We start from the raw sequence: 288,358 nt of genomic DNA on the forward strand, positions 1-288,358 counted from the left end.
TTGTGGCTCAAGGATTTTGAGGGGATGGAGTTAACTTTTTAGTACTCAAGCCAACACATCACAGGTCCGTGCTTACTCCACCTAAGCATGTTTCATCTTAATTAAAAAGTGCTGATGCAAAAAAAAAAAAAAAATATATATATATATATATTTTTTTATATTTTTATTATTTTTTTATTTATATTTTTTTTTATATTTTTTATTTTTATATATATATATATTTTTTTTTTCAAAATTATAACCCCTGACACTGTCGTGAGTATTCCAAGAGGCCTACCAAGCTCTCTCCATTTTTGGGTAGGTATGAGGGGATTCTGGAAGCAGGAGCCTAGTGTCTCTTTCCCCACTCCTATATCTCATGGCCTCATTCTTTCCCTGGAATTGTGGAGCAGTAGACCTGCTAGTTCAGCATTTCCCAAAGGATTTTGTGTTCAAGCACCTTAGGAATGTATCATTTATCTTATCCCCATTTGCAGGAAGCAGCGGGGGTGGGGCGGGGGGAGATTCACAATATCATTAATACATTAAATCTAAGAAATAAGGTTGAATATATTAAATAAGTCTAAATATGTTAAATAAAGAATCCTATTTAACTTACCGAGCCCAGACTTTTCTAAACTTATCCATAGAATCCAATTTTTCTGGCTCATAGTTTAGGAAATACCCATCTGTTCCAATTCCCTTGTTTTACACATAAGAACCGGAGGCCCCCAGAGTGTAGCTTCTCTGATTTTTCAACTCCATGGGTGACAAGCAGCTTCAGCTCCGCTGTGATGGGACACATCCTGGGGGCGGGGCTGCCCTGCATCCCCGCTCCAATGGGTGGGGCCAGGGCCAGATGCTGAGAGGCTTGGGTAGTCCACACAGCCTGGCTACACAGTCGGCCTTCGGAGGGTCACTTTCTGTGGTTAACAATTCAGTGTTTGAAATGTGAGCTTCGGAACCTCCTGTTGTATCTGTATAAACAGACAGAACTGTCCCAGACCAAGTTGACGAAACAAGAGATCTGTTTGTTTTCATTACGTGTGTCTCTGCAGAGCTGAACAGCGCCTTGGAGGTCTTAAGATTCACCTGTTTTAATTCACAGCCATCCTCTGTTCCAGCGGATCTCAATGACTTTGATGATTTCGGTTTTCTGGGTTTTATCAATGATTTTTTTTTTTAAACAATGTGATTCATATATATATATTTTTAACACTTGGCAATTCTCTATACTTTTACCTTCTAGTTTACATTATCTAATCACTGTTTAGTAACACTTTGGCTTTTTGATCAATAAAGTCAAATTGAAAGGTTCTTATCTATGAAAAATCAAAGAGTTTTACATTCAAAATAACTTAGGCTTGTCTTTCAGCTCCAAACAGGAGAAGAGGACTCGAGTTTCCTCAGAAATATGTCACAAAGCCTGCATATTTATAAATAAATTAGAGCCCTGGAGTGCGTGCGTGTGTGTGTGTGTGTCTTCAGAAATAAATCCTCAGACTTCCTGCTCCCTTTTCAGCTCAGCGGAGGAAACTGTAGCAAAAAGCTGCTATTGCTGGAAAGAAAATCAGCCATTTTATACCCTGTTCAGTGTTCAGCCTTTTATCGGGGTCTAAACACATTTATAAAGAAACTGGTCGAGCTTTTGGGCCTCTCCAGGTGCTGCCCTGGCAGGAATGGACCCGCTGCAGAGAATCTAACCAGGGGCATCTGGCGCAGCCACACCCCCAATCACTAATTTCACTCCCAGGGTCAAGGAGGGCAGCCATTTGTTCACCAGCGCTGTCCTCCCTGTCCTCTACACCCTGGCAGCTCAGGACTAGGAGCCTGCAGGTCTGCTTGAGGCATCAAGTACCCTGCTCCCCTTCCAGCAATACCAGCGAGAGTGTCTCCCAGTTTCCTGGCCTGCCATCCACCTGGTTCCTTCTCACTCCGTACCAGCAAGGAGGGGAGCAAACCAAACGAATATTCCCACAGTTGTATGCAGAAACGTAATATTTCAAAGTTAAAGAGGACCTGAAACATCACTTCTGTGCACTGAGTTTCACCGGGAAAATTGTGCCATTCCAGGAAGGCATGCCATCTTCCTGTCTCTCCTTAGACTCTCGGAGCAGGTGTGTTTTGTAGCTGTTGGCAATGCTTCCTTTCCCTCTGCACAGCCGCAGGAGTGATTTAAGCCTCCACGCGTGTGTGCACACACATGCTGTTTAGAGGGATGGGAGTAGGAGGCAGCAGGAAATAGAAGGCAGAATAAAGGGTGGCAATGAATTGAGTTTGAAGTCGGCTGAGCAATACTCTGGGTCCCATGGAGGATTCCAGAAGTCCCATATTATGGGCTTGGGAGGCCACTGGCCAAGGCTGAGCCCCAACAGGGTTCAGCTAGAGCAACAGCTGGGGCAACCCCTCTCCCCAGTGTGCTGGGTGGGGGTTCCTTCCTGCTCCCCCCCACACCTTACCCCTTTAATTAAACAAAATTAAAGTAGGACACATGGGTCCTCAAGAAAATTGTTAAACAACTAGAACAGATGTTATCGCCTGAAAAGAAGTATTTAGTTGTGGTAGAGTATATTTGTGTGTATGTGTGGCCAGAGCTAATTCTCAGCAGATTTTGTGTTCTGCATCTCCAGAACATAATTATTCTCTCTGTGTGGAATTATCACTCATTCCTGGGGAGAGTCAGTTGTTCCCCTGTATTACTTTGCTGGGGCGGCCATAACACAGCATCGCAGACTGGGTGCTATAAACAACTGTATTTTCTTACAGTTCTGGAAGCTAGACACTCAAGGTAACGAACAGTAGCCACCCTCCGCTACACACACACACACACACACACACACACACACGCCTTGGCCACATTTCACTTTCTGTGGTTTCAGTTACCCAAGGTCAAACCGCAGAAGCAGATGATCCCCTGCTGTGAGGTGAGTAGTAGCCTAAAGCTACAGCCCTCGCCTATGTCATTCACCTCGGACCATCTCACCGAGTCCCAAGGGCGTTCGGTCATCTCACACCCTCACAAGAAGAAGAGAGGTGAGTACAGTATAATAAGATATTTTGAGAGGGACCACATTCATTTTTTTATTACAGCATACTCTTATAATCATTCTATTTTATTATTAGTTATTGTTAATCTTTTCCTGTGCCTAATTTCTGAATTAAACTTTCTCATAGGTATGTATGACTAGGAAAAAACAGTATATATAGGGTTCTTTACTATTCATTGTTCCAGGCATCCGCTGGGGGTCTTGGAACGTATTGTCGACACGTAAGGGAGGACTACTGTATTGGCAGTGTGATTTCTTCTGAGGCCTCTCTTGTTGGTTTACAAATGGCCGTTTCCTTTTTTTCATGTGGTCTTTCCAGTCTTTCCTCTCTGTGCGTCTGTGTCCTAATTTCCTTTTTTTTTTTTTAATTAGGTAGGATTCACACCCAGCATGGAGCCCAACGCAGGGCTTGAGCTCACAACCCTGAGATCAAGACCTGAGTTGAGATCAAAAGCAGATGCTTAACCAACTACCTAAAGGTCCCCTAATTTCCTCTTTTTATAAGGACACAAGTGATATTGGAATTAGGGCCCACCTTCATGACTTCATTTTAAATTAATTTACTCTCTTAAAGCTCTAGCTCCAAATACAGTGACATTCTAAGGCTAGGACTTCAAGGCGTGAATTTTGGGAAGACACAATTCAGCCCCTAACATCCCCTGATATATGTAGGAAGAAAGAACACTAATGAATTGGACTACACTCCTGACATCTTAATCAAAACAATGAGACAGGTAATTGGTATTCCCATCCTATAAATGGTGATGTTACTCATGACCAAAATGTACTGATGTTAGATCACTGTATTTTGAAGTATTTCTGTTGAGCAAGAAGATGTTGCTGTGGGCGAAGGATGGGGGTTCACCTGAAGGGTTTGAACATTCTCACTGTCAGTCATCTGGGAATGTGCTTTTTGTAGAACAGGAATAGAACCCAGGGAAGAAACCATAGACTAGGAGAATCTCAGGAGAAATGGGTCTGACGTCCAAGACATAGACACAGACTTACAAGGACGAAACCATGTAGCATTTTTGCTGGTTACACCACTGGTAAAAAGAGTTCTACAACAGTAGAATTAATATTCACCACCCACATTTGTCCAGTTGCTGGCTTGGGATGAGCAGGGGTGAAGGGTCCTGGACCCTTGATTTTCATCCACTTTATAAAGCAACAGTTTTATTTTTTTTCTTTTCTTTTTTTTTTTGTCTGTGATAAAATCATATAACATAAAATTTACTATTATAACCATTTTTAAGTGTGTGATTCAGTAGTATTAAGTATATTCATATTGTTGTACAACCAATCATCGGGTTCTTTTTATCTTGTAAAACTGAAATTCTGTGCCCATAAACAACTCCCCATTCCTCTGTCCCATCCGCCCCTAGTAACCACCATTCTGCTTTCTGTTTATAGGAATATGAGTACTCTAGATACCTCATGTAAGTGGAATCATACGGTATTCATCTTTTTGCAACTGTCTTATTTGTCTTAGCGTAATAACCTCAAGGTCGTTCTGGCATATGTCAGAAATTCCTTCCTTTAAGGCTAAAGAATATTCTCTTGTATATAAACACCACATGGCATTTATATTTCTCCCCCTCTTGGCTCCTGTGCATAATGCTGCTATGAACATGGGTTGAGAGGCTGTTGGCCATAATTTTAGTTTTATATGACATAATAGAGTTGCTGGACCAATATGGTAACTATTTTTAATTGTTTAAGGATCTTTATTCTTAAACCAAGTAATATATTCACTTGGTTCAAAAATCAAAATGATATCAAACACTTTGCACTGGGAAATCTCAATAATCCAAGCTTTTTCATCATCAAGCCACCAACTGTAGCTAACCACATTTTGTGCATCCTTCAAGTGTTTTTTTATGCAAATATGTGTATTTGTCCTCATTTTCTGAGGCCGCAGGTAGCTATGGCAAGCGGAATTTTGGCCCCTAGGGTCTTCGCCCCCTGTATCTGTAAGTATGTTTTATTACATAGCAAAATGGACATGGCAGAGGCAATTAAGGTCATGAGGCCTAAAATAAGGAGATTATCTTGGAATACAGAAGTAAGGGCCAACCTCATCCCTTGAGCAGCTAAAGAGACAGGAGAGGTGAAGCAAAAGTGGAAGTCAGAGAAGCAAAGCCCAGGAAGTACTCAATGTAGCTGACTTTGAAGACAGAGAAAGTGGGCCATGAGCCAAGGAGTGCAGGCAGCTCTAGAAACCAAGAACTTTTGGGGGTTGGGTTGGGTTTTATCTCAGAGTATTTACATTCTGGGGATGATCTGAGGCACACAGAGACAATCAGTAAGGAAACAAGAACAGATGGCCTGTTACGGAAAAAAGTAAAGCAGGGTATGAAAATGCCAGGAGCAGGGAGGACAGGTGTAATTTTATATAAGGTGACATTTGAGCAGACAACCGAAAGAAGGATATTTGGACATTTGGAGGGAGAGACAGTTCATTTCAAAGTTATGCTCCACTTCTTTTTGTTTGTTTAAATTCAATTAGCCAACATATAGTACATCACTAGTTTCAGATGTGATGTTCAATAATTTATCAGTTACATATAACACCCAGTGCTCCTCACATCACATGCCCTCCTTAATGCCCATCATCCAATTTATTTCTCAATGATTCCTCAAATGTTGATTAAGCGTGCACTATGTACCCAGCCCGAACAACGCAAAAAGGAATGTGATGTAAAGTATGCTCTTGGATTTCCTCTGCCTTTGAGTTTATAGACTAGAAGGGGAAGATTGACAAGTAGAAAATTCTCTGAGAAGTTTTGTGTGTTTGGGCAGAGGTCCATGGGAGAGAGTGAATACAGAGACAATCTGATCTCTCCTCTGCCAAAGCTTCAGAGAAAGTGTCACTGGAACTAATCTACAAGGAAAGCAATTGTTTACCAGGAGCTGGGAAAGGGCATTCTGGGCTCCAGGGAGTAGCTGCTGGAGGGCCAGGGCAGCTCTATGTAGGTCATTCAGCAAGGCTGGGGTGGAGTTCCAGAGGGGATTGTCAGAGGGAGGGGGTTTGCCCAGGAAGTTATGGCCACATGTGGAAGTCCTTACCTGCCATTCTAAGGTTCTTACCACGGTCTGTCTTTGAGGAGGAGCTTCCAGCAGAGTTTAAGTGGGGGTAGTAGTAAAGTAGAAATTACTGAGGCAATGAGAATGAAGACAGGATCGCAAGGAGTCCAAAAATAAAACCTAAGCAGAAACCTACCTTGTATTCTCTCTAGATCAGGAATATGGATGGAACCAAACTTGGAGAGATAAATATTTAATAGCAATATTGAGGAACTGCTAGTTAGGAAGAAATATTGAAGTTAGGTTTGACAGTTTCTCTTTTTTTACACAAATCTGATCAAAGACACATTCGAATTGACAATTACCAAACAGTCCCTGTCATCACCCTTACCGTGGCACCTACTGTTACCAGACTGGAATTCTTCCCCTTATGTTCTCCTTTGCTCAATGGATAGATTCTTCAGCTTTGGATTCTTCCGCTAGAGATGAAAGCTCAAGTCTATGGTACCCACAGAGAGTCATTTTTTTAAGTGCTTTTTCGTATTGTAAATGTATCTTTTCAGGAGGCGTTTGCTTTGTGTCTGCAAAGGTGTTAAATAGCAATGCATTTCACACTTGATAATTGGTTTTTACTTGGCCTGACCTTCAATTTGCTACATAGCAGAGTACTTCTACACTTTCAACTGAAAGATATTAGAGACACATTTCTATTGGGGCTGGTGGTTAAGCTAATAATCCTTTCCATTAGCCAACATAAGAAAGCTTCGTGGCAGAGATCACTCTTTGCAACTTTAACTCTTAAATTCGGTTGTGCTTTCTTGTATATTGTGTCAATCTTAGAATGAGATCCGTTAAAAAGCCATAGCTGGGTGAAGCAAGTGGAGAAAGGTATCACGTGTGATAGATGTGGGTATTATTGACTCTTCCCATCCCACCTCCCAAAAGAAGAGAAGGGTCGAAAACCCGGGAAACCCATTGGCCACACCCTCTTCCAAGGCCCTGCGCGAATTTTGCATTTGAACTTTCAGATCCTTGAAAAAGGCCTCCTCGTGGTTCATATGCAGACACTAGACAATGCAGACTATTGAACCTCTGTAAATCAGGCCACACCAGCTTGGTAATAAGATTAGACCCCAAAGAGGGCGCCTGGGTGGCTCAGTGGGTTAAGCCGCTGCCTTCGGCTCGGGTCATGATCTCAGGGTCCTGGGATCGAGTTCCGCATCGGGCTCTCTGCTCCGCAGGGAGCCTGCTTTTCTCTCTCTCTCTCTCTCTCTCTCTCTCTGCCTGTCTCTCTGTCTACTTGTGATCTCTCTCTAATAAATAAAATCTTAAAAAAAAAAAAAAAAAAGATTAGACCCAAAAGAGAGTTTTCCTGATTGCATGGCGGCTTGTTCTGCAGTCATTTCAGTCCTCCTGGAATTCCTTCCAAATATTTCCAGAAGGTTCCAGGAGTATCTCATATGTTTCCCAAGCTGAATTCTCTAAGCAATGACAGTTGTCACCTTCCTCCTGCCTGTCCCACTTCATAACAGCGAAGGGGCTTGTCACTGTTGACAGGAAAAGTCGCAACCACAGCTCCTCTGTGGGTGCCCACCCCACCCCAGTCAAAGCAATCGGGGCCAGCGCCGAGCAGGGAGACTCCTGTCTTGAGGGCACCATCTCCCTAACCTGTCACCATCTCCTGCAACTGGTGCTTTTTCTCACACAACCCTTCTCCCTGCTCACCCTAGGTCTCAGCCTTGGTGCCGCAGGAACTGGCCTGGAGGACAGATGAGAGAGATGTCAAGCTGTCCTTGATCTGGCTTGGTTCTTTCTTCCCCTACTGTGTGATCTTTCTCAAGAAGACCCATGGTCCCTCCGGTAAAATACACTCCACCAGGCTTATGGAGACATTCCCAAGGATGGAATGGAGGGAGAAAGGAAAGCCACCGGAGGAGGGCATGCTACCCACAGCACTCATGGGCAAGGCAGTGCACAGGCTGGAAACGTGGGGTCTAGATGCCATCCTCCAAGCTCTCATCTTGTCGTAATAGCTCTGCAGCCTTCGGCAAGTGAAGTGATCTTTGTGTACCTCAGTTTCCTCATCTGTAAACCCAGAGTAGAAATAACACTCACCATATGCCGTTGCTGTAAGGACTAAAGCAATGGAGGTATATACAACGGTTGGGAAGTGATGCTTTATGGAAAAGTTACAAGAATTTGGAACACCTGATTGAAGCATGGAATTAATTTCTGCACTTAAATGGTAGTTTTATTTGCTTAATTTTTTTTTCTGGAGTAATAGCAATAGAAATATATTGAAACGTTTTAAATATTCAAAAAGAGACAGAGTGAAACAAGACATCCATTTTGCCCTCGTCTCCGGCCAGATGGCTCCAGACGCGATGCTGCTGGTTGCTGGTGTACCCTTCTGGGGTGTGCCGTGTGACGACAGGCATCTGGGCGTTTAGGCGGTGCAGATTTAACTTGTTAGCAGACTCCAGGTTTAGAAAGGTGACTGCCAGGACAGTGATCAGCAATGTTACAACTTGCTCTGAGGGAACTGGCCATCTGGAGGCACGGCAGATTTACAACAAAGCACCAGGGAGCCCAGAGAAAGTGAAGTGAGGACAAGCAGAAGGAATTCTGTCATGTGCACCTGGAAAACAAAAACAAAAACAGAAGTATTTCTGACTGGAGCAAAATAGACAATGTCGCAGAGGCTCAAAGTGTGATTTGGATCCTCTTATAGGTGCATCTGTGCTACAAAGTTCATGCAGAACCTCATCCAAAAAAGTGTAAATTTTGCAAAGAAACTTGGGGTAGCAGGGATGATTTTGCTCTATAATGTTGGATATGTGCCAATCATTTTGCTTTCTTTTTCTAAACTAAATTGGCCCTTGAGCCTAGAGGATGGTGCCTGAGATCTGTCATTGTCACAAGACCCCTCTTCACACAATGTTTGACAAAACTCAAAAAAGACTTTCTGGTCTCCAGGCTACCGTGATCCCGTGAGGTAGCTCTCTGTCCCAGCCCATTGGTGCATTTACATGGGGCAGCCCTGCTCCCTCCAGGCCCTGGCTGTGAGGATCTTGTTCACATACACAGACGGGTTGAGGACTCAGTATTCAGGACCCATGCCTCCCTACCTGGGGTTCTCCATGCACACGGAACCAGAATCCCCCATCCCCTAACCTGCACACCATGAAAACTTCTGCCCCTTCCAGTGAAGGGCTACCTCTCCAGTCCTGGCTCCTTTCAGTCTGTTCTTCCCACGGTAGCCCAAATGACCTTTGTTGTTTTCACTCATTGTGCTTTTGTTCTTTACTAAGATTTACATCAGTATAACCAAGCTTTCAGAAAAACATTCATGTCGGTTAATGCAATGCAATTTATTTTAATTTACCCTGTGCTAATTTGAACCAAAAGTTGTCCATAACTTAAGTTTACAACGAATAAACAAGTTATTTTTTTTAAAGAATCGATTATAATAGATTAAAATCTGTTTTTTTTTAGGCTGCGAAAGCAGGTAATAAGAACCATGAGAAATTTCCCATTGGTTTACATTTTTTGAAAAATGAGACAAGAAAACAAGTGCAAAAATTGGTGCAACAAAGCAATTTTATCATGTGGCAGGGCCAGCTTATAATTCTTCAATCATTACTGTGTGATTTGGGAGGGTGGGAAGCCTGTAAGCGCCCATGTATTAATTTCCTAAGGCTGTCACAACAAATTACCACAGACTCGGTGGCTTAAAACAGCAGAAATGTTTTCGCTCACAGTTCTGGAGTCCAGAAGTTTGAAATCAAAGTTTTGGTAGGCCTCCCCTCCTAAAAGAAGCTCTTTCCTTAGCTCCTTCAGCTTCTGGTACCTTTTGGTGTTCCCTGGCTTGTGGCAACATAATCTCTGCCTCTGTCTTTTTTTTTTTTTTAAGATTTTATTTATTCACATTTGACAGAGAGAGAGAGATCACAAGCACACAGAGAGGCAGGCAGAGAGAGGGGGGGAAGCAGGCTCCCCGCTGAGCAGAGAGCCCGATGTGGGGCTCGATCCCAGGACCCTGGGATCATGACCTGAGCCGAAGGCAGAGGCTTAACCCACTGAGCCACCCAGGTGTCCTGCCTCTGTCTTTAGTACCCTTCGGTCTGTGTCTCTGTGTTCGACTCTCCCTTCCTTTCTGTTAAAAGATCCCAATCCCTGGATTTAAGGCCCACCTTAAACCCAGGATGATTTTCTCTGAAGATCCTTGTTAATTACATCTACAAAGATCCTATTTCCAATAAGGTCACATTCCAAAATGTTGGGAAGACATGAATGCTGGGAGGGCACTCCTCCACCCTCTACAGCCCACGAAACAACTTCATTAGCTTGTGTGTTTAGTTGTGATTAAGCCAAGATCCAAGCAATTTCCTGAATCTGAGTTAACAACTTGAATTCACTCCTCTGCTGAGATTAAGAAGAGAACTCCACTTATTGGCTGTCAGCATTTCTGATTTTTATTTTTATTTATTTATTTAAAAGATTTTATTTTAAATAAAATCTGAGCAGAGAGCCCAATATGGGACTCGATTCCAGGACCCTGAGATCATGACCTGAGCCGAAGGCAGCAGCTTAACCCACTGAGCCACCCAGGCACCCTGATTTTTATTTTTTAAAGGGCATTTTTTGCCATACTTTCTCAACTCCAGACAGGTAAATTAACTAAAGCACTGATGAGAATACCTTCTGCATTCAAATATGTGCCCAATACCACGTGGTGAAGTTGACCTCGGTTTCGGTTCATAAGCGCAGAGCGATCTAAAACAAATTGGTTGTATCACACACCTAGTCCACCCATCGGTGATATGCTCAATGCTCATAGACAAAGGCCTAACGCTCAACGTGAACTTCCGTAATCTGAGCCCCGCTCTGGCCAAACCCCTAACAAGTCCTCCCACGGTTCCATTCCCACCCCCTCCTTTCCTGAATGATTATCTAAATAATGTAGATGAGCCCAACGAAGTCTGTTTGCTGTTGTGTCTCCTGCACACAGCAGAGTATGGCATGTAATTGATACTCAGTGCACGTATTTGTTGAATGAGTTAACAAATGAAACTGACCTTGCCCATCCGTACTGTCTCATCCCCCTTTGTTGGTGGGTACCGATACATATGCCCCCAGCAGACCTGCATTCAATGCAGAGCAAAAAATCCTCTGGTAATCAGCAGCCTCCGTTCCCTCTGAGAAATGACAAGCGTGAACAAAAGCTGAAGCTGGAGAAATGAGGACAAACACTACTTTCGCACAGTCAACAGAGATTTTCACAGCATGCTGTCGCTTTTTCCCTCTTTGGAACATTAGCAATCTTCCACCGCCTGAGCGGGAGGGATGCCACAGAGAGAATCGACCGGGACCTGGGCAGGGGACCCTGTTGAATAGCAGGCTATGATATCGGTTGACGACTTGTGAGCCTATCATCAGGGTCCCCCTGCCAGGTCGTATTTGAAGTGGGCACATCTTCCCCTAGAGCAGATGCCCCCACTTCTGCGTGAGAAGCTGACAGCCTGGTGCCTCGAGGCTGCCTGCCAACCCCCAGCCAAGGCTTTGTTGGCCGAAGAGCCAGGGAGTCCTGGACTCTTAAAGGCAAGCGACCCGCTGCTTAAATTTATGTTGGCCTTCAACTGCCACAAAGGCAATCTGCTGAAAAGTTTATTTCAAGTTGAAAGGAAAAGGCACCGTATTAAATGAATCCAGCTGTTTGTTTTAGTTCTCACTTTTAATTAGTTGGGTCAAGCACATGGATTTTCGAGGGGGAAAAGAATACAGCAGATGGAGATGGCCTCCATTCATTTCCCTCCATTGATTCTGGGAGGAGGGGGGGATTCAGTCGCATAACCAAAATGTCATTTCTGGGTAGGAGTCCCCATCTTTGGGGATTTTAATCAGGAAATAATGAAGCCCTCCAGCTGACAGAGGAGGAACTAGGCAATGATTTTCCTTCTTCTCATAAGCAAGTGGTCCACTAGAAGCGTGTGGAGAAACCCCTGAGGGTTTCAGCTCCTCTGTTTTTAGGAACATCCTTCTAAATTGCTATCATAGCATTTCCCTAAACTTATTTATGTCATGGTGCACATTAACAAGCATAGATGGGGTCATGTTTTCAGGCTAACTGAGGTAAAAAGAAAGTTCCTGATTATCACAGTAATTTTACTAAGAATTAACTAAATTCTGCAGAAAATGAAGCAAATATAGATTTTGCTATATGCTAGGGAGCTACCCACTTGCCCACTTAACCCCGGTGGGTCCCCCAGCAGAGATGATAGCCAGTGAACTACATGTAGACCAAGAGCCTGCAAGGGTCACCCTGTACATCACGATTCTTGACTAGAAGGGATTTTTTCCCCCACCCACCCAACCCAAGCCAGGGGACATTTGGCCATGTCTGGAGATACTTTGTTGCCAGTAAGTATCTAGTGAGTATGGCCAGCGATGTTATTAAACATCCCACCACGTATAGACAAGCTCCTTACAAGGAAAGATCATCTGGCACAAATGGCCATCATAAAAGGTTGAGAAACTCTGCCCTCCCTCAACATGTAGCAAGAGGAGAGAGATGTCCAAAAGAAGGAGAGTGTTCTGTTTCTGTGAATGACCATGTCTGACAGAGACCACCCTGTGTTAAGAGGACGTCTGCAAAGAAATACACACGATGCTTACATGGTGTGTCAAGATTAATGCTGCTGGTAATGGTCTGAATCTTTGTGCCAGTGACTCTGAAAGTCCCCGAAGACCATGCCCTCCAGGACCTGGGTGCATCAGCCCTCAGAGCGAACCACAGAGCCACAGGAGCATGCGGTAGTGGCAGGATGACTGGGTTTCATTTGAAACAACAGCCCTTCGTCGTCCACAAGCAAATAAACACGAAAGCTGGTTGTAAAAACACGTATTCGGCTATTCCAGTTTCACAGAGATGTAATTGACCTATTGTGATAGTTGAAGGTATAGAATGTAATGATTTGATGTGTGTATAAACTGCAGAATGACCACCACAGTACCTAAGTATAGCCACCATCCGTCACCACACATAGCTACACACTTTCTTCCCCTGTAATGAGAACTTTCAAAATCTACTCTCTTAACAACTTCCTAATATAAACACAGTATTGTTAACTCTAGACTCTTTGTTGAATGTTGTATCTCCAGGACTTACTTATCTTATAACTGGAAGTTGGTACCTTTTGACCACTTCCAACCATTTCACCCACCCACCACCTGCCTGCCCACCCCCTTCCCTGCCTTTGGCAACCACCAATCTGTTCTCTGTTTCTATGAGTTTTTTTTTTTTTTTTAATTTCACGTTTAAATGAGGTCGCAATATTAAATGAGATGCAGTATTTCTCTTAAAAACATGAAGCTTTATTCTGCCTTATAACCTAGTATTTGCTCCATGCTAATTAATACTTCTGAAGGACATTACGAAATGCCTTGCTTTCAGAATGAAGAGATAATGGCCTCAAAGTACATTTGTGAAAGAAAACCTTAGTTGCTAAATTCACTATAAAAACAGAAATGTATTTTCACAGGGAAAAGTAAAAGCATTCAGTCAGACTTAGTATTTTCAAATCAAAATCTCCAACTCGGACTCCCTATATCTTCTGGGTACCTTCTGTTCATCTGGAGCTCTCAGTTTTGGGGACACTAGCAAATTCCCAGCCAGGGCTCACCCTGCCAGGGCCACTCAGGGTTGTTAAATTAGGTCCATTGTTCTGCTTAATGAGGCCGCCATGCAGCAAGATTTTGATAAAGCTACTCAGGACAGACCCGGGTGAGATGAGGGACCGAGTAGGACCTGCCTTCCCATATGAATACAAATGGAGCCAGAAGACCTTCTGTTGGGTCCACCCACATTCCTTCCCCTTGAATTCATTCCTGAGAAGGTGAAAGGAAGAAGGTGCCCTTTTCCTCCCCTTTCATTCACTGTTTTTACCCCTCGGGCCAGAAGCTTCTGGCTGCATTTTTACTTCCCTGTCCTGTGGGTAGGTTCTTTTACGAGGCTCAGGCTCGTGGCCCAGGAAATAGGCAGTAACCCTTCCTTCTTCCCTGCTCCAACCTCGAGGCTAAGCTGAATGGTGTCTGGAGAGCAGGGGAGGGACCCCATAGGAGAACCTAAGGAAAGAGACAGTCTTCAGCATTATACCATTGTATTAGATAATGATTATCACTCCTTTACAACTGAGACAATGAGGGCCAAAAGGGCACAGTAACAGAGGTAGTGGGTGGTGGAGGCAAGATTCAAACTCCATTCTCTGTCAGCAAACATGCTCTCCTCACGTAAGAGCTATGGAAAAACACGGTGGGAGAAGCAGAGTCCACCTCTCATTAATTCTGTGATCTCTTTATGCCTCGGTTTTCTTATCTATACAATGTTGGTGATTACAGTAGTGCCTGTTTCCCGGGAATGTTATAAAGATCAACTGAGTAATATATGGCAGTATAAATCAGAAGACAAATGTCAGGAGGAATTATTGTTGTGATAAACGCTGCACCCACCACACTGGTGAGGAGAGTTCACTCTCGCATTCGGGTAATGCTGGGGTTCTCTTCCTCCATTGTTTTCAGAAATTAGGCTGCCTAATGAACAGCTCTATTAGCTATATGAGTGATTAATCTCTGAAGTCATTACCTAAAGAGATATTGCTATTTCCATTCTACCTTTTAGACTCCAGACTAAATGTTTGTTCAAAAGCATAATCTGATTCCTAAGAGCTGCAGGTTGGACTGCTCTAGTCACTGCAATTACTCCTAAAAGCCTATGTCATAAAAACATATTTTTCTCTGTGAGTATAGTGTGAGTGTTCTTAAGAGGAGATTTACTTTCCAATTAGGCTTGATTTAGTCTATTATGAACAGAATTGTATATTATCCTAGCATGTGTCATCACCTATCTTCTCTGGGAAAACTACACTAGTAATCCCATTATTATTCCTTGCTCTCCCTCTGTATTTGTCATATACATTACACAGTTAATACTCAGATCATTGACACCACCTTCCACAGTGGACATGTGATGGGCAATCCCTCCCCTTCTGCCAACACGTCAACTATTAACAGGATACCTCTTCACTAAGGAGAGTGATAGTCCGGTGGTTAGGATGGGACTGAATCTCTAACAAACCAGATCCCCTTATAACAGTGATGGGCTTAGGGACAGACACATGACAAAGCCTGGGGAATAAGTGTCTTCCCAAGGACTTTTCTGCTAGAGCTTTCGAGGGAAACATCTTCAGGGCGTTCCTCAACAGTATGTGTGAACCTTGATTTCTGGCAGCCATCTTGCCAATGATCTGAGGAACACCTGCCTAAGGAATGAATGAAAGCAGAGACAAAGTGAAATAGAAAGAGTGAACAAGGGATGCCTGGGTGGCTCAGTTGGTTAAGTGGCTGCCTTCGGCTCAGGTCATTATCCCAGGGTCCTGGGATTGAGGTCCACATTGGACTCCCTGCTCAGCAGGGAGCCTGCTTCTCCTTCTCACTCTGCCTCTGCTCCCCTTGCTTGTGCTCTCTCTCTCCCTGGCAAATGAATACATAAAAGAGATAGAAAGAAAGAAAGAAAGAAAGAAAGAAAGAAAGAAAGAAAGAAAGAAAGAAAGAAAGAAAGAAAGAAAGAAAGAAAGAGTGGGAGAGGAGAGGAGAAAAGAAAGAAAGGGTGAACAAGAGCCTTAACAATATCTGAACTCGAAACTTGGCCAATCTTAAAGACTACTACATCCAGGTTATGTTTCAATAAATTACTCCTCTACCTCTAATTTATTTATTTTGTTATGGTTTGAGTTGAGTTTCTGTCATTTGCGATTAAAAGCATCCTAATTTGCAGCCCAACTGAACATTTGATTTTTATCTCTGTGAAAGTGAAACACATCAGAAGTCTAGTGTGTGATGCCATAGAAACACAGTAGGCCCCTCCATCCATGATTTCATTTTCCACTTTCAGATACCCATGGTCAATGGAAGACTTATTGTCATAAGGTCAGCAGTATCCTAATACTACTTAACAATGCCTAGATCATCACTTCTCTTCTTGTAGGCATTTTATCATCTTACAACTTCACAAGAAGAGGAAGGGTGAGAACAGTACGATAAGATATTTTGAGAGAGAACCTACATTGACTTAACTTCCATTATAGTGTATTGTTATAATTGTTCTATTTATTATGAGCTACTGTTAAACTCTTCCTGTGCTTAATTTATAAATTAAACTTTAGCATAGGTATATATGTATCAGAAAAAAACACAACAGTGTTTGGTACTATCTGCAGTGTCAGGCATCCTCTGGGAGTCTTGGAATGTATCCCCCATGGATAAGGGAAGACAACTGCCCATCTACTCAACAGGATATCGTCAATGAGATAGTCTCAGTGGTTGAAGGCCCATAGCCCCAATGCCTGTTTAAGAAGTCAAAGCCCAGGGGATGGTTATTAACTACCTCCCACCCCCAATCCCTTCTTTCTTTAACTCTCTCATAGAGGCTGCTGACCTTGGTTTCCTCTTGGATTTCAAGTATTATCCTGCATTTTTCCAGTGCAGTGGAACCAGGATTCCTGGATCTTTGTGTGGCATTAGAAAACCCACTGTCTCTTAGCTTCTTTATCTTCATCTATCAAACCAAAATGATGGTCTAATCTTGGAAAATCACTGTTACTCTTATGAAATCACTATGATTCTTATGTCTTAGTTGTTCGCTGCATTTGTCTCGTCCTCCCACATAAATCATAAGCTGTTTCTGTACAGAAATAAGTCTTTAAACTTCTTTTGTGTCCTTAGCATGTTTGCTTTATATCACTCAGAATATTTTGGTTGGCCAGATGGAAATGTTTTTGAAATAAAGTTACTTTTTTTTTTTTTTATTAACAAAGCAATTAAAAATAGACTGGTGAGAAAGTAAAGTGGTTTTCCATCTCTCTCAGAGAAAAGGAGGTTGAGGAACTCAGAAACTTCTAGTTATTAGAATAAAATCTCTCAGACTGGTACTAATAGTTGGACCAGAGATTCCTTCAAAAATATAAAAGCATAAGCCATAGGATAATAATTTCTTAGCACAAGATTACTTAATATAAATCTTTTTTTTTTAACATTAGTTTTTCCTCACTATTGAATTAAGTAGCAATTCTTTTAATTTTGGAAATCTGTTTAAAAAGAAAAGAGTTTCTGTTTAAAAAGCCACGGTGTGGCTTAGTCGGTTAAGCTTAAGCATCTGCCTTTGGCTCAGGTCATGATCTCAGGGTCCTAAGATTGAACCCACAGTCCGGGCTCTCTACTCAGTGGTAATTTGCTTCTCCCTTTCCCTCTCCCTCTGCCCCACCTCCTGCAAATTGTGTTCTCTCACACATGCACATGCGCGTTCTCTTTCAAATAAATAAATCAAATCTTAAAAAAAAAAAGAAAGAAAGAAATATTCATAATAATTTCATGCATCAAAAACTGAGTATTACAATTTGATCTATTATTTTCAGTCATTTTGGGGCAGGACTACTATTTTTTTTCATCCCCAAATAGGGAGCAAATGGTATGCCCTACAATTTTTTTCACTTAGTATTATGAACACTTTTTCAAATCATTTTTGATGGTTACAAAATACTGCACCCTGGAGGCAGACCACAGTTTATTTGCTTCTCCCCACCTTCGAGAGAATTCAAAGTCGTTTCTGATTTTTTTTTCTTATTATAAATAATACTTGAGGGAACATTCTAGTATAGAAATCTTCCTGGGCACCCTCTCTTATTTTCTTTAGTTGGCATTCATTCATTCATTCATTCTTTAATAATTATGATCATGATGTAGGATAATGAATTAATTAATTGACTCATGGACAACAGTGAGATATTTAATGACCAAAGTTCTTGAGGAGGGTTTCGATGCTGCTTCTTGTGGGGACCCTCATCAAAAGCCAAGGGTAGAAGAGGAGTATGCAATTTCGAGAAGGCAATTTTGAGAGAGGCCTCGGTGTTAAAGTGTATGCTGCAGAATCTGCTGGAAATACCCTCAAGGTTCAATCTCGGGATGGCCCTGAGGCTCAGAAGTGAGCTGTCCGCCCAGCATTCGCCTTGACAAGAGTTTTACCATCTGACGTTATCATCATGTGACATGAAAAATGATTTCACCTCTACACCTTGCGGCACAATTTACCAAGCGCTTTCATACACCCCATGTGATACTTACAACACACACCATGTCAGGAACAGTGCCTCTGGTTCCTGTGTCAGGTAAATGAAGACCAGCATTCCCTCTCAGAAGAATACATCTATGTCAAACCCCATTCTCTGTTTTTGAAAATCTCTGTGATGGGACATTGTATTACACGTATTTTAACCTTTGTGGTGTTGTGGTGAAATCCTCCATGGCGGAAACACTTCTCAGCACCTGACCTCAGATCCCTCCTGAGCTGACCCCAGTCTCCCTCTCCACCCTCTTCTCCCACCTCACCTTCCTCTCCTCTCCCAACCCATCACGCCCTGCACACTTCCCCAGCGGGCCCTTCCACATCCTTTGCAGCCTCTCCCTCCATTGCCTGATAAACTCCTCTCATTCTCACAGACTATTTCAAATGGTACCTTTTCAAGAGACTCTTGAACTCTTGAAGCTACGGGTGTTTCACTGAGAGTCCAGGGCCTTCGATTCCAGCACTTACTGCCTCATCTTTGTATTGTGTCTGATTGCCTGTGCTTTTCTCCAGCTAAATGAAACCCCCTTCAGGGAAAATCATTTCTTATTTGTCTCTGTGGTCCCAGTACTAGGCATATTGCTTGGCACAAGGTTGAGACTTGGTTGGGTGAGTGAGTTTGGGGATGGGGCTGCAGAGGCTCAGTGGGCACTAACAGGGTGGAGGGATCTTGTGGGAGCTCCCAGACCACCGCAAGGATAAAAACATATGGAGAAAGGCAGTGATGTACAAATACAAGTATCTGAGTTTTGTTGGTACGTTCCTGCCCTCCATCAACAGTTATAATTTGAAGCAAGACTGAATTTTTATAAAGGGAATTCTTACAGGAATAAAGAAACAAGCTAAAAGTATTGAAGAATAATTTCACGTTGCATGTAGTAGAAGGAGTCCTGGGCAGGAAGCCATGATGCTTGGTTTTTGTCTTGATTTGGCCACTGTCTAGCAATTAATGAATTAATTGGCAAACACAGTACCTTTCTAGGCTTGGCTTCATCATCCAAGAACAAAGAGAATAGATTAGGTGACTCTGACATGCTCCCACGTCTATTAATTAACGATGAAAACGCTCTGATGTGTGCCACATAAAAATTGATCCATTTATATGATTTTATGATTTGGTTTTCTTATAAGTTTTTGTCAATGGGTCAATTTGCACTAAAATTACTTAACGCAGATTTGTTAAAGGTTTTTTCTGTATCTAAGAGGAAAACATAAAGTATTGTTCTCAGAGTCTCCTGAAAGGAGGGAAAAGCCTTTCCCTCTGCCCAGGCCAGGTGCCCGGATGTGTGTGAAAGGGATCAGATATGACTCGAGTTCAGAGGTACTCCTCCTCAGAGGAGAGGACTGCACAGCAACCCCTCAGGCAATGGTCACCTTTCCCCCTGGATTTTAGCCAGACTTGCCCACCTAGTATATTATAACAGAGTCAGACTGCCACCATGTTAGCCTGGGAGCTGCCCAGGATACTGATCTATCAACAACCTTAAATCATCTCCAAATCCATTTAAATATGCCTTCACTTCAGGCTCCCCAATTCCCTCCTTGAATACCCGGAGAGATGAAAATTGGCTCCATCAGAACTGAAGTGGACAATGCATTTATGTGAGGAAAAAGAAAATCACACACCGAGGAATCTTGCTCTGTATCTGCCACGCCCTGTGGGCCCCACGGTCACACCAGGCCAGCCCACCGACCCTTCAAGTGAGGTCAACAGAGCTAGATGGCTAAGCTTCTAAAAGATAATAGTAGACGATGCTATGCTATTCATGGAAGTGAATCTCTAATATTAATATTCCAATTTGGGGCAATTTACTATGCCCCCAGGGAGTTTATGGGTTTGGAAGAATTGCTTAGAAACCCTGACTGAGTTTCCAGCCTGTAGATTTTAGACTCGAGACTGCAATCCCAAGTCTTTGAATTTCCAAACTGCTGGCTTGCTTTACAGATTGCAGACGTGCCAGCTCCCACAATAGCACAAGCCAGTTCCCGAAAATAAATCTCCCTCCGATCTCCTTCTCTCTACTTCTCATATATATGTAAAAAAATGTATTTTATATATAATTTATAAATACAATGTGCATATATATAATGTGTGTATACATATGTGAAGTGCCGTGAGAGAGACACACACATACACAACTATTGGTTCTGTTTCTCTGGAGAACCCTAAATACACTGTAAGTCTACCCAATTCAATTTGAACTAATACTCCAGGAGTCCTGCCTGTCAGGACATTAAGGAAGACCCCTGTACCAATGGAAGAGTGTGGGGTAGAAAGTGGGGAAGGCAAGATTTGAGAGCAGCAAATTCTGCTGGAGGATCAGAGACCAAGGAGAATTTTCTTAAGAAGAGGGAGCTCCTAGGAACCTCCCCCACACAACAAGGTAATTCATACATCTATGTCCAACAAACAGCTATGGTTCTTGCTGAGTTCTTTTTAAAGGCTAGGCTCTTTACATACAATAAATCATCCAACAGGAGAGCAACCCTAATGGGGTTATAGGATGGCACGAATGAGGAAAATGAGCCTCAAGGAACCCAAGTAAATTGCCATCTAATTGTGGACCAAGGATCTAGACCTACACTGCCTAACTCCAGAACTTAGCTTCTTAAGCGTGATGCTAAAACTATCTCCCTAGAAAGAAAGAAAAAAAAAAATCTGCTGAAAAAGCAACCGAAGGGAAAATAACACATTTTAAGTGCAAGGAAATTAGAAAACATAATGGATCTTCTGTAGTTCGGGGCCAAACTCCGCTAATCTAGTCCAGAAGTTTTTGCATTCCAGGTCTTTAGTGCTCACGGCTTCTCATTGGTTGAGAGAGGTCAGGGGTATGGAAGAGGACAGACAATAACATCTGAGCACTTGCTGTGTGCTAAGGGCTTTACATGTATTTTCTCATTAAATCTAGACAATAGGGGTGCCTGGGTGGCTCAGTGGGTTGAGCCTCTGCCTTCGGCTCAGGTCATGATCCCAGGGTCCTGGGATGGAGCCCCGCATCAGGCTCTCTGCTCAGCGGGGAGCCTGCTTCCTCCTCTCTCTCTCTGCCTGCCTCTCTGCCTACTTGTGATCTCTCTCTGTCAAATAAATAAATAAATCTTTAAAAAATAAAAAAATAATAAAAATAAATCTAGACAATGTTCCCTGGGGCTGGGGGAGGCATGTTATTATTCCATTTTTTCAATGAGAAATCTGAAATTTGAGGAGATTTGCTCCAGAATGAATATGTTGCTGGAGCAGATCCCGGGTTCAAACGCAAGTCCCTCTGACCTTTGTTTACACGTTTTCTAAACACTACATTGCCGCCCTCCTACAAAGTGTACAAAAGGGCACAGTCCACCATTTCCTAACTGTGGTACATTCAGAAGTCTGACTGTGACTTGGTGGGGATTTCTTTGGCCTGTCTGAAGTTTACTCAGCTTCTGGAATTGATGGATTTATGTCTTTGGCCAAATTTGGGGACCTTTCCACCATTATTTCTCTTCGTACTTTTCTGACCCCGCCCCCCTTTCTCCTCTTCTTCCAGACTTCCAGGGTAACAAATGTTAAGTCTTCTGTTCGAGTCCCACAGGTCCCTGCGGGATATTTTTGGTTTTTTTTTTTTTTTTTTCAAGCTTTTTCTCCTCTGTTGTTCAGATTAGGTAATTTCTATTGTTCTGTCTTCCAGTTTGTAAGATTCTTTCCACTGCCCCCTCCATTCTGCTGATGAACTCATCCGCTGAGTTTTTTGTTTTGTTGATTATATTTCACAGTTCTATCATTGCCAGCTGGTTCTTCTTTATACCTTCTCATGTTCTGCTGAGCTTTTTATATCTTTGCTGAGACTTTATTTTTTTTTTTTTCAGTTGTTTCAAGTGTGTTCATAATTTCTCACTGAAGCATTTTTATGAGGCTACATTTTAATTTTTGCCAATAATTCTAAAATTTATGACATCTTGATGTTGGCACTTGTTACGGGGTGAATTGTGTCCCCCTCAAATTCATGTATTGAAGTCCCAACCTCCAAAACCTCAGAACGTAACCGTATTTGGAAATAGAACCTTTCAGGAGGTAATTGAGGTTAAATAGGGTCATATGAGTGGGCCCTGAATTATGTGACTATTTAGACATGGAGCCTTCAAACCAGTAGTGATTAAGTCAAAACAAGACCAATAGGATGGGTCCTAGTCCGGTATATGGTGTCCTTATAAGAACCGGGAGAGCTAGCAGGGATGGACAGGCATAGAGGAAAGACTGTATGGGGACACAATGAGAAGGTATCCACCTACAGGCCAAGAAGAGAGGCCTCAGGGAAACCCAAATCTGCCAAGTACCAGTCTTCAGAGCTTTGAAAAATGAATTTTGGTTGTGTGAGCCACCCACTCTCTGACATTTTGTCCTGACAGCAGTACCAAACTAATACAGCATCTGTTGTCTTTTTTCATTAAGTTTGAGATCTTCCTAGTGCTTGGTATAATGTGTGAATATTAATTTAAAGTATTAATATGCATTTATCTCCCCTGTTACGAGACTCCAGATCCTACATAAACTTTCTGCTTTACCTGGCCTTCATAGGACACCACTCCAGCATGGGAAAGGGAGGTACCCTCCTGTTCCTGCCAGATGGGAGGAAAGGTCCAAGTTTTCTGTTTGGCCTCCACTGACACCTGAGGAGTCTCTTCACTTCTGGCCAGTGCTAAGAGATCCAGCTGCTCCCTAGGTCTCCACTAGTACTTCCCCTAGCTGGCAGGGTCAGAGTGCCTTGTTATTGCTCCTCGGGTGGCTTTACTGTATGGGGAAAGGGGTGGTCCTGTCATCGCTGGGCGGTAGAAAAGGCCCATCTCTTCATAGGCCTCCTCTGCCATCATTCTAGCAGGGAGAGCATGGGACGCCTCTTCACTGCTGGTTTGGGGTGGAAGACTGGGCTCTCCACGTGGTCTTCACAGATACCGGGGGACGAGTGGTTCTTGCTACCACCCAGTTTTGCTGCCCTAATCAGCATTTTCTGACACCATCTTGGCTTGGTGGGGGGTGGGATGTTACAGCCTAATAAGACTGGGAATCTAGACTCCCCACTCCATCTGAGGTCTTGAGAAATCTGCTTTCTTCTCTCTGCCTCTCAGGTCTGCTTATGATTGTTTTATAGGTAATGTCCAGAACTTTTAGTTGCACTTAGCAGGAGGAATGGGGGGAAATATGTGTATTCCATCCTCTTGGAAGTAAAAGATTTGACCCATTTTGAGCATTCAAAAAGCCAATTTGTCAAACCACTTTATAAATAACCTAAAGTTGAAGAGTAGTTACTACAAGTTTTCAAAATGTTTTCAACCCCATTGTGGGCCTTTTCACATAATCTAGTCTCGGCCTAAGCCATCTGTTTGGATTTCTCTCTCCCTTTTCCCTTTTCAGTTAGAGTAAATGCAATAAACTATCATTCTCACCCCAAAATCTCTGTGGTCTGTTGTGTGTCTGCCATGTGCCCAGCTCTGTCTGGCTAAAATCATCCTTTACCTGAGCAGAGGGAAGGCTGCTGAAATATCAGTATCCTGTTGTTTATTAAGTGACCCTGACTTGATTCGAAACTGAGTCACAGATAATGATTACTTCAGACTTATTTCATATTATCGCCTACACCGTGTCCAGTTTAGAAGAAGCTACTATGTGCTTTAAAGATCAAAGTCCTCTTTAGAAAAGTAGCAACAGAATGAGATAAAGGGCTTCAGATTTGTGCTCAGTGCCTTCTTTGTTTAAGTTCTATAACTGAACTAATGGATTAAACTTTGAAATCTTCAGTAATACATCTTGCTACTGAAAATAATGGCTACTAGTAACTTATAGTTTAGTTGTAACATATTTAATATATTTTGTTCTATTTTAAGTAGAGAATCCAGGATAACAGTCACTAAATCTACAGTCTAATTCTTCTATAGTGTTATAGATTGTATAATTCTGCATCATTTCTTGTGTACCACAAGGGTTATCTTATTTTAAAAATGGCAAATTCAGAAAGATGTGTTTGGTGACACTAAAAAATATATATTCAGGTCCTCACATTTGGGCACTTTCATAAGAAAAACACTTTGGAATTCTTACAGGAGAAAAATCAAATGAGAGTTAAAAAAAAAAAAACAGGTGGTCAAATCTCTTTTAAAACAGTTAAGGTAAAAACATAAAGCATTTCAATTAAATTTCCCATAAAGACAGGTCAATGTTGAAAGTGAAGGAAATGTAATAGGAAGTGAAATATATTCACAGAAATTCTGGATGTTATATGTTTAAAAATCCCATTCCAGTAAGTGCAAACAGGTATTCGTGGACAGTCTGTCTACTCTGTGCCAGCCCAGTATCACTCGTGGGTAGTGACTAGTAACAGAACAGCAAGTTCCTGCTCTGATCATGGGGAAGCCTGAAGACATACATATAAACAAATAAGCAGATACACCTCAGGGGGTGCTAAGGACCATGGAGAAAATAAAAGAGTGATGTTTTGGGGCAAAACTAGGAGAGAAGCACCTTCAGCGAGGGGGTTCAGGGAAGGCCTCTTAGAGGAGGCGGCTCCTAAGCTGGGCCCTCGAGAGCATGATAACACTTCCAGGCGAGGGGGGCCGGGGTGCCAAGTGCAGGGCCCCTGGAGAGAATAAGCATGACCTGTTAGGCAGCCCAAAAGATACCAATGCCCTAGAGCCCAGGGAGCACAGTGGTCCAGAGAGGTGTGCAGCTGAGATGACTAGGACCCTTCAAATCACAGCAAGGACTTGTATGTTATACTCCACATCATAAGAATATACTCGGGAGAACTTGGAGAGAAACAGTTAAGAAGATCCCCAGCACTCTAATATTCCCTGTTCAGACTGGGCTGTTTGCAAGCATTTAAATGCACATTCAAGGGGTGCCTGGGTGGCTCAGAGGGTTAAAGCCTCTGCCTTCGGCTCAGGTCATGATCCCACGGTTCTGGGATCGAGCCCCACATCAGGCTCTCTCCTTGGTGGGGAGCCTGCTTCCTCCTCTCTCTCTCTCTGCCTGCCTCTCTGCCTACTTGTGACCTCTCTCTGTCGAATAAATAAATAAAATCTTAAAAAAAAATAAATAAATGCACATTCAAGCAGGAAGTTGGGTGTATGAATCCGGAGCTCAGGAGAGATGTCTGGACTGGAGACACTGATTAGTGACCTGCATGGACAGTTGCCACTTTTCATAGTGTAGGTTCTGCCAGAAACAGACACTAAGGCAGGAACTTGGCTACAAATAGATTATTTAGGAAGGTCAGGAAACAGTAGCAGGGAAAATGGGAAGGGGTTCAGGCAAGGGAAGGTAACCACGTAAAGAGGCAGTAGCAGCCAGTTACCCAAGTAAGAGGTGACCAGGAAAGTCTGGGTAAAAGTACAAAACACAGCATTGAGGATCCTCCCATCAACGCTAATTTGCAAAAGTCATTGGTCAAGGATGTCCTCCTGGCTTGCCCCGTGCATAAGTGGACCAGATTCCATGGTTTAAGACCCAGAGTTGCAGGTACTGGTACATGGAAGTTGACCAAGCTTCCCTGGAAGATCTGAGAGATGTGGGAGGGCCACTGACCATGTCTGCAACATCCTTTTAAGACCATAAAAGCTGGAGCATCTGCACATGAATCCCAGTGGTCACATGTAACTGAATCTCTCTTAGCTTCCTCACTTGTCAAATTGGGATTGTATTATCCAGGGTTGTCCAGAAAAACAGAACCAATAAGATAGATAGATACATAGATACACAGATGAGAGACAGAGAGAGAGATTATGAGGCCTGTGCTCCCATTATGGAAAACAAAAAGTCAGCTACAAGCTGGGACCCCAGGAGAAGCTAGGGGTGTAATACAGTCCAAGTCCAAAGGCCAGAGAACCAGAGTGCTAATAGGTGCAAAGCCTAGTGCAAGGGCGGGAGAAGACTGATGTCCCAGCTCAAGCAAGTAGGCAGGAATTTAAAATGGGGTGAATTATCTTTTCTCCTCCTTTTGTTCTATTCAAGACCTCAACAAATTGGATGATGCCCGGCTACATGGGGGAGGGCCATCTGCTTTACTGAGTCCACCAATCCAAATGCTAATCTTACCCAGAAACACGTTAACAGACATGCCCAGAAACAATGTTCGATCAGGGCATCTCATGGCCAGTCAGCTGACACAAAATTCAGCAGGGATAAAGCTACCTGCTTCACTCCTCAAAACATTAAAAATAGAAACAGCATTATGAACCAGTAATTCCACTGTTAGTTTATTTACTCAAAGAAAATGAAAACACTAATTCAAAAAGATATAGGCACCCCCTGTCTACTGCAGCATTATTTACAACGGTCAAGATAAGGAAGCAAAGTGTCCATTGACAAATGAATTTGATAAAGAAGGTTGTGGTAGATGGATAATGGGGTATCACTCCGCCATAAAAAAGAATGGTATCTTGCCATTTGCAATGGCATTGTGAACCTAGAGGGTGTTACGCTAAGTGAAATAAACCAGACAGAGAAAGTCAAATGCCATATGATCTCACTTATGTGTGGAATCTAAAAAGCAAAACAAATGAGGAAACGAACAGAAACAGACTCATAAATACAGAGGAAGAACTGGAGGTTGCCAGGAGGGAAGGGGGTGGAGGATGGGTGAAACATATGAAGGGGGTTAAGAGGTACATACTTCCGATTATAAAATAAATCATGGGGATGAACATCATGGAGAACTTCGTCAATAATATTGTAATGACTTTGTATAGGGACAGGTGGTAACTATGTTTATCATGGCATAAAACTGTAGAATGTATAAAACTGTAGAATCACTATATTGTACACCTGAAACTAATATAATGTTGTGTGCCAACTGTACTTCCATAAAAATAAAAATAAAGAAAATGAAAGAAAAAAACCCACCTACCTCATAGGGGCTGTGGTAGATTAAATTATTGAATATAGGCAGAGTGCTCAAAGAGTACGTAACATATAGTGGTAGAAAGGTATCTTCTTTCACAACTATCACCATGATCACCATTATCATTATTATTACTATTAAATTATTTATTATCTGGAGCTAGATTACGATGACCTAGATCATTCATTTGAGATTATAAATAAAGATGAAGGCTCGGGGCTGAGAGAGAAAAAGCTGGCAAAGAAGAATGAGAAGAAGGGAATGAGTGGTCGGGGGAAACCAGACAAATCTGATGACATGACCCACAAAGAGACAGCTTGTCGGGAAGGGATGAAATTCCCACGTGCTGAATGACGCTCAAAGTTGAAGCCAGAGGAAGATGGGGAGCACCATCTTTGGAGCACCAGAGCCCCACCTGGTTGCCAGTGTAGATCTTCCTTTAAAACACCTGTGTTGGTAGACAAGCTTTTTGGGTAAACACCTCCTGGTTTGGACTGTCAGGTGTCCCTACTTCTTTCTTCTGGTAGCAGCACCCTACTCTTCTTGTGACATTCACATGCCCAACTTAGCATGTGGGTGGGCCCAGTGAACCTGTCTGTTATGGTACTTTACCCTCTTCCACCACAGACAAGGGCTAGCTCAACAGACTCCTTCCCAGAATGGTCTGTTTCAGAGTTTGGGGGGAATACTGTATTTTTGTTGTGAATAGGGTAGGATATTAGTCTGGGGTTTTACACAGACAACTCTCTTGGCTGGTAAATGGAGACACCCACGGAGGGAGGCAATGACAGAGCCCTGATGACACAGTTGGAGTGTAATATTCTATATACATATTATACAGTATATACATGTAACACTACCTCAAGACTGGGTCTAGGGACTCAGAGACTCATTAAGAAGGAAACGAAAATACAAGTAAAAGACGCAGTGCAGTGCCTGGCACTCAGTAAGCCCTCTAGACGAGGTAGTTGCTATTGTTATGAGCACAGGATTAGAAAGCCAGAGAATGACTTATAGGAAGAGTGATATGAGGTCAGTCATCACTTGAGCTATTGAACTAGAACTTTATCAAAGCCTCTCAGGGAGAACAGGATTGATGCCAAGTCTTGAGGCAAGGCTGAGCCGAGTCTGGAAGGCGACTGCAATTCCCTTATCTTTCTCTTCCACTTTCCAGCTAGAAAGCAAAACTCCTTGTTATGAACTGAACCATGCTCCCTCCTCTGAAAATTCTTATGTTGAAGTCTTAACGTGTTGAAGTCAGAACGTGACTGTATTTGGGCCTTCAAAGTGGTCATGAAGGTAAAATGAGGTCATACAGGTAAGCCCTAATCCAACAGAATCGAAAGAAGAAGAAATTAGGACACGGACAGATGAATATAGAGAGTAAACCGCGTGAAGACACAGAAGACATCCATCTACAAGCCACGGGAAAAGACCCTTAGAAGAAACCAACCCTCTGGACACCTTGACCTTGGGCTACTGGCCTCCAGAACCATGAGGAAATAAGTTTCTGTTGCTTAAACCACCCATCTGGGTGTTTGTTATGGCAGCCCTAGCAAACGAATACACATCTAAGTCAGGAACATCAAAGTTCAGGGCATTGTCAGACTGACCCAGTTGTACCCGGCCTGTGAGCTTATGAGGCAAAGGGTCAGAGCTCAGAAACCCCTGGAGTTATTACCCACGTTGGTAAGGAAATAACCTTCTAGAAACTATGGAATGATAGATAGGACTTTGGCAATGCTCACTGATGATCATAATCAGCAAGCAATACTAACATTTCTGATACAGAGAGCACAATTCTCTTTTCACGTTACTAAGCAAGAATTCACTTTAGCCAATACCTACTGAAGATTTTAACACGCTAGATGTTGTTACCTTGCTATAGTAAACTGATCTACTGCTCACCGACAACCTTATCAATATTAAAATATTAAAGTATGCATTGTTAATGTGACTATAAACAGCATCTTTAAAAAAAAAAAAGATTTTATTTATTATTTGACAGAGAGAGAAAAACAGAGGGAGCACAACCAGGGGGAGTGGGAGAGGGAGAAGCAGGCTTCCCATGGAGCAGGGAGCCCGATGCGGGGCTCAATCCCAAGACCCTGGGATCATGACCTGAGCCAAAGGCAGACACTTAAAGACTGAGCCACCCAGGTGCCCCTAAACTACATTCTACTTATATCCTCAACATAAAACCCCTTGCACAGATAAATAGATGAGGCACAGAGAGGCAAGATAATTTCCCCCAGGTCCCACAGTCAGTAACTGGTAGACTTAAAACTATGAGTCTAGCTCCAACATCTGCCTTCTTACCCATTATTCCACACTGCCCCACCAAACAATGCTTCAATCACAAGATATTTAGAAAATACTTTAAAAAACATTTTTACAAGTACAAAGTACTAGGAGTATCTGTGTGTGTGTGTGCTTGTGTGACCTTGGTAAACTAGAAAGGAAACCTCCTACCTTCTGCCACTTGAATTCTTTACCAACCAGAAGATCCTGTCAGAAGCTCTAACAAATATCAATGTGACTTTTTTTTTTTTTTTTTTTTGCCAAAAAGACATTAAGGAGACTATTCCTTTTAAGAGTGACCAGTGGTCAGGAAAGAGATATCATTCTGGGCGGAGTTTCGGTGATCCTCCCATGTAACCCCATTCTTTTGCTGTCCTTTTTTCAATATTAAAATCCTCATCATTAATGTGAATATGATAAGCATTCTAATTATGTGTTTACATAAAGACTCCATTTTTCCTTTTTTTTTGTTTTCCTCATCTGCACTTTTCAGTATTTGGCAATCTCACGGCTGAGGGTCAAGGTTTGAAAGCTGCTCTGGGCCCCCCACCAGCTTTATTTACAACCATGCAGAGTTCCCGCATAACTACAGATGGGTCCTTAGGCCTTAGTCTATCACATATTCCTTTCTGCAATGCATGAGGAGTGACCCAGATTTTTTAAATGCCTACAATCGCCTCTGAAATAGCAGCTGCTCCAAAGGAAGCATTTATTACGGAGAATACAAACAAACTATTTTAGCTGGGAGCTACTCAGAGATTTTATAATTTGCCGTTAAATGGGATTCTTTGCATTGGCAACAAGAAGGCATTCCACCAACAGCGGACCATTTCAATCGATCAGAGCCACTGTCACGTGGCTAAGAAGGCAGAAATAATCTAACCGCCCAATCTAGCTAAGCAAATCAGCCAGAACGCTTTATGAATTCAGCTCCAGAGTGCTAAGCAGGCCGTGATAGAAGATAAGGCACTTGTACCAACTGAAAACACGGTTAATTTTTCCAAGTCCTCAGTCAAACCATTTAGAGCAAAAGCCCTATTTCTCAACTCCTTTTAAAGTGTGATATAAAAAACACCCACCTTTTTGGAAATTTCATTCGTCTTCTTTCTAGAACACTGACTTACAACAGTATAAGGTACCTCCAACAGAGATTGAATTGATAGACCATATGTTTTTCATCTTTATCTACACAACGGTATTGGGAATGATACCTCAAATTCATTATGGTTTCAAATTAAAGTCCACAAATTTCCCATGCATCCTGGGCAAAACGGTCTACTTCATAGTACGTATTTATTAAATATTTGCACCGTGATTGCTGGAGATCACAAGAGATGAGGGAGTTGTCCTTGACTTATACGAACAGTTTTTTTTTCCTTAAAGATTTTATTTATTTGACACAGAGAGAGAGAGAGAGATCACAAGTAGGCAGAGAGGCAGGCAGAGAGAAAGGGGGAAGCAGGCCCTCCCCTAAGCAGAAGGCCTCAATCCCAGATCATGACCTGAGCCGAAGGCAGAGGCTTAACCCACTGAGCCACCCAGGTACCCCACAAACAGATTTTTTAAAGTGAAAAAAGTATCCCCTTTCTGGAACTCAAGCCCACTCTTTGTATACAGACAATATTAAAATCGACTGAATCAGAACCATCTTTCACATAAGCACCTTCAAACTGTATTTAGTATTTTACATAACTTCCAATACTCCTAACAGTTTCATTAGGGAGGACAGTCTGTCACAGTATCTGGCAGTGGCAGATATAAGCAGGCAAAGGTTGCCTTTGAGATGTCTTCCACCTGACGCTGCCTTAGGACTCCACTTCGTGAACACATTGCCCACCTATCACCCACCGCTCCTTCCTGGCTCTCTCGTCCCCTTGGCAACCCGCCTCCCTCCTATCCTCTGGCTTCTTTAGGCTTAGCCTGACTCACGTTCTAGCCCTCAGCTAGGCTATGCAGGCAACCCCTCCACCCCAAACTGACTTCTGTCGCTGCAAGGATTCCCTGCCCTTTCCCCTCAGTCCTGCGGTCTCTGTTGTCCTCTCCCAGGTCCCCGTCCTCATGCCATGGACTCACCATTGAAGAGACAGAGTCCGGGAGACCAACACACAAGCACTTTGGATCAGAGAAATGGAGATGATCAGAAATTGCTGATGTACATTCTGTCTTTCGGGTGTCCGGGGCTGGTTGTTGAAATATTCATATTCCTTGGTCCACAACACATTATCATCCACCATCTATACAATGTTCCTTTTTTGTGTTATAAAAAAATTAATTATATGAATTATTTATTTACTCTCTTGTTCTCATGGCCAGTTCCATTTCCTCAGCTCCCCTGTAGAAAACGGTTGTAACATGCTGCGTGTATTTTTTTGATTAAGTGTGTTGCTATAAATGCTCATTGGTGTGTGTGTGTGTGTGTGTGTGTTACAGATCTCATTCTATTTATCTTCTGACCTCAGCTTATTTTTAAGATTCATTAAGCTGTTATGTCAACCCAATCTGTTACTTTTAACTACTGCATAATGCTCCCTGTGCCCATTCTCCACATTGTGTCTATTTGGTGACTCAGCTTGTCTAGAACTTTCCAACACAAGTAATACTGCAAGGAACATCCATGTCTCATATGGAGGTTGGTAATCGTTCCTTTACGCTTACACTCAGGAGTGGAATTCTGAGCCATCCTCATGAGTCTCTCTGGGTGCCATACGCCTATCTCCTTGGTCTCCCTACTGTGTGTGCACTCCCATGTACACAGACACAGGCCTCCTCAACTGCCCACTGCCAGATTCTGCATCTCCTTGCCTGTGGGCTTTCTCAGCAGTCCTCAACCAAGTGAAATGCCTCTGGTGGCCAAACTGTGAGGCTCTCGTTCTACACGAGCTCCTGGACTCCCCAAGTCAAGCTCCACGAACCGGCAGTGGTAACTTGCTTGAAATCAAGCCTTTTATGGACTGCCTTTCCTTCTCTACCCTATTTTTCTTCTCTCCTCCCAGGGTTTCCTGGACTCATCTCTCAAATAAATCACCTCCCTTCAAATCCTCATCTTGGGGTCTGTTTCTGGAAGAACCCCAGGTAAGACATAGGGGGTGTGTTTATTTACCTTGACTAAGTAGTAGCTGGTTGTTCACCAGAATGACTGCACAGATCTCACTCCCAACAGCAGTGGTGAGGGTGGTACCCATGTTCCACATCCTCCCCAACACTGGCATTAGCCAGGTCTCTCATTTGTGCTTGTCTAATTTGTTTAAAGTGATAGCTCCCTGTTATTTTGATTTCCAGTTCTCTGGTTACAAATCTTTGTGAGCTTTTCTTTATCTGGTGTAGTTCCAACTGCACCTTGCCTTCTGCAACAAAGATTCGTGGTACAGCTAACCCTAGATCATCTGTGCATATTCTGAGGCCTTATTTCAAGAGCTCTCTCTATATATTAACTCATTAAATTATGAACAACCCTAGGTACTACTCTTGTCACCCACATTTTGAAGATAAACCCAAACACAGAGATGTTAGCTAACTTTCCCAAGGTCACAGAGCTAGTAGGTCATCAAGCCCGAGTTTAAAGCCAGACTCAGGATGAGAATCTCTGCTCTAAATTCCCTTACTCTGCTGTCATTCCTGATTCAACATTTCAAGAACATTTCCCTTTTCCATTCTATAGAGTTTCCTCTGAACTCAATTCCCCTTCTAAGCAATTCCATAATGCAGGGACTGAGTCCAAGAAATGGGTGGGGAGGGATTCATTATCTGAGGAAGAGTAAGCCAAGCCTCTTCAATTGCACAATACAAAGAACACTTGGTTAGCACAATCATTATCAAATGAAATATTCTACTAATTAAACACTCTGGTCAACTGAGGATGATATGGCTACCATATTAAAATGTAAAACGCTGTACCCTAAAATGATACCTCTATATTAATTTTCTTTGCTGTTGTAAAAATTACCACAAACATAGTGGCTTAAGCAATGAAAATGTATTATCTCACCTTTCTTAGCCAGGTCACAGGAGCTCAACGGCTCTCTCTGCTCTGTGTCTCAGGAAGCCAGCCCATCTCATTTGAAGCTCTCATCTGAAGCTCTCATCTGAAGCACTCATCTGAAGCTCTCACCTGAAGCTCCCATATCTAGGAGAATCTGCTTCCAAACTCACTCAGGTAGTTGGCACCTCTCTGCTCCTCATGGGTGCAGATCTGCGTTTCTAGTTTCCTCACTAGTTGTCAATGGGGAGCCCCTGTCAGCCACCTAAGGCCGGCTGTCCTACTCACCATGCAGCGACTTCCATCTTGGGACCCTCAGTGGTGCATCAAGTCCCGTTCATGCTTCTTGTCCCTGATTTCTCCTTCTGTGTCTATTTGTCTCCAGTCAGAGAGAGTTTTTTGCTTTTAAGGACTAATAGGATTACATTGGACCCACCTCAAAAATCCAGGATAGTATCTGGAAAGTGCTATGTAAGTGCTGAATGAATGAATGAATGAATGAAGTTCTGACTGTACTTGAAAGATTGGAGATCATTGGTTTGGTGGGGGAGGCTAAGGGAGGAATGAGAAAATCCCTCACGGCAGCTTTGTTTAGTTGTCATTTGCAATAGACAAAGGTAGCTGTTATTTTGGGTAATCTGGTTATATGAAAGGTCACTGAGAAGGTAAAAATGTCAATATGGTTGCTTGCATAACTAATTTATTTTAAGTCCAGTTAGTCAATAAATCTCTGCTCTAGCATAGGTTTGACAGTAGATAATCTCGTGTTGCATCAGGCACTGTGATGTGGTTAGAGAGCCCCTACGCCCTTGCCTTGGTATCCCTAGAAACACAGATTCCCCGGCACAAGACCATCACCCTGTAAGTTGAGAAGAAAATACAGGCTTTTTCCTACACTCAATGGCATCTCTTAATCTCCATAGTCCCATTACTGTCTCCAGTCCCTTCTGCTGTACCCAGGATAGAAGTAATGACCAGAGCCCATTTGTAATAAACACTTGGGTATTCTCCAATTTCAAAATGCTTTCATCAACTAAAGAAGCAGCAGGAAATGGTGGATTTGAATCTTAACACTGTTATTTACTGACTATTTGATTTTGGAAAACTTCCACATCCTAGATGGAAAATGGGGTTAGTAATAACTGCCTTCAACAGCCGTCAGCATAGTGCCAGTGTAATCGAAGTACCTAGTAGTGCCTGGCACATGACAGACACTGAACAAATGGCTACTATTATCACCTATTATTTCTAAGAATGACAGAAAAATACAGGACACGAAGTGAATTTTCATTTCAGATATATAACAAATAATTTTTTCAGTATTAGTATGTTCCAAATATTGCATGGGGCACACTTATATTAACACTACATTTTTTAAAAGATTTATTTATTTTAGTGGGGGGGGGTGGGGGAGAGTTGGGGGGAGAGGGAGAGAATCAAGCAGACTCCCCACTGAGTGTGGAGCCTGACACAGGGCTCAGTCTCACAACCCTGAGGTCAGGACCTGAACCAAAACCAAGAGTCAGATGCTTAACCAATTGCACCACCTTTTGGCATTATTTTTATTTGCTAAATCTGGCAACCCTTTTTCATGTGATCCTAGGGCAAGCATCAAAGTAGACATTGTTTCCATTTAATGGATAAGGAAACTGAGGCTCAGAAAAAATAAGTGATGTGAAATGATCACAAACTAAGATGGGGTAGATTAAAAGGAAAGATGGATATTAATTCTATTATTACTTATTACTCATAGAGTACGTGCTGACTTCCAAGCAATATTTAGGAAGGGTCTACTGTTAGTACCCAGCAATGACCTCCCTCAATGTAGATGTGAAGTGAGGGGATGGGGGGATACCTTAGGCACAGCATCAGGATCCTCAGGGTCAAGAACTAGGATTTTGGGTGGCTCACTCCATTAAACATCAGACTCTTGGTTTCAGCTCAGATCAGATTAAGCCCTGTTGGGGCTCTGAACTCAGGGGGGAAGTCCGCTTAAAGATTCTCTCCCTTTGCCCCTCCCCCATTCTCTCCCTTTCTCTCTCTCTTTCTCAATTAAATAAATAAATCTTAGAAAAAAAAAAAAAAAAGAAAACAGAACTAGGATTTCTTGTGTCTTCTCCACCAATGCTCCACTACCTCATTTTAGTTGTACCTCGATCCTCTGGGCTTACCAGCATCCTCATGGAAGAGTGAAGAGAGAAGATGAAGTTCAAACGAAGCACCGTCGGTAACAAATCAACACAGCTCTGTGATTTCACTAAGCCAGGTCACAGTTCCCATAACCGTCAAGAGTTGGTCTTCCCAAGAATGAGGTTCCTGGCTGGTGGGTTGTGGAACTCCTCGGGCCTTGAAGAAGAGAATCTGGTCGACCGACTTCATAGAGTGAAAGCAGCAAAGCGCTTCTCTTTGCAAAGGGAAGGCACACTTGGAGACGGAGGAGAGGCTGACCCGAGGATGCCCGGCAGCCCAGAGTTTCTCATTGTGTTCTTTTATCGGGGTTTATTGGGTACCCTTCCTCCCATCTTATTCTTATCACCCCACCCTTGTGTCAGCCTTGGTTTCCTCCCCTCGAGCTCTTTGCGCAAGTCTGTGGTAGTCATCTTGCCATGCGCGCCTAGGAACAATCCACCGAGGGCCCAAACTGCAATGCAAATGATGTTATAATATTCTTGGGGTTTCTAGCAGACACAGTCTTTCTTCAGTGCATGTGCTCCAAAGCTGGGCCAGTCCCTGTAGCCCGTAGCCTCTGCTTTTTGTCTCTGCTAAAAGGCAAAAAGGGTTGGCCGGAGGGAGATGGGACGGTCTCTGGACGGGGGATGGGTGGTCACTGGCAATTGTCCCAGTGTTACCCTCCTTTTTCCCCTCCTACTCATGTCTAACTGCCTACTCTAACAAAATTGGAAGGTGGGAGAAGAGCTTTAAAATCAGCTTTAAATCACCTTGTTTTAAGGACCTGCCAATTTAAAAATATTTGTCTTAAACCTAGAGGCCGAGGAGAATACATCTCCTTCATTCCCATTGTAGGGAGGCCCCAGGAGAAGCACAATCTCCAAAAAGTATCCTGCCTCGGGTCCATTTATCGTCTCTTCAGAAAAGCTAGGATTTCAGGCCTCTACAAGCGCACTCAAGAAATTTTTTTCTCAATTTTAAGTATATATGCAGGAGAAAATTAACACACAAGTACTTATATATGATGTTAACTTGAGTGGCCAAAATAGGAATTTACCCATAGAGAAAATGGACTCCTGTGGAGCTTCAGATTATCACAAAGCCCGGAAGCCTAACCCTTCTTTTTCTACATGAATTTTTGCTGACATTCATATTATTCCCATAGCCTCTTTTTACTATACAGTGATACACTTTTCTGCCTACTGTAGCTTTTATTTTCATTGGTTTACTTGGTTTGGTGGAGTCGACTTGGGACATTATTTTTCATGTGCATGAAGAAACTTCCTTTTCTTCTTTTCCGTATTTATAGCAGTCTGATTTAGCATCTCCAAGAAGGGAAGCAATATAGGGCATGGGAAATGCTTACAGCAGTCTGAAGAGTGACAGGCCAGCTGCACCCAAATACTCTGCTTCTTGCCAACACCTGTATCTCAGCTCATTTCTACACACATACACTGCAAATAGCTGCCATGAAATTTTAATTGTTCGCTCGCTAATAGATACGCAAATTGCTTAGCTCAGGAAGCAGAATTTCCTGCAGGCAGCATTTCTCAAATGATGGGCCATGGACCACCCCTATCAGAGTCCCCCGAGATTCTTATGTAAGAGGCTCATCTCTGTTTCCCACTGCAGACTCCCATTACTACTGAATGGGAATCTGCAATTTCCAAGAGTGGGTCTTTGCGATCTGGCCTTAGAGAATGTATAATGTGATTCGAATTGAATTTTATGACTTGTTTCCTCAGTGGATCAGTCAGTATGGTCTGGCTAGTAATTGTCTGTGATTTCATCTCTTCTCTATATTCTCCAGCCCGTACACATAGGTCAGGAATGGACGAGGGGACTTCATAGTGACCAGATTTGAGAGGAACGCTGGGCAGTAGTACCAAGGGCCCGGTGTGGGTGAGGCCAGCAGTCTGTTGTAGAACAAACGTGTATGATGCTGTGATTCCTCTAGGAGTTCAGTACCCACAGGACTTTCTCAACTGTGACAGTCTCTGTTTTATCTACACCTGACGAGGGAGATACCAATGCATAATTCCACATCAAAAATGGAGAATTATGTAAAGCTTATTTTAAAAAAGTAATTCAGGCATGAAGATATATGCTAATATATTAAAACTACAGTTTAAATATCCTGTGGTTTTTCTATTAACTTTGAATCCCTTCTCATTTGGAATCAGGAAAATCATTAGTCAGATACGGTTCAAGGAATTACCTTTTTCGTGATCTGACCTGGATTGTCTTTCTTTGTCGGGTACCTGCGTTGTGCCCTGTGCGTCTTCTATTTCATGCTGGCCTCATTGGAGTGGTCATTTCCTCATGAGACGACACTTGATACCAGCATCCTGACATCTTCAGGCTTCCCATAGTTGCTCCAAGTCTGGGTCTTATACTCTGAAATGGCATCGGTTGGATTTCTGTGCTCCATCTCACTCCCTAATTACACAGAATTAAAGTAGTTCCCTCTGAGTCGCGATCACTCTGAGAAAAGTCTGTCCCCAGAGAAAAATGTGCAGCTTGCAGTCTGCCCCTTGGCTCTGAGCCTCCTACAGGCTGCCTGTCACTGTCACAGGAGGGCTGCGTGTCTCCTCAATCTGGCAGCTGTGAAGACCTCCTAAATTAAACCCCTCTCCCTGGATAAATTCCTTACACACACACACACACACACACACACACACCCACCCATAACCACCTTGCATTTTTATCACATTTTCTGCCACCGATCACTCTCAAAGCCACCTGAGTTACACTGTCAGGGCCCTCCGACCCTGTGTGCAGGTAGAGAATAAAGGGAATTCTCCCTCCCTGAAGGGATGCAGCCTTTCCTCAGTGTATCCAGACCAGGTTCCTAGAAATGGGGAGGCAGAAGCTTTCAGGACGCTTGCGTGTCTGGTGGTTGTTCTGCCTTCCCAGAGCAGCCTACAGGTGAGGCACAGATCCATATATTATCTGCAGAGAAGATCTTGCTCCTTGCTGGGTGAGTGGTAAAGAACTCCTGATCCAGGGACATTAGTAATAGGAACTAAGAAAGAGGCAATAATATTGAAGAAGGCACCACCCCAGCCCTCCGCCATTAAAGAACAAGTGTAGGTAGTCACCATCAGGTTCACATAGAGATAATTGTGTGGGTAGAAAAAAATGAGATTTTTTTTTTTATCAAAAACTAAGCCATTGTTGTAATCAGGTGATCAAAACACAGTAAGTAGAAACATAGACTTTTACTGGGTACATGGTAGGTATTGATGGATTCTCTAAGGCAGGAAATTGAATTTTAAACTGTTCTTGGATTTAGTTCAAATTCAATTCTCAAAAAGATGAGGTTTTATAATTTTTTTAATCACTGCAGAAAATTAGGCTTTCTCAAAAATGGTCTATTCCTTAAGGAAAACATTCTATAATGAAAAGCAATAAAGATCTATAATTGCATGAAATGAGCATTTTCTAGTTAATTTGGGCAGAGGACTGAATCAAGTTGGAAAAATCTATGCCACAAATCTTTGATCCTCTAACTACAGGAGCAGCAGAGCCATTTACATTTGTTTTGTGCATTTTTTTGTTTTGCTAGAATTCTTTTGACAAAACGATGTAGGCCTGAATTATCAAAATAGAAACTTAATTTATTGGAATAACCTTCCACACAGGAAAAATAAAAAGTATTATCACTATGATTTATTGCTTTTTTTAAGAATTTATTTATTTATTTGAGAGAAAGAGAACACAGAGAGAACAGGAATAGCAGACTTCCCACTGAGCAGAAAGCCCGACTTGGGGCTCGATCCCAGGACCCCAACATCATGACCTCAGCCAAAGGAAATGCTTAACTGCCTGAGATAAGCAGGTTCCCCATACGATTAAAAAAAAAAAAAAAAAAAGAGGGGAAATGTCAGTGTAGAGATCCCAGGCTCCCTCTAAGCAGAAAACAGACTTACATAAATGAAAGGATGGATCCAAGAAATTTGTTTATTCATTCAACAGATAGTTATTTGCACTGGAGCTAAGCTAGCCTACACATGTAATGGTCATTCCTTTTGTTTAGTTTTTTGGATCAAACAGCAATACATGCTTCCGAAACATTTCCAAAGATCAAGATGTTTATAAGGGAAAATTGTTTCTCTTCCTGTCTCCCCAAATGGGCATTAACAACCCTTTGTTAATCCCACTAACAATTTCAAGTGAGTCCCTCTGTAGTTGCTTTATTTAACTAATCGTATGTACATATATTTACCATTTTCTTTATGTTATGCATATTATGAACTATAGAATCTATAAATACATATTACTCTGTAACTTTTTAACTTTATTCTATATAGATATATGTTTAAGACATATGTAGAGATATACCTCAATATTTTACTTGGATGCCTAGCATTCTGTAGACTAAAATTCCATAATTTAAAAAATTCAGTCACTACCTTCTTGACAAGCCTTTAATTTTTTTTCTGGCTTTTGTAAATAAGAAAACTGTCATAATAAACATTCTTTAATGTATGTATTAAATGTGAAATGCAAATTTTTTTCCTGCTGAATATATTCTCAAAGGTGTACATTGCTGTGTTAAAGACATACGAATTTTCAATTCTAATAAAAATACCACATTACTTTTGTGTAAGTTCTGGCAGTTTACAATCACACCAGCAATGCAAGTGAGTTCCTCATACCCTAGCCAACACTTGATATTGTCATGATTTTTTAAAGATAATATTTATTTATTTATTTATTTGAAAGCAAGAGTGAGCAAGGGGAGGGAAGAGAGGGGGATGGAGAGAGAGACTCTCAAGCAGGCCCTGCACTGAGCCAGACACAGGGCTAGAACCCACGACCCTGAGGCCACAACACGAGCTGAAATCAAGAGTTGGATGCTCAACTGACTGAGTGACCCAGGTACCCCAATATTGTCATTATTTTTAATATTGGAAGCCAATGGTTAATAACAGTAGCTCATACCTTACGACCCAGCAACTTTACTACCAGGTATTTACCCTAAAGATACAAACGTGGTGCTCCTAAGGGGCACATGCACCTTAATGTTTATAGCAGCAATGTCTACAATAGCCAAACTATGGAAAGAACCTAGATGTCCATCAACAGATGAATGGATAAAGAAGATGTGGTATATATATACAATGGAATACTACGCAGCCATCAAAAGAAATGAAATCTTGCCATTTGCGATGATGTGGATGGAACTAGAGGGTATGATGCTTAGTGAAATAAGTCAGTCGGAGAAAGACAACTATCATAGGATCTCCCTGATATGAGGAAGTGGACATGGAACCGGGGGGGGGGGTAGAAAAAGAATAAATGAAACAGGAGGGAGACAAGCCAAAAGAGACTCTTAATGTCACAAAACAAACTGAGGGTTGCTGGGGGGAGGGGTGGGGAAGAGAGTGGTGGGGTTATGGACATTGGGGAAGGTATGTGCTCTGGTGAGTACTGTGAAGTGTGTAAACCAGGCGATTCACAGATCTGTACCCCTGGGGCTAATAATACATTATAGGTTTATAAAAAAAAATTAAAAATTGGAAAAAAAAGAATATAAAAAGCATTAAAAAAATGGTAGCTCAATCTTGTTTCAATTTGTATTTCCAGGTCACAAAGTTTATGTTTATTGGACATTTTCTCTTTCTTTTCTGTGGACTGCCTTTTGATATCCTTAGGCCATATTTTTATTGGGCTGCTTTTAATTTGCCTGCACATTTGCCAGAAGTTCTTTGAAATATAATCCTTTGTTATGTGTATTGCAATCATTTCTTTCCTCCAGTCTGATTGTCTTCTGACTTTTTAATGTGTTTTTTTGTCATACTGAAGATTTTGATATCTGTATAAAGTTCCTTCAAATTTTATTACTTATTCTTTTTTTCCTAAGAAGTTTACTCCATTGAAATCTATACCCGAAAAATACACAGGTATTCTCTGCATTCCGTAACCTTACAACTGTAGGTTCCTATGACTGTGCGAGTGGCCAAGGGCGCCGCCGGGCCAGGGGCCGAGGTGCGGTGCAGCCCCGCCGCGCGCCCGGGCTCTTCGGATCAGGCTTCAGAAGGCTGAACCTTCCCTTCCTCCCAGCCCTGCCTCCTTCTGCAGAGTGGAGCTCAACAGAACTTTGTTGTTTTGCCTTTTACTCTGCGGGGAGAGAAGCAGACGATGAGGAGAAAATAATGAATGTCAAAGGAAAAGTGATTCTGTCAATGCTGGTTGTCTCCACTGTGATTGTTGTGTTTTGGGAATATATCCACAGCCCAGAAGGCTCTTTCTTGTGGATATATCATTCAAAAGGAGAAAACCAAGATTCAGAGAGGGAAAAGGTCCCATCACGGTGGTACTACCAAAACCCAGAAGTTGGTAACAGCACAAGTCAGAAGCACTGGTGGTTTCCGAGTTGGTTTAACAATGGGACCCACATTTACCAAGAAGTGGAGGACACAGATGAAGATGAACGAGAGGAAAACAACGGAGAGCTTCAGCTATCAAACTGGTTTAACCCATAGAAACGTCCAGAGGTGGTGACGGTGACCAGATGGAAGGCACCGGTCGTGTGGGAAGGCACTTACAACAGCACCATCCTAGAAAATTATTATGCCAAGCAGAAAATTACCGTGGGTTTGACAGTTTTTGCTGTTGGAAGATACATTGAGCATTACTTGGAGGAGTTCTTAGTATCTGCCAATAGGTGCTTCATGGTTGGCCACAAAGTCATAGTTTACATCATGGTGGACAACGTCTCCAGGATGCCCTTGATGGAGCTGGGTCCTCTGCGTTCCTTCAAAGTGTTTGAGATCAAGCCTGAGAAGAGGTGGCAGGACATCAGCATGATGCGTATGAAAACCATTGGGGAGCACATTGTGGCCCACATCCAACATGAAGTGGACTTCCTCTTCTGCATGGACGTGGACCAGTCTTCCAAGGTAGCTTTGGAGTGGAGACGCTGGGCCACTCAGTGGCTCAGCTGCAGGCCTGGTGGTACAAGGCAGACCCCGACAAGTTTACCTACGAGAGGCGGAAGGAGTCTGCAGCCTACATTCCATTCGGCCAAGGGGATTTTTATTACCACACAGCCATTTTGGGAGGCACACCCATTCAGGTCCTAAACATCACCCAGGAGTGCTTAAAGGGAATCCTCCAGGACCAAAAAAAATGACATAGAAGCCAAGTGGCATGATGAAAGCCACCTAAATAAGTATTTCCTTCTCAACAAATCCACTAAAATCTTATCCCCAGAATACTGCTGGGATTATCACATAGGCCTGCCTTCGGATATTAAGACTGTCAAGATATCTTGGCAGACAAAAGAGTATAATTTGGTTAGAAATAATATCTGACTTTAAACTGTGCTGGTAAGCTTCTGAATTCGAGAGAGTATAATTCTCGCAACTTTCTCAGAAGAGTAACACTTAACTTTTAAACAATACTAACAAAACACCAACACTGCAAATACTTACTCTTCTTCCTTGTGACTTTGAACTTCGCAGTATGGGAGAATGAACCTATGATAGTCAGGTGTAAATTCCCAGTGATTTCTTATTTATGCTGGGTTTGGGGGAAATAACCAAAAAAAAAAAAATTTTTTTTTTTTTTTTTTTTTTTTACACAGGCAAAGAAAAAGCCAGAAACCCTCTGTACATGCCAGATAACATACTGGAAAAAAAGGTTCTAAGGAAGTGTTTAGCCACAAGGTACAATTTAGTCACAAGTGTTTAGTCACAAGATACAATTGTGAGGGGTCAGCTCCTTGACTTCGGTGTCTTGCTGAGTTGCTCAGCAGCAGAACTCTGAGGAAGGACACAGTCAGTCCCTGTTGGCAATCCTCAGATGGTTTCAGGAGCAGACTGCTTCAGGCCATTGGCTGTCCATGTACTTTTCCCATCAGGAAAATGTCATTTGGCTTCTGTACAGAAGATTGGTGGAGAATTCCCAGTGGATAGCATGTTGGTGAAGGTTTGGAGTCCCAGAATATGTGAATGAGCCAATGGGGGCTCAGCATGGAGTGGAACCAGACTCATAGTGAGTTTGCCGTGAAGTGACAGAGGGTGGGAAAAGAGGCTGGTCACTGTGGGCCACCTCTGAGGGGCACAGGGCATGGGGCTGGTGCTTAAACACCGCACGGATCCAGGCACTGTGTGCGAGGCTGTGTGGGAGGCCCTTCAGGCCATCTCCAGCCTCCTCAGACCCACAGCAACCAGGGCGGTGGTCTTGCATGGAGATGCTTCTCTTTGGACCCAAGTCACATTCAGTCCTGCTGGACTCTGCTGCTTATGTCCTCAGTACCGTGGCTAGAGCTTTGAAGTAGATGGTGACCGAGTAGGCAAAGGCCCACAGTGGACTAAAGAGGCTGGCAAAGAATTCAACTTCCCAAACCTGGGCTGCATGACAGCCAGTCGTCAACATGCCCGGCCTTCGCCTGCTCAAAGCCTCAGGGCCCCCCAGCCCATCATGCCCCCGAGTGGAGGGCTGACATCCATGAGTAGACCGGATTGGAAAAACCCTTCCATCAAGCAACCTCTTGTTTTCCCCTGCCCCATCTGCACTAAAGCAGTATAACAACCAGAATAACAACAGTGAATAAAATCTGCTTCATATCAGAAGCAGAGGGGATGACAGTGGGAGACCCCATCCTCAGGACTGAACAGCTTAACATGCAGTCCCCTTCTCTAAGAGAAGCTCTGAAATCCTACGTATTATTTAAAGTTAAGTGATTCAATGTCAAGGAAGTTGGGAGGCAACATCTACATAGGCAGGAATATTTATAGTTGGCATGTGTTCCAGTTTGGGTCATTGTTTCCATTTTTAAGTAATGGATTTGAAGAACCACTGCCCTGGCTCCGTGGTGGGCACAGTGGGCTTATGTGATCCAAATAAAACCCACATTTTTTTTTTCCAACCATTTCACTGTGCCTCCTACTCTTCAGTCCTTGCCAAAAAATCTCACAACCCAGCAAAAACCAAACCAAATCAACAAAGTCCTGAAGAAGCGGACTTCGTGAAAGAAAATGAAGGCCACACGTCAGGGTGCTGCCTCTCTAGGATTCAAGTTTTCGGGATCCCTTCTAGAGTAGGGACAGTTGAGCATTTACATCCTACACTAAAGAAATGCCCTATCTTAAAAGATTAGGGGAAAGGAATCTTGATTTCCTTTTGTTTGTTTAAATGTAAACATTAAAAATAATAATAAAAAAAAGAAAATATATGGGAATATTATTAGCAAGGGCACTTTTGTTTGACAAAAGGCCTGGAGAGAAGAAAGTACATAATGCCAGGAGGGCAAGTACGTGACACAGGCTGCTTTGGCTCCTCAGCACCTGCTACACACACCCACTGCCTCACGCTACAACACTCTAGCACTTCCATGCACCATGGGTGTGGCCTGAAACCTTTCTCAATAAAGCACCGTTAGCAGATGGTGCTTCTCAAAGATGGCTACAGCTGTGTCTTTCCTTCCTATGACCTTTCCAGCATCTTATTTCCTCCCAACTAAGAGGTGGAGTCTAATCCCTCTCCTTCTTGTGAGTCTGGGTGGGCTTGTGGTTCACTAGTAATCTGCAGAATGTACCAGAAGCCACTCTGGTGGTCATCCAAGTTTAAGTCATAAGAGATGACACAGTTTCTGTCTTCTCAGCGGAAATGCTCGGTCTTAAAGGTGGGATACATGTCCTTGAAGCCTTCAGTCACGCGATTACCCTGAGACCACTGTGCTATGAGGAAGCCTTATAGAGAGACTATCTATGGATAAATCAGTTGATAAATTGATAGACTTAGATAGATATAAAAAAAGAGAGAGAGATTCCATTCCAGTCCTCAGCTGCTTAGGACCCCTCTGCCCTCATCACTGTCTGATTTTCCTTCATAGGAGACATTCACATGAGCCCTTCCTGAATTCCTGACCTACAGAAGCCAAGTCATAATAAACGTCTATTTTCATCTGAAGCCCCTGAGTTCTGGGATGGCTTGACAGACAGCAATATATAATTATAATGTCTCCACAGTAGACGGAGACGACCAATGGAATGGAGATGCCCTTGAACAGAAACCTACTCACCACCCCTAACCCAACTGTACGTGATATTTTTGGCATTTATAAGTAAGATATTATCAAATAGAGTGCTTTTATAAGTTCTTCAAATCACTCAGTGATGTTTGTTTGTTTCTTTATTTTCACTTTAGATACAAGCTGGCTCTGCTACATTTCCAGAAAATTACCTCACCAAGGTTTCCCTACCTACCTTCAAGCCCCACACTTCAGTTCCCCAGAAAAAGCATAAGAATATTGTGGGGAAGGAATCTACAGCTGAGTACCGGGAACACCTTAGAACAGCCTACATCCTGTCTTTCAGTCCACAGCAGCCCCTCCCTTGACATGGCCGGGCAAAACACCTTTCACCAAGTGCCACGGATTCGTCCATGCCAAGTGAGCGCCTCCAGAATCTTTGGATTTGTACATTTCTTCCTACATCTTTTTATAATCTTAGAGACCTTCAACACTGTGATCACATACATGCTTCATCGTATTTTTTCTTGGCACCCACTGGCCTCTCTTCTCGCCTTCCACCACATGCACCCCATCTCCAAGGTAACCCATGCTAACGGCTCACACGTAACCATGTATCCTTCCATATTTCCATCTGTGCTCAGATAACGCGACACAGCCAGAGGCACGTGTGGATTACCATATAAAAAGCTAATGCTTTTAAACTTGTTAGTCACACAGGCTGTAACTGCCACTGCTTTCCATGCCTGCTTCTCTGCTTCCCCATTTACCCTTTGATGCGACCCTCCCTTTTTTCTCCCCCTCTCCCGGAGTTTACTTCAGATCATTTAGAGCCATGACTGTGCTACTTAGGTTTTCATCTCTCCATCCTTCCTTCCATCCTTCCATCATGCACTTCCTAGCATTGTTTACTGTTATTCTTTAGATTTCTTCTCAAGAAATTCAGGCGAACAGGTGAAATGCTGGACACTTGAGCAGAAACGTGAAAGGATTGGTTGGCAAAGGCTCGTGTCCTCCTTGATTTGGACAAGAGACAACGCCTCACTGGATGGGCTCATCGCTGACCTCACCCTGCAGGAATCACTTTGTTGCTGCTTTTATGTCTGCTACACATTCCAGGAGGCAAGTTAGAATAACACTATTAGCTTTTCCAGCTATCATTGTCCTATTGTCACCATAGCGACAGATATTATGTGAAATCAGCTGCTTTATTGTGAAAACAATGTAGGTTGGAAACTAGCCTTGGGGAAATTGCAAAGAACATGAGATTTAATTCTGATATACTCCCCTGTGGGTTCTTTTCTATATTAGCTTTTCTGTTAAATAAACTTTATTGCACAGCGATAACATAAAATACAATAGAAAGTCCAAGGGTCATCTTTTAAATTTCTACAATGGTTATTTGATTCAACAGTATGAGCCCAGATCTTCGTGGCAAGTGGGAAAGCAAAATCCACTATGTACAAATCCAAAGAACTTCAAAGCAGCCAAAGAAACTGTAATGGTTAATGTGTTGTGCACTGAACATTGGTTGAGGTAATTTTACTCTTCTGAACATTAAATTCTCTTTCTGGGCCAAAATTAGAAATAAAAAATAAAAATAGAAAAAAAATAAAATTAGAAATAAAAAAATATAAAAATAAAAATAAAAATATATACTATCCCATTAACTAATTAGAATCATAATTTGTCATAAATGAGATCATTCAGCGGCTGACAAATAAAACTAAAGAATGGCACAATCAAATGTTTAATCCCAGAGAAGTTATATACACACCCAGAATTGAATAACACAATGGCATGAAAAGAAAAGAGTGAGAAAGCTGTGTTACCGTTGGCGGTTTGTGCCAACAATGAATTCAGGAGGCCTGGTACCTACCTACCTTTCTGTAAGTAGTCGGGGCGTGTCATTCACTGAATAAGCTAGTAAGGTCAGGGGGCTTTAAACTAGATCGGATTTCAAATACATGAAAAATGCCTGGGCTTTTGCATAAAATTACCTAGGAAAAATTCAGGCATAAGACAAAGAAATGTACACCATCTGGAAATACAGAGTTATTAAAAAAAAACAATAGCGAGATGATAGTAGACACAGTGTAGCTTCATTTCTAATCATGCTGTTACAATCACACGTTAGAACTTAGGTATACTGGGAAGACAAATTTTATGAATTTCTTTAAAATCTTTTTTTAAAGTTATTTATTTATTTATATATTTATTTAGCGACCTCTACACCCAACATGGGGCTCGAACCCATGACTCTGAGATCAAGAATCATGTGCTCTTCCGACTGAGCCATCCAGGTGCTCCTTTATGAACTTATTTAAACAGTTATGGATATCAGGTTGAGTACTCACACCATCTATCTGTCTATTTCTTGATGCTAAGTATCATCATATATGGTAATTCATATAGACAAAATTTTAAATAAATCAAAAAATTTTGAAAACCAAACAAGAAAATCTAATGAATCTTAAGGAAAGGTATGACTGTCTTTCTCTTTGAATTATTCTAACTCTGGCTAAGGAGACTTCCTGGGAGTATAAACGATTGGTACCAAAAACCTGAATTCAAACTTTGAATCTGCTCCCTATTAGCTGAGTGATTGAGATAAACTGCTTAATTTCTAAACATCAGTTTCCTTATTTGTAACACCTACTTCATGAGGCATTGTCAAGATTAAATGAAAGAATTCGTGCAAAGAGGTTATTTCAGCTTAAAGCTTTTATGGCTATTGTTGGCATTCAGCTGTGCAATCCACCTAACAATTTCAACAACATTTTTCAAATATTAGGAGTTTGTAACTAATAATATACATTTCAAAGCTGAGTTTATTAGTGCTTGTTTGGAACTGGGAGAAAAAGATATGTTCATTGGTCTTCATATTTAAATACGATGTAAGCAAACAAGTCCTGAAACCTATTTCATCTGGTGTTTCTGACCAAGATTAGAAATCATCACAGAACGTACTTAAACTTGAGAAGAGTTTTAAAAGAAAGTCTGCAATGATCTGGAGACATCCGAATAAAAATAAGAAATAATGAGAAGAAAGGATATTGGAAATAAACCCATGTGTTTGAAATACTTATTTCCACAATAAATACTAGCCTCCCATTTGCAGTATCATATTAAAGTAATATAAATGTCAATTTCTTTGGAAACTAGCTTGCCTAGGATTTAGATCAACAAGCTAATATTATGGATAAATCTCTCCTCCAGTAGTCTGAGGCATAAGAGAAGAAGAATTGGGAAATAGTGAAGAATTATACAATTATATGACTTTTGTTTAATTTGCGAAGTTGACAGGCAGCTATTTGCCTCCAAAATTGGTTTCTGAGAAATGAAAAGAACACAGGGAACATGCAGAAAAATCAAATTAGGTTTCGTGATGATGCTTCTCGAAAGGCAGGGTACTTCCATTTGGAAAACCACTCCTTCTCTGGGCCTTGTCACTTCAGAGCATACTTTACAGATTACACGATTTGGACACGGTGGGTCTCAGACTTTTTTTAATATTACAGTTTTCTAAGGATGTCCCAAAGTGTCCCCTGGATCCAGCCCTCCTCTCACAGGAAAACATCTTTGGCCCTTTCTTCTGAGTCTCACATCAGATCTGGGAAGGTTGAAGAGAAGACTTTGGGGAAGGGCCCAGAGATGAAGGTCTGTCTCAGTTGGTGTTACTGGAAGAGATGCAAGGCTGCCGCCCAGCGCGCAGAACAGGGACAGTCCCCACCCCCCCACCCCCAACACTGAGCAGGGCTCTTCTGTGACTTCCCAGCACTCCTGACCACACCCCTCAGCCATAGTCCTCTTCTCCAGCACCCAGTTGGAGAAGCACCACTTAACTTCCTTTTGCGACCCTCACACTCATTTTCTCTGTTACCCGAAAGGCGGGAAGATGTAAATCAACCACGAAATTAAGTTAACTGTCCGACTGTCTGACAGTAAGTTTAAATCCGATGTCTGACCCAGGAGAAAACATTCTCGGATCCTTGTTTTGAAACAAGTCATCTCAATTTTTACCTCCTCTCTCACAGAGGCAAATCCCACCCTTACCTCATCCTAGGAGAAATAACTCCATTTCCAATTCCCACAGGGTACAAACACATTATACTTAATCCCATTCAGAAAAAGCCCTCAGGCATCCGGATTGGCCCAGTGTCTCCCCTAAAGCCTACCTTCTTACGGCTCTCCTACAATTCTTCTTCAGCCCAGTACTACAATAGCAACACCCAGGAGACCCCAAACTGTGGCAGCTCTAGGATTTCTGTGGCACCCCAGGGTCTGTCATACCTGAGCTGGATCCCATGGCTGGTCTTTGCGGGGTGGAGACGTAAGCAGTGCCATATCGGGCAGATTCTGGTGAATACCGAACTTCAGAGAACACAGATTTCCTCAAGGAAATCAAACAGAGAAGCTTGGAAAAATCATTATACTACCCTCTCCCTTTCTTTAGTTAAAATATTTTTCATAGGACTATAGGTAAGCAGAGTAATTGCAATTAGCGTGTAGGGGAAAGTATGAATTCTAGAGATCAATGCATATTTATTTATTGACCTAGTCTGTTCAATGCATTAAAAGTCCTCTTATGTGTCCTAAAACTATATGTTAGAGCTGGCAGAAAAACCCAATCCTTCAAACTCTACCTTGCTCTGGACTCAATTTTAGTTTGTCTTTTAATCTTGAAAAGGTCTCAATTAGAAATAAATCTTTAACTTCTCAGGCCTGAGGTCCAGCCCTTTCGTCAAAGAGGATATGCCTGAACTAATTTCCAAGAAAGCCTTTCTAGCAACGCCCATAACCTGTGCCAAATGGTCTGGCTCATTAGGGAAGATTTCTGGTAAACATCCCCCGACATCTGGATAGTTGATCACTGAGGCTAACAACTTTGGCAGCCCTTTTGTTGTTGTTCACCTTAATGGTTATGAAAACCCAGATCGTGTTTAAGGACCAGAAGGAGCTAAGTGCTTTTAGAGGAAATTCAGTAAACACGCAAAAGAAGAATAACACACAGTTCCCAGCATAGCATGCCAAGAAAGTGTTTTATTTTTTCTTCCCAAACCCTGGTCTGATACCAGGTTAGCAATTTGGTATGATGGGAACATCGCCTCCTGCGGTCTCTGGTTCTTCAGCGATGGACTGCTTGTCTTCTCCTCTCTCTGCATGGTTGTCGCCTGCCTGGGGAATCTCAGAGACCGGGAGGGCGGGGGGCAAAGTCTCCCTAATTTTACTTTCAGATCCTTAGGTTGTTTCATGTTCAAGATTAAGTCTATCAGTGAGTTTAAATTAATTAATGTACATATATTTCCCGCCCAACTCCAGATCACTCTAGAACTAAAAGGGCAACTGTGAGGTGTTCAAGACAAATCATCAATGCTTTCCCTCTATTAGAAATTCTTCAGTAGCCAGAAGACAACACATTCAGCTTGTTTCTGGAAGCACTGGGTTCTCTTCCTTGCATCTGCCTCTCTTCCTCCTTTTAGTTCTTTGAGCCCGATATAGATTTCTGGTAACCCACTCTTTGTTTGGGCTTAGTGACATCGCTCACTAAATAGTAAAACAAATATTCATAAAGCACTAAATGTTTGTAAAGTGAACAGTAGTGATAGCAATGTTTGGGGACTTGCTCTCACTGTTGACTTTAAGGAAACTACAAGCTTAAAGAATTTACATTTCTGATGCCTTAAAAATAAAATTAAGTTCTAGATAGATGAGATAGTGGGAATTGCCATGTTCTATGTACTTCAAAGCATGTATTTACTAAAATCTTTTAAAATTCACTTAACTTTTTTCTCCTTTTAATGTTAGAAAATAAGTTTTAACTTCCACTATAAAATAGATTATGCTGATGTGAATGAAACAATATGGCTTAAAATTAAGTACTCTTAGGGTGCCGGAGTAGCTCAGTTGATTAAGCATCTGACTCTTGACGTAAGTTCAGGTCATGGTCTCAAGGTCATGAGATCTGGCCCCCTGTGGGTTCCATGCTCCGTGTGAAGTCTGCTTGAGTTTCTCTCTCTTTGCCCCTCCATCCCTACTCTCTCTCTCTCAAAATAAATAAAATCTTTTTAAAAATAAGGTATTCTTCAGTTTATTTGTGCAAATCCATACATAGTTAGGTGTTCATAATATTGTATTTTCCACACTGAAATTACTGTTGTTTTTCTTGATGACACAGAAATTTGTGGGTGTTTTTTACCCATTGTTTTGTAGAATATCTAGAAATGTTTTGTGATGGGGGATGGAGGGAAGGGAGGGAAGAAGGAAAAGAAGGAAGGGAAAAAAATTGAAGGAGGAAAAGAAGTTGATTCTGTCTACGAATAATCCACTGCTCTATCTGTAGGCAGCCATCCAGACACAAATGTTAGATTAGTTAGAAAATGGGCACCTGGGTGGCTCAGTCAGTTAAGCAACTGCTTCCGCTCAGGTCATGATCTCAGGGTCCTGGGATCGAATCCCACAGGAAGCCTGCTTCTCCTTCCCGCTCGCTTGTGATCTCTATTGCTATCTCTGTCTCTTTCAAATAAATAAATAAAATGTTTTTTAAAAAAAAGAAGATTAGTTGGAAAATAACTTTATTGTCAAACCTACTCATTGATTCTCAAATAATAGAATTTGCCCTTAATACACAGTGCAGTAAATTGTCCCCAATTCTAAATTCTCTTTCCTCAAAATTTTAGTTACACATTTTCATCAATCCCTCCTTTTTAATTTATGTGTATGAGTCACTCCTTTTGAGAATCTCTCAGGGAAAAGAGATGTGAAATATGGAAGTGGGTATTCTCATCTTCTGTTGAATATAAACTGGTATGAAATTTTTCATTTGTGTGGTTATAATGGAACAACTGTAATTGTCCAACCACTAAATATTTCATAAAGCATTGTTTTTTCTTCAAAGGAAAAGTATTGGAAATAACCTCAGTACCCTACAATGGGGGAATCAGTTGAGTAAATTGAATTCCACACAATAGAAGAGTGTATAATCATTAAGAAGTTATGATGCGACACACTTAGTGTTGAGAGTATGATTTTCAAAAGGTTAAAAAAGTAATTGTGTCATGGGTTTTATTTAAATCATTAGTTAATGAGGGAAAAGTAAGATGATAAAGCTGGCCCAAAGAGCATTTGAGAAGATAGACATGTATAGGCGATATAATAAACAAATGTTCAGATAGAATTGCAATGTTAGAAACATAACAAGTTCAGGTCCAAGAGGGCCATGAACAATAATCTTTGGGATTACCACGCCCCCATCCACTGGCCCACCAACCCAGGAGAAATTCTTCCTGCCTCAACAAAATCTACAAATTAACCTCTGCCTCTGCCAAGTTGCAAAATAGTCCGTCAAGGAAATAGAAAATCAAGACAAGTTGCAAGCCCAGCCGTGCCCTGGAAAGACAGCCACTTATCTCTTTTCCCTATTACTAAGTTTCAGGTAATGTTTCAGACACTACCTTGTCGGTCTGACATGAGAATTTCACATATTAAGACAGGCAAAGCACAGAGAAAAGTGGCATCATCACCATCATCATCATCGCCATCATCGCCATCATCTCCATCATCATCATCGCCATCATCTCCATCATCTCCATCATCTCCATCATCATCATCGCCATCATCTCCATCATCTCCATCATCATCATCGCCATCATCATCATCGCCATCATCGCCATCATCTCCATCATCATCATCGCCATCATCTCCATCATCATCATCGCCATCGCAGCTGGACTTTCAGGTTTTATTCATTAATTAAAAACTTTTACTTATAAAAGGAAAGGAGACAAAGTAGATGACAGAGTAGGAGTTTTCATATTACATATGAAACCATATGTGATAATTTGGAAGTTGAGGGAAAAAAATCATTACAGGGCTGAGTCTTTTTTAAAAGAGGGCACTGGAACATTCTTACTCTTATTCACTCTATTTGTCTCTAGAACATCGTGGGCCTGGGAGGCGGGAATCAACATCTTCTAGTGACAAAACTTAAAAGGTCTTAAACATTGGGACCAAGAATGAAACTAACTAGACAGTGGGAGGCAGAGAGGAGGAGAGCTTTTTAGAATACATATTAGCAGCAGCAAAGCAGAATGAATTTGAAAGCAGCTCAATAGGGGATGATGAATAAGTTCTGCAGAGTTAGAAATGGTAAATGGGAATTAATTTTGTAATGCCCGTAATTAACTTTTTCAGGATTTATGAAATGTCACTTTTGCTGGCTTTATTTAACAAGTTGCCCCATTTATGTTGTTTTAATAGGTTGACAGCCTAATACAATAGCTTTCCGGACTTCACTTGCAACCTCAATTCCCACCCAACTCTCTTTTCCCTTCAAGTCTTAGGTTCCTGAATCATGAATTCTTCCTTCACAAAGATTCCAAGAGCCCTCACTTTGGCAAGTCCCTTTTGTACCTCAGGGTCTGTGCAAGAGAGCATAGCCTTACTATCTCTATTTATTTTTTATTTATTTATTTATTTATTTATTTTAATTTTAGAGAGACAGAGAGAGAGTGAGTGGAGGGGGGAGAGAAGCAGAAGGAGAGGGACTGGCAGACTCCATGCTGAGTGCAGAGCCTGACTCAGGGCTCGGTCCCATGACTCTGAGATCACGACATGAGCCAAACCCATGAGTCAGATGCCACCCAGGCTCAACTGAGCCACCCAGGTGCCCTCAATCTCTATTTCTTAATTCCTAGTCAAAACAATAGTTGTAAGAAATAATCCTCAGGGAGGGCTGGCCAAAAGTTAGGAAACCTATTTACTCCAATTGTTATTATTTTAGCAAAATAGACTCCAAAGGACGTGATCAGAGTTTTGGACCTCCTCCTTAGGAAAAAGAAAAATTTTCATTCATTCATATAGACAACGTTTCTTGTGTAAGTCCAGGAGGATGACTGAAACACTGAAATCCCTCTCTGGGTCATTGAGCTTGTATTAAAAGCTGCTGTTTTAAGTTTGCACTTTAAACTTTTCTTATAGAGAATCTCAAACACACAAGAGTAGACCAGAATAGGTAGAAAACTATCATAAACCCACACGTGCACATCACCCAATCCCAGCAGCCATTAGTCCCAGGACAATTCTGTGCTGCTTTCATTCTAAGCTGTCTCTGAATCAAGCCAGACCATAAGATAACCCTACATCTGACATATATTATTAGCCCCTAGACTGCTTTCACCTAATTACATGTAGGCACGATTATAACTTTGAAATGCCTTGATGAATACTCAAAAAGACCCCCTAGAAAATTTTGGTTTTGCACTTCTTATAAATTCATGTTAAGGAAGTTGTATACTCCTTACACACTCGTTCCTGTTTTAGGGCTCATTCCTAGGACAGTCTATGCTTCTCCTAAACTATTTCTCTGAGATTATTTTTATGAATATTTTTAATCCTATAACTGATCATTTTCTATTAAAGTTTTCACTGTGTAATTTAAATATTGGTTGCCATTGTGAGTGCCTATTCTTTTTTCATTATATCTAAATTCATTTCTGGCTTAAAGGTTGACTTTTGGTGTCATTATCGGGTATCCTGCCATTTCATTGAACTTTACAATTAATTCCTAGAATTTTTCCATCAAGTTGTCTATGTATGATGATATATGATAAATACAGGATAATGTCATCCAAAAATAACCATGTTAAGACTTCCTTTCTAATGTATCTTTCTATTAATCAAATTTTACATCTGACAGCACTGGCCAGAAATTCTAGATGGTTATTAAATGCTAATATAGATAAAGGACCATCTAATGTATTTCTGACTTTCAGGGGAATATTTTTGAGTTTCAGCAATAAATAACTCTAGGCCATTGATTTCAAATTAATATGGTTTATCATGTTAAGGAATGCTCCTTCCATTTTTACATCACAAAGAAGTTTGTTTTATTTTATTTAAACAAAAAATGAGAGGATTCTCTCAAATACTTATATAACCTACTTCGAGTTGAACATATTCCATTCTTATTCATTCAGATTGTTTCAGTACATTTCCTGATATTAGATTTAACTGCAAATTGTATTCCTAAAATAAACTCCATTACACAGGGGATATGTTATTATCTTACATACTACTAAATTCTATTAGATCCTTGGTTAATAAATTTTCACATATAAATCATTAAGTAAGATTGGCTATGGCATCTCATCCGTATCTATTTGATATTGGGATTCTATGGATTCTGTTTATTTCATAAAATGAAGTTAGCAGTATTTAATATTTTTCTCTATTCCAAATTCATTTCTAGAACCTGGGAATAAATTAATCCTGGAAAGCAGGAAGCAGTACACTTATAAATCAGTCCAAGTTTAGAGTCTTTGGAGGAATATGGACAGCTTTCTGAATTTATTCCATATTCTTGTTTTGTGCAATATTTTTAAAAAAAAGTTAGTAAGTGGTTTTACTTTTTAACTTATTTTTATTTTTGTTAAAATACAAAGACTCAAAATATACTCTTAAAATTGGTGACTTTTACAATATGTAAATTATGCTTTGATTTAAAAAGTGAGTTGGGGATGGGGAAAGATAGAATGACAAGTCTGAACTCTTTTGGATTTCCTAATGCTTAAAAAGCATTTTTAAGCCTTTACATTTAAATGTAGTCTGATGGTGTTTATAGATATTTCATTTTTCTTCTGTGACTATAAGAAAAAACAATTGGATGGGCACCTGGGTGGCTCAGTGGATTAAGCCTCTGCCTTCGACTCAGGTCATGATCTCAGGGTCCTGGGATCGAACCCCATATCGGGCTCTCTTCTCAGTGGGGAGCCTGCTTCTCCTGCTCTCTCTTCCTGTCTCTCTGCTTATCTGTGATCTCTCTCTCTGTCAAATAAATAAAAATAAAATCCTTAAAAAAAAAAAAAAACTGGAAAGACTATTGTTTAAAATAGTTATAATAAATTTTGTTGAAACAAGCCAATATGGTCTCATACTATGAAAAGGAAAGCAACATAAAGACTGGGATATCCAGGTGGCCAAACTTTCACTGGCATTTGTTAATTACTGTAGCACAGAAGAAACCTACATTTGGTGTTCAGTCCTAGTACTAATCCTTTTGAGCCTGTGCTAAAGTATATTCCATTAAAACCTATGGTATCTGGTATATATTCAATGATTGTGAATTGTATTCATGTACTCACATAATTTTGATATCTTATTGAGGAACCTGTTGTCAAAATATTCAGAGGTTTAACAAAAGAAATGGAAAAACTACTTGTTTCTTTTGTAAACACGGTACGAATGACTCAGAGAGGGGGGACATCTGAATCTGTTCTTTCCATTGTTATCAGTCTTGAAAAAGAGAATTGATAACCAGATTGGACAAACAGCAGAATTCTAAGTAAATGAAATTATTACTAAGTAAATTATTATAACTGTGTGCCTGGTGCAGGATTTCATATCCAGTCCCTGATAAATCTAATAAAATCCAGGTCTCACCCATGATTAAAGGAGTCATTGGGGAGAGCTAAGAAAGCATTTGGAAGGCCTCTGAAGCCTTCCAAGGACTGGTCAAACATGATCTTCAGCATCACCCAGACACTGAGGAACTTCTGCTGCCAATCCACTCTGGGTAACTGAATCACTATAGAAAGCATACACTCTATAAGAGAAGCAGATGTTGTCAACATTTTGGAAGGTTTCTGATGACAAAGAAAATTATGCCTCCCTAACATTTTGTAACTAATAGTAATGGTAGGCGGAGTTACTCAGTTCTCTGAAAAGTCTTTGAATACCTTAGCACAGACTGGGCTAGATCTAAGAATAAGATGAAATGAGATCAAATTTATTAGCCCAAGCATACGGACAAGAAGGATCCAACAGACACTTGAATCCAAAGGGAGCAGGAAGGAGCATCCCTGGGAAAAGGAAAATCAGGGGTCATTGGGAGCATCCAGTAGGAATGGGGAAGTCGGCAGAAAGATGATCTTTGAAACTCAATACATCTTCTTCAACTCATCATAGGATATAGACCTGTATTATCTGGACTGAAGACCTCTCTTACAAGTTACCTGAGTTTTGATAGTCCCATTTGCTTGAGACTAGACAATCAATAATTACATCTTACTGTAGAACCTACTACCAAATCTTTGCCCACAGTGTATTAGTCTTCAGACTAGTGGAGACTGGTAACTAATAAAATATTTTGTGTTCTATAGAAGAAAAACTATGTCAACCAAGATTCCAGCTTCCTGGAGTATCACATGGGTATTACCCAACATTCTTTGCAGTGTGGACTCAGAGGCTCTCTGGCATAGTCTCACAGTTTTTGGTTGGTTTGGTGGGTCCTGCAGACCATGCAGTTCATCACTGGCATCTCGGGAGCCCATTCCTTCTGGGGTATTCTAGGAAAAGCTCAGAATCCCATCCCCTTCTCATAATCTGGTCAGGAGAGTGTTCCCCTTCACCAAAAACAAATTCTACATGTGCTTCATGTCCTGTACCTCAACAAGTATCTCAACGAGCGACGGTCCCACCCCTTCTCCTTCCTGTGTCTTCAACCTCTGCCTCTCCCTTCTGTCTTCTCTCACTAAAAACAAACAAAAAATCAAATAGTTCCCCATCCCACCACATCTATTTCTCTCTCTCTTTATTTCCATAACCAAATTTCTCAAAATGATGCTTGTTCTTACTACATCTGTGGCCTCATCTCCTGGACAATCTTCTGTCTTCCCTGCCATAGCTGCCACCCCACCATTTTTCCAGATGGCCTCACTTAAGCTCTACGATGTTGCTAAAACCAAACCCTATTTAATGATAACTGTTCATGCATAATTGTTTTGTTCATCCCATACCCCCAGCGCCTGGCACACCAGAGATGTTCAGTATGTATTTGTTGAATAAATATTTTAAGTTATAACATTTGTGGCAAGAGGCATTATTATAGCATTATTTCTTTGAGGAATAATTTTTTTGTTCACAACTCTTCAATCTCTGCAACCCACCTTTGTAGCTGCATGGGAAATTTAAGAAAAGGTGTTTTTTTGAGCAATTGAAAAGAGAATGGTGGTTATGCATGGCAAGGTAAGAGCACAAATTCTCAAGATTGAAAATGCCAATTGGCTATCAATACAACCCACATGCCACACAACATCATTGGTTAGCTCTAGAGAATACTAAGGTCTGGAAATGTTCACTAGATTACATAAGGTCTGGTAGATATTGGATGGCAGAGCTGAGGCTAGACCCCAGCTGTCCAGCTAGGGCTGTTTGCGACATGCACAGACCTGACGATGACATCCTGGGGACAGACCTCTAAAGCAGGGGAATGGCACAAACATTGCAGTTACTGAGCATTTTCTTTGACTGCTTGGATTTCAAACTTCATCAAACTTCAATTCTGTATGGAAATGGAATTCCAAATATGGATTAATCCAGGTGTTATCCACAAAACAAGAGCCAGGCAATTTGGTTCTCTGGTGCCCTTTGTTGGAAAGGATCTCAAGATTTTGCTATTAAACTGAGCAGCACTGGGTTATCTCCAGAACCACAGCCAAGAGCTTCCATTCTGCTTTCGCTTCACTCTGTTCTCTCCATGTGACCTTGGGCATATTATCACAGTTGTCATTCTCCCGTTCTTTCTTCCACTGGGTTGTTCACTTCATAGCCCTCTCTTGAGCACTTTGTATTTGCAGGGCATGGTGTTGGCTGCAATGATGTGTGAGATGCTGTCTAGAGGGAAAAGGAATTTGTACACTTTAGGATGTCAATGAGCATGTAATCCAAAGAGCCAAAGGAAAAGAGTGAAGAAGAAAGGAGAGGCAATCCTAAGAAAGAAGGCAAAACTACACACTGAAATTTATTCATCCTAAATTATTCATCGTGTTGGTGAATAATTTAAATGAATAAAATAAAACTGCACCTGAATGTGGTCAATGAAATCTTAACTATGGCATGACAGAAAGAGCGTGAGAAAACTGGCTCCCACGGTGGTCGCACACTTACCTTGCATCCTTTAGGCCAGTCCCTTAACCACTTCCATAAAACATGGTTAATAATAAACTATATTACATAATTGCTATAATGTATGTAAAGTGGTCTTTACTTTCTCATAAGCACATTCATGTACTATTCCATACCATATCCTGCTTCCCTGTAGGATGTTGTTAGAACTAACTTTCAAAGATTCTGCTAACTACGAGTCAGGGACTGCTCATAGAGGAAAATCTAGGTTGAGTTTCAGGAGACTACAGGTTCCTTTCGTTTATTATCTACGAGTCTATGCGCCTCTGTCCTCCCATCTGAAAAATAAAAGTAATAATGCTTATGCTAACAGACTCATAGGATTGACATGAAAATCAAGAAAAGTAATGTTTGGAATGCTTTAAAAGGGAATAAAACTGTTAAGTATTACAAAACAAAAAGAAATTCATCTGTCCTTGAAAGGAGAAGTGTTTTACTTCTGGGTCTACTAATTTTCCCTTGGAATGCCCACCCCATGCAACAGTGCCATCAACATTTTGATGGCCGTCTTTTCTTGAATCTCTTTATGCCTATAAAGCCCCTCACATGCTCCCTCCACACACACATATATAGTGTATCATGTGAGTAGACTTTCACAACATATGGTTTGTTGGTTTATTTTTAACAATATTTGCTTTTTAAAAAACAGTCACCTGCCTTCTACTTTGACCCCTCGCCAAAGCATTTTTCAACAGTCAACTCAAGCTGTATCTCCCTTTTTGAGCCCCTCCTAAACACTGCTTCCACAAGGTGGAATTTCTCTTTAGTCCCTAGACCCCAGAAATGCCTCAGTCACAGGCACCCAATGCTTATGACACTTCCTTACCCCCAAGTTGTTGTTACCTTCATGAAGGTGGGGACCAAATTTAATCCCACTTCATATAACTGGCATTTAGTACAGTACCAGGTAATGCTATAAGCACTGAATAGATAAAAAAGGAATGAGTGAAGGAACATATGGATGAATGAATGAATGAATGAACCGCTACCTAAAATGTACACACAAAAAAATTTTAAATGGCCTCTTTCTAAATTAGGAGGCAAATCATAAAATTGTTTTCATTATGTATATCCCAATTATATGTGCAGACCTCATTAAAGCATATGTAATTTTAAATTCCTTATGTAGTCAAACCCAAAATATAATGCTTGCAAAAGTTCAATGGTACATTAATTGAGAATAATTTCTTATGATTCAAGATCTTTTTTTTTTTTTTTTTTGGTATGATTTCATTTATAGGAGGTATCTCATGTAGCTAAACTCATAGAAATGAAGAGTTGAATGGTGTTTCCCAGGGTCTGGAGGGAAAGAAAAATGGCGAGTTGCTGCACAAAGGGTATAAAGCTTTAGTTTTGCAAAATGAGTTAATTCTAGATATCAATATTGTATTGCTGTACAATATCATACCTATAGTTAACAACACTGTATTGTACACTTAAAAATGTATTAAGGGGGTGGTCTGGGTGGCTCAGTTGGTTAAGTGTCTGCCTTTGGCTCAGATCATGATCCCGGAATCCCAGAACTGAGTCTGGAGTTGGGTCCCCTCCTCAGAAGGGAGCCTGCTTCTCCTTCTCCCTCTGCTTGTGCTTTCTACCTATCTCTCTGTCAAATAAATAAATAAATAAACTCTTTTTAAAAATATGTTAAGAGCATAGATCTCATGTTAAGGGTTCTTTCTACAAGAATAATAATAATAATAATAATAATAATAAAGAGGAGCTGTCACCACATAATATATAATTAGATTTTTACATTCACTCAAAGCTTTACATCACTTCTTTTGATGTTCAGTAATCTGCTAAACTACAGTAGTCAAATTTTCATTTTCAATCTCATCTTCCTTTGTTTAGCTCCTTGTTATACTTGATCTATAAGGAAGCTCAAAATTTTTTAAAAATTAAAAATAAATCTAAATCCCACAGGTGAATCAGGAGAAATTATAGAGCTTATAGGATTGAGTCAAACTATAAAAGCCTATCTCAAATGTCACCTACTCTGCAAAGTATTCCCTAAATCCCAAGGCAAGATGACTCTCTCGTTCCTCTCCGTTCTTATAGCTCTGTGGCTGTGGGTTACGTTACTGTTTATTACATTTCTAACTCAACAAAGGGAGGAACTGTGTCATAACCAGCCTTGTGTCCAAGTGTAGCATACCTGGCATGCAGTAGGTGATCCATAAATATATCTGATCACTGAGTGAAGGTAAATACTTTTAGAGGTGCTTGGAAACGATGTTATTTTGTATATAAAGTAGCATCCTTCAGTTGATTAAGTAGAAACTGAAACTGTCAAATACATTAAGATAAGGCAGTGGCTGATTGCTGATTAGACGTCTGCTCTAATAGTCCTTGCATTTGTTTACTTACTAAGCACGAGGTTTTCTGTTTTGTTTTGTTTTGCTTTAGAAAAAATTCACAAGTGATTTTTGAAGTCACTGACATTATCCTTTCAAATATTTCCCCATGGGTTTTTGCAAACCCCACCCCCACCAACCATCTTGAGGAAACTACTAAAGTGTTTCTCATTTTAATTCCTACAGTACTTGACAGGTTAAAGCATTTTGTAATTCTGATTTTCCATTCCATGAAGCTGTCTAAATATTCATAGTTAACTTTTTGATCAAAGTCTTGTCAGAGAATATAGTGAATCAAAATTATGAGAGATTTCAAGTGCTAAGTTTGAGAACAGTTGTCCTAGTGAGATTATAATATGTTTTGGTGATAGCACTGCTACATCATTCCTCTCCAAGAGGAAATATGCCGGCTCAGATTAGCTGGGGGTTTTGTAATGAAGAATAAATGTGCAGCACTTCTAAAATTTTAATTTATACAAAATCACCTATGAATCATGTTAAAATATAGATTCTGATTAAATCTATCCTGGTGGGCGGTGTAAGGTTCTGCATTTCTAAAATGCATCCTGGGCTTGTCCATTTTCTTGGTCCATGGACTGTCCTTTGAGAGGTAAGGCAATAAAGAATAAGAAAAGGTAATTGCTGTCAACTTCATTTCCAATGACAATCTCTCAATTCTTAAATCACAATGAAGTTAACCACTGCCAACTGAGACCCCAGTTATTAAACTTGTTTTATGAAAAGGAGGATACTTATTATCAATTCATTCACCCTTTTTATTTCTTGAATGGTTTCTATGGAGAACTAATTTAAAATGAGAAAATCTTACAAAATTTAATTTTGAGATAGTATCACCTTTGCTGCCAGAGAAAACATTCCATCCACTCCAGCATATTTCCAAGATATCAAATTTAATGGAAGAATAAGTAAAAAAATATATCATGTTCTACATGCAGCACGAACTCCAGAGACGGATCAATACTGGCATTCCAGCTCATGAAACACACAGATGAACTAGGTCAAAGGGAAAACTCCCCCTGCCTAAAGTGAAAGCAAACACTAGTTATAAAGATTGTATTGAATCTGTAGATCTATGTGGGGAGAACTGACATCTGAACAATGAGTCCTTTGATTCATTAACATGGTGTATCTCTCCACTTATTAATTTTTTTAAATTTCTCTCAGTTTTGTAGTTTGCACTATACTGATCTTATACATATTTTATTAAAATTATTGCTAGGTATTTCATGTTTGGTGATGCTATAATAAATGATACTTTACAATTTTAGTATCTAATTGTCATTGCTAATATATTAAAGATGCAATTACAATTTTCTATTGGTCTTATATCCTATGACTCCACTAAGCTCATTTATTAGTTCTTCCAGATTTTTAATACACACTCTCTTGATTGGTCTGCTAAGAGGCTTGTTTATTTCATTGTTTTTCTTTCATAAAATAAGGATTTGTTGTTTTTTAAAAAATATTCCCAATTATTTCTCTATTTTCTATCTCACTGATTTCTGTTCTTGTTTTATTGTTTCCTTCTACTTACTTTGTATTTAATTTTTTCCCTTTTTTTCTGGCTTCTTAAGATAGAAGCTTAGATCAATGTTTTAACATTTAAACATTTTAACATTTAAAACTCTAAATTTTCCTCTAATTACTACTTGAGCTCCATCCACAGTTTTTAATATGCTTTGTTTTTATTTTCACTGTTGAAATAATTTATAACTGCCCTTGTAATTTCTTCTTTGATCCATGGATTATTTGCACATTTGTTGCTTAGTTTCCAAATGTTCAAACATTTTCCAGAAGTCTTTCTCTTATTTCTATCTTAATTCCTCTCTGGAATGAATGTTTATTTGAGTGGAATATTCTATAAAGGTCAGTTGGGTCAAGTTGGTTGACAGTATTACTTTAGTCCTCTTCATTTTTGATTCATGTATTTTGGATCTCTGTTATTGGATTTATATATATTTGTTATTGTTTTGTCTTCTGGATGAATTAATTTTCCTCTTTGTTGTTATGAAATGACACAATTTATCCTTGACAGTCTTCCTCCTGAAGTCAACTTTACTGATATTAACATATCCACACCAGCTTTCTTACACTTAGTATTTGCATGGTATATATTTTCTCATCTGTTTACTTTTAATGTACATCTTTATAATTTAAGTATACTTCTTGTATATAGCATACAATTGAGTCTTGCTTTTTATCCAATTTAAGAATACTCACCTTTTAACTGGAAAAATTAAATTTTATGTATTAGTATCATATTCCTTCCAACTGAAAAATTTTCTTCAACATTCCTTGTAATGAAAGTGTACAGGCAACTAATTTTCTCAGGTTTTGTCTTGGAGAAATTTTCTTCTTACTTTAATTTTTGGGGAATTTTTTGCTAACTATATAATTCTGGGTTAATATAGTTTTCTTTTGGCACTTTAAAGGTGGGCTTATACAGTTCATGCCCTAAAGTCTGCTCTCATTCTTACAGCTAGTTTTTAGAAAGATATGATCTTCCAATATGGAATTGGGTAGATGAAAGTGTGTATATGTGGGTATTTATCCTTAGATTTATTGAGCTTTTTTATTTATAGTTGTTATCAAATTTGGAATTCTTTTAGGCGTTATGTCTTCTATTTTTTTTTTTAATCCCTCATGCAACTCTAATACCTTCTTGGATCTCAATTATAAGTATGCCAAACTCTTTGATACCATCTCATAGGTCACTGAGTCTCTGGTTTGTTTGTTTGTTTTCCAATGTTTTTTGTCTATTTCATTTTGGTTAATTTTATTGCCATGTCTTCAATCTCACTAATTTTTTCTTCTGCAGTATGTGATCTGCTCTTAATCTTATCCAGTGAAAGTTTCATTTCAGATATTTTATTTTGGATCTCTGGAAGTTCTGTTTTTAAACTTTTCCTTCTCTTCTCATTATGGTGTTTTCTGTTTTCCTTTATGTACTTTATATACTTATCATTCCTATTCTAACAATATTATCTACTAATTTCATCATTTGGAGGTCTATTTCTCTTGACAATTTTTCTCATTGTCATGGGTCACATTTCCTGCTTTTTTGGATATGGAGTAGTGCGTTTATTTTGTTGTTGCTGTTTTTGTTTTGATTTGTTTTATTGGATGCTGGACTTTGTCCTTATGAAGTGTTGAGTATCTGTGGAGTTTGCTGTCTTCCATTAAAGATCAGTGGTTTTTGTCCTAAAGTTAGTAGGGTAGTTTGATCCCTTGGAACAAACAAAAACAAGCTTTGTTTTAAGCTTTGCTAGAATGGTACTAGTTTAAACTTCATTCAAAAGACAGTTTAGCTCTACTACTAAGGCGTCATCACTCTGAGATCTCCATTAGATGTCTCAGATGATAACTGAGGAATTTTCACTTTGCCTAGGTAGTTGAAACATCTCCCTATCCTGTGTGAACTCTGGGAATTGTTTTGCTTGTAACAAAACAAGCTAAACTTGACTTTCTTTGCCTTGTAGTTTCATGATATACATGCATGGCCTAACATTTAGCAAAGATCCAAGAGGTCCCCCATACAGATTCCTGCAAGTCTTCTTATGTGTAGCTCCCCTTTCCCAGAACTCTGATCCACAACTTCCAGGCATCACAGCTTCCCTGAATACTGATCTCCACCTTTAACTCTGTAAGGCCACCTGTGTTTTGGGAGGGCTCCCTTCCCAATCTGGAATTTGCCTTTGGGTAAAAGCTGAGACATGTAGAACTTGTTTCTTTTCTCTCAAAGACCACATGATTTTGCTTGTTTTCTAAAATCTAAAAACAGTTGTGTTATATATTTTGTCTAGTTTTCAAGTTGTTTGTAGGGGGACATTATCTCCAGTCATTGATATTTCATCATGGTAAAGAGTGGAAGTTTGAAGTCATTTTTCATGAATGACATTGTAAGACTAGGCAGTGTGTTTAAAAGTCCAGATGATATAGTGTGCCCAATATTGAAGTGAGGGGAATATTTTCCATTTCTGTGAGGAATAATTATGGCTTTATCCAGTAAGGACTGAAGGGAAGGCAGTATCACACTGTCATCTCAGTGTTTCTACCTTTGGGATGGAGCAAAGAACACCACTCTGGTCTGGACAGTGTTCTTCTGAAGAGGCAACAGAGGCATACGTGGCAGAGCATAGGGAGTTCATGATAAAGCTTCAGAAGCTAATATTTGGGCAGCTCCATGGCAGAAGAATAGCAGTAAACAGCACCTAAGGCAGAAAATACTTGATGAGTCTTCTCGGATATTCTTACAATAGAGGGAGAAATGACCTGGAAAATGACTGACTAATTTTTTACAGAATATTTTAGATCTCTAAAAACTTTCATTTCCAAAGTTGGTACGTTGTCTTTTAGGTCCAGAAACAATGGAAAAAATATAATTCTCAATACATAAGTATGTAGTCAAAAATATTTATTGAGATTTTATGTGTACAAAGGAAAAGTCCCTGTCATGGAAGTCCTCCAAGACACCTGAAGGGAACACAGCTGCATTAAGCCAATAATTATGAGTATGTTCAATGTGTAATGAGCGCACAAAGCAGCAGCATTTACTGCTGTTTGGATGACAGCCAAACATATACAGTTCAAAACAGAGTTTTCATTATAACATTCCTTAATTCAAAAGAGGGTAACCCAGCCAGAAGAAATGGAGTCAATTCAATTTTCCCAATAAAGTATGTATAAACAATGGTCTACTCATTTTTACTCTCTGCTACAGTGCTTTATCTTTCTCCAGTGTGAAAGACAAACCAGTGAAGGGTCTCCCGGTCTGATCAGCACCACAGGGGTGATAAAAATAGAAATATTTAGATCCTGTGCTTTGTTATTGAACTACTCTGTTTCTTGATCACAAACTTTTCCTAATTTTAAACTCTGTTTCCTGACCACAAAATTTTCTTAATTTAAACAGCTTTTTAAATAAATAGAGAAGCTCAAAGGAAACAATAAAGTCAACAATTGAGATGGAAAACAAATCCACTTGTAATTAAAACACATTTTAAAAGAAAATCCTCGGAAGTACAGAACCAAGCTCATTGGAAAAGATCAATTTCAAATCGCCGATATTTACCGTATGAAGAAATAAGGCAAGTTTTCATATAGCCGTTCTCTAGGCTCTACTCCACCTTAGACATCCCACAGCCCCTCTGCTTCCTTATGGCAATGTATCATTACAAATTCCACAGCAAACCAGTTTGCAATGTAGACTGCTCCCTGAAAGCCACCATTCCCCCCATCCCCCACAACACAAAGGAGTGTGAATGTGTGTGTGTGTGTGTGTGTGTGTGTGTGAGGAGAGCTGGAAGTGGAGGCTGCTGTTTTTAACTACTCAGCAGGTAGTAAATTCAGTATCTGTTAAATATGTTCATTGCAATGGGAATTCCAAAGCACATTATTATTTCCCTCCCTAAATAACAGTTCCCATCATATGATAAAGCAGCACTCAGCAGCAGAAAGAACGTACTGCTTATAATGGAAGTGGGAGCACATTGATGGAAGCTGAAAACACCCCTCAGGCCATAAAATTCAAGCTTTGGCCCTTCTCACCTCTTACAGCTCCAACTCAATTCTGCGTTGCCTATAATTGTGCTCGGCAGCCTGTGCTGAATAAACCTATGACAGCTTGGAAGGTCAGCAGTTTTCCAGGGAACAAGGAAATCTGCTGCAAAGGATTATCTTGCCGGCAACAGAATAAGATCGAGTGTCCAACTAACTAAAAAAATTTAATTAAAAGCTGAGTATTTGGGTGTCGACCTGCAGAGACTAAGGGAAGTCTGGAGGGAGGTGAGTTTTCTGCCATTATGCCTCTAGAGGACATATATTTGAGCATGCCCAAAATAGGAAAGGCAAATCAGAATACATAGACTTTAAATAGATGAAGCTCTTGTTACAGATGAAGGAAAACAGTCTGCACTGAGTGACTTCTCCATTTTTTTTAAGATGTCAAGATACCATCCATGTAAGCCCTACAGTAACTTGATTCTCTCTTGTAGTCCTTTATCTAGTCTTCAGCAAAGATAAACATTCTTTTAAAATTTTTTTTAAAAAATTGCATATGTATTATGTTAAGTGAAAGAACTCAGCTCAGATGGATACATACTGTATCATTCCATTTATGTCACATTTTGGAAAAGGCAAAAATGTAGGAACAGGGAACAGATAAGTGGTGCCTGGGGCTCGGGGTGGAGGGAGGGTCTGAATACAAAAGGGCAGCTTAAAGGTCTTCTTCAAGATACGAACATTTTTCTGGATCTTGCCCATGGTGGTGGTTACAAGAATCCATGCATGCATAAAAACTCATAAAACTGTTACACCAAAAAAAAAAAAAGAAAAAAAAAAAAGAAAAAAGAAAGAAAGAAAAGAAAAGAACTTTGCTGCACAGAAATGTTTGAGTTGGTTTAGAAATTACGTGAGTGCTTATTCTGTACCACGCAACAATGAGTCTCTCCTTGTTATAATGATGCTGGGTTTTCAGAATCTCATCTGCAGTCTTAATCAGTGCCATTATAGCCTTCTTACTTGAGCATCATTAAAACATTATTACAGCATTCTGATCTCCAACATCATTACAACATGGTTACTTCGTGTCACCTAAGCGTTCTAAGCTGCCTGCCTAAGTGATACAACTCAAAATGGAGTAATTGATTGTGGGTGTGAAGCACCCACTTCTCCCATTTCCCTCACTTTCGCTTTGTGTCTCTAGCTCTGGGCATTGTTATTTTTTTTTTTTTTAAGATTTTATTCATTTTTTTGACAGAGAGGGACACAGCAAGAGAGGGAACACAGCAGAGGGAGTGGGAGAGGGAGAAGAAGGCTTCCCGATGAGCAGGGAGCCCGACCGGGGCTCGATCCCAGGACTCTGAGACCATGACCCAAGCCCACGGCAGATGTCCAGTGACTCAGCCATCCAGGTGCCCCTCTGGGCATTATTCTTAAATACACAAGTAGCAAAATACATAACTAACAAGATAAATCAAGAACAGGATGTTCTTGTTACACCATCAAGGCGTGCCTCTCCACAAATTCTCTTAATGTTTCCTTCCCTCCCTTCCTTCTTTTCTTTCTTTCTTTTTTTTTTTTTTAAGATTTTATATATTTATTTGACAGAGAGATCACAAGTAGGCAGAGAGGCAGGCAGAGATGGGGAGTGGGGTGGGGGTGGGGTAGTAGGTTCTCCGCTGAGCGAAGAGCTCAATGCCGGGCTCTATCCCGGGACCCTGAGATCATGACTTGAGCCAAAGGCAGAGGCTTAACACACCGAGCCATCTAGGCGCCCATCTTCCTTCTTTAAAAGAATAACCAGAAACTGTAAGAAAATTTTACTAGTTGCACATTTTGGAAAAGTGGCTTGCTCTGTAACTGGGGATCAGTGATGCCAGGACAGAGGAGCCTGGAGGTTCGTAATGCTAAGTGAAATGGGAAAGACAAATACTGTGTTATCACTTACACGCGGAATCTGTTGTTTTTAAAGGCCAATGTCATTAACATGAAGAAAGAGTGGTAGTTGAGGGGGTTGGTGGTGGGGAATGGGAAGATGTGAGTCAAAGGTACAGACTTGGAGCTGTAAGAGGAACACGTTCTGAGGATCTAATGTGCAGTGTGGTGACTGTAGTTCAGACTACAGCACTGTACACCTGAGATTTGTTCAGAACAGATCTTACCACCGTCTCACTCACACACACACAGTTACGTGAGGGGTGGGTATGCTAATTATCTTGACTTTGGTAATCACTCCGCAACGCATATGCATATCAAATCACCACATCGTGCACTTTTAAATATAAACAATTACATTCGTTCATTATTCCTCAAAAAAGTTGGAAAAAAATAAAATAAGCTTTTCAAGTTAAAAAAAAAAAATGATGCTATGAACATAAAGTTCAAAGAAGACTGTCGTGTATGGCTCCTGTCCTTGTTGTCTGATTTCCTCAACCCCTCTGTCATGTACAAGTTGCTAAAGAGCCCTCGTCTGGTCCTTGAAGTTTGAAGACAGGTCATTGCCCTATTGCCTTCAAACCCAGCATCAGAATCAGATGACTGTGGCTTCAGATGTCCACACTTTTTCTAGAGCCTCCACCGGAAAACCCTTCCTGGGTGAGCATTTTCTGTGTTGCTGTGTTTCTGGGAACAGGAGCATCCATGCCGTCTCTTCCATTTATAAGCCGAGTCCTTCAAATCCTATACTAGTAGCAAATCCCTGAGGTAGACCTTGGGAGAAGAAACTCCCCTCTCGTGGTGTAACATAGGGTCTGTCACTAAGGATCTCAGGACATGTATCATTACTGGCTTAATAGCTGTGTGTCTACCCTTGAGAAAGCTGTGCTCCTACCTCTCCTCCTTTGCCCTCCATGCCCTGCTCTCTTGTCCTTGTCCAGCAGGTGACTCCAATTATTTCCTACATTAAAGACTGAATTTTTCTTGAAGATTTTGCTGTTCTGAATTCTATCTTCCAGTTTCCTACTCCCTGACATGAGTTAAGTTCCTTGGTCTAAGAGTTGCTTACATTTCCCAGTGTACCCTGATGGAAAGTAAATCCCAATGTTCTTCCAGACCCTCAGTCATAATCTCCAAAAGAAGCATCTTCAATAATTTCTTGGGTATCCTTCCAGAGCTTTCCCAAAGAGGAGCATATTATTGGTATTTTCTTGTGCTTTGCATTTTGCATAATGTACATACTTATCTTTATATTTCAAAATATCTATATCCATTTTATTCTTTTTAACAGGGGCATACTTGGTATCTACTACAACTTATTAATCAAACCTATATTGATTGAATTTCAGTTACCTTTTTTCTTTTTTTTTCCCCTGTGGTTGCCATCATAAGCTACGGTATAATGAACATCCTTGCACTTGTATTTTTACAGAAACATGCGAATATAATTTTAGAAAAATTTTTGCAGTGGAACCAATGTCTGGGTTAACATTTTCAGTTTATCTGTCTCCATCAATTTCACCAAACCGTCCTCCCAAAATGACATACCTGTTCCTATTCCTACCAAAACGATTCAAGAGTTTCTGATTCACACAACTTCACCAACCTCGTATATTATCAAACTTTTAAACCTTTACTTAACTCTCTATGCTCTGATAGGTTTAAAAAAGGTACCACATTATTGTTTTGTTTTAATTATTGGTGAGGTCCATATCCTTGTATATGATACGTGGTTTTGCCAGTTTGTAACTTCTTCTGTGAACTATAGTTTTTTCCCATTCTGGGCTAGAGGAGGATCTCTCATGGCACCCCAAGTCCTCAGAAAATTCATCATGAATTGGAGGCAGGTGCTCTCTTGTGCTTCTTCTGGCCTAAACAAGCCCCAACACCATTTCTACTCTTACAGATGACCTCCAGGACAGCCACAGAAGAGGCATTTCTGTCCTAAGCTGGTCACCTCTCTGGCATCCCCATCAGAAAAGATGCAGAGAAGTGCCCTACTCTCAGATCCCCCAAACTCAATGTAGGAAGGGGCCCAGCCTCACCCAATCAACTGTCTGGAGCAACACGGGGAAGGAACGGAGGACACAAGCCCAGCTGCTCCCTCCACAACAGACAGGCCTCCTCCCCCCCACCATTCCCAGGGTGGACGCTGTCCTGGGGCACAGGCAGAGGTGATGGGAGTCTGATGCAGCCATCTTGCTGTGACCAGTTCGTTGAGCAAACAGGACTTGTGACATTAGCCAAATACAGCTTTGTTTTTGTTTCCCCCACCCCTTTAAGCTTTATTTGGTGCAGGTAATCTTCTCCTTCACCAGGACACAATTCTGGCAGGCCTTTGGATTTTGTGTTTCTTCTTTTGTGTAATATGTATTCCACCAGCAACTTGAAGTAGCACACGCTATATTGGTCTCTCTTCATCCGTGCAGTCCTGTGAGTGCCCGGCGGGGGTTGGTGGGGGGGGCAATTTACCTGCTCCTCCTCAAGCTCCTTGGGACCAAGAGCTTGCAGTGGGAAGGCGATGGTCCTCCTGCCCTGCACCGTCCTGCCTCACCACCCTTTCCCTCCCAAGGTGGTAGCTCAGGCCCAGAGGGGACATGAGGGGAAGCAACACTACTTCCTTGGCCTGGTGACTTTGTGCTCTCAGGACCTGACACTTGGTTCTCACAGGCATCCATGAGGGAGAAAAGGTGATGTAAGTTTCCTTTTTCTTTGTGGGCTCCTGGGGGTTCCTGCTAGGCCCTCCCTTGATCCAGCAGATACGGGTCTGCTCTGAGTGGGCCCATTCTCTTTCCTCAGCCTCCCACCTCTGCTGGCCAGCACCTTCTCCATGCATGTTATTTGACTCAGGAAGCCACCTCTGGGTTTCAGTGGAGCCCCCAGAAATCGCTTTTTCCCATTTCTAAGGCTGAAATCTTTCCAGCATCCTCCCAGAGAAAATTAATACTTTTCATATATTAAAGCTTTTCTCTACTTCTAACGTATCTCTAATTTATTGTATTAAAATGCCCCTACATCTGTTTATTATAAACTTTTTCTCTTAAGCACACAATGTAAAATGTTTATGTTTTTATGAAATGAATAAAAAATAGCTCTATTATTTTATTACCCATCATGTGATATCATTTTAGAATTTTAAGTCTGCCTCCAAATTATATAAACCATTAAAATTCTTTCAACAATGACACCACTGCCATCACAGTTGATTCTTTCTGCCATTTTCCATGTACAGCAACTAGGTCTTTTGATCCATGTCGCATAAAATGTGCAGGTGGTTTTATTTTTCTGTTTCTATCCAGATATCTGATAAAGTGTGGACAGAGTCCCTGTGAGCATGTCCTCTTTAAATTCCTTGTTGAAAGAATGGGCATGAAAAGGAAACCTGACTCTTTTCTGCTACTAAGAGAGCAATCACAGATGTTGCCCCCATTTGGAGAGGATTTTGGGAAATGTATGGGGCATATTCCGTTGTCACAATAACTAAAGCCTGCTAATATTTACTGCCCGGGAGCCAGGAATGGCACCTTCCTACCATGCCCAGAACCATCCCACAGAGAAGTGTCCAATTCAAAATGCCATTTGTGCTTTGTATTGAAACACTGATTCCATGGAGTATCCCTGGTTTTAAGTAGCAGATTTAGTTGCAAGCAAGAAAACCAACTTTATCTAGCTTAAGTGGAAATGGAACTTGATAGCAAAAGATATTCAGTAGCTCACAGCATCCTCAGAAGGTCCAGAGAATCAGGCTGGGAAACACCAGGAAAAAGGTTCCATTACACTGCCAGCTGCTCAGGGGCAACCCTGTGGCCACTACCCTCTGCCACTGTGTATCCCCACAGTCTTCAGAGGGCATCTTTGCCCCTACTGTTTCTAAGAGCTGGATGTCCCCCCACCATCCTTTCCAGAATGGGTTGATTCCGTGCAGAGTCAAACTCTGGCTTGGTGGAGCCCAGGGTCATCGGCCCAGGTCACCTCAGGTCTGAACCCCAGTGACAAAGAAGGCCGAGAAGGTGAGTTCCTGGCCTCTACCTCAGCCCCTCTTCCCTGGGAAAACAGGGCTCATAAGGTGTAGGAAGTGCCCCCTAAATAGGAAGGTGTTCAAAAGAGGCTGGGGGGTGGGGTGGGGGAAAGAGGCTGGGAAATCACCGTGACACACTTCCATGAAATTGTTCAAAGCCCTTATCACATGCCCTGCCATAAGGTATTTCTCAAGCATGAACCTGACAAAAATAGCTTCCAAATTTGCCTTCCAGAGTCTTAAAAAGATATACTTAGTTTCTCTCCACTGTTCCATATTCATTCTATTTTCTCTGCCTCAATTACCATATCAGATACTCTCCGGAGTGGTGCATACATATCGCTTCTGTTTCCTTTCTCGGCACTGTAATTCCTGTCCAGCTCCGAGACTTACTCTTTGTCCTCTCACCGCCTACAGCTTTATAGATCCCACACAAGCATTTACCAAAAAAAGACAAAAGAAAAAAAGAAAAGATTTTTTAAAATTATGGATAAGTTACCATCTACGGGGTTTAAAGAGTAAGCAGAGAAAGGGGCAGTGCGCTTGGGTTCAAAGCCACTGTCATGGTAGCTTTTGCCCCCGTGGTTGTCGGCGGGAGGTGTGGGAAGTCGTCGGAAGAGCCGGGCCAGGTCACTGCGAGATTACTTAAGATCCAGATCCGCGGAGGCCATCGAGTTGCTTGACCGCAAGCAGGTGGGTCAGAAGATACCGCAGAACAGAACTGGGCGGTGGTGTCAGAGAGTGGCTTTTCAGAAATAATTTGAACCACAAAAGGGAAAGCAACTGAAGTTACTGGAAGGCGTGAATTGTATTATTCCTAACTTTATGCTATAACAGAACTTAATGGCCTTCCAATAAGTGACTAATGGTAGAATATAAAGAGGAATAACTACTACAGTGTACGTTTTAAAATCATCCCAAACTGCTTAAATTTATCAGTTGTGCTTAACAGGTGCATCTAGATAAGTAGTTTTGAGGGGATTACACGAGTGATGATAATAACACCTTCCTTCAGCTCTCACCTTGCCTTTTTACTCCCAGAACAGGGAACCAGGGGGAAAGTACTGTATCAGATTTTTAAATTTGCTGACTCAAAGTGAATTTCTTTAATATTCATTTTTAGTGTGGATGAAATAATCCAAGCCTTTGTCTTGTTAGCATGTGTGCACCTATCAAACGCATGCAGGGACTTGGAAACTTTTTTTTTTTTTTTTAAGTGAACTGGGTCAATTTTATTTTTTATATGGATTCTCTTTACCTGAGAAAAATTGGAATTCAGAAACGCATCTGAACTTTGTTCAAAGAAAAAAATATTATAAAAGGGTTTTTGAGCCTGATGAAGACAATAGCTGACAACAGAGTATCCATTCAAGTTCTGTTTGGATGTACTACAAGTTTGTTGTCTTTAACTATATAATGAAATAAATCTTAATTTGTCACATAATGTGGTAGCTGGTTTATGTATCTGTTACTGAGTGCAGGAGTACAAACATATCTTATTGGTCATAGGTCTGAAATGGTATCTAGAATATGAAGTTAAAACTGCTTTGTTTACCTCTTTAGGAGGACATCTGGCTGCTGGAATAACGGGGGGAGACGCATTTGGGATTCTGAGTGAACAGTTTGTATCTTAAGTATGCTCTCTCTATAAATCTAGTATATCTCAATGGCTCTAGTCAGTCTAGACTGAAAAGTAGATTAATAAAATATGATTCTATAAATAGGACCAAGTTCAAAGCTGGTAGAATCTTGTCCTACTGTTGAAAATATTACTTTTTAACATCCCTTAAAATATTCACATAGATTCTACTATTTTTCCAGTGACTGAAACGTGCTGGAATTTTGTCATAAATGTGGGTATGTACCATAGCAGTTTCCCCACCTCAAGATGAGAACTACCACAAATGGAACAGAATGTAAAGCACCTAACTCTTGATTTCAGCTGAAGTCCTGGTCTCAGGGTTGTGAGTTCAAGCCCTGCACTGGGCTCCATGTTGGGTGTGGAGTCTACATCAATCAATCAAAGATCACTTTTCAGTGGTGGAAGGTCTAGAAGCCACAGTGCATCTCCTCGACCAAATCAAGACCTACTACTACCATTTTAGGACAACATACTCTCGTGATGCGACCCAACAAATGGTTATTCTAGGACTCTGATTAGTGGGGAAGAGGTTGTTTTGAATATTTCAGATCCCAAACTTAGATTTTTATGAATTCTTATTTGGTTTTTAAGAATGGATCTAGCAAGAAAACATGTTTTATTGTGTATTTCTCATTATTTTTATAAACGTGCTTAAATGAAGATTTCATTGTTAAGGATTAGAATCTTTAATCCCTAACTTAAGTACCTGAGTTTCCCTCTGCCCACGCCCACCCCACCCCTGCCAGTTCCTTCCTAAGTTCCATCCTATTGGCTGACAGTCTCTCATAAAACTCATGGAACTTCAGGGCTGCGAGGGAGCTGGCTTGGTCAAAAGAAAGCTACACCCTTTGTTACCGATCTTTAACTCATGAAATGTACTACACTTGGTAGAGAGAGAGAGGAAGTGCTGCATTGTGGAAAGACCGTGGCTTTGAAGTAGAAGACCCAAGTTTAAGTTTACCCCTGCCTTTTAATAGCTTTATAAAGAGCCTATGGCCTCTTTATAAAGAGCTTTATGGCCATGTCACCATTTATGGCCCCAGTTAACACAGTTTCATAATCTGTCAGACGCTCCTAGCAACTTCCCAGCAGGGTCACCAAAGGGAAGAAATGTCACAATGGGCCCGAATCATCCAGCACACAGGCATGGAACCAATGGAAGCGATGATTCTTAACTCAAGACCTGTGACCACAGATGGCAAAAAAGGACACTGTCTTTCAAATTGTTTGGAAAGATTGGAACAGCTCCTTTAGAATAAAGATCTTTATGGATAGAGACTGAGAAGAGCTATTTATCTTGAAATCCGTTTAACCCTGGACTAGGGGACAGTGAAGATAGCCCTGGGACATTGAGATGGGGTCCCGGGTCGCTCACAGTGGCCTTGAAATTAGACACTCAGTCTCCTCGAGTTCGTATCTTTATTTGAAAAACAAAGCAAGCCCCAAAATATCTTTGCTTCCCATCTTACGGGTTTATTTAAGGAAGCTGTCTTCCAGCAGGAGAGCCCTCTACCACCAAGGGATTTCATGGAAAGCAGCTGCTGTCTTACGTGGGGAAGGATCCACTCCTTTCATCTTTGCTCCTGCTGTCACTTCACTGACACGTAATTAGCAGTTTGTGGGATGCTATTTAGATTCTCTATGCATTCAACATTCTGTTGTTAATTCTCTGTGAAGCTGACTGACTTGAGGTGATTTAAAAAATCTGCAGTTGAAGGTGTTCCGGCAACTGCTATCTGAGCATGAAGGAGAAGGTCATAAATAAAGATGAAGAAACACTACAACCACCTAAGCGCCTGTTTATGACTTCCTTCTACCAGCACAAAGCCAACAACTTCCAAGAAGGAGGAAAAAAGCGAGGAGAGGCAACAAGGGAAAACCATACATTTATTAAGAGGCATGAAAATGCATAAACTCATTTATAAATAAATGTCGAATTTACCCAGTGAAAAAATAGCTAAAATCCATGAGTGAACTGGATTTTACATTTGAAATGATTACATATTTGATCTCCAATTTCCCCTCCATTGTGATGTCTTAGTAGCAGCAATTTTGCAATGGCTATAGAAAAAGCTGTTACCAAGATTTTCATATGGGGGGAAATTTTTCAAGAATTGTCTTTAAAAATGAACCAGTGCAAACAAATTCAGATTATAAGGGATACAGTAAGTCCTAGGGCTTATCTTCAGAAGAGTAGAAAATAAAAATCCAAAACATTTATTCATTAAGAAATGAAAAAGCAAACTACATTTTGATCATTGAAAAATAATACATATGGATATTATAAAACATTCTTAACCAGTTATAATAATTACACTTAGAAATGTTCATTCAAGTACTAGTGTATTCAATAAACATTCTAATTCCCATTAAAAGTAACACTAGGTATAGACTTGTGTGGACAATTACTACTTCTGATTTAATAACGACAAAAATCACATCAACAGAAGGCAAGTGACCCTTAAAATACAGTGTTTTTTTTGTATGTAAATGATTTTTCACAGTCTGTATGTGTTATCTGTGAGAACCCAAGGAACATCTCACGACAGCTAATTAAGTCCTTTCTATAAAATAACTCGATATTACAGAAACAAACATGCTAAAACACAAGTTTAGCTTTAAAAATAACCAAGTTTAATCCGTTTTCTTTGGCAAGGAATTGTTAATTCCTTACCAAATGTTGGTTTCCTTTTGTGTAGACACTATCAGGACACTTCTTTGGTATTTACCAAAGAGCTATGAAATAATCTCACGACATTTCATGGACTAGGGTACCATGATAGCAATGCAGAGCTTATGTCAAATTTGCAATGAAATCAACCTGGTTTCCTTGATTACTGTTGTTAACAGATATTCCTTCAAAAAGCTCCCTCCTAATCCTGGCCTGAGTCTCAGGCTTTAACAAAAGTTCCTTTATCTGTTTCACTTTGGCCTTCAGACTCATCCTTTCTCGGTGCAAAGCTTCATTAATTAAGTCCCGGAGTCCAATAGGTTTCTTGCCTAGGGAAAAAAAAAATTATATAATACATTTTACAAACAAATGCCAGTGAAAAATATGAAATATGGCACACTGACTTATCAAAAGAAGGTTAAAAGAAACCTTTAAGATGTTGCCCACGTTTCATAGAAAAGGCTGCATTTTGCCAAAAATATATTATTTGCGTGAAACCAATTTACCGTAAATAAAAATCACTGCATAGCTATAGCAGACGGATGAGACATGAGACATTATGGACCAACAGCATGGACAACGAATTCAACAGGGATTATTTTACACTTAGCACTTGTTAGCTGTGTGTGTGTTTTGGCCTCAGATAAAGTGGTCAAGTGCCCTGTTAAGCAATATAAATGGCAGTATTCCAGCGACAGCCAGGCCCCTTCCATGGCCTCTAATTTGAGTCCACGAGGCATAACCCCAAGTCCCCTCTCCCTCGGCCATGGTGGAAGGCAAGTGAAACCCGGGCCATTCTTCTGGAAGTTAATTTCCTCTGCTAGTCCCAGCACTTCTCTTCTGTTGTGTTTCAGAAATGCAAACATACTGATCATGAAAGTCGTAGGCAATCTCCACGGATTGGACAAGAGACACCGAAACAGCACAATGCAAATTAATCCGTTGACTCAGCAGAGGGGAGCGGGATGCTTCTCACGGAGCCGCGGGGCCTGCCTGCATTGGGCTCTCATTTCCTGTTGTTGTCACTCTCAGTGCCATTCCTACCAGCCTCTTGAGTTTTCACAGAGCTCCCATCCCCTGGCTTGCTTTTGTTCTGTGTTTCTTCCAGATACTGCTGGACAGCCTTGAGCACCGCGTTCTCCACCAGCCTCTTACTGAGCCTTACCAGTTCAGCATCATCGGGCTCACCTCCATTCTTATCACCTACATTCCACAATAGAGAAGAGAGGTCACTGAGGTCATAGTGCCACAGACACTCTGCATGCAGGGGCCGCTACTTCGCTTAGTTAAAGAGTGCAAGCATCCTTTCAATCTGTCATTTGGATCTATAAATCCAAGAACACTGGCGTGGCTTTTCATTTGGTATTTGCAGAAACAGGAAATGGCCCATTCCCGAAGATTTCAGATCGAAAAGTAGTTTGTTAACCCCAATCTAAAAATACACCACCTTGCCATGCTGGAAGTTTCCCGTTTCTAGAATTTTTGTTCTTCTCTCATCCAAGGTTATTTGCTACTATAAAAGTCCATGTGCCCACCACCTGAAGCCTCAGGCATGTGAATTCACCAACTAGATCTGCGTCTGCTTTCCCTTCGTCACCACCAAATGTCAGGCGATCAAGATTTCCCAATCAACTAACTACTTAAATCACTAGTTTTTTAAACATCTGGCCCATAGGTTGGTTATTAATAAACTCTCATCACTCCCAGGAAGACAAAGGCTGTTACTACTGCTAGGAACTATTTCAGATAAGCTTGTAAAAACTAATACTCCTTTTATTCTCAGTGCTATCATTGCAATTTAAGAAATAAGAAACTTGTCCAGAGTTAGGATGACAATAGTAAATTACTAGATGTTAATACTTTATGGCCACAGACCACTTGGGTGGCTCAGTTGGTTAAGCGTCTGTCTTCTGCTCAGGTCATGATCGCAAGGTCATGGGATCAAGTCCCACACTGGGCTCCCTGTTCGGCGGGGAGCCTGCTTCTATCCTCCCTTGCTCTTGTTCTCTCTCTTTCTCTCTCCCTCTCAAATAAATAAATAAATGAAATCTTAAAAAATTTCTTTATGGCAATTTTATTTTCCTGCTAGTTATGATGAAGGCTTAATTATTCCATCTTTCATTATACTGTAAAATGGCTGGTTTTCATCTATTTCTCCTGTGCTAGACATTTCCCACTCCCTCTCTTCCTTGTCTCCGTTAACTGGGAAAAAAACACAAGGAGCTCATCTCTCATGCCATTCAGTCCCTCATTTCCTTCTACCGAGTTGCTAACCCCAGAAAATAGATGACTGGAAGCAAAGACATTTGAGCACCTAAAAAATGATAAACAAATACTAACAGATCTCAAGTGAGTGACAGACAGCGATATAGCAACAGTATGGGACTTCAATATTCTACTTTCAGCAATGAATAGATCATTCAGACAAAAAACCAACTGGGCTTGAACTGTACTTTAAACTAAATGGACCTAAAATATAATATACACAATACACAGAACATCCATAACATACCGTCACAGTATGGTATTAGGATAAAAACAGAAACAAAGACCAGTGGAGCACAATCTAGAGCCCAGAAATAAGCTCATGCAAATATCGTCAACTAATATTTGACAATGGAGCCCCCCACCGCCAAAAAAAAAACAATGGCCAAAGGATACGCTCTTCGATAAATGGTGCTTGAAAGACTGGACATCCACATGCAAAATAATGAAACGGGACTCCTGTCTCATGCACACTCACAAACATTAACTGGAAATGGAATAAGGACTTAAAATAAGACCTAAACCCAGAAAACTTTGAGAAGAAAACAAAGGAAAAAAAAAACTACTTGATATTGGTGTTGGGTGATTTTTTTGGATGACACCAAAAAACAAGCAATGAAAGTAAAAATCAGCAAGTGGGACTATCTCAAATTAAAAAATCTCCTCCACAGCAAAAGAAACAATCAACAAAATGAAAAGCAATCTACAGAATGGGAGGAAATATTTGCAAATCATGTATCTGATAAGGGGTTAATATTCAAAGTACATAAGGAACTTATTTAACTCAATAACAAAAACAGACAATCCAACTTAAAAATTGGCAGAGGATGTGAATAGACATTTTTCCAAGTAAGACATACAAATGGTTCACACGTACATGAAAAGTGCTCAGTATCTAATCATCTAATCATCTCAGTATCTAATCATCAGGGAAATGCAAATCAAAACCACAGTGAGCTATCACCCCACACCTATTAAATATTTAGTATCAAAAAAATAAGAGGTAACAAATACTGTCAAGGATGTGGAAAACAGGGACTGTTGATGGAAATATAAATTGGTGTAGCTATTACTGAAAACAGTACAGCATTTCCTCAAAAAATTAAAAATAGAATTACCATATGATCCAGTGATCCCACTTCTAGGTATATATCTGAAGAAGATGAAATGACAATCTCAACAAGCTCTCTGAGCTCCCCTGTTAATCACAATATATCTCACAAGAGCTAAGACAAAAGAACAACCTAAGCGTACAACAATGAATAGATAAAGAAAATGAAATGAGGTATTTATGTAAAATGAAGGACATAAAAGCCATAAAAAGAAGGACATCCCGCCATCTGTGACAACATGGATGGAACTTGAGGGCATTATGCTAAGTGAAAGGAGAAAGACAAATACTGTGTAATCTCATTTATATGTGGAATCTAAAAACACTGAACTAAAGTAACAGAAAATAGAATGGTGGTTGCAAGAGACTGAGCAGGGCTGAAAAATGAGGAATGTTGATCAAAGGGAGCAGATTTCAGTTATAAGATCAATAAGTTCTGGGGATCTAATGGAGAGCATGGCATTATAGTTAACAACACCGTATCATACACATGAATGCTGCAAGAAGGTAGAGCTTTAACGTTCTCACTATACCAATAACAAAATAGAATTATGTGAGGTAAAGGATGTGTTCACTAATGTCTTTGTGGCAAACATTTTGCATATATAAGTGTGTCAAATCATCATTAAATTTACACAATGTTATATGACAATTATATCTCAAGAAACCTGGGGAAGAAAAAGAAGCAATGAGATTGCTCACACATAAGGGTCGGCTCAGTTTTAGAATATCACCCAAGGACTCTGGGAGGCAAATGTCCAGTGTTGCACTTGCATCCTTAGGTCTGGGACAGGTGGTTACTAAGGGTATAAGCTGGAGGATGGATAATTATTTTCTATTCTTACATGACAAGGATTGAACTACAGAAGCACATATGCTCAGGGTGAGAACTGGTCTCCAACCCTCCTTCTGAGCCCCAGCATTTCTATTTAACACATGTCCAGGACCAACTCTGTTTATAACCATCATTCCTAGCAACACCCAGGAAGATGGGAGAGAGTCTAAAGATTCATCTAGACCTGCTACGAAGGAAAGCCCTGCTTTCCCCTCAAAAGCAGCAATATGGCACTCCAGATCCATCATTAAAAGTTCTCGAGAGAACATCTGTGGTGCAAAATATGCTTAGAATTGAGTAAGCTTCAACTCCATAATATCTACATAGAAGTTACTGAACATAAATATGTCAGGATATTATCAAAAGGAAGATAAAGAAATTCATTACTGATACCACATTTGGGGGGTAATTTAAGGTCATTTTTATTAGTAAGAATGAATGAATATATTGTGTAATACTGAAAGGATTTTACCTTAATCTTACAAGATAATGTTTATACTGTATTGCTGATACCTCCAAATGTGTTTCCTATCTGGAACTATTTGTATAATGGCTCTTCAAACTTAAGAGGGCGCGGTGCCTGGGTGGTTCAGTGGGATAAGCATCCAACTCTTGATTTAGGCTCAGATCATAATCTCAGGGTGGTGACATTGAGCCTTGCATCGGAGTCCACGCTCAGCAGTGAGTCAGCTTGAGATTCTCTCTCTCACTCTTAGCCCCACACCTGCCATTTTATGCTCATGCGCTCCCCCCCCCTCTATCTCTCTCTCTCTCTCTCTCTCACACACACACACACACACTCACACACAAAACCCAAAAAACAAAAAATATAAAAACACTTAAAAAGGGAAAATCACCTGCAAATGAAGGAAACTCTAAGTACCCTCCAAAACACCAGAAATGACTGCAACCATCATCCTACTGATGCTGTGTGCCTAGACCAAAGAACCTGTTCCTCCGGGCTGTCCCCTACCCTCCACGGCTTTAATGTCAGTCATGATATCATTGATCCTCAGTAAGACAGCTGGGCTGTTTTGGAGTTTAATCATAACTCATTCTCTAAGATGCCTCAGGTCAAAAAAAATGTGTGTTTCTGAGATTTTTCTGGGTCTGCTATGAAGTGTTTCCACTACTTCAGAGATTAAAAACACAAAAACCTTCCCACAAAAAGCTAATTTTCCCTTCTGAGTTTCCTATTTCTGATTATGCATTTATCATTATCCAAGCCAACCAAGCTCTAACGTCACCATCTCTAACAGCTTCATTTCCCTCATCAACCCATTTAATCGCCAAGCCCCAGCAATGTGCTTTTCACAATTTCTCCTCTCTTTAAATGCGTCTGGTACAATACCTCTAGATTACTATTTCTAAAATGTCCCTTTTAGTCTCCAATGTCTCTATGGGAAAATTTAAACTGGTCTTCCTAAGCTTTCTAGAACTGACCTTTGGTGATCCCCACATGGCTGTGCTTCCACTGTGAGCTTCCGCCGTCTCCTGAGGAGCCTCAACATCGCCCTCTATTTCTAGATGGCCCTCCCTTTCTCTAATGAAAATCCCACTGCTCCATGAAGCCTTCCCTGACTAACACAGCCAGAAGTGGCTCCAGGAACTCGGGCTGCAGGGAGAGTACATGGTCATTTGGTCATTCATTCACATAAGCACTAAGGACCTACAAGATACCTGGCTATTCTAGCCCATGGGGACACAGCAGAGAACAGCACAAAGTCCTATTGGTTTTCCTTTCTTATTTTCTTCACAAAGTATGAGCCTTGTTTATTAACGTATTTACTCAACAACTACTGATTGAGTGTCTGCTCTGCTAAAGATCCGGTCCTGAGTAAAGAAACCATGTCCTAGGCTTCTCGGAAACCCCTCAATCATGAAGGCTCAACAAGTATTTTTCAGTTCAATGAATTATGGATTAAAGTCCTTAAAGGACTGTAAGTATTCCTATCTTGCTATAAGGATAGCACACCTTGGCCAGAAATTTACATTCAGTATTCATTTAAAGCAAAAGCAGAGAATTCCAGAGTAACCCAAATAGTCATGTGAAAATCTCTAACCACCTGGCTTGGTAAACCAAGTCAATATGACAAAATATCCAGCCTATTGGACAAATATTAACCATCTACAATAACTAACCAATCAACCAAAAAAGCAAAGAAATTTATAAATGAATTCTCCAGATCTATCCTGAATCCCACCTTAGGATTTCCACAAAGCACCCTTAGGGCTCCTTATGTCACCTCAAGGAAGATCTTACCAGAAGGTTCATCACAGAGCCCTGAAAGTGTGCAGCAATTAAAAAAACATGTATCTCCATTCCAGTAAGATCTTATTTGTAGTCCCACTTTCAACAGACTTAGTTCAACTTAATTAACAGGAGGCATCTTAAGATTAAAGTTATACTGATTTTTCTTCTGCTTACTACTTGAATAATATATGTCTCCATACTGACTGCTAAGATAAATAGCTACTTTCCTATAACCTGAAGGATAGTTTAAAACAGCATTTCAACATGCCATTGCAAGGTACACAAACTATCTTTTGAAATTTCAACAAAGGTACACACAAAAAATATTCTCAACCTATGAAGCAAATTATTGATAAAATTTTCTTTCTTGGTCAGGTTGGGCTATTTAATATCATACCTACTTAAAGTGACAGATTAACCTTTGTCTTTGACACTGTTATTTTAGAAGTCTCCTCCAGAATAATCTTAAATCAATTTCTTGGGAGAATACTAAAAATATAAAAGAAAGGCAATGGGAAACTCTGTTAAACCCACCAAATACTATTTTTCCCTAAAAGAAGACCTAAACTGTCAACAAATTTCAAGTAAGCAATTTCACACTTTAAGAATTCGAACATCATTAACCCACTGTATGTACCCATGATTCTGTTTTTGTTTATAACACCTGAGATCTCTGATACCAATACAATGTAGAGAGAAAATTTATTTTCGTGGTTAAAAAAAAAGAAGTTAATTCCTTTGTAACAAAAATATGTTCTACCTACTAGAATCATTTAAGATCAACATGAATATGGTGCAGCTGTCCTTCTGTGTGAGTTAACTTCTTCATTGATGTCACATAGTGGGCTTCAGGAACCATCACCATTCCCCACCCACCATAAATATCTACTTGTTTTAAAAACAATGAATCGTGCTAGGACTGCCTGGGTGTTTCAGTCTGTTCAGCATCTGACTCTTGGTTATAGCTCAGGTCATGAGCTCAGGGTCATTTGACTGAGCCCTACGACTGGCTCTGTGCGGAGTCTGCTTGCCATTCTCTCCCCCTTTCTCACCTCTGCTCCTCCACCCACTCACACTCTCTCCTTTCTCTCTCAAATAAAGATCTGAGTTGGGGGAAATTGGAGCGGGGGATGAACCATGTGATACTGTGGACTCAGAAACAAACGGAGGGTTTTGGAGGGGAGGGGTGTGGGGGTTTGGGTGAGCCTGATGGTGGGTATTATGGAGGGCACGTATTGCATGGAGCACTGGGTGTGGCACATAAACAATGAATTTTGGAACATTGAAAAGAAATAAAATAAAATAGAATAGAATAAATCATGCTAAGATGTTCTAAAAGAGAACAAAAGAAATCTTGCTTACAATCCCATGTAAGTCCAAGGGAGAAAGTACAACCACATTCAAAGTACTCAATTGTCCCAATCAAAATCTCAGCGTATTATTTTATGAATATCAACAAACTGATTCTGAAGTTTCTATGGAGAGGAAAAAATAACATAATAGCTAATGTAATACTGAAGAAGAAGAACAAAGTTGGATGACTGACACCTTTCAACTTCAAGACTAGCTATAAAACTCTAAAAAGATAGTCTGGTATGGACAAAAGAATAGATAAATATATCACTGGGACAGTGAAAATATTCTGGATGAGACCATAAGGATAGATACATGGCATTATATACTGGGCTCAGCCCAGAGCATGTACAATACCTAGAATGAACCATAAAGTGAAGGATGCTGTCGTTGGTAATGATGTGTCAGTGTAGCTTCATCAATTGTAACAAAGTATCACTCTGGTGAGAGATATTGATGGTGGGGAAACTATGCATATGTGGGGGACAGAGATTGTACAGGAAATCTCTGTATCTTCCTCTCAGGTTTTCTGTGAACCAACCTAAAACTCTTCTAAAAAAACATAATATAATAAAGTCTAAATTAAAGAAAAAGTTCTTGTTAGCTCACATCCCAACTCTTAGGAACTTCACGTGGTATCTGAACAAAGGCTTCCTAGGCACCTTCTCATCACTTGCTCCATTCCTGCAGCATAATTGTGTCCCCCGTAGCAGTGGATTTTTTCTCTTTTTGACTGAGCTTACCTTTTCTTTTCATCTACCCAGATAAAAAGAAACACTAATAGAGATCTGTAGGTTATTCTAAAAACTGGGGTGGCACACTCAACTTCTTGCACACCACTTGCAACTTATCTGTGACAAGGGACAGATCAAGAATTGTTCCCAACAGCACATTTAAACTCACACTGTCCTTGGGCACTTATACACCCAAAATATTAGCTGTTAACAACCCAGGAAACAGAGTTCCTGTAAATAAAGCTCCCCTCCTCTTGCCGAATACCAAAATTCCTTCCCACCTCCAACATACACACACCAGAAAATTTTAGAAACAAAAATACCAAAACTGTATTTTAAATTCTTTCTATAACATAAATTTCAAAAAGGTGGGGGGGGAGCCTTTGTAAGTTTTATTCTGGGTTCAGTAGCACAGATGATGCTGTGTGAAAAATGGACAATCCTCACCACCCCACAAGGGATCCTGGAGATCACTACATTGTAGGTCCCTCCGTGTGCCCCACTCTAGCAATTTTTAAATTGGAGGGGGCAGATAGCAAGCAGTTAAACTGAATATCACTAATAGATCTGAGGAGAAACAAAGTGGGGATAAGGTCCCAACGGGCAGTCACCCTAGGGCCTGAGTGGGCCAGGACACAACCCACACAGCCTCAGCCAAAACTGTCATAATGAGAAAGTGTTATGAGGCTCTCACAGGCCTTTTGTTAACACAGCTAGTGCTGGCACCTCCAGAGTCTTCACTTCCCTCCATTGTTCCCCAAGTCATAGCCTGAAGCCAACCCCTTGATCCACATATCCCTGTAAGAACCTTACAGGATTCTTGCAAAGACTCCAAATCACATGGCTTAGGATGTTTTTTATGATTTGTGCTCCTAAGACCACTCTTCATGCAGTAATATTGGAGAAGTGACAAGACACATTTGCTGGAGGTTTGTAGGTCAAGCAGCCTACCAAAGAAATCTTTCCAGACATCATGTAATAATCATCTCTTGTAGAGATTTCTCTTTTTCATCTTCATCTATCTTAACATCAGTTCTCTGAGTCCTTATTTTGATCTACACTGTTCTCTATACAATTTCTACTGTAATGCTATCATTTCTTATTGGAAGCGTTGGTGATGAGCTAGAATTAAGGGTAGTGATGTGATAGAACTCCTAATATGTGTGTAAGGAGAGAAAAATATATATGTATGAGTTTGAAATCCAATTTTGCTATTTTCTAACTGCACAGGCTTGTTCACAATCTCTCTAAACCTAAATTTCCCTTCAATAGGCCACTCGTGAGGATAATATAGCTTGCATTGTTGTTGAAAGCATTAAAGATAAGGTATGGAAAGTGCCTAACATTGCACCTAGAACATAGTAGGCTCTCAAAATATGGTAGGTATTTTATTAGTACATGTTATACATGTATTATGATTAGATCTGAGTTCAATTTAAGAAGGATGAGCTCAGGACGCCTGGGTGGCTCAGTTGGTTAAGCAGCTGCCTTCGGCTCAGGTCATGATCCCAGTGTCCTGGGATCGAGTCCCACATCGGGCTCCTTGCTCTGCGGGGAGCCTGCTTCTCCCTCTGACTCTGCCTTCCACTCTGTCTGCCTGTGCTCACTCTCGCTTGCTCTCTCTCTGACAAATAAATAAATAAAATCTTTAAAAAAAAAAAAAAGAAGGATGAGCTCAATACTTACTATAAGCCAATCATTAATTCACTCAAACATTTGATTTAGTGCCTACTATGTGTCATCATTAAGTATTTAAAAATAAATAAAATCAGAGTGCCTGAGTGGCTCAGCTGATTAAGCATCCAACTCTTGATTTCAGTTCAGGTCATGAGATCAAGCCCCTCATCAGATTCCACACTGAGCATGGAGCCTCTCTCAACATTCCCTCTCTCCCTCTTCCTCTATCCCTCTGTCTCTCGCTTGCTCTCTCGCAAATAAATAAATAAATAAAATCTAGTCTCTGACCACAAAGAAGTTAGTCTAGGAAGACGACCAATAAACAATGATTGTAAAACAACAGGTTAAGGGCTATGATAGAGTATGTTCAAGGTCCCAAGGAATTGGGAAGGGATAACAAGGTTAATTTTCACAGAGGAGGTATTTCAGCTCAGTGAATAGGAGTTTCAGGCATGGGGGTAGAGGCAGGCAGGAGGAAGGTTTTCCTAGACATAACAAAGGCATGAGTATGTGCTAATAAGAATGAAAATCCATGATGCAGGTGAGGAACTAGAGGTACTTCCATGGCATAAAGAGTTCAGAGTGTCACGGAGAGGATGGGGGGAGGTGTAGGAGGAAAGAAGTCTGGAGAGCAAGTACAGATAAAAGGACTTAAACCCCATGCTATGGAGTCTAAGTTCATTCTATAGGCAATAGACACTTATTGCAGAATTTTAAGGATAACATATTTTAGGAAATTCACTGTAATAGCAATATGGAATAGGAAGAAGTATTTGAAAGGGGTAAAAATAGAGACAAGTTTTCACAGTAGACAAAAAGAGAAACAATGAGAACATGAACTATGGTAGAGACACAGTTAAGAAACAGGAAGGAATATTGGGTCAGAGAGCCAATTTAATTAGGAAAGGATTTTAAGGAAAGAAGAAGTGGGGTATAATATATATATATATATATATATATATATATATATATATATATATATATATATATATTAACCCACTGAGCCATCCAGGCGCCCCTTTTTCCTCATTCTTAATCTCTTTAAAAGACAAATGTTTTGGGGTACCTGGGTGGCTCACACTTGGGTGAGTGTCCAACTTTTTAAAAATTTTTTAAAAATATTTTATTTATTTATTTGTCAGAGAGAGAGAAAGCACAAGCAAGAGGAGTGCAAGCAGAGGGAGACCCAGGTTCCCTGCTGAGCAAGAAGCCTGATGTGGGACTTGATCCCAGGACTGTGGGATCATGACCTGAGGCAGAGGCAGACACTTAACCGACTGAGACACCCAGGTGTCCCGGGTTTGACTCTTGATTTCTGCTCAGGTGATGGTTTGGGGGTTGTGGGTTTGGGCTCTATGTTGAGCTCTGTGCTGGGTGTGGAGCCTGCTTGAGATTCTCTCTCTCTCTCTCTTTTCTCATGTCTATCCCAGCCTTGCTCTCTCTCTCTCTCTCAAAAACAAAAACAAACAAACAAACAAACAAAATGTTTAAAATGGAGTTTATAAAATACGTAGATATAAAGTACACAGCAGCAATAGCACCAAGACTGGGCAGGAAAATGGAAGTAAGTGTTGTAAGATTCTTTTGTAAAATGTGAAGTGGCATAGTATCATTTGCAGGCACACCGTCCTAAGTTAAGAATGTATATTTTAAAACCTTAGAGCAACCACTAAAGTAAACATAAAAATTAGCACAGCTAATAAACCAATAATAAACACAGGTGGAATACTAAATTCTTAATACAAAATAAGGCCATAAAAGAGAAGGAAAAGGAACAATAAGGAGATAGGAAAAGCACAAACAAGGTGAAGTGTTTAAATTCACCCATATTGCTAATCACATAAAACACAGAATGGTCTAAACATTCCAGTAAAATGTTAAAGCTTGTTAATTTGGATAAAAATTAAGAATCAGCTATGATGTCTACCAAAAATCTACTTCAAATATAAAAATACAGAAAGGTTAAAAGTAAAAGGATGGGAAATTATATATCATGCTAATGCTACTTGAAAGGAAGCTAGAGAATTAATCAAACAGAGCAGATTTCAGAAAAAAAGAGTATTACCTGAGATAAAGAGGGACATTTTATAATCTTAAGGAAATCAATTCATCGAGAGATTATAAAAATCCTAAATGTGCATGCAAATAATAGCAGGAGCTTCAAAGTACTTGAAGTAAAACCAGATAGAACTGAAAGGATAATAGATAGTCCACAGAGTTAGAGATTTTGAGACCACTCTTACATTGATAGAATATAGAGAGAGAAGTTCAATAAAAATATAGAAGCCTTGAACACTAGCAACCAAATCCATCAAACTGACAATTATAAAACACTCCACCCAACAACCACAGGGCGCACATTCTTTTTAGTACACAGAAAACCTTTACAAAAGGAGATCATATTCTGAGCCATAAAACAAGTCTTGATGGAGTTAAAATTACCAGCTCATCCAATGCATGTTCCCAAACCACAGTGGAATCAAATGAGAAATCACTAATAGAAAGACACAGATATCTTGAAAGTCCCCAATTATTTAGAAGTTAAACAACACAATTCTAAATAATCCATGGAGTAAAGAAGAAATTAGAAAATATTCTGAACTGAATAAAAATTAAAACACATCAAACTTATAGACAGCTAAAACTGTACTTAGGGAAATTTATACCATTTTATGCTTAGATAAGAAAATAAGAAAGGTTAGTCTCAAATTGGTGATCAAAGCTGCCACATTAAAAACACAGGGAAAGAAAAGCAAATTAACCCCAGGTAAACAGAGAGAAAGAAATAATAAAGATAACAGTAGGATGAAATTTAAAAAAAAAAAAAAAAAACAAATACACAATAGTGAAAAAGCAAAAAAACCAAAGGCTGGCTCTTTGGGGGAAAAAAAAAAAATCAATAAGATTGAGAACTCTACCCAAACTGATCAAGAACAAAAAACCAGAAGGTATGTATTACCAATATCAGGAATGGGTGAGGGAATACCACCATCAACTGTACAAACATTAAGAGGATAATAAGGAAATACTATGAACAATTTTATGACAACAGATGCAACAAACTAGATGGAATGAGCAAGTTCCTTAAAAGAAACAAACTACCTGTTGCATGGAGATCATATGATAGTTGTCTTTCTCTGCTTGACTTATTTCGCTAAGGAGAAGAATCAATGAAACAAGATGGGATTGGGAGGGAGACAAACCATAAGTGACTCTTAATCTCACAAAACAAACTGAAGGTTGCTGGGGGGAGGGGCGTTGGGAGAAGGGGGGTGGGGCTATGGACATTGGGGAGGGTATGTGCTTTGGTGAGTGCTGTGAAGTGTGTAAACCTGGTGATTCACAGACCTGTACCCCTGGGGATAAAAATATATTATATGTTTATAAAAAATAAAAAAATTAACAATTAAAAAAAAGAAACAAATTACCTGATTGTTCAAGGAGAAACAGGTAAGTTAAATAGTTCTGTTAAAGAAATTGAAATTATAGTGAAAAAAAAAATCTTTTGGGGCTCATGGGTGGCTCAGTCAGTTAACTGTCTGCCTTTGGCTCAGGTCATGATGTCAGGACCCTGGGATCCAGCCCCAGATCTGGGGAGTCTCTGCTCAGTAGGGAGTCTGCTTGTCCCTCTTCCACTGCCCCTCCCCCGCTCATTCTCTCTCTCTCTCTCTCTCTCTCTCTCTCACAAATAAATAAAATCTTTCCAAAATATCTTTCAACAGATGGTCCCACTGTTGGTAAATTCTACCATGTATTTAAGGTAGAAATTTAACCAATTCACAAAATCTTCTGGAAAATAGGAGAAATAGAACAACTCCCAATCCATTCATTGATATCTAAGCCAGACACCGTGAGAAGAGAAAACTATAGGATACTACCTCTCACAAATAGAGACACAAAAACCTTTGCAAAAATACTGCCATATCAAATATAGCAATGCATGGAAAACATAATATATCAGAACTAAGAGGAGTTTATTCCAGAAATGCAAGATTGAGTTAACATTTGAAAATCAGTATAATTCACCATACTAACAGACTACATAGAGAAATACAATCATCTCAATATAGTCAGAAAAAGAATTTAACAATATTTAATACACTCATAATAAACATCATGATAAACACTCTTAGCAAACTAAAAGTAGAAGGAAATATTCTTAGGCTTAAAAGGGCTTCTATGAAAACCTATAGCAAAGTCATACTTACTGGTAAAATGCAATGATTTTCCCCTGAGGTCAGGCACAATATAAAAGATCTGCTCTCTCTAGTACTACTCAGTGTTCTACTAGAGGTCGTGGCCAATGCAATCAGACAAAACAACAACAGAAACAAGTAAAAAGCCTCTTAACTGAAAAAGAAGTAGTAAAATTGTCTTCATTCTCAGTGTATATGATCATCTATCTAGAAATCCTAAAGAATCTACAAAATTATGTTCAGCAAGGTCATAGGATGCAAGGACTATATTTTTAAAAGTCAACTGTATTTCTGAAAATTGAAAATTTTAAAAATATTTTTAATAGCATAAAATGTAAAACACTTAGGGATAATTCAACAAAATACACTTTATATACACCACAAAATTTCCTGAGAAAAATTAAGTAAGACCCGGGACACCTGGATGGCTCAGTTGGTTGGACGACTGCCTTCGGCTCAGGTCATGATCCTGGAGTCACAGGATCAAGTCCCGCATAGGCTTCCCAGCTCCATGGGGAGTCTGCTAATCTCTGACCTTCTCCTCGCTCATGCTCTCTCTCATTGTTTCTCTCAAATAAAAAAAATAAAATCTTTCAAAAAAAATTAAGAAAGACCCAAATAAAGGGAGAAACAAAATATACTCATTGATCAAAAGATAAAATAGTGTTCAGATGTCAACTCATCTTCTATTGTTCTACAGATGCAAAGCTATATCAATCATAACCCCAACAGGATTTTTCAAAGAAATTGACAAAGTAATTCTAATGTATATGAAAATGTATCAGAAAGATATAAAAGATACTAGAATAGTCAAAACATTTTTTTTTTAAAGAGCAAAGTTGGAAATCTTATATTACCTGATTTCAGACCTATTATGAAGCTATAGAAATAGAGACAGTGTGGGTATTGATATACAGATACATAGATTAATGAAACAAAACAAAAAATCCAGAAATAGGCTCACAAACGTATGGCCAACTGATTTTCCACAAAGGTGACAAGATAATTCAACAAAGAGAGAATAATATTTTCCAAAAAATGGTGCTGGGGGCTCCTGGGTAGCTCAGTGGGTTAAGCACCTGCCTTCAGTTCAGGTCATGATGTCAAGATCCTGAGATGGAGCCCTGCTGGTCAGGCTCTCTGCTCAGTGTAGAGTCTGCTTTTCTCTCTCTCTCTCTCTCTCTGCCTCTCTCCAATCACCTCATGCTATCTCACTCTCTCTCAAATAAATAAAATGTTAAAAAATGTGCTAGGACCATGGTATAGGCGTATGCTTTAAAAGAGAAACTTGCCCCTTATCTTACACTATATATAAAAATGAACTCATAATGAACCACAAAACTAATTTAAGAGCTAAAAGTACAAAGTTTCTAGAGGAAAATACAGAACTTTTTAAGTGACCTTGGATTAGGCAAAGATTCTTAAATAGGATCTCAAAAACAAAAATCTACCAAAAAAACAAAAGGGGGATAACTTGGACTTCATCAAAATGTAAAACCTTTTCTCTTCTTAAGACATCGTTAAGAGGAAAAAGGCAAACCACAGGATGGGAGAAAATCCTTGCAAGTTATAGCCATTAAAAAATGTGTATCCAGAATACAAAAAGAAGTCTCATAACTTAGTAAGAAGACAAAAAAAAAATTTTAAATGGCCAAAAGAATTGAAGAGTTGTTTCACAAAAGATATACAGATGGACAATAAACATGTGAAAAATGAATAATGTTATTAGCCATCAGGGAAAGGCAAATTAAAATCACAAAGAGATACCATCACTCACCTGCTAAAATTAAAATTAAAGACTTAACACTGTAAGTGATGGTGAGGATATAAAGCAACTGGAACTCCTTCCTGTTGGTGGAAATGCAAAAATGGCATAGCAGTTTGTAAAAACAGTTTGGAAATTTCTTTTTTAAAAAGTTATTATTATTTTATTTATTTATTTGAGAGAGAGAGCACAGATAGGGGGGCATCAGAGAGAGAGGAAGAAGCAGACTGCCCACAGAGCAGGGAGCCTGATGTGGGGCTCCATCCCAGGACCTGGGATCATGACCTGAGCTGAAGGCAGATGCTTAACCGACTGAGCCACCCAGGTGCTCCCAGTTTGGAAATTTCTGATAAAAATTGTTCTTATGAAAGTAGGCCATATTCTTGCCATGTAACCAGCAATCTCATTGCTAGATAGAAATGAAAATAAATGAAATGAAAGCATATGGTTACACAAAAACCTATATATAAATGTTTGTACTAGCTTTACTCCTAATTTCCCCCAAACCACCCAAATATATCCTTCAGCTGGTGAATGAACCAAGAGGCTGTGGTACAGCCACACAACAGAACAGTACTCAGCAATTAAAAGGAATGAATTCTGATACATCAGCAACACAGATGAATCTAAAATCCCTTACACTAAGTGAAAGACGTCACAGTCAGTAGACCTCATAATGTAGGATTTCACTTTCATGACATTCTGGAAAAGGCAAAACCATCAGTATTGAAACTTGCCAGGGGCTGGGGAGAGGGCAGGGGTTGACTTTAAATGGGCACTAGAGGACTAGGGGGATAAGGGAACACTTCCTGGTCTTGATCGTGGTAGTGGTTATATGACCCTACATGTTGATTTCAACTCCCCAAACTGTATACAACACACACAAAGAGTGAATTGTTATATGTCAATGACACCTCAATTTTAAACAACACTAAGGAGAACAATTTCTTCCTCATGATGAGGGACAATGTCGGGGTCTACTGAGGTCACCATGTGGACTCGGCAATAAGGAAATCCCGGTGCCCTGTCCCTGTTGGCAGTTAGTACGTAGCTGGTAACATGAATGATTTCCTCAGCTCCTCTCTCTGCTCTAAGGTAAGGCATTTCCCCCGTACTACCTGAAATCTCTCATGGCTGCATGCCTCAGATTCTCCATTGCCTTCCTCCTGAATCATTTTTTTCTGTTGTGCTCAATATCAAAATTTGAAAAATAATTTCCAGTGTAATGAACAGGGGTGGTTTCTGAGCATGAATGAAACCCAAATCATTTTAATTTTCCCCTTCAGTATACACAACATGTATCATTTGGTCCAATCTGCTCAGAGAGAACAAACTCATGTGGCAACCAGCTCCTGATTGACAAGTGATCACTGTCACTCTGTTGTTGACATCTGTATCCAAGGGACACAGGACACACTGTGGGTTGTTTTGTTCACTTATTTTGCCTTGTATTGTTTCTAAGCTGTTCCCTATCACAAAATGCTCTCTATTATATAGAGACCATGGACTTTTTTCTCCCTGAATTTTGATTCTTATATTGGAATGTAAGGAGTTCTCAATATCCCTATTTTGCTCAAGGACCACTATACATCATTTTGTGCAAAACTGATTGTGAAGTGCCATTTAAGCAGGAATAAAAGCATCAGAGATTTCAAACACAAGCCCTGATACAAAGGAGTATCAACAGAAGTATGGTTATCCCTGGATAGTGTATTCTTATGACAGGGAGGAAATAAACGGTAGTTTCAACCGTGTCAAAAGTATCATGATCTTGTCTGGCAGAAAAATAAGGGGGCTAGAAAATGAGCATTGCTTTAAATTGTAAAACTTACCATGTTCACGTAATTTTTTATCATCTTAATATTTAAGAGAGTTTTACATAAAACAGGGCCACCTGGGTGACTCAGTTGGTTGAGCATCCGACTCTTGGTTTTAGCTCAGGTCATGATCTCAAGGTCACGGAATCCAGCCCCACATCAGGCTCCGCACTCTGTGCAGAGTCTGCTTGAGATTTGCTCTCTCCCTGCTATTCCCTCTAACCCTCACCCATCTCTCAAATAAATAAATAAAATCTTTTTAAAGAGAGCTTAGCATAAAACTTAAAAGCAGAAGGAGCTGGGATTAATTTTCCCTTGTTGGGCTGACACACCTGCCCTTGTTAACACATACATCTCTTCTTGGGCTCATATACCAGGCTAGGAGTTGATTCAAGCAGGAATAAAGGCCGCTTTCCTGATCTAGACACAACGTTCACCAAGGCAGATCAGCAGCATAAATGTTGCCCTGGATCTAATCTGGTGAAATAACTTGTAACTATAGATACCACTTTCCCTCTTTTACAAGCAGTCAGGACACACCCGGATCAAAGGTCCCCCAGAGTGAGCAAATCCCCACTGGGCCTGTCAGGAATGCTTCCCTCCCTTCCTTCAGATGACGCTTCACACTTTCCAAAGTGCTTTCAGAAACATTGTTGCATCTGGTTCTCCAAGGAACCTCTTGAGGTAAAAGAAGTGCTATTCTTCCCAAATTACAAGCAAGAACAATGAGACACAAGAGGTTACACAAACTAAGATCACAGAGTAGAAGTGACAAAAATGTGATATTCTCACTCAGAATCAGGTAGATGAGTTCATCCAGGGCACCCGCCCCCAGGCAGATTTCCCACAGCTCTCGGGCGCACTCACACCCCAGGGAAGGGATGGTACACGGGAGAGAAACAGCACATAATTTAATGGTTGGTTAGTTGGAAGAAAAAACAAAAACAAAAACAAAAAAACAAGAAACTTAGAAAATTTCACTCTCAGATTAAGATTTTGATACTAAAGAATGGATATTGATGAATGTGGCATAATTCCTTCCTTCCACCTCCCATCCTTCCTTCCTCCTTCCTCTCATCTCCCCTTCCCCACACGGTTCCATGAACTCTATGTGTGATACGCCTTGGCTGCTATGAACACAGAAATTCCTCCAACACGGGCCCTGCCTTTAGGAGACCTGCCGTGGAGCAGCTAGAAGCATGTGTTCAGAGATAAAGAAGAGATCGTGAATGCTCACAAGGAGAGGTGTACAATATAGAGTGGAGACACGGAGTGCAGGCAATTCTAAATCGCAGAAAATATCACAAGAAAGGATGCCTGAGCTGGATCTTCTAAGCGTTTCTCAGCAGGGCCAGGGAAGAAACGACATGATGGCGGGAGAAGTGGGAAACCAACCAGCTTGCTCAGGTAACTGCAGCACTTGGGCGAGCATCAAGTGACTGGTTAGTAGGAGGGAAGGAGAATGGTGAAGCCGGAAACGAACCCCGGGGAGACACTATGAAGACTCCTGCAGGGCATCCCATCATTTATTTCTACACAATTCATTTAGTCTTGTCTTGAAGGAATTCCTTATTTTAACCTATGAGGTATAATGTTAAAGATAATTAGATCTTTGCATTTCTGCTGATATTTAAAACTATAAACTTGGGTCTAAGAATGTCCCTATTATTTTATAGGAAAACAACAGCTATGCCACTAACCTACGATTATACTTCATTTTGTTTTAGGTTCAATGCAAATAACTAGCCCTTAAGTTCAGTGAGACAAGGGCATCATAAATACTTCAATATGATCGAATTAAAGAAATAATATTTTTTAGAATTATTCAACATATAGCTCCTTTTAACTCAGCTGCCTAATCACAAACCAAACCCTTTTTGGATGAGATTGTAGAATGCATTTTATACTACAAGATTTTCAATCTGATTACTCAACAAGCTAGCACATAAGGTCACACACAGGTCAAATTGCCACTGTTTTTTTTCTTTGATGGCTTCCAAAACCTAGTTTTTAAAGTCTTGCCGATAAAAATTCAGGTATACAAAACTATCTGGTCAGTGTATTTTGCTTGTAAATACTGACCCTACCTATCAGGTATTGTAAAAGCAACAATAGTCGGTCAGAGAATATGTGATCCAAAAGAAAACTTGAAAATGATTGATCATTACAATAAAATCAGAGGAGTGCCTGGGTGGCTCAGTCCGTTAAGCGTCTGATTCCTGATCTCAGCTCAGGTCTTGATCTGAGTCCCACATTGGGCTCCATGCCCAGTGTGGACTCTACTTTAAAAAAACTTTAAAAATAAAATAAAATAAATAAAATCAAGAGAAAATGATTATATATGCCATTATTCAGGGCATATAACAAAATGAATAAAAAAACCAGCATACTGGTGAGCACTGAGTTCTGAGCACTGGACCCTGTTTCTCCAACTGTGAAAGGGGCCAGGCATCCTGCTCTGCTGTCCCCACAGACTGTTGAGAGGCTCCGAGGGGACAGTGTGAATTCCTAAAGAGAGAGAGGTGCCAAGAAGCGATGTCTCCACTTATCCTCACCTCCTGACCAAGCCAGCCCTAGCCACCCCCACTTCCTCACAAACGCCTTGCCTTACTGCCAACTTGTGTTCATTAAAATAGTCTCATTACTCATGTAAACAAACAAACAAACTGAAGCTTGGTGAATTCACACATTTATTGCTTTAGCTTTAGGAAGAATGACTGAAGAAAGTAATTTAGGATATACTTTTCTTTTCTCAATGACCTATCACTATCAATTTACTAGAGGCTTCCAGAAAGCACTCAGATGAAAATGAAATGATTTTGAAGTTCTCTTTGGTGATATCTACTATTCATTAAAGTTCTTTGAGGGGCACCCCGATGGCTTAGTTGGTTAAGCCTCTGCCTTTGGCTCAGGTCATGATCTCAGGGTCCTGGGATCGAGTCCCATATCGGGCTCTCTGCTCAGCGGGAAGACAGCTTCTCCCTCTACCCCTCCCTCTGTGCTCATCTCTTCCTTTCTCTATCTCTCTCTCAAATAAATACATAAAATCTTTTAAAGTTCTTTGAATATATGAATTCTTACAATAGGAAATTAAACTGGCATTTACACTTGTTGAATAATGCACTAATAGCATGTAAATGTAAATTAACTCATTTCTTATGTCAGTTGATGTTTGTTTCCCAAGATCTTGATCTCCAAGTATGGAAGAACTCTTTCCAGCAAAGGAGTCTCAGGTCTGGGTAAGAAACCAGCCTACGGGTCCCAGGGTGGACAAAGAACAATCGGTGTCACACTGGGCTTCCTCACCAGGCTACCCCCATGGCAAGCCTGATGTCCCCGGGGAAAGCAGGGCACCAAAAACACAGTTAGAAGGGGGAGATCAGAGATGAGACTGGTCTTGTCCAGTGTTTTTCTCCGAAGAGTAAACCAGAGCCTGTCCCTCCTATAGCTGCTTAGAGTCTCTTCTCAGGAGCCTCAGAGGATGAGGAGCCATTCTCCTCGTCACCAGCTCCCTTGAAGACCTAGTGTCTGCGTCTGGGTCCCAAGACTCTACATACCCACGTTTTCATAACACCTAACATTACTTTACTTAGTTGTAACAATCCTATTTGTGGCACCTTTTAATACTAATAAGCCTATCTAATATTAAGTGCCTATTATGTGTCTGCCTTTTTCCCCCCACACATTTCAATCAAAAGCTTACTATTATTATCACTATTTTACCTATGAGGAAAACCAGGGGTCAGAAAAGCCAAGAGATTTGCCCAAGTCCATGCAACTAAATATGGCAAAGTCAGATAAGGATCTGATAATGGTAAATTATTCCATGATACTTCCTGTGATGTCTTTAGCACTGCAATGAGACTTCCAACTAGAAAACATTTATGATGCTTCCTGTTAAGCTATAGAGTCAGAATACCAGGACTAGAATCCTAGCTCCTCCATTTACTAGCTCTGTGCCCCTGAAATCTGCTTAACCCTTCCGAGGTTCACTTTCTTTATCTACGAACCAGGGATAACAGTAGTTCTATCCCATAGGGCTGTTGTGAAAATTAAGATAACAATACAAAGCACTCAGTACAGTATCCCGTTGTAGTAAGAATTCAATACAACTAGCTATTCTTACTGTTTTAACTGAAAGCTTTCAACTTACAAGGTTACAAGGCTATTTGTTAATGATCCCCTTGCTATACATTTCTGTAAGCAAATATGATATGAGTAAGCCACTCACTTTATAGAGTATGTTCCTTAAAACAATGTTGGAGTGATTGCAAAAAAGAAATTTATACATTGTTCTTTAGAGCTTGCATCTACGTTCTTCAACTGAATGACACTCCTTCTCAGGTACAAAGAAGAACTACTGCTAATTAGTCTTGCATATGAACCCTTCAGCAGACATAGGAACAGATCGCAGCGGAGAGTCAAAATCCTTCACCCTCTGAGTCTTGTTTTCCTAGTAGGGCCCTTTCATCCCTTGAGCCACATGCTTCTTTCCATCATTTGTCTGTTCGTCATCCAATCTCAAGAAGATGTGAGATAATTAGTGGCAAAAAATATATCCAGTAAAAAGTACACTATAAGTAAAAAGTAAAATCGACACCAAGAAAAAACACAAGTTATAACAGCAAGTAAAGAACAGAGGGAAGTGTAGATCACAGAAGTGCAGGTCATGAGATACATGAGTTGGATTCTGCGCTTCCCAATGTTTAGAATGAAGAGGGATGCACGGTGGTTCTCCTTGTCAAGAACTAAAGAGCACACCATGGTTCTTTCAGGCTCCGTGACTGACTGTGCCACTGCTAACCACCCCCACAGGGTTCCAGGCCACATCCATTTTATAATAATTGGCCCAAATCCTTTCTTCATTTATCACCCACCATTTCTGATAAGAGCACCCACTTCACTTCTCCCCTTCAGTTAACTGCTCATCTCATATTCCACATGACTCCAGCAAGGCTACTGGTCTACCGGAGCAACACTGGTCCATATTGTGCCCTGCGTAAATTTTTTGAAGTGCTTTCTCCTCAAAACACTTCATTTCTATCTCTTAAAAATTTTTCTTTCACAATATACAGCATTTACTGGTATATAAAAGTACTTCATACCATAATACATAAATTATAGTCTTTAATATGTATAGTACCCTTCAGGGTTGTAACCTGTAACTTCCTTCAGAAACCCATTCTGCTCAAAAGCGGACAGGTAAAAATGTTCCCAAGGGCAACTAGAAGTCATCTCCACCACAGAATGAAGTCTGGGAGGTTGAGAACACAGATGCTGCTGGAGGAGACGGAGGGCTGACCATGCCTGTCAGTCAGCTTCAAGGTCAACTCTACCCTTCTTCTTGTTTGTGTATGAGCCAGTAAGTTCTCCCTTTTAATAAAAAAAAAAAAAAAAGAGAATAAATTTGCCTTGATGTCTATGACTTCCTGGCATCTAACCTCTAACTGCTTGACTCTTTTGACTGCCCTTTTCTATTTCTGTTCTGACTGACTGATCCCAGATCCTTTTAAGGATTCCTCAGACTTTTCAGAACATTCCACAGACTGGCCTGGCCGCCTGGCACCTGAGCCTTTGGTTCCCTTTAATTTCCAAAGCCATGGAGAGCATTGCTTATCATTCCAAACACTAACCTCTGCCTGGCTGCAGGTGTAACCCCCACCGTCTAATTCACTGCTTGTCCCTCTATCAAGTGTTCACAGTGAACATCATTAATTTGGAATGAGAGAACTAGAGACGTCAAAATCATATGTCAATTATATCTCAATAAAACTGGAAAAAAGGAGACATATTCACCAAAAAATTCATAGTGTAAGTAAGATTGGTAACACTGCAGAACACATACTTAAACTTTAAAAGAGAAATTATTTTTAAAGGATTTCATAAACTGTTTATGAATTAATTTTAAAAAATTTTTTCCTAAGTTTACTAAATTGATCCAGGTGATAGATTTCCTTAGAAACATCTTAACAATTTGTTTGATTACTACTACCTATTTTTAAAATGTATTTTTTAAAATAGTCACATATCTGCATAATTTATAAATACTTGTGGTATATTATTATTATTATATTATAATTATATTATATTATATATTATATTATATTATTATATTATTTAATATGATTATATTATTTAATATGATTATATTATACATCATAATTTAATATGATTATTATTCTTGTCCCCAAAGAAATAAGGACCACAAATTGACAAACTGAATGCTTATCTTGGAACAATGAAAATAGAAGATAATGTTAAAACACAGGCAACCACTGTGTGCCAGTTACTGAATGACTGCCTCTCAGCTCTGAACCCACCTTCCTTATTCAGCTTTACGATACTGGACTCAGCAAACAGATTCTCCTTTGCCAGCTACATATATGCATGCTATGCATAGTCCCTCCAAGGTTGTACAGTCTACAACCCGTACCTTCTACAGCTTTTATACATGGTTCTTCCAAGAAGGTCCAGAGGGACAATGGTATACAAGGGGGAAAGGAACCTTCCCTTGGCTGTTTGCTCACTGTTCCCATGGGGTTGCCCCAGCTATGGCTTGTCCCCCTGCCGGCAGCCACTCCTTCCAGTTGCTTCCAGTTTTCATTTATTTCCTCTCTCCTGGAATCAGCCTCCCTGCCTTCCCTCAGAAAGAAAAGCAAAGCAGGCCAGTGTCCCCTCCTTCAAGGCCAGCACCCTAGCCTTCCAGGGCCTGGCTGTGTGCTCAAAGGTACCTCCTGGGAGACAGCAGCCCCTCCTCCAAGGCCTGAGGCTCAGCTCCCTGGGGTCCCTCCCCCAAGTGACCCTAGCCTGAAAGTCACTACCTATGTTTTCCTTCAGTATTGCCTTTTACTCTTTATTCCTCCAAAATTTGTTTACTTAATCCCCTACGTTAAATTCTCTCTCTGTTAAATAACCGGTGTATTTGCTGGACTGGATCCTAACTGACACAACTGTTTCTGTCTCTTCGCCCGACAGCGTGGTATTTACAGAGGACTAACACACGAACGATAAGAGCAAACAGCACCAAGTCTGGAGCAGCTGTAAGGCTAATTTTTTTTTTAAGAAAAACTGCATATTTCATGAACTTGCTTCCCCATAAAACAATTTATTATGCCTTTGAATTTAATATTCAAATTTCATATAGTTTTATGGATACATTTTTAGGTTCTATGAAACCTACAAACCTGTAAATCTAATTTTACATAGCAGATTAAGTAATGTAGAGTGTACAGTACACAGTAGTGGTACACAATAGCATCACAATGAATTGTTATCTTAAATTTCCCATACCCATATTAGAGAAAATTAACATAGCGTCTAAATTTGGACAAAATTTTTTCATAAAAATTTCATTTATAAAGACAATAGGCAATGCATCTTCACTTGTTGTCTCTAGGATTTATTGATACCAACTGCTCAAAGTTACTACTGAATTCAATATTTAATGTTGTGTATAGGTAATATAAAAACACATCTAGATAAGAACCCAAAGTTGCATATTACATTTCAACTTTAGTATTCATTTATTTATTTATTTGAGAGAGAGTAAGAAAGTATGGGGAGTGGGTGGGGAGGGGCAGAGGGAGAATCCTAAGCAGGCTCCACGCTCAGCACAGAGCCAATGCAGGGACTGATCTCAAAAATCAGAGTTCAAGGCTTATCTGACTGAGCCACCCAGGTGCCCTTACTTTTCTTTTAAGGCAAGTGTCCTGATCCTAAAGAAATGAGTTTAAAATAGTCATTTAATGGGTATTATAAAAAAATAACAAAGAAACATACATTTTTTTTCACCAAAACTTTGATCCTCCATTTAAGATGGCTTTAAATTAATAATTATTAATTCAAGGGCGCTGGATGGTACAGCTAGTTAAACATCTGACACTTGATTTCAGCTTGGGTTGTGATCTCAGTGTTGGGAGACTGAGCCCCTGTGGACCTCTGCGCTCAGCACAGTCTGCTTGAGATTCTCTCTCCCTGTCCCTCTGCCCCTTCCACTTGTGTTCTCTCTCTCTCAAATAAATAAATATATAAATATATCTTTCAAAAAAGGATTTCCTAATGCAAAATCTGACTATGATAATTTCTCTGTGTTTTTGGACTCCATGTCAGTATTTTCATTATTTAAAAGAAAAGCAGAGTTACTGCTAAGTTGACCCTTGAGCAACACGGGTATGAACTGAGCAGACCTAGCTTATATGCAGATTTTTTTTCCCATAAATATATATACTGTACTGTAAGTATATTTTCCTTATGATTTTGTTAATAACATTTCCTTTTCTCTTGCTTATGTTATTATAAGAATACAGTTTATAATGCATATAATATGCAAACTATGTGTTAATCAACTGTTTATATTATCAGTAAGGATTCTGGAAACAATAGGCTATTAGTAGTTAAGTTTTTTGGGAGTCAAAAACTATATACAGGGGCACCTGTGTGGCTCAGTGGGTGAAGCCACTGCCTTCAGCTCAGGTCATGATCCCAGGGTTCTGGGATCGAGTCCCGCATCAGGCTCTCTGCTCAGCGGGAAGCCTGCTTCCCTCTCTCTCTCTCTGCCTGCCTCTCTGTCTACTTGTGATCTCTCTGTCAAATAAATAAATAAAATCTCAAAAAAAACCCAACTAAATACAGATCTTTGCACAAGGAGTCACCACTCCTAACCCCTGTGTTGTTCAAAGGTCAACTTATGAGCGTTAGAATCCTCCTGTTTATTTTTAAATTCTTCCTATGTTTATATATTTGCATATGTATTTGTGTAGAGATACACATCTATAAATATACATAGCTGTATCAGAAAAAAAAAAAACTAGAGTTATTCCGAACATAATTAAAATACTAGTGAGTTTTATACATCTAAAATCACCAAAAGAAAATGTGTGAGAACATACACCCACTGTCCTAATTCTGCCCTGCTGAAACCATAATAATTCCTTTCCTTCCATGTTAAAGAGTCCTCCAAATATTTCAAGACAACTAGTTCATCTGCCTTCTTTCCTCCTAGCTCAGCAGCCATAGTCCCTCAGCCTTCCTCTTAGGATGTGGTTTCCAGGCTCTTCACCAACCTGGCCTCCCTCCTCAGGACACACTCCCACGTGTCAGAATGCAACTGGTACAGATCTAGAGAGAAGGTCTTAGATGAACAGATCATCTGGTTGCCATTTTATTAGCTATCATAAACATCAGTCAAAACTCTGAACAAGCTGAGCTTCACAGCTAACTTGAGCTGAATGTTTTAAATGCTTGGAAAGTGTGAATTTTATTTTTGCTCTAACAGTCAGATGTAAGACATCACAGTGAAACTTGCAGTAATTTACATGGCATATGTCAACACCAATATTCTAACCACAAGACAAAGGAGAGGTGGTAGGGAGGGGTTATAGGATCATGTAAAAAAGTGGGTCACCATTTTCCATTGGATCCCTTCTTCATTACCAACTTCATTACCAAGTAGGTGGCTCTCTCTCTTGTGGGAATGTGAAACCTTCTCTCCATCTACTCCAAGCATCCTGTTTTCATGGCACTTTCTCTCAGGCGCTACAATTTCTCTCTCTGTCTGTCTCTCTCTCTCTCTCTCTCTCTATATATATATATTAGGCTTACAAATGTACTTGAATAAACTCACAAGTTTTGGGGGCAGTATGTAGAAACAAAATTATAAACTTCAAATAATAAGTTTTTGACTCAGCCTTTAGGAAAATTAACATTCTTTATAACCCAGTTTCCACAGACTTTAAGCTAAAACTATGCTTGCTCTTTTTATTTTCATCATACAGTTTTTGTCTATGACTACTTCCTAAGAGCAGAGAACTTGACTATATAATGGAAAGGCTGGTTTTAATAATTCCAAGTCCTGTTAACTTGTACCTCTGGCAGTATAAATGTTTGTCATAGGAAACTTTATTTTCTAAAATGTTTTTTTGTAGGAATGGTGTTTGCCTGCGTCAAGCTGTAACCACTGCCTGTGACAGGGGTTGGAGGCAACCCCTACTCTCAGCGGCAATTAACTCATTCTCCCTGGACTTGGCAGACACTGCCACGTAACTTCCCTGGTATGGAAGGGGTGTGACTTTGCTTGTTTGACCGAGAACACCAAGACTTTTTATCTTGGCTTTTTCCACTCAGGCCACAATAAACACTGGGATCCAACAAACGTCTTTTTAAAAAGTCATGAAAATTAAAAAGAAATCCTCCAGCATAAGAAATAACACAGAGAACATGGGGAGATGGAGAGGAGAAGGGAGTTGGGGGAAATCGGAGAGGGAGACGAACCATGAGAGACCGTGGACTCTGAGAAACAAACAGAGGGTTTTGGAGGGGTGGGGGTGGGAGGATGGGTGAGCCTAGTGATGGGTATTATGGAGGGCACATGTTGCATGGAGCACTGGGCTTGGTACATAAATAATGAATGAATATGTGGTGCATAAACAACGAATTCTAGAACACTGAAGAGAAACTAAAAAAAAAATAAATTAATTTTTTAAAAAAACTAAAAAAAAAAGAAATCCTCCAACAACAGGGACCACGCATCATCATTGCACCTTCCCTAACACCTGGCTCAGAGCTTTGAAAATGTATGGTGCTTAACAATATTAGTTGAAGTGGATGGAATTACTCTTCATAACAGCTCTTATTTGAAGCTAAATTTCACTGCCATTAAAATATAACATGAAAGTTCAGAAGAAATCAGAGTTTTTACTTCTTCTTTTTGAGTTTTATTTCTTCACCAGATTTGTAAATATTTTTTCCAGAATGGGTCTACTCTTATAGATACAGAGTGTCCTCTATAATAGTATCTGAAGTCTCTTGGTTGAAGGTGACAGAAATTTAACTCAAGCAAGTTTAAGCAAAGAAAGAGGAGGATGTAATGCTTCATGCTCTAATGAAGAAGGCCTTCATCATAGCAGAACTCAGAGGCTCAAATATTATCATGAGGACTGGCTCTTTCTCTTTCTCTGGCCTCCTTTCTTCTTGCTGGTTTCATTCTCAGGAAGACTCCCACTGACTCCCTACCATTTGGCAATCTTGTGTTTACATCTTTTCCACTCACTACCCAAAAGGAAGACAGACCTTCTCTCAAGTCTTAGGGAAGACTCCCAGTGGACTCTGTTTGGACCACACATCTTTCCTAAAACAGAGATTTAGGCATCCTGATGGACAGACCCCAATGAGAAGGCAAGGGAGTGTCCCAAGGGAAAAAATGCCACACCGATAAGTCTACTCAACAATTCAAGGCTTGAAATTATAAGTCCTTTTTTTCTCCTTCTGGGCATGACAGAAATAAAACCATGGTTCTGCCAAGCTGACTTCTAAAATGACTATAATTATACAGTATACTCTCATTTGTTACAGAGAAATGATATTTACTGGGTCTATTACATGCCAACGACAGTGTCAGACATTTTTATATATGTTAGCTTATTTAATTCTCATAATGTGTAGATATTTAAGACAAAGGTACAGAGGCTGAGAGAGGTTACATAGCAGATTTTAGAACCAAAGATGTAAGCTGAGTCTCTCTGCCCTCAAAATCCCTTTGTTTTCAGCACTGAGAGTTTCAGGGCTCTTTTGGGTTTCTTTACTGTGAGTATCAGAAATTTGCGGATGAAAGCTGAAAGACCTACATATTAGGCAAGGCCAACTTAATTAAAAGGAAGGCAATTATCTATAGAAAGTGATTTATCAGATGCCCTGAAAGAGTTTTACTAGTTGCCTGAAATTTCTCCGCTAGAGATTATTTTGGACTTAGTCATTACTGCTGCTTAATTTATTTTATTATTTTACTACAAATACTTCCCAAGAGCACTTGGGATAATGAGCCTTGCTCAAATGCAAATGCCCCAGGAAGGGGTAATACAGGAAGCATTCTTCTATTCGCCAAAACCTTTATGTACATCAGATTCTCCAGTCCTTTTTCCCTTGGCCCTCACCCAGGAAGGAAGACATAGGGACAGGCCACATCACACTGCTCAACAGGACATCTGGGCAGAGCTCACAGCAGCCAGTGATGCACCAGAGGCTGGGAAAAATTCTACAACCTCTGTACTCCCAATGAAAATTACTCAGCATTGATCAGACAATCGAGGAAAACTGTAAAGAGGTCTGATAACAGTAACAAAAAGCGATACAGTTACTAGATAGCCTATGAATTAGCAAAGGGGATTTGCACTAATTTTCCTCCACTTAATTTTAGAAACATAAACCTCTTGGGTAGACATTATTTAGTAAAGGAAAAATCTAATCTTTAGTGACTGTGGTTAAATGCTTTCTATCACACACCCCATTACTGGTGCCGCCACAGTATTACCCACAGGAATCTTACACAAAATGGAGTCTCTGGTTACACAGAGCACGGTTGGCTTCACTGTGCTTTCCTGCTTCAGAAAGGGGGCAGGCCTCAGGTCATGATCTCAGGGTCCTGGGATCGAGTCCCGCATTGGGCTCTCTGCTCAGCAGGGAGCCTGCTTCCTCCTCTCTCTCTCTCTCTGCCTACTTGTAATCTCTCTCTGTCAAATAAATAAAAGAAAGGGGGCAGGGGAGTCCCAGGCTACTCCCAGCTCTTGGTCCCCCAGCACCTCTGGACAAATGTATCCGAGAACTCCTCCAAACTTCCCCCTCTTAACTGGGGCAGTTAGGAAGCATTTATGTTTTAACTGTTTCTCTTCATAAGCAGTTTTCTGAATGATCTACCTGGTACAGTACCTGACATACAGGAAGTGTTCAGTAAGTTAAAAAGAAGAAAGGGGGACAGAAGAAGGAGGGAGGAAGAGCAGGGAGAAGAAAGAGCTGCATTCTCTCTATCATATTTCTTTCTTTGAGTCTTAGTTTGAAGGGACAAATGGGGAGAAGCTCGATAAACTTTCAAGATCATGGTAGTTCAAGCCCTGCTTCTTAAAAATGAGGAAGCAAGGCCCACAGAGGCTGGTAATTTCCCCAGTGTCAGACTGTTAAGAGCAGAGCTGAGTTTCTCGCCCACTTCTCCTTATGCCCAGTCCTGTGCTCTTTCTATAGTAAAAACTTCATGCCAAGAGACAGGCCATATGTTTTCAACAGGCAGCAGCAGAACGGGAGTTCCACTGTGTCCCTGTGTCCAAAAGCATTTTTACAGGCCAGGAAGGAGGGTGAACATTGTTGTCCGCTGGTGGCAGTTTCCCTATCACACACTTCCTGGGATACCTACTGGAACATCTAAGTGAGAACATATTAAAATCCAAAGTTCTTTATAGGTTATGGTATTAACCAGAATCGTTCCAAGTTCTGTCCTCTGTCTCAGACAGACTCCCATTCCCGCATACTTGTAACAGAAAATGTGTCTCATTCTCTTCACTATCTCTTCACTAACAAACATTTAGAACACGCCTCCTTTTGGTAACACACTATGTTAGCCTCTGAAGCTATGAAGAGAGGTCTAGAACATGGGTCCTGCATGTGCAGCACTTGAAATCTGTGAAGAGATAGAATGCACGTAGGAAAGAGAACCTCAAAGTCGGTGTATCTAAGTACAAATGAGAGGAGCAAAGGATAAAGTTACAGGATTTCCAGGAAGCTTCCAGCGGATTAGAAAAATCTAAATTTTGAGTGTAACTAAACAATATCCACCATGGTAATTAAGGTTCAAAAATATTAGTCACCAGACATGAAATTAACAATGTTTATCTCAATTCATATATTAATGTTGTAGCACCAAATTCCAAATCATCAGAAAGAAACCATCTTGAGATTGGCTCATATTTATGAAACAAATACTATTCTGGTAACTCATGTCAAACAAAAAACTATATTGAGAAATATTTCATATATAAAAGTAAAATATGTATGTATTGTTAAAACACACATTTATAACCTTCCAACAAACAAAAGTCCAGGGCTGGATGGCTTCACTGGTGAACTCTACTAGACATTCCAAGAAGATTTAATACCTATCTTTCTCAAAGTCTTCCAAAAAATCGAGGAGCAGGGAAAGCTTACAAACTCATTTTATGAGGTCAGCATTACCCTGAGGCTAAAACCAGACAAGGACACCATAAAAACAGAAAATTACAGGCCAATATCCCTGATGAACTTAGATGCAAAAATCTACAACAGAGTATTAGCAAATGGAATTCAACAATCCATTAAAAGGATCATCTATCAACATTAAGTGAGATTTATTTCAGGGATGCAAGGATGGTTCAACATCAAATAATGTGACATTAATGAAACGAAAGGTAAAAATCATATGATCATCTCAGTAGATGCAGAAAAAGCATTTGGCAAAATTCAACATCCATTTATGATAAAAACTGGGTATAAAGGAAATATACCTCAACATAATAAAGACGATATATGACAAACTCACAAGACTAGGATGCCAACTCTACAGTTTTGGAAGTCCTAGCCACAGCAATCAGACAAGACATAAAGAAGAAATAAATGGTATCCAATTTTCTAAGAAAAGACTGAAACTGTCACTGTTTAACAGATGACACAACATTATATAGAGAAAAAACAAAAATGGATACCCCAAACTGTTAAAACTAATAAATGAATTCAATAAAGTTACAGTATACAAAATTCAAATACAACAATCTGTTGCATTTCTATACACTGGTAACAAACTATTAGAAAGAGAAATCAAGAAAAAAAATCTCATTATAATTAGATAAAAAAAAAAAACCCTAAAAATAAACTGAACTAAGAAGGTGAAAGACCTGTATGTACAGTGAAAACTCTAAGACGTTGATGAAAAAAACAACAACAACAACTGAAAGCAATACAAATAAATGTAAAGATATTCCACAGTCGTGGACTGAAAGAATTATTATTGTTAAAATGTTCACACTATCCAAAGAAATTTATGGATTCAATGCAATCCTTATAAAAATTCCAAGGGCATTTCTCACAAACTAGAACAAATCATCTAATTCTAATAAGTATATGAACCACAAAATACCCCAAATAGCCAAAGTAATCTTGGGAAAAAAGAACAAAGTTAGAGGTATCACACATCCTGATTTCAAACTAGACTACAAAGCTATGGTAATAAAAACCATATGATATTGCCATGAAAGCAGACACACAGATTAACAGAACAGAACAGAGTAGAAACAAACCCATGCATATGTGGTCAATTAATTTATGACAAAGGAGGCAAGAACATACAATAAAGAAAGGACAGTATCGTCAATAAATGGTGTTGAGAAATTGGACAGTGACATGCAAAGGAAAAAAGAGAACCACTATCTTGCACCATATACAAAAATTACCTCAAAATGAATTAGACTCGAATGTGAGACCTAAAGCCATAAAACTCCTAGAAGAAACCTTAAGTGATAAGCTCCTTGACAATTACATTAGTGATGTGGTTTTTGGGTTTGACTCCAAAGGACGGGACAAAAAAAATAAATAAATAAACAAATGGGACTATCTCAAACTTAAAAAGCCTCTAAAAAAAAGAAAAGAAAAGAAAAGAAAACAAGCTTCTGCACAGTCAACAAAATTAAAAGGCAATCTACTGAATGGGTGAAGATATTTGCCAATTACATATACCATAGGGGTTAATATCCAAAATATATAAAGAACTCATACAATTCAATAATAACAACAAAATCTTTTTAAAAATGGGTAAAGGATCTAAATAGACACTCTTCCAAAGAAGGCACACAGATGGCCAATAAGCATTTGAAAGATGTTTAACATCACTAATCATCAGGAGGAAGCAAATCAAAACCACAATGAGATATCACTTCATACTTGCCAAACTAGCTATTACCAAAGAGACAAGAAATAACAAGTTTTGGTAAGGGTGTGAAGTATGAAGTTTCCTCAGAAAATTAAAAATAGAATTATCGTCTGATCCAGCAATTCCACTTCTGAGTATCTAACAAAATACATAAAAACACAAATTTGATAAAATACATGAATGTTTATGTTCACTGAAGCATTATTTATAATAGTCAAGCTTTAGAAACAACCTGAGTATCTGCTGATGATGAAAAGATAAAGAAAATGTGGAACACACACACACACACACACACACACACACACACACACACACGGAATACTACTTAGCCACAAAAAAGAACAAAACAGTACCATTTGCAACACCATGGACAGCCCTTGAGGGTGTTACACCATGTGAAATAAACCACACAGAGAAAGATAAATACTGCTGATTTCCCTTACACGTGGAAGCTAAAACCAACCAACAAAACAAAACCCAGACTCAACAGATACAGAGAACAGACTGACTGGTGGTTGCCAGAGAGAAGGGGATGGGGAAGTAAAATGGGTGAAGGGTACCAATAGGTACCAAACTCCACCAATAAAATAAACAGCATGAGGAATCCATTCAATAATACTGTGTTAACTTTGTCTGATGACAAATGGTAACTAGACTTAACAGTAGTTATGATCCCAAAGTACACACATGTCAAATCCCTATGCTGTACACACGAAATTAACATGCTTTGTATGTCAGTTATACTTCAATAAAAAGGCACATACTTGGAAAATTAAAATCTGGGTCTTACAGAAATACACCCTATTTTATTTTCAGCATCACAAAATATCAGGGTTAGAAAGTAACCAAGTTACCAGTGTATCCATTCATTAGCTGTTCCGTTCACCCTTACACACCCCTAGTTATGGCTTCTCATCCTATAAAAGCAATATACTTCTCATCCTATAAAAGCAATATACCACATAAAAGCAATGTACTTCCAAATGGGAAAATTTGCAAAAGGGGAAGAGCCAGTGGAATGTTTTCTAATTCATTACAGAGGTCTCTGTCTTTCGTGATTAAGTTTTCTTTTGAGGTCTACTTCATGAGACTGTTGAAGTACATGGTCAGTAAGCCTGTGCAGTAACATTCCTGTTCCTAGACATTCCCTCCAGAAAGCTCACCATGAGATATTAGATAATCCAAAGAAAACAAATTCTATGTAAGAATCCACCAAGAAATACTAGATTGACAGTATCTACAATATCTGTTAGACAGTATCTACAATATCTGTTAATCCTACAATATCTACAGTAATGTTTCACACTAAGTATGTTCCTGTGTAGCAATAGAAAGAGTTTTAACTTGCAATAAATGCACTTATTAATCTTGCAAGAAACATGCATTTATTATCAGCATGTTCTACTTATTGTGGCCCCAAAGCATACAGCTCAAGAAAATGCTTATAGCTGGGATTTAAACAAAAAGGGTGTAGTTGCTTTGTGTGGCATTAACTGAGAAACCATGATGGGTTCTACTCTATTTGACAATTCACCCCATTAACAAGATTTCTGGCTATGCATGAAGTTAACTTTTCACACAAACGTAGGGCCCTTGCACAACTAGTTGATTAAACAATCATCTTGTTTGCGATCAATAGATTAAAATAGTAACACTAACAAATGAATGAAATGGGAATACTTTCCATCTACCACCACCACCAAGGCTCAAAGGAGGATACAGCAGCAGTGGGAGGGGACAAGGAGTTACTAAATCTTACCACTTGGCCAGCTGGGTATATCCTATCTGTATCTCTGCAGGACGGTAGAGGACGGGCTTTCCAACTCACCTGTGTTTTGAGAATGACATCCACAAATTTAAACTCTCACCCAAACCTCATGTAGTGCTCCCTAATTTGAGCCACTCTGAGGAGGTATATCTCCGAGCCATCATCCCTTATAGCAGAATTGAAGGGTGCAGGCCCTCGCATTTTTGGACTCTGCCTCTAGTTGGTCCCCACTGAGCATGTGGCTCAGAGCAGGCTAACTAGGCTGCAAGGTGGGGATGCAACGATGAACAAGACCCGGGGGTTACTGTACAACCCAGCAGCAGGATCAGAAGAATGCTGGGCCCTCCCAAGCATCTCCTGTGGATTCTTTTACCTGTAACCAACACAACTTACAGACTGGCTATCTATAGCTAGTGCTCATTTACACATTTCTTGAGGCATGGCCAATGAATTCTCTGCCACTTTTTTCTCAAGTCCCCTTTGTAAGTGCTGTTAGACATGTATTACCAGCAGTATTACAGCACCTGGCAGAGACGCCCTTCTTTAGACCCTCTGGTAGCAGAGAAATTAAACACAGCATTCGGAAAACAGCTGATGGATGTGTGATGGAGTGTGGAGCAGACTGTGAGTAGAAAAACAGGGAAACAACGTCAAAATCAAAGACAATCGCAAGAATGGTGAGGGGACAAGGGTAGGTCAGCAGCCAGTGGGGGTGGAGGAGAAGAAAGGGGGACGGATGCACAGATTCCAACCTTCATTTGCACTGCTGAACTAGAGCTTCCCTTTAGACACAGTGTAATGCTTTCAATTCTTTTTAAAATTTTTGGAACTTGAGGAAATAACCCCAAAAGGCAGTCTATATGACTCCCTATCAACTAACACGAAGAAGCACTGTGCACAAAACACAAGAATTTGCACCCCACAATCCCAGATAAAGAAAAACAGAGAAGAGCAAATTTCTCAATGAGGGGAACCCTGACTTCTGTCAGCACCAAGAAGACTGCTGACACACGAGGAAGGAGGGAAGCAGAAGAGAAGGAAAGCCAGGGTTCCAGGGGAAAACGGGGAGCAGTAGAACGGAAAGTGGTGAAGGGTCAAGAGGGAGAAGGGGAGAGTTACCATCCCTACTTCTGTCCATCCAGCTAGAGATGCTGTCCAAGCAATGACTCAATCAACCAAAACCCTTGGCAATTATAAATCAATCATCCTGACAAATACCCGAAAAGTTTCAGGCTGCCAAAGTAATGTCGATGCTCATTGTTAAAAAAAAAGTAAATAAATAAAATAAAATAAAAATGAACAATCCTGCTGTAAACTCACCTCAGGCTTTGAACTCAGAGTCATCTGAATTGTACACTATCGTTTTCACAAGTAAAGCTGAGAGCACAGCTATTGGCTCTTGTTAATAATCAAATGCTCCAAAGTCTCCCAACATTTATTCCCAAGCACTCCCCGAAGATTTCTTATAAAAACTGCCTTATTTCCCAAGGGAACAGGTATAGGATGTGTGTCAGTTTTTTAAAAAACCTGCCCCTGGCCAGTTTCCTGAAGAACCGGCAGCAGAAAATATAAGCCAGATGTGGACTCTTTGGTATCTGAAGCAGATATCATGAGATTCCAGAGACCGATTAAAATTTATTTAAAGAAAGCCCTGATGTGACAGAAATATGACTTCAAATTTAGTAAGTATGACTATAAACATTTTATGGAAAAAGCATGAAAAACTCAGTATTGGGGGGCCACTAGTGTAAGGCCAGTTCTATTCAGCATACAAATTAAAATGCTAGTCCTGTCTTTAACAAAGCCAAAATGTAAGTGAATACACAGAATCCAGGGAGGAAAAGAATTTCATGCAAGTGTCATCAGTTTGAGTTCTGTTTTCCCAACCATAAGCAGATGCTGAATCTGCCTGGCATCGGCTGAAAAATATGCATGAGGTTTTCACTGGGAAGCAGGGCAGCGTCCCCTGTGTGGAGAGCTGTCTTACAGGTACACCTGAGTCCCCTCTGTGGAGAACAAAGCAGAGGACACGTGAAAATATCTGCAAATGTGTAATATACGTCATTTCAGAGCCGGCTTGACTTCTCTGTGTGTTATTTTCGAGCCCTGCTCTGAAAATATCCCAATTTCAGAGAAGAAAGATGAAGTCTGGTTCATACCACATAGCAAATTGCATGCAGTGATTTAAAGAAAGTCAAAACTAAACTCTGACTCTAGATAGTGGGATAAGAAGGAGCTATAGGATTAGCAATAGACGAAAATCAAAAATAAGTTTTTAGGATTTTGTATTTTTAACATAGCTTATTTATTGAGTTGCTGTACTTTCCCCAGTTAATTATTAACCACATACCTACCAATTCTTTTAAGAAATGCACAGGAAAATCACAGCTCATTCTTCTCTTATCGTTCCCATAAGAAAAAAAAAAAACAAAACCCAAAACTAGCCCTGGAAGACAACCACACAAGCACTTAGGACCTGTACGGTACAATCACACTTACTGATTTTTTCCTCATCTCTTGAGAAAGGAAAGCAGCAAAGCTGGCCCATGGCACTGGTGCTGTCTTTCCTTCCTGGTGCTCTTCTCCCCGGGCACCCCAAATAGAAACTGCAGTTTACACCGCGGTCTGTGAGCACACCCTGCCTATTCCACTCAGAGCACGAAGAGCCAATGCACAGCCAGCAGAGAGAAAGGAGAGGGGAACTCGCAGCGGAGAGCAGAAAGGCTCCACCTCCCAGCCCTCCAGCCAGAGGCAACTGCACTGGGACCAGCGTTCGGGGAGAGAAGTAGCCATATGCTCGCCCAGTTCTCACACAGCTGAGAGCTCCCGGCCCCTGCTCCCTGCCAGGGGCACAGCCCAGGGAACTGTGTGTCTTCAAGAAAGATAATCAGGCACAAACCACAAGGAGTGGTCCTCGCTCCTGCAGACAAATATAGTAATTACACAGAGAAATTCAGAGGAAAAAAAAAAAATCCCTACATTTTCTGCCTGCTACTTAAAGAGGAAGAGCTTTCTTTTACCCCAGGAGATTTGGGGTTCTTTGTAAGGAAGCTGACGTGGCAGAACACTGAAAAAGCAGCTTGAATGAAGTACCACTAATGATCCACGAGCCGCACCAACTGTAGGAATGACAGGGAAAGTGGGGAACAGTCCTGCTGTCAGCACTTTACAGTGTAGCTTTTAGAGTTAAATGTCTGCTTTCTGAAACACTCCTGTGTTCTTCTAGTAAATCAATACTATGAATTTTGAAATCAGAGCATCAAGTATGTCGTTAGCCCAGAAAATTCCCCAAATCTAGAAGCACCACTGAGAAAAAGAGCAGAGATAAAAGCACCTTTCAGAATGAATCCAAGGGTTGGGTAAGCCAATTCAGGAACAGCACAACAACTAATTTTAAAATACAATATTTGAACTTCATGACAGGAGATAAATGACTTTGAGTAACAGCTCCAAATCTGTTCCCTTAGAGAACAGCCTTACTTTATGACGCCACAGGAATGAAAGACAAACACCATCCAAATTCCTGCGGTGCTCCTCTACTTCCTAGCAAGGCACACACACACCAATTAACCAAGAGGTGGAAGGGTGATCGTGAAAACCTTCTGTGGTTCTGGATGCAGGATGCCTGCCTGCATTCCCTCTGAATAAGAAGAGAATGCAGTTTGGAAAAATAAAAGCTGTCCATTTTTTTTATGTTAAACATTATTTTGTGCATTAAAGAAATATTTGTAGTTAACACTCTTCATTGAAAAAAACGAGTAAGTCCTAGCATTCCCTAATCACCAACGTCGATGTTGCCATAAAACCTTTAGAAAAAGAAAGCCAGAGGTTTGAATCCCAGATCTGCCAGGTATTAGCAGTTCTGAAATCATGACCTCTTTGTCAGAGTTTGGGTTAACCTCCTCTGTAAGACCTGAAAATCAGGTTAAGTTCATTATTAAGTTTTTAACTTGTTGTTGCAAAGCAGATAGTGTTTGAGAGGAAGGAAAGAGGCAGAGAACAGATTACTATAGCTGTTTGCACCTCCGTCTTTCAGCACCAGCCAGGAATCTCTCCACCTCCTGTTGCAATCTCCTGCCTCTGGGCTGCCATCTTGAGTTACTGCTTATACATGTGGACTCGGAGCCAAAAGGCTCCTCCCTGACATGCAGCACTCAGGGGACAGTATGCTGTAATGAACCCTACACCAGCTTCACTTTATTAATTAATTCTTACTAGCACTACTTCTAACAACATGCAATTAAGAATATCAGTTACAGTATCTACCTTGGGATATCCTGCAGTCTAAGGGGAAATATATATATATAATATCAGAGATACATATGTGTAATGGCCAAGATTTTTTTTTTTCATAAGCATTAAGAATGAACCAACCATGCCTGTGTGGCTCAGTGGGTTAAGCCTCCGCCTTCCGCTCAGGTCATGATCTCAGGACTCTCTGTTCAGCGGGGAGCCTGCTTTCCCCCTCCCCCTCTGCCTGCCTCACTGCCTCCTTGTGATCTCTCTCTCTCTCTGTGTCAAATAAATAAACAAAACCCTTAAAAAAAAAAAAAAAAGAATGAACCAACCATAATACAAGATTAGGAAAAAAACTGAAAAATTCAAGACAGGAATTTTTAAACTGGCTTTGAATTGTGCAAATGATTAGCATAACATTTAACCTCAAGGAGAGGATGGAATCTGGTTTCCTCTCACTCAGAACTCTCTGTTATGGAAGGCTATAATTTCATACCTTGGGTCACAGCTAGTCTCAGCCCAGGATTTCCAGGAATGGTCTTCACATTGCATATTTTTATGTTTTTTTCAATAAAGATGATTCATTAAATATTCAATTAAATGTAATTTCCCTTCTATAGATTTCTTAAGAGTTTCCATATACCCAAATTTTCAACTCCAAAGAACAGAAACATTCATATGTCTGGATTTTTGTTTGTTTGTTTGAAAAACAAACCATCCATAGGTTGTGAATACTGGTGAGAAAGTGATTATTTTTTCCCCCACCATCACATGCCCCCTTCCTCAAAGTTGAATAGCTACCATACAGAAGGACCTAGAGAGCAGTCCTCATTTACCCAATTGTTCGGAAATACAGAAGTCTGTAACTGACCTGAACAGCACAACATACAAGCCCCTCCTCGCCCTTCCCTATCTCGCAAAAACAATCAAGTAGTAAGCTGAACAAGGATAAATGCTAAGATTTTCTTACTATAAGCCAGGGTCTTGCTAAGTGCTTTGTATTTACTCTCATTTCATCCCTACCACAGTTCTATGAGGTAGGTGGTATTTCTACCCTCTTTTGACTGATGAGAAAAAGTTGCGCTCAGAAAATAAACTAAGTCAAAACCTCTCAGAGAATATGGGCCAAAAATGGGATGTGAACTCACTTTGCCTGGTTGTACAGACCCTGAGCTCCTCAGCCTAGAGTTCTGTATTATTAAACACTATTTGTATGTGATATCGGGTATATACCTTACGAGACACCTTACTACAATATTGAATAATGCACATAAAAACAGCTATTTAACAAAGATCAGTGGTAATATGTTTAAATGTCTCGGTTTCTCATATTTTGCCACCAAATTCCTTTATTCATAGGGTATGAGAAATATAACCCTATGAAGGCAGATCCCTTATAGGAGCTGGAGCCTAGCTCTGCTCCCTGCCAAGCTGTGGGGCAGACTTCCTCTAGGGCACAGAAATGCCAGAATGGCCCCTGAAAGCATTCACCTTCCAGGAAAAATAGCAACTTACATCAGTCGTGAGGAATCCCTGAGAATATTAATGGGATTTGGTTAGAGGATTAACGGACTCTTTTCAGTCATTTAGAGAGATCTACCATAACTAGGTGAAGATTTTTAAAAGAAGTTAACCCATGCGGGGGTCTGGGGGATTCAGTCGTTAAGCATCTGCCTTCAGCTCAGGTCATGATCCCAGGGTCCTGGGATCCAGCTCCACATTGGGCTCCCTGCTCAGCAGGAAGCCTGCTTCTCCCTCTCCCACTCCCCTTGCTTGTGTTCTCTCTCTTGCTATATCTCTGTCAAATAAATAAAATCTTTAGAAAGAAAAAAAAAACTTAACCTGAATGAGAAAACCTGACATGATATCATGTTTATAACTTTAAAGCTATCACCTCTTCATGTTTTCTTTTCTCCCAGGCCTAACTATGAACAAATCATGGTTGGGACAGACACCTGTCTGCTACAGTTGCTTGGACCCTTGTTATAATGGTTAGAATAGGAGGAAGGAAGCTAAACAGTGTGAATGGGTGACTGCTGCCTCCTCTCCATATGCTTTGGTCAGCTCTGAAAATACTGCCCCTGAGGGAAAAAAAGAATTCTTAACTATGACCAAAACTCTATTCTCTGTATCACTGGGTGGCATTATTTTCAATTTGAAAACACATACACTTGGATTTTGGAGCAACCTCACTATATAAAAGTCTGACTCAACGTAAAGAACAAATCCCACTAAACTCTGAATCTGTAGAACTGTCCAGATTACCGCCTCCTCTGAGACCTCCAATTCATTAATAAAAGGAAATCTACATTTGACAACTTACAGAAACACAAGAGAAAGAAATGAAAAAAGCAAATACTCCTTTATTAAAAAGAGTAGAGAGAAAGAAGGCATTAAATCATGAAGTGTAAAGAGATGGAAAAAATCCTTTATCTCTCCAAATTCTAGAACCAAGCCCTTAGGAAATATGCTTTTAAGCACAAGAGACACACTTCAGTTAGATTTCATTATACAGCAGGTGGCATGCTTATGGAAACTGTTATGCTAAGAAATGTCACAGTTTCAGGGAAAATGTATGTAAGATCACGAAATGCTTGACAATTGATGAAAACACAACTCATAAAAATTGGATTGTTTTGGAATATATCCCAATTTTTTATGTTGACATCGGGGAACCAAAGACAATCTATCTGAGCCTAAAGAACATTGGATGCACATACTCAATATTGTATCCTGTCTATGTTCCTGTAAAACCAAATTTCAATTCTCAATAATCAATCCACAAAGTGTCTATCACCCAGACCAAATAAATGCTCCTTTCCTCTCTACCTAATGTTATATCTTTGCAGCCATTTTGTAACCAAAGGGCAAAGTTCTGAAGCTACCTGATTGAATATTGATCTTTGAAAGTTGTTCTTATGAATGTCTGTCTATAAGAAAAAGAGGCTGAGAAAGTCATAACTGAAAAACTTCAATGATTATCTGTAAATCTCACTGGTAAAGGCCTATTTTTAATTACCAGGTAAAAGAATCTTGATCTAACTGTGAAATTTGGGAACCAAGAATATTTTTTTACCATTATTCCTCCATTAGTCATACTTCAACAAAGACTTTTTATTTCTCTTTCCAGTGTTTTGTTTTTCTCTAACACTGAAAGTTAGAGGTATTTGTATTTGAAACTGCCAGATGCTATAGAATTCCAGTATATAATTAAAGGGAAAATGTGTTTTTTAAAACACAAGGAGAAAAACATAATGTACCATATACAGCATATGCACATTTAGGGAAGGGGAGGAAACAAGCAGATAACTAGAGTTACAAAAGGAGTTCTTCTTGACCAATTTGTAATAGTCTCTTCCAAATCTCTGCAGTGCATGTCTACCTAGTGCCAATTTTCAAATGCTTTCTACATGTTTATTATGAGGATCTTTTCCTCATCTTCTTTTTCTTCTTCTTCTTCTTCTTTTTTTTTTTTTTAAGATTTATTTACTTCTTTGGATGGGGGTGGGTGGGGAGCACAAGCAGGAAGGGCAGAGGTTAAGAAAGAGAGAATCTCAAGCAGACTCCCTGCAGAGTGCGCAGCCTGACATGGGCCTTGATCTCATGACTCTGAGATCATGACCTGAGCCAAAACCAAGAGCCTGATGCTCAAATGACCATGCTACCCAGGCTCCGTGGTCAGTTATTTTCTATGTGCATGGCCCAGCCTTCAACAATGTATGTCACTGCGGCCCTTCCCTTAATTGGTAAGAAATAAATTAGGGAGGAGAATTTATTTTCCTGCTCAGAGAACAGACAGCAGTAGAGCTCTTGAGGTAGGAGGCTGGAGGATGGGCTGACGGGTTACATTACTTGCTTGAAGCCCTCCGATTTATATAATACCATTTAGTCAATTCAGTTTGCTTCTGGCCACTATTTATTAAGCACTTAGTATGTGTAAGGATGATAATCACAATGGTTCTAGAGGTGAGGTTCATGAAAACACAACTCATAAAAACTGGAGTACAAGGAGTACTCCCAAGTAAGTACAACCAAAGGAAGTGAGAGAGAAAGCCAGGGCCAGAGCTGTAGCCAGCAGAAATCTATAGGCATGTGCTCATGGGGGCAGGAGGGGCATCACCCTATGGTAAATCCCATTGGACGGTTTTATTAAGGCAAGGCAGGAACAGGAGAACAAAGGCCAACAGCAGTCATCGATTCTAGTTAGCGGCCGTTCATTCTTGCTTTTATACTCTGTCCTTTTCAGGTATTAACAATGAAATCATAAAAACCGACAGGAATTACTTAACTCAAGGACAAGTTATATGATTGGATGTTAAAACCTTTAAAAAAAAAAAAAAAGGCAAAAGCAAAGAATGTACTTAATCTGCTGGCCAGTATTTGTATTATCTAACAGGGCTGCCTTCTTATTCAACTGCTTTTAATCCTTTAATGCCTTAGACTTTCTGAGGGAAAGCATCATCCTTCACAGCAGGAAAAAAATGTATTTCAGAAAAGCTAATAGGACCAAATGAGTAGATTCTGTTTGCAATTTAATAATGTAAACTACAAAAATTTGGTTGTATACTTTCTAATGTACTGGGGGTTTTCACAGTTCCTAATTATTCTTTATCTGGGAAATCCCCAATCTGTATTTAGCTCAAAAATGCTCCATTGTTTGACCTTGGACGAGACAACAGTCACATTTCCTGCTATATAAAGGATTGGAAGACCTCAAAAGAAAGGTGCTTTAATAACTCAGTGCAATACTATGAAAGGTTTTTTTTTTTTTTTTTCCCCTCTAGTAACAGTGAAAGGGATGAGGAAGAATGAAAATAAATCCCCAAAATAACAAAAAGAAAATTCACTTATACTACATGAAAAACAGTGAAATCATGACTGGTTTTGGTAGGACTCAGTATTCGTCCTGATCTACCATGGCCCAGGGTAACATTCATCTGATAGACTGTGTCAGTATTCATTCTGTGTATGGACTCTTTTAACAACATTTGACAATAGTTATTTAAATGCCCATAAAACCAGGGTGCCTGGCTGGCTCAGTCCAGAGAGCAGGTGACTCTCAATCTTGGGGTGGTGAGTTTAAGCCCAATATCGGGAACAGAGATTACTAAAATCAATCACTCAATGAACAAAACTAAACCAAAAAAAAGTTGAAATACACATAAAACCAAATTACTGATGATGTAGAAAACAAAGGCAAAAAAATGTAGATAAAATTAAGTGTCCTTACAGCTTTGCAACCTCCCACTGACAAGTAGTTGAGATGGCAAAGCGACATTCCTCAAGGAACTCACAACTGCCTTAATGTTAATGCTTTGCTAGAGGCAAAAAGCAACCTAACCTTGGCATTAGCCAGACCTCCAGGATCCTTTAAATCCTCTTTAACACATGAAAATCCTTTTGGAAACTTCCTTGATCTCTGCCCCTCCCCACTTAGAAGTATATAATCAATAGCTCCTCACAATCCCAGTGCCACTCTTTCTGCCCACAGGTCCTATCCTGTGCTTTAATAAAACCAGCTTTTTATAAACCCTGTGCTTTAATAAAACCACATCTCGAGATTTCTTTCCTGACCGTTCACTTCCAATCCCCAACATCGCATCACTACGACTATTTTCTGTTAATACGTTTATTTCATAATCCAGATGTGTATCCAATGGGCGGCACTCAGCAGCAAGTAACAAAAAACTCTTGATCCAAATGGTTCAAAAAATAAAGAAATTCATCATTTCCTATAATCAGAGATGGAATGACTTTAGGGTTAGTTAATTCAGTGGCTTAACAAGATCAAGATTCACCTTTCTAGTCTCCCATACAGTGTACATATGTTTGTAGTCACCTACTGTCCCCGTGGTTAAGACGGCCACTAAGTCCTAGCATCACATCACAATCTCCAACTAAAAGAGGATGTTCTCTTCCCTCTGAATCACTAAGTCTCAGCCAAAACACTATTGTCTGAGTTCTCATGTAGATATCCCTTCAGATATCAGAAATGGGTAACATGCCACTTCCTAAACTAATCACCAGCAGGCCCAAAGCCAGGCCCCTATGCCCTGAAGTTCGCCACCTCGTGGGGAATGCAGGGCCCTGCCAACAGAGAATGAGGAGGGCAAGAAAATGGATTCATAACCAGCAAACCACTAGTGTTGCCAGTGGTCAATTAAAATTAGTAAAGTTATCGAAAGGGTCAATAAATAGTTTCGTATAGCAGAAAAGGGAAAAAGCCTTAAAAGTAAATAATTGAGAAGAATGCCATGCCAGTAAAAAACAAACAGAAAAGCAAAAACAATCATCTGTGGATAAACGTACGGCACACTTATATATTGAATGCGTGGTTGGGAGAACCAGTATCAAAACCGTTAACTGCCTTTCTCCCCAACCTTACTATGTAAGATTGACTTCTTAAATAAAAGCTTTTGCTTTGATTGGAGCTGTTAGCAAGGAAAGTATTTTTGGCAGCCATGGCTCCCTGGTAAGAAATATAAAATTTATGATGATCAAAAGCAGTTGCTTTTACTCATAGCCAGAAGCAAGTCAAAATAGTCACCTGGATACCCTCGTCAGTAGAAGATCAAGTAGAACCACAGTGAATAAAATGACAAAATGTAGTTCTGTTAGCTACAGGTATTGTTCTAGGTACTTTATATAAAATGTTTTCAAGTTAAATAAAATAGTCAAGGATCTTTATGGGTTAACGAAAAGAAACAGAGAATTTCAATTTCATAAAGGGAAATGAGTATACTCAGTTTCTTCAGCTCTCCTGGTTCCTGTCTTTACCAGAACAAGTTCCTCAGTAAAAGGAAACTTGCATCGGGAAGTTTTTCCTTTCCTTTCCTTTCTGCCATTGTTGTCCAGATTCCATACACTACAATGAAGTAATAATCAGATGTATCGTATTTGCTGAACCAATGTCCATCACGATTTATCCGAGGCCCTTGATGTCAGATCTCCTTCCTTCCTTTGTAATAGTTTTCCGGGGTAACTGGCTGCAAAACTAGCCTGAAGTCCGGGGTTTCCAGTATCCTTCAATTACTTCATTCAGGGCCGCAGCTTTAACTGTGATCCTAACGCCACTGAATCCCAAATTTCTCTCTCAGAGAGGTCATCTATGTCCCACACCTCCCTCCGGAATGTCACTTGACTGGGCCACAGAGATGTTTCAATATGTCTAAAATCAAACTCATCCCCCTGTCACCAAAATGTTTTCTCTTTTGCCCCTTATGTTGGTGGAGGGCACTACCGTCGACCTAGCTGTCAAACCCCAAATAGGGGAGCCATCCAAGAGCTCTCCCCTGTCTTTCATCATCTGCTGCAAACCTGAAAAGAGACTGATTTCTCCTGCCTACCCAGATCTGCAGTACACCCCTCCTTCTCCACCTCCCCTGCCAGTGCTAACTACGCAACATCTTCAGGACCTGCCTAGCATAGTGCCGCAGTCTCCTCACTCATCTTGCTGATTCAGTCCCCTGTTCTCCCCACCATCGGGCTTTTATACTACTAATAGAGTGGCCTTTCTAAGGCACAAATCTGAGCGTGTCATTTGGAGCTCTAAAATTTTGGAAGGCTCCCATTTCTTACAAGATTAGATCTGAATTAAGATTGCAGGATAGGTAATTCACATGCACTGAATGCATTACTTATACTCCTCTGGGAAGCTCCTCAGCCTGGAAAACACCTCCCTTTCACCTTCCTCCTTCCCACATTCTCATGTTCCACCTTTATCCTTCCCTCTTCAGTGCAGGCTTCCCTGAGTGCAGCCTTCCCTGACAATCCCAGGCTGAATTACAAGCGCACTCAGTTGGTTCCCATTAACTTGCTTACAGTCATTATCACCTTCAATTGTGATTGTTTGCCTGACTTGGCACTGGAATGTAAACTCCGAGAGTAGAGTCCTTGTTGGCCCTCCTTTGATCTTCAATATATAACATAATGCTTGGCGCTTGGTAGGTTCAATAAATATCTGTTCAGTAAATTGCACAAATAAAATACAACAAAATGTGTTTGTGTGCACAGCTAGCAGCTCTTCAAATGCCCCGAGGGAGCTAGCCTGATAGCTCAGGCAATATCGAATCCCAAGTTCACTCCACCAATAGTGCAACAGCCAAGAGCCGTTTACTCACCACAGTCATACTCCCCTCCCTTCCAATTCCTGTTTTAAGAGTAAATAGAGAACAAAAGAATATAGCGGAACTAGATTTTTAGACCGAGCTGGACAATGAGAACGTTATTGTCTTCCTATTAGTCAGATGTGATGATAATTAAAGTTTAGCTCCGGCAAAAACTAAAGTACAACAATTTAACATAAAATAGAGAAGTTGGGAATGATAACGATGGAAGAAATTTTCATGAGCTCGTTCAGACCTCCAGCTTAGATGACTCACAAATGATACTCTCTCTTGCACCTTAAAAGATGGGTCAGTAAAGACATTTAACAAATCTCTTAACACCCTGCCCCAGTGTTTAACAATCAATCTTTTAGAGTCCAAAGTTTCTCTAATTCCTAAAATAGTATATTCCCAGTAAGGATTAAAAAGAAAATCACCTTTTTTCCTTATACTAACCCTTCCTTCAGTCACTCTTTAGCCCTCTTTGTCCTAGGCTTAAGAATCCTATACACATTAGGGTGCCTGGGTAGAACAGCTGGTTTAGTCACTGACTCTTGGTTTCCATTCAGGTCGTGATCTCGGGGTCATGAGATTGAGCCCCACACCGGGCTCTGTGCTCAGCGTGGAGTCTGAGTAAGACTCTCCTTCCCTGCCCCCTGCTTGCTTGCTCTCTCTCTTCCTCTCTCTAAAATAAATAAAATCTAAAAAAATAATAATAATAATTCTACACACACTTTGTAATAAACACAGCAATAATAACGGATACTAGTGAGTGAATGCTGAGTATCGAGTGAGGCACCATGCTAACTAAGTGCTTTTCGTGCATTATCTCATTCAGCCCTCATGATTTAACCATCATTATTAACCCCATCTCACAGATGGGTTTGGGGTCCTGAAGTAATGTGTGCAAGGAAACCAAGCTGGGAAGTGGCAGTGACCATTACAACAAGGTCTGTCTCACTTGAGGAACTTCTGGGTCACTGCGCCTTTCCCTCTATAGCACGTGCACTGTCTCTCCACTGTTCTGCATCTTAATTCCTTAGTGCCTCACTGAAATGGAGATGAACTTCATGAGTTTTTACATATTTGTCTCTTGTGATTTCATCACATCATCAAATTCTGTTCTTTCTAAATAACATTACATTAAAGAGCAGAGACTGCCAACTTTGTTGTGTTTTTCCTAAACCCAGGAAAAAATAAAATTAAAGTTTCTATTTTTGTAGTTACATATATAAATTACATATAAATATATATGCAATGTAAAATATTACATAAATACATAAATCAAAAGCACATGATATACATCCATGCACTTTTATTTTTTAAGTGCACCAATATTAATCACAGGCCATTAAACGAAAGCAGTAAGAGTAACACAAGTCTATAATTACCTGAAGTGGGTGTTCCGATGTTAGAAACTCAAGAACACCATTGCTATAAGTATTCTGATATGACTAGCACAGCTATTAATATGAGTTACTAACATTTTTATAAGATTATTATGTTAGGCACTGTGCTAAACACCTTTAGAGTATTAACTAATGTGGTGAAAAGTTTATTCAGAGTCAATTAGGTAATGTGATGGGTTAGTTAGCCATGACTTTTGGCAACTAGAAGGGCCTCCTAACACTAGTTTTATTGTACATCTTAATGCCTTTGTTTGACCACAAGATTGGATTTGTACTCCAATAATATCATTCATGTAGTGTTTTTTTTTTCTTAGAAATTCAATATTTACTTTCATATTTCCTTTAAGAGATTTTATTTACTTATTTGACACACAGAAAGAAAGCACACACAAGCAGGGGAAAAGCCAGGCAGAGGAAGAAGCAGGCCCCCTGATGAGCAAGGAGCCCGCTGGGGGACTCGATTCTAAGACTCTGGGATCATGGCCTGAGCTGAAGGCAGAGGCTTTAACCGACTGAGCCACCCAGGCATCCTTAAATTCATATTTCCTAAAATACACCAAAGGCTCTACAAATAAATCATAAAATAACATAAATTACTATTGTATCATGCTAGCACTGATGCTTAATTTGTCAGATCGTTAAATTTACCACAGAGCACTGCTCCTTTAGTATGTAAAGTTCTTACAGCATCTAATATAAATCATAAGGTTTGAAATCAGGCCAACAGATGGCTGCATTTTCAAAATAGCCTGAGCCACAGCTTCTACTTTGTGTTAGCATCAAGATTAATAGCTGATATACCAGTTAAAATACAGTAAGCCATCACTAAGATTAATTTCCTAGTTACTTAATTCTGAGACTTCCTAACTCAGGCAAATATAAAGAAATGAGCTGAGAGTTCCAATTATCAGATGCTTTTTATTTTCACTAAGGGCATATAGTAATGAAATCTCAAACACTTTCTTTTAAAAGACATGTTTCACCAAAGAAACATTTAAGGGGAGGACAATTAGATTACAAAAAGGAACAACATGGGCATCTGAGTAATTTTAACACATCAAAGGTTCTACTTTTTCAAGAGCTTTCTGCTTTCTAGGCAGGATGACACAGTCCCAGTTAAAACTGGACAGTCTTGGCTTTCTTCTTCTTTTTTTTTTTAATCCTAGCCTAAATACACTCACAAGGGTACATTTAAATGATAAACTATATGGTCACTCAATTTCTGTGGCAGGAAGTAAATAATAATACTCTGTACTCAGCAATTATTAATTTCCTTGATAATTCTGAACAGAGGAAATTTCCAACTGTTAAAGTTTTCAAGTGAAAAAAAATGTACAGTTTTCTCAGATGATAAACTGTCTTCAGTTCTCCTTCCCCTAACATGCTCAAAATAGATTCATCTTAATTGGCCTAAGTAGAGATGAAACTTTCTTAATCATCTTCCCTGTCAGTCTGAGCAAAAGAAAACAAGACAAACTCTTTGGTCCTGCCCACTACAAAAGAGACCTTTTATATTATAGAATATCAATTTCACATAATAATGACTTTTAAATGAGTCATTCATATACACTACTGTCAGTCTGGGGTATTTTTGTACTTCTTACCTTTTTACCACAGAAAGCTCAAATGGAAATTAAAGAGGAATGGAAAAAAAACTAGATAACTGTGCAGCTACCAAAATTAATTTGTTCGAAGAAAAGGCTGGAAATGCTGATCAAAATTAAGTTTGGAGAGGGGCGCCTGGGAAACTTAGTCCATTAAACATCCAACTCTTGATTCCAGCTCAAGTTATGATCTCAGTGTCACCAGATCGAGCCCCGTGTCGTGCTCCGTCTGCACCAAGTGTGGAGCCTGCTCAAGATTCTCTCTCTTTCTCTCTCCTTCTGTCTCTACCCCCAACACTGTTGTTCATGCTTGCATACACACGTCCGCACTTGCACGCTTGTGCTCGCGCGCTCTCTCTCTCTCTCTATATATATATATGTTTATACATATATACATAAATTAAGCTTGGAGAGTTGTCTAAGGATTAAATCTTTTCATGGTTTTCTTGGACCATGAACTGAAGCAGTAAATTGTATACATTTTGGCTTCAGGACCACTTTCCACTCTTAAAAATTTCTAATAATCTCCCCATCTTCCTTCCCACTCAAAGAGCTTTAGTTTATGTGGGCTACTGTTTATCAGTATTTACTATGTTCAAAATTAAAACAGAATTTTCTGAAAATTTACTAATTCAATTCAAACATCACAAACCGATTATGATAAGAAATAAAATATTACCATTAAGAACATTTTTATGAGAGACAACTATATTTTAAGTAAAAGTTTTTACAGTGAGAAGAATGGAATTAATTTACTCTTTTTGCAATTTCCTTTAATGTCTGGCATAATCAAAGACAGTTTTTTGTTTTTTGTTTTGTTTTTTTTTAAAGATTTTATTTATTTATTTGACAGAGAGAGCTCACAAGTAGGCAGAGAGGCAGTCAGAGAGGCAGGCAGAGAGAGAGGAGGAAGCAGGCTCCTCGCTGAGCAGAGAGCCTGATGCAGGGCTCAATCCCAGAACCCTGAGATCATGACCTGAGCCGAAGGCAGAGGCTTAACCCACTGAGCCACCCAGGTGCCCCATCAAAGACAGTTTTATCCTCTTGTCTGATTCTGCATTCAATCTGTTGTAATATATGGTTTCATTTCCAGCCTAAGGAAAATCTAGCCACACATAGATACAAATTTTTTTTTTAGACACAAATCTTTAAAAGGAGGGGAGAATAATAGCCTTTTCAGATAATCATGGATATTATACCAAAACACAAGTTGTATTTTCTTAAAGTTTAGTTGCAATGCAATATGAAATCTTAAATTTTTGGACTTTTCTTACTCTTTACACTTGAATCTTCTGGTATCTTGAACTTTCAGTAGATCTTTTATCTATTCATGTCTTGTAACACATACTGGTCATTTAAAAAATACAGAGTTATGGAACTTTTCCATATTTTAACACACTTCTTAACACAACATAAAAAAACAAAACAAAACAAAAGTAAAACACATTAGGGATGCCTGAGTGGCTCAGTCAGTTGAGTGTCTGACTCTTAATCTTGGCTCAGGTCTTGATCCCAGGGTTGTGAGTTCAAGCCCTATATTGTACTCCATGCTGGGCATGGAGCCTACTTAAAAACAAATACAAAACCACATTGGGCCAATCATTAATATCACCCATAGATTGACAAGGGGCCCTAGTAAACTTCTAGGGGTGATGGAAATGGTCAGGATATTGATGGTGATAATGGTTTCACAGTTGTACCTTTATGTTAAAAACTCATCAAAATATATACTTTAAATATGTACAGTGTTGTATATAATTTGTACCTCAGTAAAATAAAAGTAGTATGACAAAAGAAAAGAAACTAGGAAAATGGAGTTCATTATTCTACTCTGTGCTATTTTGGCTATGAAATTTTCCATAATAAAAAGTGGGGAAAAGTCTCAAAGCTTAAAAAAAAAAAAAAAAAAAAACTGTCAAACTCATGGTAACAAATTAGAGCTTTCCAAAATTCTTATTTTTCCCGAAAGCTTGAATTTTATCATTAGTAGTAAATAATGTCAGATGCCCCTGATGTGACAAGTGTATTTTAAAGAAAATGCCAGCCCAATACCCAAATGTGAAAATGATAACTTGTGAGTCATTTTTCAAGGAAAAAAAAAATGCTGTTCCTGAAAAGAATGTGGTTACTTTAGCTTGTAACTTAAACAATGACACTAGTGCTTTTCCTCCTCCTTCTATATGCAAAAGTACTCATGCACACTTCTCATTTTCATTAACAAAATACTAAAAAAGACACATATAGAGACAAATCAAATATAAATAATAGATTTTACTACTCAGCAAGAACATTTTTACATGAAATTGGCTTTTTTTTTTTTTAATTGCAACTGCCTTGACATTCTGGCCAAACACACCATTGCTTTTGCACTGTTAGTATAAATGTTAACTCAGTGGAAAAGGCAAATGTCTTAGCATTATCATAAAAATAGTTTGCCCCTGCGGTGCCTGGGTGGCTCAGTGGGTTAAAGCCTCTGCCTTCAGCTCAGGTCATGATCTCAGGGTCCTGGGATCGAGCCCCACATCGGCCTTCTGCTCAGTGGGGAGCCTGCTTCCTCCCCTCTCTCTGCCTGCCTCTCTGCCTACTTGTGATCTGTCTGTCAAATAAATAAATAAAATCTTTAAAAAAAAAAAAAGTTTGCCCTCACAGATTTTAAGTATCCTTGGGACCACCAGGGATCCATGGACCAAACTTTGTGAACTAGTACATTTTAAAGGATTTAAAATCCAGGGGCACCTGCATGGCTCAGTTGGTTAGGCATCTAACTCTTGCATTCAGCTCAGGTCATGATCCTCAGGGGCAGGAGACTGAGCCCCTTGTCAGGCTCCGTCTGCGTGAGATTCTCTCTTTCCCTCTGACCCTCCTCCAACTCCCTCCCCATCTCTCTTTCTTTAATAAATAAATCTTAAAAAAAAAAGAAAAGAACATAAAACCCAACAAAGCCTGTAAATTATTAGGACATTAAATCATTCTTAGATAAGCACAGTGAAACACATTTTTCTATAGCCAAAAGTTTACATGAGAAAAATAAACATTCAAGCACATATCTATTGCCAATACCCCTTCCCACGAAGTGGGCCTTCAAGAGAAAATACGTCATACAAGCAAAACAAATATTTTCAAATGAAACACCTTAAAAATTTGTAATTTATCATTGATCTAAAGTTTCATATTTAAGAATTCTAGAAATTGGAAGGGGAGGTGAACCATGAGAGACTATGGACTCTGAAAAACAATCTGAGGGTTTTGAAGGGGTGGGGCGTGGGAGGTCGGGGTACCAAGTGGTGGGTATTATAGAGGGCACGGATTGCATGGAGCACTGGGTGTGGTGCAAAAATAATGAATACTGTTATGCTGAAAATAAAAAATAAATTAAAAAAAAGAATTCTAGAAAGCTTTAAGGTTTTTGTTCTAGTTATAGCTTTCACCCAAGGAAGAAAAATTGTTGATTTCCTTCTTCCTCTACCCCCCTTCTTGCTGAACAACCAATGGGTCAATCACATTGACAATATTATCTTCCATAGAGAAGATCCTCATGCCTACATACTAAAGTAGGCAAAATCCAGATAGCACATTGGGAGCTCTATCACAGCTTCTAAGGGGAAAGGAGCACTGAAGATTAAGACAACAAAGTCAGAGATGAGGGTCTCCCCAAATGTACCCCCCAAAATCTTTTCCTCCCACCACATAGAAACAACTACTAGAAATCCCTCTGTGGACCAAGTCAAACCTTTTAAGACTGAAAGGATTGTCTAAGCTATCCAGGTCTCTAAAGGGTGATTCTCAAAAAAGGTGCATTTGGATAGAATTAATTAATTGACTCATGCCACTTAGAATTCTCATAGTGTTTCAGTCTGAGTCTGGTATCTCTCTGTTCTGACCTATTGGGCATTGGATATAGACTGAATTGATTACAGTCACGTCAACTCTAATTTACCTATGACACTTTTCCTCTTCTATAACTCTATCTGTGCACACCTGTATGCTTCTCTTTGAGCCAAGGTTAGCCCAGCCCTATCCCCTTCATTGCCTTTGTGTTACAGCCTAAAACTAATTCAATGTCTTAACTTCAGGATCCAATTCTGTGTTATTTTTTTTAAATCATTTCTCTCTCTTTTTTTAAAGATTTTATTTGTTTATTTGACAGATAGAAATAACAAGTAGGCAGAGAGGCAGGCAGAGAGAGAGGAGGAAGCAGGCTCCCCGCAGAGCAGAGAGCCTGATGTAGGGATCGATCCCAGACCCTGGGATCACGACCTGAGCTGAAGGCAGAGGCTTTAACCCACTGAGCCACCCAGGTGTCCCCCAATTCTGTGTTATTACGTGAAGTGTTAAACCTCACCTCCTTTTATCCCACATATATCTACTCGGTCTTTTTTGTTACATACACACCACCTCAGTATGTTTGACTGTGTACATCTCCTTTCCTACTCCTTCATGTACTTCTCATATACAGACCTAGCAAGCTCCCTGCTATCCCTTCCTCAGCTAACTAGACTATAGGTTCAGTCATTAAAGTCTTTGTAGTGTGCCTCCTGTCACTAATATTGCCTGCAGCCTGCTTCTCTCCCACATAAATCCTATCTGCTGCCCCTGGAAGATCATCTTATCCCTGCTCTCCATCTGCCTACTCAGTCTCATCCTATTCTTCCAAGCTCTGTTTCTCCTCACCTCAACATTCTCCTAGAAGGTAAAATCATAAGCTTCTTCCCCTGCATCCTAACAAAGCCCACTACTGTTATGGGCAAACTCCTACTGTTATGGGCAAACTCCAGTTCATCTATTCCTCCTTTCTCTCCATTTCTCATTGCCCAATGACCATCACTCTTAAGGACTATGTCTTATACTACTCTGTATCTCATGATGCCAGAGAGGTGCACATACATTGTACATACTTAATAACATTCATTAAATTAATGATGAATAATTATTATTAAATCAAAAGATAGTTGAGGTTCCTAGAAAATTATGGTTTCCACCTCTACTTGCAAAAATTATAAAGAAATATTCTGGCCTACAAAAACAAAAAAATAAAATACCTCTAGACCTTTCCAAATTTTCCATTGCCTCCTTTAAGATATGTCTGAGGGCACAAAGTAAACTAGTCTTCTCAAGCATTAAATTGCTCATCAATCTTACAAAGGGTGTCATTTAGTCAATTACCTTCCCTAAGGAAAAATAAATGGAATATAGCTGCCTGAGAAAAATTAATTCACTCAACTCCAGTAAGTAGCTCACTAAGAACAGCTTCTACCACTCCAGGATATCTAAGCCATATTTCATTCCTAGTTTCAACTTTTTCTTCTTTTTTGGATTTGAATTTTGGCTGATTATTGCAGTTTGGTTGATAAGGAGTAGCAGCCTAATATTAACTAGGTATAGTATCACCTGAAGTTTGGACTATGGAAGAACTAAGATACAGAACCTTTTCTTGTGTCTGAAAATATGAATGTTGCCTCCATATACTATCAAACTCTCCTAACACTCAACTCACATGGAGGTATACGACGGTCGAAGACAGAAAGGAAAGCAGGCAAGGGAACAGCAGTAACTGGCAGGGGAAATCCAAATTCAGATGGCTTCCAGAACCAAGCACGTAGTAAACATGCTCAGCAAATTTATGTTAAGAACATCAGAGTAAGGGGGATGATAAAAGGTAGCTACTTCTAAGGTCGTCAGTGTGCCAACTATCCCAACCAGGAAATTGCTACCATGCAAAAATGTAGAACCAGTGTCACATTTTCTGATTGCTCAGAAGGCAGCAGGAACCCAGATTTTTTACATAAAATTACCCCAATGTGGGCAAGTTATTAAAATTAGAAAATAATAAAAAATAAAACTCTGTGCCAGTGAAATACAAAATGAAAAGCTGCTAATTTATGATCTCTGGAACAGAGTTGGGGTATAAAAAAATCATAAAAATACACTTCTAAAAGAAAATCCCTACTTCACACACCCTATTAATAACCAGATTTCTGTATTAATCCTCTGGGTCTGAGTACTTATATTAATGATCATATCAGGTAGGTTAAAAGCTCAAATGCAAAAGCAACAACAACAACAAAAAAACTGAAGAAAATATAAATGAATATGTTACCGATCTTTGATTTAGAGATGACTCTATAATAATTTTTAAAACCACAGAAGAATTTTTCATCTATAATTTAACAAAAATTAAAAGGATTTATTGTGAAAAATGACTTGTGACCAAAATTAAATGTAAAATAAATCCTGGAAAATATTTGAGCTAATAAAGCAAAGGGCTAATTGTCTTTATTACAAAAAAAATAGGAAAGCATAATAAACAAAACCCTCAGAAATTGATTAAAAACATAAAAAGTATAGATTCTAACTTCTTATGGACAAGGATGGTTTGCTATTGCCAGCTCCTAATCCAACTCAAAGCAGTGTTCCCTGTGGGACCAGGTCTGAGACATCTGCCAAACCACACAAGTATGACACAATGAGCTCTCCAAAACCTAAAAACACCAGAGGAAAAGGAGTGCCACAAAAGAGCCAACAAATGGAAGAATTCATACCCAAGGAACTAGAGATATTTTAAAAATGTGAAAAGTCATGTTTGGAAAAATGTCTATTTAGCTCTTCTACCCATCTTTAGGTCAGATTATTTGGGGGTTTTTGTTGTTGTTCAAAATGACGAAGAGACATGTGAAAAGAAGCTCAATGTCACTAATCATCAGGGACACACCAATCAAAACAACAGTATCACCTCACAATTGTCAGAATGGCTGTCATCAAAAAGACAAGAGGCAACAAGTGCTAGTAAAGATATGGTAAAAATGGAACCCATACACACTTTTGGTGGGAATGTAAATTGGTCCAATGACTATAAGAAAGAGTATGGAGGTTCCCCCCAAAATTAAAACTAGAAATACCACACGATCCAGAAGTTCTATACTGGGTCTAAACCCAAAGAAATGAGAATAGGATTTCAACAAGATACATGAACTCCCATGTTTATCACAGCATTATTCACAAGCCAAAGTATGAAAACAATCCAAATATCCATCAATGGATGACTGGATAAAAAGATATGGTACATACACACAATGGAGTATTATTCAGCCATGACAAAGGAGAATATCCTCCCACTTGTGGCAACATGGATGGACCTTGAGCATATTATGATAAGCAAGAAGAGTCAGAGAAAAATGAGTAGTGTATGATACCACTTATAAGTGGAATCTAAGAAAGTTAAACCTGTAAAAAATAGTAAAATGGTGGTTACCAGAAAATGCCGGTGGTGGGTAAGAGTAATGCTGTTTCAAAGTGTACAAACTTATATTAAGTAGTAAATAAGCCATAAAGATCTAATTTACAGTATACTGAATATAGACAAAAATATACTATAATTATGCAAAGTGATAAATATTGCTACATTGGCAAGCATATCACAACATATAAATGTATCAAAGTAACACCTCGTACCCCTTAAATTTATACAATGTTACACAACAAATTTATTTTTAAAAAGATAAGTGAATTAAAATATTTTTAAATATATGAAAATAACATTAATAATTAATTATATTGAAATCTTCAAAGAGATACATCCATGAAGTAAAGAATAGAACAGGAAAATATGAAAAAGAACCAACTGGAAATCCAAATATCAATAATCATTGATATTTTTTAAATAATATACATGCCCTAAATGGCATAATTTAGATAACCAAAAGAGAAATCAAAATGGAAAAGAAATACTACTCTCCAAGAATTCACTATTAACAAATTAAGACACGGGAAATAATGTAAATCTAATGAATTCCCTCCCCAGAAAAATCACTTCTGTACCTACATACAAAGTTTTATAAGCAACTCCCAGAGTCTTTAAAGCCAACTTCCACCCTAGATTTCTGAATGCAAAATATCTTAAGAATGGAAATATGCCCTACTCTATCAATACAATACAATATTAATACAGGTTCAAGGTATAGGAAACAGACTTTAAATCTGAGTTAGGATCAAATCAAAAAGAAGCCAATTAAACCAGATCAAGAAATGAAACTTACAAAGAAAGTGTCCTGAATCTTCCCAAATATTCTCTTAAACTCAAGTAAAAATAAGACTAAGAAAATCAGTAACTATCCATAGTAAATAAAGGAATTCTAGTGTGTATTAAAATTGGTTACTTATAACATAATAATTATCACTTTAGATGCAAATATTATTTTAAAATTCATTTTGGCATCCCAAAATGTGACAAAAAGTAGAGCATCTGTAACAGGCAAAAACCATTTTTTTAATATAATGTTAAATGATCAGTATGGGGACACAAGATTGGTGGAGTTTAAAAGAAGCTAAATCCCTCTGAGTTAGAAAAGATGAGAGATAAAGAAGCCTGAGGGGGAAATCTGGAGATACTGCCTAGAATAAGGGGAATTTTATTGACTAAGCTGAAAGGAGCAATAAAATAGAAAACTCACTGGTTGACACATCTGGTTTGGAGTGAGCTGAACAGAGCTGTCTAAGGGCAATGTAGGTCACACGTGTCATAAGCTGGATGATGTTAATCTCACGATATCTTCAGGAAAATCTACACAGGATTCGGGGTTTTTTTTTTATCTATTTCTTTTTTAAACAGGATCAGGAAAGGCAAGGAAGAGCATGGAGTTCTTCAACATTGGCCCAATGTAAGTACACAGAGAACATACGGAAAGCTAGCCAACGTCTGTGTTACACAAGAAAGTCTTAAATTTGTCCTCTGCTATTAACCTTACTAAATGGAAATTGTTTGGCCCTCATCAAAACTTTGACGGGAAATAGCTCTCCACCAGAGATTCCGAAAACACAAAAATCCTCCTCGAAATAGACATGAAATGTTTGAGAACATAAATTCAGATGATATACAGAATATTTTCTGTTTAAGAGAGCTAAGATCTTAGGAAGATAAAATGATGACTTCTCTGAAAATATCTAGTGAGAATTTGGAAATAAAATTGTGTCTCTGGAACATTTTCTTTAATGCATTTACAATCTTCAGTATTAAGATTCTTTGAGGATGTATACTTCCACAGGTTTTCTTCAAGCTGATACGGACAGAAATTATCTTGGTTGAAGACCTTGAAATATTTAAATACAAGTATTTATCTTCTTTGATAACTTCTTCTTTGTTACTTCAAAAGTATACAAATCAGATTCTCTTGACGTTCACAACTGTATTTTATTTTTTAAATTTTTTTGAAGTTCACAATTTTATAAGAATAATGCCCGGGTTTGAAATAGCACATTTGCATCTCAACAGATAAGATTCCTTTGAATATATTCACACTGCAGAACAGCCTTGTTCTGGTTTTTAAAAAAAAGTCTTCACTTGATGCATACACTTTTCACGTGGAAACATAATTGTTTATGAATCTGTCTCAATCACATGCAATCTCCCTGATAAGATGATAGAAGCACTCATGCATGAATCTTTTTTTTCCCAGAAAAACATGGTTTCCTTTGGGGAAGAAATTGAAGGACATGTTTTCAATCTTTGCAGGCCACCTAGACTTTATCTTCTCAGAATGAAACTTTTTGGCCTGGAATATTCTATTCCTAATTGCTAATTAAAAGCAGCAAACATGAAAATGCTTGGTGTGGAATGGTGTGCTCATATAGGCCTTCACAGGAGAAGATGCTTTTTTCATATTCATGAAATAAAATTAAACTGGAATGAATTTTGAATCAACATTTCAGGACTTCATTATAATTATATTTGAAGCATGAAAGTATAAAAACCATAGGTACCAAAATACTGATAAATATGAATAGTAAATATGTTCTATAAAATTTCCAGTGTATTATTGCCAAAATAAAATACACATAAAAACGTGTTATTGAGAAAAATATATACAACAGCCCAAAATATCGGCCAAAAGACATGATGTTAGAGAAATAAAAACTAAAGATAGCACATAATCTTTAAATGGAACTCACCAATTACAATCGAAGACTCACAGTGATAATAACCATTACTTTGCTTTTTCTTTAGCATGGAGCAAAGATCTATGCGATGTACCATTTCTTCTCCAAATCTGTGACTGATAAATTTTTCATAGACTTCAGGGTCTATTTTTTTCACTCCCTTGAAACGACAAAACAAAATCACATCACTCGATCTTTCCACCGAGGCAGCTAGTTCATATTGATATCACTTTCTTAGAACCTGATATTACACTTTGGTATAAAGTTCTGCCTACTGGCATTTGAAAATGGATACCACAAAATGATTGTAAAGCTGTTTTTAAAGTCTCCCTGTCTAGGATAATTTGTATTACCTCCCCCCACCCAAAATCATTAGAGTGTGGGGTTTAAATTTGGCAGCATTCAGAATTTCATATACTTTAAGTTTCTGAAATAATGAAGTATATCAAGTTGAAGTTTGAGGTATCAAAAAAAGAGTAATCATCTCCAACAATAATGGAGAAACTGATGAATTGTTAAAAAGTGGTATAGAACTTAACATTTTATAGTGTATAGAATGTTTTAATAAGATGGATTTTTAAACTCCTTACTTAAGAATCATTTGAAGACAGTGAAAGTTTATTTGAATCAGAGGAGGGGGGGTCCATGGATCTTCCTTCTCTATCTGCCTCCAGTATCTTTCATAGCAGAAAGAGGGCTGACAGGTGAAAAATAACAGTGGAAGACATTGCTACTTCTGTAGTTTCCCAAAACATGCAAATGAATGTCTCCCCCACCCTTCCCATGCAGTGGTCCTGCCCTCAGCCTCATAGTCCCAAACACAGTCCATAAGATGACAACAGAATACCTTACAGGCCAAGTTTACTGACTGACCATGTGTGAAGTTTTCCTTTTAATTTATAACTTTTTAAAACTTTTACCCTGGTAATACTTGTTTGTTTGTTTGTTTTTTAATACTTGTAATTTCTTAAAAATCAGAAAATATGTGGAATCTAGGGTCACCTGGTTGGCTCAGTCAGTAGGGTGTGCAACTCTCGATCTGGGGATTGTGATTTCAAGTTCCAGGTATAGAGTTTACCTAAAAAATAAAATCTTTTAAAAGAGAAAAAAATATATGAAGAATCTAAAAAAAAAAAAAAAATTCTCGTGCCTGCCATTTACAGAAAATACAGTAACACTGTGGGTACATCCTTCAGGTCTTTTTCTTTCTCTCTCGCTCTTTTTTTAAAATATTTTATTTATTTATTTGAGAGAGAGAGAGAGCACAAGATACAAACAGAGAGGGGTGAAGGGGTGGAGGGGCAGAGAGAGAGGGAGAAGCAGACTCACTGCTGAGGAAGAAGCCTGATGTGGAGCTTGATCCCCGGAACCTGAGATCATGACCTGAGCCGAAGGCAGATGCTTAACTGACTGAGCCACCCAGGCAGCCCTCTTCAGGGCTTTTTCTATGCATACATATATTATATTTAGATTGTACTTCTATAAATCTTATTAAAATGTAGGTAGAATATATATTTTCCCTTTTTATTCACAAAAAGTTTTGACAAAAATTTTTTTAAAAAAATTAAAATTAAGTTGCCCTACACAGCAACTACTATAATTTTATTATGTATTTTATTTTTCCTATACAAAACAAAGTACTTTCTTCTTCTTTATAGGAATGTGGTTAAGTCATGAGTACTATTTAGCAATCAGCTTTTTTTTTCCAGTTAATATGGCAATAAATAATATAGAGATGTGCAAAATATTTTTAATATTTTTGCCTCCATAGTACTCCACTGTATGGGAGCATCATTAATTTATTCATGCAATTATTTATTATTAGACATTTAAGTTGCCCTTAATTTTTAATATTGAATTTAACATGTTTTTGTTGATATATGCTCTTGTTCTGTATCCAAACTGACCTCCACTCACAGACTTTCCTTACTTTAGCTCCATTCACAGACTTTCCCACCTCAGTTAACAGAAACTCTATTCCAGCTAATTAGGCTGAAACCCTGGGGTCATCCTGAATTCGCCTCTTTCTCACAATGTCGCCTCCAAGCCAATCACGTTGGCTCTACCTTCAACATGGGACTAATTCTCCCCATACCCTTGCAGCCTTTGTCCAAGTTTCCCCTGTTTCTTTCACCTGGATTATCCAAACAGCCTTCTGTTTCCCACCCTTGTGTCCTCAACAGCCAGAATTATCCTACAAAAATATACATCACATCACGTCACTCTTCTACTCAAAATTCTCCAAAGGGTTCCCATTTCTCTCAAAGGAAGAGCCAGCTTCCCCAGAACAGCCCACCAGGTCCTGCTCCGACCATGCTCAGAACTTCCTGGGCCTTGTCTTCGACTCCTCCCCCTTCACCCTTCCCTACCTCAGCCTCTGCACTTGTGCCTCCCGATCACACCAGTGCAAACCCACTTCAAGGCCTGTGTACTGCTGGTTTCCCCTTCTGGAAATGCTCCTCCCCCAGATATCCTCATGACTGGTCTCCCACCTCCTTGCAGTTCTTGCTCGAATTCTGCTTTCTTAAAAGAACTTCCCCTGACCTCCCTTTAATATGCACTACCCTTCCCTCTTTATAAATATTTACAGACATTTCTCCATAGCACGTACCACCTCCCACTGCATCGTGAAATTTACTTTACTGTGCTGATGTTTCACGGGCTGTCATGATCTGTCTCTCTCTACTAGCATGTGCGTTCCACACAGAAAAAGAATTCTGCCTGATTTGTATTCACTGAAATATTCCCCGTGCCTAGCACGCTGCGTGACACAGAACTGTGTGCTTAATAAATAACTGTCACAAATGCAGAAGATCGAGTTTCCAAGAAAAGGGTAGTTGATGACATCAAATGCTGCTCACTGCAAGTTCAGCAAGAGTGAAACCTAGTGGGTTTCTTTTGGTTTGGGGAGTAGGAAGCCCTGAGACAGACAGAGCTGATGTGCGTCCAAAGGAGCTCTGCTACTCTTTAAGGTGTGGTTTTGCTTCAGAGTCCTCATCTGTAAAGTGAAGTTGACAATGGAACCTACTTCAAAGAGTTGGATGGACTAAATAAATGAACTTATAGAATTGTTTATAACAGTGAAATATAGTAAAGGCTATCATATTTACATGATAAATGCTATTATATGTTATATACAACAATCTACATATAATATATATACATATGTAATAGCTACATATTAATATACATATATTATATGTACATATAATATATAACATACATATTTATTAATAGTGGATTTTAAGGAATAATTTCAGTTGAGGTAAGGTTTCAGAAATGTTTTAAAAAGGTTCTCAGTAGGGACGCCTGGGTGGCTCAGTTGGTTAAGCAGCTGCCTTCGGCTCAGGTCATGATCCCAGCGTCCTGGGATCGAGTCCCACATCGGGCTCCTTGCTCGGCAGGGAGTCTGCTTCTCCCTCTGCCTCTGCCTGCCATTCTGTCTGCCTGTGTTCACGCTCTCTCTCTCTCTGACAAATAAAAAAAAAAAAAAAAAAAGGTTCTCAGTAAATGAAAACTTACAATTCTTGTTTGTCTTTTAAATGCTTTTTCCAAGTGTACATATGTGCTGGTTGGTGGGTGGGGGAGGGTGGACGTAGGGCAGGCTGGTGTCATTCTCTTAGACCAGGCAGCAGAAGACTAGTCATAATGTCACAGGAAAAAAAAGAACTTCAGTTTTCAAGACATCTATGCCAGTGTTGGCTAGCCACCATAATTTCCATTTTGGTTTCATAAGGTGTCATTATTTCTCTAAAGTAAGAAATAAGGGAAACATAACAGTGACAATTCACAAGTCTTATTTAATTTTGGCAAAAAGGACCAACCATTTTTGCAAGAATTCTTCACAGATGACTTCCAACATGAGTCTTTAAGGAGAGAATTTTTATTAGAGAGTGGAATGGAATTAATTAATTAAGTCATAATTTACAGAGAGAACTGTGGTTCAAAAGGCATGCCTTGGGGGCACTGAAATTATGTTCTGAACAGAAAACATCTTCAGTGATAAAGAATCTAGAAATACATAAGACTCTGCTCTGTCTGATATATAATATTTAACATGATCTTTGTTCTCTAGGGGATTTTCTGTTTGGCAATGTATTTCTTCTTCTTTTTTTTTTTTTCAGGCTCTTTTCCCCATAAAAAATATGTATCTTTTCTAATAAAATGTATCTGAATTGGTCTCACCACCCAGCTACAGCAGGTGGTGGTGTTTTTTGTTTTTGGGTTTTTTTTTTAAGAAAGGACTATCATTCTAAGAAAATAAATGAGCATATCAAAATTGCTAATCATTAAGGGTAAGGCTAAGAGGCTCCTATTTTCTTTCCTTTTCTTTCCTTTTCTTTTCTTTTCTTTTCTTTTCTTTTCTTTCTTTCTTTCCTTCTTTCTTTCTTTTAAAATGTATTTCTTTGGGAGAGAACATGCATGCTTGAGCAGGAGAATCTCAAGCAGACTCGCCGCTGAACACAGAGCCCGACACAGGGCTCCACCCCACAACCCTGACATCGAAACCAAGAACTAGATGCTAACCCAACTGAACCAGCCAGGCACTTCAAGGTTCCTATTTTCTGGAGAAATCCACTGAGTTGCCAAAACAGTCCCAGAGATAGCACCCTGAAAGGATCTAGTTTAAGCTAAAGAGACTGGGTTAGCATTATTATGAATATTATTATTTCATTATTTTCATGCTTCATGTTTTAGACCCCACCCCACATTATTTTCTGCTCCCCTTCTGCACAGGCCAAACCCTTTCCCAGGTACCTTGTCATTTAAGGATCAGTGGAAGTATAACACATCAGGAGAGCCCAGAGAAAATTACAGAAGCGGTTAAAACCAGAAACATTTGACCTGTAAAAGAGTGGGGACTATTTCAAAGGTAGGGAAACAATGTGTAGGCTAACTTCCACCAAACCACGTGAAGGGGGTTGCACCCCCAGAATTGTGGACATGCTTGGTGACTGCCTAGGACTAAACCTGAATATTATTTTTGCCTTGAACCTAGCAGGACAGGGTATATTTTCAAGGGTTTCTCATTTATAATTTTACCCAATACAACCAACATATCAATTACGCAACATAACACTGAAAGACAAAATAGGAAGTTAAATACAAGATATCTGACTTTGAAACAATAAATGAGTAGCAAAAAACATCAAACAGAAAAACTTCTCAAGACTGCCTTAATTAGGTTTTACTTTCCTTTAGCCTAGTTTCAGGCACAGTTAAAGAAGTATTATCAGTGATGCTCAAAGCTACTTGATAATCTTTGATACAATGTACCAAAAAACCCTGATAATTTCATTCTTGACTGTAACTTGGCACCGAAACAGGCAATACAGGAAAAATGCCACTGAGACCATGATGAGTATTTTTAGAATCATCTGAAGCTGCATCTGCTGAATAATGGAACCTATTTACTCAAGAAGCATTCACAGTATCACTTACATTCAGCTAAATGATGTGTGTAATTTAATATGTACCAAAGAAGACTCAGACTTATGTTATACACCAAATTCTATTTTCAATATGGAAGTAAAGAAAGCCATGAAGTATGAAAATTCACTTTAGCTTCCAATCTCAATATGAAAATCATTCTAAGGTTCTGATAGATAAAATTTAATTTAATTTCTATGACAAAGTTATTGTGATCAGAGGAACAATGAAATAATCAGTTTCTTTAAAAAGGTTAAGACTTTTAAATAAATAGCAGATAATTTCTGATCATAACTTGTTATCTTACAATAATCATGACTTCTATGATGAAAACAAATGGGCTGCATATCAGACAAAGGAATTATATCTCCTACTGATGTAAGCTTGACGTTCTTGGAGCTCTGCTTTGCTTTCTAATAGTTTACTCCTATTTTGAGTGCCTATAAAGAAATGTATGTTTCCTGTTGTAATGATGTGAAACCAAAATTCAGAAATAAATGAAGAGCCAAACAAAACTGGTTTTGTCAATTTGGGGATCAGCTGGTCAAAGATTGGTAATCTTTTTATTTATTTATTTATTTATTTATTTATTTTTAAGATTTACTGATTGGGCAGCTGGGTGGCTCAGTCAGTTAAGCGTGCCTTCAGCTCAGGTCATGATCCTGCACTCCCAGGGGAGAGTCCCACATCGGGCTCCCTGCTTAGCAGGGAGTCTGCTTCTCCCTGGGCCCTTCACCCTGCTTGTTCTCTCTCTCACTCTCTGACAAATATAAATAAAATCTTTTTTAAAAAAAAGATTTTACTTATTTATTTGAGAGAGAGAGAGTGAGCACACATGTACACACACATGCACAAGCAGGGGGAGGAGCAAAGGGAGGAGGAGAGAGAGGCTCTCCAGCAGACTCCCTGCTGAGCACAGAGCCCGACTCTGGACTTGATCCCAGGAGCCTGAGATTGTGACCTGAGCCAAAATCAAGAGTCAGATGCTTAACCTACTGAGCCATTCAGGTGCCCTAAGAACAGTAATCTTTTATACTCATTTCCATAATTAGAAAAGTTTATGAATCTATAGTAGTATAGCATTAGTGAAAAAACTAAAATCATTTCTAATGGTCACTGCCCCTAATGAAAATTACATATTGTCAATTCAAGGTTATTAAAAGGACATTTTTTTAAAGATTTTATTTATTTATTGGAGGGAGAGAAAGAATGAAAGAGAGAGAGAGAGAGAGCGCATGGGGGGAAGGGTCAGAGGGAGAAACAGACTCCCCACTGAGCAGGGAGCCTGATTCGGGATTCGATCCCAGGATTATGACCTGAGCTGAAGCCAACTGAGCCATGCAGGTACCCTAAAAGGATATTTATATTGACATGGGACTTCTCCGAGGCAAATCTTACTTTATAATTCTTAATGGCTCCCTCCTTCATGTCTTGGCATAACTACACTTTCATTATTTGCATTGTTTCATTTCCATCTTCCTCTTGATACAGACCCCATGATTACCTTCTTGTCAGCTGCAGCCTTCCCTCAGCCCTTCTCAGTCAGAACTGCAGTCTCTTTCCATTCAGGCTCTGTTCCATTCAAGCCTGTTCTTGATAGGGTTGGTGGTAGACAAAGGAACCTCACCACATGAGCTACTGGACTCTAAAAGAGCATGGTGATTTCAGATCCTGTATCCAGCACCCCTGGGTGAGAGCTGCCTGGATGCCTTCCTGTGTCCTCGCCTACCTGTCTGGTCACCCCTCAGGGCTGGGCTTTGCCTTGGTCCCCTTTCCAGTATGCCCATTTGCTGCCTGGGTGAGGCCCTGATACCCTGCCTCGTGCCTGTCACTAACTTCAGAGATGATAAAGTAGGAGTGATGGAAAACAGAAAAGGCAATGGTACTTTTCTCATTGTTTGGAGCCAATCTGAATACAAATGATGCTCTATCATCTGTATAACAACAGTAATAGAAAATACGTAATACTGGGGCGCCTGGGTGGCTCAGTGGGTTAAAGCCTCTGCCTTCAGCTCAGGTCACGATCTCAGAGTCCTTGGATGGAGCCCCACATCGGGCTCTCTGCTCAGCAGGGAGCCTGCTTTCCTCTTCCTTTCTGCCTGCCTCTCTGCCTACATGTGATCTCTGTCTGTCAAATAAATAAATAAAATCTTAAAAAAAAAAAAAAAAGAAAATATATAATACTATGTACAGGCTCTGTTCTAAATACTTTTATTAACTCATTTAATAATCACAATAATTTTATGAGATTGGTACTATTATTACCCCCAGAGAAGGATACTAAATCACAGAGAAATTAGGTCACATATAAAATACACATAGCTAGTAAGAAGTGCTGTGATTCAGATTCAGGGTAAGTGGAGAGCACAGACAAAGTGAAAAGAATGTAATGATAATATTCAAGCTCATCATTATTTCCTTTAAAATATTTAAATTCTAAGGCTATTAATCACTTGTAATATATAATCATATATACCACCATATTTCTAAAACCAATGTGAAAATTACTTTGGGAATCTCTAGCATTCTAAAAATACCCACCTTTAACATGCTGCATTAATATTAATAAATCAAGTGATAATTGTATGTCCATTACAAATGAATTTCATAGAGGAAAATGAGAAAGAATTCACAAATGTTACTTATACATGGAAAAAATGATCTATTCCAGCCTATAAAAAGAACTCTTCTTATACTGTCAAAACCCAAATAATCGAGTAAAATATTGGCAGAGATTGCATTTTCTTCTTTTTTTTTTTTTTAAGATTTTATTTATTTGCAAGAGATCACAAGTAGGCAGAGAGGGGGGGGGCAGGCCCCCTGCTGAGCAGAAATCCTGATGCGGGGCTTGATCTCAGGACCCTGAGATCATGACCCAAGCCAAAGACAGAGGTTTTAACCCACTGAGCCACTCAGGTGCCCCGAGATTGCAATTTTTAATTAAACCAGCTGTTTGAGTATACAGTATTTCTCAATTTTTCATTTTTCTTTATGATGGAGAATCACCATGCAGTTTTTAGATAACCCTCAATCCCTCTATTTATAAATTTGTTTTCAGCACTTCTGCCTTGTTTAATCTTGAGGCTTTCGGAAAAGAAACAGTAGCAACTCTTTGCCCTAGCATTAGATCTAATATTTATAATATTATACCTGTCAGCAAGCAATAAGTAGACAACCAGCTATTGTCTGGGCTCTATGTCTTGAATCTACTGTTGACACCTCCTTCTACCTATCTTAACACTTTGCGGGAGCTGAATGATTCTTGATGGCATCAAGTGGCAGGGAAAGCCAGCACGGAGTGAAGATGGCGTCTGATTCCTAATAGTGCAAGCCACTTCACAAAATCACCCAGACAATATGCTGCCTGGTTCCATAAGGTGCTGGCGTCAGAGAGAACAGAAGAATCCACATTTAGTTCATTTATACTAATGACATATTAACCAAAGAGCTAACAGTTTGATAGTATTAAGGACATTCTCAAGGTCACCAGCTCCCTGGAAAATTACATATGCTTATTCTTTATCTACGTAGCAAACCTCTTAGTTCCTCCTCGAGCCTTCTTAAGGATAGCATGAGAGAGCATACATTGTTTGGCCATGTGACTATTATATTCGCCTGTGGCTTTTCTCATTCCACCGAAACAAAGAAAGAATCTCGCAAGTGAGGCATCCAAGACTGCTTCCTTTGTGGCTCAGTCTGAGCTGGACTCTCAGTTCCCCTTGGTCCAACCCCAGCTGTGTACTTGGCTCACCACAGTCTTGTGGTCACTTAGATGTAAACAAGCTGCAGCCTGCTCCTCCCTGTCACATCTGTTTTCCGAATATTTTGCTGTTTGGAACAAATAACAACCTGTTCTCCTGAATTCACCAACCTAGCCATTTATTTCTATAAACTAAAGATAAAACATAAAATACCCCACCTCAAAATTTCTCACCATATGTGGTCTATTAACTCACAACTTTTTTTAATCAATTAATTAACATATTGCATATTATTAATTTCAGAGTAGAGGTCAGTGATTCATCAGTTGCATGTAACACCCAGGGCTCATTACAACCCGTGCCCTCCTTTATGCTCATCACCCAACGACCCCATCCTCCCCACCACCTCCCTCCCCTCCAGCAGCCCTCAGTTTGTTTCCTATAATTAAGGGTCTCTTGTGGTTTGTCTCCCTCTCTGATTTCATCTTCTTTTATTTTTCCCTCTCTTCCCCTATGTTTATCTGTTTTGTTTCTTAAATTCCATATATGAGTGAAATCACAGGATATGTCTTTTTCTGATTGACTTCTTTGCTTAGCATAATACCCTCTAGTTTCATTCTCATCATTGCAAATGGTAAGATTTCATTTTTGATGGCTGAGCAATACTCCATTGTATACAGATAGCACTTCTTCTTTATCCATTCATTTATCAATAGACATCTAGGTTCTTCCCATAGTTTGGCTATTGTGTACATTGCTGCTATAAACACTAGGGTGCAGGTATCCCTTTGAATCAGTATTTTTGTATCCTTTGGATAAATACCTAATAGTGCAATTGCTAGGTCACAGAGTAGCTCTATTTTTAACTTTTTGAGGAACCTCCATGATGTTTTCCAGAGTGGCTGCCCAAGTTTCCATTCCCACCAACAGTATTCTACCAAACTCTCTTCACTCACAGCTTAATCTTAAATGTTCCCCTTTAATCAATAGCTTTCCCTACTAATCAATACTTCCCAGCATGAAGTAATGCCAGCAAGCCACTGGTGTAAAAAATTCTTAGGGTCTCAACAATCAAACAGGAGAGTCAAAAACTGTTCAGAAAATACTAACAGTTATAATTTATCCTCTAACACTGGCTTATATACTGTAACATACTTATATTATGGTTGAATGTGTTCTGATTTTATAGCCTAGAGGTCAAAATCATTCACCTAAATTGGTTAGATTGTCTATAGACAGAACTCCAGACCTAACTGTAGCCTCAGATGTGATCCAAATGAGAGCTACGTACCTAGATAAAGGGGGTCATTTATTTGACAAAACAGTTTAATGTATGCACAGACATCACTAACTGTAGCCTTCTAATGTTAAGCAAGAAAGACCTAGAACGTGTTTGTAGCTCTTCACACTTCTAGTGCACCTAGTACTTGCTTCTTTTCCCACTATCTTATGAATTAATGAATGTCCTTGGTTTTTTGCCCATCAACACTCTTCCTTCCTGCTGCCTCCCCATCATTCTCAATAGAGCACTATACTTCACTTGCCCAGGCCTATTCTGTGCACACTACTTAGGATGGAAATCCCTACCTACCAGAGGAAGGTGTCCCAACAAGGGAATGTGATGAGAAGTGAGTGAAAGAACAGGAAAGAAAGAGTAATACTAAGATGTACACTGAGTGTGCTACAGGTTAGGAAATGGAATGAGGTTGAAAGGTGTTCAATGATACAAGCCTTTTCACTTTACTTGCTTGGAAACATTTCCTGAATATCATTTTAGATAAAAGAGAGCTTGGTAGGAAAAAAAAAATAGTTACTTATGAAACAGTCACTAAAGATAAAACCTGGGAATCATGTATACCTCTTAATCTAATTTCAAAATTAGTATTTCTCTCCAGGTAGAGCAAGAAATGTGTCCAATGACTTCTTTTAATATGATATACATTGCTATGCAAAATAATTTTATATATAATATACAATTGGAATCTTTGGTCCTCATCTCAAACTTAATCACATTTAATGTGAAATCCCCCTGTGGTATACTTTTGAAAAATAGAATTACAGAGATTACAGAGTTTCCCTAATGGACTCACTGTCAGTATATACCTATGAATATGAGATTACACATTGCTTCAAAAATAAATTACAGAGAGAAGGATACCAGACTAACCAGAAATTTTCATACAATATTCTCTTTTAGAAATTTTATAAATTAATTATCTTTTCAAAATTTCAAAAACCAAATCTAGACTAATAAAATAAGCAGTGGTTTGGTAGGGAAAAAAAAAAAACCATTTTTTTAATGGAAAAGTTAAGGAGAAGCAAGGAATTATCTTAGGATAATGCTAAGCAAAAAAATTGCATGGGCTGGTATATTCTTTGGCTATATCTGGTTTCTGCCATCACGGTGGGCTGTGTCTCAAGAAAGCTAAACTGACCACACCTGATACCATTCCCTCCATATCCACTGTACCTACCACACATCCACCTCTTCCCATCACACATACCCCGCCAACAGGGATTACAGTTTTAGCCCCTGCTGGTCAGGATCTGTGTCATAGACTGTTACAACCGACGGAGACAGGTATGTGACACGACTTCCACACCTATTCAGTTTATTATCATGTGACCACTCCCCCCGCCAACACACACACTTAATTCCACCGAATTAAGTTCTAGAGACAGTTGTGCTGGAAGTCCAAGAGTACAAAGTTCTCTGTCTTACCATCATTCTCAGGGAGGGTGAGAAGTAAGAATCCAAGAGGACCAAATCCTGAACAGTGCAATGAGTATACACAGGGAGAGATGTGGCTGAAGGTGCAGGCCACCAGAGGGGGTCATACAGAACATTCTCCCAGGCAATGGCTTGGTAAGATTTCACAGTAGTGCTGGAGATCAAACATGAAATTACTGTGCAAGAAATGTCCTGGTCCAAATAAAGTTATGTAACAAATTATGACCATCAACTTCAGCTGTGGGGAAAGCAGTAGCTAAAGAAGAGTCTTTATACCCGTCATCAACTTGAGGGCAATGTACAACCACAGTTCTACTTGGACAGCCTTAAAGATGGGTCTCCAAATGGTATCAGTTTTGGCAACAATAAAAATGGTGCCATCAGGTAGTTTTTAGAGGATGAACCCTTACTGCAGGAACTGAGCTGGAGTGCCTGTCATCACAAGTGACTAGTCCCTTAGGTGATATGTGCAAGTTTTGTTAGGTCTTCAATCACACATGTTAGGTCTTCAATCACACAAACATGAAGTTTGACCCTGGGAAAGAAGCTACTAACATTTTTGTCTCTAATTTATTGGAGTAACCACGTGAAAGAGAACTGAGCAATTTAGTAATTCAAACTAGTATTACTCTGCTTTTAACAGTACTTTTCTTTGAAAGAATAATATTCTAATGAGTGGTCAAAAGTAATCAGCTCAGATTAGGAATATAATTCCAATGTAAACTCGTACAGTTTTGGATTGCAACCTTAGTTTCCCCTCAAATCTAATTCAGGCTCTTAAGAAAAACATACAGCTTTATCTTCTTTTCTTATGCAAGCAATTAAAATTCACAAGAGCTGGATAACCACTCTCCAGTAGTGGAGAAAATCTTACGACCATCCAAATAATGCCAGCTGGTTTGTTTTTATGCGACTAGTCAAGTGAGTAAGAAATTAGCTACTATAACTAAACAAAATGATTCTGTATCAATACTATTTGGGAATAAAGTTTAAGTTTTCTTGATCATGTGTTCTATTTTGATTTAACCATAATCAATCCACTGCGGTCCTTGCCAGTTTCATACAAGATCATTGTGCTCCAGGGTCACCTGGGTGGCTCAGTGGGTTAAGCCTCTGCCTTTGGCTCAGGTCATAATCTCAGGGTATTGGGATCAAGTCCTGCATCGATCAGGCTCTCTGCTCGGCAGGGAGCCTGCTTCCTCCTTTCTCTCTCTCTGCCTGCCTCTCTGTCTACTTGTGATCTCTCTCTGTCAAATAAATAAACAAAATCTTAAAAAAAAAAAAAAAAAGATCATTATACTCCAGTCAGTCATTAACTGGGAAAATGAAATTAACAGGTTTCAAAATGCCTACAAAAGACTAGTTAAGAAAAAAATTTTCCCTTGGGCGCCTGGGTGGCTCAGTGGGTTAAGCCGCTGCCTTCAGCTCAGGTCATGATCTCAGGGTCCTGGGATCGAGTCCTGCATCGGGCTCTCTGCTCAGCAGGGAGCCTGCTTCCTCCTCTCTCTCTCTCTGCCTACTTATGATCTCTCTCTGTCAAATAAATAAATAAAATCTTTAAAAAAATTTTTTTTCCCAACACTAATGGTAATAGCCGAGATAGGACATGTATATTTTAATACAGTTAAGCCAAATCCATGCAATTCTAATTACGTTGAATACTTTGTTATTGCATATTTCAACGCTAGTTCTAAAACTCTGTTTCTTAAATTACACTTAAGTCAGAATATTGTCTATAAATAAAAATGTTGGAAAATAAGTAAAAATGTCCACTGAATCTGGATGTTTGAAGCAAACATATCATTTAGGCCTGAATTATCAAGATCAACATTTCCTAAACCATGTTCTGCCAAACACTAGTGCTACAAGACAGTCAATGAAAAAAGGACTTGCTAGTCAAGTACATCTGGGAAATGATGCTGAGGTGAACTAAATGTTCAAAATATTCACTGCCCCTTCCTGTAGTGTCCCTTATTGCAAGTACATTACACATCCTGCTTTGTTGAATTCAGAAGGAACCATGTGTCTTGCCTTGGCCAATAAGATGTGAGCAGGAATGGTGTGACTCATTTGTGAGCTTTAAGAATCAGCTTGGGATTTGCCAGCTCCCTTTTCCTTCTGCCAAAAGACCAGCATGTTCCTACACAGAAGCTGCTCAGTGCAGGTCCTCCATAAAGACAATGCACAGCAGAGCCACACCTGACCCACATCTGTGAGCAAAAGATCAGTCTTCCTTGCTGTAAGCTCTTGAGAGTCATGATAAATATCAGCGGTTCAAAATTCCTAGGAAGTGTTGGAATAGAGAATCAGATTAACTTTATTTAACCCAACACTGCTAACATTTGCTTGATCACAGCATCTTTGCCTCACGTAAAACCCTGAGAGATATTCCGTGAGAAAAATTTCAAGACATACTAATGAAAATACTTGCTTCAAATCTTCATGCCACTTTGCACAGCCTTAAAATTAGGTTGACTGCGTCATTTCTTCTAGAGTTTTCAAAATCTCTAACAGAATTAGGGCCAACCAGGGCATCATTTGTTTCTCTGACATTAGTCCATTCCTAGAATCCTCCCTTAAATAATTCAGCTGTCTATTCTCTCCCATATGCTTCAATTTTAAAGATGTATAAAGTAATAAACAGTTTCAAACAAACATTCAGTTTACCTGTGTACCATTTTCAATTGTTAAATAATTGCAAACTCAGTGTGGGTTTTTTTATTTAAGAGAAAGACCACACAACAACACGAAGTTGAAAAATGCATTAGTAACATAAGTGAAGTCACTTGCTATAAATAGTGCTCTTTGACACACAGTAGATGACACAGTTGACTAATGGCACCTAGAATATCTCAGAAGAAATTATTATTCCATCTCAGGGCAGATTTCACTGGACTTTTAGTTTTAAAAAACCATTAAAATGAAGAGATGTTTGCTGTGTTCTGTTTGTTTACTGAATTTTAATTAAGAAAAATCCAACTCCACTCTAACCTCAGATCTAAGTGCACCTGGTCATATGAAGAAATTTGAAAACAACCAGAAACCATGAGGAATTAAGTCATTCGTTGTTGGGAGATTCAGGACTAGCTTACTGAAGCAATCTGCTTTATCTTGTACCAAGGAAATTTTGAGACAAGCTTTTGGCTGGAAGAATAAAGACTTGCGGATCCCTATAGCGCCCCCTTTCAGGGAAGGGGGAAAGGAAGTGGCGGGGCAGTCCCGCAGGCTCCTCTGCTCAAGGCTTCTTCCCCACTGGCTCCAGGGAGGGACTCTGTTGAATATGGGCACTGCCTCTCCACTGCAAGACCTGAGACACTTCAATGCTGCGGGAGGGACTCTCTCCTCTTTGGAAACTAGTGCTTCCTGAGATTCACTTCCTCTGGGCCCCCTTTCACAATTTCTCTACCTTCTTAGGGTAGAGTCCTCAGCCTCTGGGAATGAAAATTTCCTGATCATTTCTGCATCTGCCACCTAGAGGTCTGTTCCTCCCTGTATAGTCTTCCGCATCCTGAAGCAGCTTCTCATGAAAGTCCTGCTGGTCCCCGATGCTTCTAGTGGTACTTGCACATCATTTGCTTTTTACAAATTCTTCTATGTCCTACTTGCACGGAAAATGCAGCTTATGATAGTTTCCCCATTGTCTCTACTGCTCTGTGCAGTTTCCAGGATAAAGGAAAGAGCCAAATCTAAGTTGTTACCATCTTCCTATACTTAAAGACTTTCCTCCTTTCTGCATACAAGAAAACCTATCTGAAGTTTAAAAAACAACAACAACAACAAAAACACCAAAAAAACCTCTATGTGGAGCCAAATTTTCCTATTTCGTTAAAATGTTCATCTTATAGACATTTCAGAATAGCACAGGAATCAGGAGTCAGTAACACTAAACTCTTTCTTTAAGTATGAGTTAGCAAAGGTCAAGAGAGGTTATAAGATTTGCCCAATGCTAAACAACAAAGCTAAAAATCGAAAACTCATGTTCCTTCAAATTTATTACAGACACCTCCTTAAGAAGGAATAGTCTTCTATTCCTAAACTAAACTAGTATTCCTGAGTTTTAAAATCACTTTTAAAGACACATTATGATGCAGACCCAGGAAAGTGAGGGGTAACTAACTTATACCAGCCCACTTAACAATTGACAAAATCCTGAAGGGTGTTTGGGTGGCTCAGTTGGTTACACATCTGCCTTCAGCTCAGGTCATGATCTCAGGGTCCTGGGGTCAAGTCCTGCATCAGGCTGCCTGCTCAGGAGGGAGTCTGCTTCTTCCTCTGCCCCTCCTCCCTGCTTATGATCTCTCCTCAAATAAATAAATAATTTTTTTTTAAAAACTGAGAAAATTTCTGTTACAGTCTTGGTCCTATATATTGAATCCCCAAACAATCCAGAGGCTAAGTTTTCCCCCTTACCTACACTGTCAGAACATAACCTGCATCCATATGCTTTCCTTTTCCACTTCTCTGTTTCCTTCTCCCTACTTCCCCTCAGCCTCATCATTTTAGGGTCTACCCCTCTGCCCATGCTTTGGGCATATCAAATTCTGCATTCAAAACAAACCCATCTAAGTGACAGTAGTAACTAACAGTTTCAAAGGAAATCATTTCTTTCATTCTGAAGTTCTCTCATTGTCTAATTCTGTGAAGAGCTGATAAAAGGAAGTGTCAGTCAATTAATAAACTGTAGCTTTGATAGTTTAGTGCTATCTGAGTAATTTGAAAGAGTCACAGATCAGGAAATGTACCTAAAAAGGCCAGAGAACAATTAATGCTTAAATACAACTGATTTATCCATGACATGATCACATTTATTTCTTGAGAAATCTGGATCTGCATTAAGATACATGTCTGATTTGAAACTGGTCTTCTTCTGCCACCAAGTGTTAGCACACACTTCTAACCAACCAGTTATTGCAATGGTTAAATCAGAGAAATACAAGGTCACTCGATGAGAAAAACAGATCTAAAAGAAGGGCAGTATAAAAAGCACAGAGGTGAACAAGTTGCAGACTAACAACCTAAAACAAATATATTTCAAGAAAAACTCTTGAATTTTAGTTACTATTTTAAACACGAGGTAATTTAGTAAGATTCTCTGAGGCTCCGTTCATTTAATGAAACCACAACTCTGAAAGCACAATGATAATCAAACTTGCTTTAAAATATATAATAACTACCTTCGATATTCTCTTATGCAATATACCCTACTAGAATTTCATTCAACTAAGAATATGCAAAACACAGTGACTAAATGCCTCCTAGTGTTAGGAAAATAGACAATGCCAAGAAAAATCTTAAGTTTCTCAGAATCTAAAGTCAAGCTCAGTTCTAAGCTTGGGAACCAGAATACCAGCCTGTAGCAGAGGAAGATCTATACCAGGAGATGAGAAAGGAGTTTCTGTACTTTCAAAATTCTGAATCACAATCTATAGAACTTTTGGTCATCCCATGGGGCTTCTGGTTAATTCTACTGAATAGTATTATCTACAAATAGGAGACTACCAAAGGCTGGCACCCCAGAAGCCTAGGGACTTCTGAAGCCAACACTCAGTACCACTGGGAAATCCTCAGACTAGATCTTTCTGACCATTCCAATGGAGGTCAACATTCATTCCCTGCACCAGACATCTGTCCACACCTTTTATGTCAAGCTGTTTTACCTTCATGAACAGACCGATATGACTCAAACTTTGAATATTTTTTTATACTGGCATGGATAACAGCTTTTTAGACTATAAAAAATAACCGGTATATGACCAAAAAAAAAAAAAAAAAGTACCACGTGAGGTATTGTTACAGAATAATTGGTTACACCTCCTGTAAATAATAATGAGTGGATCATCTTAACCACCTAGGAACTGGCCTGTAATGATCCAGGGCCCTTCTCTACCCAGAGCACCCCTTTTCACTAATAATTATCACATCTACCCTGACAATAGTACCACCAGTATCTTCGGAGTCTACCGGTATCTATCTCCTCACTACAAAGAATGATTTCTGGTTGGCCTTCTGGCAGGTCAGACTGAAATATAGAGAGTACGCCAACCTTCAAAACAGAGCATCTTTGTGGGAGACACCATCAGCTCTTTTCGAGATACTCTCACTTTGCATCACCATCCATACCAGAAACTCAAAGAACACTCCTCAAGATAATGGAAAACCTTCAAGTTTCCTGCATCTGTGGCTTCCCTTTACCCTCCGTTGCCATGAGACTTCTAACTCGCCCAACACCATTTCTGTGATCAGCCCTGTAAGGCCTGATCTTCCTCAGGTTCTTCCTCAGAACCTAAGCAAAGCCCCAACCAACCAAGAGAGAAATTCTGGGTGTGTCAAGGGGTATTTACTATAGTCCAGGTGACATTAAGGTCAGCTGTATTCACTGATCTACCAGAAGAAATAAGGGCTAAAAGAGCAATTGTGGGAGCCTACATTTTAGCTCCAAAATTCAAGAAAGTACATTAAGCTGTGTTGAAGGCAAACCCAAGGAAACTATCTTTATACAAATTTAATTATGGTTTATATTTTTAATCCATTCCACAATTCTTATAAATTGCCTATTTTAATAGCTTCTTAAATCATTGATATGATTTAGCATAACTGACTTAAAAATTCCCTCATCATAAAGGAAGTTATTTCTAACTTTTCCTCTATTATAGGACTTCCTATATTACATGATTTCCTCAGTAAACATTTTTATACACAAAGAATTTCTTCTTTAAAATTATTTCTTAGTTATAAAATAAATAAGTCCTGGGTATACAACATGGTGATAATAATTAAAAATACTATATTATAAAAAAAGATATACTATATTGTATATTTGAAAGTTAGTAAGAAAGTTCTTAAAAGTCCCCACAACAACAACAAAAAGGTAACTATATAAGGTGACAGATGTGTTAATTAGCCTTAGTATGGTAATCACTTTGCAATATAGTCATATCTTAAATCATTATGTTATATACCTGAAACTTACACTATGTTGCATATCAATTTTATCTCAACTAAAAATTTATTTGTTTAGGATAATCCCAGCAGCATGAACCTCTTAGTTAAAGAATATGAATTTTCAGCATTTTTTTTTACAGGAATTGCTTAATTCACAATTCAAAGGGCCATACCAAGCCACCATGCATAATCTCTGATGGTCCTTCTATCTCAAGTTTATCCAGACAAATGTTCCTCTAATACAGTGTGGCTGGAGGTATAAATTGGGACCACTGTTTTAAAAGGAAATTTATGGTGTTTTGGAAAAGTTAAAATATATAATATCCTGTGACCTTGACACTCCATAGGTTCTTTGATGTATTGGCATGTCTACCCAAAGGAAAATGAACATGGAATCTCACTGCAGCATTTTTATGCTGCCAAAGAAATGGAAATTAATGTAATTATTCATCAAGTGGAGAATAAATTATGATAAATCAAAATAATGTATACTTACTTCTGTTTTAAAGAAACTATATGCAGGTATTTGCACCTATATACATTTGTAGTGTAAAGGAAAAAGTCGGGAGAATATACCGATAGTGGTAACCTACAGAGAGAGAAATTATATTGGGAAGAAGGGGGCAGTAGGGTGGTGCTGAAGGAAAAATTGTATACTCCATTTTATAGATTTGCATCTATTTGGACTGTTTACAATGACAAATATTCACCTAATACTTTAATAATTAAAATCACTTTTAAAATAAAAGAAAGTACTTGAAATAAGACAAACTTTCAATACTTGAGTGATAAAAACCTATTATTTCCTACCTCTCTCTCTCCTTCTCCTTTTATTTTGTCAATCTAAACAACGCTGAATACTAGCAATACATTCCACTACTGATTTCACCAATGTCTACTCCCTTACAAATAAGTGAACCTGAATAAAAACCGAGTAGAGAATGAATGCTGAGAAAGGACAGTTGAAAAGGTAAAAAGTTAAGAAGAAAGAGATTGAAGAACCACAAATTTTCAAATCATCTGTATTCCAAATCACAAAGCATATTATAAAAATGCACTTTTATGCATGCTACCTTTTCATACTGGCTTTAACTTTTACAGTGGAACAAATGACTTCCTGCATAAAAAAAAAATGTTGGTTATTTATTTAAACCTGCAGGTCTCTCTCTCTGAATACACTGCTCTACAGAAAATCTGGATCAGAATCACCCGTGGCACAGATGGATTATCAAAAGTCACAATCTTTAGGTACATCTCCAGATCTGAAGCTAGAGAGTGGGAATCTGCAGCTTTGGCATTGACACATGAATCCCAATGTTTAAAGTATACTTTCTTACACATTCAGAAACACTGGACATCGTAGTAGTACATAGGAATGGAGTCATTCCATTATTAAAAAGAAAAAATTTTGGGCTTACTGAAAGGCAGTGAGGTCATACCTTATTTTCTAAAGATTAAGTTTTCTAATCTAAATGAAATACAATCTGATTTAGATATTATATACCATTCAGGCAGGGACTGTTTCTCTCTTTTTTTAAAATTTTTAAAAGATTTTATTTATTTGACAGAGAGAAAGACACAATGAGAGAGGGAACATAAGCAGGGGACGAGGGAGAGGGAGAAGCAGGCTTCCTGCAGAGCAGGGAGCCTGATTTGGGGCTCGATCCCAGGACCCTGGAATCATGACCTGAGCCAAAGGCAGCCGTTTAACCAACTGAGCCACCCAGGTGCCCCATGTTTCTCTTTTGATCATAACTCTGGGCCCAGCAGCCCACGTCTGGTGCATATTAACCGCGTGGTAAATATTTGTTGAGTTAGTATGGTTTGGGCCAGGGAGCTCCTCATGTGACAAGAGAAATCAATTTGGATGAACTAGATGTGCCAGTGGGAGAGAAGAATCTGGGCCTGGGAAAGGGTTAAGATGGATTCCCAACAGGGCTCGGCAACAGGAAGAATGGGTTCTCACATCAGCCACTTCGTATTTGTAAGACTCGTATTCCCATTCTACAACATAAGGGAGCAGATTCTGGGAAATTAACTGCCAAGGAATCATTTAAATTTAGTCTAAAATATTAAAATTCATATTCTAGAGTAGTTTAAACACTCCTTTGATAAATGTCCTTATGCGCTCTCAAGTAAAATTTAACACCAAACAGAGAAAGAAGCACTTCAAAATGTGGATATTACCTTCACCACTGATTTGTCATTCTGTGATTAAGTATGAAATCACTGGGAAGAGGACAATCCATTTGAAAGCAAAACAAGAATGATAATGAGTAAAGAAGTTAACCATCAGTCTGCAAGTTTTGTCAGCTGTTAATCCAAATGTCTAAATCTGTTTCTTACACAAATTGTTTTTACCTAAATATTCAGGAATAGCACCTGAGATAGTTATTATTGAATGTGAGGCATAGTAATCAAAAGAAAAAAAAACACGCAAGGTATCTTTTTGAAAAGGTATTCACAACAATTTGTAGAAAATTCAGAACCACAGGATGGTCAATCACCCAAATACATGTTTTAAAGATCAGAAAGATCTTCCATGCACAGAGACGTTAAATATGTGTCCAATTTAGAAAAGAGATCCACTTACTAATAAACATGACTTTCATTTATAGAGCTGCAAATCAGTCTTAACTGTAGCAAGAGGTCATGGAGAGCAGGAACAAACATTAATCTGCATGCCCATCTCCAAAACTCTGGTATATTAGAGCAGGTCAGCAAATGCCTAATTTTGCATGAGAAGCTCCCTAGGCTGAAATGGGAAACACAATGAAGGGTGCCCTTAGGATTCCGGGAGAAAAGCTCATAAATCCAGAAGAAAACCAAAAGTTACTCTAAACTGAGGGAGGACGGGGTGGCTTGGGAAGGTAGAAAGATGTGGGAGGTCAAGAGACATATCCCTTAGTTCATGTCACTTCTGCCCATCCTCAGGGAGGAGTACTTTCAAGTAATGGGGGGATCAGGTCTCCTTAGTTATCCTCCTGCCCAGTCCATGGAACAGCTGTTCCAAGCCTTCAATGGAGACAACTACTAAAACCACAAGGCCATCTTATGGAAATCTTGAAAGAGTGGCATAAAGGGGGGTAAAGAAGTGCATCCCACCATGAAGAACCCAGTTCCAGTGAGCAGAACCAGGTATGCAGGCCAGAGGAGGAAGCCTGGAGGACAGCAGGCTGTAAACAACCAAAAGCAGAGAAAGCAATAAAATGGTACTTGGCCCTACCTCAGTGCTCTTCAAGGGAGGAAGCAAATTTGGCAAGAGAAGCAGCATCAGGAAATGTTGGTCCAAGTATGCAGCTAATGTTGGCAGAGGGTGCAGAAGAAGAGCCCCTGTGGCAAAGGAGGGCACAGCTGGAAGAGCCTGCATGGAGTCTCACAAGCCAACTCAGCCTCCCTGGGAGTGGGAAACAAACTGACTTGGAATCCCACAACCCAGAGTGGTAGGGTGTCAAGAACCACTACAAAGCTCACACGTGCCCCAAGCATGCTTAGTAAGACTGGTGCAGCTGGTAAACTGGGGCTTATAACAAAAATGTTTACCCACCTTCTTCCGGAGCTGTGGTGCTCTGGACAATTTCATAAAAGTCAAGTGAGGCTTGAAACTCCTGTTTTCTCCTGCCAAGATGCCCTTTTCTTGAAATGTCCTTTTTGCAGCTTCTAAAGAAAATAAAAATACAAAAATGCTACTGTAACACATGGCTATCTTTTATTTTTAAAATGGCAATTCAAAAAATAACAAATTACTTTATAATGAAGATTACTTTATATACCTGTATGGAATACTTTCTAAGAGAGAATTAAAACCACACTGCATAGGACAAGATATTATTAAATCTGCATAAATTTCAAACTTTAAGCACACAAAAGCAACAATTTGAAAAGAAAACATTTAAGAAATGTAATAAGTGTTTGTCTGATATGATGCTGATTTTCACTGAATATCCTAGTGGTGGCTAGATGCATAGAAAAGGACTAGTTTATCTATGACCCATATCTAAAATTTCTACTTCTGACCAAGATGGAATAACAGCAATTGGATTTACCCTCCCCTCTGAAACAATGAAAGGACCAAGTATATAAAATGATGGTTTGTAAGACACTCCACTTATCAGGCAGTGAAGCTCAATGATCCCTTAGAGATGAGAAACAAGGTGAGCCCTTCAACTGCCCAGCTGACATCCTTAGAAGAAACCATCCTCACTGGGTGGAGCTTAGTCATCTCACAGGGTTGAGTAAAAACAGCTGAAGGTAGGAGAGGCAAAGGTATCCATAGCTCACGGGCAAGAGTCCTAGAAAAGCGAGACCTGTACAAAGAGAAAATCCCACAAATCTACAAAGGGTTGCCCTAGAGTGTTCAGCTGAGTATAGACCCGCGCATATATATTAGGAAGCTACCTGAGGATGAGGAAATACATTCGAAAGGATTAGAGGGAAAGGTGCCCAGTGCTCATACAGAGGCAGGAGAATTGTCTGTTCCCATGAGCCAAACTGGAAAAACTTTGAGATTTGTGGGAAACTGGGTAGAATGAACAGCAGTGGGGAACTTTTCCCCTCAGCGGTGGGGAAAAATTAGCTTTGAACTGGTACTGCTCTAGTCCCATCTAAAATATCTTAGAAGCAAGATCCAAAAGCAAAAAAACTGTTTCCAAGTAACTTAATTATGTCCTAGAACAAAGCCCAAGAATATTTATAGGCATACAAAACTATCCAGAACCAACAAGGTAATTTCACAATGTCTGGCATCTAATCAAAAATGTCCAGGCATGCAAATGAACAGGAAAATATGACCTACAATGAAAAGATAAATCAATCATCAAAGGGAATGGACACAAATTTAGAGTCAGAAGATAAAAGTATCAAAATAGTTATTATGACGATATTCTTTATGTTCAAAAAGTAGAGACATGCAATATATAAAAAAGACCCAAATCAAATTTACAGAGATGAAAATTGCAATGTCTAGAGAAAAATACACTGGATAGAATTAATGACAGATTAGACACTGTAGAACAAAAAATTAGTGAACTTGAAGACATAGCAATAGAAGCCACACAAAATAAAATATAGAGAAAAGAGAAAGAAAGGAAAGGGAAACAAAAGGGAAATGGAAGGGAAAGGGAGATGGCAATGAAGGAAAAGGGAAAAGAAAAGAAAAAAGAAGGAACAGCAGTAAATGTGGGGTAACAGCAAGTTGTCTAATATATGTATAAGTTAAGTCCCTAAAAAGAGGCAAGAGGAAGACAGGAAATATTTGAAGAAATAATGCCTGCTGGGGAATGAGAGTTGCCACAACCATGACATAAAATAATCTAGGCAATAATTTTTTTTTCACTGATTTAAAATGACTTTTTATTCTCTCCTAAAGATTTACTTGTCATTACAAGAACATGACTTAATCCTACTGTGAGAAGCAAATACTAAGACGGAACCTATGGTCTTCTCCTCCCACCTTATGTCCCCACCCATATACTCTCCTCTCCTTGAGTGTGAGAGGAACATGCTTCTGACCAATAGAATGGGGCAATAATTTTTTTAATTTACTTCATAAGTATTTGAACCAGCAAATTCAGTTCTAGGAAAATACACAAAAATAAAATTTTTAACACACAAGATTCTATATAGAAGATTTAAGATATCAATTCTTAAAAACACACAAAGTATAAACAACCTCATCAATAAAGAAATGGTTGTTAAATTACCATATGGCATACTAAGGACTACCATAAGAAAAGATGCCCATGGTCTATTAAGAAAAAAGGCAAGTTGCATGGTTAATGTACCAATAATATGATTCCATGGCTTACTTAAAAAAGATAAATTCTCTACGTTTTATTAGCATAAAAATGGTGTAAATTACTGTAGGATGAGGGTTGACATTGAATAGGGATAGAAAAGATGAGTAACATTTTCTTTACACACCTGTATATTGTTTGAGTGGTTACAATGAGCATGTATTACTTCGGAATAAAAATTTTTTTTTAAATTAAATAAGCAGAATAACTGCCTAGACATTAGCAATATAATATTATTACAAGTACACAAGCATCATAGTAGAATGTAGAATGCACAAGTAGAATTTTCTGCTTTATGTATGAAAAATTCATACTTTTCAAAGATCTTTGGTAAACAACTTCTCATTTGTCCTTTCTGCCTCCAAATCAGGTAGGGCTAATACCCAAGTTAATTTTAAAAATAAATAAAACTAAAACATAAGAAGCCAATGCTCAAATTCACCCTCTTTGTTAGTAGTAAAGAAGGAACTGGAATGCAGATGCCATCACTTCTACTCTGGTCATGTTTCAAGCGAGCTAAAACCCCAGCTTAAGCCAAGGTCAGTGAAGGGTACAAAGGCTGCTCCAGCAACTGAATGAGGAAGAGTAAGGCAGGGCATTCTGTCACCTTCCACCATGCCCACACACACGCTGGTTTCAGTCAGAGAAGCTCCCCTCTTTTACACATGAGCTTCTAAATACCTTTCCCTTTTCTAAAAGAATTCCTACATTTACCCAAAAACAAAGTTCGAAAAATCAGTCTTCAAAAAAACACACAGAGAGGGGTCCCTTCAGTAAAAATAATCCTGCCAACAGTGTTCATTAAAAAATAGAAACTGATGAAATATAAGGTAAAAAATGTCTTTGAATCTAAAATAAAACCACCTCCTATCCAAATGTTTAATGAATTGTTCCTTTTAAATTCATTTATTTCTTAGCAATGTTAAATATGCTTTAATTTTTCTAACAATTAAAAATCATGAACCTAGTGGAAGATTACCTAATATTTCCAAAAACATGTCCTAAAAAATAAAAGATGTTTTTAATATAATACTAAATACTAGTCATAAGAATGCTTTAGTTTTAACCACCAATTATGTTGGAATCCGGAAATTACTAATGATACACAGAATTATAACCAGAAATACCTGGCTAAAAACAAAACCAAATATATTTCCATCCAGTCTAATTATTTTTTACATAGTGTAAGTATTCCGTTTTTTGGAATGGGAACCCGAAACAAAAAAGATGTGGGAGTGAACAAAACAAAGATACAACATTATCCTTTCTCAGAAAAAGAAGGGTTTGCTGTAATGACTGGTCCACGCAAAACTAATAAAAATAACAGAAAAGGGCAGAGTTTCCAAACAGAAATACCTGCGCAGGAGAAAATTCAAATGGACGCATTCTTTTTACCAACAACATAATTATTAGCCGCATCAATGATACCTTCCTAGTATGCTGGGCGGCAGGAAGGACAAAAAGCAGGGAAGAGGACCTTACTCCCAGGAGAGGAGCTCCTGGAGCAGACTTGGGAGTTAATGAGCTCAGTACCCACAGGTGTGACTGCACAGGCTTAGCATCTGTGTGTATTCGACGGTATCTGTGCGTATTCAACAATACCTGCTTGAATTGCGCATTACCTTTGTGCTAGGTGTTTTAGCAATGCTTGATCATGTACTCCTCCAGATAACCCTAAGGGGTAAGTTATTATTCCCATTTCTAAAAATGAAGGAACTGAGACTCTGAAATGCTCACAGCTTTCTCAAAGATCACTGAGCTACATCATGGTGAGGATAGAATTTGAACTCAACTCTACCTGACTACAACATTCATGCTGCCCTCTATGTGAAGAATCGACAATCTTGGGAGGGCATAACTGACTCAAGTGGAAGAGCATGCAATTCTTGATCTCAGGATCATGACTTCAAGCCTCATACTGGTATAGAGATTATTGAAATAAATAAACTTCAAAAAAAAAAAAGAATCTAAAATCTTCTTTCTCCCCTCCAAGTTGGTTGTTTTTGTTTTTAAGATTTACACATTTATTTATTTGAGAGAAAAAGCCTGCGTGTGAGCAGGGGAGGGGCAGAGGGAAAGAGAAAGACACAGACTCCCTGCCAGTAGCAAGCCAACCCGGGGCTCAATCCCAGGACACCAGGATCATGGCCTGAGCCGAAGGCAGACGCTTAACCAAGTGAGCCACCCAGGCACCCCTCTAAGAAAATTTAAGTAAAAGGGAAAATCTGGTTAGGTTATTTTAAAATTTTTACAGCACTTAGGAACAGCAGTTGGCCAACTCAGATCTCATCATCCGTTCATTCGTTCTGGAAATGATTGCTGACAGACTGTTCCAGGTGTGGGAACCACGGCAACCCACAGAACAAATCCCCTGCCCTTGCAGAACATCCACACACGCTGGGGGATACAAACAAATACATAAATATATTGTCAGGTATTGATCAGTGATCTGGAGAAAAATAAAGCACACGAAGGATCTACAAAGTGACGTGGAAGAAAAGAGTTGCTATGTCAGATACGGTGGTCTGAGAATCCCACTCTGAAGAGATGTTTGAGAAGCTACCCAGCTGCGCGGAGAAGAGGACTCGAGGCAGAAGAAAGTACTTATAAAGAATGTTTAGTAGGTCCAGAAACAGTAAAAAGGACAGGCTACCTGGAGCAGGGTGAGTCAGCATTTGGGGAAGAGGCAGAATGGGTTTAGAGAAGTACGCAGGAATATCATGGGGCAAGACAAAACCCTCAGATTTCATTCTCGGGATGGTGGGAAATGCTGACAGTTTTAAGCAAGGGAAATTCATGTGTAAGAGTAACTTTCTTCATTCGTCTATATTTCAGCTAGAATTTACATCTCTTCCTGGTGGATTCAATTGCCTCAGGCAATTCAAAGTGTTCCCCTCTTTCCCTAGGACCGTATCTTAGTTGACGGGGAGGTAGCTAATGGGGTGCACAGTGGTTTAGATGGGAGTGTAGCGCCTCGCTCTTGGGTCAACATCTGGCATCTCCTGAAACATAAGCCGTGCTTGGTTTTTGCAGTTAGACCCTCCCTCGTTCCCATATAATGACTCTGCCACTTCTGTGCCCTTTCCGGTATGCAAGATTTCATTCTATTGGTCACCACACCACACCACGGCAAGCAGGAACTCACTGGACCTGTCTCAGGCCCTCTACCACCTTCTTGCTTCTCTTGGGCATACAAAAATAACAATCCCCCAGGGCCAAGGTGAAAAGGGTCAGAACCTCCTAAGGCCATCCATTACATAATACCACCCTTGCTTCATCCCCACTGCCACTCTGGAAGCACAGTGAATTCTGGCTCGTTGGCTCTAAGAACACACCCCAGGAGCAAGGCATAGGGTCACTCCTGCTCTCAGACTGACGTGAGTTTCTGCTGTTCTGTTCAGGAGACGATGGAAGGGCAAGAACTCACACTCTACCTTAGCCTCCAGCTCTCTTCTTCGCTGACCCTGGGAATCTTTTCTAGCATCAAAGCGGGAAAAATGTATCATTATGCTCAGGTGTTGAAATCCCAAAGCCTTTTCTCTATTTTTCTTGCTATATTCTCTCTTCTGAGAACATGGGTACCACCGTCCCAGAGGTGGCTAGGCACAGAACAAAGGATACAAGAAATACAAGGAGAAAACTTAGTATCTCAAAATATTATCCCCATATTTTCAAAATCTTAGTTTGTTATTTTACTTTCATAATATCTACTAAATGCTAATATGAGCTCAATGTGACATTTTGATCACCGTTTATAAATTTGGGGCATGTCCTAAAACCTTTCACTGCTAGTCACTAGCAGCAAATGATTTTTCCTCTCCCTTTTATGGTAATAAAGAGTCAAGCAATGGACCATTAAAATGAAAAAAAAAAAAAAAAACCAAAAAAAACACAACACAACACTGTTCTTAGTTACAAACAACAAATGGCAACTTTGGCTGAATTAAGCTAAAGAACAGCAGGGGTCACCTGGGAGGTGCAGTTGGTGGAGCACCTGACTGGGTTTTGGCTCAGGTCCTGATCTCAGGGTCAGGGGCCCTTTGTCAGGCTCCACACTCAGCTTAGAGTCAGTATGAGATTCTCTCCCTCTCCCTCTGCCCCTTCTACTCATGCTCTCTCTCTCTCTCTCTATCTCTATCTCTATCTCTCTCTCCCTCAAATAAATAAACCTTTAAAAAAAAAAAAAGTAAGAAAAAAATACTGGGAAGATTAGAAAACCAGGCTGGAAGGCTAGGAAGCCAAACAGGTGTCTAGAGCTATGGTGGAGGACAGGTACACGGCACCACCCCCTGCTCCAGCTGGCAACGCAGGGACCATCTACAGCACACAGCAGGCTAGAACTGCTGCCACCTGCCTGCCATTGGTGGTGGCCGCCACTGATGACATAACCCAGCTCCAGAACAGATACTGCACAGTCCTTCTCTGTTCAAGGTGCTAGCTTCTGATTCAAAGTCTAGACTAAAGCAAGATCATGTTCCTAGCACCAAATCAAACTGTGGAAGAATGTACGTGACATGGGAGACAGTGGGGAAGAGTTCAGAGGCTGGGCAGTGAAAAAAGAAAGACAACAGTCCAGCATGTACATATTTTAAAACGGTAATAGTGTATTCATAACAACTACTATTACAATTAAACTTATCAACTTTTGGCTCATGTAAATTATAAGCAGGTATATCTGTCCTCAACTACCATCATAACCCAGCTCTGGTCCTCTCTATTATACCATACCGGTAACTGTTTTAAATAGACCTAGAGTTAAAATCATGCAAAACCATCATTTTTATGAGTCAAAAGTTGTCAAATACTGGCAATGTCTGATGGCTTAACATATACAGTGATGTTCACTTACTTAAGTTTCTAGGATCTGATTGACGGATCCAGGGCATAATTTCTAGGTCATCAAGTACTTGAAGAATTTATCACAAAGAAGAACTGCTGATAGCAGCAATATATTCATATTACTCAGCAATATATTCATATCAACCCAGAAAATAAAAACAGCATGAAGGTGTGAAAGCAAAAATTCATTTCTTCATTTATTTACAGAGCACTTCCCACATGTGCTAGACACACAGTCTGCTTATGACAGCGAACGTGGCCCTGCTCTCACAGAGTTTACCATCTCATGGGACAGATCTGGGCCCAATGAAAAAGACTCAGCAATGTTCAGAACTACCCAAAAATACAAAAGATATAAGGAAAGAAGCATTAAGAGAAGTTAAAATAGTAGGCATTTGTATTATTCATTACTACCTACATTAGTCTCACATATTATTTTGATATGACAAAGTCATCAAATGCAAAGATTTAATATTTTTCTATTTACTGGTTTCAGTTACTTTTTTTTAAGATTTTATTTATTTTACTTTTAATAAGCAGGGGGAGCAGCCAGCAGAAGGAGAGGGAGAAGCAGACATCCTGCTGAGCAGGGCTCGATCCCAGGAGCCTTGGGATCATGACCTGAGCCGAAGGCAGATGCTTAACCATCGTGAGCCATCCGAGAGCCCCGAGGTTTCAGTTACTTTGAATTTTGACCCAATAGTTCTCATTATTCACTGGGCCTGAAATCTTCGATGATGGATATCTATTCACAATACTGTTTTAAATAATATTTGTCACAAAGCACATATAATTTGTTATTAATGTATTTTTCTCTATATTGACCAAAATAGGGGAAAAAAGAAATTGCTGTCTTCTTTTGGAAAAATATTTCTTAGTACTGGTTTTTTATTCCTATTAGCAATATAATCTATTGCTTAGCCAGACTGCAGGGTATTGGTTATGGAAACATCATTCTTGAGATAAGAAGAGTTTTTGCTGGTGTGAAAACCACATGTCGTTTTTCATCTACATTAACTCATGTTCTGAAGGAGAAGCTTATGAATAATTTAAGAAATTGTTCAATTCCTCCTAGTACCACAGACATTCCTTCAAGCACTAAATAGAAAATCGCACAGTAAATATATCAGACATCCTTCAAAAGTCAGCTAAAAACGCTTCCTAAATAATATAATTTACCTCATAGCTAAAGATGCAAAATGTCTGAAGAACAATTCCTTAAAATGTATTTTAAACACTAGCAGACTTGGCTATGTAAAAGAACACTGAAATGAATAATTTAATAAAGAAACAATATTTTGGAATCCTAACAAATACAGTAGAGTTTTATCTGTTTAGGTGAGTTTCTTTGTTTTATTCAGCAAACATTTATTGAGTGTGTTAAGTACTGGGAAGTTTTCTCCGTTTTTAAAATTTTAAATATACGTATTTTTACACAGGAGATTTTCTTTAAGTGAACTCTTAAGTATGTAGCAACAATGTATTTATACCTTAAATGTAAAGAAATTGCTAAAAGTTGTCTGAAAGTAAACTATGACAGATCAATTTTAATAAAATCATATCTTTTCAATTACATACATGTTCTTATAAACTTTTTTCTTTTCTTTTGCTATTTTTTCCTGTTTCTAACATTGTGTGAATAGTTATATGATAGCATGAAATGTAATTTGAGAATACACTCAAAGAGGTTTTTTTTTTTTAATTGAGGTATGGCCAAGAAATTTATTAATAAAATAGTCTAGAATACAAAATGTAAATTAGGTAGTCCTGACATATTCTTAAGCTTAACATATTCTATTTCAGATGCAACAGAGTGATAAGTTGGATTTTCATTTTAAGAAGACTGATCTGTGACCAGATAATACAGCATACAAAAGGAGATGATAAGGTCTTTTCTTGTTTTACATCTGGAAGATACTTTCTTATACCATTGTAAGTTACAATAAAACTATGTCATATTTGTTATTAATGTATTTTTCTCTATATTGACCAAAATTATTCATAAGCTTCTCCTCCAGAACATGAGTTAATGTAGATGAAAAACGACATGTGGTTTTCACACCAGCAAAAACTCTTCTTATCTCAAGAATGATGTTTCCATAACCAATACCCTGCAGTCTGGCTAAGCAATAGATTATATTGCTAATAGGAATAAAAAACCAGTACTAAGAAATATTTTTCCAAAAGAAGACAGCAATATGAAAGATCATAATATGAAAGATCTCACTAAAATTTTACAATCACTTTTTAGCCATCAAAAACTTTAAATAAAAGCCATACAATTGTTTTTATCTTTTCTGTTACTACAATTTAAAGGATTCTGGTTTCCATATGCTACTCAAACTATTCCATTTTAGATGGTATTAGTAAGTCATCTGAACTATATGCTTCACCATAACAGCTGGCATAATGTTGAAATGAACTTCATTTTAAAATTTTTATACTCATCATTTTAAGTAGATATTTCCAATTGATTACTGTGTAAAACTGTCAAATAGAATTTTATAATGCTTCACTCATAAAAGCGAGTCTTTAAAATTACACCTTGATGCCAGAGGCATCCCATTCGTTCCACTGCAATTGAGGAAAGAGACCCAGATGGAACAGTCTAACACTGGCCCAGTTCTCCTATTTTTCAACTTGTGTTCTTGGACAGGTCACTTAACCTTGATAGTAAAACTGATGAGGCCATTACAAATAATCTCTCAAGTCCTTCTTTTTATCCTAACAACCACCAGGCCAAATGAACTGTCAGAGAATGCTGGTACATCATCCATCAGGGTTTTTATTTTTTTTTTTAAAGAATTTCTTTATTTATTTGAAAGAGAGAGAGCATGAGTTGGCGGCGGGGGGGCAGGGGAACGGTTCACAGAGGGAGAGGGACACATAGAGTCCCTGCAAAGTGCAGAGCCCCATGCAGGGCTCAATCCCAGGACCCCAAGATCATGACCTGAGCTGAAGTCAGATGTGTAAATGACTGAGCCATCCAGCCCTTACCCCAATCAGGGATTCTAGACACCAGGACTGGATTTTACTATCATACAAAGCTTTAGACATGAACATAAATAAGGGAAGAGAGACTATGTAAGGTTCAATGTTCTTTCAATTATACTTTCGTGTTTACATCATACATTTTTCACTGGTTTATACATCCATTTAAAAGATATTTATTGAACCTCTGATATATAGCAGGCTCTGGGGATACAAAGATGAAAGATTCCCTCAAAGAGCTTTCACTCTAGTTGAGGAATGTCAATTTCTAAACAATCAAATGCAATGAAATATTACAGTTTCTACAGTAGATATCCATCTATAGAATATGGGGGAGATTAGGGGAGAAAATGGTCATTTCTATTTTGAAGAAATCAGAAAAGCCTTTATTTTGGAAGTAACCTTTGAAATGAATTTTATAAAAGATCAACAATACTGTTTGAAAAAGAAATTAAGAAAACAATTCCATTGACAATAGTGCCAAAAATAATAAAATACTTAGAATAAACTTACAATATGATACTGGAAGAAATTGAAGAAGACACAAGTAAATGGAAAAGATTTCACGTTCAGGGACTAGAAGTCCTAATATTGCTAAGATGGCAATACTACCAAAAATCATCTACAGATTTAATGTAATTCCTACCAAAGTTCCAATGACACTTTTTGCAGAAATAGAAAAAAAAATCATCCTAAAATTCATATGGAATCTCAAGGGACCCTAAATAGCCAAAAAACACTTAACAAAGAAGAACAAGGTTGGAAGTCTCACACTTCCTTGTTTCAAAACTTACCACAAAGCTACAGGCATCAAAACAGTGTGCTCAGAGCTGTCAAAATGGCTAAAATCAAAACCCCAAGAAACAACAGGTGTTGATGAGGATGTAGAGGAAAAGCAACCCTCTTACACTGTTGGTGGGAAGGCAAAAAGGCAGCTACTGTGTAAGACAGTATGGAGGCTTCTCAAAGAGTTAAAAATAGAACTACATTACAACCTCGTAATTGCACTACTGAGTCTTTATCCAAAAAAGGCAAAAAACACTAAGAGGGATACATGTATCCCATGATTATTGCAGCGTTATTTACGATAGCCAAGATATGGAAGCAGCCCAAGTGTCCATCAATAGGTAAATGGATAAAGAAGATGTGGCATACATACAGTGGAATATTATACAGCCATAAGAAAGAATGGAATCTTACTATTTGCAACAACATGGATAGAACCAGGGAGTCTAACGCTAAGCAAAATAAGTCAGAGAAAGACAAGTACCATAAGATTTCACTCAAATGTGGAATTTAAGAAACAAAACAAATGAACAAAGATAAAAACAAGAGTGACAAACCAAGAAACAAGACTCTTAACTCTAGAGAACAAAGCGATGGTTGCCAGAGGGGAGGTTGGTGGGGGGATGGATGAAACAGGTGATGGGGATTAAAGAGTGCACTGAACCTGATGGGCACTGAGTAATGTATAGAGCTGTTGAATTATTATATTGTATACCTAAAATTAATATAACATTGTATGTTAATTATACTGAAAAAAAAAAACCCATACACAACAGTGTGGTACTGACAAAAAGTCAAATCTATAAACCAATGCAATAGGAAAAAGAGCACAGAAAAAAACCCCTCTTGTATATGGTCAATTGGTTTTCAGCAAAAATGCCAAGACCATTCAGGGGGAAAGGACATTCTTAACAAAGAGTATTGGGAAAACTGGATAACCACATTGTAAAAGAATGAAGTTAAACCTTTACCTTATGTCATATACAAAAATTAGCTCAAAATGGATCAAAGACTAAACTAAACATAGAAGCTAAAACTATAAAAGCCTTAAAAGAATACATAACTTCATGATCGTGGATTTAGCAACAACTTCTTAGATATGACTCCAAAAACACAGACAACAAAAATAAAAATAGATTAATTAGACTAAACTAAAAACTTCTAAAAAGTTAAAAATTAAAAAACTAAAAAGTTAAAAATTAAAGCTGGACAGAAGAGAAATACATTCTATTTAAATAAGTGATAGCATAAGTTCTGAATGTTTACAAATGTACCAGTTACTGTAAGATTGCTGGTGATTAATACAAGATTCATAAATATTGAGATAATTAATTGCATTTAAATATTTTAAAATATATAAAATTCATGAACCCCTTTAAGAAAAATAAATCTGCCCATCAAAGGAAATGATCTGTAGAATGCAAAGGCAATCTACAGAATGGGAGAAAATATCTGAAAATCATGTATCTGATAAGGAATAAATATCCAGAATATATTAAAAAATGCTACAACTCAGGATGCGTGGGTGGCTCAGTTGGTCAAGCATCTGCCTTCGACTCAGGTCATGATCCCAGGGTCCTGGGACTGAGTCCCGCATCAGGCTCTTTACTCGGTGGGGAGCCTGCTTCTCCCTCTGCCTTCCCTGCCTGCCACTCCCCCTGCTTGTGCTCTCTTTCTGACAAATAAATAAAACCTTAAAAAAAAAAAAAATAAAGAACTCCTACAACTTAACAAAAACAAAAAGTCTCATTAAAAATATCAATGAAGAACAAATAGACATTTCTCCAAAGAAGGTATACGATAATAAGTCAGCAAGCATACAAAAAGATGCTCAAAATCACTCTCAGTAGGGGAATGAAGATCAAGGTCACAGTGAGATATAACTTCAGACCCATTAGAATGACTACCATCAAAACAAAACAAACAAACAAACAAAAATACCTCTGGGCTCTGGGACAACACCTACATTTCTGGCCCATGTTGTTCCTTGTAGGAGGGTGGAGAGGGTTACCAAAGTAGTAAATACGAAAGCAGAAACAAGGTTAAGCAGTGAAGAAGAAGGTTCAGAAACGTGAATATACACTTAAGAAATAAAGACGCAAGTCAATAAAATACACTGAGAAGAATAATGTATCTTAAGAGAGGTTAAAAAAGAACCAAGAAAGTGGTTTCTCAGTAGCAAAAAAGAGAAAGAAGGGAGTGCTCCGCTATGTGACTCTAGAGCATCTATTAGATTTAGGTATTAGAAAGCCATTGGCGGCCTGTGGTGTGACATGGTAGGTTATTACCCACTGACTGCAGGAGCTGAGACAAAGGAGAGTAAGCACACGTAAAGAACTGGAGACAGATACCACAGGCTAGGCTTTTACAGATTCCGGCTCAGAAGGGAAGGAGAGGTTCAATGCAGGAACCGTAGGAAATTCAAGGTCAAAGGAGTGCAGAGTTTTCTGTTATTTCTTGGGCTTTTTTATATTGTTTCTTGTTTGTTTATTTGTTCAGGGCTAAGAAAGGCGTAATCAAGCTAACAAAGTTGGGGAAATGAGCTGATGAAGAGGAAAGGCTGGAAATACAGAAGTACCTGCAAGAGAAGAAGGAACTAGTAGAGCAAGATCCAGATTGCAAGGTCAGATCAAGAACACAGCTGAAGAGATTTAGTCTTTGATAGACAGAAGACATCTCTTTTCCTAAAACTACATGGGATTTAAAAAGCCAAATCTGCTAGCAGTAGGTTTACTATGTACAGGGAACAAATGAAGCAGGTCCTAGCCTCAGCTTTATCTGTGGAGGGAAGAGGAGAAGGTTAAGGGAACTTAAGGCTGGAGCGGTGACAGGGGGCAAGGGAAAGAATAAAGGAGGAGCAGGGGGACAGCTGAACAGGATGCTGCTGAGTCTGGAAAACTTATACTTGCAAGAGAACCATTCTACAGGACTGTACGATTTCTTCATTTTTCTCACGCATCTGATAAAACGACTCATTAACTAACCTGTGTTACATGTCACACATTCTAGAAGGTACTAAGTAAACAATTGTCAACAAAATAGTCCTGATCCTTGCCATCATGGAACTTCATCCAGGAAACACCGTCAAACAAAATTACACACTTAACAACCTGTGATGATCCTGTGAAGGACACACGCCAGGTACAGTGACAAGAGGACTCACATATGAGGAGACTCTACAGGGCACAGGGAAACGCTCTCCAAGACAGTGACATTTGAGCTAAAGAATGAAAAGGTCAGGGCACCTGGGTGGCTCAGTGGGTTAAGCCTCTGCCTTCGGGTCAGGTCATGATCCCAGGGTTCTGGGATGGAGCCCCGAATCGGGCTCCCTGCTCAGCGGAGATCCTGTTTCTCTCTCTCTCTCTCTCTCTCTCTCTCTCTGCCTCTCTGGCTACCTGTGATCTCTGTCAATAAATAAATAAAAATCTTTAAAAAAAAAAAAAAGAAAGAATGAAAAGATCTAAATAAAGGGTCTACTCAGACATTTACAAAAGTTCCAAGGCAAGAACAAACTTGTTAAGTCCCTGATGAACCATGATGACACAGGAGACAGGGGCCGGGGACCCAGACGGAGACACCATGGACCACAGCAAGGAGTCCAGAGTTTATTTTGCCCATGTGTTGGGGTAAAAAAGCAAATGGCTGAATTGATCTAACTTTGGTGTTTGCCAGCCTGGTGAAACAGACAAGAAGACAGGACAAGAAGAACCACCAACAGAGTGATGCACCATGAGGCCATGACCAGTTTAAGAAGGAATAAACTATGTTGGTAAGAAGAGGAGACCAGAGACCTCAGTGAGGTTCCACAGCATGAGTAGCAATGGAAATAAAATGAAACAGCATAAATGGTAGTAAGTTAGGGTGCTAGGTAGCTATATCCAATTTACTGGAGGATGAATACCCAAAAGGTTTCACCATGCTTATGAATAGCTAGATCAGAGTATGAGTATTTGAGTATATCTTCAAAGAAGTCAAAGGATTTTAAGAAAAGCAATTTCTGTGGTGGTAGCAGGGGGAGTGGTGAGGACTTATCATTATTATTAATGATAACAGTTACTATTTATTTACCATTGTATATGTGCCAAACACTGTGCTAAGCACCTCATGCACATCATCCCATTTTATCTTGAGAACAGTCACTATTGTGCTCATTCTACAAATAAGGAAACAAAATGCAATGGCAGTTCCAAAAGACTCCACAGCCACAGCTCACTTTGAGCCAGGATGTTTGGATGGTTGTGTTCATGGTGCTGCAAGAAAGCGTCACAATGTGAGCAAGGAAACAAAGTGTTCAAAAAGCGAGAGGAAATAATTGGACAACAGCAAAGAGGAGAGGTAGAGGGTAACCAAACTCTAACAGCATGAACTACCAATAAGAAAAGGCTTGTGTGTGAGGGCTGAACAGGTACAAAGCAGCATAGAACTAAGAGAACACGGTTGACATCTCTGGGCCCCTGGGTGTGAGGCTTTGGTGGAAAGAGCTGTGATCTCAGATTAGCAAATAGATCAGCTGAGGCAAGAAGGTAAAGGGGATGCTCCTGAAAATTGGGAGTCCACTTGCCAATTTACAGTGTAACTGAGTGTAGGAGTCAAAAGTATAAGTTTCCAGTTATAAGTAAGTCAGGGGATGTAATACACAACACGGTGTCTGTACTTAATAATGCTGTATTGCATATTTGTAGGTTGCTAAAAGAATAAATCTTTTTTTTAAGATTTTATTTATGTATTCATCTGAGTGAGAGAGAAAAAGAGAGCTCATGCACAAGCAGGGATAAACTGGGGGCGGGAGGAACAAGCAAGACTCTAGGCTCAGCGCAAGCAGGACACAGGGCTCAAACCCCTGGGAGCAGGACCTGAGCAGAGGCAAAACCAAGAACCAGGTGCTCAAACAAGCCACCCACGTGCTACAAGAGTAAATCTTAAAAGTTTTCATCACAAGGAAAAAATTTGTAACTATGTGAAGTGATGGATGTTAACTAGACTTATTTCACTATTTATAAATAACAAATCATTACATTGTAAGCCTGAACTAATATAATGTCATGGGTCAACTGTACCTCAGTAAAAGAATATGTCTAACAAAGGAACAGTAAAATAAATTAGGAAGCAATGGAATATTATATAATCAGTAAAAATGCTTTTGTAAACTATTTCATGGTGATGATGATAGCTGACTTGAGAGCATTTATTCTGTACCAAATGCTGTTCTTTATGTAATTATATTTTACACATATATTATAATGAATAATAGTAATAATTTTTTTTAAAAAGGCATACAGAATTTAGAGACAGACTGCCTGGATTTGAGTCCTGGCTCTACAACTTACTAACAAAATATTTAGCCTCTTTTTGCCTCAGGTTCCCTATCTATAAGATGCACAAGATAATAATGCTTCCTATCTCATAGAGTTGATAAAATTAAATAAGTTAATATTTGTAAGATGATTAGAATAATGACACAAGGTAAACCCATTTAAGTGTTTGACTGAAAATCAAGTAAAATAAAAGTAGGGATATAGGGAACCATAATATACCACTCCAAAATATGTCATTTTGGCACAAGAATTTTGAGCAAATGAGAATCAGTAGATGCAGAAAGAAATCTTCCCATATCTTCCCTTATCTGACTACAAGCAGATACTTCTGAAAAATGACACTGCCCAAAACCCTCTTACCCAGGAAAGTTTTTTGGCCAAGATGGACCTGTACAAACCTTACTATGTTAGAGCCTCCCACATTTTTACCTTCTTACAATCTGTCACCCCAGAAAGCCTAAAACCTTTTTCTTCATCTTATCACTTCTCTATAAAGTTACTGTTCTTCCATTAAGATGTGTATCAGCCCAAGTTCTAACCACTCTTTTGAGTTACTCTTCACAGAGTCTTCTCTACAAGATATGTACTGCACATGTTAATAAATACATGTTTTCTGTTAATACATGTTTTCTGTTAATCTTTTGTCAGCCTAATTTTACAGGGTCTCTGGGGGACAATCCAGGAGGGCAGAAGGAAAAACACATTTCCTCCCCTACTGGGACAGTAGAAAGGGCTAAAAGAGCCATGTGAAAGGACAGGAAGTGTGGGAACCTTTCCCTAGAGGAGCCTGCACACAGTAGCAGGGCACGCAAAAGAGGCTCTGAAGGTCCTCAGTGGTACAGGGTTGTGATTTAGATATCCTGATGGGGGAGAAAAGGTGGTCTTTGCTTCTTCCTCCTTTTTTTTTTTTTTTTAAGATTTTTATTTATTTGACAGAGAGTAAGAGATCACAAGTAGGCAGGGGGGTGGGGAAGCAGGCTCTGGCTGAGCAGAGAGCCCAATGTGGGGCTCAGACAGGATCCTGAGATCATGACTTCAGTGGAAGGCAGAGGCTTAACCCACTGAGTCACCCAGGTACCCCAAGGTCTTTGCCCATTGTAAATGAAGTATGGTGAAGATGTTCTGATGTTTCTGAAGAGAGCCTAATCTAGGCCATGAAGAGAAGGATGCTCATTTGCCTGTGGTGGTGAGAAGTCCAGGACTTCTACTATCTTCTGTGATAGAAGGTATTATATTTCTTCTGTCACAGAGCAGCCTAGAAAGGTCCAAAGATAATAGCAACCAAACAGATTCCCCACAAGGAGCAGAAAACACAGGGCACATGCTCCCTATCTTTTGGGGGAAATGACAGTCAACATAAGAGAAAGTGTAATGTTCAAATGAACATCCTAAAAACCTTTCACTTTTCCTTATATGAGATAAATACACTTGGAATCTTTTATCATGCTAACCAAGGGCATATTCCTCATTAAAAAGAAAGATTTGCAAGAACTACTATAATTCTAGCAGGCTAAATTTTTAGCAATCTCTCAATCTAATACACATCTTTTTTTTTTTTTAAAGATTCCATTTATTTATTTGGCAGACAGATCACAAGCAGGCAAAGAGGCAGGTAAAGAGAAAGGGGGGAAAGTAGGATCCCCAACGAGCAGAGAGCCTGATGCAGGGCTCAATCCCAGGACCCTGAGATCATGACCTGAGCCAAAGGCAGAGGCTTTAACCCACTGAGCCACCCAGGTGCCTCTCTAATACACATCTTAACAAAATTACGAAACTACATTTTGCTTAAATTAAATAAATGAATGAAATCACATATTCATTTCTACACAAAAAGCTTCACAGTAAAATTTCATCATTGTAAGATGTGGAGAAATGCCATATAAATGCATCATTTTCAGTATCTTCTTAGCTCTATGAGCTACCATGTACTGCTAAGAAAGGGGAAAGTAGGTGCTGTTTTATTCTGCAAAAACAGGATCTCTCAAGGTCAAGATAGGAAGCTGACACAAGAGTTCTGATGCCACGTACCTTACTAACTTCCTCATGCAACTATCCCATAAACCTACATGGACACGGTGTACAAAGATGGGCTTGCTCTCTTCAGCCCATTATGCATCTACCAGAAGTAACAGTTAGCAGCAGCACATCTGGATGCATAATTCAATTACTGATGGTAAAAGCACATATATTCAGACTGTATATAAATGAAAAAGAATTTTCTTCAATTTTACATATTAAAAATTCTAAATTATTCTTTATCGGGAAATTTTTCAGCAATGAACTCAAATATTAGGGCCTAATATTTGGTTCTTTTTTCAAAACAACTATATAATATTTTAAGAATTTGTTTCTTTTAACTTATAAATGTTAAAACTCTGGGAAAATTAAATAAATCAGACTATTCATGAATTATAATTTTTGACAACTTTTCAAGTTAGTTTTACTTCATAATATGTACTTAAACTTCTTTATCAATACTTTAATAATTATGTTTATTTTCTTTAAAAATTCTCCTCTCCATTAAGCCAATCTAGCTCTGCCTTCACTATTTTGAACAAATAAGATAATATCCTTGTATTGGCATATACACACACACAGTTTATTACAATTTTAAGAAATGTAATACTCTGGTCAATTCTAAAAGTAGGAATATATTATTTGAATAAGTAGTTTATAAAATGTGACACAAAGACAAATTACATTATTTACTAATACTATTGACCTAAAGCAATACTAATCCTGAGGCATTCTTGTCAAAATAAATTTAATGAAGTGAAATTTTGACAAAAATTCTGTGTATTGAACATTCTATCTGAACACTATATATATATGGAGTCTCAGTCCATTTACTGACTAAACAACAATGCAAATTTTCCATATACACATTTTTCTTATAAAAGTTCATGAAAACTGTAATCAAAAGTAACAGTTCAAATGACACATAAAAGATTAAAAGCAAGCATAACAAACAGTGATTATATGAGGACAGAATGCTATTCTCCCTCTATTTTCCATTTTTGTAATGTTTGTTTAAATTTTGGAAAAGTATATATATTTTTAAGCAACAGTCTCTTGCATCAAGAAAAGAATTACAGGGGCAGTAGCCTTTCCTAAAATGACAAACCAACACCCTTGGGCTCATAGTCATACTAAAGCTGGCAAGATTTCACATTCCTCAGCACACAATGGATCTTTCATCAATACTGGAAACTGCCTTTGTGAGAATATTTGCTAAGAATGAATGGAATTCTCAATGTTGTAAGCACCCATTGAATTATTTAAAAGAACAATGAATGAATGACTAAATAGAAATGTTTCTTGACCTCAGGGATATTTATATTCCTAAAGAAAAAACCTAAATCTAGCATTTTATCCAGAGCAGTTAGGAAGAACAGATTAAGTTTGTTAACTACAGCCACTGGTTCTCAAATGCTTTCTTATCAAAACTATTAGAGCACCTTTTTCTTGACCAACTAATAATTTTAAGTACTTCTCAACTCATAAATATTGTTTGCAAGTTTGCTGATATGTTCTTTGCTCCATGAAAGAAAACTTAACCAACAATGAAATGAAACTTGATCCTCAATGTCTCCCTTCACCCCAAAAAGAAGCACTTTTGTTTTTTGTTTTTCTGGGTTTTTAAAATTATTTATTTATTTAAGTAAGCTCTGTGCCCAGTATGGGGCTCAAACTTATGATCCCAAGATCGAGTCACATGCTCTTTGGACTGTGCCAGTTAGGCACCCCAAAAGATGAACCTCTGAATGAGTAACTATAAAACTAGATAAAGACAATCTAATACTAAGTTTTAAAAAAAAGTTTAGGGGCGCCTGGGAGGCTCAGTTGTTAATCATCTGCCTTTGGTTCAGGTCATGGTCCCTGTGTCCTGGAATGAAGCCCCGCATTAAGCTCCCTACTTGGCAGGAAGCCTGCTTCTCCCTCTCCCACTTCCCCTTGTGTTCCCAATCTCACTGTGTCTCTCACTGTCAAATAAATAAATAAAATATTTTTTTAAAAAGTTTATGTCTCAAAAACTCATATACATGCTATGGTTAAAAAGACATATTCTTTGGAAGAATATAAGGAAATCCTGGCTTCAGGATGATGGTTAGCATAAATGAAGGATGGCCATGGAATGGATTAATGAAAAGGATAATACAGTTAAGATTATTACCAGTAGTCAGAAAACTATAAAGTACTCATGAAAGAAATTGAAGAAGACACAAAGAAATGGAAAAATGTTCCATGCTCCTGGATTGGAAGAATAAATATTGTGAAAATGTCTATGCTACCTAAAGCAATCTAAACATTTAATGCAATTCCTATCAAAGTACCATCCATCTTTTTCAAAGAAATGGAACAAATAATTCTAAAATTTATATGGAACCAGAAAAGACCTCGAATAGCCAAAGGGATATTGAAAAAGAAAGCCAAAGTTGGTGGCATCACAATTCCGGACTTCAAGCTCTATTACAAAGCTGTCATCATCAAGACAGCATGGTACTGGCACAAAAACAGACACATAGATCAATGGAACAGAATAGAGAGCCCAGAAATAGACCCTCAACTCTATGGTCAACTAATCTTCGACAAAGCAGGAAAGAATGTCCAATGGAAAAAAGACAGCCTCTTCAATAAATGGTGTTGGGAAAACTGGACAGCCAGATGCAGAAAAATGAAATTGGACCATTTCCTTACACCACACACAAAAATAGACTCAAAATGGATGAAGGACCTCAATGTGAGAAAGGAATCCATCAAAATCCTTGAGGAGAACACAGGCAGCAACCTCTTCAACCTCAGCCGCAGCAACATCTTCCTAGGAACATCGCCAAAGGCAAGGGAAGCAAGGGCAAAAATGAACTATTGGGATTTCATCAAGATCAAAAGCTTTTGCACAGCAAAGGAAACAGTTAACAAAATCAAAAGAAAACTGACAGAATGGGAGAAGATATTTGCAAACGACATATCAGATAAAGGACTAGTGTCTGAAATTCATAAAGAACTTAGCAAACTCAACACCCAAAGAACAAATAATCCAATCAAGAAATGGGTGGAGGACATGAACAGACATTTCTGCAAAGAAGACATCCAGATAGCCAACAGATACATGGAAAAAGTGCTCCATATCACTTGGCATCAGGGAAATACAAATTAAAACCTCAATGAGATATCACCTCACACCAGTCAAAATGGCTAAAATTAACAAGTCAGGAAATGACAGATGCAGGCGAGGATGTGGAGAAAGGAGAACCCTCCTACACTGTTGGTGGGAATGCAAGCTGGTGCAACCACTCTGGAAAACAGCATGGAGGTTCCTCAAAATGTTGAAAATAGAACTGCCCTATGACCCAGCAATTGCACTACTGGGTATTTACCCTAAAGATACAAACGTAGTGATCCGAAGGGGCACATGCACCCGAATGTTTATAGCAGCAATGTCCACAATAGCCAAACTATGGAAAGAACCTAGATGTCCATCAACAGATGAATGGATCAAGAAGATGTGGTATATATACACAATGGAATACTATGCAGCCATCAAAAGAAATGAAATCTTGCCATTTGCGACAACATGGATGGAACAAGAGCATATCATGCTTAGCGAAATAAGTCAAGTGGAGAAAGACAACTATCATATGATCTCCCTGATATGAGGAAGTGGTGATGCAACATGGGGGCTTAAGTGGGTAGGAGAAGAATAAATGAAACAGGATGGGATTGGGAGGGAGACAAACCATAAGTGACCCTTGATCTCAGAGAACAAACTGAGGGTTGCTGGGAGGAGGGAGGTTGGGAGAAGGGAGATGGGGTTGTGGACATTGGGGAGGGTATGTGCTTTGGTGAGTGCTGTGAAGTGTGTAAACCTGGCGATTCATAGACCTGTACACCTGGGGATAAAAATATATGTTTATAAAAAATAAAAAATTTTTAAAAAAAAGAAGTTTACAGTGGGGAGTGAGGGACACAGGCAAGTAATGACAATACAATATGATAGTGCAAAAAAAAAAAAAAAAAGATTATTACCAGTGTCCTAGCTTTTGTTTCATGGATTTTGTTTGTGTTTTTTGTTTGGTGGCAGATTCCCAGATGATTATGATACCATTTTAAAACAGAGATGGATGATGGATGGTTGATAGATTTAGATAGACAGAAGGATCGATCGATCAAGTAAAACAAGTATGGACCAATTATGAGTATATTATGAACCAAAAATCACTAAACCTGAAATGAAAGGACATGAAACTATCCACCACAATATGAAAACAAAAATTCTTGACAACATGTGGATTAACATCCAAGCTACAATCTCTGGATCAACTCAAAAGTCATTCATCCAGATTCTGTAATTTTCTTCTTCCACTTTACTAAACACTTTCAATTATGCTGCACAAAGTGACCAGTGAGACTTTCTAACATCATAAATGGACCTTCTGCAAGGAGAGTAGTACCTAAACAGAAAGGGGCAAAAAAAAAAGCACAGAGGAAAATGCTGCTGTCTCACCTATGGACTCTCTGGAATGGGGCTGAAAACGCCCACAAGCCTCTGAATAGGCAATTGGTGATTCTTATCCATACTGCCAATACTTATTAAGTGCTAAGTATATGTCAAATGTCATGAAAAGCACTAAAATCCTTCAGATTTATGATTAGGACAGTCCGAACAGATTCTTATGTCTAGCCCATCGCGTTCCAGACAGCCCAGAATCAACATATCCTCAGGTCAAAGAATCAAGATAGTACACAGTCACAGTGGAAAACAGTATGGAGGTTCCTCCAAAATGTAAAAACAGAAACATCATATGATCCAATAATTCAATTTCTTTTTTTTTAAGATTTTATTTATTTATTTGACAGAGAGAGATCACAGGTAGGCATAGAGGCAGGCAGAGAGAGAGAGAGGAGGAAGCAGGCTCCCCGCTGAGCAGAGAGCCCGATGCAGGACTCAATCCCAGGACCCTGAGATCCGAGCCGAAGGCAGCGGCTTAACCCACTGAGCCACCCAGGCACCCCGATAATTCAATTCTTGAGTATCTACCCAAAAACAAAACCAATCATGTCAAAAAAGACCTATGTACTGCTATGTTTATTACAGCATTATTTACAGTAGCCCAAATATGGAAGCACCCAAGAGCCCATCAATAGACAAATGGATAAAGAAGATGTGGTGTATATAAAACAGAGTATTCCACAACCATAAAAAAGGATGAGATCATGCCATTTGAAACAACATGGATGGACTTACATGGTATTATGCTAAGTGAAATAAGTCAGGCGGAGATAAATATCATATGATTCTACTCATTAGTAGAATCTAAAAAACAAATGAATAAACAAACAAAAAAGCAGAATCAGACCTATGAATACAAAGACCAAAATGATGGCTGCAGTAAGGGAGAAGGGTAGGGGGTTGGGCAAATGGGTGAAAGGTAGTGGGAGATACAGGCTTCCAGTTATGGAATAAGTCATGGGAGTGGTGTATGGGTGGCTAGTCAGTTAAGTGACCTGCTCTTGGTTTCAGCTCAGGTCATCGTCTCATGGGTCATGAGATCAAGCCCCACATCAAATTCCCTGCTCAGCAGAGAGTCTGCTTGAAATTTTTTCCCTCTGCCCCTCCCTCCCAACTCCATGCTCGCTCTCTTTCTGTCTCTCTCTAAAGTGGATAAATAAATCTTAAAAAGAAAAAGAAAAGTCATGGGAATAAAAGTTACCACATAAGGAATACAGTGATATGGTAAATAGTTACATATTGGGTAAGATGGTAGCTACACTCGTGGTGAACATAGCATAATGTATAAACTTGCCAAATCACCATGTTGTGCACCTGAAACTAATGTAACATTGATGTCAACCATACTCAAAAAAAATAAAATAAAATAACTTTCATGTACGTTATTTGGCTTCTTACCTATACATGCAAATGCTGAAGCAGCTCCTTTATAAAGTAAGATTAGAATGGCTCCCCAAAGTTAAAAGATTTCATATCTCTATTACAAGAATTGGGGATGGGGAGGAGATTTTCCCAACAGATTAGATTTCACACAGAAGTGTTGCTATTTATCTTACCTGCTATCTCCAAAAGTGAGTTTACATGATCTCCTTCTGCCAGCTTGACAAATCCAACCTGATTTCTAAAACTGTCAATCCCTTGAAAGGGCAAAATCAATTGTTTTCCTTGGAGGATTTCTTCTATGAATGGTTTTAATTCCAAAAGAGCACCAATACCACTGGTAAGAGAAAATACAATTTTCAGTAACATATTAAGTAATAAAATATATAAAACAAAACAATCAGTTTTAGATAATTTTTTTTAGTTTTAGATAAATTTTAATAATTGTTCTAGTTGAAGCTCAAAAATAACTTCAAAACCTAATCCATATGATGAAAATAGTTATTTTTTTAACTTTTATTTATTTTTCTTACAATGTTCTGTTAGCCAACATACATCATTAGTTTTTGCTGTAGTGCTAAATGATTCATTAGTTGCATATAACACCTAGTGTTCATCACTACACCTGCCCTCCTTAATATCCATCACCCACTTACCCCATCCCCTCACCCCCTCCCTTCTGTAACCCTCAGTTTGGTTTCTGGAGTCCAAAGTCTCACATGGTTTGTCTCTCTCCCTGATTTTTAAACAAAAGTTACAGAATAAGTATATTAAATCTTCACTTAATTATAATTTGTATTATATTAAAGACATGAAAGAAAATACTATTTTATAAGTCACTAAGAAGCTTTCACTCAAGGAAACACTACATGGACAACTCAAAAAATATTACTGATAATATATTCCAAAAAGTCTAATACCACAGGATCTTATATTAGATTATGTGGAAAGTTCTGGGCCCTTATTAAAAGTACTAATACAGTATTTACTATCTGCAAATGACTCTACTAAAACTTAATATTCATTATCTCTTAAACTATAATAGCCTCCATAATGAGGTAATACTGTAACTGGATTAAACAAAATACAAGCTTATATTTGCCAACTACAACTATGTAAGTTTATTTCTGTTTAACCTATGTGATTTTAGGATGAACCTTTCATTTTTCTTTGTTTACTTATTTTTATTTTATTATTTATTTATTTATTTATTATATTTTATTTTATTATAGGACTACGCCTTTTTTCCTTCATAATAACAAGTGAATTAAACATTATCAGGTTTGGAATATTTTGAACATTAGGATAAGTTATTTCTACCTTTAAGAGAATTCTGGTGTAGGAATGTTGTTATGAGAAAAAAATTAAAATCTCACTAGAGGGCAGCAATTACTCCAAAAAGAAATAGGTACATTCTTACATAATGTAGAGAGGGCTTTTAAAACACCCTCCTGCTGCAGTATCAGTAATTTAAACTGTCTTGATCAGTGTGATCTGTTCACCAGTAACTATATGTCACATGTGTGAAAAGAAATTTAGGTATTTTTCTAGCCTTTTCATTTTTCTAAATTAGTTTTCATATAAAGTGTGTAACTGATATCATCCATAACTTCATACTGAGTTCCAATTCTCATCTTTGCCATAAAAAGTATACAATACTTCAAAATACCTTTGGAAAGGTCAACATTTCTCATTGCACCTCCAAACCCACATATTGAATGCACTCTTTCCTGACTGTATTTATGTTCATCCAAAGAGACACAGTGTACATACTTCTACTGCAAGACTGTCCTTCACGGTGTGCTGGGAGTTAGAGCTTGTGAAAGTCAAATGGCCACTTCTGGTTCACCTTTCATAAACTGGGGAATTCAAGATACTCATTTTAAATGTAACTATATACTAAAGCAGGCCATGCTAAAGGTTAGGGCTTTTCATAGACTGTGAATTCTAGATGCCATTTTTTTCATTAAAGAAATATAGATGATCTTGGGGTGCCTGGGTGGCTCAGTGGGTTAAAGCCTCTGCCTCCGGCTTGGGTCATGATCCCAGGTCCCTGCTCAGCAGGGAGCCTGCTTCCTTTCCTCTCTCTCTGCCTACTTGTGATCTCTGCCTGTCAAATAACAAAAAAAGGAAAGAAAGAAATATAGATGATCTAAACTCAGTCCAGTTTGTTTTCTTCAGATCTCTAGGAGCATAAACCAATAAATAACTCCCAGTGAGGTATCACTGATCACAGAGTAAGAAAAACTCATAGTGTCTATTGTTAAGTATCACTAATTTTCAAGTTCTTTTAAATAGAGTATCTTTCCAAGAATGATTTATGGAAAGCCTTCTTTATAGTAAAATGAATAAAAATCATATGCATACGTGAAATAGCTCTCTGAAACCAGAGTTCAGACCTAAAGATGTATTTGAAATTAAGGCAGGACAGCCACCTTCTCAACTCAGGAGCTGGGTTTGGCCCTACAAATTTCTGTGCCTTTCTTCTACACTGTGAGCAAAGGACTAGAGGTGATATCTAAAGAAATTCATGATTTAAAAAAAAAATTTTTTTTAAGTAATCTCTGCACCCGCCCTGAGGCTTAAACTCACAACCCTGAGATCAAGAGTTGCATGCTCTACTGACAAGGCCGGCCAGGCACCTTGAAGAAATTCATGATTTTTAAAAAATGCTTCTGCATACTCCATACCCAACCCACTAATCAGTGTATCATTAAACAACTAAATAATGATACTAGATTTTGAAAAGTAGGAACACAGAACAAGGAACTGATAACATAGATGTCAGCATATTATACAGTGGAGGATGAAAGGTAAAATTAAAAGATTCGTATAAATAATGTTTTACCAGTAAACTCAACCAGTTTCTCTCTCACTATATAGCTACCAAAAGTGAAGTCACATCTTGATTCTGTTCCTCATTTAAAAGTTAACACTGTTAGGGGGCCCGGGTGGCTCGGTCCACTTAATGAGTGGCTGACTCTTGATTTAGCTCAGGTCATGATCTCAGGGTCCTGGGATCCAGCCCCGTGTTAGGCTTCCCACTCAGCAGGAAGTCTGCTGAAGGATTCTCCCTCTCCCTCTGACCCTGCCACGTGCGTACTCACGCTTTCTCTCTCAAATAAATACATGAATCTTTAAAAAAAATAAAAATAAAAATAAAAAAATAAAGGGATGCCTGGGTGGCTCAGTCATTAAGTGTCTGCCTTCGGCTCAGGTCATGATCCCAAGAGTCCCGGAATCAAGCCTGCATAGGGCTCTCAGCTCGGTGAGGAGCCTGCTTCTCTCTCTCCCACTCCCCCTGCTTGTGCTCCCTTCTCGCTATGTCTCTCTGTGTCAAATAATAAATAAAATCTTTCAACAATATAAATAAATAAATAATAAAAACACTGCCACAGACACTTCCCTGGCTTCCCAAACTAGTAGCAAATCTTCACTCCTTTGAAATTTCATTAATACTTTTTATCTTACGAAATATACTAGTTTTTAGATTTTTCTATTATAGTAATTTGAGTTCATATGGTATCTAGTCAACTTAATCATATAATCCATGAGCATAAGAGCCACTCCTGATTGATCTTCATTCTCCCCAAAGCACTCTGTTCAGTATCTTGCATGTGACTGATAACACTGGTTGAGGGGTAAAACATTATCTTGTCTGGATAGCAAACCTCATTTATTTCTTAGATTTTTCATTATAACTTTGTCAAGAAGAATTCCTAAACTGCAAATACCTGGTCACCATCTTCTAGTAGAGGGAATATTCCCAGTATCATAAAGTTGCAGAGGGATGCCACTTCAAACACAAAGCTAACTGACTACATATTTCTTTTTTTTTTTCACAGAACTAAAAGTCTTTGCAAAAAGCCCTCATAAATTTAAAAAATATATATTTTTTTAAATCTTTAAATAAAAAAAAAGTCCTGGTAAAACATGGGGCTGAATGACACAGAGTGTCACCATGCTCTCTGCACAGGGATTCTTCGATGTGTAATGCCATGACTTAGGGCAAGACGCTGCTGCCTTGTTCAGAATGGTCCCATGCGCTGCAGATGGCTTAGCGACTGTCACTCCTGCCCATCAAGGGCCCACAGCATTCCTCAATAATTGTGAAAACCAAAATACCTCCCCCCCAAATATCTCTAAAAGCCTCCTGGAGCAGGCAGTCCAGCCTCCAATGAGAAATGTAGGCAGCACGATACAGTGGAGGCACACCTGCCCCCTCACCTCACCCCCACTGCACACCACGAGTTCATCAGTGGAGGCCACTGAGGTACAGGAAGCCATCCACACCTGCACAGACTGATCTTTCCCACTTCTCTCGTGCCCCTATGCTCATCCTCTCCCTCCTGCCTCTACCCCACCCCTTCTCTTTGCATCTCCCGTGCCTTCACACGCACACCCCATGGAGTAATAAGAGAACTGACTAGTTCTGGCTACTAAACTGACCAGGATTTGCTTAATTCCTCAGGCTCTTGCTTCTTCATATGTATAAGAGAGATGGCATTTCTGTGCTGCCTCCCAATACCATTAAGAGAATCGAAGAAAACAGTATTTGTATAGGGGATGGAAGCTGAGGAGCAGAGGCTGATGTAGACATGCCATAAGCCATGGCCAAAACCCCCTTCTGAAACAGAGATAAACTAACACTTACTGATCAGTGGTGATTCAGTATTTTCTAGTTTAAAAAAGTCTCTTTGGGGTGCAATTATTCAGTTAGTTCAAACCTCCGTTCAGGAGTTTATCCCTTCACTCTCTCCTCCTTCTTCCCAAGGAATCCAGGATACCCTTCTAAGAGAACTCAGGAAGATCTCTGGACTGCTTGCTGTTTCAGTCCTCAGAGATTCCCATTTCAGAGGGACTGGTCCGGTCATATCCCTGGGTGCCCTGTTTCAGGGTCCATGACAGCATGCTTGTTCCTTCTGGCCATTGTACCAGGTACTGCTAAAGCACAAGATCCCTGCCAGAGTCTCTGATCAAGAAACATGGATGTTGGGGCGCCTGGGTGGCTCAGTGGGTTAAGCTGCTGCCTTCAGCTCAGGTCATGGTCTCAGGGTCCTGGGATCGAGTCCCTCATCGGGCTCTCTGCTCAGCGGGGAGCCTGCTTCCCTCTCTCTCTCTCTGCCTGCCTCTTCGACTACTTGTGATTTCTCTCTGTCAAATAAATGAATAAAATCTTAAAAAAAAAAAAAGAAAGAAAAGAAAAGAAACATGGATGCTCAGTAGTGTCCTCATCCCTTACCCAGCTCCTTCTGATTCACAAATTCTTTCTGAGCTGGACTTCCAAGTCCACCCACCAAGGCACAAGAAACTTCTGCATCCATCTTTATGTCTTGATAAACAATGGGGAGTTGTAGGAACGACCCCAGGTCCACCCATTAGAGGTCTTCCTCAACTCTAATCTACCACCTTTGTGACACCACATTCTTCCAGCATTAGTTGAACAGGAACTTCTCCAAAGAGCTTGAGTGTTCCCCGGCCATACCCTGAGAACCCGAAACCAATGTGAGTGTCTCTATCATTCCTAATTCTCTGCTTCAGCACTGGTGGGAGCCGGGGTTGGAAAGAACACTCAACCCCGACAGAGGAGCCAGGACGTTGTGCCTTGCTCCATGCCTCACTGACTCCACCCAGTGGAGTCCTTCCCACCCAGGAAATAAGACTCAGAGCAGCCACCTCAAAGTTGTCTGTGCTTTCACTGACCACAGTGAAGTTCTTTTGAATTTGTTGCTAGTTCGATATCTCCTACTTGCCACCCCTTATACCAGCTCACGAAGAGGAAAGACTGAGGTTCCCCAAGAAAGAAGGAATTCTGCCTCTAAACTGCCTTTGGACTTGAGACTACATCAACACTTCCCTGGATTTTGGACTTGTCAGCCTCCACAGTCACATGAGCAAATTCCTTAAAATAAATTCTGTATGTAAGTGTAGATACAGACATGTCAAGATGCAATACATCTAGATATCTATGTAGATATACATCCTATTGGTTCTGTGTCTCTGGAGAACACTAATTCACCGTTCTAATACACACAGGGCACTACTCTTCTCTCAGGCTTTCATCTTCTCACCGTTTTATCTTCCTTGGTTTCTTTTTCTTTAAGAGCATCAGAGTACTTATTTTGTCTTCTCATTTGCAAAGTGAAGAGTGAAAGTGAGTCAAGTAAAAAATCTTCTAGGCCTTTCTGCAATTGCAGGGGGCCCAAGACCTGCTCTTGGGTAGATCAGGTTGGAAGACATCAGAAGACCAATTTCTAGAGACACGAGGGTTTACTGTTTAAAAGACATAACTACAAGAATCATAATTTGACTTCAGATTTTGAGTTACTACTTCATTGTTTTCTCCCTTTTCCTCACCCTCTTCCTGATGCAAGTCTTGTTCTTCATTCCCTTGGGAAACTATATGTCAGGGTAGAAAACTGAAGTAATCTGCAATACATTCTGATCCTGGTTTTCCAAAGAGACAAAGCTCCAGCTTAATTCAGAGATCTATACAGATGATAACAAGGTACAGACAGAGTATCCCAGAGAATTGGGGGGAAGACCAAGGTTTCTCCACTTCAGGCTGGAAAGCAGCTGCCAATGACTTATGCCCAAACTTTATGGCACACCTCTAGAATTAGGATTGGGTATTATACAGGCACTCTAAGATTGAGTAAGGTAAAATTGTAATTGTCTACTGACCTAAGGAATGGCTGTTCTAATAACTAATAACACCGGCTGCCTGCTGTGTGCCAGGCTCTATACAAGGGGCTATTACATGTACTGGTACTATTATTTTCCCCATTTACTTAAAAAGTGGACAACTGGCCCCAAATCAGGTCTCTATTCAGAGATAGTTATGCCATGGTTCCATAATCTTTACCAAGAATCCTAACCTAAATGGCCAGTCTCTAGATGCTTACATGATTAACATGGGCAAAGCAACTGCTTAACTAAGGGCTACTATTAGATAACAATAACAGAGTTTAAAAGTCTAGATTAGGGGGTGCCTGAGTGGCTCAGTGGGTTAAGCCGCTGCCTTCGGCTCGGGTCATGATCTCAGGGTCCTGGGATCGAGTCCCGCATCAGGCTCTCTGCTCAGCAAGGAGCCTGCTTCCCTCTCTCTCTCTCTCTGCCTGCCTATCTGCCTACTTGTGATCTCTCTCTGTCAAATAAATAAATAAAAACTTAAAAAAAAAAGTCTAGATTAGGAGGAATACTTGAATTGTTAATTCTGTACATTGACTATTTTTTTTGTACATTGACTATCAATTGGAATAAATTATAACAAAGAATGATTCCTTAGAATCTCAATGCCTCTGGTTCTGCTATGCCTATTCATACTGAAGTAATAATCTGAAAGATGACATTCAAGGAAGACATATTACTCACATGTTTACTTCATCTTCATTCAATAATTGCATCACGAGCAGGGTAATATGAAAGGAGCCGTCACTGGTCATTGCTTTGGCTAGTTGCTTATCCTGTTGTATTATCGCGTTTTGCAGAATCTTAATTCCTCTTATAATCTAATCACACATACGCACATATACACATAAAAAAGAGATTAGACAAGCATAATTTCCTTATGGCAATTTGAAAATCAAGAAGAAAAATAAGCAACAATCAAAATTAGAACTATGTCAAGATTCTTCAACCAAGCAATGCTTAATTACCTACTTGTTCTCAAATATCCTGGATAAAATGACTTGGGAAGCTTAATATGATGTATGAGTTTTTAAAACTTATACAATCCTTCTCCATCTTAAAAACATCAAGCCTGGGGTGCCTGGGTGGCACAGTCAGTTAAGCATCAAACTCTTGATTTCAGCTCAGGTCATGCTCTCAGGGTCCCAAGATTAAGCCCCATACTGGGTTCTGTGCTCAACATGTAGTCTGCTTAAGATTCTCTCTCTCTCTTCTTCTGTGCTCTCCCTCTCTCCCTCTCTAAAATAAATAAATATATCTTTAAAAAAAAAAAATCAAGCCCAAGACCCTTATTTTACAAATTGGGTCACTGGTTGGATCCACTGGTTGACAACCTCTCAGTGACCAGGCATCTTTTCAGAAACTTGTCCTTGGACTATGCAGCATGACTCACGATAATTATGATCTTTCTGTAAATAAAAAAAAGTTTCATTCTTGCCACAGAAAGGTCAAACCGGCAGACAACATTCCATTCCTGTTGGAAATATTACTTATTTGTCCCCAAATGAATGTGTCTGAGAACCCATTCTTCATGGCCTTTAAAATTTTTTAGGACAGCAATAATCTCAACAGGAGTGACTATTGTCATTCTTCCAGATGTGTGAGGAGGGGCGTAACCACGGAGGGAGAGTTGCAAAGAAATCCAAACGCATAGGTCAGAAAAACGATTACAGTGTGCGTGGAGGTGAGAGCCTCGTCTCTCATCAGACTGTCCCCTCTCAGTCTCTGCTCTGAAACAAGCAGGGGAATGATGTTCTTCCCTCCTCCACTTCCAGCTAGGTACAATCCCAGTAAACTTCTCCATGTGAGTGTACTGAAGTTGGTTTGAATGTGAAACAGCAAACTGAGCAACACTCAGAGAACAGAGAACACATAGAAGCTCTGAAGCAGAATTCGTCAGAGAAAAAAGGGGAAGGAGACGGGGCTGGCAAATGAAGCAGAGTCCATTAAAAAACAGCAGAGATAGGAAACAACGGAATCATGAGCACAGCAGACTGTTCTGATACTAGAGTAGCTGTTTTATCCTGAACAATGTCCCCATTATCTGCAGAATGTGACTGGACAAATCATGAGATGCCGTCCCAGGATCTGACTTCCCATATATATTTACAATAAATCCGCGTCACTGAAAATAATCTCAGCATTTCTTCCCTCCTTGCCATCTGGAAGACACTGACACAGGAAATGGTTTTTTTCTGGGAGGAAGTTATGCAGTAACACCTAACATACTAGTTCCCAAGGCAAGAGGTCACTTCCATGAAACCTAGCAAAAGAATACTGATAGCTTCATAAAGCGCTCCTGACCTAATAGTGTGCAAAGATCATACAGAGTCACGTTGCTATATTCTCTATCAATAAAACTAAATTATAAACACCTCAAGGTCAGTGTTCATTATTCTGAAACCACCCTCTCACCATGGTAACTAGTAACAATAATAAAAACAATATTTAAAAGTATACCTGAAACTAATAGAACACTGTATATTAATTATGCTGGAATTAAAGTAAAATAAAATAGAGAACTGACATGAGAACACATCAGTAAATGTCAATTCACATTATTCTAAAACGTGTTTTTCACCTAAAATTTATTAGACAGTTTCCAAATCATTAAATATACAGAATATCTTCATTTTTTTTTAATAATCTAGGGTGCCAATTTAATTATCTACTCCATTACTTATAAAGTTTTTTTCTCAAAAAAATAGCTTTTAATTAAGAAAACAAAACAAGGGACGCCTGGGTGGCTCAGTTGGTTGGACGACTGCCTTCTGCTCAGGTCATGATCCTGGAGTCCCGGGATCAAGTCCCACATCGGGCTCCCAGCTCCACAGGGAGTCTGCTTCTCTCTCTGACCTTCTCCTCACTCATGATCTCTCTCACTGTCTCTCTCTCAAATAAATAAATAAATAATCTTAAAAACAAAACAAAACAAAACAAAACAAAAAAATAGTACTTGAAGAACTGTAGCAGTAACTAACCTTTTTGGTGTGATCACTAGGTTCTAGATACTAAAGTAAGCATTTTACATATACTGGTTCACTGAAGCCTCTGAATGTTGCTATGTTGTAGATATGGGGATTAACTCTATTAAAATAAATTGAAAAACAGATGACTAAAAAAAAATCTCTTCAAAGTCATATACCCAATATAGCAAAAGAAAATTTAAGGATAAATTACAACACGTGAGAAAAATACAAGGAATTAGTTTATTTTCAAGAGGGGACAAACAAACATATGTATATATATATGTATGTGTGTGTGTGTGTGTGTGTGTATACTAAATGGAATCTTACTAAGGCATAACAAGGGGAGAGATCTTGTCATTTGCAAAAAAATACATTGATAGACCTACAGGAGTGTGCTAAGTGAAAGGAGTCAGACTGAGAAAGACAAATACTGTAGGATTTCACTTATATGTGGAATCTAAAAAACAGAACATATAAACAAAAATCCAGAAAGAGACCCACAGATACAGAAAACAAACGTGTGGTTACAGAGGGGTGGGTGGTGGTGGGATGCTCAAAATGGGTGAAGGGGAGAGGTGAAATACAGGCTCCTGGTTATGGAATGAGTAAGTCATGGAGATGGAAGGTGCGGCGTAGTGAATATGGTCAGTGGTATCACCACAGCATTATGTGGTGGCAGACGGCAGCTACACTTGTGGTGAGCATAGCACTAATGTACACAGACTGGTGAAATCACTATGTTGTACAACTGAAACGAACGTAACACTGTGTGTCAACTATACTTCAGTCAAAAAAAAAAAAAAAAGTCATACCTCTAAACAATATAATTACATCCCCAAATCTTAGCTGGTACAAATGGTAATTCTGGTTTAACTGAAAATGATAAGTAGCACAGGATGAGAACTCTGTTTTATAAACAGACTGATGCAAATTAAGGGTGCTGGACTTGTCTCAGAAATTCTGGATTTTAACCCCAAGTCCACCACAGGTGTGTATCCACCCAAGTCACCTCCTCTCCTGGACTCTTGGTTTTTTCAGTTGTAAAACAGGAGTAACAGAATCTGCATTGCCAAACTTAAGAGTGTTGTGTTATAGATCAAAGTAGATAAGCTACATAAAAATACTTTGTAAGCTCTACATCATTTGCCTAATAAAAGGTATGGAATACTGCCAATATTAAAATTAGCGGTTCTTTACCCTATGCATCTTGGCCTCCCTGATACCATTAGGCAATGTTTGGAGATATTTATGTCATAACTGGGGACTTGCTATATGATTTTTGTTTGTTTGGTTGGTTGGTTGGTTGGTTGGTTCTTCTAAAGGCTTATTTATTTATTTGAGAGAGAGAGCATGCATGTGTGCCAGTAGGAAGAGGGGCAAAGGAAGAGGGGCAAAGGAAGAGGGAGGGAGAGAAGCCGCCTCCCCACTGAGCAAGGGATTCCATCACAGGGCTCGATCCCAGGACCCCGAGATTATGACCTGAGCTGAAAATAAAAGTCAGGCAGATGCTCAACTGACTGAGCCCCCCAGGCACTCTGGGATTTGCTACTTGTACCTAGTGAGTAGAGTATCCACATTTTCATAAAAACACTCCATTCTGGGCTCAAATACTAATTATATGTAAATTCAAGATTATGATCAAAAAATTGCATTCATTCACGTATTCAGCATTTTAGTGCAATGTCCAGCATGCTAAAATAGTCTCAGACCATTCACATTTTTTAATTATCTAATAGCTTGTAAACTTAAAATTAAAAATAATAAAATACTTTGAACATTAATTCTCTAATGTCACACAGTACTTATGATGCAGGATTAACTTCAACCTATCAAAATTCTAAATGTAACCTAATCAAGTGATATATTTCCTTTTTTAAAAGTTTTATTTATTTAAGTAATCTCTACACTGAGCATGGGACTTGAACTCACAACTCTGAGATCAAGAGTCAGATGCTCCTCCGACTAAGCCAGCCAGGTGCCCTGAGTCAATGACATATTTCCAGCTATGCTTTGATCCTCCCAATGATGCTCCAGATTAATTTATATATTCCTTGAAATCATGTTAAGAGGTTTTTAAACGCTTTTTCCTAATAATATTCTTAAAACATAAAAGAAAAAGGAAAAAAACCTTCAGCATCTTCTTCCATAAGTACCAATGTCATTAAAAGCCAAAGGAAACTAATTTTTACAGCCACTGTTTAAAATTCTATAAAGCCATCAAAGCTTCTCACCCTAATCCCCAGCCATTGACAGTACTGCACAGACACATTCTAAAAAATAGCTAATACTACAGAATCATATTTAAATATGATACTCAAAGAAATTTTTTAAAAATATGAGCATTATTAAAATCTTAAATATTTCATTGAGTATTATGTTTAGAGAACAAGAACAACCAACCACCTGTTAAATCTCACCACTAAGCCATATTCCATATGGCTAAAAACAATTCAGTAAGAAAATTCATTTTTCTATCTTTTCAAGCTTTCTAATTGACTCAAGGCATATATAAGTGCAGAGAAAAAGCCTTAAAGTTACAGTGTTTCTGCACAAGGAAGAGAAGTTGCATTCCGGCATAGAGCAGGAGAACATCTGTGACCCCATCTTTTCACATTATTTTCAGAATTTTTCAAAGCTGTTAACTTATGTTGTTCCTAAATTTGCTGCCTCATTAAGATTTACTAGAATTATCACTTCAGTTTGCTATGTAACTTTACTTCAATGCTGAATACTTTCATTTTTCTTGCTTGTCTATAACCACGGAAAGAACTTGAAAAACTGATGAAAGAACAAAACTGAAGTAAAAAATCATTCTCCAATAGGAGAAGTTTCTAAATCTACCAAGTGCTTAACATACACACCAGGATATCAGACTTTTACAATTACATATCCCAGAAAAGAAGTGAATACTCTGATTATGTTTAGAAGACCAGCAACTTTCTCATGACAAAATGATGAAATATGGAATTAAATGCAACAAATGCCTTTTAAAACCCCCAAAGAAAATCATATTTTTCCATTATTATAAAAAATCATCTTATAAAAAATTAATACATTCCTGAATTCAGTTTCTAGTTCTCTTGCATTTTCTCAGTGCTGATTTACCTTGTAATATTACCACTCAAAAGAAAGCACATAAAGCCAACAAATGAGTAAATCCAACTAGGATTAACAAACAATTCTAGCCACTTAAGAAACATGTAGGATTTATTATAAACCCATTAAGTTTTTCCTGCTTTATTTTTATTTTTGAATGAATGCATAGTTGCAGGTAATGGAGCAACACATACTTTCATATACTGGAAATTAGGATATTTTTATGCAGCCCTTCTAATGCACTTTCTAATTCTATTTATTAAAAGTATGAAATCATGAATTTCCATTAATGAAGAATTTCAAACATTTCAAAACCTAAAAGTACGTTTAAAAAATCAAAGACCCATATAAGTCTGAATACTTTTTTCTTTAAAACTAGATGCCAACAAGTAGAGGCCAAAAGTAGAGCAACTCATTGTGAATGTGCGAGCTTCTACAAACTTATTTGCAGGTCACTTAATTGGAACTTGGAATACAGTCTCCCATTGAAACAATGTTATAAATGCTGCTTCTTTTCCCAGGCCTTCCCACAAAAGCTCATAAGTAGTTTTAAAAAAAAATTAACACTTGCTACTTTAAAACAAACAAACAGAAAAGATGTTCATATAAAAGATGGAAAAAGTGTCTCTTAAGGTCCTATCCTACCTCTCCTCCCTGTATTTGTATGTAGGCGTTCTATTATCTACAAATAAGTCTCTTTAGAGGGAAACATTAAATTATTTGGTTTCCAGGTCACTTGAAACCTGCATTCCCCATAACTTAAGTCACCCCACCCTTAAAGGATGACTATTAAACCTGCATTATGAAACCACCACTTGTAACACTGTATTTCTTATTTTAATTATTGTAAATGTTTTGGTATAACTTGGTATGCCACAAACACATCTGCAGCCCTGAGATGACAGTATTTTGTGTGTGTATATTTCTACCCCTGCCAAGCTCTGCTCTAGGTACTGGGAATGAACCAAAGAACTCTGTGTGGAAGGCGAGCTCGCTCAGATTGCAAGGATGATAGATCACAAAAGGAAAGCTATGGGAGCCTGGAGGTGGCAGGGTGTGGGTGACGGAGGCGCAGCAGTCACCAGTGAAGCGGTTTGAACTAAGATTTTGGCCTCAACAAAACCAAGAGGAGACAAAAGAAAACTCCCAGACAGAAAAGGCTTTCTCGGGGGGGGGGGGGGGGGGGGGGGGGCAGAGGAAACCTGGCAAGTTCAAGACCAGAGGGGTTCAAGCCGAAGGAACAAGTGCCAAAGTGGAGAAAGCCGAACCGTGCAGATCCTCACAGAACACAGTAAAGCCTCTGTCTCTACCCTAAAACCACCAGGGAAATAGTGAAGTATATAAGCTGGTGGGTCACATGTCCAGATTTGGATTTAGAAAGTAATTATCACCTCCATATTACACCTAAAGAAATGTAAGCTACAGAAATGAAGTCGCCTGACCTACATCCACAGCGAGCTTAGAGCCCAGACGGTATTCAAACAAGACTGTAGGACTGCAAAGCGGCACTCCCCACTTTCTACACAACCTCCCAGAAAGTGAAAAGCAGAAACAAAGGCTACGGCAGCTTACAGGGTGAAAACCAAGAGGGGCAGACCATCCTCCCTCTTCCGCTCGCTCCAGGCACTTCCGTGGCCCAAATCCTGAACTCAACAGAAGGAAAGAATTGCTCGATCCCCTTTCATCTTCATCCCCTCCCCCATCCTGCCCCTCCCCACCATATCACCCCACTGATCTTCACTGGAAGAGGCAGGAAGCCAAAGAGGCCAGAAGGGGTAGGGCCGACATGAAGAGGACACAGAGCTGCTGCTGAGACCACCACGGGAGCCACGGACGGAGGAGTAGAGACAGACTCCATGAAGGGCCTCATTAAAGCAACTTGCAGAAGTGCTTCCCAAACTTCTACCCTGCACAACAAAGCAAGATAAGAAAACTGGGGTCTCTTCCAGTCACAAATCCTGTATCCGCATGGGGATTTGCCTGTTTCACATTCTGGGTCCTAAAGAGCTGGCTCTGACTTCACAGTTAAGTACCGTCACCTCTGACTTCCAACTCTCTTCTAACTCCTATATGAGCAGATGATCTTAAATTTCAAAGAAAACTTGTCCAAATAACTCAGAGGTATTTTTATACAATATATAATATGTAACAAAATAATTACTCATGGGGCGCCTGGGTGGCTCAGTGGGTTAAAGCCTCTGCCTTCAGCTCAGGTCCTAATCCCAGGGTCCTGGGATCAAGCCCCATGTCGGGCTCTCTGCTCACCAGAGAGCCTGCTTCCCTTCCTCTCTCTCTGCCTGCCTCTCTGCCTGTTTGTGATCTCTGTCAAATAAATAAATAAATAAATAATCTTTAAAAAAATAATAATAATAATAATAATTACTCATGACATTAACTCTCTGCCACCTAAATACTTGTAAGGACAAATGTACAGCTAACCCCCCAGTTTCTATTGGTATGTACCAGTAAAATCAGAATCGAATTCATTACTGCATTAAATTCTAAAACCTTATATTGCTTTTTATGTATCTTCCTCTCCCCAGTTACACTGTGATTTCACAGACTAGAAATTTCCTGGAATATATCAATAACATTTATTTTTTTTCTTTTGATATTTATTTATTTGATTTCAATTGCATTTCTTTTGGTTTTTAAAAATTCACTAGCATTTCCTAGAAACACTCTAGTTAAATAAGGGGGGGAAACAAATGCAAAGTGTGACCGGTGTGAAAAAGAAAACCACAGAAGGCCCTAAGGATAGGGGCCTCATGTCAGCCAACCAAGACTTCACACCTAACTGCCCCCCAGGAGCGGAACAAGTCCACACGGAATTTCCCGGTCAGCAGCAGGACATTCACTGACAGAAACCTTCCGTTCTCCTCACAAGGGTGACCTCACCTAAAACAAGGATTCTCTGCCAATAGTTTCCTTCTTTCCTCTCTCGCTCTCTATCGCTCTCTCTCTACCTTTAAAACCCCTCTTTTTTCTGCAGCCTGTTGGAGCACTTTTCTCTCTGCCATATGAGATGCTGCCCAATTCGTGACTTGCTCAATAAAGCCAACGGGGTCTTCAAATTTACTTGGAATTTTTGTTGTTTGATATTAGTAAAAGAGATCACAGTCCACAATCAGAAATTCCGCTCTGCCTCTCAGACTGCACCAATATGTGAAAACAGTCCCTCTTCGAGGGAGCTGTTCTTCCCTGCCTCACCTCTCTACCAGTTCTAACAGATAGAGCAGCTCTCAGCCATTTACAAGGGTTTCTTAGTTTGGGCCAATTGGTCCTGCTTTCTATTATTCATACCACATTGATTTTTCAGAAGTTTAATAGATTTCTACCCTAGTTTACCATGCCACATTAAATTGGCATAGCAATGAGTAATTTTTAAAGAAACTGTGTTGCAATTATCATCACCTTACACGAGACTAAGCAGCAAGAGATCCCACTTTACTTTCCCAGCAGAGATTCCAGAATCCTCTTTTTCTACCTGGTCACTACCCTCTGCTTCTGAAAGGTTCCTCCACTGTGGTAGGCAAATGCTTAGAGAGAACCAACCTTGACATGCCATCTGGCAACACTTTTCAAAAGTCTTTTGCAAAATTATTAACTATGGTTGTTTAAATACTATTTCTCAAAATTACTGTTTAAATATATTATATTGCATAAGTAAGATTATTTCTTATTGCCCAGCTAAAATACTGTCAAAGAGACTGAAGGGCTAAGAGCAAATGGGTTTACAAGCATTTAGTGTATCTTAAATCTAATTTAAAATAAAACTTTATAGTAAAAGTTGTTTGTTTGTTTTTTTTAAAATAGCACCTCTAAAAAACAAACCAAGTGAATAAACAAACAAAAATGCAGAAACAAATCCATACATACAAAGAACTGACTGGGCTACCTGAGGGATAAGGGGTAAGTGGATGAGCAGAAGGGGGGAAGGGGAGACAGAGGTAGTTATGGAATGAGTAAGTCACAGGGATGAAAGGCATAGGGAATATAGTCAATGGTATTTTAATAGTGTTGCATGGTGACAGATGGAAGCTACACCGTCAGTGTGACCACGAGCATAGCACAATATAGATCGTCAAATCACTATGTTATACAACTAAAATCAATGTAACATTTCAAGTCAACTATACTTCAATTTAAAGAAAAGCACCTCTTTGTTGGTGATCGGAATGGATAGGAAATAGTTGGGCTGATAATCTTTTTGCTTTTTTTTCCTCTTCTTTATTTGATCCTTACTGATCCGTTCATTTTCTTTACTTCTCTCCAAATTTATGCGAGGTACATCAGTGACTAGAGGGAAAAAGTCAAACAACAATATGTCTAATGTATTTAAACAAAGATATTTTAGTCAAAAAAAGAAAGGAAACAAGCACTACATAAGTAGCAATCATTCATTATAGTCATTTTTAAATCTAAAGAAGTAGCTAGCAAACTCTTCTGTAAAGGACCTCAGAGTAAATATTTTATGCTTTGCAGATCATATTGTCTTAGTCAAAACTAACCAAGTCGGCTATAGACAAACACAGAGGATAGGTATAGCTGTGTTCCAACAAAGCTTTCTTTTTGTTTGTTTGTTTTAATTTGACTTATTTATTTGAGAGAGAGTGAAAACTAGAGAGGGAGAAGGAGGCTCCCCACTGAGCAGGGAGCCCCATGTGGGACTTGATCCCAGGACCCTGGGATCATGACCTGAGCCGAAGGCAGATGCCCAACCGAATGAGCCACTCTACTCTCCCTTTGTAAAACTTTCTTTACAAAGCAGGTAGTTAGCCAGATTTAGCCCACAATCTAAAGCACAACTAACAACTATCTTCTTCCCCATGCCACAATTTTCATGATACTAGGAAAGATAATTTTTGCATCCATCTTGTATATATGTATTTGTCACCTCCACAACATAACCACTTAGAGCAATGCACTCGAAGTTTGGTTTGTGGTCAATGTGATGCCACAAACTTGCAAAAATTAAGACAGCTTTAGAAACTTCCACAGCAAGTAGGCAAAGTAATTTTGTCTATAAAATGTTGGTTTCTATTTTGTATTCTTTTTTTCATTTTTCTAATAGTTCATTTTTTTTTTACTGTAGTTTACAAAAGTATCAGCTGGCAACAAATAGAAAACTTGAAAAAAAAAAAAAAACAAAAAAACTAGTCCTTAACCACAGATAGTCGAGAAGCAGGCTACTCACTAAAGTAGCTTCAAAAGACCCATTTACAATGCCCAACAATTCTAATTATGAAGCTAAGCCCCCAGAAATAATTACCAAATCAGTATGAAATGCCACTGTCTCCTTTTTCACAGACTCTATTGGGAACTCCCCCTATGTATGCAAAACTACCACTGATTGAATTTTCAAGGCTGTATCTTCTTGACACAAAATGGAGTGCCTAATAGAGACTCTGCAAAAATTCAAGTATAATTGCATATTCTGAGGTATGATTTTAGAAAGAGGTAGGAGGAAGAAACCACCTTATGTACATTCAATCACATGAGGCTGGTTCTATCTTTGGGATCAATTCTAAGAGACTTGGGTGATCATGAGACACAATGCCTTGGAAAGGACTATGGGAAGTCTGAGTTCAGCCAATAGCACACTGCTTGTGTGTCTACACAGTCCTAATCTAGCTGAACTCATTATACATGAGAAAAAAGAAGAGCAAAAAAACTCTAAAAACTGCTCAATGTCAGAGAGTCAAATCTGGCATTTAGACCCTTTAACTTTCCCCTTCTAGTTTATTTTCTACTGGATCAAACTGCTTCTCTGTTGAAGGTCTGCAAAACCACAGGGCAGAAGTAATTTTCCTTACTCTATTATTCTTTAATTTTTTTAAAAAAATTTTTAAGTAATCTCTATACCCAATATGGAGCTAAACTTAAAACCCTGAGATCAAGAGTCACCTGCCACAGCAACTCGACCAGTCAGGTCCCTTACTGTTCTTTAAAATATTAACAGCGGGGCACCTGGCTGGCTCAGTCAGAGGAGCACATGATTCGTGATCTTGGGGTCATGAATTCAAGCCCCACATTAGGTGTAGCAATTATTTAAAACTAAATAAACTTTTGGGGCACCCGGGTGGCTCAGTGGGTTAAAGCCTCTGCCTTCAGCTCAGGTCAGGGTCCTGGGATCAAGTCTCACATCAGGCTCTCTGCTCAGCAGGGAGCTTGCTTCCCCCTCTCTCTGTCTCTGCCTACCTCTCTGCCTACTTGTGATCTCTGTCAAATAAATAAATAAATTATTTAAAATAAATAAATAAAAATAAAAATAAACTTTAAAAGATTTTTAAAAAATAAAAAATAAAGAGTAAATGTTTTTTAAATAAATGTCACAAATGTTTTAGTACTAACTTCTAAGAAAATTAGTAGAGTATGTTTAAAATTTAAAAACTAAAGGTCTATAGAAATAGACAGGAGGAACATACTCTAGGAGGAACATACACTTGTGACATCTACAAGGCAGGAGTAAATTAAGAGCAAGGTAACCTGGGTAAAGAGTCTGACTATATCACTATGAGTTAGGGCAAAATTATCTGGTATATTTGCACATCCACTTCACTGCTATATTTCCAAACAATAGATCTGATGATTAATATGGTTAAAATGGTATATCCTCACAAACAGAACATGTATTTGAAATAAAAATTATCGACTTCCTGTTTATATGCAAGCTTGTCACAACCTTGTAAATTCTATTGCTAAGAAAAAGTTTGCTGTGGGGCGCCTGGGTGGCTCAGTGGGTTAAGCCGCTGCCTTCAGCTCAGGTCATGATCTCAGGGTCCTGGGATCGAGTCCCGCATCGGGCTCTCTGCTCAGCAGGGAGCGTGCTTCCCTCCCTCTCTCTCTCTGCCTGCCTCTCTGTCTACTTGTGATCTCTCTCTGTCAAATAAATAAATAAAATCTTTAAAAAAAAAAAAGTTTGCTGCATTCTCATCTGTATCATGAGCATCATTTGAATTGCCTCATATGATGCCATTGGGTTTTATTTTCCATGCAATTCTTTAAATATGGAAAATGAAATCAATATGTTGTCAAGCTGCTTGTAATTTTAGACATCTAAGAAACAGTCCTACATTCAATTGTAGTAACAAACTAAATCTACTAATTTTAAACAGAAGCCACAAAATATGCTAATAAAGTACCATATATATTTTAAACCCACGTCTGAATACATTTCTAGCCCACTTCCATCTGTTCTTAGTAAACTGGTACTCCAGAAATGGAAACCAATTTTAATAGTCTGGATCAGAGTTTGTGGGTTGAACTCCTGCCCCCCCCCCCACTTACTAGCTGTGAGATCATAGATTAGTCACATGAACTCTCTTTACTTCAGTTTCCTCCTCTATAATTTGAGAATAATGATAATAATAGGTACCTCACAGGGTCATTTTTGAGTGAGTTAATACATGTACACTCTTAGACGACTTCCTGGTACAAACTTAGCACTATCATTAGGTATTATAATTATCAGATATTACCCAAAGCAAAACAGAATTAGGGAGATAAATGTGTACCTGCATCATTTAGAAGACTCCAAAAAGAAACCAAGATGAAATATAACCTATCCATTGTTTTTCATCATCCAGGCCACTTGTACTCTCCATTAGTATGGACAATGAAGAACATTATTGAGCAGTTTTTAAAAAATTAAAGAAAACACTGAAAAATATTTCTAAAGCAAAACAGCCATTTCTTAAAGATAAAATCACAGGCTAATTCTAAATAAGTTCCCAGTATCCTTCGTTTTATATCCCATTGTCCAAATCAGGACACAGGGTTAACCCCATCCAGCACTGGAAGCTGGAATAGTGAGTTATCAACCTAACCCTATGAGGGAAAAGTAATCTGCGAAAGGAAAAGGATGAGGAACAGCTGACGGCAAGGCAACCGGTACTGTCTGCTTCAGTCCTGTAGAGGCAGCACTAGACAGCGAAAAGAGCAATGACCCAAAGCATCCTTCCATCAAATCACATTTCTCTACCTGAGAACTTAGAAAGTTTCCCAATCCTTAGAGAACAGTTTATTCTAGGTCTGAGGCATAAAATCTACCAGAAGAGTCTGGATCTTCAAAGACTTCCGGCACCATGTGAATCTGAAAGTCCCCTCACTGGCCAAAGATGGCAAAATTTCAGCATCAAATAGAATAATAACTTCAATGGTGTGAGAGACATCAACTATGCTTAAATCCTTCAGTTCATTATAATACTCAAAGGAAAAGTTAAAGCCAAAATTCACAGGTCATCTTTGGATTAGTCTAAAGAACTATTATTTTATGAATTTGGTGATAAAAGAAAAAAACATCAAGCATTTATCCTGCCTTCCCTTGATAGCAAAGCTGCATACAGGCAATCAAACAGGTAACAAAGGCAAAGTTCTTTTTTATAGAAATTTTCAGCTAAAAATGCAAAAAGACAAGAGTTATAACATCACCATTTTGAAACCCTTCACAGAGCAATGGATCAGTCCAAAGGGTATCAATGGATAATCCATTAAATAGAAAGCTGATGGGGAATTTTAGTAATGGATACATCAAGTAACAAGAAGGAAGCCACTGATAAATCTTAACATCACAAAAAGGCAAGACAACCAAACACCATATGCTTCCTGATGTCACACAATAGGAGATTCAAGGCATTTTTACAGCTCTCTTGCCAAATTCCAAAAGTTAGCCAAGATTCTTTAATCTACCAATTTACTTAACTATAAAGGACAGAGAGATGGAAAAAAAAACTGAAGAGATTTGTCAATCAAATATAATGCATAGGTTTTATTTCCTAATTCAAAAGAGTTTTTAAAAAATTATGTCACAGAGAAATGTGAATACTGACAGCATATTTGATGACATTAGCATTTACTCTTATTTTCTGTCATGGGAAGGATATTTTGGATATGCTCTTTTTAAAAAGATCCCTTATCTTTTAAAGTCACATACTAAAGTATTTACAGAGAAAATATATCTGGAATATACTTCGAAATAATCCAGTGAGGAAGAGTGACAAAGAGATGAGGTTCAGTCTACTATTCTACTTTTGAATAAGCTTGAAAGTTTCCATAATAAAGTATTTTTTAAAAAACAAAAACAAAAATGGGGCACCTGGGTGGTTCAGTGGGTTAAAGCCTCTGCCTTCGGCTCAGGTCATGATCCCAGGGGCCTGGGATTGAGCCCCGAGTCGGGGGGGAGGGTCTCTGCTCAGCGGGGAGACTGCTTCCTCCTCTCTCTGCCTACTTGTGATCTCTGTCTGTCCAATAAATGGCTAAAATCTTTTATAAATAAATAAATAAATGAATGAATAAAATAAAAAACATAAACAAAAACTAGGGGCAGGGACAGGGGTAGGACAGTTAGATAATCTCTATCTAGAGTCTCTCCTAGCTAGTTTTCTGTCTTCTGTGATAAAGGTAGTAATTTAACACCTGTACCAATTAGGATATTTCATGGTGAAATTAGATTTTAAAAATGGTATCAGTTAGAAGAGCATGTGACTCCTGATCGTAGGGTCATGGGTTGAAGTCCTATGTTGGCTGTACAGATTACTCAAATAAATAAATAAATAAATAACCTGAAGAAGAGGAAGAGAAAGAAAAAGAAGAGTGTCCAAATTAGTAATACGCCTGATTTTATCACCTGTAGTTCATTTCAAAATTAATATAGTAGAAAAAGACCTATAGTCTAGTTTTTCTTTTTTCAAACTGCTAGTATCAACCCACTAGTGGGTTATAAAATCAACTTAGAATATCATCTAAAAGCACTTTTTAAAACCAGGAATGAGGGGCGCCTGGGTGGCTCAGTGGGTTAAGCGTCACTTTCGGCTCAGGTCATGATCTCAGGGTCCTGGGATCGAGCCCCCCATCGGGCTCTCTGCTTGACAGGGAGTTTGCTTCCTCCTCTCTCTCTGCCTACTTGTGATCTCTGTCTGTCAAATAAATAAGTAAAATCTTCATAAAAATAAATAAATAAATAAATGAAATAAAACCACAAATGGAATGGAATGAAATGAAATGGAATAGGGTGGGGCAGAAGGGAATGAACTGGAATAAAATGGAGAACGTAAGAGAATACCACGGAGTAGGATAGAATACAAGTAGTATAGACAGTACATTGCTAATGTCAGATAAAAGTACTGTTCCATGAAGTTCAAGGTTTCTGCATACACGTGTGTACTGGGTGGCAATGTAAAATGTATCCTTAGTGTGAAATAAGACACAATCATTTCTGCTGTGTTTTACTCAATATAAACAGACTTTAAAACATGGTATTTAAGAGACCACAAGGCTTTTAGCATTTTTAAGTTGTTTTATATGTTATCTATTTAAAATTAAAATGTTCTTCCTGTAACAACTTGTTTTTGCCATTTCAAACATTCCATAAGTCCATTTTACAGACATCCAGAGAAGGAAAATCAATCTTGGAAGATAATAGTTATATTAAATACTCTTAACAATTTTCATAATGGGGCACTTGGGTGGCTCAGTCCATTGAGCTCTGCATGGGGCTCAGGTCATGATCCCAGGGTCCTGGGATTGAGCCCCTGCTCCACAGGGAGTGTGCCTCTCCCTCTCCTGCTTCCCCTGTTTATACTTTCAAATTAATTTATTTGTTAATTAATTTTTAAAAACAACTCTGGTATCATGAGAATGAAATAGTGTAAAATCCCAATTCAAAATACAACCTCTTAAAAACAAACAAATCTCTTGGTAAAAATAAAGATATAGAGGGATTTTCTAAATTCCCTTAGCTTTCTCTAATTTTATCCACAACTATTTAACTTTCTTTTCAATTGGATTAGCTAAAATTTTCTTTTGTGGGGTGCCTGGCTGGCTTAGTTGGTATAATTTGCTATTGTTCTTTTAATTTACTTTATATGAAGATAAATATGACCAAAGTATTCATACATATAAAAGTATTAAAGATCAGCAATCACAAAAATAAAACTAAGAATGCTTTGGCCATGTGCCCTGGATCTTTCACTGGATTAGAGCTCATAACCTCATCTCATAAATTTAGTTTATTACATTGTTAATTTTCATAATGATTTCAGTAACCATTTCAATGTGCTCTAATTAATCTGGTCTTGTCAATAAAGGCTACAGTTTTCTGATCCATGCATTTGTTTTTTTTATCCAAAGCACATGTCATTTTATGCAAATTATCCAATTTTTCCTTAAGTTTTATTACTTCAAAAAAACCCACAAGAATGAATTATGGGAGAAATTAATTAGGTAGTCCATCTGTTATTGTGGGCTGATTGTTTTCATATTTCCTCTTAGCCAAAAGGCTGGGAACAAACTAGATTCTTTGTTTTGATAATCTTCTCTTTTTCCCTTGTTCTGTAAACAATCAAAATCTTTGAAGTAATCATTCTTAAAACTCCTGAACTTGTGACTTAAAATATTACCTATCCATTTCATATCATTATATTCCCTTATAGCAAATTACTAAAACTTTCTTTAAAAGTTTTACCTCCCTCATTTTCTCTGAGGACTAAATAAGAAAATATAAAGCAGTCAGCAATATGCTGAAAGCATTCAATAATGTTATTATAAAATATTGCTCTCAAGATGAAAACTTGTTTAAGTATTCAACTTAGCAAGTACACTTAGGTAAAAAATTGGGGTAAGATTAATAGAAGTGTACATGTATTAACAAGTTGAATCCACTCAACTCCTGAAATAGCTATAATTTTACGCTAATTTTATAGACAATGAAACTGAGCTTAGACACTTGCTCAAAGGACACAATAAGAAAGTGAAGGAGGACGGTGCTGGGAAAACTAGACACCTACATGCAAAAGAATGAAATTGGACCACTTTCTCACACTATACACAAAAATAAACTCAACTGGACTAAAGACCTAAATGTAAGACCTGAAAACATAAAACTAAAAGAAAACATGGGCAGTAACCTCTTTGACACTGGCTTTAGCAACATTTTTCTAAATGCCTCCTCAGGCAAGGGAATCAAAAGCAAAAATAAACCACTGGGATCACAGCAAAAATAAAAAGCTTTCATAGAGCAAAGGAAACCATCAACAAACGAAAAAATCAACCCTCTAAATGGAAGAAGATACCCGCAAATGATATATCCAGTAAGGGGTTAATACCCAAAATATACAATGAACAACTCAAGACCAACAACAACAACAACAACAAAATTAAAACATGGGCAGAGGACCTGAAGAGACATTTTTCCAAGACAAAGAGGAGGTCAACAGACTTGAAACGATGCTCATGATCACTATCAGGTAACTATACATCAAAACAACAATGAGATATCACCTCACACCTGTCAGAAGGGTTAGAATCAAAATGGCAAAAAATAAGAAGTATTGGCAAGGATGTGGAGAAAAAGGATCCCTCGTGCACTGTTGGTAGGAATGTAGATTGGTGCAACCACTGTGTAAAAGAGTAGGGAGGCTCGTTAAAAATTTAAAAATAGAAATTCCATTCAATCCACATGCAGATACCAGAGGGTGTTTATCCAAAGAAAATGAAAATGCTAATACAAAAATATATGCACCCCTATGTTTATAGCAGCATTATTTACAATAGCAAAGATATGAAAACAACCCAAGTGTCCATGGATAGCTGAATGGATAAAAAAGATGTTATACACACACACACATATGATGGAGTATTACTCAGCCCTATAAAAAATGAGATCTTGCCATGTACAACCACGTGGATGGACCTAGAGTATATTATGCTAAGTGAAATAAGTCAGACAGAGTTTTACTTACATGATTTTACTTATTTTACTTACATGCATAATGATTTTACTTACACGTATAAAAACGTAAAAAAACAAATGAACAAAGAAACAAAGGGAAAACAGACTCTTAAATACAGAGAACAAACTGATGCCTGCCAGAGGGGAGGGGAGGATGGGTGAAACAGATAAACATGATTAGGATGTACAAACTTCCAGTTATAAAATAAATAGATCATGGAGTTGAAAAGTACAGCATAGGAAACAGAGTCAAAATATTATAATTACGTTGTATGGTAACAGATGGTGACTACATGTACCATGATGAGCACAGAATAATGTACAGAATTGTTCAATCTGTATGTTGTACACATGAAAGTAATAAAATGTTGTATGTTAATTATAGTTCCAAAAAAATTTTTTAAGTCTGTTTATTTCTCTTTTTTTTCTAGATTTTATTTATTTATTTGACAGAGAGAGATCACAAGTAGGGAGAGAGGCAGGCAGAGAGAGAGGAAGGGAAGCAGGCCCTCCGCTGAGCAGAGAGCCCGATGCGGGACTCGATCCCAGGACCCTAAGATCATGACCCGAGCCGAAGGCAGTGGCTTAACCCACTGAGCCACCCAGGCACCCCTGTTTATTTCTTTAAGTAAGCTCTACACCCAACCTGGAGCTTGAACTCACAACCCTGAGATCAAGGGTCATATGCTCTTCCAACTGATCCAGCCAGATAACCCCAAAAAAACCTTTTTAAGAAAAAGTGTAAAACCCTACCAGTCTGACCCCACAGCCGTAGCTGTAACCACCACTGTCCAACACTATTAGGAATAACATTAGTGGACAAGATCCAAGAGGAATAAGTTTACCTACCTCTCTATTTACTGAATCAGTGAAGCTTACATGTTTAAAAACAAGTTTTTAAGCACATTTATAAACTCTAACTGTATTTTTTTCTTTTCCAGGTTTTTCTCTTTTTTTAATATTTTATTTATTTATTTGCGAGAGAGAGAGAGAGAGAGAGAATGAGAATGACAGAAAGAGAGCATGGGAGGGAAGAGGTCAGAGAGAGAAGCATACTCCCCACCGAGCAGGGAGCCCCATGTGGGACTCAATCTAGGGACTCCAGAATCATGACCTGAGCTAAAGGCAGTTGCTTAACCAACTGAGCCAGCCAGGCGCCCCCCACCATTTTTTTTCTTTTCAAATTTTTACTTATTTAACTCGTTAGTTAACACACAGTACAATTTGGCTTCCGGAATAGAATTCAGGAATTCATTACTTACATAGAACACCCAGTGCTCGTCGTAACAAGTACCCTCCTTAACATCCATCACCCATCTAGCCTATCCTCCACTCACCTCCCATCATCAATCCTCAGTTTGTTCTCTACAGTTAAGAGTCTCTGGGGCACCTAGGTGGCTCAGTCACTTAAGCGTCTGATTCAGTGTTAGCTCAGGTCCTGATCTCAGGGTCCTGGGATTAAGCCTCACTTGGGCTCCCTGCTCAGCTTCGAGTCTGCTAGTCCCTCTGTCCCTCTTCCTGCTTGTGTGCTCTCTCTGTCTCTCTCTCAAATAAATATTTTAAAAATTTGTCTCTTTTATGGTTTGCCTCCTTCTCTTTTTTCCTCTCCCATATGTTCATCTGTTTTGCTTCTTAAATTCCCCATATGAGTGGAATCATATTCATCTTCCTTTTTTAGAGATTTTATCTATTCATTTGACAGAGAGACACACTGTGAGAGAGGCAACACAAGCAGGGGAGTGTAGAAGGAGAAGCAGGGAGCCCAGTATTCATCTTTCTCTGACTTCTTTCTCTTAGCATAATACACTGTAGCTCCATCCACATCATTACAAATGGCAAGATTTCATTCTTTTTGATGGTTGAGTAATATTCCATTATATACATATATCTGTATATACATATATATACATATCACATCTTCTTTATCCATTCCATTCCATAACCATTCATAAGATGATGGACATTTGGACTCTTTCCACAGTTTGGCTAATTGTAATTTTTTTCATAAGAAGAACAAAAAATATTCATAAAATTTGAAAACTAGAGAAAGGAACAAAAATTACTCATAAACCCACTATATTAACACAACCACTATGAATTCTGGTGACAGGTCACATAAAGTATTTATGCAATTTTACACAAACACCCATACTTTTTTCCCCCACTTTTTCACTTTGTATTTTAGGTAGAAAATATTTCTTGTAGGATAGTTTTCAGAAAAATTCTTTTCATAACGTGATTTAAGGCACTAGTCTAACTGGTTCACTCACTTGCTAATCTTGGACATGTGGGGTATTTTTCCCAATATTTTTACTATTCTTTTAAAGATTTTATTTATTTATTTGACAGATAACACAAGGAGGTAGAGAGGCAGGCAGAGAGAGAGGAGGAAGCAGGCTTCCCACTGAGCAGAGAGCCCGATACGGGGCTCGATCCCAGGATCCTGAGATCATGACCTGAGCCGAAGACAGAGGCTTTAACCCAGTGAGCCACCCAAGTGCCCCTATCTTTACTATTTAAAAGACGCTGTGACACATATATTTATGAATAATTTTTTTTCTGGATGTAAGACTATGTTTTTACATTGGGAATCCCTGAGTGGGTCTATCCCACATCTGAACATTGCTGGAAACCCCAACAAACTCCATTCTAAACGGACTTAAAGAGTACATCGTCACAAACAATGTGGACATGACATTAAAATCACTGAGTATTGTTTTAAAAAGATACTGACAATCTGATAAGTTACAATCATATTTTAACATGGATCCTTTAATACTTCTGAGGTTGGATAACTCTACAAATATCTATGTACGGACTGATTTTGATCTTCTACCTCCTTTACCCAGCATCAAGAGAACCTGCTACACAGCAGATACTCAGTACATGCATGTTGAATGAAGTAATGTATTCATTGGGCTTTTCCAATTTTTTATTTGTTTTCCTGTGTGTGTATACACATGTGTTTAAAGGAAAAGATATAAAACCTTTGTATTGAGACAAATATTTGCCTTAAGCCCCTTCATAAAAATTTGGATTATATACTCCATGCTTCCCCAATCAGAGATGACATAGAATATAATTTACCTTTTTTTTTTTAAAGATTTTATTTATTTATTTGGCAGAGAGAGACACAGTGAGAGAGGGAACGCAAGCAGGAGGAGTGGGATAGGGAGAAGCAGGGTTCCTGCCAAGCAGGGACCCCGATGCAGGGCTTGATCCCAGGACCCTGAGATCATGACCAGAGCCGAAGGCAGAGGCTTAACCCACTGAGCCACCCAGGTGCCCTAATTTACCTTTCTTTAAGTTTATTTTATTTTATTAGTAATCTTTACACCCAACAAAGGGATCAGACCCATGACCCTGAGATCAGAGTCACATGCTCTTCTAACTGAGCCAGCCAGGCACCCCCAATTTATCCTTTATTAAAATCGATTCAGGAGGGGTGCCTGGCTGGCTCAGTAGGTAGAGCAAGCAACTCTTGATCTTGGGGGTCATGGACTCAAGCCCCATGTTGGGTATAGAGATTACATTAAAAAAAAAATTTTTTTTTTAATTTTAAAAAGCAGGGGCACTGGGGTAGTTCCATTGGTTAAGCATTCAACTCTTGATTTTAAACCTCAAGTCATTATCTCAGGGTTGTGAGTCTGAGCCCTGCATCAAGGACCACATTTAGCAGGAATCTGCTTGAGATAATCTTTCCCTTTCCTGCTGCCCCTCTCCCTACATTTACACGTGCACTCTCTCCCTCAAATAAATAAAAAAAAAGTTGAAACTGACTCTGGATAATCACTTACTATACCAGATATTGAGATTCAATCTTTATTTGATACATTTTTCTCTAAAAAAATCTTTCAGGGAAAGGTAGATTTCAGTTGAATAAAAAATTATATTAAAAAAAAGATATTTTAAAATATTTAAGAGTTAAAGTATTTTTTAAAATACAACTTAATGGTATTAGCTAATAAGTAAAAAAATAATAATCTTCCACATTTTTAAAATCTCCAATAATTACAAGGGTAGAATTCTATATGAGGTAAAATAAGAATTGTAACTATGATATAAGACTTGAATTCCACATATATGACTTAAAAAAAATCACTCAAATATTTTATTTTCTATCTTGATTTAAATGTGGCATGATCACTATTATCAAGACTATGATTCTCTGGAGAGAACTGAGTCAATTAAACTAAAGTTCTCCACAGATTTATTCTCCATGGAAAGCACACTAAGGTATTCCCACCAGCAGGAGAATGACTCTTCATTGTAGACTCTCATTCAATGTTCAGAGGCAAGACTAACAGCAAATCTAAGCATTTCTCTGGATGACTGGCTAGGTTTCTAACCAACTGACCAATGTCCCTTCCACCTTGTGAAGAGAACAGACCCATCCAGGCCAAGGTCAACAACTCATAAACATTACACTTTCCCCCAGAACATGTTCAACCTATTGAGCCAGAACATGTGGCTCAGGTTGTATGGCTTCTTCAATATTTCAAAGAGATTTTTTCATGCACAAATTAGGATATTTTATTTCCAGTGTGTCTATTTATATTCCAGCATATATAATTCTACATATTTAATTCAACATAATATTCTAATACATTTTATATTCTTTTTTTTTTTAAGTAGGCTCCATGCCCAGCAGGGAGTCCAATGCAGGGCTTGAACTCCCAACCTTGATATCAAGACCTGAGATTAAGAGTCAGATGTTTAACTGCATGAGCCACCCCAGGCACCCCAAAATACATTTTATATTCTAACAAATAATTCTATAAAATAGTCTCTCCTCAAAAACAAAACTAACAAAAAATGCAAAGACCCATTTCAACCAGCCAGACCACACCTAATAATGATGCAGCACCCACAATAAAGGTAACACAGTTGGCAACTAAGACACTAGGAACTAAGCATTTGGGGAGGAGTTTTCTTACTGGCAAGGCTTCTCCTTCCCACGACGTTCTTGTTAGCACGACTTTCCTCATCACTCTGCCAGCGTTTCTATCAGCAAGTATTTCTTGGCAGTTAACTCACAATTTCCACCCACCAAAGGAAACTGAAAGAACCAAAGGCAACAACCAGCAACTTGAGAATTTTAAGGTTGTTGTCTACCACAGTCCAGTAAATTGATTAATATTCCTTGTTACTAAATGTAAGAGAAAGCCACATTAAGTCCATTCAGGCCACAAACCAGTTCTCTTGTGTTTTGGATACAAACACTATATCTCTCTTAAGTTTAAAGGTTGACAACAAAACTCCCAGTTTTTGGAGTGCCTGGTGGCTCTGTGGGTTAAGCCTCTGCCTTCAGCTCAGGTTATGATCTCAGGGTCCTGGGATGGAGCCCCGTGTCAGGTTCTCTGTACAGGAGGGAACCTGCTTCCCCCTCTCTCTGCCTGCCTCTCCGCCTACTTGTGATCTCTCTCTCCGTCAAATAAATAAATAAAATCTTTAAAAAAAAAAAATCTCATTTCATAAAAACTAGTTAGTAGCTTCTAGTTGGCAAAAAATTTTAGTATTTGTTTCTCGTGTCTTAATAAATGTTATTGTAAAAATGAGTCAGAACAAGTTGTCCCCAAATAACTAAGAGATATATTTCAAAGCTTTTATAAATAGCATTTGTGCATTATTTTACAGTTTAATTGACCTCTTACACACATTACCTCCTCTCATCTGAGGTAAACAGGAGAAACAGGAGGAACTTACCCACAGGTTCACAGTTGAAAAGCCCAGCTCATACAGTTTAAGTGTCCAAGGTTACATGAGTAGAAAATGAAATAACCAAAACTCAGAACATAAGTTTTCTGTTTCTTTCATACCATACTGACTATAAGTTGGAGCTTGGAATTTGAAATCTATCTTCCCACAAAAATAATATTGTACATCGTGGTTTGGCGTCTAGACTAAAACACAAAGACCTCTTATTCACAAAGACTGAACTACTGGGGCGCCTGGGTGGCTCAATCGGTTAAGCGACTGTCTTTGGCTCAGGCCATGATCCTGGAATCCTAGGATCAGGTCCTGCATTGGGATCCTTGCTCAGGCCCCTCTCACACCGGCCCCTCTCACACTCCCGCTCTCACTCATTCTGTCTCTCAAATAAATAAATAAAATCTTAAAAAAAAAAAAAGACTGAACTATGGAAAAGTAGTATACCATACAGCGAGAAATGGATTTGTGCAGACTGACCTGAGCCAGACTTACTCCAGATAATACCTCTTTAATAATAAATATAACCTATACTACAGAGAAGAGATTCTATTTGTATACAGCGTTGGCCAATCTTCCCAATGTCCATCCTCTGAAGCAGCAGCTAGACCATTCAGAGGAGGAAAGGAGTACAGAGCCACAAACACACCCACTTCCTTCTTCCTGGTTGTAGTAGCCACTGTTTGTCCTCACCAGAGGAGTTATAATACAGCAGCTTCAGAAATAGTATTTGTTCCCGGGGATTCTTGGGGTAGCTTGTGGTCAGTCCCAATTAGAAGCGGTCTGTTCAAATAGATAAGCTCTGCATCAGGTATGTCAAGTTCCAAGTACATAGGGCTGGCACGGTGAACAAGTTTACCGCTTGTTTCGGCTTAACTTAAGAGCATTCCAATGGGAATGATTCAGATAGGAATGGGGCTCAGAGGCGGGAAGGTTGGATGGGAAAGGCTCATCATAGGCATGTAGTAAAAGTCTTCTTTATTTTACACTCAAATTAGAGAAAGTAATGAAATCAGAAAGAAGTGATTGTGTTTGATAGATATATTCATTTTATGCGCTCAAAATAAAAGAATCTTTACTTTTTTCATCATTCCATAGAAAATACAGAGGATTAGTTAAGTATAAGGACAGATAGTATAGAGGAAAGAACCTTGGAGAGTTCAGGCATTTATTCTTATCAAACCTCCAGGAAGGCTTCTAGGACACCCACCACCCCATATCCAGGCTAGATGCCTCTCTGATACATCCTCTCCCCATGGGAGCCCACAGCATCATATACAGCCTTTGTCTCCCAAGATCATAGCTGTTCAGAGGACTAATGAATCAGAAATCACAGATTCTGTAAGCAATTCTTTCCTTTAAAAAAAAATAGAGAGATTTTTTTGAGAGAGAGCACTTGCGTGCAAAGGGGGGTGCAGATGGAGCGGGACAGATTCTCAAGCCGACTCCACCCTGAGAGCTGACCCAAAGGGGGGGCTTGATCCCACAACCCTGAGATCATGACCTGAGCCAAAACCAGGAATCGAATGCAATCGCGTAAATTTACCTAATTAACTTCTTGAGTCTCATCTTTTTCTTAGAAATGAAGAGATAGAACTAATTTTTTTTTTTTCAAACGACCGCCAGGCTTTATTGTTCAAAATGCAAGCTAAACACTGAGAGTAAATGAGGATCCCAAAAAGATGGAGTTTAGATCCACGGAGGCAGGCGAGGGACCTGGAAGCCCAGCCAGTCCAGCCCCTTCTGCCACCTGGACTAGATGTTCCTTGTAAGACAGCACCCCACACTGGGGGAGACTGAACTAATCTCTTATGGCTCCTCCAGTTATAGAACCCAGTCAAGATAAAACTTTTTTCAAATCATATCAAGGTTCTTCCTAAAACTGCAAAGTAAGTGGCACAGAGCATACAGTCAGTAAACATTTGCAGAATACATTGGTGTTTTTCCCTGTTTTCTGTTCACAAGTAACCTGGATAATAGGCACATCAGTCTCACTTTCAGTACTTACTTCCACAATCGTCTTTAATGTCTATAGTGGCAAATGGCATGTCTATCAGAGAAGCCATAGCGTTAGCTTCAAATTCTTCTGACGTTTCCTTTTCTCTTGATACATTTTCATACTCACTGGAATTTATTCCTCCTTTATCAAAAAGAAAAATATATTATTTATTTTTTAAAATTATATCCTAAACTAAAACAAGTCAACTGAATTCAATATAAATTAACATCTGTAGTGAAATGATACTTCTATTCAAATATATTATAAAGCTATATAAACATTATTTATACCATATTCTACATTTCTATAATGTATTTTTATGTTAAACAGCTTTAATAATTTTCTGAATCACAGTATTCAACTTGGGATTAGATGAACACTGAGTTAATCAACAATCCCTAAGAATTTTTATAACTGTATTTTGTTAACTCTAAAACTATTACTTTTATCCACATACTTTTAAAAAACAAATCCACAAAGTTTTGTCAATCTCCTTTACATTTTTAACAATATCACATATATGTTTTCATTTGTACAAGTTCTGACCTTTATTTTTTTCAATAAAGATTTTTAAATTTCTTCTCTCCATTATTAATATTGGAAATTCATGACTCTAATTATGCATGGTTCTAAATATGCTTTCCTAGAAAGTCAATGATTAAAAAGCAAAAGATTTTACAGTTTCCCTGACAGCCTTCCTAAGGACGTTTGCTAATATTAAAGTGATATTTCAAATTTGGCCTTTGTTTTCTAGTTATGGGTGGAACAGTCACATACCTTGGGTGGAGGTTAAGGTAACAAGGGTGTCTTTTAAACTGATAAAATTAATTACTAAATGTATCAGTAGGTGGTCGTCCCAGTACCATTATTTTCCATGCTTTTATTGAAAGAACATAATTGTTGTCTAAACTAGGACTGAACAAAATCTTGGGATAATTGTATAATTTTTACTCTATGTATTTACTAAGACTAATTTACCATTAAAGATATTAATGAAGTCATAAAATTCCTTCTGTTGTAACCCTCTATTTTCAAACATAATACCTAAAAATCACACTCCATTAAGAATATGGCTTACAACATAGTAACTATCATGAAAGAGTTAACATGTATATCAAAAAACCTAAATTTTTATTGCCTTTTGAATGATCTCACCTATTACACACACACACACACACACACACACACACACACACGCAAATACATTTTCTAGATAAAAGCAAGAAAAAAACAACAAAAAGATTTATATATCAATTAGTCATGTTCCATATTATAACAAACCAAAAGAGTAACAGTACATTCTTAATAATGATACTATTTATTTATCAAGTATGAGTGCCTGGCACATAAGTGTTCAACAAATATTAGTTTACTATAAGACTAGTCACAGAATTACAACTATTTGAAATATGTGAGAACAAGTAAATGTTTCTATTTTTATGTTTGCACTGAAAAATATAAATGCAGTTTATACCTAAACAAAAACTTTAATACATCAATATGTATCTTGTAACTTCAGGCACTTGTAGCTATTCATAAAGAATCAACACTGACCTTTATGACCTTTCGAAGCTTACACCTTTATGAAGCTTACATTTGAAAAGGTAGCAACAAAGAATATTTAGCCAGTTAAATACACAAAGCTTAATAAAAATCAGAAAATAAAATAAACCCAACTTCTGTTTTTCTCTATTATATTCTTAATCTAAGAACTTATTACTTATTAAGTGCTTAAGATTTAATGCACAGCATGGTTACTGTAATTAATACTGCACTATACACCTGAAACATGCTGAGAAAGTAGACCTTAAGCATTCTCACAAAAAAAAAGTAACTATGAGGTGATGGATGTTAACTAACTGTGATAATCATCTCACAGCATATACTTATATAAAATCATCGCACTGTATACTTTAAATATATGCACTTATATTTGTCAATTGCATCTCAATAAAACTGGAGGGAAAAAAAGAACTCAGTGATACGAAACTGGCCCATTACCACCGACATTTCAATTGGAGCTCTAAAGTCCCTGTGCCCCTCGGGAACATACTGGGCTCTTGGCAATACATGGAATGGCCTATGAGGCTGACTTCTGTGAAGGCAAAAGGGAGACCTGAATGGCATGATGAATTAAATTTTGTCATTTTTTAAATGAAAAAAAGTTATTAAAATACTTTTAGTTTATCTTGAGCTCCATTAACCCATAGTTAGAGAACAAGTGCTAGGTGGGTCACTCTGGTTATGCCAAAAGCAGAATCAATGAAGGGGCAATGATCATTGGTGACAACAGTGGCATCAGGATAATGAAGCAAGGCAAGATGGCTGTTTAACAGAAAGGGTTTGGTGCCAGAAATTAAGAGGCAGATATGTTAGTGCTGTGTACTGCACCACACCTCACCAACTGTGATCCCAGGCAATTCATATGAACTCTCCAGGCCCCACTCCCTATCTCCTCTCCTAGATGACATTGTTGTTCTAGCTGAAAAATTCTAAATCCTGGCTGCACTTTAGTATCATCTGGGGCTTTTTAAAATTACCAATGTCTGGGTCCCACTCCAAGTCAACCAAATTGGAATCTCTGGAGATCAGGGCAGCTACTGGTATTTTCTTAAAGCCTCTCAAGGTGATTCTAATGCACAAAGGAAGTCTGAAAATCAATGCTCCCAAAGATCCCTTTTCATGTCTTCCATATCTTGATTCTTCACCAGACCAAGAGATTATGTTAACAGTTGAGAATAATCAACTTAAAAGTAAAAACTCAGATCGAATGTTTCTTGCTAGGGAAAACTTTCCTGATCCCCAGCTCAGAGTGAAGTGAGGTAATCCCATCTCCTTCCCAGGACCTAGTGCTTCCTCCAGTCACAGCACAAACACATCTTGCAGGTGTCCATTTGTCAGTCTTCTCCATCAGACACTAAGTTAAAGTGATCATATAGCTTACCACCCAATCTGGGACACTTCTCAAGGGGAAAGGGGGCCTTTCATAATCACTCCCCCACTGATAAGTATGGTCCCCCATTCTAAGCTCCTTAAGTGCCACGTCTTATCTTCATTTGGTTCCATGCCTAGTAGCGTTCAGCTCCCAGGTGGTGATCAATACATTTGCACTGAATAAGCACACATTTGAGAGTGGTTAATAATCACTCAAGTTACACTGCAGTACAGCTATTTTAAACCCAAGAAAAACTAATTCCTGGCGTTTTAAATGGCAACTTCAGTACATCACAGATTCTCATGTTCACAGGATGATGAAGATAAGGTACTACTATTCCATTTGACATAAAAAGTTAAAAGTGAGTTGTACTAGTACTTGCTCAATATCATTCTCCCTCTTGTGAAATAAAACATTTGTAAATTTTGAATACAATGTTATGTCAAAATCAACAGTCTAGAACTTGAAATACAAATTTTGTTCCATGAAACTACAGAATAATAGAAATAATTTTTATAGATATGAATTATTAACTCAGAAAAAAAAGAGAATGCCACTTCAAAATAACTCTTCAAAAAAATTGCTGGTCATTCTCCAGAGCAATGTTTCTCAACAGAGTTCAAATCTGGAAGCCTTCCTCCAGGTCTCTAAACTCCAATGTTTGGGCAAAGGTGACAGACACAACTTAAAGACATCTATCATAATTACACTTTCTTTCTACAAAAGCTGGAAGTATTTTGCTTTTGAAAAACTGCCTTTAATAACTTACTCTTAAATAAAGCATTTAAACCATAAAATGGTCATATTGAGTACTTAAAATGTGGTCTAACTATAGTCAAAATAAAATTCCATCTTTTGCACAACTCCCAATAAAACAACAGCTAACACCTGAGCATGTAGTAACAATGGGCAGAGCTGGAAGCACTTTATAGATAATGATTCATTTAATCCATACAACCATGCTATCAGGGAGGTACTATTAACTTACTGTTTTGACAGACTAGCCAAAGTAACTTGCCCAAGGTTATAACTAAGTTTGGGTCTGAAATTTGCATCCTGTCACTCAACTGTCTTAACTTCTTTTTCTGGCAACACATCCCACTGCCTCTCAACATACGTAGTTTATGAAGCATAAACTCAGGGAATCCTTTCAAAAAAAAAAAAAAAAACCACTGGAAATAGGTCAGGAGCTATGAAAATGTTCCTCTTACTAATATATCTGTATCTATCACATATGCTGACCTAGACTCACCACAGCTTTATTTAAGGTGCAACAACTTAAAGGCCCAATAACAGGGAAATAAATAAAGCATACTCACTCTGATGACAACTACAAATAATGGCTATGAAGACGGTGGCAACCAAAAACAGTTGATAACAAATGCTCACTTTTCAAAAAGCAAATACTGCGTATCTTCTGTCATTACAGTTATATAGACAAAGCCTAAAGGATATCAATTATTTCTGAATGCTGATGTAGCTGAACTCGATATATTTGTATTTTTCCTCGTTCTGCTATTCAAATATTTGAAATAGAATATTACTTTCATAAAAAGAATTAATGCATGCATTTAAAACATTATAAAAATGTACATTAAGTATACAGTCATATTCAAATATATGTGCACTTCAGCAAATGACTGTATTAAAGACAGGCCAACAGACCAGAAAAAAAGGACAGTTAGTTTGCCTTTTGTCACATAAAATGCAAATTTCCTATTTGGATAACAATTGTGACTTAAGCAAGACTCTTCTGTTCGCTCTACTAGGTATATCTGACAGGTGTATTCTCCAAGAACCAATGGAAAGGGTCACTACAACCCATGCTAGTGCGGGCTTAGCCACTAAAAACAGTAGCATCTCACATCTAGGTTAAGTGTTGAGCTCTGTGATAATCAACAAGTCAGCTTTGGTTTCCTCTTCGTAAAAAGAGAACAAAAAATACAATCCACTACTAGAAAGAAATGGACAAAATAAGTTAATACTGGGTGAAAAGCGACATAGGAAGGCAGTAAACTCCAAAAACATCTTAAAGTTTGCCAACCAAGTATGAGGAGGGAAAAAGACCTAGATAATGCTACCAGTATCCTGAACTCAAGGCCACACACGAAGCACAGAGCCAGGATGTGGGTCTCCTTCCTCCCAGATAATCCCACACCCACTCCCTACGCCCTCCCCACCCACCCACAAGTCTTAATCATTCGTTCCCATAATGACTGTACACATATTTCTATTCGTTAGCGGCTATCATGTCGTACATATCAACATTTTTTAGGCTCTCTTTGTATGCATTTATATTACAAAAAGTCTCGCAGATGAGCGTCTTTTCCCTAATTGGTTTTTTGGTCCCTTTCACCCCAAGCCTAACCCCTCACTAGCTCTACCCATATAGTTCCGTTCACAGTAATGCCGACCTAAGCTGGACATGAATTCTGGGCCCTCCTACAGATTTGGCGCCAGTTTAAAAGAGGTCATTTCCACACCTAGAATAAAATTCTAAATGAAACAGCGCGGTGGTTCAGACCTTTAAGGTCTGGGGCAGACCATGAAAACCGAGATTTTTCTGGGTTTCGTTGACCACACAAACACCACGGTGGAGGGGCCTTGAAACTAGAAGTGAAGGTCACAAGATCAGAAAGGGGGAAACAAAAGTGAAACTTGGGGCAGGTTTGCACCCCTCGCCTCCCGCCACACCAAAAGCGCGCGCGCCAGGACGCTGGGCTCCGGGCAGCCCCGAGCACGCCGCAATGCGCGGGGTTCCTCGGCGCGGCCCCGAGTCCCGCCGGCACGGACGGAGAGGACACCTCGAGCGCGCCGGGCGTGAGGTCGTGCGCCCCGCGCTGGGGAGTCGCCGGCGGGGCGGCGAGGCCCGGCCCTCCCCGAGGCCGAGCGCTGAGCGGGGAGGCCCAGGCCCCGGCTTCGGCCGCCCCACCCGGCCCGCTCGGCAGCCCGGGCTCACCGGCTCCGGGGCACTCCATGGCGGCGGCGCTAGCGGACTGCGCGTCTGGGCTGGCGGCGGCGGCGGCCAGGTGCTGCCGCCCGAAGCCCGGCGCTAAGCGGAGGCGGACACCGGGGCGGGGCCGCGGGCGCGCGGGCGGAGCGCGGGGGCGGGGAAGGGGGCGGTGGCCGCGGGGGGCGACCGAGGCTCGGGCCCCGGCGAGCCGGCCGGCGGAGGCGCCGAGCCCCCAGAGCCGCAGCGCCCGGGGGAGCTGCATGCTCAGACCTGGCGCCTGGGGGCGGCGGCGGCGGCGGAAGGGGCCGGCCGACTCGCGGGCGGTACCCGGATTGGGGCCTGCGACGCCAGCCCCGCGCGGGGAGGGCAGAGAGGACGCCGCGGAGAGCTGGGGGCGCCTTTCTGCCTCGCGGTGCACGGTAGCCGGCCGGTCTGCCGACCGGGAGGCCTCCTGCGGCCTTTGGCGGGCCTCTTATTTCCCGCCCCACGTTTAAGATGAGAGGGAGATTGGGACCTGCCTGCAAGCATCCACGGCTCGTGGTCTTCTAAGGATCCATGTCTAGTGCAAAGAGCTTTCAAAACAGGTCTGACGAGAAAATATTTGGAAAGAGCGAGATGTACAAGAAGGAGACCATGTCCATCTGTAGAATTAGACGTCTTATTTTGTTGTTGTTTTTAAAAAGTCAAATCGTGGGACGCCTGGGTGGCTCAGTTGGTTAAGCAGCTGCCTTCGGCTCAGGTCATGATCCCAGCGTCCTGGGATCGAGTCCCACATCGGGCTCCTTGCTCGGCAGGGAGCCTGCTTCTCCCTCTGCCTCTGCTTTCCACTCTGTCTGCCTGTGCTCACTTGCTCCTCTCTCTCTCTCTGATAAATAAATAAAATCTTTAAAAAAAAAAAAAAGTCAAATCATGGCAGAGTCTCGAATTTTTTTTTTTTAAGATTTTTTATTTATTCATTTGACAGACAGAGATCACAAGTAGGCAGAGGCAGGCAGAGAGAGAGAGAGAGGAGGAAGCAGGCTCCCTGCTGAGCAGAGAGCCCGATGCGGGACTCAATCCCAGGACCCTGAGATCATGACCTGAGCCGAAAGCAGCGGCTTAACCCACTGAGCCACCCAGGCGCGAGTCTCGAATTTTTAACAATGGTTTTATGCCCAGAAATGGAAACCAGCTAACTGGTCTTTGCAAATTAAAGCCCTGGTATGAGTAAAATGGGAGGGAAAACAACTTCCTTAATTTGGCGGGGGTGGGAGAGTGGGGGACTTGACCTTGCAACAGAATTCTACTGGACTTTTAAGTGCAAAGAAGCCATGCGGTAAGAAAAATAGGGTGCATCCCTCAAATTAACGTAGCCTATTTCGTGAAGACCACTGGACTGATCTTGACTGCGTTCTAGAATAGGAATGGAAGGGAAGACGACCTTGGCACAACCACAACAGTTGACATAAAGACCATATACAGGAAGTAATAAAGCTTGTTACTGTGATTCTAAGATGATTCTAACAAGTTGAGTATATGATTTGCGCACTCATAGCAATTATGGACTGATTAGAGAGATACAACGGATTCCCCTAACATTCGCTGCCCTGAGGTTGTGCAGGTGAATAAGATGTCTTTTTCTTAAGGAACTGGTCACCTAATAACTGAGAAACGATAGTATCTGCAATAAGTAACAAACTAAAAGCTAAAAAAGAATAAAAGAAAAAAAAAGGAAAGAACCCCACACCTATATTGAAGGGAATGGAATATGCTACCCCAAAATATGTCACTTGGACATTAAGATTTGGTGGAGCTGGAAACAATTGAGAAACAACACTGAAAGAATTCTACCCTCCACCTTTATGCTGAAAGCAGGGCATAAATTTCACTTTGTGAAGGTGACATAAATTTCTGTTTGTAAAGATGTTCCCCTCTTTGGGAAGAGGTAGACGTCCTATAAGCAGAGAAAAGTAACTCATTCCGGCATAATGAGCCTTACTAGATTTACCAGACATTTCCTAGTCACCACCTACCTGAAAGCAGAGGCAGTCTTTAGTATTTCCAAGTGCAGAGAGATTACTCAATGAATAGTTGTGAAATGAATGAAACTTTTATAGCATCGGATCTGTTCAAGTTCTCAGAATTGTCAAAAAGAAAGCAACACACTCAAATAAATTTAATAAAAAAGAAACAGTATCATAAGTAATAATGTCCTAAAGCTTCATGCCTGAGGCAAAAAACAGTTGACATGGACATTAACATATGAATGTCAATTGCTAAATGAACCTACCTTCTCTTGCCAGAACTCCAGCTCCTAGTGAAATACCTCCAAAATACATCTGGGATTCTAAATGGTGTCTGACATCACTAGTGAATCTTCCAGGCTGCCATCCATCCCTTTGCCTCGCTGAGCCTCTCCGGTTCAGTCTCCTTTCCAGGAAGCCTTCGGTCCTCATGAGACATCGGCTGATTGGTGTTTCACCTGGCCACATGGGTCGTCTCAGTCCTCAGGGTTACAATCTCTTGCAAATGAGTACACCAATTTTCCCCATGCTTTACAGTCTGCTTGGTGGTACAGAGACAGAGACAACAGACCCAAAATGGAGTCAGTTTTGCTAAGTGTCAACATCAGTAAACCAGCAGCACAACCAGGTTGACAATTTCAACCTCTCCCAGTAGTGTAATCTTAAACCAGTGAATCTGGAATTTCTTGGTCAGCACTAGTGAGGTAATCCACCTGACAGACATCTATCCCCCAAAGAAAGATAATGTAATCTGTCCTTTCCTTGTTCCTGCCCCCTTTAAACTATAAAAGTCTCACATTTTGTTCAGTTTTTCAGAGTCCTCCTTATTTGCTAGATGGTATGCTGCCCCTTTTCATGAACCATTGAATAAAGTCATTTTGATCTTTAAATGTATTTCAGTTGAATTTTGTTTTTTGACAACAAATAAGTGACACGGGAGATTATTTGGACCTCTGAAAGAGAATTCATTGAGCTAGCACGTTCCTTTTGTGAAAAACAAGACAACAGGCCCCAAACAGAGTCATTTATGTCAAGCCCCACATTTCCAAACCAAGACTTAATTATAGTTACAACTGTCCTAGAAATGGAATCTTAAACCAGTCAGGAGTCACCTGATCAACACTAGTTAAGGAATCTGCCTAATAAACCCCTTCCATCTCCTCAAGGAAAGTAACCTTGCAAGAATCCACACAGTTTTTGTTCCTAATACAACCTCCTTGTTCCCCATCCCTTCTGCTTATAACCATCTTTCATTTTGTACAACTCCCCACCCAGAGCTCCTTCCCCTTGGCTAGATTAGATGTGACCAGCTTCAAATCAATTTTTGCTCAAATAAACTCTTAAAAATTTAATATGCCTCAGCTTATCTTTTAACAGTGCACACACACTCAGCCTTATTCTTTCCAAGGACAATGTACAGCGCCGAGAGAACTGGATTGGAAGGGTTCAGGTTCAAGCTACAACAACACTCCTGGGCTCCCACCGCCCTCTGACCTTCAGGGCCTGCTGCTGAATTGGCTCATGCATCTGGCCAACTCCATAATCTATGGGAGGCCCTCTCTTCAGGTCCCTCGGTTCTCTTTTGTGCTGTGGTCTCATCCAAATGCATTTGTACCAAAATAGTTGTTGCTGTTTTCGTTTTTGTCCTAGAAGGTTCTTGGTCTTCCCAAGAAACTACACCTACAAATGGTTACCAGGGAAATGAAGTCACACAGTTCCACAAGACATGGCCAAACATCAGTAGAAAGTCAACTGCGGCCGTTGGTCATCCAGGGCAACTCAGGATGACATTTCATTTTGTAAGACGAATATGTGTTTAACAATAAAAATGTCTGCTTTTAAATTAATGTTTGAATATAATATTTGTTTAAAAAATAACTCTTCATTACATAAAACAGAATAATAAAGTGGGCGAATGTTTATTAAACAAGGTGACCATGTTTATTACATTAAAAAAAAAAAAATCACAGGGTGCCTGGGTGGCTCAGTTGGTTAAGCAGCTGCCTTCAGCTCAGGTCATGATCCCCAGAGTCCTGGGATCGACCCCCGCATCAGTCTCCCTGCTCAGCGGGGAGCCTGCTTCTCCCTGTCTGCCTGCTGCTCCGCCTGTTTGTACTCTCTCTAAAATAAAATCTAAAAAAGAAAAAAAAAAAATCACAACATCCATTAATAAATTTATTTCTGTAGCCAGTCACAATTAAAAGGTCTGAAAATCTTAAATGTCAAGAAGTAAACTTTTAAATTATTTTAAATATTTCTGACTTCAAATTCCTAATTTTTTTTTTTTAGATTTTATTTATTTATTTGACAGAGAGAGATAGCATAAACAAGGGGAACAGCAGGCAAAGGTAAAGGGAGAAGCAGGCTCTCTCCGGAGCAAGGAGCCCAATTCAGACCTTGATCCCAAGATCCCGGAATCATGACCCAAGCCGAAGGCAGATGCTTAATGAAGCCACCTATTTATGTTAGTAATTTGTGTTGTCTTATACAATTTTTAAATTCAGAAGAACTGGGGCGCCTGGGTGGCTCAGTGAGTTAAAGCCTCTGCCTTCGGCTCGGGTCATGATCCCAGGATCCTGGGATCGAGCCCCACATCCGGCTCTCTGCTCCGTGGAGAGCCTGTTTTCTCCTCTCTCTCTCTGCCTGCCTCTCTGCCTACTTGTGATCTTTCTGTCAAATAAATAAATAAAATCTTTAAAAAAAATTGTATTAAATTCAGAAGAACTCATGGAATAACATTTAAAGTTAACTATAATACATCGAGCAGAAGTGTATCTCTCTAGATATACATACACACCTACACGTGTGCACACACACGTGCTAAAGTATATACTTGATAAAAATAGAATGATATTGCATCTGGCTTTATAACCTGCTTTTTTCTTGCAATATATTGTGACTAACTTCTCAGTCATTACGTATCCTTTTATACCATAATTTCAGTGGTTGAAGATTAAATCTTTATACAAATGTGTTTCCTGGAGTATGCAATATTCATTCATCCTATCTCTGCTGCTCCATCACCTTTCCCTGCTTATGTGTGTTGAGGACAAGCACTTGAGGTTCATGCCCGGAGGCCCTTACCTGGAAGGTTTTCTAAGTTGCTGACACATATTCGCTCTATTGGAAAGGTACAGAGACAAGTACTCCTATCTACAGTTGTCTCATGTACCCCTTATGCCTCATAATGATTAGATACCTCTTGGTCCTTCCATCCCTTTTATAATTCATCTATGTTTAATAGATACAGGCTTCCCTTACTCACCATTGATCTGTATATAATATATCTTCATTCATTCATTGCATCTTTTCTTCTGGAACAGAAGAAACACTTGTAATGGTTTTCTTTCCTTAACAGATCTGAATATTCTTCTATAACAGATCTAACACAATTCTCTGTCTAATCTGCTGCCATTTTAGCAAATCATTCTAACTCACCTTGGATTTCTATTCAGAATCAGAAAATCTCCAAAAAGCCTTAACTTCTGGGTTATATTTAATTCTAGCACTGAATAGCTCCTACTTTGTTTCCAAGGTAACACTAAAAGGAAAAGGTTGTTCACCTGTCTAGATACTCCTCTTGGTTTTAAGATTTGTACTTTTCCCACCCACTTGGCTCCCTATTAAAACTCATTGTCGGGGCACCTGGGTGGCTCAGTCTTTTGAATGTCTGATTCTTGATTTCAGCTTAGGTCATGATCTCAGGGTCCTGGGATCAAGCCCCCTCATCAGACTCTGCGCTCAGCAGGGAGTCTGCTTAAGGATTCTCTCCCTTTCCCTCTGCCCACTGCCCCTGCTCATTTACACACACACACTCTCTCTCTTCTAAATAAATAAATAAATAAATAAACAAATCTTTAAAAAGTAAAAATTTTAAAAAGATAAAATAAAACCCCTTTACTTGGAATGTATCTTTGTATTCACCCTTGCTCTTCTTAATTCCTCAAAGTTAATTATTTATTAATTTTATATATATATATAAATTAATGTGTGTGTGTTTGTGTATAGAAGGAAACTGCAGAAATGGGATCCCTTTTGCTATTTGTTTATCCAAAGGTCTCAGCCCCACTTGGTCTATCTTTAGGGTCAATAAGTGCCCTCACCTTCCTTTCTGTCCTCACCTTCCTTCCTGTCCTGGAGTTTTTTTGTGGACAGCCCTGACATCTGGATTTCCACAATAGGTATCCACAAAAGTCACTGCCTTCCCTTCCTTCTCAAGAACCCTCACCACATATATTATGGATGGAGTGACCAACTGTCCTGATTTGCCAAGGACTGTTCAGTTTTAACACTGAAAATCTCATGTCCCAGGAAAACCCTCAGTCCCAAGCAAACAGAGACCATGTCACCCTAATACAGATCAAAAGAAATGCAATAATGTGTCCAAGAGATAGAGATTTCCTGAGACAGCCAGGAAAAGCTGGAAGAAGAGGTAATATTTGAGACCAGGTCTGAAAATGAATGGAGCAAGAGAGTTAGAGCACAGGGGCTAACACATTCCAAGCTGGAAGTCAGGACTGTGCAAGTAGATACAAGAGAGAGTGGGTCTACCAGTTTGCCTGGTTCAGAGGACTAGGAGATAAGGCTGGAAAATTAGGTTGGGAGCAGATTATAGAAGGTCTTAAATGCCAGAATAAGCAATTGTTACATTATTATGTAAGAACTGGGGTTTGCTAAAGACCCCCGACCTTGGAACTGACATGGTGAGTGATGGTTTTAGAAAGACACATCTTTCATGTCTGTGCAGGATTTACTGGAGAAGGCAGAGAGGGTCAAAGCCCCACATCTACTTAGTTCACTGCCGTACTGTAGTCATCCAAGCATGGGAGGCAGAGACTTGAACTAAGGTGTTGGCCCAAAAATGAAATGGAAGTTCTAGATTTAAGAGATGGTAAGACAGTCCCTGGCAAAACTTAGCAAACCAACACGTGGAGAAATAGGAAATTGGTTGGCTGGCACCAAGACATTAGAAGTGGGGTGAGTTGAGTGTTCAATGCGGAATGAAGAGAAGTGAGAGGATGGAGAGGGGCAAGTTGAGAGAGCAAGATGGCAGAAAGTGTGTGGGGGTAATGCAACCCTTTTCCTCATGCCTCAGGCATTCAGGGTAAAAATCAGTAACTAAATTCACCAATTTTAAGTGTGAACGATTTTGTTGTGGAAACCAAAGAGAAGGCTGAGAACACAGAGCACACAAGGACACCTGTGCTTAGAGGCTGGGAGCGTCCTATGCTTGAAAGTGCCTGAGATTTTGCAGCAATTGTACATGGGTGGTTGGACTTTCTTGTGCCACCAAAATTGGAGCCTTGAGGGGTGAGAGTGCCATTCAATTCTGTTCCCTTTAAATGTCCATGGGAAGAGAGAGGTACAGTAAAGGAATAAAACTGATTGAATTATATTGGAAGTATAACATCAGGACAAGATGAGGGCATTGATCTTAGATAAGAGAAGTAGGAAGGATTGGTAGTTCTGGTAAGTTTTCTGATAGGGCTGTGTCTAATCATGTCATGAAAATAGGTGTTGGAGTCATTTGCTGGGAGGAGAAGACACTGAAGGAAGAATCTTGGTGATTTAGAAGTTTTAGAGATGTACAAGTGGTCATTGAAACTAGGGGTTTGTTTGAGGATGCCCAGGGAGAATGTATGGAGTTATGGGATGATTGTTATGATCACAATCAGAATCTTTTTCTCTTTAAGTTCATTTTATTAGCTGACTGAATTACTGCATACTTATTACACTTCTTCCTTTTCAGGTAAAAATAGGAAATAATCTCCGTAAGAATATATTCATCAATAGAAAACAATATGGAGTTTCCTCAAAAAGTTGAAAATAGAGTTACCCTACAACCCAGCAATTGCACTACAAAAATTTACCACAAAAATACAAATGTAGTGATCCGAAGAGGCACGTACACCCCAATGTTTATAGAAGCAATGTCCACAATAGCCAAACTATGGAAAGAATCTAGATGTGCATCAACAGATAAATGGATAAAGAAGATGTGGTATGTATATATATATACATACATACTTATGTATGTATATATACACACATATATGTGTATTATATATATATGTATTATATATATGTGATTATATATGCATATGTATATACGTATATATGTATGTATATACATATACATATGCATATATATACACACACACATACACACACATTGGACTATTATGCAGCCATCAAAAAACTCCACAAAATCTTGCCATTTGCAATGATGTCAATGGAACTAGAGGGTATTATACTAAGCAAAATAAGTCAATCAGAAAGGGGCGATTATCATATGATCTCACTGATTTGAGGAATTTGAGAAACAAGACAGAGGATCATAGAGGAAGAAAGGGAAAAACGAAGCAAGATGAAACCAGAGAGGGAGACTCTTGGTCTCAGGAAACAAATTGAGAGTTGCTGGAGGGAGGTGAGAGGGATGGGGTGGCTGGGTGATGGACACAGGGGAGGGTACGTGCTATAGTGAGTACTATGAACTGTGTAAGACTGATGAATCACAAACCTGTACCCCTGAAGCAAATAATACAATATATGTTAATTTAAAATATATATATATATATTCATCAAGAAGGTGATTCTTTTTCTTCAAACAAAATGAGATCATTTAATTATTAAGAGGAATGTACTAGTTTATATCATTATTTAGAGATAGTAATGTTGCTGGTCTTAAGATAATCTCTATTTTTATACACTCAAGAAGTTGGTACTTTTGACCACATTTTGGTCACATGCCAAATTGTGAGATTAGGCTTAACAGCTCTAATTAAGCTTCCTGAATGTGATTAGTGTGGGGATTTGCTTCTCATTTGTTAGTTTATGCTATAAGATTTAGCTCAAAACCACATGCTTTCTTGGCTACTTTTTGTATCATATAAATCATGTCAACCACCATGCTTTCCAATAGACCATTTTGCACTAATATTTTGATGTTACTTCCTGCTAAGATCTTCTGAGTACTGAAATAAAAGTGTTACAAGCTATGTCAGATTCTGCTTTGTAGGTCATCAGGGCTAAATATTATTTGTTGATTTCATTGCCCTTTTAACATGCTTGAAAGTATTGATGTGGTTTATGTTTGAACTACTCCTTGTCCATTTTAAGTGTGTTATAATTCTTTTTCAGCAACATAGTAACAGATTATATTAATAGGATATTAATACCTGTGTTATCATATTTCACACCTTTCCAAATTTAATCACCTTATTGTTTACTTGGCATAAGTATTCTTCATCTTTCAGTTGTATAATCGATATTTAAAACAATTTTACACAAGATGGTACTGGCAAGACTAATCTTATTTGCATGCCCATTGGAGTATAGTTGGCAATTGATTATATGGTGTTCTTTGAATCATGTGTGAATTAGATGATATAAGGAATGGGAAAAATAGAAAAAGTTTAAAAGTACCAGAAAGAAATAGAGTCAGAGTTGGAGGAAACTTGAGTCTTTTTTCCCTGACACAGTAAAAGATTTCCTTAATGATAGTCATACGTTTTAGTATATTCACTACCTAACACCCCTTTGCTTAAATATTATGCGGTTTCAAATAAAAGAATGTCTGTTATTTTCTGTTGATCTAGCTATGTGATGAAAGAAGGCCAAAATAATTATAATCAACAAAAACTGCAGATATTCCCTCATCATAAGTTGTCAACCCAAGGTCCTCTAACTTTCAAACTTTATCACTTTGTAGTAACACAGTACATTTCTAAACATTATTTCTCCATGTAAATAAATAATATATAATAGTTTGTGCCACCTTTTTCTTTAATATTTTTCCAATAGCTATTTCAAATAGGTTTTTTATATATATAGTATAATTTGCACTGTGGTATAATGTTTTGTGGTATTATGCCAGTCCCTAAATCTTTATCACTTTTACAACACTGCCTTCCAGTGGAATGCATTTAAAAATATCCTTGGACTTTTTCCCCCCCTTTCATTTGTAATTTTTGAGATGCATACATCAAAAGTAAACTTACCAGATTAAGAGAAACTTGTATGACTTTAATGACTTCTATTAATAATATATCAGATTGCTCTATAGGTTAACAAAAAAGATAGTGTAAAGGCAAGGCATCTGCTCCCCAAAAGCCCTCACTATATTGGATTTACTATCCATTTGGTACTTTTCAAGTGTTTACAGTTGTACTTCTTTTTTTTTCTTCCCCTACTTTTTTTTTTTTTTTTAAAGATTTTATTTATTTGAGAGAGAGAGTGTGAGCATGAGAGGGAGAAGTTCAGAGAGAGAAGCAGACTCCTGGGAGCCCGATGTGGGACTCGAATCCGGACTCCAGAATCATGCCCTGAGCTGAAGGCAGTTGCTTAACCAACTGAGCCACCCAGGCGCCCCATTCCCCTACTTTTTTTAAAAGATTTTATTTATTTGACAGACAGAGATCACAAGTAGACAGAGAGACAGGCAGAGAGAGAGGAAGGGAAGCAGGCTCCCTGTTTAGCAGAGAGCCCAAGGTGGGGCTCGATCCCAGGACCCTGGGATCATGACCTGGCTGAAGGCAGAGGCTTTAGCCCACTGAGCCACCCAGGAGCACCCCCCCCTTTTTTTTAAAGTAAGTTCTGTTCCCAACATAAGGCTTGAACTCATGACCCAAAATCAAGAGCTAGTTCATTCTACCTACTTAAGCCAGCAAGGTAACCCTACGGTTGTACTTCTCAAACCATTAGCAACACTGAAATTTTTCTAGTAGTCAAATATTTATCCAGTGCCTAATATTTTGCCAAAAACTCTCTGAATTCTGTAAATAAGCATCCTTGTCCATACATAGCCTAGTGAAACAGTTAAGAGCATGGACTCTAAAAGCTGGTTTGCTGTCTGTGATGAGCTTTTGCAGCTAACTTTTCATACAGTTAGGATTGCCTACCAAATTAAGTATAAGTTCAGTTATGCATTCAAGGCCACCACTACTTATTTCTACAGTCTTTTCTAGTGCAATACTTGGGACATGGCTATAATAAAAAATTATTCATTGTTTATCTGAAAATCAAGTTTAACGGGGCATTCTCTATTTTATTTGGTAAACCTGGCAACCCTACATATAGGTAGCTTGAATCTGGCTTCAAACCCACATAAGACCTTGCTTAAGCTTATGAAGTCTCAGGGAATTTTTTTTTGCCCATTCTCCCAGGTCAAAGGTTGAGACAGGTAAATATACAAGATCTTTTTCTTTAGGGTACATTCATTTCTTGCTCAGTCATACTGAGGTGTTGCCTATTAGAATCTCAAATCTATGGAATGATCTTGCATAGCCCCTTGGCTGTACCTGCTACCTTCTGCACACTGTGTAGTTCGCAAAATATACACTCAAAGCTCTCTTACATTGATCATAAGGGTGAAAATCAGCTTTATAGATCATTTGTCTTTCAGGACTCTTTTCCTTTTCTTTTCTTTTTCCTGTTTTTTTTTTTTTTAATTATTTGTTGTTGTTGTTTCTTTAGTTTCCTCACTGTTCTGCCAACCCTATGAAATACTTAAAGATATTTTTACATAGTTCACCCAGTATTTCTACTTGGTCTTGGCAGCAAAGGATCAATGAGAAAGTGTTGTGAGGGGAGAGTCCTTCAGATACATGAAATGACACTCTATCAGAACGAGATGTCCTTCAAACCTTTGTTCTTGCTAACTCTGAAATCTGGTGTCCTCTGACTCTCTCAAGTTTTCATATTCCTTACCAGTCAATGGGTCTAGTCCGGAGTAGCTAGTATCATTTAACTACTCCACAAAGACTAGTGATCTGTCTGGTGAGAGTGTGGGAGCTTTCTCTGCATTCCGTCTAATGACTTGAGCCACTGCTGCATTTATTTCCCACCAGTGTTCCTTCTTTCATTAGAACCCACTTCCCTGGTCACTAATCTCTTGAGTTTTACAGAGTACAAGTCAATCAATGATTGCTTGAATGCTGCCACCACCGCCCCTCAACTTGTCTTCTGATTTAGTCCAAAGGAATCCCATTCTTACTGCTGATTCTGGAACCACAGGGGTCCCTCATTGGATTAGCCTTAGATTAGTTTTTCTACTTGCCTATAGGAAAACCAGATTTCAGAATGAAGTTAGATTTCCCTGGGGACCCCGGCATTCCTGCGTGTATGCCCAGCACCTTCTTTCTCCTATTGGTCCTAACATCAGAGTTTAGCTTGTTTTTATTCTAGACCCACACAGCCCTGTACCCTCTTGGTACCAGTGATGAGCTGAAGATGGTTTGTGCCAGATTGCAAGAACAAATTATTAAACTTCTGGAACTGAGACCTGGTGAATAAGACCAGCTATTATTGAAAGTTAAATTATAGAAACTAATACTTAAATATGTTATATTAAATATGATGGTAAATGTAAAGTTCTTAGAAGAAAACAAGGATTCAAACTTTTTGCCTTGCGATGATTTCTTAAATATGACACCAGAAGCCCAAATTACAAAAGTAAAAAAGGAAATAAATTGGACTGCATCAAAATTTTAAATTTCAAAGGGCACTACCAAGAAAGTGAAAATGCAGCCCACACAATAGAACAAAATATTTGCAAATCATATGTCTGGTTGGGGACATGTAATTAGAAAACTTTTTTTTCAAAAACTCCTTTGACTCATTAGTACTTTAAAAAAATAACCAAATTAAAAGACAGATAAATGATTTGAACAGGTATTTTAGCAAAAATATACAAATGGCCAATAAGCACATGAAAAGATCCTCCACATCATAACTCATTAAGGAAATGTAATCAAAACCGCAGTGAGATACTTCATACTCACAAGGATGGCTATAGTCACAAAGATAGACAATAGCAAACATTGGGGAGGATGTAGGAAAGTTAGGAATTCCAGGCTCGGCATAGTCATAGGAACAAAAAGTAGATTTGTGGTTGCCTATGGCTCGAGAGGAGAAGGTGATAACTTGGAATAGTCACAAGTACAAATGAACCTAAGAACTTGCAGCAAAGCCAGTTACTGAGATATGGAGTGTGTGGCAAGGAAAGGGTTTATCCCAGAGGCAGCCAAATCAAGAAACAAAAAGGTAGCTCCCCCAACAGATTAGAATAAGTTTTTATAATCACAGGGTTTGGGATTACATACATATTGATGAAAAGGGCAGGAGAATTTACACTATTGGTGAGGAAAGATGGATAATGTGCATTAAGCAAACATATATGTAATATACATTCCACGTTTGTTTTGGAGTGGAGACTTAACATTAAAATGAGGCAAATATTGGCATCTGACATTAGGAGGTCTTCTGGAGGATGGGGGTAGGGGCTATGGGCGTGCTCGGAGATGGGGTCTTGGGATCATTATCTCAGGTAAGGAATACATGGCCTTGTTCATTTATAGGCTAGAACCATATTAGTGACCTTCATTTGTGTCGGTCTAGGCCTCTGTGGAGACAGCTAGTGACTTATTAGTGGGGTCTGAAAAGAAATGAGAGCTGATAAGGAAGAAACAGTTCTCCAAAATAAACTTTGAATTTCCCAATAGTCTTATCTTCATTAATTTTATGGGGCCCTGTTTCAAAGAGTTCCTTTTTGGAATATTGAAAATGTTCTAAAATTAGATTGTGGTGATGGTTGCACAACTCTGTAAATGTACTAAAATCCACTGAATTTTGCCCTTTAATTGTGCATTTAGTTGAATTGAACATATATGTCAATAAACTGCTAATTTTAAAAAAAACCCAGGATCATAAATATTCAAAGCACACCACTTCTTGATTATTTTATATCATTTTCCTATTATATGCGCTCTTGAAGTTACTTACTAAGAGATAGTGCCCAAGTAAACTGTTTATCTCAACTAATATCTTGTTTATTTCTTCATATCAGACAGCCAGATGGCAGGGAGAGATAATACGCTGTACTAATCCCTAAGGAGAACTCATTTGCTTGAGATTTAGACACACACAATAATGATCCACACCATTGTAAGAAATAGAATGATGCCACAGAGGGCTTCACGACGAAATTACTAGAATATGCGTGCGATGGGTCTACTCAGTCATCCTGCTGCACTTCATTAACAGATCTTGGGTAATACAGAAACTGCAAAAATGAATTAGATCTTGTTTCTTTCTGTGGTCAAAGCTCCGTAAAGAAGTAGAAACCAATTTAAGTGTTTGAAGCCAGAGAAATAGGTACTTAGGAATTTCTGATGGGGCTTAAGGAGTGAAAGTTGGGGAACTGCCCCCAGCTTCCAGAGTCACTAAAACTGAATCTGAAATTTGTTGCTTTTGTGCAGAAGTCAGAAAAAATGCAAGAGATGGAAATCAGTGATCATGGTTGCCTTGCAGCCTCGGGATAAAAAGCAGGAAGGGAAACTGATGCAAAAAGTCCTGTCTTAAGTTCACATTTCCACCACCACTGCGGGAGAAAGAAGAATGGCTTCTACTTCTCTCCTGCCTTCTAATCCATGAGTGTATATATCTCATTGGCAGGATCTAAACTGCATTTAGAACTGTTCTGACAAAGGACTATGGGAAATGTAGTTCCCATTTGTCCAGGCCCTGTGATAAAAGGGAGAGTATAAAGGGAACAGAAACGATGCTTAGTACCAACAAATAACATATGACTCATTATCCTCAAGGGTAGTCAGATAATTTTCTGACACTATATACAGTATGAGTTAGGAATGTTTCTTAGTGGTAGGGGATGCAAGATGCAGAAATTTAATCTCCCCCCCCCACCCCAATTTGACAGGCCTTGAACCACTGGATTCCAAGGCACTTGACCAAACCAGCAAGCCCTTAACTTGTTGAGAGTTTATCTTCCGCCCTCCGGCACATGCCTTGAGAATCATAAAGCGTGCTTGTGAATTCTCACTTATTCTAATCATTACATCGTCATTGTAGTAGACCAGTGTGAAGTCCTTTGGGATGGCAAGACTATCAGATTTCCTGTGGGCCAGATGATGACAGAAAGCTGGAGATCAGATACAGTCCTGGGACAGGACTTTCTGTACTGTTACTCTTCTGGGTAAAAGTAAGCTGTTTCTAGCGGTCTTTACTTATTAGCGTGAAAAGAGGAGTCCGAAAACTAGAGCTGCTAGGCTTGTCTTTTGTTTTTTAAACACAGTTGTATGAGATCACAGCCCTGCCCATATTTACGTATTATCTATGGTTACTTTCCTGTAACAGCAAACTGAGTAGTTGGAACAGTGACCTTGCTGAACAGCCAAAATATTGCCCTCAGACAAAGAGAAATAGAAATAAAACAAAGTATTAGTTTTACTTCTAGAACAAAACCATGGCCCCTTTATAAAACGGAAACACTAAAGTGTATTTATAGGGGCACCTGGTTGGCTCAGTTGAAGGAGTTTGTGACCCTTGATCTCAGGCTTGTGTGTCTGAGCCTGATGTAGGGTGTAGAGATTACTTAGAAGCAAAATCCTTTAAATAAAAACATAAAGAAAGAACGAAAGAGTATTTGTAATTGTTAAAATTGAATACTTTTTTCCTCAAATTTGAAGTAATCAATGTGTATTTAAATGGCTTTCCTCCTCAGTCTAGTATAAAATAGCCAGAATGATGCTGTTCTCTTAACCTCTGAATTAAAAAGTTCCTGTTTAGAAAAATCTATATATATTCTTTACACCATTTGGCAAAGTAATTTGTAATATTTGACCAATAATTCATTATAACTTCTAATGAAACACATTTAAAAAATCTTTGTTCTGAAAAACTTCCAAGGCAAATTTCAACATAAGTCAGGGCCCTCATTTAGAAATCACTGGGGGATTACTGATGAAGTGCCAGTTGACGGGAATGAAGCCAGGCTCATCTACTGTATAGACCCTGAGGTCTGTGTTTATCAAACGAACAATCTCTCTGAACTCAAAATCTGGTAGTGGGTGTGGTAGTGGGTAGGGGAAAGACATGTCCAAGTTGACTCTCTGACCTTTGAATTTGGACTGCTCCTCACAGAAGTTTTTCTTATACTTTTGAATTCTCATTTCCTTTTAATAATTCACAATTACATAATACTTCATAGGGTTACTGAATGTTTTTAAAAATGTCTCATATGATTTCCATATCTCCTAATTTGTAGGTAAGAAAACTGCTGCTTACGGACTCTGCCAATCAGCCAGCTTCCCAGAGAAAAGGACAGGAGAACAAATATTCACTGAATATCCACAATATTATAGATGCTATCTTAAGCCATTTGATTTGTAGACTCCAAATCTAATATTCTTTTTTTTTTTTTTTAATAGACTCCATGCCCAGAGTGGAGTCCCACGTGGGCCTTGACCTCACGACCCTGACATCAACACCTCAGCTCCTCAGCTGAGATCAAGAGTTGGATGCTTGACCAACTGAGCCACCGAGGTACCCCCAAATCTAATATTCTTACTATCACAATTTATTAATCCCCATCATTATGCGTACCAAGGATACCAGAAGTGGCAATTTTTTTTTTTTTTTTAGGATTTATTTGAAGGAAAGGGAGAAGGAGAGTGGGGTGGGGGTACGGTGGGGAGGGAAAGGGAGAAAATCTCAAGCAGACTTCCCGCAAAGCACAGAACCTGGTGTGTGGCTGGATCCCAGGACCCTGAGATCATGATCTAAGCAAAAAAAAAAAACATCAACAACCAAGAGTGGGAGTCTCAACTGACTGAGCCGTCCAGGCACCCCAAGTGGTGATAACTTTTAAACACATAAAAACGCACCAAGCACTGCCCCCAAACTAAGAATAAGGTGGCCAGCGGAAGGGAGACACAATATCAAAACTTGATGGCCAATGTGGTTTATAAAGTTATTGAATGAATGGCCTCAAAAACATGCTTCCGTTGCGACATGCAGACTTAAGTTGAGGAATAGGAGGTACTTTTAAGAGTTTAGTTGCGACCTTCTGTTTTTTCCAACCACAGAAAGTTGTAAAATCTCTCTGGATCATTTTTATTATTATGAAAGAGCAAATTTATCTTTTGGGAGTGATTCAAGCCTAGTCCTGCTTCAAGTCAACAGCTGTATGAAGTGTTGCCCTTCTAGATCTATGATTCTAGGATAGCGTCTCTGGTTAACAAAGTGTCCTCCCACCCCGTGACTTTAATGTCCTATAAATCCGTTGAGGAAAAAAGAGCTGTCATATCAGATACAGATATGCTTCTTGAAGTACGTGACATTGAGCTCCATGTGGGCATGCAGCAGGAATAAGTACACCTTTCTTTAGCTTCTTGCTGAGGCCACGTGTTCTCTGATTCACCAGTTATTTACTTACTAATTTAGTGGGTAGATATTTATTATGCACACCCTATGGACTAGATTTGTGAGGACTATAAAATAGCTTAGTAAAACCTATTCCTATCCAAGAGATTTTGAGTGGCCTAGTCAAAACCTATGTTAGTGGTACTTCTGAATTATTGCCCTCATTAGAAAGGCCAATTAATGCACAAAGGAGATGAAACAAGCACCCTTTTGCTATCTAGGACCAAGGTCAGCAAACTTTTTCTGTAAGCAGCCAGATTGTAAATATTTTAGGCTTTACAGGGCGCCATATGGACTTTGTTGCAGCTACTTGACGCCCCATCCTAGTATAAAAGCAACCACAGATAACATGTAAATGAATGGATGTGGCTGTGTTCCCATAAAATTTTATTTATGGACACTGAAATTTGACTTTCATGTAATTTCCATGACTCACAAAACATTATTCTTCTGATTTGTTAAAAAGCATTTGAAATGTAAAAACTATTTCTACCTTGGCCATCTAAATACAATCCATGGACCATAGTTTGTCCATCTGTGATCAATGAAATTACTGTTGTACACAGTTGTAGATGAGCATGAAGGATTCAGGCAGTATATAAAATATTAAAATACATGTATAAAACCAAAAGATAAATATTTAAAATATTTGCATACCAAGTGCTGGAAAGATTTTACCATCTTTCCTCTTGTGTGGGTTCTGTTTTTAGATGGAGCAGACTTAGCTCTCCTTAAATGAGTAATTTCAGCAACTAGTACAGAAGTGATTCAAATGACTGCATACTAAAAGATGAAAAATAAAGACTTAATACCTTCAGATTGGTTATGGTTCTTAGCCTTATATTGCTGGAAGTTGAATTGCTTCCCATACTATTATCTTATCCCTGGCTCCAATTTTGTTGTTTATTTTTGTGTTCTGAATAACTGAGCTGCATATTAATCAGGGTTCTCCAGAGAAACAGAACTGATAGCAGCATATTTCTATATCAATATATAGTTTTTTTAATCGAAGGTCTAGGTTGGGGCCTGAGATTCCACATTTCTTTCCTTTTTTTTTTTTTTTTTAAGTAGACTCCATGCCCAACATGGCATTTGAGCTCATGACCCTGAGATCAAGAATCACATGCTCTACTGACTAAGCCAGTCAAGCACCCCTATATATGTGATTTTTAAAGTAAGGAATTGTTTCATGCAGTTATGGAGGCTGAGAATTCCCATGACCTTCACTCAGCAGGCTGGAAACCCAGGAGAGCCAGTGATGTAGCTCCAAGTCCAAGTCTGAAAACCTAGAAACCAGGAGGGTCAATTGTGGAAGTCTCAGCCTTGGAGCAGAAGAGCAATGGCCCAGCTAGAACAGCCAGGGTGTGTGGGAGAAAAGTCTCCCCTCCGTTCCCTCTTAAATTCTGTCCAGGCCTTTAATGGGACTGTATGATGGCCTCCTACATTGGGGAGGTGTGATATTGTGATTTATAATACAAAATCTATTCTCCAACAGTGATGACTTCCCTCACAAGAACATGCTTCTCACAGAGGATCTCCTTCATCCCTCTCTAAAAGAGAAGAAGAGGAAACACAAGAAGCACCTGCTGCAAAACCCATGTCCTACGTCATGGATGTGAAATACCCAGGATGGTATCAAATAACCACCATCTTCAGCCATGCACAAACAGTAGTTTTGTGTTGGCTATTCCACTGTCCTCTACCAACCTGCAGTAGGAAAAGCAATGCTTGCAGAAGGATGCCCCTTCAGATGAACAGCACTAAAAGCATCCTGAGGGGCACCGGGGTGGCTCACTGGGTTAAAGCCTCTGCCTTCGGTTCGGGTCATGGTCCCAGTGTCCTGGGATCGAGCCCCGAATCGGGCTCTCTGTTCAGCAGGGAGCCTTCTTCCCTTCCTCTCTCTCTGCCTACTCGTGATCTCAGTCTTTCAAATAAATAAATAAAATCTTTTTTAAAAAATAAAATAAAAGCATCCTGAATCAAGACAAGTGGGAAACCATCCCAATAAACACATTTGGGATTTTAAATACATGTATGTATATACATTTGTATGTATACGTACCTTACACTTGTCCCTGTTTCTGGTACACAGCTCCCAAAGCCCTTGGAATTTTCTGATAAGAGAAACAGAAGGATCTTTTATTATAATATTTGGTCTCTTATCCTCAGTTCCTGAAGTCACTTCTGAGCCATACAGGTGAAACGGATGTCTTGTTATTCATAATAAGCCCTTTTCAACTACAATGGAGTTTATCAGGTGACTTTTAGAAAACCCCTAAAGATGAGGGTTGGGGGTGCTGGTTGTCAGGAGAATCGATTATGTGATTAGAGAGTTGGACTTCTCAGTTCCTCCCACCCCCATCCTACTCCCAAGAGAGGAGTGTGAAAAATACTAAAGTCTTAGTCCACCCATAGAATCCAGTTTTGTTCTTGCAGTGCAGGGATTGAAGTTTCAGTATTTTTTGGTTCCAATATGCAGCCTCCAAGTGTAGGCTACTGCCCCACATGGACCAAGGCAGAATTACCCGTAATCCACTGGGAATGTTGTCTTTTGATAAACAGAGACTTTTTAAAATGACTTACTAAATAAGTAAATTAAATAGGGGCACCTGGGTGGCTTAGTCAGTTAAGCATCTGCCTCCAGCTCAGGTCATGATCTCATGGTCCTAGAATTGAGTCCCACATCAGGCTTCCTGCTCATCGGGGTATCTGCTTCTTCCTCTCCCACTGCTCTCCTCACCCCCGCTTGTGCTTACTTTTTCTCTCTCTCATATAATCATATAATTGAAATCATATAATTGAAAAACTTTAAGAAAATAATCTTAACTAAAAGTTTGATGTGGGGGTGTATTTGTCAAGAGGCCAAACAATAGTTAATTTTTAAAAAGTTCTTTGAATCTCTTAGGAGAAAATAAACATCATTATATATAAAAGCAAAACATTGTATATCAGTGTGGGTAAGAGCATTCTTCACAATTCCCAAAAGGTGGAAACAACCCAGATGTCCATCAGCTGATGAATGGATAAACAAATTGTGGTATATGCATACAACAGAGTATTATTCAGCCTTAATAAACAATGAAATTCTGATACATGCTATGACATGAAACATGCGAAGTGAAATAAGCCAGACACAGAAAGACCAATATTGTGTGAATCCACTGTTAAGAGATATCTAGAACAGGCAAAATCATTGAGACTGAAAGTAGATTAGAAATTACCAGGAACTGGAATACCTGGGTGGCTCAGTGGGTTAAGCCTTTACCTTCGGCTCGGGTCATGGTCTCGGGGTCCTGGGATCAAGCCCCGCATTGGGCTCTCTGTTCAGCAGGGAGCCTGCTTCCCCCCGACTCTCTCTGCTGGCCTCTCTGCCTACTTGTGATCTTTCTCTCTCTGTCGAATAAAATAAAATCTTAAAAAAAAAAAGAAAGAAATTTCCAGGAACTGATTGATGGTCAAGGGGAATGGTTAATTGGTACTTAGCAGGTACAGAGTTTCTGTTAAGGATGATAGAAATTTCTAGATATGAAAAGCGGTGACAGTTATATAACATTGTGAATATACTTAATGCCACTGAAGTGTACACTTAAAATAGCTAAAATAGGTAATATTTTACTTTCTCTATACTTTACCACAATAAAAACAACACAAAATCCCTTCTTTCTAGGTGTAATACTTCTGAATAAAAATTTAAGCTGCTCTGTAGTTGTCAGCCTTATAACACCACTAACAGTAAAAAAATAAATTGACCACAGTGAAAGGAAATCCCATTTAATAAAGATCATTAGAATATATCAGCAGCCTGAAGTCGCTATAAAATGATTGTCTTTGCAGGACATTTTTTCAATTTTTTATATCATTAAGTATGTTCAAGACTTTTAAAGGAAAAATAATGCTTTCCCTGGAATCTATTTTCCTGAAAAAATTGAAGTCAAAATTAATGTCTAAAAATACAGATCATGATGATCTCATCCACTGAATCTGGTATCCTAACTATCGATTTTTAGATACAACAGTAGGAAGTGTGTAGCTCTCAGCTTTAAAGATTACCCACCAATGATTAACATAAAGTTGGAGCAGGTGCTACAAAGGATAGAGATTATCAGGCTCTTGGAATTTCTGACTCATGCTATAGTCCGCCGTAAAGAGCAGTATAGAAAAGGATTTGTTCAGACCTAAGAAAACCACATAATTAGTTTCTTTAGAGGCAGTCTAAGAAGTGACTGTAGTAAGATAATTCTAGAGCCAAAGACCTTCTTGTAGATGAGCTGTTACCAGCTCCCTTTTTCCTCCCTGTCAAGTTCTGCAGAATTTTTTTCCCTTCAAGTTTGGATAATGCCTTTCTTTTCTTGCTATTAACCTGATTAATCTTTCTCCCACCTCCCTTTTGCTCGCTTACTTCTCTGCCTCCTTCTCTTACATGAAATCTTCCATGGTAACATATTCTGAGAACTTATAATGAATGTAGCAGGAAAAAAGTAACTCATGATTTCAGCATTTTCTTGCAAACAACTGTTTGGTTGCAGATGAATGGTAAAAGGCTGTGGAGGGTATGTAAATGGTTGGGACATTGATAAGTGCTTCTCCAAGCTGTTCACCGATCTCTCCCTGCACATGAGATTTTATGCTATGTAAAAATTTTAGAGTTGAAGGAATGAATAAAGAGAAGGTACAGAAATAGTCTAAAACATTCAAGTTTATAAAGAATTTTACAGAATGTTTTGGAGTCCTTCTGTCTTCCTGTGATGAAATTTCCTTCCACATTTCTCTTCCACATCCAAGTATTTTGAGGCAGAGTCAAGAGGCTTTTGTGAGTGATATTCTCTCTTTGCTCAGACAGAATTTCCTGGTCCCAAAATGCTTGGTTGGTGCAAGCGAGAGGCTTCTTCTTCCCCAATTTATGGTTACCAATAGTAGCTCTGTTTGTGTTTGAGTATAGGTTGGAGGGTTGACAAACAGTATTTCCTACCTATCTTCTGACTTGACTAAAAACTTCTAGAAACTTCTCTTTCCTTCCCTGTTTTCTTTGAGCCTTAGAGAATCTTCACCCCAATAGCGGGGGCTATATTTTGGAGAGGTGTTTTCTCATTAGCCAGAGTTGAACATCAGAATGAGCTTTCACTTAAAAGCAATGTCATCCAGGGAGGCATGTCTAACAGGTATAAGTATAGATAGATACATGGCTGAGCCACATCTTGGCTTCCTAATCATTCACTTACTGGTTCAACACGTACTTTATAGTTATTTATTGAGCAACTGCTATTTACCAAGCACCATTTGCCAAAGGCATACAATAGGCTAAGGTATAAAACAGTTCAGAATCACAGCTTTTGTGGAACTCATATTCTAGGGGGGGCAGTTAAAAATAAAGATAAATTAGTGAAACATTTAGGATGTTAGATGGTGATAAGAGCCAAGAAAAAAAAAGTCAAGCAGAGGAGGGACCGAGGGAGGGAGGTAGAGAAAGGAAGGGAAGGCACAAGGGAAGGAAGGAGGGGGGATGGGTGTGAGGGAAGGATGGGTCAGAGGGGGGGGGGGGAGTTGTGCAATATTAGGTAAAGGAATGAAAAATGTCCTCTCTGAGGAGGTATCCTCTGAATAAAGATCTGAGAGAGGAGGAAGAGTCAAGCTTACTATATTGGATGGAAAAAAATTCCAATCAGAGAGCGTAGCAAATGCAAATTATCTCCATGAAGTAGTTATGAATATGTGTTCCAGGAAGAGCTAGAGTGGAATAAGAACATGGGAGAGCATCAGAGGGTGAAGACAGAGAAGAGCAAGTTGGACCAAATTCTATGGTTCTTCTCTAAGTAACATAGGAAATGACACCGAGGAAGGTGTGTTGAGCAGATGATTGACCTGATCTGACTTCTTTCTTTCTTTCTTAATATATTTTATTTATTTATCTGGCAGAGAGAAAGAGCACAAGCAGAGGGAGGGGCAGAAGGAAAGTGAGAGGGAGAAGCGGACTCCCTACTGAACACGGAGCCTGATGTAGGACTCAATCCCAGGACCCTGAGATCATGATGTGAGCTGAGGGCAGACACTTAACCAACTGAGCCACCCAGGTGCCCCTGACTTTTATTTCAAAAGGCTAGTATGAGGGGTGCTTGGGTGATTCAATCAGTTCAGACCTTCTGCTCAGGTTGTGATCTCAGGCATTTGGGATTCAGCCCAGCATCCAGCTCCCTGCTCAGCAGGGAGTCTGCTTCTCTGCCCCTCTGGCCCCACGCCCCACCCTCATGGCCCTACTCATGCACTCTCTCCCTCAAATACATAAAATCTTAAAAAAAAAAAAAAAAAAAAAAGATGGGTACTGAATACAACATTGAGAAAACTGTGAAGGGGGCGTAGGCAAGAGTAGAAATATTGAAACCAGTGAGGAGGTTACTGTAATAACCCAAGTGATAGGTGATGGTAGTTTAGACCAATCCAAGAGTAGTGGAGACGTTGAAAGCAAATGTATCCGGACCTATTGTGAAGGTACAGTCAACAAGCCAATGCCCTTGGTTTTGATAGTGGTAAGTAAAAGGTAGAGTTTAGATGATTTGGTCTGAAGTGTTCTGGTTGATATTGACATCTCAGTTTGTCAACCTCCAACTGGAATAGCTTCTATCAAAAATACCCATATTTGGGGCACCTGGGTGGCTCAGTGGGTTAAGCCTCTGCCTTCTGCTCAGGTCATGATCCCAGGATCCTGGGATTGAGCCCCACATCGGGCTCTCTGTTCAGCCGGGAGCTTGCTTCCCCCTCTCTCTCTGACTACTTGTGATCTCTCTCTCTGTCAAATAAATAAAATAAAATCTTTAAAAAAAAATACCCATATTTACAGATGAAAAACCTGAAATTTAGAAAGGTTAGGTCATTTGCTTAAAGTCACTCAGTTTGTAAAAGGCAGAACTAAGGCCTGAACCAGATCTATCTGATCAGAATCCATAATTTTACTCATCACTAGTGACACACTTTCTAGATAAACATAAGAATGATAGTTTCACTTGGCTACCTACCCTTAATTTTTTTTTTTTAAATAGCAGGAGTCATGGCAAAGATATACCCAAGAGAAAGACAACTATAGACACTGAGTTATGAAATTGATACTTTCTGTTCCCTGTCATCATTCATAAAACAAATACATAATAAAGTGTGCCCTGCTGATAAGCATGGCTCACAGGAGCAGGAACACTCCTTAAAGAACAGAGACTCGACCGGGAGCTGACTATAAGTAGGAAAGTATTGCCTTTCAGCCCCATTTGCCCAGCTCAATTGATGGTCTTGAAGGAATGCTCCCTAGTTTGGGGAGGCTCCACAGTATTCTGGGGCTTTAAAGCATGAGTCACCTGGCATCATGCATCCCACACTCTGTTCTTTGATAGATTTTCAACTTCCTTTCAATGCATCTTCCACTTACAGCTCAGCCTAAGTTGATGGCCTTTGCCTTGAATTTGGTACATCCTGGCCACAGGCCTTGCTCTGATTCTCAGCTATTATTTTCATCAACCTTTCCACAGTTCAGAGAATCGGTGAACAGTTGCTCAGGCAACACTGCTCTTGATTTATATATATGCCTTGGGTTTTCCCCTTTCAGTTTTTGTTTTTAAATAGCCCCCTCCTCAGATCTGTCCTGGCCCTCTGCATCCATTTGCTAAGTCAGCGGTTTAAAACTCAACATGCATTTTCCTCCTACTGCTGTGGGGAATCATTTGTCCCTTAGATACATGTATAAAAGCAAGTGGAGGCATGTTTGAGCAAAAAGAACATGCATTTTAGAGTCAGGTAGACCTGACTAGTAGGGTAAAAATGAGGCAGTGTTATAAATCTAAGGTATTGTAAGGTTCAGAATAGGGCTCAATAGAAAACTAGCTTTCTGCCTTGATCTAAACTTTTCCCCTGCACTTCTATCCCTGAAATAAACACATAATCCTCTTGGGGATTTCCAGTATTTAAGCAGTTGGTAACAATGGGAAAATATAAAGAATAAGAGAATTCTTTTTTTTTTTTTAAAGATTTTTATTTATTTGACAGACAGAGATCACAAGTAGGCAGAGAGGCAGGCAGAGAGAGGGAGAGGGAAGCAGGCTCCCTGCAGAGCAGAGAGCCCAATGCAGGGCTTGATCCCAGGACCCTGGGATCATGACTTGAGCCGAAGGCAGAGGCTTTAACCCACTGAGCCACCCAGGCGCCCCTGGAATAAGAGAATTCTTAAAAAACCCTTATGCACCATCCCCTTAGACTCTGAAATGAAAAGCCAAGGTCCCATATTGACACCAGTGGTAAAAGGAAGAAGGCAGCAAAACGGAAGCGAAGGAAAACAAGGGGGAAAAATATTTATCGAGCATATATACCCAGTGCTAGGTGCCGTGCTAGGCACTTCCAGGTATTACATTATTTAATCATCTTGTGTTGAAGGGTATCTCTATGCCATATGGAGGAGAATATCATGGCTCTGAGTTGATAAACCTTGCCTGAGTTCATGCAACTATTAAGCGATGAGTTGGAGTTTAAAGCTAATTCTTTAAAATTTTAATATGGTTAAGATGCAAATGTATGTAAATGGTATCTTACATTATTGCTAGCCACTGGTCTCCCAAAGAATAAACCTAATTTCAATCATAATATTTTTAAATGTCTAGGTCCTATTAATATGAGAGATCTGAGTAAAGTGGTAATGGTAATTTTGTTTTATTTTTCACAGACTTACTTTACAAGGAATTTATAATAAAAATGCCTTCCTAAATGTAACTGTGGCATAACTTCCTCAGTTCTTTAATAGCTTCCAGATGTTTAGATAATTTTGCTTAGAAACTTTGTAAATTATCAGAGTTCTTTGCTGATTAAATAAGACTTATAATAAAGTAAGTCTTCTCTGCCCTGTTAGACCTCATGATGTTGAAAACCTTTTTGAAGTCATAACTTCAAAGTAGTTTACATGGTTATAGTCTCATAATAAATACAGGATTATAGACTTTTCTGTAAGATTATAAAGGAAATGAAATAGAAATAATGACAAACTGATTTCCCATGTTTCTATCTCTTCCTTTAAATGTTTACCAATTCTCCAGCAAACTTGGTATATTGAAAAGTCTTACTGACATCAAAGGATACTTTCTCTAGTACAAAGGGTCAAGCAGAGTGACTTGTCAACTCACAGGCCACTGGTAACAGAGTTAGACAATTTAGCTGAACTTGAGATAATGTCAAAGGGAAATGACAATCTGTGTGGCAGGAGGTATAAAGCCTAGATTTGCGGATTGGAGGCATGAATAATCAAGAGTTAGTGATGAACTGGGAAAAGGGTGGAGAAGCAGTCATGAGATGCTCAGATACAATGGTTAGACTCCAAATCCTAAGGCGTCTGACGATCAGAGAAAGGAATTTGACTTAAAAATAAAAAAACAAAAAACGAACCAAAAAGGTTTTATGACTGAAGGTGAGAGGGAAATTTTTAAAAATTTTATTGTGGGGGGGAACCTGGGTGGCACTGTTGGCTAAGCCTCGGACTCTTGGTTTTGGCTCAGGTTTTGGCTCAGGGCGAGATCTCAGGGTCCTGAGATCAAGCCTCAGGTCAAACTGCACGCCGCATGGAGTCTGCTTGAGACTCTCTCTCTGTCTCCTTCTGTCCCGTTTCTCTCTCAAATAAATAAATCCTTTTAGAAAGTTTGACTTTGGGGATGACTGGGTGGCTCCGTTGTTAAGCGTCTGCCTTCAGTTCAGGTCATGACCCCAGGGTCCTGGGAACGAGTCCCACATGGGGCTCCTGCTCAGTGGAGAGCCTGCTTCTTCTTCTGCCCTCCCCCCTGCTTGTGTGCATTCTCTCTCTCTCTCTCAAATAAGTAAATGAAATATGTTTTTTTTAAATGAAATCTTTAAAAAAAAGTTTGATTTTTTTGTTTTGTTTTGTTTTAAAGGTAGGTAATATTGGAAAGGTGCAGAAAATAACAAGAACAAAAAGGAAACCTGAAAGTTAAATTAGTAATAATACGGCAAAGAGCGTCACTTGCAGCCATTGCCGTTTTGCCACCTCAGTGAAATTGCACTCCTCCCTAACTTTTGTTTTTACTCTGTCTTTACTCTGTTGACCATTACCACGATTTCCATCTGAATTGGTGGGAGTACAAAAACAGGCTTCCAGAAGGACTTACAAGATAGCACTAAGCCAGTAAGAATGGTTGAGAACTAAGATTTCAATCCTCTTCTAGCAAACTGGTTTTAGAATGTAGTTTAAAGAATTTTAAAGGAGGCAGATATTATTAAATACATAAATATAATCATAGCAGAAAATTCCACCTGCTTAGAACAAACCCCATTATATTCCAAACAACTGGTTAAATACTTATTTAGAAGTGGTTTTCAGTTCCCTGTATTACATTGTTTCCTGGTTCTTGTTTCTCATCCTTTCCTCTGGCAATTCTCTTTACTGAAATTGTTCTGTGATCTAACGAATAGATCATGCTACCAAACCGGAAAAAAATAACCTGTTTATTTAGCCTGTTGTTTTTGGTCTATAAATTTGAAAATGCAAAAATAATTAAAGAATTCCTTAAAAATGCAACTTACTGAGACTTTAATACAAATACAAATATTTTATATTTTTATTAATATAATATTAAAATATTATGAAATATTTTATAAAAAATAAAAATATAAACCCATAATTAAACCTTTCCAGATAGCTTTATTAGTGAATGATTTATACACTAAGGAAAAATAACTCCAACCTTACATAAACTTCCAGAAAATAGAAAATGAGTATAAACTTTCCAGTTTATTCTATAAGGCCAACATAATCTTGATATCAAAACCTGATAAGGATACTATCAAAAAGGATCTGGAGGGAGACAAACCATAAGAGATTCTTAATCTCACAAAACAAAATGAGGGTTGCTGGGGTTGGGGGAGTAGGGATAGGGTGGTTGGGTTATGAACTTTGGGGAGGGTATGTGCTATGGTGAGTGCTATGAAACAAGTAAGCATGACGATTCATGGACCTGTACCCCTAGGGCAAATAATACATTATTTGTTAATTTAAAAAAAAGGTAACGTTAGAGTCCATTTATTCTTATGAATGAAAATGGAAAAAAACCTAAATACAATACTGGCAAATCAAATATAGCAGTAGGTATAAATATAACACATCAAAATCAAGTTGAATTTATTATAGGAGTGCAAAGTTGGTTTAACATTCTAAAATCAATTCACCTCATAACCAGATAAAGGAAATAAGTCATATATGATTATATTAATTAAATTCAACACCTATTCTTTATTTAAAAAAAGAGAAAGTAGGGATAACCTGGGTGGCTCAGTCTATTAAAGGTCCAGCTCTTAATGTCGGCTCAGGTCATGATATCAGGGTGGTGAGACTGAGCCCCTTGCCAGCTCTGGGCTGGGCTTGGAGCCTGCTTAGGATTCTTTCTCTCTCTCTCCCCCATTGCCCCTCCTCCTCCATTAATGCACTTGCATGTGCGCATGTGCACACACATACACGCACTCTCTTTCTCTCTCTAAAAAAAATAAATTAAAAATAAATAAAAAGTAAACTCTTGGCAATTTAGAATAGAAAAGGTTATTGTTACCTTGATGAGGGACATTTACCAAAAAAACCTATCATAACCATCAAACAATGGTTATGTTTGTATGTGTTTTCATATACAGGAAATCTCTTCGAAATGAGGAAGGCACAATATGATCACTTCCGCCTATAGCCCCGTGATCCTACCTATCCTACTAAGGCAAGGAATAAAACAATAAAAGGATTGAGAAGAGAGAAATTAAACTATTACCATAAGAAAATAAAGCATAATGGTGTATATTTTAGTTACTTATTTCTACATAAGAAATTATACCAAACTTAGCCGCTTAAAGCAATAAGCTTTATTATCTCACAGGTTCTACGGACCAGGAACTGAGGTGTGACTTTGCTGGTTGATTTTGGTGTAAGGTATTGCATGACGTCAGGTAGGATTGCAGTCATCCAAAGGCTCTCCTGGGAGTCTGAGAGCGGCCACTTCCAAGAATGTCTTCAGTTTCTTGCTGGCTGCTGGCAGGAAGCCTCACCCAGTTCTTACCACGTGGATCTTTCCATAGAGCTGTCTGGTGGTCTTCAAGGTCTGGCAGCTTGCTTCCCAGAACAAATGCTCTAAAAGAGGACAAGATAGAAACCACAATGCCTTTTCTAACTTTGCCTTGGATGTCACACTCTGTCATTTCTACATTTTATTTTGTGAAAAGCAGGTTACGAAGTACTGTCCACACTCAATGGAGGGAAATTAGGCTCTCCCAGAGAGATGTCTCAAGAGAATTTATGGGAAGATCTTTTTTTTTTTTTTTAAGATTTTATTTTTTATTTATGTGACAGAGAGAGATACAGCAAGAGAGGGAACACAAGCAGGGGGAGTGGGAGAGGAGAAGCAGGCCTCCCACCAATCAGGGAGCCCTATGCCGGGCCCGATCCCAGGATTCTGGGATAATGACTGAAGCCAAAGACAGACGCCCAACAACTGAGCCACCCAAGCGCCCCATGGGAAGATCTTAAAACAAATCCAGTGTACATAGAAAATCCAAAAGGATTTACAGAAAAACAATTAGAACTAAAAACCAAGTTTATTAAGATCACTAGATATAAGCAAGCATACAAAAACCGTTTACATTTCTTTTTTTTTTTTTTAAAGATTTTATTTATTTATTTGACAGAGAGAAATTACAAGTACACTGAGAGGCAGGCAGAGAGAGAGAGAGAGAGAGAGAAGGAAGCAGGCTCCCTGCTGAGCAGAGAGCCTGACTCAGAACTCGATCCCAGGACCCTGAGATCATGACCCGAGCAGAAGGCAGCGGCTTAACCCACTGAGCCACCCAGGCGCCCCCCGTTTACATTTCTATTCAACAATAAAAAATAGTTAGAAAATGAAATATTTAAGATGATGCCATTTACAACAGCATGAAAAAAAAATCAGACACCTAGGAATAAATCTAACTAAAGCGATGTGAGGGTTCTACATGGAAATTTTAGATTTCCATCTACATGGAAATTTCTACATGGAAATTTTAGATTTCCATCTAATTGAATGTATAAAATTAAATCATTGTATTTTTTTCCTAAATATTCTCCAATTAAATATCATCAGTTGCAAAATAAATTGTATCTTGCTGAGAGTTTAAGAAACTTTTGTGTGAGAGAAACAAATCCCAATTTTCTCTCTTCATCCTAAAATATTTAACTCACCACTATGCCAACCAGTCAGTATCACAAAGTGTTCCAAATCTCCCAAAGTTTTGTTGCTCCTGCCACTGTTATGTCTGGACACAATCAGCTTTCTATTTCCTTGGTCTGTTGCCTTGCTTTGCTCAAAATCTTTCCTTATCTTCTCTTCTTTCACTATATTTCTGCAGATTAGACATTTTAAAAATATAGCTATAAAAATCAACAAACAGGTAGATTCAAATAAACTGGTTTTTAAAAATGCAACTTTCCAAATATAAAAAAATCAAAGCTGACTAAACACACAGGTCTCTACTCTTCTTCTGACCCTGCCTAAGGAAACTTCACCTTGAAGTAGCTTTAAGTTGGCCCGGTGATTATGCCTGGAGTAACCTCATTCTTTCAAAGAATATGTTTTCTGGTTTTCTCTACATATGTTCTAGGCTATTCAAGACAGGACCTAACTTCCCTGCATCTAAAATATCATTGAATAATTCAAACAGAGTCCCTGTGGTATCCATAGTACTTGCAGAGAGTGTGGGTCCCAGGACATTCCTTGCATAGGGATGCTGATATGGTCAACTGCTCGATCTCACCCCTCACTCCAAACATGCACCCCCACATTGAGTCTCCAGCCATCCCAAGCCCAGTCAATTAACATGGTTAATTTTACATATATGAACCTGACTGGGCTAAGGATAGACCAGATTATTCTTGGGTGTGTTTGTGAGGATGCTTTAGGAAGAGACCAGCATCTGAATCTATAGATGAGGAAAGAAGGTCTGCCTTCACCGCTGTGGGCAGGCATCGTCCAGTCCACTGAAGGTCCAAATGGAACAAAAAGCTGATGTTGGGGCAAATTTTATTTGTCTCTTCTTGAGCTGGGACATCAATTTTCTCCTGTCTATGGACAGGAGAAAAGACCCCCAAAACTAGGAGCTCCCATAGCCACATTTCTCTTCCACATCCAATTTCTTACCCAGTCAATCCATAGTCTGGACAGTGACACATGAAGTAATTTGGCATGAAAAATACCATCATATGGCAACATACACAAAAATTTTGAATGCAAATACTCTTTTACCCAATAGCTCCACTTCTAGAAATTAATTTTATATAACTGCACATGTACTTACAGACATATGTAGAAGAAAATTAATTTTATTTTAAGCATTACTTACGGAAGCAAAGAATTTTAACTACATACATGTCCACTGGTAGAGAGACAAGTTAAATACATTATAACCTAACAATTCAGCTATTTTTTAAAAAGATTTTATTTATTTATTTTTAAGGGAGAGAGAGAGAGAGAAAGAGCATGAGAGCGCAAGTGGGAATGAAGAAGGGGCAGTGGGAGACGAAGACTCCCTGCTGAGTGGAGAGCTTGATGCAGGAATTGATCTGGATCCTGGAATCATGACCTGGGCCCGACTTGAGCCACCCAGTTGTCCAACAATTCAGCTATTAAAAAGGAATTAGTGAGGCCCCTGGGTGGCTCAGTTGGTTAAGCATCTGCCTTCAGCTCAGGTCATGATCCCAGAGTCCCTGGATCGAGCCCCGCCTTGGGCTCCCCACTCAGCAGGGAGTCTGCTTCTCCCTCTCCCTCTGCCCTCCTACCCCACTGGAAGGCTCTCTATCACGCATGTGCTCTGTCTCAAATAAATAAATAAAATCTTTAAAAAAAAAAGAGTTACATATTACTACATTTCTTATTTGTACGCATGTTATAGATGACTTTTACCCTTGGGGAAGTTTTGAGTTCCATACTATGAATTTTGCTGTCCTTTCCCCTAACACTGACTAACTTATGGACAACAATACTAATTTTTTTTTTTTTTTTTTTTTTTTTTTTTGTAGCATAAGATTTAGACACTACTCTTATTTTCGGGAGTCTATTCTTGTCTGTTAGCCTTTTTCAAAATAGGCTAAAAATTTTTTTATATTAAAGGTATAACTGAAACCAACTGAGAAAGCTATTCTCTGAGGTCAGAGTTTCTGGAGATCTGAAGAGTATCAGTGAGGCAGCAGGGAAGCTGTCTGACCGGGTAGATAAGGTTAATCAGGGCTGGTGGTTAATTAGGTTGATAGCTGTCACAGTCAGACTACTCTCACTTCTTCAAGTTTTCTTCTCTGAAAACTCCCATGTATCCTAGAATTCTGCCCCATGTGTTCCTACTCTGGTTGTTGGAGTGTTCAGTGTTGTCAACTGGGTGAGACAGCTATGACTGGCAGCCCTTAGCTCAAGTGCAGTCAGACCTGATTATCAGAGTCTCACCACCATCCACTTTTTAAGGATTCTCCTTAGTCCTGCTCTTTTAGTTGATCTCAGTTTTGGTTTTTCTTTTTTTCTTTTTCTTTTTAGAGAACAGGAATTTTATTTATTTATTTGTTTTTAAGATTTATCCATTTATCTTAGAGAGAGAGAGAGAGAGAGAGAGAGTACACGCATGGCGAGAGGTAAATGGAGAGGGAGAGAGAGAATCCCAAGCAGATTCCCTGCAGAGCATGAGCCCAACTCAGGGGCTCCATTCCATGGCCCCTGAGTTGAAACCAAGAGTCGGATGCTCAACTGATTGAGCCATACAGGTGTCCTGGGAATGGACACTTTAGAATGGTTAGATGCTGGATATAAGAAGCACATTAAAGTCAATTTTATTCTCTCACAGAGATTTATGAGACTCTCAGATGAAGAGTGCATTGCTTTTTAGATGTAAAAATTTCACTAAGCCGCTATTTACTTAGGAGCCAATAAGTTAAACAGTGATAAGCCAAGCACCAATTTTTTAAAAAAAGATTTTATTTATTTATTTGACAGAAAGAGAAAGCAGGAGCAGGAGGAGCTATTGAGGGGGGAAAAAAGGGAGAAGCAGATTCCCCACTGATCAAAGATCCCCATGCAGGACTCGATCCCAGGACTCTGGGATTATGGCCTGAGTCGAAGGCAGACACTTAATTGACTTGAGCCACCCAAGTGCCCCAGCACTATCGTTTTAAGGGGTAAAATGAGGTGGCTTTCTGTCTACTTAGTTCATGATGTATCACAAAGAAAATATTTGCTCATTTTATTAAGTTTAGATTTGAATGAATTGAATTATTATGCTCTGAGGTTTTTATTTAACTAAGACTTGATGGGAAATTTATATTTAATATAACAAATGGATAAGACAGTTAATCCTAAGATGTTCTTATGAAAACCTGTGCCAAGTCCTGATTGCCTATAGAACAAACTCCAAACTCAAGCTCCTCTTTGAAGCCTTCATGCATTTACTCATGTAGTTCCTCTCAAAAGCCATCTTGCCACTCTCAAATGTCCATGATATCCTTAAATTAGAATTTATCATTTCTTTCTACAAGTTACGAGGGTCTGCAATTGGGACTTGAACAGTTCTACCTGTTGTTGAGATTGACTTTAGGATTTTCCCTATTGCACTGTTCTTGTGTTTTGATATCAGAGGATGGCTTGAAATATGTTTCCTCTTTTCTCATTCTTTGGATGGGTTGGTTTAGCATTGCTGTAGTTTTGGGATAAGCCAATAGCTATGGAATAAAAAAAAAAAAACTTAAAATTTTAGTGGCTCAGCACTACAAAGACATATCTCTTACTTATTTCTTGCTCATAGTCCAGTATGGGTTATAAATTGGGATGGGGGAAGACTTTGCTCCTCACAGTCACTCAAGGACCAAGACTTCTTACATTCTAGAAGGTCTATCATCCCCTAGGACCTCAGAGTTCTCTGGGTCTGCTGTACCTGGCAAACAAAGGAAGAGAGAGAGTGAAGGATCATGTGGGAGATTTTTAAATACGGGCCATGCCTGGAGACAGTTTACATCAACTCCACCCATATTCCATTGGCCAGAACCCATTCACATGGCCACATTTAGCTGCAAAGGAGGCTTGAAGATGTGGATAGTTCGGTGCCCCAGAGGAAAAGAAAATATAGTTTGGCGACCATGTAGTCTTGCCTCTGTCATAATCTGTTCTTCTCATCAGTGAGTATCTGTTTAACTACACAAAGAACATACATACACTGACCCTCCCCAGGGGAAACAACCCTAAGTCCCACCTTACCAGGGAATCCAGTTTAATATATAGATCTCTGGGGGGATAGCATGATCTTCTTTTCATAGGTTCCGGCCGCTTACAATTACTTCATCTTTTCTACCAGGTTCAGCCATGCATTTAAAAAATAGTTTAAAAAATATTGTACCCATCATTTTAAGGTTTATGCCCTGAGAATTTCCCATTAAACACTAGATCTATCAAAATATGGGAAGTAGGGGCGCTTGGGTGGCTCAGTGGGTTAAGCTGCTGCCTTCGGCTCAGGTCATGATCTCAGGGTCCTGGGATCGAGCCCTGCATTGGGCTCTCTGCTCAGCAGGGAGCCTGCTTCCTCCTCTCTCTCTCTGCCTGCCTCCCTGCCTACTTGTGATCTCTCTCTGTCAAATAAATAAATAAAATCTTTAAAAAAAAATATGGGAAGTAGTTTTCCTCATCCATTTTCAATTAGGTTCACACTTTTATTCCTTCAGCAATTTATTGAAGAAGGCCCACACAAGCCACTGTTCTTGAATTAAATCCGACAGTGCACAAAGCAGACATAGTCCCTGCCTTCATAAAGCATAGGGTCCAGTAGTTCTTTGTTATCATTCTCCAGGTATCTGTTCCTTCCCAGTGACTGCCCTCTCCAGGTGGATATTCCTATGGAGATGGTGGGGTCACAGGAAGCAAGAGGGATAGGAAGCCATCACATAACCTCAACATCCCTATTTTTCTAAGTGTTTTCTAATAAGTAGAATATATTCGTGTGCCCCAGGGAACCACAAAATCCAACCTGAAGGACAGTATCTTGCTAAAACCAAACTTCTACTATACATCTGTTTTGAATAAACTAAGGACCTCTAGGTTGGTTCATTTTCTAAGTAGAGGAACTTATTTACTCAGAAACTGTGATATTCCGTTTCCAATCCTGCTGTCTCCACTATTTCCAGGGACTGTTTTACAAACTAGCCAATCAGGTCTGGGCTATGTAGCTATCCCAGGCCAAGCCCATATCACCCAGAAGGTTGCTCTTCTGACATTTTTCTTCTGACGTTTTCATTCAACACTCTCTTCTGCTGTTGTAGCTGTTGATGGGTTTTTATCACTACTTGTGGAGGCTGCTTACAAATTATGCTCTACAGGCAAGATTCCTTACAGTGAGCCCAGAGTATTGGGCCATATCCATTGTGGCAGCTATCTGGGTAAACATTTCACCACAGGAGCCATGTTTTTCTAATCTTGTTTTAGAGTCTGTCCTCAAGCAACCTGACTTTGCCTGTCCAGCAAAGTCCAATGATGTTGCTTCAAGGTCATTTTGCCTCGCTAATCCCCATATCTAAGTAAGTGGGTACTGGAAGTACAGTATTCCTCTTTCACTTGACCAAGCAAACCCTCCCTCTAGTCTTTGTCTTGGGAGACAGTACAGATCTGTTGACCATGGGACTGAGGGATGAATCACATGCCAGTCCATTTTAATTGAACTTTAATGTCTCAGCCATTTCCCATAGTAGGACATCTACCTGCTTCCCGCAAAATGGGGATCCATGCTCATAAGGTTCATTCCACTGATTTCTCCTTTCCATATGCTCTAGGTTTATGTCTGTAAACAGGTCTGTAACTTTTATTTCTGGCCTCTCAGCCCCTTCCCACTGAAGATCAGGCATACATGGAAGGCTCTATAACCCTTCTTTACTTGTTACTGAGAATCAAAGTAAAATAAAAACTTTTATAAACTTGCTTTGTGTCATTGCCTAAATTGAATTGGTATAAAATGGAACTCAATGATGCACTGATATAAAAAAAAACAAACACCGTTTCGGGGCAGCTGGGTTGCTCAGTAGGGTAGTCTGCTTCTCCCTACCCTCTTCCTCTGCCTGCAGTTCCCCCTGCTTGTGCTCGCTCTTTCTGTCAAATAAATAACATCTCATACACACACACACACACACACACACACACACACACATATATATCCATTGTTTTATCCTTATATTTCATTTATATTCTAAATAAAACGACAGTTATCTAACAGAGAAATGTTCATTTTAGATAGTGAGAACAACTAAAGGCACAGATAGAAACCAGAATTTCTGATTCCTTTTACTGGCTTTATTATCTATCCGACTGAACTTCACTATAGCAGAGATATTGTATTACTCATTTTTGTATGTCCAGAGCATGGCATGAGGCCTGGTACATAACGACACTCAAATTGTTGAGCTGAAATAACACATCTTTGTATACTCTTTCCAAATGTAGCTTTTGGGGGGATTTTTTTATTGGGTCCTATTCTGTTTCTGCTTTCAGTTCTATGGAGAAATTGACCATGAAATCCCATGGAGAGCAACTGTGGAGATCCTCCTCCAGCTTAAGGGAATCAGCATGCCCAGGCCTCTTTCTCTGTCATTGAGACAAATGAAGCAGGGGTATGTATGTGGCACAACTCCAAATACAACTGAGTGAATACCTCAGTTTGGCAGGTTTGAGAAACTTATATACTTGTTGTTGGCAATAGTTGGGAGCGGTCTTTCAAAAGGAGATCACCACTACTCAGTGTGACGTAGATAAAAAAAGGGGGATTTGTGTGACTTCTGAGGAAAAGCCTGTGGAAAATTTTACTGCTGATGGAAAGGAGAAGGGTTGCTTGAGGGCAGACTCTAATACAAGATTAGAAAAACATGGCTCCTGTGGTGAAATGTTTACCAAGATGGCTGCCATTAAGTCTTCTCATCCCTGTACACTCCTATCAAGTGGTGAAGTCTATGATACCTCTCTCTGAATTCAGGCTGGCTCTCTGACTTGCTTTGACCAAAAGAATGCAGCATAGATGTTGCTTCTGGGCCTAGGTCTTAAAAACCTTGTAAGCTTTTGTTTTTATCCTCTCAGAAGCCAGGTGCCATGTAACGAAGCCTGGCCTATCCTGTTAAGAGGTCACATGGAGAGAGAGCTGTAAAAGGACAGCTTCTGTAGAGGAGAAATTAGGCTCCTCAGTTGACAGGCAGCACCAACTGCCAGACATGTGAGTGAAGCCACACTGGATCCTTCATCCACAGTTAATCCTCCCAACTGACACTACACAGAGGAGAGATGAACCATCTCCTTGAGCCCTGCTTCAATGTCCAAAGAATCACAGCAATAAAATGGTTGTCATTAATTTGGGGAGTCATGCAGCCACAGATATTTGAAATAGCTCCAAGGATTGGCCAGGTGATACAGTGACTCCTACTGACATCTACAAAGTGTCTTTACTGCTTATGGCAGTGGAACTGGGGATGCATGCCTTTCTGAGATTGCCTCCATCAGACAGACAGAACATGAGTGCTTTGTCAGGTCTCGCTGCCTGTGGACCCTGTCAGGGAAGGGCAGGTTCTCAGTTCAGAGCCATTCCAGTACTTCTACCTGGTTGGGCTTGGCACCCAGAGGCATAAAGATAAAAGAATGAATCACCAGTATAGTGGGATCAAGATTTCTTAGGAGCATGCTTGTGTGAATGAGTTGGTAAGGAAGGGCTTAAAGAGATCCTGGGTAAACTTCTAGTTATATTGCCAGACTGGCTTTGCTCGCAGATGGTGTCTAAGATTGAGACTGTGATGCTAAATTTGGATGTGGTGACTCTCAGGTCTGGTATCCGGATTCCTGTGCTGTTCTTTCTGTCAGTCGCTTCCCTGTTACTCTAGTCTGTGTAATGGGAAGATGAAGCCTTGCTTTGATCAATTTGTTTTCCTGGAGATTAATATTCTGGCTTGAACTACAGCCCTGGTCCTGCCCTGCGTTGCTTGCCTGCATCTCCGAATATCACCTGTTTAGGACTTTGTCCTGCCTGTCTGTCCAAACTTCATTTCTCTCCCTGTTAAGACCTCCCTTCTTGCCTGGAATACCACCTGTTGTTTGCTGACATCTGTATTGTACCATGTTCCATCTGTTTTCTTCCCTTCCTTATAGCTTCCTGAATTTGATTTTTCTACCTTTAGTTCCTTCCAGGTCATCACAGAATCTGCTTCATTCCACTGAAATGTTTTAAGGCTGTATCCAAAACAAAGTCTAATTCTTCCACACAGTAGCCTTTAGATATTTGATAACAACCTTCCCATGACCTTTGATCATCTCTTTAGCCTAAATCTTTGCTGGCTCCCACGTTATCAAGACTATGCATCAATGGATATAATTTCATTTCTCAATATCCCTCTTAAAAGGTAGTTTACTGAAGTGATTCCCATGCTTCAGCAGAGGACATAGGGCCTATTTCCTATTCTAAGGGCATTATATTTTATCAATTATAACTATATTTATGTTATTATTTTGCATGAGCAGTTTTAAAGGGTTCCATCAGGTCTAGACCGGGGGTTATGGGCTCTAGAGCTTATATAACTTCAAGGACTCTCTTAAAAAAAAAAATTACAATTATACAGTTATTTTCAGGCCTGTGAAAATGAGGGATCCTGAAGCTTCAGTTTTGCTAGTTTCATTGTAAATCTGCCTCAATGTTTCTAATGGGATCATCTCATAAAATTCCTGGCTTCTTTTCATCAGAGCTGCTATCTTCTCAGGTTTCCTCTCCCTCCATATTAGTGCCCATATTAGATTAAATCTAACGTGGGTACTTAGCACATGCAGGATTAAGTAGGTTCACCTACATCAGGAACTTAGAAAAACTTCTAGTGCATAAAGCATGCAATAGCTATTACCTCTTATTATTTTTATTGCTTACTTGAAAGCCCTTAGAGAATAGTTTCTCTTCCCGTCTTCACTTTCTCTTTGATGTTTCAGAGATGATACTTGCTCTGCCTTTTCCACAAAGTTATTGAAGAGGATCAAATGATAACAAATGTGAGGGGGCTTTGTCAACTGAAAAGCACCATGCACACGGAAGGTATTGTAACTGAGGTTCCATTCGATGTTGTTCACTTTAGAAAAGGTTATGTTTAGCCAAGAAAAGAAGGCTTTGACTGAAGTAGTCACTAACGTCTGGGTTGAAGGAGGGAGGAAGCAAAGAACAAGAGGTGCATGGGTAACACACGCCCAAGGCAAGGAACTGCACATCCCTTTTGAGATGCCAACGTTCAGAAAAGATGCAATAAGTAGAATCTGAGTACAAGTGGTATAATTATATACAAGCAAAGCACCAGGAGTTATCAGGGGCGCGCGTGTGCGTGTGTGTGGTGTGCGCACCCGCACGCACGTGTGTGCCTGTGCCTCAACCTAGGTCCGCAGCCTCTTCAGCCTTGTCCAGCTCTGCAATCCAAGCTCCCAGGCCGCGGCCTGGAAAAATCCTGCTCCGACTTCGGGTTCAGCTAACAAGTCCCTCCACTGTGGGGTTTCCCCAATCCCTCCAGCCCCTCCCACAGAAAGAATAAATGGTTCTTTTTCAGTGTCCTCGCTGTGAAAGCACTTCACTTCTTCCAGTCTCGACTGAGCAGGACCCACTTTTCCTATTTCCCTGTTTCCAGGGTCTAGCCTTGTATCCGCTACGGAATAGGTTTGTTCAGTCAAGAAGTAGTCAGTAAAGCACTTTGAAGAAATCACTTTTAAAAGTTGGCAAAAAGGACTTAAGGGTGGATGAGCGGGTAAAAAAAAAAAAAGCCTGGCGCCCTGACACATGCAGTCATTAACCAGGGAAGCTCCGACCGCCAGACGCATCTTTCCAGCTCTGGGTACCCGGCGACCGCGGCGGCCAATCCCGCGGGAAGGCCCGCCCCGGGGGCGTGGCCTGAGAGGGGGGGCGTGGTGCGGCCCGCGGGGGTTTCCGCGCTGGGGGCGCGTCCGGCGGGGGCGCAGGAGGGGCTTCCGCCGCGAGGGGGCGGGGCTGGAGCGCCGAGTCCTCTGACGGCCCCAGCCAGGGAATTTCAATTTGAAACCCAGCGGAGGGAGGAGGCGGTGCGGCGGCCCGGCGGCTGGGGCTGGAGCGGGACCAGTCCCCGCGGCGAGCGAGCCCCTGGAGGTGCAGTGCAGGGTAAGGAGGTTCGCGGGGCTGCGGAATGGCGGGCCCGGGCCGGGGGAGCCCGGACTGGTGGGCCAGTCCCTGCTGAGTTGCAGGAGCGGCTGGGATTTTTCCTCTGGCTGCAGCTGGGAAGCTGATCCCTGGCAGGAAGCGGTGGCGGGACGGTCCCACCGTGGGGGAGGGCGACCGGCTTCGGGATTTTCTGCGGCTTCCTCTCTCCTCTTCTCCCCATCTCTACCGGACCTCATTCCCGCCCCGAGGTCCGGGTCCTGTTCCTCCAGGCAGGATTCCTGCTTCCCCGCTCCACTGCGGTACCTCCCATCTCCCTTCCCGGGAGTCGGGGCCACGTCTGGTCCGAGCCAAGAGAGGTCGGGGCTTGGTGAGGAGGGCGCCGGCCCCGCCGAGGTGCCGTGGACTCAGGGTCGCGCGTGCGGGGCCCCGCGGAGAGGCTGGAGGAGGAATCCGGCTCCATCCCGGGCGCGGGCCGCGGCGCGCGAGCCGATCCCAGCGTGGAGCACAACGCCGGCGCTCCGGGGAGGCGGCGGCGGGGTTCTTCGGGGGATGGTTTGGGGAGAGGAAACGCGGGCGAGGACGCCGCTCCTCCCAGGGCCGGCCGCGCGCGTGGGCTCTGCAGGGAGCTGGGCGAGGGGGGCGCGCCGACCCCACGCGCCGCGCCAAGCCGTCCCGGCCGGCGTCCGTCCGCGCGCGCCCCCGTCGACGTCCCAGAGGACGTCTGCGGCCCGGGCAGCTGCGGGGAGCGATGCACTCTTGCGCTCCGGTCCCTCCAACGCCGACAGTTCAGGCGGTCTCTGCACTGATGGCTCCTTTACCTCCGCTGGGGCTGGGGGCAGAGGGTCGGGAACAGTTTTAGGTGGGGGTGGGGGAGAGACAAGGAGGAGAACGGACCCAACTAGACGCTGCCACCCCCACCGCCCGCAGCAGTCGGGTTGTCTGCGGGGGCGACGTCGGTCCTCGCACTTCCCAAAATCGCTCACCTCTTCCGAGGTCAGGGTTTTTTGGTGAGATTAGAAGAGCTCTCGCCTACTGTCTGTTTTTTTTTCGGGGAGGGTCTCTTGAGGGGCCCTTCCTACTAATTTAGGGTGCTTTAAATTGAATTCTCCATACGATAACCGCTGCAGCCGTTTTTAAGAGGGAGTTGTGGGGAGATTATATATATAAATTTGTTGTTTCGAATCACATCTTTTCCTCGGTTTCCTGAACTTCTTGCCTCCAAAATGTTGTCTTTGGGGTCTCATGCCAGGAGTCTTGTTCTTCTTGCTGTTATGTAAGCTTTATTTATTTATTTTTTAAATGATTTTTACAGTTTTTTCTTTACTCGTCCATATTTTCCACCCCCCCCCCTTTTTTTTCCTCACCGGAATGCATTATTTCTATATTCTCTGTCTATAATACGGTAGGAGAATTAGCAGTTTAGTTTAGTTTTTTTATCACATTTCAGTTTGGGTTTAATACTTGAGGGAAACTGAGTCGATTTCTTGGCCACAGGATCTGGGATGTAGGATTCTCAGGGTTTGGATAGGTTTTACTGGGACACCAATAGCACTTAATGCTGTTGAGTTTCCGTTTGCAGCCTCATTGCTGTGAGAAATCACTGGATTGCTGTTGCAGTCTCCAATGGGGTTTCGTTGCAACGCAATCTTGGATTATGATAGGGGCCAACCGACTACCATCCATCAGGCTGATGCAATTTTTAAAGAGCTAGGCTGTGTCACTGGTTAGAACGGGAGTGATCAGTTTGGGAACCACCATCAAACCGCGGATATCTACTCTTTGGAGGTTATTGGAGAACTGTACAAGTGGTAATGACTTGGAACAATGGCGTGGATTTAGGGCTCATTTAATCCTATCCTGTCTTCCTCACTTCTTGGGCAGAATTCCCACTGAAGTCAGTAGTGGTCTTGTGTGCAGAAGGACTGCTGAGAACAAGAGACTGCTCATTTAGAGTATCGGGAGGGACAGTTTCTTTCCTTTTAAAACACCCTTCTTTAAGAAAGACCTAGTCATAACAGTTCTTTAATCTTTTACCTCTAGTCCAAGTAGTTAGAGTACTGTGTGCAAAGACCTTTCAGAGAAAATGGGTGGGTGACTTGAGCCCTCAGCTTCAGATTCTTGGTATCTGAATTGGATGGGGATTGCTTAAAAAGATTAAAAGTGATAATTTAACAAAGTTAAAATTTTAATGAAGTTATTACTAACTTCTGTAAAAAATTTAAGGTGTTATGGAATATTTTCAACTGGGTATGTATTATTAAATTGGGCATGTATGCAACTGGGGATCTGTTAAAATCAGAAACTTAATTCCAAATAGAAGCAAATTTGCAGATTTAGGGGATGAATCGGAAGGTAGGCCTACCAAAAAAATAACTGCAAATGTATAACAAGGACAATCAGAGAGCTCTTACTGTATTTGGAGAGGTAGCTTTTTGTACAGTTAACATACATACAGGCGTTAGTGACTCTCTGGGCCCATCATTATTAGATTGGTGAGCGCTTGATGCTTTCCAGTTTCACTTGGCGCTTTCCAGTTTAGCTTTGTGCTGGTCTGAATTGGTGAGTTTGCTAGGTACTTTGCCTCTTAACGTAACGTTCCTGTGGTTTACCCTTTCCAAATTACCAGTTCTAAAGAATCAAGTTTAAAAGACCTATCCAGTCACCAGATTGTAAAAATAGATTTTTACAAATCATAACCATGTCCATGTGTACTACCCAACCATTTGCTTTCAACTAAAAATACTTGTAAAGATGACAAAGCAGTCCTCAACCAAAATATTTATTGGTAAAATTACTCTGTAATTAGTAATATTGTATAGTTATGTTTAACCTCAGGTTTTGCTCTGAATCACCACTCTCATATTACTGTGGCTAGAGAACTACAAGAGTTTTTATCTTTTCCATTTTATTTGGGAATGTGGGGTTTATATTTTTATATAGGAGAATGCTAAATATTTTTAAAGATTTCACTTTCTTTCTGTTTCCTCAGGAAAGTATGGGCCTTTGTCCTTGTTTTTTAACTGAAGTAGTCTTTTTGAAACCCATGTGTCGCCTTTTTGGAAGAGTATGCCTTGCTAATATTTTTAATAAGACACTATAGTAGTTTATAGGGATCGATACTGCTGAGAGTCAAATTTTGTATTTCTAAAATCTGTTTTACTCGGAGAAAACAAAGGAAATGTGCCTACCTCCCCCACCCCACCTTTATTTAGAAACATTTCCAGTGGCCTTGTTTGCTTTTTCAGATTCAGAATTACTGTACCTAACCACTGGGTACCCTTACAGATTTAAAAGCTGTAAGTAAATGTTTATGCTGGCTTCAGTAGTCTAGCAAATACTAGCCAAACCCTAATTTACTGCCCTTTTATAGCATCTTGGAATCTCAGGGCTGGACCTTTAGGAGTCAGCAAATCCAGTCTCAGCCCTTGTCCTCTTCCCCCCAACACACAGACATTTCCAGACTCTTTGGAAGGCTTGAGTTAATAGAAGATTTGTATATGAATCACCCACAGATTCCAGACAGAGCATCCTTTGGGAATGCCATGTTTTGGCACAAACCAGCAACTCAATATTCATAAGATATCTATCATTCATCTGGGCAGTGCCCCAAACTAAAATCTAAAATGGAGTTGTGACTGGTATCATTAGCTATAGGGGAATGGCCTCCAAGTATAAATACTATAGTTTTGTGTAAGTTACAGCTAAGCCAAAAAGGAAAGAGAGAATTCCTCTCTAATAGCTAGAAGTAACTGATAGTGATAACGAATGCTTTTTAAAGCTTTTCTGTAAAGTGTGTATAGGTGTGCATTTTGTATGAGAGAGGGAATATATTTATGTACATATATATGTATTTGTTATGTGAAGTATCTGTAGCATTGTACTCAATATATTTGACAGATCTATTCATTAAACCTTTGTAGAATATTTTAGAAGTGCTTTTAATGAAGATTCTTTGAAAGTTGGAGTTGATGTAGAACCTGGTACTATTTCATGTAGAAATGTCATGTAGGCAATATTTCATACAGGGGATTTACTTTTCTGGCTAGTGGATATTGTTTCCCCTTGCTTTGTGGTTGAATTGAGATCTATGTGGGTTTCTTCAATGTGTGTTTTTCATGTCTTGGATAGATTATATATAACTTCTCTCAATACCCAGTCTTTGAGATAGTATTTATTTTAAGGAGGGTTTCAGTGGTTTTCTCATTTTTAAAAAAAAGATTTTATTTATTTATTTATTTGACAAAGAGAGGGAGGGAGAGAGAGAGAGAGAATGAAAGGATGAGTGGGGTAGAAGGGCTGAGGGAGAGGAAGAAGCGCACAGGACTCGATCCCAGGACCCCGAGATTATGACTTGAGCCTAAGGCAGCCGTTTGACTGAGCCGCCCAGGTGCCTCTCAGTTTTCTCATTTTTTTTTTTTAAGATTTAAAAAAATTATTTTTTATTTATTTGACAGACAGAGATCACAAGTAGGCAGAGAGGCAGGCAGAGAGAGAGGAGGAAGCAGACTCCCCGCAGAGCCGAGAGCTGGATGCGGGGCTCGATCCCAGGACCCCAAGATCATGACCCGAGCCGAAGGCAGCGGCCCAACCCACTGAGCCACCCAGGCGCCCCTCAGTTTTCTCATTTTTAAAGCGACATCACTTACCTACTAATATAGGAACAATACTACATTTTATACTGGTTCTGGATTTTTTTCCTGTAGATAGAAATTGGGCTAATTTCATAATCTCAATTACTTATAAAATGGAAATATGTTTTCATTTCACAAATATTGCTTTGCATATTAGTATTTTTTCACTTAAGCATATTAGAGCCGCAAAGGTCTAGAAGCACATAGATTGCCTCCTAAATACTCTTTAGAGTAGTATGGAATATATGTGAGGAGTAAGAAATATCTTTTTATTGCTTCAAGTTGTATCTTCAGTAGGGTTTTGTTTTAGGTAGCCAAGTTAACATTTTACATATGTAACTAACTTGAGTATCGTGGAGATGGTTTTCCGTCTTCCTAGTTCTTAACCAGAACTAAAGGGCATATGGAAAGGGCTCCAAAGTGATTTGTCTGTTCATCTGTAGACACCTTATTGTCTAGATCATGTAGTTTCCTATGTATTCTACCCATATAAATACACATCCCATATCTTAAAAAACATTGTATCTTAACTAAAGCTTTTAATTTCTAACTGAAAAGCCAGTTTCCCCTTGCTTTGCTCCTTTTATGGCCGCACTATCAATCTCTTCGAAAAAAAGTTTCAAATACATAAAGACATGTTACCTTCTGATTGCCTTATTTCAAGATAACTGTGATTTTTTAAAAAAGATTTTGTTTATTTATTTTGAGAGGAAGAGAGAGCATGAGCGGGGGGAGGGGCAGAGGGAGGAGAGAATCTCCAGCGGACTCCACACTAAGCTTGGAGTCTGACAGGGGAGCTCAGTTTCATGACTCTGTGATCATGACCTGAGCTGAAACCAAGAGTCGGATGCTTAACCAATTGAGCCACCCAGGTGCCCCCAGATTTTTGGAAACTATTTATATAGTTCTGATTATCTTCTCTCTTATCATCTTTTCTAAGCCCTGAATTCAGGTTTCTAGATCTGTTGAGGTAGAACCAACATCATGATAGCAACAGTGTGGAGTTTAATCATAATTTTGAATTTTCTTTGTGATTTTACCCATATAAATACACATCCCACTATCTTGAAGACATTAAATTAAAATGTAATTTACATTTTGCCATAATTCTTATGTTCTTTTTCTTTTTTTTTTTTTTAAAGATTTTATTTATTTATTTGACAGACAGAGATCACAAGTAGGCAGAGAGGCAGGCAGAGAGAGAGGAGGAAGCAGGCTTCCCACAGAGCAGAGAGCCCGATGTGGGGCTCGATCCCAGGACCCTGGGATCATGACCTGAGCCAAAGGCAGAGGCTTTAACCCACTGAGCCACTCAGGCGCCCTTCTTATGTTCTTTTTCTTTTTGACCAGATAACTACAACTTAGATTCATTCACCCAGAGGACCGGAAAGGAGCATTGAGATTATTTAGTTTCATTGTGTTTGATGTGGAGTGTGTTAGTGGGGAGGGTATTGTCCAGTGTGGTTTATGAACTGTCTGAGACCTTACTAAAGTCTGTGTGTATACGTGTATGTGTGTGTATGTGTGTGTGTATGTGTGTCTGAGTATCAGAGAGATTTTTGGGAGCAGGTTTTGAAAGCATTTTGGGAAACAAGATAAAAAACTGCTGTTTTAGTTCAGTTCTTATTTTTGAGATTAGGAAACTTCCATCTCACTGGACTGATTTATTTCTAGAGCTACTGTGCAGCTGTATTCTGGAAATTCCTTTTGCCTTTCTTCCTGGGCTCCCACACTACTGGGTTCTAACTCTGTTTATTTGACTATATCCTCCAGTAGGTTCCAAGAAAGAGCAAGTAGAAGGTGAATTTTTTGAAACCTTGCATTTCTTTAAGCAGCTTTCTTAAGATGCCTTCTTCTTTTTTTTTTTTTTTTTAAAGCAGGCTCCATGACCACTGTGGAGCTTGAACTCACAACCCTGAAATCAAGAGTCGCTTGCTCTACCAACTGAGACAGCCAGGTGCCCCTAAAATTCCTGTTTGTACTCTTAATCCACTGAGCCACCCAGGCACCCCTCCTGTTTATACTCTTATGGTGAATGCTTTTATAGTTTGGCTGGGTATAGAATTCTAGGTTAGTGATTACTTAACCTTTGAATTTTCCAGGCATTATTCCTGTGAATTCTGGCACACTAGTACTGTTGAGAGGGAGTGATGCAATTCTAATTTCTGCTTCTGTGTGTGTGGCTGGTTTGTTCTCTTTAGACGTTTTTAGGATTTTCTCTTTGAACTTGGTGTTCTGAAATCTCATGATGGTGTGCTTTGGGTGTGGGAGGTTTTTTACTCATTGTGCTGGGCACTCAGTGGCCTCTTTCGGGTTGGAAACTCTTGTCTTTTAGAAATGTTCCTCTATGATAATTTCTCCCTCTGTTTGATCTTTCTGAAGCTTCTCTTATTTGGATGTTGGATTTTCTAGATTGACTTTCCAATTTTATTAGTGTGTTTTTTGTTTTTTGTTTCTATCTTCTACCATCTCTTTGTCTTTTTGATTGGCTGTTGGCTTTCTTCAGTGTTTTCTTCTAAACTCCCTACTGAATTTTTTTTTTCCTATTTTCCAAGCTGCTCCTTGGTCACTAAATTTTTTTTCTGGTAATGTTCTTTTTTTTTTTTTTTCTTTCTTTTTTTTCCTGTGTGTAGTATCTTCAGTCTAACCCACGTGATGGTCCTTTGGGTCCTTTGTATTTGTTTTCCCTCTGGAATGCTCTTCCCTCAGATACCTGCATTACTTACTCCCTTAACTCCCTCAGATCTTTACATTCTGTGATCATTTATTTGAAACTACAACTCCATTCCCACACATACCCTAGTATGCCTTAAATCTCTTTTTCTTTCTTTTTTCTATAGCATGTATTATTATCATCTGAGAGTAAACTGCAAGGAGACGAATATTTTGTCTGTTTGCACTTTGTGAATATGTGTTGACTGAGTCATCGGGCCTCCTTGTTTTCTGTGTACCCCTCACATCTGCTCTCCTGGTCTAGAGTTTCTAAGTCTGGAGACTTCCTTCAGTTGCTCTGGAGAGTGTACTTCTTGTCTTTTGGCTGCAAAGGCTGGAAGAGAGAAGGAGAAAGGAGGAGGGGTTTCAGCATTCCACCTGCTGTTTTCAGCTCCATCTTTCACCTTAGCCCTCAGTGGCTGCTGGAACCTCTACTTCCTAGGTTCCCAGGGCCTTTCCCAGTACTCAGATTGCTTCTTGTAGGCCTCCACCAGAATAACGGATTCAGCTTTGGCTTCCTCTGCATTGCTAAGTCAGTTACTTTGTACATCTGTTTTCCATCTTCTCAAATTCTGTTGATATATCTCATCTGCTGGCCTATCCCTTCCCTTTTTTTTTGGTCCCTCCCCTTCTTTAAAAAAATTTCCTTACTGTCATTTTAGTGTGGTTTTGGGAGGGACTAGATTAACTCATGTTCAATCCACTGATTTAGGGTTTTAAATTGATAAAAATAAAATTCCCAAGATGACTGTGGTACTCACAGTTTGGTAAGGACTGCAGCCATTATAAAATTGTCCTTTTTTTCCATGCCCGATACTCAGTTGAACTTCAGATTTTATATATATATATATATATTCCTACATATATGAAGAGAAAGAGAAAGTCAGACTTTCTCAGAAAGAGAAAGTCAACATCTAGGGTAGATGGGAGTGGATGACTGATATGTTTTTGGACAAGAAGGTGCTTCCTGGAAGACTTCAGCAAATGTATTTTTTTTTCCTTTTGATAAATTCAAGGATTAGTTCAGTACAAATGCTTACAAGTCTTATAGTTTGTACTTGAATTAGATTTAAAAGTACACAGTAGGGGTGCCTGAGTGGCTCAGTCGGTTAATCATCTGCCTTCAGCTCTGGTCATGATCTCAGGGTCCTGGGATTGAACCCCACTTTGGGATCCTTGCTCAGTGGGGAGGCTCCTTCTCCATCTCCCTCTGCTTCTTCCCACTGCTTATGCTCTTTCTCTCTCCCTCACTGTCTCAAATAAATAAAATAAAATCTTAAAAAAAAAAAAAACAGTAAAAAGTGTGGTGGAGGGGCGCCTGGGTGGCTCAGTGGGTTAAAGCCTCTGCCTTCAGCTCGGGTCATAATCCCAGGGTCCTGGGATCGAGCCTCACGTCGTGTTCTCTGCTCGGCATGGAGCCTGCTTCCTCCTCTCTCTGCCTGCCTCTCTGCCTACTTGTGATCTCTGTCATATAAATAAATGAAATCTTAAAAAAAAAAAAAAGTGTGGATATGTTTCAGAAATGGCAACCTTGGGATACCTGGGTGACTCAGTCAGTTAAGCATCTGCCTTGGGCTCAGCAAGCCCCACATTCTCCCTCTCCCTCTGCAGCTCCCCCCTGCTTGTGCTCTCTTTCTCTCAAATAAATAAAATCTTTGAGGGGAAAAAAAAAGGAATGGCAACCTGATTTTAGAGTGTTCTGAATACCTTTATCTTTAGACTGATATGTGGTTTGCATACATGTATTTGAATATTCTTTGAATATGGATTCAGTGAGTAGAGGAAACTTGCACTCCTATGGATTCTGGTAAATACTTTCAGGGGAAAAATTTCACTACTAGGGCATGAGTAGGGGGTGGGAATTGCACTCATGTGAAGATACACATATGAGGGGTTTTTGTTGCATGAACTTTGGGGTAACAGAAACAGAGTTCTGAATAAGGTAGTGGCTGTACAGTGTGAGGAAGCCCAGAAGACTTGAACACTCATATGTGTGTGTGGTTTGGTGGGTTACACAGATTTATAAATTGTTGTTGTTGTTTGGTGGGTTACACAGATTTATAAATTCAGGTACTCTCTTCCTTAATGTAGAAGGTGCTACAGACAATAGATCAGGATAGTATTTCCCCAAATTGTATTCATATGTTAAAATGAGTTAAGTATACAGATGAATCTTTTTCTTTTAATGGTTAAATATATGTATCAGCATACATCAGAAAAACAGACAAGTGCTTCAAACCTATGATTTCATTGGTATTAACTTAGCATAAGGGTAAAATAAAGTAGGTATTTTTTAAGGAACTTGATTTAAAGATAAATATCTTTGTCTTTAAGTGTTTGGATTTGGCAAAAACTATAAAGTTGGTATGTGAGTGAAGTTTGAGAAACATTGGGTGTGTTCAAAATATCATTTTCTTCATCAAGGTCATCGATAGATTTTTTTTCTTTCTCCTAATAAGTAACAGCATAAAACTGTATGTGGTGATTGAGGCGTAGACTTCTAATGGTTTTCTTTTCTTTCTTTCTTTTTTAAATTGTTTTAATTTGTAAATTTTTTTTTCTTTTTTAAAGTAAATCATTGGAACATTTTCTCAATTGATTCTTTTTAAGATTTTATTTATTTATTTGACAGAGAGAGAGAGAGATCACAAGTAGGTGGAGAGGCAGGGGGAGGGGGAAGCAGGCTCCCTGCTGAGCAGAGAGCCCAATGTGGAACTCTATCCCAGGACCTTGAGACCATGACTTGAGCCGAAGGCAGAGGCTTAACTCACTGAGCCACCCGGGCACCCCATTCTCACTTGATTCTTAAAACAATTTCATACCCTATGTCCCACAGAGTAGAAAAGTGAGTCAGGAAGAGGTTAAACTAACCCAGAATCACTCAGTTTCTTAATGGAGTTTCAGGCACACCCAAAGCCTCCTTGTGTCCTGAGTTGTTCCCTCTGCTCTGTGCTCCTCTGCTGCTAATGGAGTTGCCAACTGAATTTTTCTTGGAGAACTCAGGAAACCTGCCAAGTTTTGTAGCTAGAGGTCTGTCCTGTAGCTCTCATCTATTTGTATCTTGAACCCTGAAGGTAGACAGAGCTAGGTCTTCCAAAAATAGTTCAATAAATGTGTCAACATTTTGAGATACTGTTGAAAAAAAACAAGGAAGTAGAAGTCCTAGGAGATTATTAGAAAATGGTGCCACATGCCTTCACTAGGATTTGAAAAGCAAATGTGGCAGGGTCGTATGCTAGACAGTGGTGCATATTCACCCTTCATTTGGGGAGCCCACTTAAACTATGATAATTTTTCACTTTTCCCCAGTATGCTCTCTTTAATTGCTTTTGGACTCTGGTAGAAAAACTGCTAAATGAGCAACTTACTTGAAAAATTTTCTTTAATCCGCTTCTCCTAAGGAGAAAAAGAAAAACTCATTTTTCTTAATAAAATGAATACAAATTTTGTATGGAAAAGGTTAAAGTGTCAAGAAATGAGTTTGGTCTGTCTACTGACAAAGGAATCAAAGAGTTTATCCACGAGCTTGTAACCAGAACTGTTTTTGGATCTTAGCCATTAAAATCAACATAAGTAAGGCCTGCGTCTTAATTTCCTTAATGCCAAGATTGTCTGTTTTAAATTACACACATATGGGGATATGAATATATTTGTTCCTCCCCCTTCCCCCACCTGCAACAGAAAAATAAAGGTATGTGGAAGATATTCTTAACTTTTGCAGCTCTGCAATGAAGAGCCGTAGATGTGGGCAGCATGTGTGGTACAGATGTGGCTTGAGCTTGTCTCCTCATCGAGGCCAGTTCACTTTTGTCCCCACTGCTGCAAGCTTGAATGGAAAGACCCGGGGGTAGGTTTTCGAACATTTGATAGACCTGTTATCTGTGTGTTACTTGCTCTGTGCACCACACATGATAGCAGTGAAAGATAATGTGGCACTATTTTCAGGACCTTTTTTTGGTTGGTGGATTTTTTTTAAAGTTCGTGTTTTTTACAGTATCTGGTTATTCATTGAAACGGCTTTTTGCAGAAGGAATGTCCCATTGTTTAGTTACAGAAGAGTGTCTTTATGTTTAAACTTTTTTATTATGGAGAGTTTTAGATATATTCAGAAGTAGAGAGAACACTAGCACAGTGACCCCCAAGGACCCTCACCCAGCTTTGATAATTGCCAGGCCATAGCTAGTCGCGTCTCATCTATATTTTCCTTTCCACTCCTGATACTCCCCTTTCCTGGGATTATTTCGAAGCAAGTTCTAGACATCATCTAATTTCATTGGTAGATAGGTTAGATATTTCCTCCTGCCCCATCTTCTTGGCACATGTTTTTTAGTCTCCCAAAATGAAGTTCAAGTTCATTACTGCTTTTGTAGAATTAGAGAAATTAGTTTCTTTGTTACATGGTCGGTTGTCATGTTTTTGGAATAAATAACTGACTCTTGTTTCGATCAATGAAATCAGTTTCATCTAAATGTAGGATTGTAGACATAGGAAATGCTTTGGCTACTGCTAAAAATCCCTAATACTTTCTAACCCAAATCAGAGCTGATCTTCAAATTCTAGTATCTTCTCAAGGTAGTATAGCTGTTCTATATACATTTTTCTCCCAATGGTTCCTATATTTACACCAGACTTGAATGATTTTAGATTTTCCTTTTTTCTCCTTTCCTCCCTCCCACGCTCCCTCTCTCTCTCTCTCATTCTTCTTTGGTTTAGTTGGCAATATGTTGGAAAAAGACCAAGTGAAACATTTTTTTTTTCAGCTGACTGAATTTTATTGGGACTACACAGTTATTGTGAAATCAGATCAACCTGCCATGTGTATGGTCTGGCAGTGTAGAGGGTAAAGTGCATGTTTCAAATGTGGATCATATATTAGTTCATAAATCCTATCTGTAAATCAAAAGGTTGGCCCTATAGCTGAAGCTGACAATCACTTAGTAGCTGAAATGTGTTTCCTAATTAATAAAGGCAGGATTTTTATGTGAGAGGTAGCTTATTGTATATTTTAATTTTGACATTTATTTATTCATTTATTTAAATTTATTTTATAGACAGAGAGTGTGTGTGAGTGGGGAGGAGCAGAGGGAGAAAGAGAATCTTAAGTAGGCTTCACCCCCAGCTCAGAGCCCACTGTGTAGCTAGATTTCACTACCCTGAGGTCATGACCTGAGCTGAAATCAAGAGTCAGACACTTAACCGACTGAGCCAGGTAGGCGGCCCTAATTTTTTACTTTTAAATAAAATACAGTTTAGTATGTTTCCTTTGTAAAGTCATTATGTGCTGAATTATTTTAAAATGTACTTGGTTGAAATATATTTTAATGTATTGTTTATTTTCTTTGTAAAGACATTACATGTTAAATGAGAAAATATTGATAACATTTCTTAAATACTTAATATGTGTCAGATACTGTTTTAGGAGTGCTTTGCTTAGTGTTTTTGTTGAATCCTTGCTGTAACCCAGTGGGGTAGGTCTTCTTGATATGGGTTTACCTGTAAGAAAATGGAGGCACCATAAGGTTACATAACTTGCTCAGGGTCACTCAGCTAACTATTGGCAGAGCAGGGATTTGAACCTGGGAGGTCTGGTTCCAGAGCCTACAGTCGTTAACTGCTGTCCTATATTATCCCTGAAATACATGTAAATTCCTTCTTCATACCCTATTCCTACTTGCATTCTCCTCCCTGGTGGTAACTATTTTGAACCATGGCCAATACCACACTATTGCATTAGTGTGTAATTTTAATTTGATCACTTTGGGTAGTTTTCCTTCAGAAACTGGAAAGCAGTCAATGAGATTCTACTCTTTACTGGCTATAGTTATGAAGGAGAAAGGGGGACAGGTGGAAGCATACAGAGCCTAGCAAGATGGTAACTGCTGATGTTTGTCTTACTTTCCCCCCAACTGTTTTTTTAAATGGAATGTTGAATCCATCTGGAATGTTGACAGGTCACAGAGGAGTTACTGAAGTCAGTAGTTCAAAGTACTATTGAACGATCAAAATTTTTGCCTTTGCTTGACTACCTTGAAGTGTCGGGTGTATTGGAGCTTCAGGTGTCATTGATCTGTTCAGAAAGAAAAGACTTTGTGGGAGTTTGTCCTCGGTCTTTAGTAACTGGGATTTTAACAAACCAGGTACCTCATACTTCTTTTTCTTCCCCCTTTTCCTGGAAGGAGCAAAGGGTAAAAAGAAAATTGTTCTAGCCCCAAGTCCCAGTTCAATCAGTTCCTAAGTGTGACACTGGGGAAGTGATGTTGCTTCTTGTGTCTTTCTCTTAAATGGTTCAGGTGCCCTGAATTATGTCCTAAAAATGTCTGTGGTTCATTCATTCATCTCTGTGGAGAAAGTCCACAGAGTGCTCTTCCTTAAAGGAAAAACATAGACATAGGATTTTGGCAAAATATTTGATAAAGCTTTGATGGTATCTTTTTAAAAAATATTTAATTGAGAGAAGAGAGAGGAGAACATGAATGGAGGAGGAGGGGCAGAGGGAGAGGGAGAAACAGATCACCTCATTGAGCGGGGAGCCCCATATGGGGCTCAATCCCAGGACCCTGAGATCATGACCTGAGCCGAAGGCAGGCACCTAACAGACTGATCCACCCAGAGGCCCCTCATGGTATCTTCACAGTAGTTTTGGGAAAATGCCGTTCAGTTGTGGGAAATCTGTGGCAGTGATTATTACGGAAATTTTAATCTTGGTTATCTCCTATCTAAATTTTTTTCTTTTTTTTTGCCAGTGATTTTTATGATGACAGTCAAGGACTGCTGATCAGATTTACAGATGTCATGGATGTTGGTAGGGAAATCTAATAAGCTGTATACAGATCGTCTCATTAGCTACAGAACTGGTTGAACTAAATAAGATGAATTTTTTGGGAAATGAATGTTAAGTCTGCTTGATTATCAGCCCCTTGAAAGAGTTTTAAGATAGTGCTGTGTTGGCCTTCTTTTCAATGTGAAGATACATTAAAACATAGATGCCTTTGTATTTCTCAGTACAAAAGTATTGACTTGTGGTCTCAGCAGTGTGCTGCCATTACTCTAATCTAGGTAATAGAAGGCCCTGTGGTCAAATCTGTTGAGTGCTTTCTTCTAACATTCTTGACATAGCATTGTCTTTGAAGTTCTCTTTTGACATTTTCAGTGCTTTGTTCTACTTCTGGTCTTTGAAGACTTCTTTTCCTCTCGCGGTCTCTTCAGCTTTTCCCTGATTCCTGGGATTCTGTCCTCAGCCTTTGACTCTTGACTCATTTTGTGTCACCCAAGACTTCACCTGCTATCATAATCTGTTAACAGTTTTTCTAGGCTAAGTGTTCTTCACTTTGAGGAGTCTCTACCGGTATCTTAAAGGAAGTTTTTAAACGAATATGTGAAATATTTAGGGTGGAATATGGGCTGTAACCGATGATTCTGTTTTGGCTTGGAATATTTTGTTGGTTTTTAGGTACTGCATTTTAAGGACTATGTCGTATGTACTACATAGTGCATGATACTATGTTTGATAAAAACGAGTGAAAGATTAGACAAACTGAAGCATTGTCTCTGAAGGGTGCCTGGGATGTTGAGGTTAGGAGAAACCATAGCAATAGGAGGAACTAGCTGTTGAGATGACTGAAGGGGCAAGCAACTTGTTGTGGTGTTTTGAGAGCTATCTTTTGAGCACTGGCTTACTGGCTTGCTTGCTTGCTTTCTTTTTAAAATTAATTTATTGTAGAGAGAGAGAGAGGACAAGCAGGGGGAGGGGCAGAGGAAAAGGGAAAAGAGACAGAATCTCAAGCAGACTGCCTGCTGAGCACAGAGCTCTACTTGGGGCTTGCATCCCAGGACCCTGAGATCAAGCTGAAACCAAGAATCAGACACTCAATGGACTGAGCCACCCAGGTGCCTGTTGAGTATGGGTTTCTAACTTTTTTTTTTTTTTTGGACAAAACCCCAGCATAAGGCATATTTATATCTTGGCCCTTTATCAGTATGGAAGTCTGTGTGTGTGTCTGTGTATGGGAAGAACAGAAACAAGCTTCATAAAGTAGGTCTTAGCTTTACTATGTGCAGTTCACTCTGAAATTTTCTTTTCTATGTAATAGTAAATAATAATAATAATAATTGCAGTCAACTTTTTACTAACTTGATTTTACAACTCATGAATGACTGTGATCTGTGGTTGAATAACCCTTTTTTTCATGGGTAAAACAGTTATGGAGAAGGAAAGTTTCCTTTTTGGTATAAATAGAGGAGCTTTTTGACAATTGGAGCAGGCAGACTGGAGTGGGCTGTCTTGGGAGGAAGTGACTTTCCCAGGATTTGAGGGACCTCCGCCGGATACTGCTAATTGCCTGTTGGGAGGTGGGAGGACCATTCATTGGGTGGGAGGTAGGACTTTGAGCTTACCAAGTCTTAAGATTTTATGATTCTCATTTTGTGACTTGCTAAAATTTTAATAATGTGATTAATTTTTTTTATTGTGTTATGTTAGTCACCATACAGTACATCACTTTTTGATGTAGTGTTCCAAGATTCATTGATTACATATAACACCCAGTGTTAATACATGCCCTGTGAAATACATTCCCTCCTTAATACCCACCACCAGGCTAACCCATCCCCCACGCCCCCCAAAACCCTCCATTTCTCAGAGTCCACAGTCTCTCATGGTTTGTCTCCCTCTCCGATTTCCTTCAACTCACTTCTCTTCTCCATGTCCCAATGTCTTCCGTGTAATTCCTTATGCTTCACAAGTAATTGAAACCATATGATAATTGACTCTCTCTGCTTGATTTATTGCACTCAGCATTATCTCTTCCAGTCCCATCCATGTTGATACGAAAGTTGGGTATTCATCCTTTCTGATGGCTGAGTAATATTCCGTTGTATATATGGACCACATCTTCTTTATCCATTCATCTTTTGAAGGGCATCTTGGCTCTTTCCACAGTTTGGCAACTGTGGACATTGCTGCTATGAACACTGGGGTACGGATGGCCCTTCTTTTCACTACATATGTACCTTTGGGGTAAATACCCAGTAGTGCAATTGCCAGGTTATAGGGTAGCTCTATTTTTAAGTTTTTGAGGAACCTCCACACTATTTTCCAAAGTGGCTGCACCAACTTACATTCCCACCAGTAGTATAGGAGGGTTCCCCTTTCTCCACATCCTCTTCAACGTTTGTTGTTTCTTGCCTTGTTAATTTTTGTAAGGCAGTCAGTGTTATTTCAGGATGAGAAATACTAATTCTAAATTTATTTGTTAATATTCTCCTTTAGATAAAAAATCTCACTGTTCTTTTTTAGATATTAACATTTTTTAAAAAGTTAAAAATTGCATAGGCTACCTTTGTTATTTCCTTTTTTTAAATGAAACAGCTTTGTTTGGAGACTTTTAAATATATACCAAGGAAATTGAATAGTATGATGGGTCTCCCCACCCAGTGCATCCTCATCACCCAGCTTTAATAGCAATCAACCAGCAGCTAACCTTGCTTTATCTATATCCCTATTGATTTCACCCACAACAGGATTATTTTGAAGCAAATCCTAGGCATCTTTTTGTTCCATCTTCATATATTTCAAAATATCTTTCTTTAAAAAAAAATTTAGGGGTGCCTGGGTGGCTCAGTGGGTTAAAGCCTCTGCCTTAGGCTCAGGTCATGGTCCCAGGGTCCTGGGATCAAGCCCTGCATCGGGCTCTCTGCTCAGCAGGGAGTCTGCTTCCCTTCCTCTCTCTCTGCCTGCCTCTCTGCCTACCTGTGATCTCTGTCTGTCAAATAAATAAATAAAAATCTTAAAAAAAAATTTATTTTAAGTAATCTCTATACCCAATGTGGGGCTTGAACTCAACCCTGAGGTCAAGAGTCACATGCTGCTATAACTGAGCCAGCCAGGTGACCCTTGATATATGTTTCTTTTTTCTTTTTAAAAAAGATTTATTTGACAGAGAGAGACCACAAGTATGGGGAGTGGCAAGCAGAGGGAAAGGGTGAAGCAGGCTCCCCTCAGAGCAGAGCCTGATGCACGGCTTGATCCCAGCACCCTGGGATCATGACCTGAGCCGAAGGCAGACACTTAACTGACTAAGCCATATAATATCATTATTACACCTAAGCAAATTAATGGTTAATTTTTAATATCATCAAATATTCACTTTGTTCAGATTTCCAATATGTTTTTGTTTTCTTTCAGTTTTTTTTTTGAAATAAGATCCAAATTAGGTGCATACATTGTGGAATAGTGATTCTCTTACAGGTTGGGTCTCTTTCTTTTTTTTATTTCCTTGTAGTTTTTTTTTTTTTTTTGAAGAATTTGGAATGTTTGTCCTATATCATTCCTATAAATTTTATTTTGCTGATTTTATCCTGTGGCATAGTTTTTTTTTTTTTTTAAAAGATTTTATTTATTTATTTATTTGACAGACAGAGATCACAGTAGGCAGAGAGGCAGAGAGAGAGGAAGGAAGCAGGCTCCCTGCCGAGCAGAGAGCCTGAAGTGGGGCTCGATCCCAGGACCCTGGAATCATGACCTGAGCCAAAGGCAGAGGCTTTAACCCACTGAGCCACCCAGGCACCCCACTGTGGCATAGTTTTAACCTGTTCCTCTGTTTTGTAAATTGATAGTTACATAGATGGTTTTTATTAGCTTCAGCTCCACTTAAAAATTTTTGTTTTTGTTTTTTGTTTTTGTTTTGCTATGAATACGTTTTTGGTTCTGTTATTTCTTAAAACCACTCAAAGAGTATACCAAGACTAATTGTAAAGGCGATTGGATTTCTTACTTAGTTCTTCATTTTCTCAAATCATCTTGAGCCAAATTTCCCATAAAAACAGATGGAATCACTTAGAAATTTGGGAAGATAATAATCCTCTGCAAACACCACATCCAAATACAAATTACACAAGAGTTTTTAGTCCAGCTTCCTTTCCAAAAAAGAAAGGGAGAAAGCAGATTCCTTAGTAATTTCTACAGACCACAAACCAGGTTTTCAGTTAAAAGTGAGACATTTTACAGTAGAATCAGTCTTGATTTTTCTAGCACAATATGGAAACATTTCAGTTTTGCTAGTTAAATTTCCCACCCAGTAAGCAAGTATTGTTGGTGACTAGCCACCCCGCCCCCCACCACTTTGGGGTTGCAAGTAAAAGGATAAAAGTGGGAAGACACAGAGTCAGAAAGCACAACCAATATATGTGGCAAATCAAGTAAAATCAAGTAAATGTGTTCTGTGGTGATCACTTTTTATCATGAAAAACTTCAGATGTACAAATAGAGAAGATAGTGCAATGTACATCCATATACCTCCACCTAGTTCCACTACCCCCCACCCCTGCACCGTTTAGAACACTTTGTAAAAGTTGGGTATCGGTCCACACTGTATTCACCAAGCTCTTCCCTTTTTTCATTTGTGGTGAGCCTTGTGGCATAGGTCTTAAAACTGTTTTCTTTCTTTTGTCTGTGTTGGTAAATTTTTGTTAGAATTTATTTTACTTTAGTTGGTATTTATTATGTTAGGTCATAGATGAAAAAGATTCCATGAATAGGTAAAGGTGCTTTGACAGGGCTTCATTGCCAGCTTTCTTCTTCTTTTTTTTTTTAACTTTTTGTAATGGAGCCTATAAAACACGGAATAATGAATCTTCATGAACCCATCTTCTAGCTAGTTATTAACATATGGTCAATTTTATGTCATCTACATGCTGCCAGACACTTGTCTCCCTACCTTGTACCTTGCTGGGTGGTTTTATTTATTTTACTTACTTTATTTTATTTTATTTTTTAAAGATTTTATTTATTTATTTGACAGAGTGAGAGGGATCTCAAGTAGGCAGAGAGGCAGGCAGGGGGGGGGGAGCAGGCACCCTGCTGAGCAGAGAGCCTGATGTGGGGCTGGATCCCAGGACCCAGAGACCATGACCCAAGCCGAAGGCAGAGGCTTAACCCACTGAGCCACCCAGACACCCCTATTTATTCTCTTTAAAAGACTTTTTAAAAAATTTATTTGAGAGTGGATGGGAGTGCATGAGCAGCAGCGGAGGGGGGGGGAGCGGGGGAGCGGGCAGAGAGGAAGAGCAGACTCCCTGCTCAGCAAGGAGACAGAGGCAGGGCTCAATCACAGAACCCTGAGATCGTGACCTGAGCTGAAGGCAAATGCTTGACTGACTGAGCCACCCAGGTGCCCCTTGCTGGATGGTTTTAAAGCAAGTCCTAGATATTATATCACTTCACTTGTAAGTACATTTTTATATGTTTGCAGTAGATGAGCAGTTATAAAAAAAAACCAAAATCAGAAATCCATTGTTACATCTAAAAACTTAATATTTCCTTAATAGCAAATATTTATGGGTGTTCATATGTTCCCATTTGTTTCATAAATGTTTTTATGGTTGGTTTTTCATGTCAGAATGCAAATGAAGTCTGCATTTCATTTTGTTGATATGTCTTTTAAATATCTTAATATGTCGTTTCTTTCTCCTCTTTTTCTTTCCGTTTCTTTGTTGAAGAAACTGTGTTGTTTCTTTAGAATTTCCCACATTTTAGATTTTGTTGATTGCATCTCTGTGGTGGTGGTTAATATGTTTCTCTTTTGTGAATATCCTCTTATATTGGTAGGTAGATTTGGGGCTTAATCAGATTCAAGGTTAATTCTGATGATGGTGGTGGTTTGGAGAATTCTTCACACAAATTTGTGTTTGTTTCTTACTGCATTTCTTCAAGAGAGTGTGTGGTTGGCTGTCTTCTTGGGATGAAGTTTGATCAGTGGATTCAGGTATTATCAGTCAGCCTGATCTATTCATTGTAAATTTCCCATCAAGTTTTTGACTAGTGTGTTTTTAGCAGCCATTGATGATTGTTGTCTAGATACTTTTCTTTTTCATTGCATTGACTTTTTACCATATATTTTTTCTCTAAAGTAATTTAAATAACTTATGGAACATTTTACCCTAATTTCCTTATTATATATTTGTAAAAAGAATATGGACATTTTCCCATTTAACCAGAACACTATTCGTATATATAACAATTGGTTGACAATAGTTCTCTAATAGTATCTAATATCCAGTCTGTATTAGAATGTCTTCAGTCATCCCTGTGACATCCTATAGAGCTTATTTATCAAATAGGGATCCTATCAAGGAGCACATATTACATTTGGTTGTTGGTTTTGTCACTTAAGTCTCTTGTAATCTAAAATAGTCCTTTTCCCATCCCTTTTCACTGTCTTTTCATGACAGTGATCTGTTAGAGAGGTACAAGCAGCGGCCCAGTGTCTAGTAGACTATTTCTTATTGACTCTTTCTTCAGACTCTTTGTCTGATTATCTCCATGTGGTGGTATTCAAAGTAGTCTTCCATATTCTTATTGAACACGATGTAAAATTTAGAGCTATCAGCTCAGTTAATGGAGAATAACACTTTTGGTAAGAGTATTTCATAGCCAAGTTGTATGTTTCATATTACATCTTACTGGGGCCGTATCATGTTTTTCATTATTATGTAGCTAAGATTGATTCAGATAAAGATAGAGCTCCTCATTATAAAATTATATTTCCCCTTTGAGAGTAGCATATAAACTGGGAGAAATGAGACTTTGGCATCATACAAACATCAACTTCCTTACCATCTTTCATCTAAATATTATTATCCATTAGTCACTCTTACCTGAATCAGTTATCTCATTGGGGGTGGCAACGTGATCATAAAATGGGATTTAAAGAAGAGTGGTGATCAAATACACATAACATTAAAATTTAACATCTTAACCATTTTTAAGGGTACAGTGACATTGTTGTGCATCTAATCTCTAGAACTTTTCATTTTGTAAGACTGAAACTCTGTACCCTAAATTGGAATTTTTCAAGTTTTATCATTCCTTCAACTTTATAAGCTTGCAATTTTCTATGCAAAAGAGCTTTCCTTTTTCAATGCAGGCTATTTGATTACTGTGAAATACTATTTTTATTTGAAGTGCAGGATTAAAATTTTTTCCTTTTACCACATTTCAGAATAAGCCTTTAGTGTAAGAGTTAGTTCCTGTTTTTTTTTGTCTTTCTCTTTTTTGAGTGTCATTATTGGCTTGTGGATTTTTATATATTTATTGTATTTCAATCAAGTACAGTCAATTCAGTCATTCTTTTAATGTTCAAATTGTCTCAGCTTTGGCCAATGGGAGCCCCTTCGAGTTGCCGCCTAAGTCCATTTGACTTGATCCTATCAGACTCTGAAAGGAAGGAATATGTTTCTTTAAAGGTGGTAAAATTTCCTTTGGGGAGCAGGGTCAAATCTTTATTAGCCATAATACAAATTACAGAAAAGTGCCATAGAGCAGTGTAACATCTTGCTACCAAAGTCTTAATTCATCAACAGATAGGAAAGCAGGGTGAAGTTAGTGATCTTGAAGTTTTTGTCATTTTATGTTCAATTTTTTTTTTTCTTACCATCTATACAATTATCTTACTATTTGGTTTTCACTGGAGCATATATTTCTTAAGTTTATTTAAGTTATCTCTACACCTAGGATGGGACTGAAAGTCATGACTGTGAGATCAAGAGTCGCATTCTCTTCTGACTGAGCCAGCCAGGTGTCCCAGAACAAAATATTTTGAGTGAATGTTGTCAGATTTTGTCTTGTTGAAACATCTTCATTACTTTCTTCCTAATCTGATGGTCAGCTTCCTGGGCCATGGATAAAAGATTGTGAGTTTGGAAAAGCAAGAGTTTCAACACAATTCACATTTCTAAAGTCCATCCTCAGGAAGCTGAGAAGGGGTTTGTATCCTAACCTTTGCCATTTATCCCAACGTAATGCCCCTCAACATTCCACATGGAGAAGGTCAGCCTCATAATGCTGGAACAGTGAGCTGCTTTCTGTTTCCTGCAGACACCTTTACTTCCTCTGATTTGGGTAAACAGATGAAGTTTCATCAGGAGTTTATTTTATTTTATTTTATTTTATTTTTCATTTTTTTTTTTTTTTCATCAGGAGTTTAAATGTGTAACTGAATTTGTGAAGATCTGTTTTGAATATCGTAAGACTTACGTCATGTTTCTAAGCCTCTGGGAAGTTACTGTCTGACATTTTAATAAACATGTTGCTTATCTAAATTGGCTTTTTCCCTTACACAGTTTTATGTGGAGAATGGTTATCCCATAAGCAATCATTCTTTTCAGTTTAGTAGGTTTTTCTTTTCCAGAATAAATGTGGCTCAGTTTTATTGTTATGCCCTCAGTAGTCACTATCTTGCCTCTTTTGTTAAGTATTAAATGCGGATTGCCAGTTTTTAATAACTTTGAACATTTACTGAATGTTGGGCAAAAGTACAAATAATACAGCTGCATACTATACTAATAAAAACAAAATACTGTGTTTTCAAAAACCATTTCTTCTCTGAGAATAGAAAGAAGTACTATGGAATTCTGTATGTATTCATCATTGAGCTAAGTTTTGGAGTAAATAAGAGATTATACTGTTTTAGTTAGAAGTATTCCTTTTCAGTGTTAGACGTGGTTGGTTTGTAAGATAACCTCATAAGATCATTTTTATATCTACAAGAAGACCATCAATTTTTGTTTTTGTTTTAACAAAAGCCAATACTTTAAACAATATGTGAACTTGCTTTAACTGCAGAAACTATGAATATGGCCATATGTAGTAAATAAAGTTCATTCTGTCAATTTTCCAGATGGTGACACCAACTGGAAGAATTTGATTTATTTCTTTCCCATTCATGATATTAATGAATTGTGAATTAGTGCAATTGAAATCTGTCCTGGATTGTCTATATAACACCACACAGGCTTGGTGTCTCTTATGGGAGAAATACCAGACTGTGTATTTAGAGAGGTACTTATTTTCTCCATCACTGTAGCAAAGGATTTGAGGTGTCATATAGGGAATATATACGGTAAAATTGCTTATGTAAAGACAAATGGAGATCAGGTAAATTCGAAATAAAAAGAAAATACCAAAATGAAAATCTACCCTCATTATACCTTTGATTCCTGAACATAGGTAACTATAGCCTGTCATATATTTTTATTGATATTTGTTTTTGTGTGTCTTTGTGTATATATTTGTGTATGTTTTATTTTTACACAAATATTTTTAAGGAAATAGAATTCTTGATAAAGTCATTGCTCTTCTCTGAAATGTCCATTGGAAATGATTAAAGAGTTGTCTGTGTGGCTCAGTCAGTTAAGCATCCAACTCTTGATTTCAGCTCAGGTCATGATCTCAGGGTTGTGAGATCAAGCCCCTTGTTGGCTCTATGTCTAGCGTGGAAGTCGGCTTGTCCCTCTCCCTCCACTTGCACGCGCTCTTTCTCTCAAATAAATAAATAAATAAATAAATCTTTTAAAAAAATTATAGAAGATTTTTTTCTGTGATTAAGATCCTCAGATGTTTTGGCCTTTTCAAGATAAGTGACATTTTTGAAGAAAAGAAATTATGGTAATTAATAGTTGAGCCTGATATTTTAAAAAAATGATAAGCCTTTATATGCTTAAGAGCCACTTCTTTTAAACCTTGGTCCCTGTAAAAAGCACAGCTCACATGTCAGCTTTTCTGTGAAGTAGTCTCTGATTTCTATAAGTAGAGTTAATGTATCTCTTTCCTGTGTCTACCAAGAAGTGTTGTGGCACTTACCAGGTTGGATTTTAAAATCCTGAAAAGACTGATTTTTCTTACTGTTTAAATTTATATATTCTTACTATG

General features: G+C 39.3%; 2 protein-coding genes, 1 long non-coding RNA gene and 2 pseudogenes across 26 annotated transcripts in view; 3 read left to right on the plus strand and 2 right to left on the minus strand.

The window, feature by feature from the left end:
- Positions 1-8,278: 8,278 nt before the first annotated feature.
- Positions 8,279-32,603, minus strand: LOC309865484. The gene is made up of 3 exons (XR_014312130.1): positions 32,497-32,603; positions 31,470-31,643; positions 8,279-8,691 (listed from the first exon to the last, which is right to left on the minus strand). It is a non-coding gene; the product is annotated as an uncharacterized lncRNA (long non-coding RNA).
- An 8,949-nt stretch (positions 32,604-41,552) lies between these two features.
- On the plus strand, positions 41,553-42,980 carry LOC309865065 (N-acetyllactosaminide alpha-1,3-galactosyltransferase pseudogene; annotated as a pseudogene). Its single transcript has one exon. The product of its transcript is annotated as an N-acetyllactosaminide alpha-1,3-galactosyltransferase pseudogene (transcript).
- Positions 42,981-76,827: 33,847 nt separating this feature from the next.
- Positions 76,828-224,603, minus strand: AKAP7 (A-kinase anchoring protein 7). 8 transcript variants are annotated; one of them, XM_082730938.1, is made up of 9 exons: positions 223,914-224,600; positions 218,029-218,160; positions 201,741-201,880; positions 192,201-192,337; positions 185,003-185,163; positions 160,757-160,869; positions 138,418-138,565; positions 113,113-113,181; positions 76,828-77,957 (listed from the first exon to the last, which is right to left on the minus strand). In XM_082730938.1, exons 1-8 carry the CDS (start codon positions 224,167-224,169, stop codon positions 113,135-113,137), a joined length of 1,134 nt encoding a protein of 377 aa, XP_082587064.1. In that variant the 5' UTR covers positions 224,170-224,600; the 3' UTR covers positions 76,828-77,957; positions 113,113-113,134. The 8 variants fall into 8 exon arrangements, 7 of the variants coding, with proteins under 7 accessions (XP_082587064.1, XP_082587062.1, XP_082587061.1 ...); XM_082730939.1 differs by lacking the exon at positions 76,828-77,957 and adding an exon at positions 78,698-78,831; XM_082730936.1 differs by lacking the exon at positions 113,113-113,181 and having other exon boundaries at positions 76,828-78,831; positions 223,914-224,596.
- Positions 224,604-242,646: 18,043 nt separating this feature from the next.
- Positions 242,647-242,883, plus strand: LOC309864480 (small ribosomal subunit protein eS27-like pseudogene; annotated as a pseudogene). Its single transcript has one exon. The product of its transcript is annotated as a small ribosomal subunit protein eS27-like pseudogene (transcript).
- A 21,216-nt stretch (positions 242,884-264,099) lies between these two features.
- Positions 264,100-288,358, plus strand: part of EPB41L2 (erythrocyte membrane protein band 4.1 like 2) — a 207,729-nt gene continuing 183,470 nt past the window's right edge. For 13 of the 15 annotated variants that reach the window (XM_082729641.1, XM_082729655.1, XM_082729644.1 and 10 more), the window contains exon 1: positions 264,152-264,310. The gene's annotated coding sequence lies outside the window, so the exon portion shown is untranslated. Of the gene's footprint in view, positions 264,311-288,358 lie in introns of all 15 variants that reach the window. The other 2 variants (XM_082729642.1, XM_082729646.1) reach the window with 2 other exon arrangements.

Source organism: Mustela nivalis (genome assembly GCF_964662115.1).
Source record: "Mustela nivalis genome assembly, chromosome: 5".
Classification (NCBI taxonomy): Eukaryota; Metazoa; Chordata; class Mammalia; order Carnivora; family Mustelidae; genus Mustela; species Mustela nivalis.

Coding starts and splice junctions, on each gene's coding strand:
- AKAP7 (XM_082730935.1), bottom strand. CDS start 224,169: ATGCAGCTCCCCCGGGCGCTGCGGCTCTGGGGGCTCGGCGCCTCCGCC. Junction 218,161..223,913: donor CATGGAGTGCCCCGGAGCCG/GTGAGCCCGGGC, acceptor TTTTTGATAAAG/GAGGAATAAATTCCAGTGAG. Junction 185,164..192,200: donor AATGAAGATGAAGTAAACAT/GTGAGTAATATG, acceptor TTCTCTTACCAG/TGGTATTGGTGCTCTTTTGG.